This window comes from Callithrix jacchus, chromosome 7 (genome assembly GCF_049354715.1).
Source record: "Callithrix jacchus isolate 240 chromosome 7, calJac240_pri, whole genome shotgun sequence".
In the NCBI taxonomy this organism is placed as follows: Eukaryota; Metazoa; Chordata; class Mammalia; order Primates; family Cebidae; genus Callithrix; species Callithrix jacchus.
Window position 1 is genome coordinate 108,234,074 of NC_133508.1, and position 288,358 is coordinate 108,522,431.

Here is a 288,358-nt window from a genome sequence, read left to right on the forward strand (position 1 = left end):
ACACTTTGGGAGGCCAAGGTGGGCAGATCATTTCAGGTCAGCACTTTGAGACCAGCCTGACTAACATGGTGAAAAGCCCTCTCTACTAAAATACAGAAATTAGCCAGGCGTGGTGGAGGTCACCTGTAATCCCAGCTACTTGGGAGGCTGAGGAAGGAGAATCTCTAGAACCCAGGAGGCGGAGACTGCAGTGAGCTGAGACTGCGCCACTATGTTCCAACCTGGGCAACAGAGTGAGACTCTACCTAAAAAAAAAAAAAAAAAAAAAAAAAAAAAAAAAAGGACTCTATTACTGAGTTATTATAGTTGGCAGAAATGGTAATGTAGTCACAGCATAGGATCCTATGGCAAAACTCCTGATACCATGTTTTCTTTGCTTCTTGAGATGTCCTATAGGTGACAGAATGAAGACACTCAGTGAATATGTGGTGAATTAAATAAATGAGGGGACAGAAGAAAGGGAGGAAAAAAAAGGACAAGAAGAAAGTCTGGTTGTTAAAAGCAGGTAACGGCATATAAGTTGAAAACTATTAAGTGACTCAAGTATATCTTGCAAAAGTCCACAAAGTTTTTTATTTTAACACGGACAAAATAGATTCTTTATTTCATAAAAATGTAACAAAATTTGTTATTCAACCACTATGCTATTTATTATTTTACCTTTGTGTGTGTTGCCAGCAAAGAAATATAAAGAAATCCTGACCTGATTATGGTGAATCAGAAGGCCTGCCTGGATTTTTTTATCACTCTAACTGCCCAGCTAATCACCTAATCTCAAATCTGTTTTTTATGACACTTCAAGGTTTCCCTTAGCTGCATCACTCCTTTGTCATCAGAAGTTTAGAAATAACAATTAAGCAGATTCCTGAGTTACTAAATGACACATAATTAGAATTGAGACTTAGGAACTTTCAGTTCCATGCTAAGCCCACAGGCACACAACATTTCTAAAAAGTTAATCATACATTTGGCATAAATATTTTTGTCATGGTTCCCTCCTGCCTTCATATGCTTTTATATCTTATTAAGTTCATATCCTATTAATTTTTTTATTGCATTTTAGGTTTTGGGGTACATATGAAGAACATGCAAGATAGTTGCATAGGTACACATGTGGCAGTGTGATTTGCTGCCTTCCTCCCCTTCATCTATATCTGGCATTTCTCCCCCTGCTATCTCTCCCCAACTCCCCAATGCCCACTGTCCCTCCCCTATTCCCCCGAACAGACCCCAGTGTGTAGTGCTCCCCTCCCTGTGTCCATGTGTTCTCATTGTTCAAACCCACCTATAAGTGAGAATATGTGGTATTTCATTTTCTGTTCTTGTGTCAGTTTGCTGAGAATGATGGTCTCCAGGTTTATCTATGTCCCTACAAAGGACACGAACTCATCGTTTTTGACTGCTGCATAATATTCCATGGTGTATATGCACCACATTTTCTCTGTCCAGTCTATCATCGATGGGCATTTGGGTTGATTCCAGGTATTTGCTATTGTAAACAGTGCTGCAATGAACATTCGTGTGCATGTGTCCTTATAGTAGAATGATTTATAGTCCTTTGGATATATACCCAGTAATGGGATTGCTGGGTCAAATGGAAATTTTATTTCTAGGTCCTTGAGGAATCGCCACACTGTCTTCCACAATGGTTGAACTAATTTACACTCCCACCAGCAGTGTAAAAGTGTTCCTATTTCTGCACATCCTCTCCAGCATCTGTTGTCTCCAGATTTTTTAATGATCGTCATTCTAACTGGCATGAGATGGTATCTCAATGTAGTTTTGATTTGCATTTCTCTAATGACCAGTGATGATGAGCATTTTTTCATATGTTTGTTGGCCTCATGTATGTCTTCTTTTGTAAAGTGTCTGTTCATATCCTTCGCCTGCTTTTGAATGGGCTTGTTTGTTTTTTTCTTGTAAGTCTGTTTTACTTCTTTGTAAATTCTGGATATCAGCCCTTTGTCAGATGGGCAGACTGCAAAAATTTTTTCCCATTCTGTTGGTTGCCAATTCGCTCTAATGACTGTTTCTTTTGCCGTGCAGAAGCTGTGGAGTTTGATTAGGTCCCATTTGTCTATTTTGGCTTTTGTTGCCAATGCTTTTGGTGTTTTGGTCATGAAGTTCTTGCCTACTCCTATGTCCTGAATGGTTTTGCCTAGATTTTCTTGTAGGATTTTTATGGTGCCAGGTCTTATGTTTAAGTCTTTAATCCATCTGGAGTTAGTTTTAGTGTAAGGTGTCAGGAAGGGGTCCAGTTTCTGCTTTCTGCACATGGCTAGCCAGTTTTCCCAACACCATTTATTAAACAGGGACTCCTTTCCCCTTCGCTTGTTTTTGTCTGGTTTATCAAAGACATATCCTATTAGTTGAATTATTGCTCTCAATATGTTGACTTGTCACCATCATAAACTTACACTGATTTTTCAAACTCATATTGTAACAAGCTATCCTGAAATGTAAAGATGTTCACTTTGGTTAAGATTCACGTAAAGGTTTGAAGTTGGAGAAAACTCATGGAACACAGGTCTTTCTTTTCATCACTTTTTCCTCCAATCATCATCTGTGAAACTCTTCCCAGCTTCTTAAATGCATATTCAAAATCCCATCCAAGAAACCAACCTAATATTCAAAGGCACAGATTATAATAATAAATACCCATCTCCATGGGTATTACTGACAAAACAATCATTAAAATAAAAACATTTTATCTTTCATTTGATTATGAAGAAATAATCAAATCAGAATATATAATTCTCCTTCTCATCTGGGAAGAAATACACAAATTCAGGGAAGCAGGAATTGCAATAAAATGTCCGACTTCGTTCTTTCATTATCTGTTAGAATAGAGAGAGAAATATGTAATAAGAACAGATGAGGATAATGCTTTTTAATTTTGTGTATTGTGTGAGGAATAAAACATAAGTAAAAAATTTGTTTGCATTAAACACTTAAAACATTCTCATTTGAAGTAGTTACATGGTGTTTTATTTTAAAAAGGAAACAATTGTGGGCACAATAAATGGTCACATAATCTTGTTGTAAATTGGTATATAATGCTAGCCTAAAAAGGAATAAGGAAGAATACAAGCTGAAATCGCTGGGAAATAGAACTTTTTTCTACCAGAACAAGTATTCTGTTCATTTTTTAAAAGATAGTCCAACAGTGCCAGTTAGAGTGAAGCAAATTTTATCACACAAGGTTGATGAAATGTTAAATCTCTACAATTATTTTAGCAAACACTCTGACTACATGTATCTTTAAAGAACATTAAACATTACATATAACTTATTCCATAAAGTCTCCTTATAGTAAAAATATATATAAACACTTCTTAAAACCTCTGAATTGGCCGGGCGCGGTGACTCAAGCCTGTAATCCCAGCACTTTGGGAGGCCGAGGCGGGTGGATCACGAGGTCAACAGATCGAGACCATCCTCGTCAACATGGTGAAACCCTGTCTCTACTAAAAAAAATTACAAAAAATTAGCTGGGCATGGTGGCACGTGCCTGTAATCCCAACTACTCAGGAGGCTGAGGCAGGAGAATTGCCTGAACCCAGGGGGCGGAGGTTGCGGTGAGCCGAGATTGCGCCATTGCACTCCAGCCTGGGTAACAAGAGCGAAACTCCGTCTCAAAAAAAAAAAAAAAAAAAAAAACCTCTGTATTTCAGTACTTGGGTAATGATAGAGTAATATTCTCATCAGTGTGCCAAATTTTACCACAAATTATGCTTAAGTAACTATAGTGTATTATTTAGATAACATAAATATTATAATGCTTTACAGATAATTTGCCATTAGTCTGAGAAATGCTTATTTTATGCTAAATAAAATGAAAACAAGGTTTAAAAATGTATATCATAATATTAATATAAGTGTATAAAACAAAATAAAAAACTGTAGTAAAAAGAATAGAAAAACATACACTAACATGATACTGAATTTTTGCTGACCAGTTAAAGTTTGGTAAACTGCTTTTCTTTCTAATTTTCATCATTTTTCAAAGTTTCTGTAGAGAACAGAGCTTATTTTCATAACTGAGCAAAAGTGTAATAAGATTTACTTTAAAAATTAAAATTGGAGTTAGAGTGAAACTATCAAAAAAGAAATGGAAATAAGGTATCTCTCTTTGTTTCCCTTCATTTGTTTTCTAGGGGAATCTGTATTAATACCAAGACAGTACCCAGTGTGCACATATGTGTGTGTGTGTGTGTGTGTGTTATATTATATATATGTATATATATGGAAAGATATAGAATTATAAGTGTGAGTTGAGTAAAAATCGTATTGATCTCATGATTTTAAAGCTATTTTCCAGAATCAACCAGCTTGCTTTTACCCTATAAGTGGCACACTGCATCTCTATTGGAAAAACACACTCAGCTCTTCCTCGGAAAAGCAGGAGATTATCTCTCAGCTCCCTCAACCATGGGAGATGAATGTCCAAAGAAGTTGAGCTGCTTGAATGTTTATATACATTATAACAACTTCTAGAGGGCAGAGGAGTTACCGTACCTGGCCTTATCTGGAGAATAAAATAAAATTAGCATGCTTTTTCACATTTGATAAGCCAAGTGTGCTACCTCTGCAAAAATAAGCCTTTTCACATTCTTTCTTAAAAAGAAAAAGAAATCACACAATGCTGTAATACCCAGCAGATTTTCCACTCAATTAGCCACTAACAGAAATATTAAAAAAAAGGTGTTTGAGGGAGGAAACTAAAGCTCAAAATTCGATATGGCCAATCATACATCACATTTGGCATTATGTTCTGCCGTTTAGAGTATTCATTCATTGAAGTACATGTTTTATTCAAAATAGATCTAATGAAAAGTGCAACTAAGGGTGTGCTAGCCAAATGAGCCATGTAATGAACACACTGGATTCTGATACCTAATTAAAATAAGAGTAGCTTAGCCTTAACATACTCTTGGAAACTGTCCTTACTATGAAAAATTCAGTGACTTATAGATTCTTTCATGGCAAGAGACTTGATCAGTCACAATATCAGACTTTCAAAAATTTCTTGGTTGGAGAAAACTTAAGCAAAGTTTTAAAAACGACAATTCCTCTAAGGAATCTAGTACTCTTAATCAGACGTGTATGCTTAATTTGCATTTTGACTCTCAGAGATATTCTGCCTTTATAGCATGAACTCAGATTAGAACAGAGAGATCGGGGGAGGCTATGTTGTAAATCCCGGCAGTTTCTAAATCTCACCTTTCCAAATGGTCACTCCACATCAGGGTTGAGGAACACTGGCAGGGTAAGGAGGTGGAGCTGGATGCATAGTTGTCTGCGTGGTACCTGATCTGTGAACAGACAGAGGATTTCACAGGACATTTCCTTGAGTATTTCGGAAGAAAAGCAAAAGCAAAACCTGCATATCAAAGTCACATTGGCTACTGATCAATAAGGATGTTTTAGATATTATCTTCCTAAGACCGTCTCATTTCTACTTTCATGCTTTGACTCACACTTATTTCCTACTACACTTAGACACCAAATATCACTTGCAAGCAGAGACCATGTCTGCTCTGACTGGGGAAGTTATCACAGGACTTGTTAAATGCTAAATAAAAACTCACTGACCTCAAGTGATTGGTGAAGGGAAATATAATTCAGTCACCCTCCAGCTTATATTTTTCAGGATTTCCCATTGCTCTGGGATAAAGACTAGAATTCTTAACATGACTTCAAAGGCTGTTTTATCTGGCCTCGGGGTGCAACTTCAGCCTCTTTTCAAACTTGTTGCCCTTTTGGTCTTATGTGCTCAGGCTACACCAGCCATCTTTGAGCATTATAAACAGTGTCATCCCCCTTTACACCTCACGGCCTGTGCACTTTCTTCTGCCCAGAGTGTGCTTCCATTTCTTCATCACCTGGCTAACCTCTACTCATCTGATAGATCTCAACTTAGAGAATCACTTTCTTGGAGCGCATCCTGTTGACTAAGACTGGTTTCCTACTACATGACATCTACTATTTTTCCTGTTGTTTGAAACTTGTAGTTACGTTGTGATTATTTATTGAACAATTGTCATTGTATCTAAGCTATAAGCTTCATGAGAGCCGGAACCGGAACCCTACCCGGTTTTGCTTGTCACTGAGTCTCCAGCAGCTATCACAGTGCCTGGCACATAAATCACAGTGGATAAGTACCTGTGGCATGAGGGGACAATGCTGCCTCACCAGTCCTGAGGGTCATCCCTCAACAGCATTCTCCACATTATGGCCTAAATTCATTGAAAGTCACAATCAAAAAAATGATTTGTTTTTTATACATTTCTCAGTAATGGTCTTATAAGAAAAAGACAGGATAAAATGAATTCTATTTTATCTTCAGCCTTTTTAAATTAGTTTCCTAAGTTTTTTTTTTTTCTCAAAAATGTGATTCAGATTATCTTAAACAGTGTGGCCATCTTACGTGGCATGGCATTATATAAGTTGTCCGGACAGGCCTACAGTTTTCCAATCCTTAACTGTGTTAAGCAAATGGGTGATTTCTGTTTTAGGTAGGCAGTGCTGTGTGAAAAGTCATAAAATGCCATGTCTTCTTTGCAGCAAAAATTACACTTTGACCAATACCTATTTCAGAGCAAACAGAAAAAGTGTAGCGGCAATTCGCACAGAAATTTTATGGTTCTGGAAGACTGGTCAGACCTGGAGGAGAAAGGAAAACAATTTTTTTTTCTGCAAGACTTTCAAAGCCACCTTTATACTCCTATGTGAGAAGATTCTCCGTATGCTGAAGAACGATCTGGTTAGGATAAGTTCTCACCTTAGCTGACCACTAGGCTTCTCTTCTTGCTATTATGTTGCTTGGTTCTTATTTAAAGGCCTGCCTTCACAAAGGAAATGCCCTTGGGTTTGCATTATTTGTTGGCTAAACTTTAGAAGCAGATTACAGCTGTAGGAATTTCCATATCACATACCTGTATAATGTCAAATAGCAGAAGATTGAAAAAAAAAAAAAACTAAAAGAATGAGGCACTGCAAGGTAGTTCATGAAGAGCTGGGAGTTCTGAAGCATATGTTTTCCTAGTGGCATTGTTTGTGGAGCACAGACGATTTTTAGGGTTGTGAAACTAATCTACGATTCCATTAGTAGACACATCATTATGCATTTTTCCAAACCCACAGAATGTACAACAACAGGGATGAACCCTAATGTAAACTATGGACTTTGGGTAATAATGCTGTCATTGTAGGTTCATCAATTAGAACAAATATACCACTCTGGCCAGGGACATTGATGATGGAGGAGGCTATGCTTATGTGGGGACAGAAGTTCTGTAAAAAATCTCTGTACTTCTCAATTCTTCTGTGGACTGCTCTAAAAAATAAATTAAATTTTAAAAAATTGTTGTTATTGAAGATTATATATGATTTGATCTACTAATAGCCTTGTTACTAATGTTTTTGATCCAAGTTTTCCTTCTCTCTAACATATCCTTCATATTGTTTCCAAGGCAAATCTTGGCAAATCATAAATATCTTTGAAAGTTTCCCATTTCTAAAAGATAAAGACTGCCATATGTCAGGTGATGTCAATCTCCTTTGCCTTTAATTTCATTTAATGCTTAAACCCTTTAATACACTGCTCTTCATCCACATCAAATATGGCCTGTCCTGAAAGTATAAGGATGAACAGGTACTAATGGGCCTCTCTTAGACATATCAGCACTTGTAGCCATAAATCTTCATTCATGCAGCCTAGGATCTTCCTGCCTGAAATAAATCTTGTTCTTGTTTCAACTAAACTTGCAGCTCTGCTGTGTTCTTCCCAAATTGCCAAACATATAAGATTTCAATCTGCCAGCAAAGTTTATCCTACCTCGGGATGTGAGAGCCCAAGGATTTCACTTAAAACAGCTTTATTTACTAAGATGTGTTACAGGATATTTTAAAATAATTCAGTTAGGTGGTGCAGTCTATTTATTTGTGTATTTGGAGGGAGGGTCGGTGTTGATCTTCCAATCTGAATTTAACTCTTGGGCCAAATTGTTTTCCTATGGCAATACTGAAAGATGATTAATGTGTGAATAGGCACTTCACAAAACCAAATGGAGACTCTACAGACACAGCTCGTTTGTCTGGCCTTCTGCTATGGCTCCTTTGTGGACCCTGTGGCCGGTTATGGTCCAGCTGAGGATGCCTGATGCCTGTATTCACAGAGACACGCTGCCTCTGTGGGCTGAACACTGTGCTAGTTTGTCTGCGAGATTCCTTCCAGAATGACCCAGCGGTACCACATAGTTACAGCTTCTTCCCATCATGTCATTAATAGTTCTCTCTGCTCACCCACACCAGCTCACTAATTTATCCCTATCCACTACTTGATCCTAAGGATCTGAGGGCTATGATGGTCTGTGCTGTCACTTCCAGATTTTCAATGCCAGATTTGTAACATGGCACAAAGCTAGCTAGATTTTGCAGGAACTAAGAGGGAACTCTCCTAGAATTCCCTCTCTTCACCTCTGATTACCTATGCCCTTGTTACAGGTCACTCCACTCCCATAGCTATCCCCTCCCTCTTCCAACTTCCTGACCACTAGCTTCTTTCCATCTACTTTCAAATATATGGAGATTTCCCCTGTCTTGGGAAACAAAATACACACAAACACCTGTGCTTGACTGTGTGTTTCTACTCCTTCCGACAAGTGCAGTCTGATGTTTTGCCTTCTTTTAACACCAGTTTCTTTAAGTGACAAACAGTCTCTGTTGCTCCTAATTCCTCTCATTTTAACTCCCTCCTAAACAACTGAACAGAATTAGAAGTTCCTCTCCCTTTGTCAGGCGCTGTTCAAGCACTTTACAAATAATAATTCATTTAATTCTTTGTAACTGGTACTCTTATCATCTTCAATAAAATGAAAGTTATCTTTAATAAAATGAAATGAGATATGTGGAAACTGACACATACGTAGGTGAAGTAACTTGCCTAGGGTCACCTCCAGGTGAGGGGCAGAGTTTAAATTCAAATGCCAGCAGTCTGGTTCCAAAACACATGTCCTAACCACACTCTACTGCCTCACTCCCTCCAAATTCTGTAAGTGGTTTTCATTCCTGTGCTAACAAAACTAGTCTCTTAGAAACTTTTGGTGTATGCTTTCATCTTTGGTATTGTAGTACTCAGGCTAGATATACCTGTACTGCATATTAAGTTCTAGTCTTTACAAACCTCCCCCCACCCACCCTGCAGCTTTTATGCAAGTATAATGAAACTTCATTAAGCTGGAATGAACACATTATTCTGATAAGGGCAGAACTAAATTTTATATTGTTCATGACATAAAATGGGGTTGGTTAATTGGTCAAATTAATAAGTAAAACAGATAAGGTAGTACGAGCAGCATTTGACCTACTCAAGGGGGAAAATATAGATAATTTTAGAAATACAAATCCAGGCTTCTGATATCAAAGGAATCTTTCCGGGTCCAGATAATAATAGGTATAATGCACTCCTTGATTCCTGCCTTGCAGGAGTGTGTGCTCTATCTGGGAAGCAATTGAAATAGCAAGAAATAATAGAAAATGGCATATAATCACACTCCAGAGCATAGTATGGTCATGTTTCCCACCATCTACTTTGTTAGAATTGACAGGGTGTATTCTGAGCACTGGCCAGTTCTTCTTAGCCATCATGCCAGCTGCCACCAAGAGGGCGGTGATCCCTGTGGGAGGAAACAAAACTGCACATTTTAAAGCTAAAGTGAGCCTTGGAGATGATGTAATCCAATTCTCTTATTTACAGATGAGGACATGAAGCCACATTTTTTTTTTATAGCCACAAAGCTAGCTTGCAGCCAAATTCTATTTGGAACCTAGCTTTCTCTTCCTGCGCAATCACTAGGCTCAGTAATAGATTTGTAGATTTAATCCACTCATAAATACCCTAGAACATACCTTATTCGGCAAATGCTTGTTTATTAACAAAAAATTAAAGGTGTGGATAACTGAGCAGGGTTAAAAAACTAAAACATGTGACCTGGCCAATTATACTACTCAGTGAGCCCCACGAGAGCAGAGATTTTCACATTTCTGTTTGTTGATGGACCCTCAGTGACTAAACCAGAGTTAGCCACATCGTGGTGTAATTACTATGAGGTGTCTGAATGGACAATTTCTTCTACATGTTTTTATATACAATGTCTATCAGTGAGTAGATATTTCTATTTTATAGGTGAAAAAGAAAATAAAGCTGGGTGAAATTGACTTGCTCAAATCTAGACCTGGAGCCAGAACTAGAAACCAGGCTTTTGGTGCCTAATTCATGATTTAGCTGTAAAAAGATTGCTTTCATAAAAAAATCAATTAGTTATTCTGCACAGGGAATAAAGATAGATTTGTAACTTCAGCAGAATTCTGAGGAAATGGGTACAGCTGGCACATTATCTCCTATCATTATTTATTTGCTGGTCTTTTGGGTGTGAGCCATCATTTCTAGTCCGGGGCCTGCTATATCACACCAACAACAAAAATAAGTGGTTTCCCCTTCTTACTTTCCAGAGTTTCCTTCCTTTCTTATCTTTCCTCTCAGAATTCAAACCGCCTGGAGAAACGAAGTGGGTAGGCCAGGGACTCTCCTTCCAAGGATCATTCTCAGACCCCTCATGAGACTCGGAGCAACTCAAACTATGTTAAAGGCTCAAATGCTTTACAGTCTTCTCAATTTAACTTCATCTTTTGGGGTTTTTACAGCCTCACTATCCAAAGAGATTATACTGTTACTAGGCTTTGTGACTTCTAAGTACTGCCTTCTGAATCTTCATCTTTTAAGGGGGTTCTGTGTTTTTTTCTTTCTAAAAAATGTATTATAAAGATGATAGACCTTAAATGCAATTATACTGGTCTCCTCACAACAGTACAGACTGTAGAAGCCTTAAGAATTCAGAGAAAGGGGAAATACAAAAGTAATTGAGGAGAGTTGAGGTTTCATAAGGAAGTGTAGGGCATGAAAAGAAGAACTGGTAGGGAGGAGGGGGAAGGCTTGAACAAAGCCAGGACTGAATGAGGAAGAGTGGAAGCCAGCAAGCAAATACAGCTGGTTATTGCGGATGTTTCACATTTGGACTAAGACTGGATAGGGCTGGACAGCAACTGGGGAAATGGAACTGTTACCACGTTCAAATAAGTGGAGACTTTGACACAGTTTAGGGAGATTGATAACCAAAAGCCTAAGGCAGGAAGAAGGGTAAACCCTAGAACATACTGCCCAGCTAGAATCCTGGTTCCATCAGTTATTAGCCATGTGACATTGGACAAGTTACTGCAACTTGCTGGGCCTCAGTTTCCTTCGTGGTAAAATGGGAATAAAGGTTGTGACTACCCCTATAAGATTATTGGTGAGATTAAAAGGGTTAATGCTGGCTACCCATTACGTCTGTAATTCCAGTGCTTTGGGAGACTGAGGCAGGAGGATTCCTGGAGCCCAGGAATTTGAGGCTGCAATGAGCCATGATTGTACCAATGTACTCCAGCCTGGGTGTCAGATCAAGACCCTGACTCTTAAATTTTTTAGAAAGGGGTTAATATATATCAAGCACTTAGAACAGTATCTGACACAATGACACAAAGTAAGCCCTCAGATAATATTAGCTATTCTTATTTCACCTATAATGGACAGGCCATTGATTATGCTAGCCTCACCTATAAGTTCTTGTAAAGGAAATTTCTTGCCTTACAACTTCTGAAGGAACAACTACAGGTCACCTATTTTGTGCAAAGATTCTGTATGTCCTAGACATACCTGATTGGACAAGGTATGCAAACCCAAGCCACAGATTAACCTCTTGACTTTGCCAGTCAAGAAACAATGTCCTTATAAGAAAGAGACTTCCTTTCTTGAAAATGTCAAGAAAATGAGGAAGATTAGTATCAGGAACATGAGGAAGAAGATAATTAGGCTAAGAAATTATATTGACAATACAGAGAAAGAACAGGCAACTGTCAGTAGAAACACAATTATAACAAGTAGAAAATAGCTGGGCCCAGTGATGATGGACAACAGGCAAGAGATTTCATTTATATCAGTTGTTGATTTTTGGGACCTTAATCTACTCTCCAACTCCAGCCTACACACTCCAAGCCATAATGTTGTTTTCCTTTTCTTCTTTTTTTTTGAGACGGTCTCTCTCTGTCACCCAAGCTGGAATGCAGTGGCACAATCACAGCGCATTACAATGTAGACATCCTGGGCTCAAGCAATCCTCCCTCAGCCTTCCAAGTAGCTGGGACTACAGGCATGCACCACCACACCATGCTAATGTCTTCATCTTTTTTTAGAGATAGGGTCTCACTATGTTGCTTAGGCTGGTCTCTAACTCCTGAGCTCAAGTGATCCTCACACCTCAACCTCCCAAATGGGAGTGCCCTCCCATAATGCTGTTTCTATTACAATAAACCTCCTCTTGCTTAAGCTAACATAAGTGGTGATCTATTTCCTATGTCCCAAAGAACCTAAATAACCAACCAATGCAAAGATGAGTTCAGGTATCTGATCTTTGCTTTAGTAATCCCTGGTACCCATCAATCAATTGACTCTTGGCCCTCCAGTGCACCCTCCACACTGCCCCCACAGTTACCGTTATTCAGAATGTGGTCTCATTCTTTGTGGCATATTCTATCTGACATAATTTTCTTTCAAGGGGAAGTTAAAATTCCACTTTCTTCATGACTACCTGTGGACTATATGGGACAGAAGTGGATCCGGATTTTGAAGAATATAAAACTTTCTTTAATGAAATGAACATAAAACTAGGTCCACTATCTAGGTAAAGGCCTGTGCAAGTGAGAGACGTTGAAGCTTCAGCTTCATTCACTTTGCTGTACATCTACATTGATGCCAGGTCAAGAGGGACTTTTTCTCCATGAAATTATTCTACCAGGTATATTTAAATACTGTGTATAATCATACAGACCTGCTATATAAATAAGCTCAGTCTTACACCTGCTGCCTCCCACACTTTGGGAATATCGTTTGTGATTGGATTGCAGTGTTCTACTCCCATGGGCTGTTGGGAAGAAATTCCTCATGTCTGACAGATCTACTTTCAGATTTGGGAGGGAAAACTTTGATCAGTACATGACACCGCTCCTGCTCATGCAGCATCCAGCATATGCCACCTAATGTTGGTAGCTAAGCCATTCTCCACACAATTGTTTCTAAAGAAAACCTGCTCATTACACACATGCATACACAGACATCCCTACATATTTGCTTGGTAAAATTGCTTATTTTTCAGTTGTCCTCGAAATAAAGACCAATATCTATTTCATCAGCTACAAGTCTCCTGTCCACTCTCCACCATCATTCCTCTCTCTCTCCCACTCCATATTAGCAGAGCTAAAAAATTTACTGTCCGTTTGTGGACATCTATAAAAGGGAGCAGTTAATAAACATTAGGAGTAGTTATCTATGCTTTTAAATTCCATTGTTTTTCACTTCCTCCTTCCCCATTCACCCTTGGGTCAGTTGAAGGTCTCAGTAAAGACTCATAAAGAGGTGATATGTTTGTTAATTGGCTTAAATTAATCATTGCACAGTGTAAACATATATCAGAATATCACATCATACCCTATACAGAACATACACAGTGATTATTTGTCAATTAAAAATAAAATAAATCAAAATTTCTAAAAAGAGGCTAAACAAATAAGTTAGTAAGGAGGTTTATGAGGGTGAAGCTTTGAAGAATAAAAAATAGGCTTCCCAGACAGATTAAGAGCACAGTAGAGAGGACAGCCACCTAGAGAAACAGATCCAAGAGAGCCTGAAGGGACCTGTGGGAGTGCAAAGCCACAGTCCAGAGAGAGACCTGTCAGGTGACGGCCAAAACCCAGTGACTCCCTAGAATCATCAGAGTGATCGAGAGGGACTATATTTCATGAATTCACCCAGAATGTGGTGCTTGAGTTTTTTTAATCGATCTCAAAAAAAAAAAAAAAAAAAGAAAAAGAAAAAAAGAATCCTCTATGGCTAGGATTGGAAATATTTGGAAACATCCAGAGTCTCCTATTGAATATCAGTATCACTTGATTATCTTTTCCATGGAGGCACAGTTCAGATCTATCCTGTTGCTGCTCTATGCCCACCTATCACAGTGCCTATCCCGTAGTCTGAACTCATTAAATATATGGCGAATGAGCATATAATCTTTTCAACAAGATTCAAGTTCTTTGAAATCAGAGACTATGTCATAAATATTATGTAACTCCCAAGAACCCACCGCAATGCCTGACACAGAGTGACACTGGTTATGATTTGCTGACTGATTTAGAATGCACTGTATATGTCGAAGGGAGTTTTTTTTTTTTTCTTGAAGCCTGGTGATAACCAAGTGTACCTGGTCAGATTCACATCCTGCCTTATCTTGTATGTGCTCCACAGCTCTGTAAAGGTAGAACAAGCAAAGGAAGAACAATTATTGGTATCAAAAATACAGTAATCTAGAGACCAATCCTTCTCTGAACTCCTTGCCACTTCCTGATTCACTGAATTTGATTGATTTGTTCCACAAGTGGAGCCTCCTGGCTCTCGGAACCATGAGGAAACAGCCATATCCCTGGAAGTAAACTTTAGCCAGAGGCTGCCTCCTGAAAGATCCTAGTCCCTAGAGATTTATTGCCATGGAAAGCCTGAGCTGGCTGAAGGACTAATTGTACATAGCCCTGATTATGAGCTGGGTGCCAACTAAAACACTGCATTTCCAGACTAATTGTACACATAATCATTAGGTTGAGTACTAGGAACTGTTGTTACTAGATAAACAGTTCTGTATGGCTTAGCTGTTGTATCTGCTTTGTTGCTAATTGATTTAAATGGTAACAATATTAAAATTCATTAAGGCTGGGTGTGGTGGCTCACACCTGTAATCCCAGCACTTTGGGAGGCCAAGGCAGGTGGATTACCTGAGGTCAAGTGTTCAAGACCAGCCTGCTCAATGTGGTGAAACCCTGTCTACTAAAAATACAAAAATTGGCCAGATGTGGTAGCACTCACCGGTATCCCCTGTATCCCAGCTACTTCAGACGCTGAGGCACAAGAATCACTTGAACCCGGAAGATGGAGGTTGCAGTGAGCCAAGATCATGCCACTGCACTCCAGCCTGGGCAATAGACTGAGACTCTGTCTCAAAAAAAGAATTCATTAAATTAACAAAATTATTCCAACTATTCAAAATAAGGGCAACTCTGCAAGGCAGAGGTGCGAGGATCACTTCAGTCCAGGGATTTGAGACCAGCCCAGGCAACATAGCAAGATCTGTCCCTACCAAAAAACAAACAAAGAAACAAAACTTGTTTTAAATTAGTCAGTTGTGCTGGTGTGAGCCTATAGCCCCAGCTACTCTGAAGGGTGGAAGGATCCCTTGTGCGCAGGAGCTAGAAGATGGAATGAACTATGATTGTAACACTGCGCCCCAGCCTAGACGACACAGTATGACCCTGTCTCTAGAAATAAAATTAAAAAAAATTCTAATCAGTAAGGAAAGCCCAGGAATTGACATCCCAGTTAATACTTTAAAGAAAAAGAAAATAAGAAAAGGCTGTATTTTTCAAAGGCAGTTAAGAGTATGGTTACATACTTCAGAAAAATTAAATAGGTATTTTGGTGAAACAACAAAAATGCTCTCTAAATCTTCAAAAACTTCCAAATATATTTTCTTGAATTGGTGATAATACTGTCTCCTGTCCCCTCCCCACTCACGAAAACCCTTCTATCATGATAGCCTCAAGGAAATGAGAGAGCTGATGCCAAGTTGAGCAGCAGGAGGAAGGGTCTTTCCAGACGAAATCCTTTTAGTGCTAGAAGTGGAGACAGCAGAGAAGGAGGAGTAGGAGATGATGTCCTTCCTTCTCCATTACAATGGCCTCAGAGTCAAAATCCAGAAGCAGGAGAAAGAACAGAAACACCACATAGAAGAAATGGTCCCAACCTCTGTAGTGCACAGGCTCATGAGGTGTCACCACACGCATGCATGGACATGAAAGAGAAAGCCAATGACGATTCCCTGACTCTCTTCCAGCCTCCCTGAACTCTCCCTGTGGCTTATGGAAGGCAGTGGAAAGCTGAACACCATAGAGACTGCAATGAAGTTGCTGTGATTAGGGCCAAGATGACATTGTCAGAGGCATTTGAACCAGAGTAACTCTGAAATGTAATGGGCTGCATTCCCAGACGGTGAGGCATTCTAAGTCACAGGATGAGAGAGGAGGTCAGCACAAAATACAGGTCATAAAGATCTTGCTGATAAAACAGCTTGCAGTAAAGAAGCTGGCCAAAAACCCACCAAAACCAAGATGGCGACAAGAGTGACCTCTGGTCATTCTTACTGCTACACTCCCACCAGCACCCTGAAAGTTTACAAATGCCATGGCAACATCAGGAAGTTAGCCTGTATGGTCTAAAAAGGTGAGGCCTGAATAATCAGCCCTTTGTTTAGCATAATTATCAAGAAATAACCATGATAATGTGCCACCAGCAACTCTCAGGGCTGCTCTGTCTATAGGGTAGCTGTTCTTTATTCCTTTACTTTCTTAATAAACTTGCTTTCACTTTGCTCTGTAGACTCACCCTGAATTCTTTCTTGTGTGAGATCCAAGAACCATCTTTTGGGATCTTGAACGGGTCCCCTTTCCTCTAACACTGTGGCAGAGACAGCAGTTCCTATGGGGGAAGAGTCCAAGGCGATGGTCTGGAGGAAGGAAGTGACTCTGGTGCCTCAAGGGTCTTCTGTGCCACTGAGATGACAGTGGGGCCAAGTCAAGGAAGCAGGACCACAAGGCTAGAACATGCTGAGGAAGCTGTTTCCAGGTTTCACCAGCACTGAAATTAGTGCTGGACGCCAGTGGCTATCTAGAAACCAGGCATGAAAACAATTGACTCTGGGGATTTTAGGGAGGACCCAAAGGGCAGGATCAGACCGCTTTTGACAGGCTGCCTCCCTTCACTCACCCATGTTATCACAAGGGTATTTGGGCTTTCTCTTTCACTCAGATGCCATCTTGGCTAAGGAAAGAGGGTGCTGGGAGAAACCGTGAAAGACAACATTTGCCTTAGAGAGAATGAATTAACCCAAACTGAGAAAAAAATGGATGGACAAACTATCTTCAACTGCAAGATCAAGAACCCATCTCCTGCTCTTCTACCTCCCAGCCTCTGCTGCAGCCAGCAGAGACCAAGAATTTGTGAGAGTTTTGTTCTATCTAGAAAAATTTTAAACATATATTTAAGTTCCTAAAATTGTATTAATTTTATAATTAGCATGTACTGAAATTGTATTACAGCCTAGTTGTACACTGTATAATTTTCATCCTAGCCATTAGCAAAAACAGACACTTAAAAGCCAAACATATCCATAGCACTAAACAAATATGGTTCTCCCCTTTATAAATCTGTGAATATGAGCCTTTTCTTTTCCAGTTTGATGTATTATAAAGGTGACCAGGAAGGAAAGGAAAACAGTGTCCAAGATAACTAATAAAAACAGGCCATTCTAAGAATATATGTCTAAAGATAAATTAAGTCTGACAAAACATGTGTTTTGTTGTATAATCAGTAATATGAGAGTCAATTAAGGGTCTCATCGCAATTTTACCTACAGTTTTTACAAGGTAAATTACTACAAATATAGCTCGGATAAACAGAAAATATTCAATGCACTCTTCTTGTATATTACCACATCCATAGTTGAGAAGGATTAAATAAGATTAGACTATCATAAATGTGGTAATTGCACTAAGTAATGAATTCCATGACAAATCGATCTTTATTCTCCAAGTAAGAGCTGATTTGATTGAGTTCTATGCAGTTAAGTGTTCTGGAAGATTTCCTAGTCCCTAAAGCTGCAGGTGTGGTCACTGTCTGGGGCAAAACAACATGGCTGAAAAGTGACTTGTTCCCTGTGGTCCCAGCTATGCATAGGCATAACCACAACCACTCAATACAATCAAATCAAATCATTTGTGTGTGACACTGCCGTGAGAATAATGATTGGAAACTAGCAGAAGCTGTCAAGGGTCTTTTATACATCAGATAAATAAATTCAGCTGAGTAGTGAAGGTCAATTCAATTTAGCACTCATTGATTAGATATCTTTCACGTGTAAGACATTATGCTGGGCATTAAAAGAAAACCTTGACTCCTTACAAATAAAAATGTTTTATTATTAAACAGCTCTCATTATGTAGTATACATTGCATGTTGTTAGTGGTTATGAAGTGCCTAAATTCACAATGCATTCTCATTTCTCTAAGTGATAGGAGTAACAAAATAAAAATGACTAAAGCCCCATGAGTCACAATATGACCATTTGGAATCTGGATCTTACATAAAAGTGGTTACAAAGCCAGTTATTTAACTTTAAATGTGAAGTAATACAGCAAATTATCATTCAGCTTCTCTTATTCTTAATAATATGGTAACTATGATCTTCAAGCAAAACCTTGATAAATTTTTTGACATAAAATAACCCATAGGGAGTTTTAAAAGTTATGCAATATAGGTACATAAAATAAGGAGTCATTCTCTGATTATAGCAGAGGTTTCCAATTGCTTCCTAATATCCACTGTCTTCCCTTTCTACCATAGCCCTGATTACGAGCTGGGTACCAACTAAAACACTGCATTTCCAGACTCTCTCCCAGTTAGCCGTGGCAGAGTGGCTAAATTCCAGCGGATTATTTGTGAGCAGAAGTAATGAGACTTCTAAAAAGTCTTCACAAAGGAAAGAGGCACATCTTCTTTATTTACTCCTTCCTTCTTACTGCTGACCAGAAGGCAGAATAGTGGCTGGAGCTCAAGCAGCTATATTGGATTATGAGGATGTGCGCTAAGAATGACAGCAAGAAATAGCTCTAATCTCTGACAACCAGGAAGTGCCCAGATCAGCCCTGAACTGTCTACATCCAGAATTTAGATAAATAAGAAAGAGATACCCATCCGTGTTCTTTTAACCATTGTTTTATTGGTTTATTTTTTCTGAAGCTGACCAAAACCTACCATAACTGATAAAATAATCCCATCAGCCAGAATAAATTCTGAGCAGTTATCAAGAGAAAAAAGTAATGTGAAGAGAAGCCACACTTATAAGAGGAAACCAAGAACTTTTGTCATAGCTAGCCTAAAATGAAATTAATTACCTGAAATTTTCTGTCACCAAGGCTTTGGGAGTTGACACGAGAAGGCTGGTTTTATTGTGTATCATGCCCAGAAGTTGAATGATAATTTAAAACTGTTTGCGTGTAATTTTCCCAAAGCTTGTATAATAATTCGATATCTTTAAGGAGGAGAGGTGGCATAGTATCATACTACTGTGTAATAAAACTCCGCTCTGTCCTCAAACTGGGTTTACAACACAGATAGTTGTGCCGGAAAGAGCTCAGAACGAAAATTAGAATGCTTGAAGCTTAACTCATTATAGACCTGGAAAGTTGCTTAAATTTTATAAAGCTTGGTTTTCTTATCTATGATATAAGGATAATGATAACAGCAGTTCCATTTTCTACACAAAGAAGTTGGGATAATAAAATAAAATAAATGTATGTCAAAGTGTTAACTGTTGTTACTAAAATCGTTTTGGTGCTCACTTACGTTTCTCTGGGAGAAGCACTCTGTTTTGAGTTTTCTGGAATAATTTCCTTTTAAAAGGCACTCTTTTTTGCCTGCATTGACTTATTTTCTCTATCTTCTCACATTTACGGTTCTGTAGAATAATTTTGTATTTATGAAGTCTGAGTTTTCATGAGCTATATGTATGTAAGTATTTTTAGCTAAAAGAATATTGTTGAGAATGTGTATTTGGCTGACTCACAACCACTTCTTTTGAAACTAGCTGAGAAGCACTTGGACTGACACTGAAAATAAAAATGAAATTATTAACTAATTATAGATGGCCGTGCAGTTAGAACATGTCACTTACTGATTGAAATCTAAATGCTATGTGCAGCAACATTTCTTCAACCCAGAATCAAGCATCCAGACATTTCACATGGTAGCATCCACTTTGATAGCGTTGATCAATTATCAGTGAGAGTAAAAGTGCCCTTGGACTTACAAAATATTGAAGTGGCTTCTGAATTATCAAAAACATATTACCAGTCAATGGAATCTACACAAACACACACACGTACACACACATGTGCATGTATAGTTTCACATATATACATGTATTTGTAAAAATATATATGTGCAAATATATACATACATGCATGTATGTGTATATATGCACACTGAACTTCTGGGCACAATATACATGTATGTGTGTGTATATATGTGTAAATATATACATGCATTTTATATACATGTATGTACACATACAAATACGGGTATGTACATATATACACACATATACATACTACATATATATATACATATATATGTATTTGAGACAAGGTCTTGTTCTGTTGCCCAGGCTGGAGTGCAATGGCACAATAACAGTCTTGCATCAGCCTCCCAAGTACCTGGGACCACAGTGCACTCTACCATACCCGGCTAAGTTTTATTTTTGCAAAGACCAGGTTTCACTATGTTGCTCAGGCTGTTCTTGAATTTCTGGGCACAAGCAATCCTCCCACCTCAGCTTCCCAAAGTGCTGAGATTACAGGTGTGAGCAACTATGCCTGGCTGGAACCAAAATATTTAACGAATATGTATCACTCCATAATCATGTACATGGAGATTAATATTAACAGCAATAAAAACACTAGATTATCTGTGTTTACCTGGAGCAGAATAAAAAATGCTATAATTCCATTTCACAAATATTGAAGGTAAGATTTAATTTCTTGCTCAATAGGAAGCAGGTTATTTGAATTTCTTGTTGCTAACAGCCTTCTGAATGTCATTCATTTTATAGGCTTCCTTCCAATGTGCATCTCATTGACCTAGGGCTTCCATTTGATTAATAATGAAAGTCACCTAACCTTAAACTCCACTCGATTCTTCTCTCTCAGACACTCACACACATATGTTAGAACTTGTGCCTCCAATACAATTTAGAAAAATGAGACACTCTACAAAGACCTAGACTCAGGGATTGGCCTTGCCCTCACGCTTCTGACAGTCCAAGGAAACGGGGGGAAAGAGGAACTGGCCTGTGGACATGACACTTTGATTTTACTGCTCCTCTCTTGAAAACAGGACTCACTCTGTCCACTATCCCTAAAGTTGACTGGTGAGACATTTCCTCTCATCCCCTCCTTTCCAAACCCTCAGTCTTACTTATGAGCCTGTTTTCTTTCTTTCATTTTTCCGCTGCTACTTTCATCACTATCTGAGCCAGAAAGCGAGGGTATATAGAATATATACACAGTGAAAAGGGAGGGAAGAAGGTTTAGAGGGAGTGAGCACATGGAGACCCTGACACCAGTCCTTTCTGGGAACTGCAGGGAGATGCATTCTGTGCCTCAGTCTCTGATGTGGGCTCAGAAGAATTTTGAAAGAGACTACAATTGCTTCAGGTGTCTGTCTTCTCTTGAGATTTGCCCCTTCTCAGCCCTTCATGTCTTTCACAGGTTTTTCCAAAGAAATCCTAACTCTAACTCACCATTAAGGCCTAAAGGTTATATGTCCCATTCTTCTATGGCCTTACTGAATAGATAGAGTTAATGAAAATATGAGATACGAAAGAATGACAGTGACTTATTGTGTTACTACCCAGATAATGTATTTATCTTCTAAGATGGGCCTTTTGTGTCCTTGCTCAAAGGAATGAAAATTCTTGGATTATAGGTCTTATGGTGGATCCTATAGGTTTAGGAAAGTTTTCGGGAATTATTTTAATAATAACAACGGCCTACATTTAATTGGTTATACTAAATATCAAGCACTTTTCTAAGAGCTTTCCACATTTTAGCTCATTGATGTTCATAGTAATCCCAGAGGATACTATTAATATCTTTGCAAATGAAAATACTGAGCCCCGAGGAGGGTGAGTAATTTACCCTCAGTCATCCAGCTAGTAAGTAAATGAACTGGGGTTTGAACCCAAGTAGTCTGACTCCAGAATCCTTGCTCTTAATTCATCCAGATGGCTGTCAAAAACAGCATCAAGGCTGAAGTTCGTCTGAGAGTCAGAAAGCCTGAGTTCTAGACCTGGCTCTGCTTATACGGAACGATGCATCTTTGAACAAGCCACTTAAACTCTCTCAGATGAACTGAATTTGGGGTTGATAGCCTTGTTTTTTTGGAAGCAGAACCATTTCTTAAGATGAAATCCTAATTCAAAGCCTGATATACATGACAGATAAAGGAGAGATATTGAGCCTAGGCTGCTGATATAGCTGTGTATATATTGTTCAAAATCTAACCCTTCATCCCTTACTAAAGATGGGGCTCTGTTGAACCAGTTGAACTTCCTTTGACTCAATGATCTCTACCGCCTCTTTCAGCTACAGGACCCTTTATCAGCGAGTGTGTAGACACACTGAGCAGTTCACATCTCAAAATATGCTCTCCTCTCTACTGTGCACTCAGGTGGAAACAGCCCAGAGTTAGACACAGAAAAGAGGCCACACTTGAGCAAGCAAGAACATCGATTTCATCATTTTACTTGATTTCCTTCAGGGCTCAAACAAATAAAAGATTCTAATTAAAGCCTCACCCTACACTATACATTTCCCTCTGAGAAGCAGAGATGAGAAATGCAGTTTCTAAGCACTTAGCGCTGTGACTACCATCTTAGAAGCGTTTGGTGAATGATCATCCATGCTAATTTGAATACTATAGCAAAAATGTAATTGAGACCCACCACATTTTTAAGAACAACACTGCTCTGGGTAGAACTTTTTGAGATTAATTTCATTACATACTTGAAAATAAATTCCATTAACCTTGTTTTTCTTCTTCAATAAAATTAGACATGAAGTCCCTCAATGTTAAATTCCCCCCACTTCCAACAGGTATACCTAGATCTAGATCTGGATATACTTACTTTCTTCCCACCTCCGTATATTCTCTATTGAACCTCACTTCTCTTTTTCTGCATAGTGGAACACGTTCATCTTTAAACCATTTGTTTTTCAGTTTTATTGTCCTACATTTGTTATGTATCCTCCACTGAGAAAGCAGAATGTATCACAGATGGCGTCTTTGTTAAAGGGAAAGCTTCTAAAGAGACAGTGCGAGACTCCTGGGTCTTAGGCTTGCTCTGTAAAGTGCATCTGTACACATGGGACATGGGTGAGTATGTCTCTGTGATAGAGCTTATGATACTCCCAAAGCTAGAGGAATCATGCTATGCTCATTTTCTGAGAAATTCACCAAGAACTGAAAGTGAACTGGTCTTGGCAGAAGTCGACATTTTGTATCGGAGAGTCTGAAATATCCAACCACATCAGACTCTCCTTTTGCAGCAGCCCATAATAAAGCTCCTCACTTTGGGTGAGGAGTATTAATAGCAGAAAGATCTGTCATCTCTGGAGAGCTCAGAACACTTTCAGGAATACTGGGCGGCTGCTTAGGTGTGCTTTGGAGTTTTCCAGTCTTTGAGATGTGTTATTTGCATGCTTTACTCTTCAAGGGCATTTACCTCCTCATTGTGGTTAAATATAGTAATAAGCAAAAATTAGAAGCTGAATACAAACTGACTGACTGAGGGAATAAGGGATGTAGTGAACAAGAAGAATTGATGGAGAAACTGGAGTCTAGTGATATGAGCGCATGGCAGGAAGCAAAAAAGAATTGCTAAATATGTACAGATAAAAACCCTGTTCAATTTCCTTGTACATCAAAAGGAGGTGGTCAGAAGTTTTTTGAAAGGCTCTTGATTCTTGGAAGGAAAGTGTTTTTTCACTCTTTATCAGACTCTGACTTCATAGCCATGTTGCCAAAAGGGCTGGGAGCAGGGATGTGGGTTTAGACCCTGTGGCCAAACGTTGCTCTGCTCTTTGCCAATTGCTCTGCTCCTGCCAACCACAGCTAACCTTCTTTCTTCTAGCCTGGATGCTCACCTCTCAGCCTGGCCATTCTCCAGCTAGGGCCATAGCAGGTATCTGAATTAATGCAAACACTATCTTCCCTTTGCATCACCTCAGAAACTTAATATAAGAATATAAGAAGTATTCCACTCACTAAGACTAGTAGTCCATCCAATTTAATATTCTGTCCAGTGGTGACATCAAGAGACCTTTACTGGGATGGAAAAAGAGGCATTCTAAATAATAGGCATGCCAAAAGTTTGGATGCCATTATCTCTAATTTTAGTCCCTAATTACAGTTAACCATTTACAGAAATATGTAATATATGCTGTATCTATCAATGTGGTAAGTCTGTAAACCTTAATTTTTTTAAACTAAATCCTCTTCTTGGGCATCATTGCATTTTTTTGATTTGTACTGTTTTGTTTGGTCATTAAAATCAATTTAATAAATATTTCTGTGTCTACTATGTGTCTATACTTCAAAGCCTTCACTTTCTTGGAAGCTGAAGGTCTGGGGAGGAGAGGAAGTGGGAGGGACTGGGGCACTAAGATTAAAACGATGTGTCTTTAATTCAAGAAGGTAACAATACCGTGGGGGAGCTAGGAGCACTCACAGCTCACTGTCATACAAGTAGAGAAGTGAGAAGTAATCACCGAGGCATAAATGAGGTGCTTATGGATGTACAAAGGAGAGAGTCGGGAATTCTGAATCAGGCATAAGGAAACAATTCTTAGGGTAGGTGTCGTTTGAGCTGGGCTTTAATGAATGAGTAGAATTTTCTCCATTGAAATTAACATTTAAGTAAAGTAAATACTAGAAACAGAATTGTGAATGTGCATAATGTGTTTGGGGAAAGGATTCAAAAAAGGCTGGGATCAGTGTTGCCAGAAAATAATTGGAATCACAGGCTGGGATTAGTTCACTGAGAACTTTGAACAAATTAAAGCTTCTGGGCTTTGTACAGTGGGCACTGGGGAAGTATTAAAGGCCTCTCTAACTCTCTGCTCTTGAGATAGTTGAGGGCACTCCACTATCTCCATTATTCAAATGAGAAAACTGAAGCTTAGAAGGAGTAAGAAATTCACTCCACAGCAAGTGTAGAAGTAATATTTGAGGTGAAGTATTTGCACTCTAGAGTCCAAATACTACACCTAGCCTTAATCGTTCTTTAAAATAATTTAAAATTATTTTAATTGACAAGTAACAATTATAATAACAATATAATATATTGATATATGTCTTAGTCTTAATTTTTTATACAATAGAAATAATAACAATACTCCCTATGTAACTAAAAAGTTTGATCAAATAAAACTACAGATGCTAAAATGCTTAGAAACTATAAAATACTTTTATAAGTCTTGACTATAATATTATTTTATTGTTATCGCAATTCAACTAATATAACTCCTAAATATATTTCTGGAAAGCCAATTGGTGTTATTTGGTGTTGATATTGTATATAAGTGATTGAGATCCTACTGGGCAAGGAAGACAACAACACCTATTTCGCAAGGTAGCAAGGAAATGAGATATATACATAATCTCAACACAATAATATATCTCATTTCCTTGCTACCTTGCGAAATAGGTGTTGTTATCTCCAATTTATAGACGATAAACAGAGGCTGAAAGAGATTAAAACCTATTCAGTCACACAGGTGGTAAGTCAAGAACCATACTTCACATTTATATCTTTAAATCCCCAAATCCCTTCCATAAGGCTACTCATTGCCTTCCTTATTGATGCTATAAACCTTTAGTTTGCAGTGGGACACTGAAATGATGCCTTCAGGGAGCAATTAATGATGCCAGAAATCTCAGCATTTCCAACAAAGATGTGAGTGTCAGGTTTTGTGCTTTAAAGGAGATGTAACTATTTTACCCTGTTAAGGATCATGTTGAATAGGTAAGTAGTAATTAGGCTTGACTTACCTAAGACGAATGACCTATTCTATTTTACTCTCTGAGACAAAATAATGTCTTTAAGAATAATTTTATTGTTGATTTAAAAAAAGATGAAAAAAAACTTCCCTGTTTATGTAATGGTATTGGTTCCTTATAATTATTTTAAACTTTAAACGCTTCCCTAAATTTACTGAATCATTTGTTTCTATGCTTTAAAGTATATTTCTTGGCTAGGCGTGGTGGTGCATGCCTGTAATCCCAGCACTTTGGGAGGCCAAGGAGGGCAAATCACTTGAGGTCAGGGGTTTGAGTCCAGACTGATCAACACAATAAAACCCCGTCTCTACTAAAAATGCAAAAATTAGCTGGGCATGGTGGCACACACCTGTAATCCCAGCTACTCAGCAGGTTGAGGCAGGAGAATCGCTTGAACCCGGGAAGTGGAGGTTGCAGTAAGCAGAGATTGCACTACTGCACTCCAGCCTGGGTGACAAAGTGAGACACTTTGTCTCCCAAAAAATAAAAATAACATAAATAAATAAAGTATGCATCTCTTGGTTATGAAACTTAAAATATATACATATAATAGGTTTGATATATATCATGTGATTGGGTTGAATTCATTCATATAAATGTCAGTGGACCCCTGAGGTGCCTGAAAACTGTTGACTATTGTCACATTTACACAGAAATATTCCAAAGACAATGTACAAAATGAGACAAGAGATAAACACCAAGATGTACAAATTTTTCAAGTTTATATACCTATGGATAGGTTGTGTTCTGAATTCCTTTAGTGATAGGAATAGAATTAGAGTTTGGAGATGCTGAGATTTTGTTTCCTTGCACAAAATGTTTTGCACTATTCTAATCAGTTCTGTGGAAATCAGAGAGCAGTCAGTTGAGGGGAAAACTGGTGAATGAATAAAATATCAAATGCACCAAATAGATTTCACCTGTTAGCAACAAAGGATGGAAAACTCAAAAAGAGGGTTGCAAGAATTTTTCTTTCTGTGAAGACAAAATGTGCTCCACTCTGAAACTGCATTGGATTTTCCCAGAAGAAGCTACAGCAAATTTCAAAATTAAGCAGGGAGAGATAATAATCAGAATAGCTTCACTGATGACAAATCATCTGCCCTAGGTCCTGAATTTTCTACAGTCTCTCAGGAGTCCCTCTGTAACTAGGAAGCACAAGTACCTTCTGCTTTTCAGTAAGCATCCTACCAAGTTACAAGTCAGAGAGGAAGTGAAAAGGAAAAACAAAAAAAAGAAACAAAACCAATAGAGCCAAAAGAGATGTATCCTTCGTAACCCAAATTGTGATAAACCCTTGGTGTTAGCAAAAGCCGCAGGCCTGTGTAGAAGTAGAAGTGCAGACCTTCTGTACAACATCTGCTGCCAGGCAACCAATAGTCTCTCCACTGCCGAAGTGGTCCAGCATCAAACAAGGAAGGATCTAAATGTTTGCAGTCATGTGCACATGCCTAGATTGGACATATGGACCTTCACATTTTTTGCTGAGAATCTTGTTTGCTTAATCTAATCAGCGCTCTTAGAAAAGCTGCCTCACCACTGCTCCCCATAATTATTTCTGGTGGTTTGAAAATGTCCAATAAAAAATAGAGTCAAAGCCTTTCTCCCATGAGGCTTTAAACAAACCCTCAAAGATAAACTTGAAGCTTATGAAACTAATTTGCTCAGAAATTACACAATGGTTATATTCTAACCCCAAATCAGGTGTGAACCCCAGGTTTATGTCTCACTAACTCTTGTTGATTTTGGTCAAGTGGCTTATCTTCCATAAATCCCAGTTTCCTCATCTGGAAAGTGCTAATAACACCTACCTGTGTCATTGATATGATAACTTGATAACATATGAAAAGGGTAGGTGCTCATAAAATGGCATCTGCCACTATTGTCATTATCACCAATTCAAGTTTCTTTAAAATTTTGTTAGTGTTCATATGTCCCTGAAATCATTCTCTCTCCATTTCTAGGAGTTTGGTTACTTAACATTCTTTACTATTAAGAAGCTCATTTTAAAGCAGGTATGGTCAAAATCAGTGAATAATTCAAGAAGGAAGAAGACAGGGGATCTAGAGAAAGAGATCTCAATTACAAAAAAGAGGCAAAAGGATGAATAGCAGAGAAAACCAAAAAAATGTCAGACTCCCAAAGTGGGTAAAGATTATCAGATAGGTTTGGGCACTTGGAAGACTTAAGATTTAGCCATTGTCCCAAAGCAAAGTTATGCAAATTTAAACCTTGATGGGTTTGTAACTCTAGAAAAAAGAGAAGCGTATTCAAGAAAAGAATCACAGTACTACTGATTCATCAGTGAAGGATATTTTCATCATAATAAAAATGCAAACGTTGAATGTTGAGTGAAGAAAAGTCGGTTATAACTATAATGGGAGAATGGGTGGGGAGACAGCTAAATCCAGCAAAATAGAAAATCAACATATAATGTCTATAAACTTGATTAAGCATAAGATAACAATATATTATTTAAAATTATGGTGGTACATTTTGCTAGAAAAAGCAGTGAAAAAATAAGCTGAAAGGAGTAGCCACTGGAAAGCGGGTGGTGTAGGGGTAGGGTTAGAATGAGGACTGTGAGTTTCATGCACGATAAACCTTTCAGCACTATTTGACTTTTTAAAGAGATGCACATAATATTTTAATAAAAATTTATGAAAACAACTTAAGAAAAGAAATACACATTTGAAGTATGACAGATTCCTCTCTCTTTCTCTCTCTCTCGCCTTCACATACACACACACACAAATAAGCACAAGTGTATAAAATCTAGGTAATTTACTCTTTGTTACAATAGTTCCTTAGCCATAAATAAATAAATATCCATTATTTATCAACTAAAGGCATAGGATTTAGTAGTTAGGATGAGGAGTAGAGCAAAGGGAGGCATAAAATCTCAGTAAATGGGAGGCATAGTTTCTGTATTCAAGGATTTTGCAATTTGGTTCAGAAAAGAAAATCAATCTCTTTCAGGAGAGAGAGTGGGAACCTGAAATTTCTTTTTGGAGGAAATAAAAAATCTACACTTTTGAGTCTTGCTATTTTTGTCTCATAGAGGTTTCCTGTGAGCTGTTTTCTAGGACTCAGAAGAAAAAACCTTGTCTGTGTTTAGCTGACAAGACTATCTTCATGACATTTCCAGAGAGAAAGAAGGATCATGGTTTTTCAGTTAGAAGATACCACATAGAAATATCAACCCTTATTTTACAGATAAGGTACTAAGCCTAAAAGAAGCTGTGTATTTTTCCCAAGATCACACATCCTGCCTCAAGAACCAGTGTTCTAATGCCACTTGTGTGCTCTAGAGAATGTGCAATTGCCCAATACTAAACTGGGAAGCCTGTACTAAACTTGAGATGAGAACAATTATAATTAATTCTCTAATATTGTTCCATTAATGGAATGAAGATAATAAAGTAACACTAACCACTTTTATAGCACTTTCAGGTGTCATTACTGGATGCAAAGGCTCATACCTGTAACCCCAGCACTTTGGAGACTAAGACAGGAGGATTGCTTAAGGCCAGGAGTTTAAGACCAGCCTGGGTAACATAGTGATACCTGTCTCTAAAAACAGTAAAACATTTTTTTTAAGTAAGTCTAGTGAGATGTCCCATTCCTGTAGTCCCAGCTACTGGGGAAGCTGAGGTGGGAAGATCACCTAAGCCCAGGAGGCTGAGGTTGCAATGAGTTATGATCACACCATGTCACTCCAGCCTTAGGGACAGAGTAAGACCCTATCTCTTAAAAAAAAAGTGTCAAGGGAGATCCAAGATGGCCTAATAAGAACAGCTCCAGAGTGCAGTTCCCAGCAAGAACAGCACAGAGGGTGAGTGCTCACTGCATTTCCAAACAAGTTTTCACTGTCCACAGACCAGGAGATTCCCAGGCTGAAAAGCGCCAAGAGTTTTCAGCCTGGCAGTTTCAGCCAGTGCCGTGTCGGCGCACAGAACTCACACAAGTCTGGGCAGCCGTTTTGACTGGCACCTGGAATGCCTGGGAGACAGAGCTGCCCACTCAACTCAAAGGGAAGGGGCTGAGACAGGGAGCCAGGTGACCTGGCTCAGCAGGTGGCACACCCACAAAACAAGCAATATAAAACGCTCTGGATTGAGAGTTTTGCAGCAAGCACAGCTGGACCCAGGACCGTCCAGCTCAGTGGGGGGAAGAGTGTCCCCCACTACTGAGGCAGTCCCCCACTATCGAGGCAGTCCATCACTACCAAGGCAGTACACACAGCAGCTGTGCAGAGCTGGCAGCAGCTCAGCAACACCTCTGTTGGCAGATTGTGACTAGACTACTCTGTGAAGGGCAGGGCATCTATGAAAAAAGGCAGCAGCATGACAGGAACTTATAAATAAAGCTGACCTTCCTAGGACAGAGCACCTGGGAGAAGAGGCAGTTATGATTTCAGCTGCAACAGACTTAAAGGTACCTGCCCAGCAGCTCTGCAGGCAACAGTGGAGCTCCCAGCACAGCACTTGAGCTCCTATAAGGGACAGACTGTCTCCTGAAGCAACTACCCAACCCCCATATACCCAAAGAGATGCCTCCTAAAGGAGAGAGCTCAGGCTGACATCTGGCAGGTACACTTTTGGGATGAGGTTAGCAGAGGAAGAAACCAGTGACAACCCTTGCTGTTCTGCAGCCCCCACAGGCAATCCCAGGTGAGCAGGGTCTGGAATGGACCTCCAGCAACCCTGAAGCAGAGGGGCCATACTGTTAGAAGGAAAACTAAGAAGCAGAAAGAAATAGCTTCGACATCAACAAAAAGTATGTCCACTCAGAGACCCCATCCAAAAGTCACCATCTACAAAGACCACAGGTAGATAAAGCCACTAAGATGAGAAGAAACCAGCACAAAAAGATGAAAACACCAAAAACCAGAATGCCTCTCCTCCTCCAAGGGATCACAACTCCTCACCAGCTAGGGATCAAAGATGGATGGAGAATGAATCTGAGGCATTGACAGAAACAGGCTTCAGAAGGTGGGTAATAACAAACTTCTCAGAGCTAAAACATGTGATAACCTAATGCAAAAAAACTAAGAACCTAGAATAAAGGTTAGATGAGATAAAACTAGAATCAACAGCTTAGAGAAGAATATAAATGACTTGTTGGAGCTGAAAAAACAGCATGAGAATTCCATGAAGCATGCACAAGTTTCAATAGCCGAATCAACCAAGCGGAAGAAAGGTTATCAGAGATTGAATATCAGCTGAATGAAATAAAATGAGAAGGCAAGAATAGAGAAAAAAGAGTGAAAAGAAGTGAACAAAACCGGCAAGAAATATGGGATTATGTGAAAAGACCTAATCTACATTTGACAGGTGTACCTGAATGTGATGGAGAGAATGAATCCAAGGTGGAAAACACTCTTCAGGATATTATCCAAGAGAACTTCCCCAACCTAGCAAGGCAGGCCAACATTCAAGTCCAGGAAATACAGAGAACACCACAAAGATATTCCTCAAGAAGAATAACCCCAAGACACATAATCATCAGATTCACCAGGGTTGAAATGAAGGAAAAAATGCTAAGGGCAGCCAGAGAGAAATATCAGTTTACCCAATAAGGGAAGCCCATCAGACTCACAGTGGATATCTCTGCAGAGATATATCTCAGATAGTTTGACCATTGTGGAAGACAGTGTGGTGCTTCCTCAAGGACCTAGAAATAGAAATTCCATTTGACCCAGCAATCCCATTACTGGGCATATATTCAAAGGACTATAAATCGTTCTACTATAAGGACACATGCACACGAATGTTCATTGCAGCACTGTTTACAATAGCAAAGACCTAAAGCCAACCCAAATGCCCATCGACAATAGACTGGACAAGGAATGGAATACTATGTAGCCATAAAAAATGATGAGTTCATGTCCTTTGCAGGAACATGGATGAATCTGAAAACCATCATTCTCAGCAAACTGACACAAGAACAGAAAATTAAACACCGCATGTTCTCACTCATAGGCTGGTATTAAACAATGAGAACGCATGGACACAGGGAGGGGAGCATCACACACTGAGGTCTGTTGGGGAGGGCCAAGGAAGGGACAGCGGGGGGGTGGCGAGGTCAGGGTCAGGGAAGTATACCACGGGGCGAAATGCCAGAAGTAGGTGATGGGGAGATGGAGGCAGAAAACCATGTTGCTCTGTGTGTTCCTATGCAACAATCCTGCATGATTTGCACATGTACCCCAGAACCTAAAGTACAGTTAAAAAAAAAAAGCATAGGCAACAAAAGCAAAAATGAACTAATGGTATTGCATCAAACTAAAAGTCCTCTGCACAGCAAAAATAATAATAACAGTGAAGAGACAACATATAAAATGAGAGAACATATTTGGAAACAATACATCTGATAAGGGCTTAATATCCAAAATGTATAAGAAGCTCAAATGACTCAGTAACAAAAAATGAGTAACATAATTTTACATATATACACAGTGTTAGTCCTTGTTGTGCTCCTATAAAGGAATAGCTGAGGCTGGATAATTTATAGTAAAGACCTTTATTTGGTTCATGGTTCTGAAGACTGTACAAGAAGCATGATGCCAGCATCTGCTTCTGTTGAGAGCTTCAGAGAACCTCCAATCATGGCAGAAGGCAAAGGGGATGCAGGCATGTCATGTGGCAAGAGAGGGAGCAAGAGATGAGGTGAGGTGTCATGCTTTTTGAAACACCAGCTCTCATGTGAACTAATGAAGCAAGAAGTCACTCTACCCTGAAATGGCATCAAGCCGTTCATGAAGGATCCACCCTCATGACCCAAACACCTCCCACTAAGCCTCACCTCCAACATTGGGAGTCTAATTTCAATATGAGATTTGGAGAAGACAAATATCCAAACCATCTAACTGTTTATCTATCTTTCTATCTATCTACGTAGAAATAATATTCCATTATATTTTTATAAATTGTATGTTTTCAGTCATTCCACAATTGTTTGGGGAGAGATTAGTTCCAGTTCTTCCCATGGATACCAAAATCTATGGATGCTCAAGCACCTGATATGAAATAGTGTACCATTTGCATATAATCTATGTGCATCCTCCCATATACTTTAAATCATCTTTAGATTACTGAAAACATCTATCATTATGTATTTAGTTATTATACTGTACTTTCAGGGAATAATGGCAAGAAAAAAGTCTGTACATCTTCAATACAGATGCAGCTTTTTTGTTCATTTGTTTAGTTTTTGGTATTTTTGATCTGTGATTGCTTGAATCCATGGATTTATAATCCACAGCTACAAAGGCCCAATTTTATATATTTATTTGTATATAATGTAGATAGATAGATAAAATTAAATATTATTCAGACTTTAAGAAGGAAATCCCATTCTTTGTGACAAAATGAATGAACCTGGAGTATATTTTTAAGTAAAATAAGCCAGGCACAAAAAGATAAATACTGTATTATCTCTGTTATATATGGAATTTAAAACAGTTAAACTCATGAAAGTAGAAAGTAGAATGGTGGGTGCCTGGGGCTATAGGATCAGGGAATGTGGAGATGTTAATCACAAAGTACAGAGTTTTCGTCATGCAGAATCAATAATTTCTGGAGACCTAAGATACAGCATGGTTGCCTATAGTTAATAATACTGTATCGTATACTTAAAATTGGCTAGCACAGATCTTAAGTGTTCTTATCATGCACACAAAAATAGTAACCTATGTGAAGTGACAAATACATTAACAAATTTGATTATAGTAATCATTTCACTATATATGTGAGATATATGCATGTCTATATGTATATACATATACATGTGTATACATCAAGTAATCACATTACACAGATTACACAGTTTTTATTTGTCATGTTCCTCAATAAACTTTAGAAAAAATGTTATGTGATTTGTTTTACAACTTAAAAAAAAGTGTCCTTATTTTCATTATCTCACTTAATTGAAACAATCTTACACTGGTAAGAAAATTCAAGTTTATTCAGATAAGTTTAATAAATTGTTAAGGGCAAATAACCAGTGAATAACAAATCAAATAATTGGACCAAGGTGTTCTGTCTGACTCCTTGTCCAGTGTAGAACATTTTCTCTTTCATTATGACACACAAAACTTTAGAGAGCACTTTTGTAAAAAGACTGTATTTGAAAAATACTTTAAATATTTTAAATTACATATGGCCAAAATAAATGAATTAGTTCAGCTTTGAATTATTAATAGTTTGAATGAATAGTCACAGGAATATTCAATATGGACACAGTGGGAGAAAATCTGGGACAGGGATAAGAGTCATGAATATTTAATTAGAGCTGCCCAACCTTTAAGGCAATGATTACTCTTGGTGATATACCAATATTATTTCTCCAAAATATTTCAAGTAAAAATCCATTCTGTCCCCTTAATTCTTAAAATAAAAATGTTGGGCAAAAAAATTAAATGGTCAAGAAATGTTGAAAATAACAAAGGGCAATTCCTTTTCCTCTAAAAACAGCTCTTCGTGGATCTTCTAAAAAGACTCCAATTCATGGACTACTGCCGACTCATTAAAATCAACTTGTAATATCATGCACATGATGTATATCTATCCAATTCATGCACACACATCCAGAATGTAGGATACTTTGGTATCAAAGCGCTATTTATGATTGAAAAATACATCAATGCTCTAAGGTTTCATTTCCATCTTCTTCAATAAGGCAAGATAAATGAAATAATACATGTCATTCATTGCTCTGCACTTTTCTCTTCAGAGAGATGCAAACTATAAACATCACTAAGACATTCTACTAATAGCTTTAAAGGTTGGCTTACAGCATTATTAATTATACATTTGTAAGAAGGTCTGTGAGTGCATGCCTTGCATTCTTATTCAAAGATTCAATCAATAAGGTCATCCCTGCCACTTGCATTCTGAACAGCAATGCACAAATTTAGTGCCTGTAGAAGTATAAATAGGTATGTGTCTATAAATATATCCTAGTATCATAATGTTACATTTTAACCATGTAGCTTTTCTTGTGTATAGGAGATTGTATTTCTCCAGGGAGGTGGGTAGATGACCTTTGTGTTGATTTTTAAATAACTACATTATAGATCTCTCTTGCTGGGCCAGCACAAGGCAAAACTAAAACAACCTCTTTATTGTAAGGCAACTGCGTCATGGATGACTTGTAATATACTGTTAAAATTGGGTCTTTCACTTTCAACCTGTTTTGGGGTGGGTAACCTATATTGCTCCCCTCAGGTTGAATTGTGTTATTCCTTATCATCACATGATAGCAACATTTAGAAAAAAATCATTACAGTTTCTTATAATAATTCTACTCCAATCACATTGCTTTACTATTATGGGCATATAGTCAGATGTCTAGGGATTTTGGCATTCACCGGGAAGTAATTACATTGACTTGGTTCCAGTTTTCAGTTTGAACTTCCTAACCAAACATGGAAACCTCTGCAGTTCCTTAAATCACAGAGACTCTCACAAAAAGATTTCTTAACCTGTGTGCATAAATGCCCAAGAGGTCTATAGATAGACTTTGGCAGGTCTGTACAATTTCTGACACTGTGCAGAAATCCTCTTTACTTTTTGTGGGAGTACCACATACCTTTCATCAGTTTCTCAAAAGGGTCATTGATCCTAAAATGATTAATAACCACTATTCTTTCTAATTGAATATAACTTAAAATGGCCTCAACTGTGGATTTCAGAATTATTTTCTCTCAATGTTCTTTGCAAAATCAGATTTAAACAACCTTGTATGTTATATTCAAAGCCTTCTTTTAAAAACTGTGTAAGAATATTATGCATGAACACTGATTCTCCATAGTCTTTTTTTACTTGGTCTCAGAAACTTACAGGTAACAGATTAGTTCCCTCATTTTAATTGTACTTTTTGGGTCAGATTTTGGTTTTTGGTGTGGTGCTTAAATTCATCTTCCCATTTGATACAAACAATAGGTTTCAGGAGTGTCAGTTATAGAGATCATGACCTGAACTCTGCTATCAAAATGTATGATAATAACTCTAGACCTGAGGAACTGAAGACATCCATGAACTCAGAAAGGCAAAAGCTTGTCAAGAGACGTTGCCCAATATTTGTCCTTTGATAAAAAATTATCTTTCAGCTAAAATGAAGCTTCTGCAGCTTTGTTATACAGACTATGCAAACATCTAATTTAAAATAAGTGTTTGATGAATTTGTTTTCTCCTACTGAGAGAATTGTCTGGAAATGTGTACTTAATGATGTAGTTACAAGAGATTTTTAAAAAGTCTTTGGAGAAAAGGATTCACTTTAGGTATCGATTTGAGAGACATATAAATCCTAAGGCCTCTTATCAAAAATGAGAATAGAGATTGGAGGCATCAGTAGAAAGATGATACTTTCTAAGAAATTGTACCTACTCATCTGTGAATGGGTTTATGTGACTATGGAGCCTGGTCAGGGCTTGCGATGATCCAGGCATTGTTGTAGTGGTAGCATCACATTTTTGTGCAGTCAGACACAAGCTGGCATTCTAGTACCTGCTGCCTCGGGAAATGCCAGAACAGAGCCTATCTGGACCAAGGCCCCACAGGTGGCCTCATCCCACAAATCTTTGGGTACACAGCACTGTTTAGTGGCCATAGCCCTTTATCTTAAGAGAGGTTCCAACTTAGGGCAATTATATCACCCACAGTACATTTGGCAATGTCCGTGAATATTTTTGATTGTCACAACTAGAGAGGCATTGCTGGCATCTCATGGGTAGAAGTCAGGGACACTGCTAAATAACCTACAATGCATAGGACAGCCGTCATGACAGAGAATTACCTGTCCCATGTGTTAATAGTGCCAGTGTTGAAAAAGCCTGCCCTAAAGCCATGCCACTTTGATCACCTTGAGAGGTTATATAGGTAGGTTCTATTTAGACTCACACTACCCACAGGGCCACTAAAGTTTAGTCCATTTGCCAGATGTGAAAATTGTAATGCTTTGGACAGAATGAAGTGAAAAAGTATCCTACAGTGTCCTTCCTTTACAGGTTCATACCTATTTCTTTCCCCAAAATGTGTATTCAATGTCACCTTCTACAGGAATACTTTGTATGTTGACATCACGTTTCCATGTATTCTCGTGATACCATGTGCTTATTCTAATTGCAGCTCTGATTATTTTCTTTCTCCCTACTAGGTTATAAATTCATTGAGAGCTTGCTGTTTTAATTAATCCTTGGGTATTAGTACCTACCAGAGCTTGGCACATAATACGTAAGCAATAAATACATGTTGAAGAAAAAAGAAAGCCTGGAGAACTGGCTTAGATTCTCCGTGACAACATCCATCCAGATTGGATTTACTTAAGGATATACTAGCAAGCGCACTGGCCCTTAGGACATTTGGCCCCATGCCCTCTGAGGACATGAAACTGGGGAATGTCTCACCCCATGGCCTGTAGCTTTACCAGCACAATGGTGGAAATTTCGGGTCAGCCATACTCATAGTAGTCATAATGACTTTATTTTATTTATGCATTTATTTTAATAAAATAATAATTGTACATATTCACAAGGTACATAGCAATGTTTTGGTATGTATAATATATAGTGATTAGATCAGGATAATTAGTGTATCAACATCATCTCAAACCTTTATCACTTCTTTGTGTAGGGAACATTCAATTTCCTCCCTCTAGCTATTTGAAACCATATATTAGCATTAACTGTAGTCATTTTACAGCACCATAGTACACTAGAACTTATTTCTCTTATCTAGCTGTGATTTTTGTATACTTTAACAAATCTCTGCCTATCCTGAAATACTACAGAATGAAGATTGTAGAGATAGTAAGATCTGGTCCTAGGCCTAGAACCCCAATGTGACTGGAACCAGGGACAGAATTCTCCCTAAATACTTTTTCTCAGGAAGTAAGAGAGATACTTTTAATGAACTTGACTTTGCATCTACATTCGACAGAACGTCTCTCTTTATTGAAGAAGGAAGACCAACAGTGACCTCAATAAGTACATGAACAAGTAGCTGAGGGGGCCCAGCATTCATATCCACCAAGGCTTAGCTCACTCCAACACTCAGGTACAAGTCAATTAAAGGGTTGGACTATGAGCAAGGACAATTCTTATTTTGGCTGCCTGTAGATTACACCAAAATCCACCAGAAATCAAAATGACTAAGCTTAGAATAATTTATAAATGTACTTTGTGTTAAGTACAATAACCTTGGGATTATAAAATAAATAAGCTTCATGTCGAAAATGGGATAAGAGCAAATCTCCGATTTATAGTAAATCAACAATAATTTGATAACAAATATATGGTTTAATTTATGGAATATAAAACAAAATGATCTAATTTTTCCAGATAGCATGGAGCTATTGCATTACATTGTGCTATTATTTGACAAAGCACATCAAATAAGATTTCAGCAAAATAGTTAACATAGTTATAAGTAAAATATTCCTGACATGAGTTGACATCAGGAAAACAACACAGGGACATTTCAGAACATTCAACTTTATTTTCCATTGACAAACACGACATAAATAACATATGTTTATTAAATACACAGACTAGCCATGACTCGAACGCCCACAAAAGTCTAATGTACTTTTCATAGGCTCTTTTATTTTTTGTCTCCACAATATTGAAGACCAGCCTTTAAAACATACTAGAAGATATATTTAAACACACTGAAGATGACTATCCAAAAAGCTTTACACAGACGTGATAAAACGGACTTTTCCATTGAATCAAGTATATAGGGATGGATACTGAGGAGGAGAGGTGAAGAACACTATGCTTTCAATACTGAGCTTTACAATATGGATTAAAGTGCCAATGATTTCAACTCCCCCTTAGGCACACTATGTAAATAGTACTTACATTCATTTGTTACAAACAGATCACAATAATCAGTGCTTGTTTTAATTGGTTTGCTCAAACAGGCTTATACTATTTGTACAAAAACATTTGATAAAGAGGAGAAGGAAAACTATTTTTTTCTCATTCAAGTAAGAGGAAGGAAGAGAGTTCAGCAGTCAGTAAGGGCCTGAGTGAACTTATCATTTGCTTTTACAGACAACAAGACCCCTGGCCACTCAGGACTTTCCCCTACTGATGCTCAAGTACGCAAAGACAAATGCAGTCAGTCCCTTGCTCTCTTTGCTTCCAGGGCCTGGCCCAAAATGATGAAGAAGTTTAACAGGTTGAAAAGGGACAGGTTTTCCATCATATCTTTTTCTATGTTCTCTGCCCCACCCACCTAAGTATCCTTTCAGAAGGAGAAAGAACACAGAAGTGTATTAGTAAATCACATGCATTTCGCCCCGCTTCACATTACAGTTTTGATTTCTACGACATGGAAAACTGTATAAGGAAACTATATTTGAATTACTATTAAAGTTTGGTGATTGGCTGGTTTTTGCCTAGATATTTGGTTAATTTTAATTAAAGGATCAAAATATTCAAATTCTGAAGCATTTAACAAATAGTATTGAAGAAACACATGAATGACAATAACTTGAAAAGTGGAATTATCTCCAAAATGCTCAAAAAAGCATGAAAAAGCTGATTTGTTTCTGATGGTGATCTCTTTCCTTCTTATCTTTACTTTTATAATAAATTCTTCAACAAAGCAGACTTACTACAAAACAGATTCTGATCTGTTTCACCTATTAGGGTGTATTAAAAATATGAAGTTATTATCTCTCCTCTTAAAAACAAACCCAGCCTCACCAATAGGAAATATGTCTGTTACTTCCTCTCCATGAGAGAATGGATAAGCACAGTAGAGTCAAGGGGACTAGGCGAAAACAGTGTAATTTCAAATGAAGAAATATGTAATCTAGTAGACATTTGCATTGCTTATTACATGAAACTAATTGATACAAAGCTTCTGAAAATAAAATAATGTTTATTCTCAGTAAAGAAAATGTGTGACATATAAATGAATATGATACATATCTGATTGAATTGTATTTCTAAAGAATCATAATGCAGTCTGCTTATAGTATCATAATGTAATGATATATGACTAAACTTGTATAAATTATAACCCTTAAATAGACTCTTCATTTTAGGAATTATGAAACAGAGAATATATCAAATAAAATATTTTCTCTAATTCTCCTATCGTCATCACCACCTGGTTGGTTTTCTTATAATACTGAACTGATGTCAGCTTCTTAACAAATACGTATGTGAGTTTTCGTGGATTATTGAATTTTGTAAATTGGCTGTATCATAACCTATGTCATGAACATCACAGACATCTGTCACTCTGTGTCAGCATTTTATTGCAACTTAGAGAACAGAACAGTCTTATGGACTAAGCCACAGTTGCACAATTCCATACAGTTTTTAAGACCTCAGTTATAACAGATTTTGAGATATATAAACATATAAAACAAGCAATAAATAAGCAGCTGTGAAAATTTGTCATTGTTGATGGCTTATACTTATTATATAGATTAAAAATAGAAAGTTTAATTATTCAAATTAAGCTTTTTCTGTTTGTAATAATAAATACTCTGTAGTCTTCTTGTGTTATTCAGCTCCTAGAATCTGGTATATTGCAGGAGAAGCTTTTGGGATTAAATTATGAAAAGAAATAGATATTATGTATGTCTAAAATTTCAAAGAACACAGAAGTTTTCTATTTTCTTTTTCTTAGTTGATCTCAACCAAAAGAACTATTAAATGATTGCTGATGTGGAGAAAGTTGAAAGCCGATCATTAATTTGGGATCAAAAAGAACAAATTATAAAAAGCATTGTATAAATAAAAAGCCTAATCTACTAGCAAATGCAATGTTAGAATACTGCCACAGAGTTACCTCATTATTAAAATACTGTTTGTTAATTTTTAGTTTGCCTGTCACTCAATCAGGATCTTTCATAGTTAACTTACATAAGGTTTCACAATTATTTTCTGCAACACAGTAAAGAGATATTTCATAAAATAAAGAAGTGTAAGTAGAAATATATGTATACTCAATATTTCAGACTAGTTTAAATCTGGTATGATTAAACACTTACATTTACCTGCAATATCTTGGGACACATAGAGCACGAGGTTAATTTGGTAAATACTGAGATAACTCATTTTGTTTCTTCAACTTCAAGATATTTTTAAGACATTCACCATACTTATTTTATTTGAAAAATAAACTTCTCATTAAATAATGTGTGATCATTCTCTTCTATTACTCAGCATAGTATGTAAATTCATTGTTTGGAAAATCAGCACTATTTTGTAAAATTGACACTTGCTAATTTTACATATATTTCTACATATATTCCATATAGAAATATTTACATATATTCCATTCGCTTACTTCTTCCCACATGGTTTTCTTGGCCTTTAATTGTCTTTTAACCAATGCTTCAAAGTTCAAGGAATTGTCATAATCTATACATGCAATTTTTCTGATTAGACATATATATGGACAAACTAAGCATGTAAGAGTGAACTTGAAGGGCAGTAAAATTAAACTTAGACACGTTCTCTGCTGTGACTACATATGTCCTCTTTCTAACCACTACTCTAGTCTCTGCACATCTCTGAAACTGAACCTCAACAACCATGAAAAGGCTGAAATCATTTGGGATTTTCATTACTTATCAGATTTCCCCAGACTGGCAAATGCCTAGCTAACAAAACTCATATGCTGTTTACATAATTTCTCTCTTTTCCACCTCCCTTTCAAGCTTATTAAAAAACAAAACAAAACAAAAATACCTGCCATTCATCCCTTCCTAAAACTTAACCCCTGGGCAGGAATTTATTTTGCAGTTAAGGATAAGCTTCAGGCTTTTGCCTTTCTGTATTTTTTGTGGTTTGATGAAAAGTGATATTCTTTTGATAGTAATCTCCATTACCATTTGGAAGTATCAGTCTCCTAAATTATTAGTATAAATAAAGCACTTTGTGGTACAGCAATATGGCACTACATCCTTGAAGATAAATTCAAATTCTGTAATTAAATAAGCAAAAATAATTCACTTTATCAGCCTGATGGACTGTAATGGCATGAAGCACTTCAATCACAGGATATGTGCCTTGCCAATGTGCACTCAGTTTTGGCAAACTTCTGCTCATTGATTCACTGAATAAATATTTATTGGACAATTTCTATATTCCAGGTGCTATACGAGGTGCTAGAAGAAATCATGCTCACACCACTCAAATTCACAGTGCCTGATTAGAACTTGCGGTCACAGGACCACCCAAGAGGTAAGGCCTCTTTATTATGTCTTTTAAGTGCATTTTTTAAAAAAACTAGGTATTTTATGTTATACCCCATGAGGTGACCTATGGGATAATCCAATTCTATGGCATGGAGAGGTTTTAGTATAGACTATCACTTTTTCCAAAATTTACATTAGTAGAACCATCCTGAATTATATAAGTACCCTCAGTAGATTTTGTCTTCAAATTCAATTTGGCATGTCATTTAAAATGATTAGTACTGATTGACATAGGCTGGTGTATACATTAATCTGATAGACATATTGTGCCTATCGAAATTAATTATTTACCAAATGACCACTAAACACACACACACAAAAATGCAGTTACTACAAGAAGAATAAATAAATTTCAATCTTTTAAAAAGCTAGAAAAGCAGTGCGAGGAACTGCAAATGAAAATCTTCACAATAAAAGTTAATGGGTTTACAAAATGAATGCACCAAAGAATATGACAAGCATTGTGTAGGCCTAACTTATAGAATTACTATGTTTGGTAGGGAGACTTTTTTAAGAAGTGTAATTCCCAGAACTTAATGTAGTGATCTACATGTGTACAACTAAGTTAAGCTTAGCTATAGAGGTTTGTGGACTGTAGGAAAAACATTTTAGTAATAAATATTTGGATAGGGCCACTTTGAGGAGCAGGCAGAAGAAGAGCTGTGAGGGGTCAATGTTATTAATTTTCTTATATAAATAGGCCAAACTGTGGAAAGTATTCATTGAATCTTCAAATATTTATTTGTTTTGGGATCAGTATTGGAATTTAAAAAGTCAAAAGACTAGAGAACACTTTTGGTGAAAAAAATCAAGGCAAATATATATTCAGACTACCTATATAGTTAGTGCTCAAATTGGTCCTTACATAGCATTCTGAAAAACCGCTTCATGACTCTCACAGGTTAGTTTCATGAATCTTCCTCAGGCTTATAGGAAAGTAAAATATATGCAAAAGAAAGGATAATTAGCAAGTTGGGTAGTCACAAACTCCATATTTCAAACAAATGGAATTGGCTTTTACTCACACAAAGAGTAAACCTAATTATCAATCCAACTAAAACTTTGTAAGGTTAGGAGCTAATTTGCTAAATTGAGCAATACTTAAATAACAGAATTAATGAATATTATGGATATATTATACATTTTTAACCCTAAATGTTTTTTATTGTAAGAAGGAAAAAAGTGACAGAGAAAAAGCGAAAGAGGCAATGAAAGCGAACACAGCAGTATCTTTGAAGAAAAACACATTACTATTCCTTGTCTTTAATGATATATGTGGTTAAATTCCGCAAGTATTCAGTGTACTGGAATATCAGCCATCCCTGCTCCCCCAATAGACCAAAATCGTTTATAAAAAATGTTTTCATCACATAATTAATCACATATTCAGCTACAAATGGCAGACTCAACAAAAACACTAGACTGTTATTAATATATTTTCTCTTGTTTGTGTTTCACTACTTTTGGCACATAGGGGATTTTCTATGTTTCTAAGACCATTTAGCTTTATAGCAAAAATTCCACTCAATGCATAAACAGTGGCATGCCAGAGATGCCTAAATTCACAGTAAGGTTTAGCGATATTTGTTACCAAAAGCTGTGCACATGCAAGTTAAGTGGTTTTTTTCATGCTTCTGCCTGTATTATTTCATTAGATAATGAGATAGGCTGCCCTTTCTGTCCATCATTAGAGCAGCTGGAGACAGCATTTGCTACCTGGCAAAACTTTCGAAGAAGGATCTTTCTTAACAGCAGATAAACCCAAGGATCCAAGATCTGGTTCAGTGAAGCCAGGCGAACAGCTATTAAGAAGAAGTTGCATTCTTTCTGCTTCTCCGTGTGTGTCTTGCAGTGCTCAACTGATGTCTGATTGAAGATCATTTTCAACATCATTATCTAAGAAAGGGGGACAAATAATTGTTTCAAAGATTAGTTAAGGTCATATGCATCTCCTCTACACAGTACTTTGCACATAGTCAGTTTTCAATAAATTGGTTGTTGGATTGAAATGATTAATTCAAGCAACACTTGTACTCAGAGATCAGAGTCCTGAATTATACATGACATTCCTAGGTATTTTCCCACACTTGTGGCTATTCAACACGATGTAGCTCTCTAAAACATGCATGTCTTCAGGCTCCTGGTTCTTGGAATTTAAGAAGCTTGAAAATAACACATCTCAAAATAAGCCAAAGTCATGGCTTGTTACAGAAAACACAAGTTCACCTAAAGGAGAGCCAACACTTCAACAACAACCAAAATATACTAACCTTAAATTTTTAGTAGCTCTAACTAAAAAAATTACTAAAGAAAAAGTAGAAGCAAGAAAGGGGGAAAATAATATTGTTATTATTATTATTATTGCCATTGATATATTCAGAATCCTTACTTTTTACCAGATATGGTGCCAAGTGCTTCATATGCATTTAGTAAACAACATGCGATAGGTAGTATTACCACTTCCTTCTTACATTTGCAGGACCCAAGATTTAATGAGGTGAAATATATGAGTCAGACTTAAACCCAAGTTTACGAACACTATAAAATGTACAGTATTTTACTTTTCTTTGCCCCCCTCCAACATACACTAGAATGTAAACTCCACAATGGCAGGAATCTGGGACTATTTTTTTCCACAAGTGCCTAGGTCAATATGTAGCAGATAGCAGATGTTCAATAAGTATTTGCAACAACAAATTTTTATATTTTAAAGAACATATTATACAACATACAAATGACAGTATGTGAGTTATATAATATGTATTTGTGAGAGAACAAATTTTTATATTTGAAGGAATATATTATACAACACTTAAAGGACAGTACATGTGTTATATAATAGGTATTCATATTTGAATGAAAAATGTTCAAACTTAGTAATCATCAGAAAACATTTAAATTACAATAAAATACAAAGCCATTTTACACTGGCTCAATTAATCAAAATGAAGAAATATGACTGTACTCTTCCTGAGGATGCAGAATAAGGTGAGGACTCTCTCTCGCTCTCTCTTTTTTTTTTTTTTGAGATGATCTCAGGTCACTGCAACCTCTGCCTCCCAGGTTCAAGCGATTCTTCTGCCTCAGCCTCCTGAATAGCTGGGACTACCGACGTGCACCCCCACATCCAGCTAATTTTTGTATTTTTAGTAGAGATGGGGTTTCACCATGTTGGCCAGGATAGTCTCAATCTCCTAACCTCGTGATCCACCCACCTTGGCCTTCCAAAGTGCTGGGATTACAGGCGTGAGCCACCGCGCCTGGCTGGAGAGGACTCTTTTACACATTACTAGTGAGCGTGTAAAGTGGAACAACCACCTTAGAAAACAAATTGGCACTATTTCACTTGCTATTTCCCAGCGATACTACTCTTAGGAATATACTGTCCAGAATTCCTGCATCAAGAGTTGTGTATATGACTGTTTCATATGAGCATTGTTCATAATAGCAAAAAAGCAGGAACAACTTAAACGTGGGTTCACATTCACAAGCAAAGAGAAGAGCTGACTTTAGGCTGGGTGCAGTGGCTCATGCCTGTAATCCCAGCACTTTGGGAGGCCGAGGCAGGTGGATCACCTGAGGTCAGGAGTTTGAGACTAGCCTGGCCAACATGGTGAAACCCCATCTCTACTAAAAAAATACAAAATTAGCTGGGCGTGGTGGCAGGCGCCTGTAATCACAGCTACTCTGGAGGCTGAGGCAGGAGAATTGCTTAAATCCAGGAGGCCAAGGTTGCAGTGAGCCAAGATCTCGCCATTGGGCAAGATCCAGCCTGGGCAACAAGAGCAAAACTCCGTCTCAGAAAAAAAAGAAAGAAAAAAGAAAAGAGCTGACTTTGTAACTGGCTCCTACGTTTACCATTCTAGACCTACACAGCTACTGAGTACTTGACATGTGGCCAAAGTACATTGCAATGTTAGACTATATTGATTATATAATAGAATAATATTTCTATAGACTGAATTAAATAAAATGTATTATTCAAATTAATGTCACTTGTTTCTTTTGACTTTTAAAAAATGCAGCTACTAGAAAACTTTACATTATCTGTGGCTTGTGTTTTTTTTGCTCACAGTACATTTGTATTGAACTTAATCTCTCTCTCATGGGGCTTGCACTTATCTCTATGTTCTGCCCTCAGGTCACATAACTTAAATTGAATTCAACATCTCTGCTCATCCAAAACATCCTTAACCACTTAACCACAATTCCAGTGATGGCACTTTCTTTCAACATCTCAGAGTCTGTGAACTCTTCTTTCCCTCTCCTCTACAATGCCTTTTGCTCTTGCTGCATTCTCATCCTTGTTCAGGTCTTCCTCTCATTTGAATTATGGTAATAACCGACACCCAGATGGTACATATATGAGCTGCATGTTTGTGCCTCCCTTCCAATTATATGTGGAAGGTATTAGGAAGGTATTAATGTGATGGTATTAGGAGGTGAGGCCTTTGGGAGGTAATTAGGTTTAGATGAAGTCATGAGGGTGGAGCTCTCATGATAGGATTTTTATCCTTATAAGAAGAGGGAGAAGAACCCATAGGTCTCTCCTTCAGCCACTTGGGGCACAGCAAGAAGACAGACGTCTGGAAGAAAGGAAAAGAGCCTTCACCAGAAACTGAATCTGCAGGCACCTTGATCTTAGAATCTTCAGCTTCCTGAACTGTCAGAAATAAATGTCTGCTGTTTAAGGCAAGTAGACTAAGGCAATGTATATGGATATCTGCCCATCACAGGTGCAGATCCAATCCCAGCTGCGATCCAATCCTCTCCAAATAAAAAGTCATCAATGTCTTCCCATTGTCCACCAAAGAGAAATTCAACTCTGGTATTCAAAGCCCTTTACAAAATTGTCCAAACTATCCTTTCCAGCCTTGTCTCCCACAGACATCAAACTCTAGCTATAGTCCATTGGTCTAGAACATCCCTTTATTCTTTCCTCACTTTTGGCCTTTATTCTTTCTCTTTTCTGCCCCTGGAACACTTTTAATCCTAGCATTCATTTCTACCTTCGAGACTTCCATGTCTTTCAGGACTATCTGAGTCTTTCCTGATCATTCCAAACCACTGTCCTCTGAAGGCCTACAATTGTGTGTGTGTGTGTGTGTAAGATATAAACACACATTTGTAGTAGACAGACAATACTAGCAGGCATCCACATGTCCCTCAAAAACTTGGATGTATGGGGGAAGAAAAGGTGAGACTCTAAGAGTTAAAGTGGACATAACATCGACATGTAGGAACCCAGCTCCAAGGTTACTGAACTTGACTGCAAGCAAATGAACAAAGTATTGACATATCTGAAATTGATTTGCTCTGGGAAAAAGGATACTTAGCCATCAGGTTTGAGTATTTTCCACTCTTCTTGGCAAAATGGACTACTATTGTGAGCCAAAAGATGTAATTGGCTATATTAGCTTGAAGTAAGTAAATATTTGATTCTTTTAATTTCGCATTTTCTGTTTCCTTTTCCAGCAAGCTGATACTGACTGGTCCCAGTGTTGCTACGTCAATACGAAAAGAGAGCTGGGTCAAAGGATTTCTGGTATTGCCAATTCTGCTCATGTAAACGCAATTTTATTTTTAAAATACAGGTATATAACAACAAAAAAAAAAGCAGGTAGAGAAGGCTAAGCAGACAGGCAAGAGAGGAAATACATACAACAAAATTCTTACAAGACTGTGCGACATTGGTCTTCAGCCATTTTTCTTTGGTCTTATTTAGTCAGTTTTTATTCTTAAACTGATCCCTGGCGGAGGGGATGGGAATTTCCAGTTTTGGCTTATAAGGTGAATTCATGCTCTTGGGCTTGACTCATGGTTTTTGGCCAAATTGCCCCCTAAACCCAAACAAAATTATTGTTATATAAAGAAATAACAAGAGGAGAATGGGTAGAAAAGCAGTAGATAGCCAAATATTCTAACTCTGTAATTTTTTTTTGTTTTTATTTTGTTTTTTGAGACAGTCTCATTCCGTAACCAAGGCTGGAGTTCAGTGGCACAGTCATAGCTCACTGTAGTCCTGAACCCCTGGGCTCAAATGATCCTCCTGCCTCAGCCTCTCAAGATATTGGGATTACGGGTATATGCCACCACACTCAACTAGTATTTTTATTTTTTGTAGAGATGGGGTCTACTATGTTAACTAGGCTGATCTGAAACTTCTGGCTTCAAGCAATCCTCCTGTGTAATTTATTCCACAGAAATTTTTCCAAATGATTTATTCAATAAAAGCAAATAGTAGCTATACAATAAATAAATGTTCAGAGGAGTGTTATATATACTAGCAAGAAATTATAAACACAAACATCTCTAACATCAGGTATAAAGCTTAATAAAGCAACAATTCACAAATAGCATATATAAGTATTAAGTGAAAAAACAGACGATAAGATACTTTTACATATAAAGTTTTGTTGTTATAATTATATTATTAAAAATATGCAGGCTTATGGAAGGCAATGGAATTATTGCTATTTAACTATAATTTACTGTTAATCAATAGCATTAATTTAATTTTAAAACTGTATGTACATAGGCTGGGTGTGGTGACTCATGCCTGTAATCTCAGCACTTTGGGAGGTCAAGCCAGGTGGATCCCCTGAGCCCAGGAGTCTGAGACCAGCCTGGGCAACATGGTGAAATCTTGTCTCTACTGAAAACTCAAAAATTTGCCGGGCATGATGATGTGTGCCTGTAATCCTAGCTACTTGGGAGGCTGAGGCAGGAGAATTACTTGAACCCTAGAGGCAGATGTTGCAGTGAGCCGAGATTGTGCCACTGTATTCCAGCCTGGACAACAGTGAGACTTGGTCTCAAATATATATATATATACATTTCAAATGATGTTAATAATGAAAGTCTTTTATATATAGAAAGCAGATGATTATTCCCTTCTTTGATAAATAATGGATTATTATGCACTGAATTTATTTAAAATATATTTATACTAATATATTCTGAAGCTGGCTGGCTTATCAGCCTATGAGCTGAATACTACCTCCCATCATAGTAGGCAGAATAATGCCCCTCCCACCACACACACAGATATCCATTTCTTGGTCCCCAGAATCTGTGAATATGTTACCACACAAGACAAAAAGGACTCAGCAGATGTGATTAAGGTAAAGGACCCAGAAGTGGGAAGATAAATCCTGGATTATCTGGGTGGACATAATGTAAAAACAAGGGTCCTGAAAATCAGAGAACTTTCTCCAGCTGTGGCCAGAGGGAGACATGACTATAGAAGAATGGTCAGAAATACACAGTGTCTCCGGCTTTGGAGGTGGAGGAAGGGAGCCAGGAGGTCAGGAATGAGGATGGCCTCTTCTACAAACTGAAAAAGGCAAGGAAACACTTTTCCCTCAGATTCTCAAAAAGTAATGCAGCCCTGTGACACCTTTACTTTAGCCCAGTGAGATCTATCGGACTTCTAACCTACAGAACAGTTAGAGAAATGCGTGTTGCTCTTAAGCCACTGATATGGTTGAGCTCTGTGTCCCTACCCAAAGTCTCGTGTCAAATGCTAATCCTCAATGTTGGAGGAGGGGCCTGGTGGTGACTGGAACATGGGAGCAGACTTCCCCTTTGCTATTCTTATGATGAGTGACTTCTCATGAGATCTGCTTGTTTAAAAGTGTGTAGCACTGGCTGGGTGCAGTGGCTTATACCTGTAATCCCAGCACTTTGGGAGGCTGAGGCAGGCAGATCATGAGGTCAGGAGTTTGAGACCAGCCTGGCCAACATTGTGAAACCCCATCTCTACTAAAGATACAAAACATTAGCCAGGCTTGGTGGTGCATGCCTATAATCCCTGCTACTTGGAAGGCTGAGGCAGGAGAATTGCTTGAACCTGGAAGGTGGAGGTTGCAGTGTGTTGAGATCGCTCCATTGTACTCCAGTCTGGTGACCAGGTGAGACTCCACCACAGAAAAAAAAAGTGTGCAGCATTTTCCTCTCTGCTCTCTCTCCTGCTCTGCCATGCGAAGATGTGTCTGCTTCCCCTTCGCCTTCCACCGTGATCACAAGTTTCTTGAAGCCTCTCCAGCCACGCTTCCTGTACAGCCAGCAGAACCATGCATTTTTGAGACAGTCTTGCTCTGTCAACCAGGCTGGAGTGCAGTAGTGCAATCTTGGCTCACTGCAACCTTCACTTCCTGGGTTCAAGCCATTCTCGTGCCTCAGACTCCCAAGTAGCTGGGACCACAGGCACCTGCCACCAGACCTGGCTAATTGATTTATTTTTAGTAGAGACGAGGTTGCACCATGTTGGCCAGGCTGGTCTGGAATTCCTGGGTTCAGGGAATCCACCTGCTTCCACCTCCCAAAATATTGGGATTACAGGCATAAGCCACTGCGCCTGGCCCCAAGTAGTTCTTTATATCAAGTCTCAGGTGGACTAATACAGCCACCAAGTTTATAATAATTTGTTATAGCAGCAGTAGAAAACAAATATACCCACACACTAAGCTCTCAACCAATGTTAAGAGGAATGGAAGGAATGAGCTTGAAAACGATTTTCTCATTCTCACGCATAAAATAGCCTGGGAAGCTTGTTTAAATTTTTCACTTTCTTAGGAAACTTAAAAATAAAGTAAAAGTAAACTTTATCCTAACTCCTATCCAAATTATCTCAATTTCTTTTTTTTTTTCTTTTTCTTTTTCTTTTTTTTTTTTTTGAGCCGGAGTTTCGCTCTTGTTACCCAGGCTGGAGTGCAATGGCGCGATCTCGGCCCACCGCAACCTCCGCCTCCTGGGCTCAGGCAATTCTCCTGCCTCAGCCTCCTGAGTAGCTGGGATTACAGGCATGCGCCACCATGCCCAGCTAATTTTTCGTATTTTTAGTAGAGACAGGGTTTCACCATGTTGACCAGGATGGCCTCGATCTCTTGACCTCGTGATCCACCCGCCTCGGTCTCCCAAAGTGCTGGGATTACAGGGGTAAGCCACTGTATCTCAATTTCTAAATTTACAAGATGCAAAAACGAATGCCTGAATTCTAGTGGCATCAGTTAGATGTCAATGTGTTTTACTAAAAGGTATAAAATTAATATTTTCAACTCAGTTGGCTTTATGCAAAAAAAAGCTTATTAATCCCTTTCCCCTCTTTTTTGTAAACTATTAGAAACGTTTTCCTTATCTCTTCCAGTCCTTTACCCCACTCAATGGTTAAATATATTTGACCACTTACCATCCTCTAGAGAGAGTTCTGGGCCTGGTCTAGAATTATGTAAAAGCCCACTTAAATTATATTTTTATTTTCTTTATAAAATAAAGAATTAGATTTCTCTAATTTTTTGTGATCAGAAAAATTCATGAAATTACTTATTAAAATGAGATTTTAGTCATTTTACACATTCCTCCTTCATTATTTGGAAATTAATTTTTGTGAGGCTAATAATTTAAAATTAATTTTATGAGGCAAATATAGGTTTCATATGCCTTACACTGTTTAGTACACTGTAATTTCCTATTGAGAATAAAGTGATTATGAAATTATGAAACCAAGCTCTATAGCAGTAGCTGGCACATGAGGAGAGGCACTCTAGCTTTTCCCAGAAATCATGAGACGTGCAATACAGAGATAACTGGAATTAGACGCAGTGAGCATTTCCAAATGGCAGCAAAGATGGAAATGGGGCTCCAAATTCTTCATCCAATTTTGAACATAAGTTCAAATAAGCATCCATCTGTTGAGTCTCTATATTTAAGCAGCTATATAGTGATTATAGTTTTTGTGTATGTGTTTGCAAATATTTTTCAGACTGTTTAGACTTTGAGAGAAAACTTTAGGCATGAATATGCAGATTTCTGATAGAATTAATTATTCCTATTAGTCCAATTTTATGTCATACAAGGGAGGGAGACAAAGAAAAAGCAGGATGCTCAGCTAGCAGAGAGGCTGTTCACTGTTTTTAGCAAACACACATATACCCTGCACTATTTCTCCTTTTGAACAGCCTCCTATAACAAATGTCCTGGTAAAGGGAGTGGTGAGACCAATTCTAGCAGAACAGAGCTGCAGCTCTTCTGCCAGCCTCTTCCCTGGGTTTCACGTGACTTCCCCAGGCCCTCTAGCAGAGCTCTCCCTTGGTTATCAGCAGAAATAGAGAGCTCTTTATGCACTTAAGATAACCAGGAACACAACTACATCAGTGACCTGTAAATTCTCCATCCCCGACTACTGTCAAGTACAATTACTCTGTTCCATCTTAAAGGAAAAAAAAATGATTTGCCCTTTCCCCAGTGATAATGTTCTTTTAAGTGTTCAAAGCATTAATCAGGGAGGCTGTTTTTAATATTCTGCCCTTGGATTTTATTATATTGCAGCAGGCTTTATAATTACTCATTTAAACATCTTTAGTACTTCACTTCTTAGTTTAAAAGTGCTTTAGATTGTAGGCCACGCATATTTATTAAAGATGATAAATGAGTAAACCCAGAAAAATTAATTCCTGGGAGAGGAAATAAATTGGTTAACTGCCCTTAGGCTCAATTCTGGGGTGTTTATGCATTTCCAGTTTATTCGTAATGTACGTGTTTAACAGAAGTTTCCTCACAAGCCACTTTTTATCTGTGATGTTTTGTTTCCATAATTCTCTGTTGTTAGGCTATGGGAGAATAACCTGCTCTGCTGGAAATTCCCCCTTGTTGTTGGATAAGCATATTTCATCATAACATACTAAAGCCAGTCGGGGCCCTTTAAACTAGTTAATTACATAATTTGAAGGATTTGCATGGGAAGAAGCTTCACTGTGGATTAACAATTGTAGTCTTTCCAATCTAGTTACAACGTTCTCCAGTAGTCAGATCATCTCGGGATCCTAGACTACTGTTTCAAAAGCTTTCCCTTCCTTATTTAAGCTGAAAACATTATAAATAAACATCTCACAAACATTAAAAAAATTACTAGAATTTGTGACATTTAATCTTTACTACTATGTAATTTAATAAGATTTTTTAAAATAGCAATGGATTAAGAATCAATTAAATTATATTGTTGGTTTTGCCATCATTTACAACTTTAGAAAAGTCATTTATCTCTGAACTTTACTAAATTTACTAGTAAGCAGTGGGGCTGAACTGGATGGCCTCTGCATACACTTCTACAGTTTTTTTCTGATGATTTTTGGTGCAAAGCTGGAAAATGAAAGGATTTCATTTGGAAAAGAATTAAAACCTACAGGAAAAAGGTGTGAAACAAAAGTCAAAATTCCTCTTCAAAAAAACTCCAAGGGGTAAATGTAGGAAAGAGAAAAATTACAAAGTTAGAAGACAGTGTATGAGAACAAAGGACAAGATTCATGAAGCTATGGTGTATGTCAGCAGAGTATGTGTGTTGTGGGGGGTGTGGTGGGGGTATTTTTATTAAAAGAAGTAGCAGATTCTGGCAAACATACTGACCAGGCGTTAAAGAAATTCCGTAAGTCTGATTCAATTCTGCTTTTAGTTTGGAGACCAGTTATCTAATTTTGGTTGTTAACTTCTTCCTTCTCTAAAACGTGATTCACACATACATACTGTATATCGTCTCTATCTAGTAGTGCAGTTGCAAAAATTAAAGTGAGATAGGAATAATTAATACCTTCAATTTACATAACATATCTCTTCCCATGCCACACCTATTATCACACTATTGCATATGCTTCCAGAACAAAATGCCTTGACACAAAAAGAACAGAAAATGCTTAGGGGAATACTGCAAGGACATAAATGTAATATGTCTATTTTCCTTGAATTTCTAGCTAATAAAGTAATTTTAGAAAACTCACCTCAAATTTGAAGTTTGAAAATGTTTAATAATGCAGAATCATTATTCAGTTACTGGATATGGAAAATCAAAATTATAAAGAAGCCAGCAGCCCACTACCACATTATTTGCTATGTAAGAATTTCCCTTTCAATTAGTGTAAATTGTAAATTCTGTATGACTTGGCTCAGTATAGCTTAAGACATATGTCTAGATAAATGCTTATCTTTCTATTAGAACAGTCACCGAATGTCAATATCCGAGTAAATATTCAAATTCAGGCTGACGGAGGAAGGCATAATCTATTCTATAGAAGGATTCATTTCTTGGATCATAGATGATGGATTAACTAGGTGACACACAAGTAAGAAGAGTTATCTTTACTGTATTTCAAACACCTAGATCTCAGATGTCAAAAGAAAGTCTAGATTATATGTCATTGTCAAGGCTTAAAGTACATTAATCCTTAAAAACGCTCAGATTTAAGAGTTCTTTCCTCCCAAAATATAGTTTCATTTAAACACAAAATGTTCAACTTTGCTGTCATCCATTAAAAAACCAGAGTATAAGTGACAATTAAAAAGAGCTAAACACTTAAAGAAAAAAAAATTAGAGATGTGAATTAGTTTTGTGTGCAGAGATAGTCGCCTCAATATAAAAATAGAAAATCAGAAAAATCTAGATGACTGACAATAGAGTATTGTTTAAATTATGGAAAATACTTCATATGCATAATTTATATGTATTCTAATTTTGATATTGAAAATCATGCTATTGAAGAATATCTAGCAACATAAAGAAATGTTCAGAACGTGAAAAGTAAAAATAAATGTTGCACAGTAAAATCCAAATTTTAAAAAATAACTGTGCTTATATATAGAAAAAAATACTAGGAGCAGTTTTCTCTGGGTGAGAATTAGGGCAATATCTATTTTCTTCTCTGTATTATGTTCCAAATTATTTATAATAAATATGCTATTTTTTACACTTTAAAAAGCAACAAATTTAGAGTAGCTGGTGTCTTAGCTATAATCAATCATCTATCCATTTCTTGGTAAGGAGTTAGTGCTGCAATCCTAGAACTACAATGTGGTCATTTTAGGTTGAATCCTTAGGAGATCAGTGTGTGCATAATTTAACAAGAGGTAAGCAGTCTGACAGTCTGTAACTGATCTGATCAAAACATTTAACTTGATCAACAATTACGGCTTACTAAATTTCGTGGTAAATTATTGGCCTTTGTGACGAACTTCATGAACAATACAGCCATGGCATGCAAAAGAATCCTTTACTGTGCCCCAGTCAGTACACAATGCAGGGTAATGAATATGGTTTTAATCTGATATGATAAATTCTTATTAAACTCTGCAGTATGTCAAAATGACACTGCCTTTAAAATCTCTGAAGACTTTATCTCATAGGAGAATCCAAAATAGATGCATCTTATATTCGGGATGGACATTAGGTGAATATGAGTGAATTGGGGTGTCCTTAAATGTTTGCTTCCCAATCCTAATACATTCTCTAGTCAGGGCTTTCTTTCTTTTATACACACAGACACATGCACACACAGATACACATACAGAGAGTCTGTTTAGGGGGCTTCCCATCTTCTTACACCAACTTCAGCACCTGCAGCCATCCATTCCTTCCTTCCTCTTATTTGACTGGAAGAGGTGACCTGTCTCTCTAAGGCAAAGCCTCTATCTATCCCCTGGATACTACCCATCCTAAGTTTCCAAGACCATGTATTCTCAAGTGTTCCCTTCCTCTTTTATGGTTAACTTCTCCCACTTTTGGCATTTTCTCATTCACATTTTAACAGGTCCAAATTTTGCCACCTTGAGAAAATAAAACCTGCTGTGGAATTCTCACCTACCTGCTGTGGAATTCTCACCTACCTGCATATAGACTGTTCCAGAAGTTAAAGCCAAACTTCTCAAAAGAGATGTCTACTCTCCTTATCTTTAAACTTATTCCAAAACCTGCTACAGCCCAACCTCTGTGCTCATAAATTTTAAGACAGAGCTGATCCCAAGGCCACCAACAAGATTGCAAAATCAACTCCAGTCTTACTTGACTTATCTGTAACATCAGTCCTAACTGCATGTAGCTGTCTCTTGAAACATTCTCTTCCCTAATTTCAGGTGACCGTTTGCTCTGATTTTGTTACTAATTTTCCTGCTGCCTCTCTGGGCATTCCTCTGCAGTCCCCTTTATATGCTCCTGTTTTTCTCTCTCTCAAAATATGACTAGGTGAGGTCTTTCATCTCAATGGCTTCAAAACCCATCTATGTGCTATAGGCCACGTCTCTGTGTTCCAAACTGATTAGTTTAGCTGCTATAGCATGGCTTTGTTTAAATGTCTTACAACAAATTCAGCACTTTCAAAATGGAAACTCTTACCTTCTTCCTCAAAGGTGTTTCTACACTCATCTTCCCTATCGCAGTAAATCCTGTTCTCTAAAACAGAAACCTGGCAGTTAGCCTTGATTCATGTCTCTGTGTGTGTCTCTCTACATCTGTCTGTCTCCACATTCCACATTTACCACATTCCTCACATCCAATCAATCACAACGTCTCCAATTAACCTTTTATGTTTTCTGTTTAATCTGTCTCTTCTCTTATTTACACACCCAATTGACCATAAACTGAGGCCTCCATCAATGCTTGTCTGAACTATCACAATCATCTGACATGATATGTTGGCCTCCATCTGGTCTGGTCCGTGCTCCTGCTTACAAAGGATCCTTGTAAAATGAAAATGTAATCTTGTTATTCCAGTTTGAAAAGTCCTTTATGTATACACATTGCCCTGAGTATAAAGTCCAAACACTTAAACTCCAAGCTCCTCTACTTGGTGAGTACCTGTTGTGTTCTCTAGCCTAATTTCTCATCATTTCTTACCCTCGTGCATCAATATTCCAATTACCCTGAACTTCTCACAGGTCTTTAAAAGTGCCAGTTCTTTCTTGCGTTTGAGGCTTTACAAATGTGGATCTTCAAGTCTTAAAACTCTCATCCTCTTTTTCTTTACTTGAAAAATTCTGACTTATTTCGTGTGTGGTCTCAAAACATCAATTTGTTTGATATTTCCTTTGATAAAAGCAAGGCTTAATATAATCCTAATATGGACTCCCATAATTCTCTACTTCATTTATCATCCCTAAACATTTTATATTGCTGCTTGTTTTTAATTGTTGGTTCTCTCAATAACAAAAAATTGTTACAAGGGTACGGATCAATTCTATTTTATATTCTAGGTATATCACAGCAAGGATCAAGCCAAATAGATTAATAAATATTTTTTGAATTAACAAATAAGTTAATGAGAGCAAGGGTACAGTGTATCCTGCCCATTTAGGGGTTAACAGATTCTAGAGTTTTCATCTAGTGGACAAATCTACCAACATTCAACCCTTTTCAAGACTCCAGGTCCTCCCTTCCTTCCTTCCTTCCTTCATTTCTTCCTTCCTTCCTGTTATTATAATTAGCCAGGATAACAGCTTCAAACTAGGTGCTAATGGACTATAGCATATCTTCTTATCACTCATAATTTTCAGTGGAATGTTCTGGTTTTCAGGTGATAGCCAGTAGTAACCCTGAGGCTGGTAAGTTGAAGTTATAGAATGAAAAAAAACAAGCAAGTATTTAGTATTTAAAATAAAATATATTGAATCTATAAGAAGAAATTCTATTGACTATTTAATAACATTTATTAAAAACATAGCACAAGGAAAAAACATAGAAGATGTTATGCATATTAACACAGTCTTTAGTGAGGATACCATCAAATTTTTAATACATAGTATCAAAAGTCCTTTTATTACTGTAAAAGTGTTATATATGATTCTAGCATTCCTTTCTTAGAGAATTTTTGCCCCCAAATATAAGACTATATCTTATACTTAACATCTGAAGAAGAAGAATGAAAAACAGCAACTAATACCTGTATAATACATACTATAAGAGACCATGCATGCCTGTGGGGTGAGTGGGTTGCAGGAATCATGGTCTTCAGTGCTGCCACTTGGTAGCCCCAAGAGGAGAGGATCGCAGAAATATTTGGTTGCCACTTTTCCTTCACAAGAGCCAAGCAGTAACATTGAGGGTTAAACCCAGTCAGCATAGCTGTCTCTGGAAAGGTTGAGGCCTTGAAGACCAAACTCCCTGTCATAATTAGGAAATCACAGAATGTTCTTAATGTTAAAAGATAAAGAATTGCCATTGTGGGACACTTTCAGCTCCTCGAGCTGTGAATCTGCCATTGTGTGATTACTCAGCCCTTGCTTATATTATAATAAACATTTAAAATACTCCTCAGAATCTGAGATGACACCCCAGTCACAGTTTAATTTAGCACTTGCAAATTCCCTGCCAGAGTTAGGCTTGTACTCAGTATTGGCATCAGGAACTTCCTAATGTTATATTCATTCATTTTCCTTTTCCCAACACAAAACACTCCCCTGGCTAAATTTACCAGCTTTCTTTATAGCTAACTCTTGTCTTGTTGACTGTAAATAGGGACTGAGTAACACTCACAGTTCCCTACCTACGTAAGTGCTATGTAAGCACTACTTGCTGTTTTGTTATTATCTGAATGTTATGTATTATAAATGGAACCATTAAAGATGTCTTCATTGCGACCTCCCAGATATCTGAATCAGGGAGTGTGGCTTTGACAAACCACAGAATGATAACTTGCTACGTCCAAGACAGAAATGGGTTCCGTCTTAACCCTCTTACCCATCAAGGCTTATGTAGCACTATTGTAACCCATTCTCACAATCACTCTTTCCTTTCATGCAATACATAGGTGACAGCTGAAAACCAGCAAGTGCCATGCTATATCTACATTATTCATTGTAAACTTTAGTTTTCAAAACTTCTGAAAAATGTTTATTTCCTTTTTCAGGAAATCAGGCTTTAAAATCTCACTTAAATAATGGTTAGCACTTACAATTTTATACCAGGTTTGAAGGAAGTTTGAATAAGATACAATTTGTATTGTATGCGATGCAGGAAAATGGAAAATTATAATGTGTTCATCTTCTATGTTTACCCCCTTAGGTTGCTTTTTTCTCATCTATTGATTTATTTGGATTAATACAATGTTATTATTAATATTATATTATTTGGATTAATACTATATAATAATATACAATCCTACATTATTATTGATTCTATATTATTATTATATTATATTAATATTATGTTGGACTTTGGTCCAACAGCAAATAATAAGAACAAGAAGGAAGCAAATATGAGGAAGAACCTGTTCCACATGACTCAAATGCCTAATGCCTATGAGGATCACAGGCTCCTAGGATCCTGTAAAAAGATAAACAGATCCCAACACCATTGACTCCCTCCCTCCTTAATGTGTGAGCCCAATGAAAGCCATTCTTACTTCACTACTCACTTTCCTAGGAAAGATCTTAAACAAGTAATAACAAAATAATTCCTATAACTATAGTAGGGAAAATGCTTTTGGTGAATTCATCTAAAATCCTGTATTTCATGTAAGTTTTTTTTTTTTTTTTAAGAGACAGGGTTTCTCTGTCTCCCAGGCTGGAGTGCAGTAATGCCATCACAATTTACTCACTGCGGCCTCAAACTCCTGGGCTCAAGGGTTCCTCCCTAGTAGTTAGGACTACAGGCATGTGTCACCATGCCAGGTTAATTTTTTTCTTTTTGAATTTTTGTAGACACTGGCATCTCCCTACATTGCTCAATTTGGTCTTGAACTCCTAGCCTCAAGTGATGCTCCTGCCTGGGCCTCTGAAAGCACTGGAATTAAAACCGAAAGATTTTATGCCACTGCACCAAGCCGATGTAGATATTTTCAAGAATGGTTTTGCAGGAATTGGCACACAGCTCTATTGGGACTCGGAACTATTCAGTTCCCCATCCCATTTAACCAGAACAGCTCTGTTTTCATCATTTCTCTAAAGAGATTTATTGACGTAGTTCCCCCAGTTAAAACAATAAAAAAAAAACACCAGTCTAATGCAGCATTATCCAAGAGAAATGTAATTCAAGCCACGAATGTGTGGTACATGTATACCTTTGCATTTTCTAGTAGCCAGATTTTTTAAAAAGTAAAAAGAAACGTTTTGTATTTTAATTTACCCCTATATCTGAAATGTTATGTCAGCATGTCATGAATATAACAATTATTAATGCAATATTTTACGTTTCACTTTTTTGTATTTAATCTTCCAACTCTGAGGTGTACTTTACATTTAAAATATCTCAATTCGGATTAATCACATTTCAAGGTCCAAATAACAATATGTGGCTAGTGGCTACTACGCTGTATGATGAAAGTGTAGTACTTTATTGTTTTTCAGAGTTTCCCACCTTCATTCGGTCAATTAAACTGCATAGGTATTATCACTGCAGTGTCCACTATTAGTCGCCTACCCAGCGTCCATTCTTCCATCTCCCCTGCTCATCGACATAGTTATTTGCATTGGAGTCTATGTGCTTCACGGCTGACCCCATCCCTAGCTACAGAAATGTGCCTGGGTTAGGGATAATCATGTGACCTCATCCTAGCCAATGAGATCCCAACAGTTTCCTCATTGTTAAGAGAAAGTCATAGAAAAACACTGCTTCTCTCTCCTGCGGGAACTAGGAAGCACGTACTAGCATCTCTGCTACTACCAGCAGGGAGCAAGCTGTAGGATGAGGCCAAGACTGTACTGCGAAAGACAGATGGGGCAAACCTTGGTCCTAGATGACAATGCTGAGCTTTTGGCTTGACCAGCTCTGAAGGCTGCCCCAACTTTGGATTTTCAGTTATGTTTCTTATTCCCAAACCACTATATTACATCATCTCTAATAATGACTGAGGGTAACACAAATCTAGTGAAACTGTTGAGCATCTTTTGAAGCCTTATGTTTTTTCCTTTCTTTTTTATTTTTCACTATGTTTCCCTGTTGTTGCTGAAATTCTTCATGTTTAATTGTTACCCCCAAAGACACCTTTCCAAGCATCCCTTTCATTTTTTCCTTCTTTAAACACCAGGTGTTAGAGAGGTTGTTTTCTAGAGCTCCTTCCCATTGCTTCCAATTAACTTCTCTCTTCCATTATAAAAACTATGTTGTCTCTCTTACAGTTGTCTTCCCTAAAGCTATGTTTAAATCTTCCCTAGAATTTTTATTACTAACAACAAAGTGGAAAAACAAAAGTAATGAATAAAGCAAAACGTGTACTATTATCTTACATACGCATACATTTTACTATATTAATGGTACCTATTATTCATTAGATTCAAGAGGATTAGTGGCTTTAGAATAAAAAAAGATTTGAGTTTGATTCACTCAACACTCTCATCTGTGGCCTTAAAGCAAGTTACTTACTCAGCAAGTAAAAAGTAAAAATAAAAAACAGGAATTAATATCACCTATGTTTCAAGATTTATATGAAGATTAAAAGCCATCTAATATATGTAAAACTCTTAAAGCCAGGATTTATACCTTGATCTTCTTCCTAATCTAGTGTCCTTTTCACTTAATTACTTTATTCCACAATCATTTATTGAGTGACTGCTTGGGGCTAGGGAGGTTTATTGACAAATAAGGCAAGATCTCTGCTCTTCAGCAGTTTATAATTTACACTAAATCAGACAAATAGATATTAACAAGAGGGAGGCCATAAAGCTTAGTGTTTAATTACATAGGCAATAAAATCAGACAAATGTGGATTTGACACCAAGAAAGTTACTTAACATCGCAAAACCAGTTTCCTCTTCTGAAAACAAAGATGACAGTATCCCTTTTTTAATCAATAGAACAAAATGAAATTATATCTGTGAAATACAATGTGCATTAATTGTAAAATAAGATTTGTCTACAATGGCCAATCATCCTCATTGTGATAATTATAACTGTGCATAATTAAGTGTAAAGGTATGCACAGGAACTGTGGAGTAAAAAGAAAGGGCATTTAAATCAGTTTCTAGGGCAGGGCATGGTGGCTTATACATGTAATTCCAGCACTTTGGGAGGCTAAGGCAGAAGGATCACTTGAAGTCAGGAGTTTGAGACCAGCCTGGCCAACATGGTGAAAACCCATCTGTACTAAAAATACAAAAATTAGCTGGGTGTGGTGGCACACACCTGTAATCCCAGCTGCTCCAGAGGCTGAGGCAGAAGAATCAGTTGAACCCCAGAGGTCGAGGTTGCACTGAGCCAAGATCATGCCACTGCACTCCAGCCTGGGCAACAGTGAGACGTCATCTCAAAAACTGATAATAATAACAATAATAAAATAAATACATAAATAAGTTTCTAGGTTCAGAGAATCCCATCTCCCAAAACAGCAGATGCTTTGTACGTGAGACAAAGTTCATATTTCTGAGTGTGAAATTGTGTGAATCACTATAAGAACTGCAAACTGACTTTTATCCCTGAAGGTAAGCATACGAGGGGAAGGATGGAAAAAAATGGTATGGTGGTAAATGTGGCCAAATCCGAGATCTTGAGGATTAAACTAAAGAATCTGAAGCCTTTTACTCTGGGGGAGAGGCTACTACATAGTTACATGCCTGAATTCCATGTGAGAGAGTCACCGTGGTCACACTGAGGTTCTCTACGGCTTTCTCTTTTCCATAATTACAAGAAAAAAAGATGAAAGCAGGTTTGCAAGAATCCCAATTGCACTGTGTCATACTGGAAGCTTTAGAACCGTCAAAACAAAGTTTCTAATTCTGACTGTAGTCAAACACTTTCCCACTAAGCAAAAAGAACTCAATAGACAGTTTTATTTGTTTTATAAATAGTTTAGTGAAGAGAATAATATATGTGACTTGTACTAACTGAAAAATGTTTGCCTAGTAAAACTTTTTCACTGGATGTGAATGTTCTAAGCCTAAAAGACACACAGAAGTAAATAAAATTGATGCCACACTTTTACAAAAAAAATACTTCCTAAATTGCAGGTATCATGCTGAATGGAATCATTTAAACAGGTGACTGTCGACAAGTGAAAGCTCTCGTTGCCTTCTAAAGGGATTTGCATTATTTGTTCCCTAGATACTCAAGCTCCTACAAAGGTTGATCCGTTGATGAATCATTAAATATTCTACAGGAAATCTTAATTACTATAATTGTCTGACCAATGCTGTTTCTGTGATTTTTTTTTTTTTTACTATTCTCAATATGTTCTTTTTTGTACAATATTTTCAATGAAATGATTTTAAAATATTTTTGTAAACTAATTAGAAAGAGAGAAACAATATGACACATAGCATTACAGTGTAAAAAAGCCTAAGATCTATCAATTACTAGGAATATAATTAAGGAAAGTTATCAAATTTTTTATGTCTTATTATTTGCAACTGAAACATGGGAATGAAAAACAACAAACTCATAAATTGTTGTGAAAATTAAATTAGATAATGTATGGAAAGGATAATTCTCAAGTATGTACCTGCACATAATAGGTATTCAGTAAACCGAAACCCTTTTATATTTTGTGGCTTTCTTCAGTTTTTGCTCCATCATCTCACTGTTACCCCAATTTTTCCAACAGATACACGACAGGAATGCACACATACACACACACACACACACACACACACACACGTGCACATGGCTTCAAAAATATGTTATTATTATAGTGTTTCTAATAATAAGTTAGATAAATGGTAAAAAAAAAATGGACCCCCACTTTTTATTATTAATATCCAAATTTTGGATAACTTTTTCTCTGTCTTCTGGGTGGGAGAGAAATCCCAGCACATATTTCGTAAACCAAGTGCTAGAGGCGCCTGATTTCACCCTTTGTTATAGCTTGGGAGTAAATAACCCAAGCGAGAGCAGTCAGGCTGGCAATAGAAGTTTGAATTTTACAAGCATAACGCAAAGGAGAAGGGGGTTTTTAGACACTGGATTCATCACAGCAGCATGCAGCAAACATTTTTGCGGCAGTACTTTGGCTGTGCGGCCTGAAGCTCATCATCAAGAACATCCTGGTCCTGCCTGTTTTCCAAACCTGACCTGCCAGCTTTCTATGGACTCTGAGCTCCTAAAATCCTTCTGCATATGCCCTTTGTACTTGGAATCACAGTCAGTTGTTTGCAACCGAGAACCTCCTCTAAGGAGGAGGGTGGAATTCTGAAGTCAGAAGATATTCCATGCTTCCTGATATTGATCTGTAACAAAATCTAATTAGAAATAGATGCTAAAGAGAGAATTTTAAAATGTTCCCTAATGTCTTTTATAGAACAAAAGCTAATATTAAGAAATTCACTTTTGGATCCAGGCAAATCCTCAGTCTATTCTTGGAGAAAATTACTACCATTAAATAAAATCAAAAGTCTGCCACCCAGCATGTTGGCTGTTAGCACAGCTACTGATTTATAAGAAAAAGCTGGTTGCCAGATCAACATAAAAGCCAGACTACAACTCATCCTTTATGGAAAAATCAAGAAGGAACTTCTTTTTTCTCTAGTCATCTCACTGTGGTGTTAATGGAGTATTTGTAAGATTCTAAGTCTTATAATGCCACCTCTCATTATACTCTTAACTTACTTCTGGACAATTCTCAGTGCCCGAATCTTTCCTCATAGCTTAGAAAACTCATCCTAGTCTTTGAAAATGAGACTTTCTCATCTATAACTATTTCTTGTATTTATAAAACAAAACAACAGAAAAAAATCTATGATGCCTAAACAGTACTTCAAGATGATGTATTCAGTAAAATATTGTATTATTATAAAAGCAAAATTAAAACCTCACATGTAGACTGCAAATATAAACTTATTAACTTGAAGCTTTGAAAAAATAACACAAGAGCTAGCCAAAGAGCTGCAAAGCTCTGGCTTAGGTTGGTTCCTTAGGAACAGAGCCTGAACTGGGGATTCTGATATATAGTAAGAAGCTAAAGTTAGAAGCACAAAGTCCTGGCTTCAGTCTTTTATAAGGCCACCTACACTTTTCACATCCCTGCAATTTATGTGAATCAAGCAACTCCCCCTACCTTTTTTTTTTCTCAAGCTAGTTTGCATTAGTTTTCAGTCATTTGCAGCCAAACAATCTGGATTTTAAAAGTAGGGAATATTAATTTGAGAACTGCTCTCAATTTAGAAGATAAAGAGGCAAACAATAACCAGAGCCAGTTTCAAAAGAACAATGACAACAAAAAATATCTTCTGAGACCTAGCCTGGAAACCAGCATGTTCTAGATCTTCTGGGAATCACGATTCTTATGACATTCTATTACTTTATAAGCAGACTTTGCTAACTTCTGTGCCTCTGTGTGACTGTTCTGATTCATGTCTCAGAAAAAAGGAAATAACACCCATTACATAGAATTTACCTCCTAATTCTCTTCCTTCCTAGTTGTGTAAGCTTAGAGCAGTCACTTCCATCTTGGGGAGCCAAATGGAAAGCCCTATGTACATAGCTGTCCACCTCAAAACCAAAGGCCCAGAGAGAGCCCTATTTCTTGTCAGAGCCATAGGATAGTGACCAAATAAATTCCAGAATGTCTGGTAAACTCTGTCCCCAAAACACCATGTGAATATGTGCACTTCTTTGCTCCAATCCCAGTTGTCACCACCTCTCACCTGGATGACTTCAACAGCCTTCTAGCTGATCTCCCTGCTCTCATTAGTGCCTGTCTGCAATTGAGCTCCACATCGCTGCCAGAAGGATGCTTCTGGGTTATTCTGGTACACTGCTTTATTTTCTTAATGGTATTTATCACAATCTGACTTCTTGTTTATTTTGTTATTGCCTCTCTCCTTCCTAGAATGCTAGTTCCCTAAGAACATGAAATTAATCTAACATTTTTATCACTACATTTTCTTTTAATGAGTTCATGTCCTTTGTAGGGACATGGATGAATCTGGAAACCATCATTCTAAGCAAACTGACACAAGAACAGAAAATCAAATGGCACACATTCTCACTCATAGGTGGGTATTGAACAATGAGAACACATGGACACAGGGAGGGGTGCATCACATACTGGGGTCTGTTGGGGGGACTAAGGGAGGGACAGCAGAGGGTAGGGAGGTTGGGGAGGGATAACATAGGAAGAAATGCCAGATATAGGTGAGAGGGGGATGGAGGCAGCAAACCACATTGCTATGTATGTACCTATACAACAACCCTGCATGATCTGCACATGTACCCCAGAACCTAAAGTACCATAAAAATAAAAATATGTGTGTGTGTGTGTGTGTGTGTGTGTGTTCCTTTTGTCATTTTTTTCCCTGGGTTTGACATAACAGGTATTTTATAAGATGATATATATAATTCTTCGTTCACATGAACTGAAGTAGCAAAGTCCCTTTATGTTTCCCATATTTACAAAGTAAAGTGCCTGGCACAAAATGCACCAGAATCTAGGGCAGTTGTTGCATGTAAATGCATATGAACTTACATTGCTAATATAATTGTTGATCCACTTATAACTTGTGCAATAAAGTATGTATGCAGTGACTAAGTTTCAGTAAAAAATATAATCTTTGTGATAAAAAAATAAAATAGAAATAAATTTAGTATTGTTCTAACCAATCCAAAAGCTTGTATTAGCATCGAAGGGTGGAAGCAAAAGGGAGGACAGATTCTGACTCAGTCAAAACAAGGGAAGTGATTTTTTTCCAATAGAAAAAACAGCTGGGGAAGAAGGCAGAAATTGCCATGTATGTACCTATGTAACAATCTTGCATGTTCTTTACATGTACCCCGAAATCTAAAATGCAATAAAATATATATTTTTTTAAAAAAAGAAAGAACAGCTCAAGATGAATGGGGTATTCTAAGGCATCATGGCACGTAGGAAACAGCTTGGCCTGTCAATCCCAGACTGTCCACTTAACAGCTCTGCTACCTTGAGGAATCTCTCAATTCCTCTCAGCTTTAGTTTTTTCATTATCTATAACTTTGGAGACAAGAATGCCTATTTCATAGAGTTATTGCAAAAAATAAAGAAAAGTATGTGTGAGAAAGAGCCTGGTACGAAATTTCCTATTAGTAAGGGTGTTCAGTAAAGTGGAAACAAACACAGCTGAAACAATTTCACTAAGAATATTCTAGAAAGACATCAACTATTAGATGAGTTGTTTTCCTAAATGACCTTTGAGAATTCAGATTTTATAATGCCCACTCTCTTGTTTTACAAATATAGAACAGTACAGAAAATCAATACAACTTGCCCAAAATGAAATACAAATTTTCATTCCTAATCTTAAGCAATATTCTTATGTGTTTCTCCCTCTTCCTTCAGTCTCTATTTGACTGAATCTGTATTTCTTGACATTCTCAAATGTACTTCTACAAAAACAGATCTGCTTACCATTCCCAGCCCACCCAGTTCAATGTTTTCCATGGTGTATCATCTGCACAGACCCACTGCCACTTTCCCTCTCCCACCAATTCTAGGCCTAGCTACTTCCCACTCTTTTTTTTAAAGCAACATTTGAGGAAAAAAGTTTTTCTTTTTATTAATGTCTCTACATCTCCATCTGCCCCAGTCCTGGAGGGCTCTGACGCTCCACCCATCTAATCCATTAGGCAACCTCGAGTGGTCTGTTAAAACATAAAGCAGATCAAATCACCCCCCTAAAGCTTTTAGTTGTTTTCCATTGTACTTGTGGTAGAAATCTAAACTCGCAAACAAGAATGACAATGTTATGAATTACCTGGCCCTGCCTACCTCTCCAGCTGGCCTTGCAGGCACTCTCCCTTTTATTCACTCTAATCCATCCGTCTGGCCTTCTTTCAGTTTCTCCAATGCTTCCAGTGTATTCCTACACTGACACCTTCACATCCTGCTCTTTCTTCCTTGAAGTCTTTTTATTTTTTATTTTTTTACTTTAAGTTCTAGGGTACATGTGCAGATCTTGCAGGATTGTTAAACGTAAGTATACACATGCCATAGTGGTTTGCTGCCTCCATCCCCCTGTCACCTACATTAGGTATTTCTCCTAATGTTATCCCTCCCCAATCTCCCCACCCCCGCTATCCCTCCCCTAGCTCCCTATCCCCCAATAGACCCTGGTGTGTGAAGTCTTATCTTTTAAGACTTATCGTAAATGACCCTTTTTCAGAGATGCCCTCCCTAACCCCAATGCATCAACAGGAGATCTTTGACACTCTCCCAAAGCACTTTTCTCTTGCCTTCATAAAGTGCTCATTTTTGATGTATAAAAAGGTATGCCAGCATCCATCTGCACTTCTCTGGTCAAGTGGGCAGAGCAAATTACATTGGAGCAGAAGTTTCAGAAGAATTACTTATTTTGGTAAATTTTGATACGTTAGCTTTACATAGTGCAAATTGTGTGGTATAACAAAGGAAAACGCACACAACGCTCTGTGGTATAGCTGGTCACTTGGGAAGAGGTAGATGGTACTTAAGGGGCTCAGCGCCTTCTGTGAAAGAAAAGACCAAGACACTGAACTTCTTCTCTCAAGATCTGAAGCCAAGAAACATGAAGCAGAGTGTATTTGGCCACATTCACTACAAGGAAAAGACATAAAAGCCTTAAAAGAAAACTTATTGAAAGGAAAAAATTGGGTATAGCACACCTAATAGTACTACTACTCAGAGGCTGAGGCTGGAGGATCACTCGGGCTGCAGTGAATTATGATCGCACTACTGTACTGCAGCCTGGGTGATAGAGCAAGGCACTGTCTCAAAATAAATAAATTAAAAAGTAAAAGTGAGGGAAAGATAAATTTGTCAGGAGGTAATCTGAGTACCACCCATAGCCTAATGACCCCAGAGGGAAGACTGATTTTAGAACAGCATATGGCCTGAGGCCAGCAGCCCTTTGAGTCCATATACTCACTCTAGCAGTGGTTGTGCTCTGGAGAATTGCAGCTGAGCATTACGGCTGGGGTCATACGTGTGAATTAATGCGCTCCCTAATTATGGAGCCCAAGCACAGACCCAGTACAATTGGGGCCTGGCATGTTCCATTCGAGCAATCATGCAGCAGTGGACCAGCACTGTCTTGCCTACATGAGGCCTAGCTCTTGTGTGTCAGTAAGGGCAACCACAGTAAGACTCATCAGACTGGTTACATTTGCTTATTGGAATGACTGTTTATCTACTGTCTTCTACCTTAGTAGACCGAAAGCTCCATGAAGGAAGATAGTGCTCTGTTTGGATTACTATCAAGGCTACCATGAAGAGCTGCACAGACTGCATGCTGCTCAACTCCAAAGATTGTCATTATCTTACAATATAATGTGAATAGCACCCTCTTGAGCAATGTAATTGCTCAACCTGTATGGCCACATGAATCAGCGCTGGCCACCACTGTATTGCCAGGGTGATGAGAGTGCCAGGCACATAACAAGCTCTCAATAAATATTTATAGAAGCATTGGATAAAAGAATGTAAGATCCATTTTGTCCACTTGCATACATTTCTATGCTTCTTCCCATTAAATCTTAAGGTATTTTCCCCCATGTATCTGAAATAGTATGTCCAATAGGGGCTATTTAATCTATTTAGAGGCACAGGAAGTGAGAACTGAAAGGAAGATTAGAGTTGTTCATCGTTTTATCTCACTGATGAGGAAAGGGAAGTCCAGCAAGATAAAGTGACTTAGATCACATGACAAAGCCATGACCAGACCCAGGTCTCTTGCCATCCAGTGTCTTATTCTCCTGTGGCCCTCATTTGCTTCTTCAACAAATTTCTTCTGTTCTTCTTATGAAGCAAAGAGGAGTCCTCACAAGTCAGGGGTCACTTAATCACTGATGCTACCCTGTGGTTAAAGAGCTGGCTGTTGAGGCATTCTTCTATTTGGGGAAATACGAAAGTGTGTGATCTGCCAGAAGCTCTAACCCAAATAAGGTTGCTCGTAGCAAGATGTTACCAATGAAATTTCATACATCAAACAGCAATTAGAGCTCCACTTTACTGTCTTGTGACTTTCTCAGAATGATTCTTATCTTTTACAATCACTCTTTCATCATTTCAACATAAATAACATACTTCTTTTTCCAAGTTTTTATGAATCACGATAACAGCATATTCTCAACCATGGAAAATGACAATAATGATGTATTCAGAAAGAAAGACAAAAAGATATACAAATCAAATTTACTTTCAGGAAATAAAAAATTAGTGAAAAGCATATTTTTAAAATTACACTTACTATTTGGGGACCAATTACTGTTTGAAATAAATGGGCTTCCAGTTCCAACATGACTTTTTGTTTCTGTTTTACTCAGTTTTTAAAATAATGATGGTATTTGGTGGAAAATTTATCTTGTATTTATGTTGCATGACTTTTATTTAAATTAGTAGGTGCTTTCTTTTTTTTTAAACATAAAGTGTGAATAATCAAGCCTCCACTTCCATTTCTGCTACCATTTTTCATTTTAGATTGATGATGCTTCAAATATCTATCATAAAATCAGTTCTGCTAAAACAATATATAGATTTTAAGTTAGCACCCACATGAGTCACTGAAATGTCCTCCTAATAAATGTTGTCCCATAGAATATCTGGGAGGGCTGCTGCATAGGAAAATAACACTTTGTGCTCTTTGCAGGCTGCAAATAATATTAATGTGCTGTCAGGACCTGCTCAGACTGTGTGAAGCAGTTTACAGCTCTGATTCACACACTTTGGTCTGACTTAAGGCTTGTGTCAATTCAATTCTGGGCTGTCAGTCAGCAGCAGAGGTTCTTTTCAGCCCCAACATTCCTAATTACCTGTGAAAAGATAAAGACAACCGAGGGAGAGACTCTCTCAGAAAGTTTGCAGAATGTCTTGATCCTAGACAACAGTTAGATGCACAATTAATTCAACTCAAGATTCAGTTCACAACAGGTTTGTGCACATATAGGATAACAGGAAGAAGACCTGACTGGAAACAGCTCACACGAGACAATGTGGGTGCTAGCAAGACCCACATTCAACCCCAACACAGAGGAATGACTATTTAGGTGGGGAGGGGAGCAGCTCACTGCAGGGGAGTCCTCCCCTTCTTAGGGCCGTAGAGCAGAAACGAGCATTCCAGACTTGTGTCAGAGGTCTTCAGGACACAAGGTACTAGCTTCTCCCTCAGATGTAAGGGAAAGGGGAAATGGGATCAGTGTGTTTTGGAGTTAGAGAGCTAACTAGAAGCTGTAAAAAGGAATAAATTACAGGGCTGAGAGAATGCAGAGCAGAGATGGCAGCAGGGGGAGGGAAGAAGGGATGAATTATGCACAGGTGGTTTACCATTTTTCTTTCTTTCTGTTTTTGAAAGTTGCATTCCCTACCACATTTTTTTCCCCAGTCAACTATAACTAATCAAGCTGTGAAACACTACTTGCCTCTTTTCTCCAGTTTACTAAGGGAAAGATCTATCTCAACACAAGAGTCAACATTACTATCCAGTAAAACATCACAGTAGTATTCCTAATATGGGAGGAATATTCCCAGCTTGCTACAAGACTCGGTAACAAAGCATTTTCATAGTACTGTATGCTACCCAATTATTTTCACATATTAATTTTGTTGGTTTTCATTATGATACTGTGAAATGAACTGAGTAGACGTTTTTATTTCTGTTTTCCAAAAAAAAAAAAAAGAAAAGAAAATGATTCACAAAGACATTAAGCGAATTGTCTAAGGTCAAAAACTAATTAATTATTTACATGGGACCAAACCCTGTCTTCTGATTTGGTTGCTCAAGTATTCAGTCAAGGCCGTGGGGGTGGCTCATGCCTATAATGCCGCAGCACTTTGAGAGGCTGAGGCAGGAAGATCACAGGAAAACAGGAGTTTGAGACCAAACTGGCCAACATGGTGAAGTCTCGTCTCTACCAAAAAAATACAAAAATTAGCCAGGCATGTGGTGGTGCATGCCTGTAATCCCAGCTACTCAGGAGGCTGAGGCATGAATCGCTTGAACCCTGGAGGCAGAGGTTGCAGTGAGCCAAGACTGTGCCAATGCACTCTAACCTGCACAACAGCAAGACTCTGTCTCAAAAAAATAAATAAATAAAAATACAGTATTCAGTCAATAAGCATGTATTGGGCAGATCTTATGTGGCAAGTAATTATGATCATTTCTAGGAAAAAAATAATGTGCAAGACAGACACTGTACTTGCCCTTAGCAGAATGAAAAGATTGGAAAGACAGTAAATCAATGTCTCCAATTAAGTGTGACTCAGACTACAAGAGGGACATGCAGGTATTGTGAGATAAAATGGTCAGGGCACCTAACCACAGCCTAGAGAGGATGAAAGAAGGCTTCGCTGGAAAGTGGCTTCTAACTCGAAATCTTAGCCAATCCAAGAGAGGTGGGTGCTTCACAGATGCTGTTGAATGGCTGAGGGGCAAAGTGGCAATGGAAAATGGAGAGGGAAGTGTTCTGTGTAAAGAGAGCAGGGTGCAGGAGTTCACAGAGATTTTCCACTCTGTAGTGCTACTCCCATGTTGTATGTATCTCAGTCATATGCTGTCCAACTGTCATTTCTGTGTAAGAATCAATTACAGATGTTTCTCAACTTACAGCAGGGTTGCATCTGGGTAAATTCATTGTAAGTTGAAAATGTTGTAAGTTGAATATATCGTAAGGTCAAAGATGCGTTTAGTACACCTAACCTACTAAACATCATAGCTTAGCCTTGCCTACCTTAAACATGCTCAGACCACTTACAGTAGCCTACAGTTGGGCAAAATCATCTGGCAGCACAGTCCACCGTGGAGTACTGGTTGCTTACCTTGTGTTTGTGTGGCTGACTGGGAGTTGTGCATGCATCACCAGGAAATATCACACTGCATATCACCAGCCCGATACAAGATCAACATTCAAAATTCCAAGTACGGTTTCTACTGAATGTACATTTCTTTCACACCATCGTGAAGTTGAAAAATCCTAAGCCGGAGACTGTCTGTACTAGTTTACAGTAAAATGTTGTCATATGCTTAGTGGACAAGATATAAGAGGAATGCCCCCTCCCAAATTAGATTCCTTCATCAGTTACCATCTTTATGAAAGTTGGAATTTTCTAGGGAAAAGGACTTGAGAGATTGTCTAATCATTCTCAAGAAGCATAACTGGGAGGATTTGAAATACAAACTTCCTTCCTATCGCTTTGAAAAGGAATTGGAAAAAATAGGAGAGTAAGAATTTGACATTTTACCATTCTAGATCTTAGAGTTGCAAGGCATGAATAGACAAATGTGGAACACTAGCAGGTTGCAAAAATGCTATACAGATGTAAAGAGATTTAGGAAGGATTTCCCTGCATTTCTTTCCTGCAGTGCAAGGGAACTAAAAACTGAAACTTAGTACCCAGTATTCTTCACCTATCACCACTCTGCACCCTCAGATGAATTATAGTCTGTTACAGATGCTTGTAGTGAATGGTTCTGAGTGGTAGCCTAGAAAACTAAACCTATGGAAACTTTTATAATTTAGTTGTTGACCTTCACAGCTTTTTCAAAAGAGAAAGGTCAGTGACTCAATTATATTGCAACTTCAGACCATGTGAATTTCCTCAAAGATGATGGCTTAAGAAGTGTTTAATTTTTGGCTCTTTTTGACAAACTCAAAACTTCAAAATCTGCACTTCTTAGCCCTGATTTATCTCATTAATCTTCAAGTTACATTGGATTCTGGATATATCATTTAGATAATCCACCATCGACCCATATGTACTGTGTTCACAAGTACAGTCACTCAGGGATTTCCATCCTTATTTAGCATCTACCAAACAGTTCCCCTTCCAAATTGCCCATTTTGGTTCATTGAACCATGATTCTCCCAGAGAAGAGAATTTGAGAATACTAAAAATGGAAAAGATACTAGGTCTATTAGTCCTACTTCTGTGTTTATAGATAGGAGAATATATAAATCCCCTATTGCTGCTGTTAGGATTAGAATTCCTGGCCTCTATCTATGCTAAACAAACAAACAAATAAGCAACAACAATAACTAAAACTAAAATTCAAAATCAGATATCCTGAATTGGAAATACGATTCCAATATTCTTTGTACTCAAATTCTTCATCTGCATGATGTAGATAATAGTGGAAATCTTACAGGATGCAATTAAATGACACAATGTATGGAAACACATTTATCACAGTTCATAAGACACAGTAGACACTCAGTGTTTGTTGAATCAATCACTCCTTAAGATCAGCCATGTCTAATAGCATCAGTTCTCTTTTATGTTTCCTTCTCTGACTCAACTCTTCTCACTGTTTCTATCCTAAGGCCCTAACCAACCTTAGCAAGTCATACTGATCTCACATTCTCATTTTCCAGCTTAAATCTATCCAAACCCTACAACTCTGCCAATAATCTCTTTTCCCTACTCAAAAACCCAAAAGGAAGGTTCTACTGCCTACAGGCGAAAGAGCGAAGTCCTCATCTTGTCATTCAATCGTCTAAATTTGTCTTCTTGCACATTTTCAAACCATCATTCCCATTGATCTAGTTAGTGTGCACCCTTTGTTCTCACTGGGCTGGGTTTTGGGACACACTGCTGTCAGTCATGAAGTCAAGTTATGCCATTTCACCTCTTCCTGGAAATCTACTCTGGCAAATTCAGATTGACTATTTTGAATGGAACAAAGTACCATTGTTCTTTAACTATTTCAGTCATAAATATGAAAATTCTGCTTTTCTGAACAGATTATAACATTAATCACTTTTATAATCATAGAATATTTTATTGACCTTCAGAGTTTTTAAAGAGAAATATTACAGAATATTTTCCTACAATGTGGATTCATATGTTTACTCATTTTCCCTGAAGCAACATCCTGAATATCACAGAAAGTTAGAGGCAGAAGAGATTAGCTATTGAATAATATTTTTATGTGCTGTCAAACAACGTTATTTCTGAAAAATAGTTCATCACACGTATCTACCACATGTGGCATATTAAAGGCAAATTTCACTTGTCAAAATAAATCAGTGATTCCCTAACTAAAAAAAAATTCTAAATCACAACTACTTTGTGAAATATCTTCTTGAACGGAAACATCCCTGTTTGGATTTGTGGATACTGAGCAGGGAATTCATTGGTTCAAGATTAAAGGCAACAGTTTTTAAGGCTGCTTTTATCCAGTTCTAAGATTGATGATGAGAAACTGTTGCTCATACCTCACTTTTCACAATGTTGATAACTGGCTTTATATTTACTGTTTTTGAGATAGCTTACAGTATTAGCCACATTCTACCTGTTTGGGAGTGCCAAGTTATAAAAGTACAAAATGTACTCACGGCTTCTTTCGAACAAAATCCTCGGGTTATTCTCACTGCTGGAAATTTAGCAATCATGTCAAAAAACTGAACTATGGCGAGGATTGTTCATAAAATATAACGAACAAAATCCTCAGGTTATTCCCACTGCTGGAAGTTTAGCAATCATATCAAAAAACTGAACTATGGCGAGCATTGTTCATAAAATATAAACCAATAATGACAAAAGTCAAATAGATTGCATTGCTGAATCAACTGGCTGCTTGCAGCAGAATGACAACATGATGCTTTACATAAGCAGTAACTAAGAACTGTAGATCATCGATCATGGCGACATTGTTTCCCACTGTACTCTCTTAATTTCACATTTTATGTTGTATTTTGCAAAGTCTCTGAGAAAAAGAAAAAGGAAACAAACTATCGTTTAGGATACACAAACCTCTGTTTAAGTATTTATGTAGTGGGAACTTGTAGCAGTTGGGACATTTTCTTATTATGGTATTTCTGCCCTACCAAGTTTTCCTGCAGTAACAACTGAATATTTGTTACACTCATGAGAGCCTTCCAGGATATACTCAGGGTCCTTTTAAGTAAGAAGTTGGGACAATTAGAATAGTATCCTGTACTCAACTTAACAAAAGCTAACAGGAAATCTATATTTTACTCATAGTTAGAAAAAAAAGTGTTAAAAAATCTCTCATTTTAACACTAATATTCTGAAAATTAAATTCACTAAATTCAAGTGTTTTTATTCTTACAGTTCTCTATTAAGAAAGCAGCTTTGCCAGTTTCTTTTCTTTGAAATAATTCCAACTTTGTACAGTAAATCTTTTTGAAGATATTTGAAGAGTTTTTTTTTTTTTTTTTTTTTTTTTTTTGAGACAGAGTCTTGCTCTGTCATCCAGGTTGGGATGCAGTGGCTCAATCTTGGCTCATGAAAACCTCCGCCTACCAGGCTCAAGCAATTCTCCTGCCTCTGCCTCCCAAGTAACTGAGATTACAGGTACATGCCACCATGCTAGGCTAATTTTTATATTTTTAGTAGAGGCAGGGTTTCACTATATTGGCCAGGCTAGTCTCGAACTCCTGCCCTCAGATGATCCACCCACCTCAGCCTCCCAAAGTGCTGTGATTACAGGTGTGAGCCGCCATGCCCAGCTGATGGAAACTTTTTTTGTTTAAAAAGTTCCTATTTTGAAACTTTAAATTTCTCCTAGGCCTGGCGTGGTGGCTCATGCCTGTCATTCCAGCAGTTTGGATGGCCGAGGCAGGTGGATCACTTCAGGTCAGGAGTTCAAGACCAGCCTGGCCAACATGGTGAAACCCCATCTTTACTAAAAATACAAAAATTAGCCATGTGTGATGGCTGGTGCCTGTAATCACAGTGACTGGGGAGGCTGAGGCAGGAGAATCACTTGAACCTGGGAGGTGGAGGCTTCAGAGAGCTGAGCTCTCACCGCTGCACTCCAGCCTGGGCGACAGAGCGAGATTCTGTCTCACAAAAACAAATTCTCCTTTTTGATATGATCACATGTTGAATTTAATTAATGTTTTTATAACTGAATTAATAAAGTGCCCAGTAAATGCTACAAATCAATAAGTACTGTCTGAATGAAAATAAATTGAAATTAAGTAAGATTAGTTTCAAATATAGTCTTTCTTGAAAGAGTGAGTTTGGCCATCCTAAATTACAGTTTTCAAGATTGGTCTACTTTGTTTCTGAGGTCACCGTACTCATGGTACTAGAATTAAAGTGTCTGAATAAAAAACACACTATATGATTTCTCTTTGACTTAAAAAAATATACAAACAATAAATTATAAGTCTGATTAACTGTATGGGCTTTTTGTTCAATTGATTTAACTGTGTTTTCTCCTAGGACATAAATCATGTGATACAGCAAACTCAAAGATGTGGGACTCAAATGACACTTGTAAAAAATTCAGATACCCTGTTTGCCTTTAGTTATGTTAATTGCCACACTTTAATAAAGTGATTATTATTTAGACTCTTCCTACCTAGTTGGCCACTTATTTACTTCATTCCTCAGCCGTAGAAGTAAATACCGCATGTCTAAAATTGGTGCTGGTTTTGATAAGCCGTAGTGATGACATCACCCTGAGTTCCAACTCCTGGAATAAAGAACTGTGACCATGCAGTGACTTGTGGGCAGTTAGGTCCCAACATAACTCTCCTTGTCCTCTCATGCCACTGATTTGGAGCCAAGGTTTGTGCTCCAAGATATAAACCAGGTGAAAGGAATTACATTACTCTTTTCAAATGCAAGGGATTTAAAACGATATATGGCACACAAAAAAGTCAATGTATTTAATGCCTAATGCCACTGAACTGTACACATGATGACGGTTAAAACTCTAAATTGTATGTAATATATTAGACCACAAGTAGAAAAAAAAAACTGTGTTCATGTGTTTCAAAGGTTTTCCACGATTGTATAATATATATAGTTGGTTATACCTTCTGACAGTGACCAGATCACTCTTTCTGCAACATCTGTTTACCCAGGCTCCCCAGGGCCTAAGTAAGTAAGCATCTATTCTTCAGGAATTAGTAAACAGCACTTATTAGCTAAAAGTAACACAGACAAAAAACAAACAAACCTCAAAAATACCATGTAAAGGCAGGTGTTGGACAAGGAGCCTATGAAAACACCCCTTGCTCCTCCACATTGCTCTGGTGTGAGAAACTAGGACATGAAGAAACCCCTACCTCCTATCTCAGGAATAGCCAATCCTGCTTGATTGCAACAAGGGTAAGTAAATGCTGACCTGAAGGAGCTGCTGGGCTTCCGAACCCCAGTCTGTTGTTCAGGCACTTTCTAGAGGGTCAAGCACCATGCCAAAGGCCTGAGGAGGCAACTCGCATCTTTCATTCTGCCTCATCAAGAGTGAACCTAGGTAGGGCGCGGTGGCTCACCCTGTAATATCAGCACTTTGAGAGTCCAAGCGGGGCTGATCATGAGGTCAGGAGATCGCGACCATCTAACACCGTGAAACCCAGTGTCTACTAAAAATACAAAAAATAAGCCGGTGTGGTGGCGCATGCCTGTAATCCCAGCTACTCAGGAGGCTGAGGCAGGAGAATCGCTTGGACCCGGGAAGCGGAGGTTGCAGTGAGCCAAGATCGCGCCATTGCACTCCAGCCTGGGTGACAGAGCGAGACTCGAAAGAAAGAAAGAAAGAAAAAAGAAAAGAAAAGAAAGAAGGAAGGAAGGAAGGAAGAGAAAGAGAAAGTGAACCTTGATGCTCTTATTGCACCCAGGACAAACTTCTATCTCTGCATATGTGTCATTTTAATGACATATCCTGCGCCCGGACTATAATGTGAGCAGCCATGTGATCTCTATGTGCGCATAACCAGTGCCTAACGCTAGTCCTGGCTCTTGGAAGGCGCTCAGCGAGTCGGGGAGTAAGTGAGGAGCTCACTCTGCAGCTGTACCCAAGACAGTGCGGGCAGGAGCAGAGGACACTCCAGCGCTCTGCGGTTGCAAATACGCCCCTGCAGGTGCTGCTACTTCCAGAACTCTTAGGTTTCCGCTTACTCGCACACGCATCCCTACTTCCCCCAACCCTGGAACTACCTACCAGTAGCGGAGACCAGCAGACCGACAGCACGCACATGATCCCCATGAGCTGAATGGCCGTCTCGGTCGTGATGCGGCCCCACTGGGCACTGGACTGAGATGCCGTGGCCTTGGCCCGGCAGCGGGACACCAGGGCCTTAATGGTGGCCAGGTTGCAGGCAAAGGTGATTGTCAGCGCCAAGAGCCCCAGGAAGGCAAAGGCAGAGGCGAAGAAAAGGTTGCCCCAGTTATGCGAAGAGCTAGTCCCGTTGCCCCCTCGCCCGGTGCTGATGAAGCACCACGTCCCGGGCCACTGCACCGTGTACTGGCCCACGCCCAGCACCGGCAGCAGGGAGAAGGCGAGCACGGCCAGCCACACGCAGAGCAGCACAGCGCGGGTGGCGCGCGTCTTCATGTGGCTCGCGTACCAGTGCGGCGCCCTGATGGCCAGCGCCCGTTCGACGGCCATGGCGCTGGCGATGAACAGCGAGGAGAGCCCGAACACAGTCATGGTCAGCCCGAAGAAGGTGCAGAGCCGCCCCGATGGGTCGAGCTGCTCCCAGCGCTGCTTGGACAGGTACACGACGATGACCACCGGGGTGGTGAGAAGCTGCCCGACCAGGTCGGTGAGCGCCAGCCATCCGATGCACAGCAGGAAGGACTTCTTGCGCTTGCTCTCCCGGCGCCGGTAGCTGCGCGACACTAGCAGCATGGCCAGCGCGTTGCCCACGAAACCGGTGAGCAGCATGGTGATCGGGAAGGCCACGGACACCGATCCGCAATCCTCGCCGGACCCTGGAGGGCGCGTGAGGTTGCCCCGAGCCTCGGCGGAGCGCTCCGGCGCCCACATGCCAGTGTAGGAGTGGTTGGGGCGGGTGCAGAAGGGGGCACCCCCTCCGTAGCCCCGGGTCTCCTTCATGTTGGCTTCGAGGTGAGGAGGGGATGGCGTCCAGAAAGCCGCAGCGGGACGGGGCAGTAGCGGCGCGGGCGGCGGCGGAGGTCGGCTGCTACCGCGGCTGGGGCTGGGCTGCCCTCCATGGTGTGGGGGCGCAGCCGCCGCCCTACTCCGCTACTGAGGCCGCTACCGCTGCGGCGCCAGGGCTCACTGGCCCCGGAGGCACCCGCGACTTCCTCTCCGAGAAACCTCTGGCTCCGAGGCGCGCAGAGGTGCCGGGTCCCCTGTATAAGGCCGAGGGGGCGGGGCGCCCGTGGGTGTGGACAGAACCGAGGTGGGAGGAGGGTGCAAAGCAACTGAGCGCCTCTCTTGGGTTGCCTAACCTGAACGCCTGGGTTGAGAAAAACCCCAGACGGGCTCCTCTGAAATGCCCTGCTCCTGGCCGGACGCGGAGCCCACTGGGCGCCTCCTCCAGTTCTCTGCCAAAGTGTCGTGGGGCGGCAAGCAGCTAGTAAGTCTCACTGGGCTTGGGGACCCCAGGCAAGCTGCCGAGCAGCGCTCGCCCTCCTGAATCTTCGACCACAAACGCTCCTACAGGGACCGATCCTTCTCCCGAGGTTTTTAGTAACTCTTGGTAAAGTGTAAGTCGCCTGTCCTTAAGCAATCCACACAAGCCTTTGCACAGGTGATCGTTAACTTTTTTCTTTTCTGCTTTGGGACTCTGCTTGAGTGATTATAAAACGGACAAGCCGTCCTGTCTCCTGGGGTGCAGCTAAAAACTATAAAATTACTAGAGAATGCCTGTAGACTTAAGAGAATAGACACAGGGAAACAAATACATTGGATGATTGAATTCCAGGCCCAAGAAATCCCATCTATTACCCCTCGCCTAATCCTGCCCACTTCCCTCGCCCTCTGACCCCAGCAAATCAGTCAGCTAGGGCCAAAGTGGCTACAGGAGGGTGGCACAGTTTGCATATCTGAGGTAGTGAAATCAGCTGCTCCCAGCCTATGGGAGTGAGAGGGGAGTAGAGGAGAAAGGTATTCCTTACAAAGCCTCCAACCATCCTTCTTTTCTTCATACAATAAGAACTAGAAAAATACGTAGATGTTATGAAGGCCTTAATCTTTATGGAAACGTTGCCTTTGACATAATAAACATTGAATGAAAATAGGCATATTTGCTTGCCTCATAACATCTTTCAGTAAGCCATATGTTATGTACTTTTCACAAGCATTTTCTCATTTTATCACAGAAATCCTCCAAGGTACTATTGCTATTATTATTCACCTTAAAGGGGGGTAACTGAGACCTCAAGAAGCTAAAGAATGTTCTTGAAGTCTCAGCAATTCTCAACCCCCATCTTATTTGAACCATGTATTCCTGACATGGATCCCATAACTGCTCTCAAAAGATGAATATCAAAGGTGAGATCCTTTTCCCCTAACCTTAGGAAAGTCTTTTTTTTTTTTCCTTTTCATGCTGTTCAAGAAATAAATGTTAAAAAATAATTGCAAAGTTCATTTTTCCTCATATTTATAAGAAATTAGACATATTCATATAGCACTATAAAGACCATTATTCTGATGGACATAGACCAACTTTCAGAACAAGCCCGATCAGTTTTGCCTTTCCTAGCTTAGCTGATGTTCTTGATGTATGGGTGTTCTTTACTTTTAAATTACTGTTAAGAGGTAAGAATGGGATATGTCGGCCAGCGAGGTGGCTCACGCCTGTAATCCCAGCACTTTGGGAGGCCAAGGTGGGTGGATCATGAGGTCAAGAGATCAAGACCATCCTGGCCAACATGGTGAAACCCCATCTCTACTAAAAGTACAAAAAATTAGCCGGCCGTGGTGGTGCGTGCCTGTAGTCCCAGCTACTCGGAAGGCTGAGGCAGGAGAATTGCTTGAACCTGGGAGGCGGATCACTGCACTCCAGCCTGGCGCCTGGTGACACTCTGAGCAAGACTGTCTCAAAAAAAAAAAAAAAAAGAATAGGATATGTCCCTCTGCATGATTTCTTTATGTGCTGTGGTCTTGATTCTGTATGAGAGTTTGAAAAAAATCACTATAACATTATATTTTTTTTAAAGAAGGAAAAGCAAGAATGCAATTTAAATTCCATTTTAATAACGCATTAATCACAACATGAATTTCATTTTGTGTTTTGCTGTCATTTAAAAATTTTTTTGCACTTTTAAGTTTTATTAATTAAAATGTCACATTTACAATGGGAGCAAGAGGTAGGAAGGGTGAAAGGGTTTAACTCTAAAATCTTCCCCAAACTTTGTCTTATTATTTTGAATTAATCTTAAACCCATATTTGAGAGAGTACTTTTCTAGACTAATATCATTTGAAAAGTAAAATAACATTTGAAGTTATTCTTAGATAAAGCTTTATCCAAAGCATCTGGATGAAAGTGGCTATCAAGTTTATTCCTTCCGCAGTTAATACAATTCTAGTGTAATTAAACATTTAAAATTTGAGACTATTTCACCATTCACACAGTAAAGGAAGCAAAGCTGATCTTTTCCCAGTTACATCAAAAACTATTCTCATTTTTATTTACAAATATTTGACTTCTTTGAAACTTACTTCTCCCACTGAAATGCTTGCTATAGCCAAATGGACTTGATAAGCATAAGCATCAGAGCATGTATTAGTAAAGAACTGTTAGCTTCTTACCGCTGTACCAAAGAACTAGATGTGCTGCATTTCAGATAATTTGTGTAACATTTCTCTTTTTTCAGCATTTTGCTTCATCCTAAGTTGTCTGCCTTTAGCTATTCACCTTATGAACAAGACAGTCACACTCTGTTGCCCAGGCTTTAGTGCAGTAGCATGATTTTAGCTCATTATTTGAACTGGGCTCAAGTGATTCTCCTATCTCAGTCTTCTGAGTAGCTAGGGCTGCAGGCACATGAAACCATGTCTGGCTAATTTTACAATTTTAATTTTTGTAGAGGCAGGGTCATGAGGTTCTGTGGAATAACAATGTGAAGCTAGCATTTGGATTCTGGTTGGCAATTTTTGGTCAGTTACTACAGAGGAGTCTGAATTGTGTTGGTCTGAAGCAACACCACCCTCTAGTGACAAAAAGGCTAATAACATGCTTCATTCTGTTTTAAGAGAATTTCCAAAGGGCCAATGGATGCTTTGCTTAAGGAATCTCTGATTTCTTTCCTAGATCTACTTATCAGTACATAATTGTGTCACTTTGTTTTCCTTTGAGGTTACAAACTGGCAACTTTGTTTAAGAGTCAACAAACCAGTAGAGGATTAAATTGAAAGACAGATATTCAATTTTTTAAAAAAAAATTTTTTAAGTATATATTCACCTCTTATATTTTCAATGAAATCCTACCCTGGACATGTTTTAAATTCACAGATTACTTAATTGTACCCCTCTTACAATTGTACCTACAGTGTAAAATGTGTAATATGTATTAATATTTAGCTAGTGAGGATGAATTTATTGTGCTATTTACATCTATTGGACATCTATTTTAAAATCTTAAATATGGGTACAAAACAAGACTAATAACAACTAGTCACATGATCAGACCTTGACTGCCTCACTATGGATGTAAAATATCTGAAAGTCTTTTTCCATGGAGCCAACCAATAATTTTAGTTTATATTTTAGTCATTCATTCATTCATTAACTATTCATTGAGCACCCAATCTATGTCAGACACTGCTACAGTCATTAGAGATACAAAAGCAATATATAACAGTCTCTACATTTATGGAGTTCATATTTTAGTGCAAAATTATTGATTTTAAGTGCCAAATAACCAAAGAAAAAATACTGATCCCATGGATTTTGTCTTCTCAGGATGATTGCCATGGAAGTACAATGCAAGGCAGATTTAACATTTAAACATCAATCAATATAATTACTGTATCAACAAAATAAAAGCAATGCTTAGAAGTCTTTGCTAAATCAAATATCTGGATATACTCGAGTATCTCGCTATGATTGCCTTTCTCTTGTCTTTTCTTCCTATTCTTTACATGTCTAATAATTTTTTATTGAAACCTGGACATTGTAATGTATTCTAATGACTCTGATTCTACTGTGTTTTTTTGTTTCCCCTGAGTACTATTGATTTTTTGTTTGTTCTGTTTGACAGCTAACTTTTCCGGATTCAAACTGCCAATATTGCCTCCCCTGGCGCATGCAGCTATTGATATCTCTGCTTTATTCTCATAGTTTTCCATGGCTGCTCTTTTAGCTTGGCTCCCTATAGACTCATTTCCCTATGCCTCTTAATTTGCTGGTCAGTTAGCGATGGAGATCACCTTCCATGTAAATTTCTTGATTCTAGGGATTCTCCTCTTATTTCCAACTGTGCTGACAGCTTAAGGCTCTTCTCTGACATTTCAAGCTTCTGAAGCTTCACCTTTCTGCCACTCAAGCTATATACAGCACAGTTGGGCATACATCCCCTTAAGTAAAGCATCAAAGTAGATGCATTCTTGAATAACTATCTTTAAGACTAGATTTCTATCTGGACTTCTCTCTAGTGAATGGGATTAGCTGCTCTTATAAAAGGGCTTGACAGAGGGAGTTTGGTCTCTTTCTTGTCATCCTGACATGTGAAGACAGGGCAACAAGGCCTTCACCAGAGACCAGATGATGGCACCTTGCTCTTGGACATCCCCAACCTCCAAAACTTTGAGAAATAAATTTCTATTCTTTATAAATTAACCAATCATGGTAGTCTTTATAGCAGCACAAAACAAAGACACTGGTGTTTAGATCAATAAAAGAATTATAAAGAGCATCGTATATAAACATATGTGTGCGAGAGATACATAGAGCTATGTGTACATATGCATACATTCATATTCAACAGATTTTTGTTCAGTGTTAAGGTGATTCAAAACAACAGACTTTTCAACAAGTGGTGCTGGAAAAACTAGTTATTTGAATAGATACGAAAATGATCATAGACCTTACACCACAAAACGAAATAGATAATAGACTTAAATGTACCTGTTAAGGCCGGGCGTGGTGGCTCATGCCTTTAATTCCAGCAGTTTGGTAGGCCGAGGAGGGCAGATCACAAGGTCGGGAGATCGAGACCATCCAGGCCAATATAGTGAAACCCCGTCTCTACTAAAATACAAAAAAAATTAGCTGGGCATGGTGGCACGTGCCTGTAGTCCTAGCTACTAGAGAGGCTGAGGCAGGAGAATTGCTTGAACCCAGGAGGTGGAGGTTGCAGTGATCCCAGATAGTGCCACTGCACCCTAGCCTGGCGCCTGGCAACAGAGCAAGCCTCTGTCTAAAAAAAAAAAAAAAAAAAAAAAAAAGTACCTGTTAAACTATAAACCTCGTAGACTAAAAGAGGATTTTTCTTTGTGACCTCTTTCCTCCTCTATCATTACCTCAAGTACTCCTACAGCTTTTTTGTTGTTGTATTGAACAATGTGTGATTATTTCTTTTGGTCAGTATGCCCAGAAATTCTAAACTTTCCTAATTTTACAATTTTATTTTTTGTAGAGACATGGACATGCTATGTGGCCCAGGTTGGTCTCTAACTCCTGGCCGCAAGCAGTCTCACCACCTCAGCCCCACACCGTCCACTACACAAGTCCCCCCCGCCCCTCCCCAGCCCAATGCCGAGAAATCATTCCCCTTCAGCTTCAAAGTGCTCTCTGCTATGTAACAGTGTGTGGCCTGTGAGCATGACCTGGGAGGCTCTTCCTCAGGCTTTTCCACTTGGCTTTAAGAATAATCAAATTCTTTCTGAATGTCTGGGTTACCTCTTTTGCTAAAGAAAACAGTGGTTCAATAACATTCTTGTACATACTGGCATGTATATTTGTGGAACTCACTTTTACATGAAACATCATTAGAAGTGGACTGCTATATGCTGATGATTTTCAAATGTGTACCTGCAGCCTACACTTCTTTTGAACTCCAACTTCATACCAAAATATATCTCATATATACTCATGTCCCTCTCCATCGTCACGACCCTGGTTGAAGTCACCACAATATTTTGCCTAATCTACTGCAATAGATATTTATTTATTTAGAGACACAGTCTTGCTCTGTCTCCCAGGCTTGAGTGCAGTAGCATGATCTTGGCTCACTGTAACCTCTGTCTCCTGGGTTCAAGCGGGCACATCTGGCTAATTTTTGTACTTTTAGTAGAGACAGAGTTTCACCATGTTGGCCAGGCTGGCCTTGAACTCCTGACCTCAAGTGAGCTGCTTGCCTCAGCCTCCCAAAGGGCTGGGATTACAGGCATGAGCCACCACACCTGGATGCAATAGATTTTTTTTTTTTTTCGGACAGGGTCTCCCTCTGTCACCCAGGCTGGAGTGCAGAGGCATGATCTTGGCTCATTGCAGACTTCGCCTCCTGGATTCAAGTGATTCTCCTGCCTCAGCCTCCCGAGTAGCTGGAACTACAGGCATGTACCACCACGACCTGCTAAGTTTTGTATTTTTAGTAGAGACGGGGTTTCACCATGTTGCCCAGGCTGGTCACGAACTCCTGACCTCAAGTGATCCTCCCGCCTCGGGCTCTCAAAATGCTGACATTACAGGCTTGAGCCACCACAACTGGCCTGCAATAGACTTTTAATTGCCTTGATTTTATAATTTTAAACTATGCTTACTGTAACAAATTAAAGTTTAATGAGCATTTAGATATTTTAAATGTGAATAATCTCTTGATCCTTCTTTAACTTCCAAATTAGCCAATATTAACTGGTTGGGGCGTATTCTTTTATGCTTTATTCTATGCTCATACAAAGATATTTTCACTCATAAAATACGTGTTGAAAATGTTTACAACCCAATGGGCCATATATTTTATTATGCTAATTTGACTACCAGTGAAGCTAAATAACATCCTCTTCTATTAATTATATACATTATTGGATTATCATTATGCTATTAATTTGTAGGAACTCTTTGTATAGAGGTACCATCTGTTTCTCATTTTCCTGTCATTTGCTTTTTCACTTTTTGTACCATATTTATTACATATATAAACAATTTATTCAGGAAAATTATCTTTTTCATTTAGGGTTTGAGTATTCCTGCTTGATTAAGCAAGTCTCTCCTTAATTCCTATATCCAAGTTGCACTTGATAATATTCTGACTTTAACAGTCATGTTTTCAATCTAAATAGATGTTAAATTTTGTTCTTCTTAGCAAATGGTAATGAAGTGGTTTAACTTCTTTCTTATGGATTATCACAGACAGCTAACATCACTTATTAAATCATAATTCTCATCTTAATTGAAAACCTATTTCATCATTTACTAAATGACGATTTAGTCCAGTGTCCAGATCTTGGTTTCTAAATACAGTTCTTCTTTAAAAGCAAAACAGGGCTCCTTGGAAAAATGGCTGATTCTACATCTGTGGTGGAGAAAATACAAGATGAGCCTAGAGCATCTTGTACCGCCAGAAATTAAAGAAGTGCTCAGAAGACGGAAGAATTGGGGGATGTGTCAAAAAAGACATAGAAGCCAACATGAAAAAAAATTCCAATGGTCAAAGGTGGAACCATTTGAACGACAAAATATGTAACGTAGTATTGAATAAGCCAAATGAATATACTATACAATGGGAAAAATAGTAACTTGAGTAACTTTACAGTGGAGAAACCTGGCAAACGAAATCTTTATCAACTAATGGTTAATATCAAGAGTGATGTGGTGGATATTATATATGTCCTGATATGGTGTGATGAGAAAAGTCACTTGATTCCTCTAATAATCTTTCCAAAAAACCCAGAATCCTAATCTAGTCATGAAAATGACAAACCCAGAATGGGGGTCATTCTACAAGATATGAGGCCAGGACTCCTCAAGAATATCAACGATGTGAAAATAAAATGAGAAACTGACAAATGACAATGGAGAGACAAGTAAATGTAATGTGGCACCCTTGACTGATTACTGGAATAAAAAGAACCTTAAGTAGAAAAATTGGTGAAATTCAAATATCTCAATTCAGTTAACATTGTGCATATATTGGTTTCTTGGTTTTTGCAATTATACTATGGTAAGAAATTAACAACAGAAAAACTGGACAAGAGGTGTAAGGGAGCTAAGTAGCTCTGCAAACTTCCCATAAATTAAAAATTATTTCAAAAATAAAGTTTAAAAAAGATTCCCATAAAGGCCTGGATTTTTTCTATTTGCTTATCTTAGTTCACTAGATTACCTGTATTTATAGATAAGTAGTTATATTGTTTTGAGGCATAAAATTCATACAGCAAAGTGCAAAAATGTCCTTACGAAAATGTTTTTACAAATGTACACACAATTGTAACTACCATCCAGGTGGCTATATAAAATTCTATCAACCAGAAGGCCCCTTGTGTCCCAGCCCAACTAATAATCGCCACTGTGACCTGAGGTGATCCCTATTTTGAGTCACAATAATTAATGTTGCATTCTTTGAACTTCACATAAACGGAATCAGACTGTGTACCTGTTTGTGTCCTGCATGGTCGACCTCCATCAATGTTCCATATATACTTAAAAATACTGTGCATTATGTTGTTGGGTAGATTACTCTTTAGATGTCAATTAAATCAAGTTGGTTTTCAATTCTATATTATTTTCTACAGCTTGCATCAATTCTGGAAGTGTAGAAATCTCTTACTGTGGATCGCTCTATTTTTGTCTCCATTAGTTTTTGCTTTATGTTTTGAAGCTTAGTAGGTGTATACATGTTTGAGACTGATAGACTCCATCAACATGAAAGGACCTTTGTTACCTTAATGCTCAAAGTTTTCAAAAATTAATGTAACTACTCCAGGTTTCTATTTCTTCATTTTATCACGGTTTACATTTTCCATATTTTTATTTGTAGCCTATTTGTGTCTTTGTCTCCAGTTAAGTTTCTTCTAAGAGCACATAGTCTTGCTTCTTTTACCCAGTATGACAATGCTGTCTTGGCACTGGGGTGTTTAATCATTACACTTAGTGTGATTATGAGTATGGCTGGATTTCTCTTGCTCATTTCTTTTCTCTGGTTTCTTTTGGATCAAGTATTTATGATTTCACTTTCTCCCTACTTTATAGGCTTAACTCTTGGATATGCCTAGGGTTGCTTTGGTATTTACAGTACCCTTCAAGATGATGTGCCAATCTGTGTACAGTATAACAACTTTTCAATAGTGCACTTCCACTTCTTCCCCCGAACTATGTGCTATTGTTGCTGTGTATTTTACTTGTATTTTTTCGTAATTTTAGTCAACTACCTTCCAAAGAGACTAAGGTTTGTACTTCACATGTATTTTCGAAAGATATTTTCACCAAGTACAGAATATCAGACTGGTAGATTTTCTTTCAGTATGTTAAGAGGTTGCATCATCCTCTAGCTTACACTGATTCTGACAAGTCCGGTGTCATCCTTACAACTGTTCCTCTGTACAGTACATTATTCCCCACCCCTCCGCCCCCCAGGCCACCTTCTCTTTTATTCACTGACTTTTTTCCCATCTTCATGTTTCCTATGCTTGTCATAGTTTCCTCAAAGGCATATGATTTCCTTATAGATGTACTCATCTGAAGTCTTGAAGAGAAACTTCTACAGATTTCCAGAGACATCTGTGATCTCACCTCTTTCGTATTCTATTAACTTTAGTGGCCTTGTGCTTTCTGCCCACCCGCCTTCACCCCAACTCAGGAAGATCGCAGAGGTCCATCCAAGTAACTCCCAGCGATGTGTCCCAGAAATTCTCTCAAGGGAGTAAGCTGGAAGAATTAATAGGGCTCACCTTGTTTTCCTTTCTCCAGTACCTCTCCTCCACAGCTTTACATTGATGTACTGAAAAATGTTGCTTGATACATTTTGTTTAGTTTGCTACAGGTTTAAGAGTAAATCTTGGCCTGAAGAACTCTTCTGCTCTTTTCTCTGAATTATGTTTGATCTGCCATTATTTTCCTGTATTCTTGAAAGCTTAACTGACTTTTCTCTGATGTAGGCTTCCACAGTCACACTATTCCAAGCACTGCTTTAGCTGAATCTAACAGGTGTTGAATTATATTTTCATTCAAAAAAACCTCACTGCTATTTGTTGACCCAACGGGGATCTTTAATTCCAAATGTTTACTTTTCATTCTCTTATTTCCAAACTGTTCTTATTCTGAAAATATATCTTACAAATATACAATTTGTTTTGTGAATTCATCTTAACCCTGATATCCAGGTTAACTGGAGTGCATAATCCACTTATAGGTATGACAGTTAAACTGGCTTGCTGTTTTACCTCTTATAACACTAATTTGTATTAATCATTTTCATTATACCATTTTTCCCCTGTACTTTTTGTTATACCTTTATTATTCTTTCAATGGTTATGGAGATTAAAATACGGTTCCATGTTTTATTAGTCTACCTTAAGTAGTACTTCTCCATTTACTGAGGAATGAATCTCACAATGGCTCAACCTACCTACTTCCACTTCTTGTGTTGTAACTTTATTTCCACATTTTAAACACCATGAAACACTATTGGTCTTTGTCATGTAGTTACGCTAAAATTTAGTGGTTTTGATCATGGTTCACCAGGCTTGCATGACAGGTCCTCTAACAACCCTTAGACCATTTTTTCCCCAAACCATTTACTGGCTTACTATTTCCAAGAGCAGACTTAGCTCCCCTGGCACTGAACTCTGAGAATTCAGCTACCAAGCATAATTTGCCGGACCCCAGGGTCTTATACTGTCCTATCTAAGAGTAATATACATCGATCCCTTTTATGTCCTTCACAGTACCAATCAGAATTGTTCTCTTTGCTTCAATCAATGTACCTAACATTAGTTCACTGCTTAGCATGAACCAACAATTCATAAGTATGTTTAAATGCTCATACTGTGAATATTCTAATTTTTCAGATATTCTCAAATTAGCCTCTAAAAACGCTGGGCTAACTTATCCTCTAATGAAAAAAAATTAGAGATTTTACAAAAATAGATCATACTGATTCAAATGACCCCAGCATATATAATCAGAAGGACACTAAGCAATGATACCAGAATGCAGTGGTACCTAAAAAATGAATTTTTAATGTATAATATTAAGTGTTAAATATGTCTTTAGAGTCCTTGAACGAGACTTTCTTTTGAATCTACATTAACTATAAACCCTGACATCTGATTCCCTCCTACCCTTTACCAACAACGAAGTCTCCAAATGTAGAGGAAACATAGTTTAGGTTTGCCATTTTCCAATGGCTTTACCAAAATTGTAGGTTAAGCATTTTGTCTCTCATATCAGTCATCAATGCTTCAAAATGTTTTTCACAGTAAGGTACCTGCCTTAGACTTTATGATATAGAAATACTTTATGGTAGGCCTGAATTTCAACATTTTCATTATCACTAATTTGAGGAAAAAACACAAAACATAACTTTCATTATTCTATTTTTTTCTTCTTAGCACTCTTCTATACTAGGGTTTTAGTACCACAGGTGCTAGGTGTGTAGCCTGAGAATATTGATGTAGACTCTCCCAGTCTCTTCTGGTAGAATTAGCTATGTTCTCCTTAACATTTCTCTCTTTTTTGTGTGTGATTCTAAGGCATCAATAGTAACAAATAGGAGACACAATTCTGAGTGTGATATAGAGCAACACAATCTTGTAATTCTAACTGCACCATTTACAAAGGTGGAAATTATCTCCTATTCTCATGTCACAGTTGCTAATGTCACTTTAAAATTCTTAGGCTCTAATACATTATTCAAATCATAAGAATACAGGTAATGTATTTTCCCATTCTGACACAGAGAAAATATTGCTGAAAAAGCAACATTTTTGACAGGTTCACAGTCAACAGCTAGACTAGAGGTAACAGAGTTAATATGAGGATAGACTGTAATTAACCAGATTTGCTTCATCCAAACTCAACACTTCCATTTTGATTTTGACTTTCAGGTATTTATTTCATTACTTACCACACAAATAGCTCATAACAGTTAGTGTTATATATATAAGCCAAAATAAATGTTTTAGTTGTGTGTAATAAATTATAAGTTGGCATACTTTAAGTAGAAAGTTGAGGACAATAAAATTTATTTACATGTTCGAGAGGCATCTATCCTCTATTGAAGTACAGCTGGATGGATAACTTCAAAGTTTTTTTGGCTTGTGAAGACACGGCCTTCTTGGACGTTAAGAAATAGAAAAAAGCTGGGCATGGTAGCTCACACCTATAATTCCAGCACTTTGGGGGGCTGGAGGAGGATCACTTCAGACTAGGAGTTTCAGGCCAGCCTGGCCAACAGAGTGAGACCCTGTCTCTAAAATTAAGATTAAAAAAAATTTCTTCTGACACAAGTTTAATGATGGTCACAATGGTCTATCTTACAAAGTTTTAACTTCAGAATAAAAACTCCTTTCACAAAGAATGCTTTCCAGTGAAAAACAGAATTTATTATGCTATATCAATAATGAGGAAAAAATACGACTGATCAAAACCTTGAGAAAGGTAGCAGATATTGATTGACCCTTATCAAACACTGAGGGCTTGCTATGAGACACTATGCTAAGAGAGAGGGATATTGGGGAAGGAGAAACTCTTAGGATTTTCACCAAATTCCCATGGAAACTGAAGAGGAACCAGGAATGGCATCCTAGTATTCCAAATTGAGTCATGAAGGCTAAAAAGGAATGGTAGTGGGTATGTGTAGGGCATTCCAGGTGTAAGAAACTTGTACTAAGATGAAACCCTACTACTAGTTCAGCATAGCTAGTGTACCTAAGTATGCTAGAATTGGGAGGTGGGAGTAGTGTCTTGAAAAAAAAAACCTGAAACTTTTTACTACATGCAAAAGGATTCTAGTTTAATTATGAAAGCCATGAAAAGGCACTGAAAGGCTTTAAGCAAAGAAATAACACGAACTAAATTGCTTGTTAAGAGCATTCTAGCATCAGAGTGATGAAAACATTAATGCTTGGTGAAACAAATTCACTTAGCAAATACTACTAAAACCCTACTATATGCTAAATGACCATTTAGGAAGAAACTGCAATATCCCAGCCTACAAATGAAAGCAGTGGTAACAGAAGAGTATTGGTTTGAGAATTAAGAAGCAGAATTCTCAGTTCTAAGTAAATCAGATTTTGTTTGGCATAGGAAGGCAAAAAGGAAATCTAAAAGGATTCTCAAGTTACTGATAATGTTTATCAATATGAAATACAACATGAGATACAGGTTTGGTGGATAGAGGGTTTAGAGAATTTAGATACAGTAAAATTGCTTGTTTGACATGGGGAGATACAGGTCAGGTGTAGTGGCTCACACCTATAATCCTAGCACCTTGGGAGGCCAAGGCAGGAAGACTGCTTGAGTCCAGGAATTCAAGGCCAGCCTGGGCAACACTGCAAGATCCATCTTCATAAAAAATAAAAATAAAGGGAAATACACAGGAGGCAGCTAGATATATGGCTCTAGTGCCAAAAGTAACTGGGAAATAGGCATCTGAGAATATATACAGACATGCACAGAAATAGACTTTATATATATAAATGACTTCATGTAAAACTTAAATCCTAAGTTTTGCAAAGAGAATAATCTTAGCTCACCTTTCTTATCTATAAACTTGTCCTTCAAGACTGCCCAGTCAACTCGTTAAGAGTTTGCCTCTTTATTCAGGCAAAGCTGTTCCTATTTTATGAGAGGCTTTATCTCTAACCTGAAGAACAAAAGGCCCTCTATATTCATGGGTTCTAATCCAGTATCCATGGATTCAACAACTGCAAATTAAAAACATTCAAAGGAAGAGAAGAAGCTACAAAATGCCAAAGACAGTACTTGAATTCTCCACAGGGTATTATGCTGTGATACACACACACACACACACACACACACACACACACACACACGTGTGTATGTATTAGATATCTGTAGACATGGGGAATGGTAAAAACTGGCAATATTGGCTGTATACTTATGTGTCAAATACTTTATTATTTAGAATTCCTACAAGGTAGACACTGTCATTTTCATTTTACAGGTGTAACAACTTAGGCATAAAGAATATCCCAAGTCATGTAGTTACCATGAACTAAAAACTGAAGTCAGGCACTTTGACTTGAGCAGAAGAAACAGACAGCAACCAAGCATCACTAACAATTCTACCACTGCATCACACTCATTAAACTTTAGTTCCCATTACATTTACGTTGCAGGTACTTAGCCTTTGCGATAACCTCATTAATAACTGGACATAGATGTTTCATTTTAAGGTAGGTGCAAAAATCTCATTGTTCTGTGTTAAACACTTAGGTTTTCAAATAATCAGTTTGTAGTCAATATTCACTGTGGTCCACTTTAATTCCAACAGCATTATTACAAAGTTCCTTGTCTTTCTCTGAGGTTTCCCACAGCCATGGTACTTTTAGTTCCCTAAAAACAGCAAATCTTAAGTTTTGCAAAGAGAATAACCTTAGCTCGCCTTTCTTATCTATAAACTTGTCCTTCAAGACTGCTCAGTCAACTTGTTAACAGTTTGCCTCTTTATTCAGGCAGAGCTGTTCCTATTTTATGAGGCTTTATCTGTAACCTGAAGAACAAAAGACCCTCTATATTCTTGGGTTCTATATCCAGTATCCATGGATTCTGCAAATTACAAATACTCAAAGGAAAAGAAACGCTACGAAATTCCAAAGACAATACTGAATTTGCCACATGGTATTATGCTGATTCTACATGAAGTATGGTACAGCACTGTATTAGGGTTACTCTAGAGATTTAAAGTATATGAGAGGATATACATAGGTTACATGCAAATACCATGTTGCTTTATATAAGGGACTTGAGTGTCATTAAATTTTGCTATCTGTGGGTGATGCTGGAACCAATTCCCCACAGACACTTTAGTACAACTGTATTTTAGAAGAGCTTTCTCCCACTAAATTGAGGTTAAGGGGAGGGGCTGTTCTACGCATTTTTTGCTTCAAATTTAGGTATTTTTATTTCTTTGACTAAAGTTATATAGCTTTCCTCAAAATCTTTTTAGATACATTTTAATCATGCATTGACGTTATTTAGAATTTACCAAGTTATTGCTAACATTTTTCTTATTCCGGCACCTTTCATTTTACTCAACAAATATTTAGTAGCAATTACTAGATGTTTATATCCGTGTGTAATGTTACAACACCCTTATTTAAGCAGCCATGTAGTTCAATGTGGCTGGGGAAAAAAAAATCCATTAAGTGTTTACTGCTCACTCTCAGTGACTACAAACTTGGCTGTAATACAATCTGAACCCATCCCTCCTCATACTATAATTAACTGTGGAGGCTCCCATTTAATGTTGAAGGCACTCCCTACTACCTTTCCACAGTTCTAGACTCCATTTTTCCTCCTATTTGATACCTCCCCAACAATTCTTCCCTCCCTCTCTCCATCATCTACTTTTCCTGCTATCAGAGAATACAGGCTTGTGAAAGGTCACAGAAACCAATCTGAAAGAACTCCCAATGGCAAAACTGAAATAAACTGAGCAACAAAATAAATAACAATCATAAAATAAACAAATCTGAGTACATATATAAAACAAATGAAGACAAACCTTTCTTATAGAAAAATTCCAAATACTGTGTCGATCCTAACCCCAAAAAGATGCAGAACTTATTTCCCCCGTCTTACTATGATGATGGGCTACACTTAGTATAACTTGATTTGAAAGAATAAGAGTAGGCAAAAGGAGAAACAGTAACTTCAATAGTTACTGAGGGCAAACCCTATCTTAAGCAAATGATGAAAGTTAACATGCCCAGTGAAGTCAGAGGGTTATCATGTACCCTCATGGAAGTGACGAAAAAGATACTTTTCCTCTGTGGTGTTCTCTGAAAACCCCACAATCCCAATCTAATCATGAGAAAAACCAGTCAAATACAGAATGCAGTGGTGGACATTCTAGGGAACAGACACCTAGCCAGTACTCAATCTGATTGTCAAAGTCATCAAAAATGAGGAAAGAATGAAAAACTGTCATAGAACAGAAGAGAGTAGGAAGATAGTACTAGTACAATGTGGTACTCTAGATTATGAAATATCTTAAGGGGAAAAATGGTAAAATTCAAATAAAATCTATAATGTAATTAATAGTAATACTCCAATGTTGGTTTCGGTTTTGAGAAATATAATACCTGGTAATATAAGATACTAATGACCATAGAAGCTTGGTGGGGACTTAGGAGAAATGTCTGTACAATCTTTGCAACCTTCCATAAATCAAATGTCATCCAAGTAGTGTTTGTCTAACCTATAATTGGCTGAAATTAAATATTCTCTACAAAATTACCAGACTAAAAAAAATTTGGCTTAGCAATTTCACATTTCGAGATTTGGCTTTTATCAGACATAATACTGAAATCTGTCATCATGTTTGGGGGTAAATCCCTACTTTGCTATTCCTGTGGCTTCCTTGGACAAGGCTTTAATTTCCCTGTGCTTTAACTCTCCTTTTCATAAAACAGAAGATATGCAATAGTATATAACCTCACAACATCACAGAGAGAATTAGATAATGCCTGCAAATCTCTCTCTCTCACTCACAAACACATAAAACTTTTAGTTAAAATGGTCTACTCAAATACACACACACACACACACACACACACTTAAAATTTATTTAAATAACATTTAAAAACATTTAACCCTTATATCAAAAACAGGGAGCAAAGTGATGAAATTCCCTACCTTCTTACCAACATCTACAATACCAGCTATGTATGCCAGACAGCAAGAAGGGAGACGAGATGGTTTCAAAGACTTAATTTAGCTTGGTAATTGTGCGTAGAGATCTAGTTCTAAACTTGGACATTTATTACCAGATATCATTCAATATTGTTTAGATGAAAGGATTCCAAATAGAAACTTAAGAAAACTTAGCTGTTAAGTGGACCGTCAAGTGCTTTATATAGGGTGACAGTTTAAGAGTAACTCAGGAAGCACACTATGATATGCTATTTTACCACATGGAATAAGGGATGTAACGTTCTGGCAAGAAGTGTACAACTAATTCAGGAGCTCTCTTAAAGAAAAAAAAAAGGTTAAAATTAAAAATTCTGAGGTTGCAGTGATAATGGCTTTGGAATTTAAAACACCAAGCACTCCTATATAAAAGGTAGGTGAATATAAAGAGTGTAAAAAATTAACAAATCAAAGGTAACAAATGAAACTACAATTAGTTTAAAAATGAACATTAGATCACGGCTTAAAAATCTCTAGTTTATTTCTAACAAACACCACTTGATGCTTGACTCACAGGCTTTATTTACATTTGTCTACAGTATCATTTCCTTATGAAATGAACTAGTACAGCTTAGTTAAACCAAATGAAATCATAATCATCAGAATTGTCTATAAACTACTATTAGCTAAATTATAACCTTGCATTTGCTTAATACAGCCAAAGTTTTAAATACAGAAAGCACAAGAATAAACCAATGGTAACATGTAGAATCTAGATCATCTGGGCAATTTAGAAGGTAGACTTTCAAAAAGTCTGAGGCACAAATACAAGAGAGTAAAAGTTCTTGTGCAACCTACATAAATGCGGCAAAGAAAATTAAGACATAAAAACACGGGAAAGCTCACTGTAAAAATATTATCAAAATATTTCTACATAAGATATTTTGCTTTCATTTTTAGATCAGCTGAAGAGAAAAACATTCACATTAAAATAAAAAACATATTTTTGTTTGGTCTGTCTATGAAATATCTTAAAATGTCGTAATTTTTATTTAAATTGCAGCAGACAATGTTATGGGGGAAAAAAAACAATGAACAGAAATCAATACCCCATAACAAAAAGCCCCCAAGCACAAGTGTTGATTTCCCTTGATATACTTACCTTGCATTGTCACTGGAAACACTGTTAAGAGAAATCTTTTTATTTTTTAAACCAGAAAACAAATTGAAGCTCATGTGACCAGATTTTGAGAAATAAACTCCGAAAGCATTTTAAGCCATAACTGATTTCAAATGAATAGGAAAAATAATGATTTTTGCTTACATCATGCAGAGATAAGCATTAATTTGTTATTCAGAAGAAAATTATATGCAGTGTGTTCACAGTTAACATTTTGAGGCCAATATTCACTTAAATTCACAATGTCTCCATTGGCCTTTCACCAAAAGAGAAATACACTTTAAAGCTTACTTTAATTTGCTCATTAACTATGATTTAGCCTTTTCTACCTTATTATATTTGATAACTAGAGTTTAAAGAATATCACACAAAGCTTCTTAAAATATGGTAAACATTCTGAGATGTTTTTATCAAGCAACCATATCAGCAGAGAAGTGATAAACTGTTAAACTTTCTTTTTTGCCCCAAATTATGTGTCAGAAAGGAAAATAAATACCACTTCTCTCCTTCTAGACGTCACAAGACTCTTTTGCATTAAATGTGGTGGAGCAAAAAAGTAAAGCTGGATAAAAGAGAGACAATGATTCTAAGGCACCCTTAGCATAGGGAATTTCAAAATAAAGACATTTACAGTTGGCTGCTTTACAACATAGTTTTAACTTTTTTTGGTGAGAATCACTTTGACATCCGTTAACAGCATAAACAGGTTGACTTCTTTTCCATAAACATGTTGTTTCCAACTAGTTTCCAGTCTTGCCTCCATGCCCAAAGTTCAGGCAAGCCTAGGTAATCCTGTCTTAGCCAATGGACAGGATGTATTTGAAAATGAGAAAAATGGGTTTAAATTAGGAAGCAAAGTACTTCGTTATAGCTGAAATGGTTTTAAATGGAGCAAATGGTTGTAAATAATGAATGACAGAGCATCTATTTTGGGACATTATGGCTTAAAATGCTATTTACTTTTAACTTCACAAATAAACACAGATGTATTGTTTTGAAAAGCAATGAAAGGCATGCACCTCTACTAGCAGATTTAGCACTTCTGACCAAGTAAAACACCAACTTCTTAAAAAATATGCTTCATGCACTGTACTGGATTTAAGATGTAAATTTTAATGCATTATTTCTTTTTTGAACTTGAACGGGAACCAGAATGGGATGATCCAGAAGATGACCTGTGGCGTCTGTAAGACATAATGGAGAGAGTAGGCATACTAGTAAGCTAAAACTGAATTTCAGCATTCATTCTTAAGACTGAAAATATACAAAATTCAGTACCATAATGCTAGCAAAAGAATTAAAAACTGAGATAGAAACTTACACACATAAAGTAAACTGATGTTCAGACTTTGGATATGAGCCCAGTTATGATACAAATACAACTTTAAATTCTCTATAATTTAAAAAAGTTATCTTCTCATTTCAAAATATAGCCACCTCTCAATTATTTAAGATACTGAAGAAAAGCCTTGCAAAAATGTGTAAAACTACAGAAAATGCACAACAAAAGCATACACACTTGGTAATGGAAGTGTGACTAAACCAATCCCTGTGACACGGGGTAGAATGTGTAAGAAGTCTATATGTGAAAAAGATACAGCAAGGCTTCTGTGTATGATAAAATATATTCATAAATAAGTTTTGGAAATCTAGGTCACACAAGATGACTGTACAATTTGCTACAGGGTTATATTCATGCAGCTAATATGAATAAGTCAATATCAACCTGGGTAAAGTAGTGGTGTTCCGTAGGGGTTGGCCCTGGGCTCAGGGTTGTTTAGTGTTTTCACCAATCACCTGGCTTATGGAATAGAGAACATGTTCATTAAGTTTAGATGACAACAAACTAGGGGGATTATATGTGGCTAAGATAAAAATTTGCAGAAGTGGTAAGAAAGCAACAGAATGAATTCCACTCAAATACAGAGTAATTTTTTTTTTTTACAAAGAAACAAAGGCAGAGAAATAAGACTGTGTGTAATCTTAACATCTAAACTCCAAAATGTGAAGAAGCAAAACTAATCATTCTGTACAAGTAGGAATCATGAGATAATCCTACCACTGAACCCAGCAATTATCAGAGTTTACATAATCTTTATTTTCACAAGTTAATAGAATATGAAAAATTTGCAAAGACTACAAATAAAGCCATTAAAATGACTATATAATTGAGAACAAAGAGAAAATTAATGAAACTGAGTAGCCTGTTGCAGAAAAGGCTGGCAGATGACAGTTGCACTCTCCCATTATTAAAAGTGTCAATACAGATAAAGTAACCTAATAAAGGTCTTTTTGAAAAAAGATTTGGACTGCAAGATGAAAAATGTATTAGCTACAAGGAATAATCTCCTTATAGATAAAGGGCATGGAGCAATTTGCTGTGGAAATGCATTTACACGTATTTAAATGAGGACAGATTCCCAATGATATGAAAGTTAATTTTTAAATAGATGCTCTAGAATTCCTGACTTTTAGTATTTAAAGAGGCATAAGTACAAAAGTCAACTCATAAATTACTTCAGCATATAGTTTCTGAATTGCAATCTCGAAAGACAGAAATAACCGAGAGTTGGCTATAAAAATTATATATAAAATTTAAACAATAAAATGATCAAAGAATGGTATGATCTACAATTCTAAATAACCTGATCAAATTACAAAGGATAAACAAAGTAATCTGATTTTTTGAAGTTGAAAGTTTAAAAGTAGAAAGTTGGAACACAGGAGATAGTAAAAATCTAACCCTTGACTAGGAAATTTACTTTATCTATTAAACACACTTAAGAACACCCATTCTTATTTCTACAGAAACCCAAACCTTTCGGGTGACCGTGATCTTGTTCGTCTTTTTTTGCGATCACCAGATGAAGAAGATCTAGAACGACTTCTCTTTCTGTTCCTCTCAGGAGAAGATGATGAACTTGAATAAGATCTTTTTCGTGGGGAAGAAGAGCCCCTGTGGGACCTGGAGCTGGATCTTCATCGATTGAGAAACAAATCAAACATTTCATTAAAAGAAGAAATAAGGAAGATTATTTAATCAGATAACTCCAAAATTAACAGGATGTATATAACAACTATGAAAATTTTATAAGGAAGAATACTTACTGCTTACTCAACAGAAGACTTCTGGATCAACCAGGAAAACAATCTACTTAGGTGTATTATTTTAATTTCATCTCTTTAAATTTCTATTATATGTAATTAAAACCCTGCTTATTATATCAACATAGAATTTAAGACTTGTTTTAAGGCTTTCCAAAGTATACACAAATATTAGAGTATTATAAAATCAGCAGGTAAATGCATCAACAGGACTTTATGTTTAGAAACTACATTCTTCATCCTTCCATTTAAGGAGAAAATATGTATCATATATTACTTCCTGAGGAAAATAAACATAACCACTTCCTGAGGAAAATAAATATAATTCCATGTGGAATTATGCAACTCATTAGTTAAGCTGTTACAGAAAAATCAGGTATATGGGACAGAAACAAAAGACTAGTAAATGTACCAAACTGCCAAATCTTCAAAAAGAAACAAAATGTAACTTTAAAATGATTTATATTTGCAATACTTATTTTTATGAAAATCCACTACTTATGAAGTATGAAGTGTTGACATTCACATGCTTCAGGTAGAAGTAAATGTGCAAATGTTTAAATACAATTTTTTTTTTCTTCACTTGTGTATTTTGGTTGAAGGAATTTAGCTCAAACTTCCCAAAAAATTCACCTTTGGGCTTAAAATAAAACCAGAAAGCCCAAAAGGAGAATTCTTTGGAAAGTTACAAGCAATGCAAAAATGTTTGGGAAGTATATGAAGGCTGTTCTGTAAACCTTAATTATAATGGTTCCCAAAGGGAATACCAGAACTTAAGGATTTTAACCTATGAAGTACTAAAATATTGATACTAAATAATGGTAACAATTAAAAACATATTTGCTCTCTACTTCTATTTTTTTTTTTTTTGAGACAAGGTCTTGCTCTGCTGCCCACGCTGCACTGCGGTAACATAAGCATGGCTCACTGCACCCTCCATTTCCAGAGCACCAGTGATCCTTTCACCCCAGCCTACAGGAACACACCACCATGCCTGGCTTCTTGTTTTAATTTTTATTTTTAGTAGAGATCAGGTCTCGCTATGTTGCCTAAGCTTGTCTTGAACTCCTGTGCTCAAACAGCCCTCCTACCTTGGCCTCCCAAGGTGTTGGGATTACAAGCGTGAGCCACTGAGCCTGGCCTTGTTATCTATTTCTTATTGGCTAATAAGGCAAATGTGCACACCACTGTCTTCTCCTTAACGTGTTTACACTGTGCTAGCCCTCTAATGCTAAATTTCATTCAAAGCAGTAAGTAAATACTTTTACCAAAAGAGCCACTGTTAGACTTCAATGTGAATTTCCACAAATATGGAATTTCAGTCATTTTGCTATTTACTTTTATTTTAGATACCTTTAGTAGGTCATCATAAATTAACTTAAAAACAAAGACAGCACATTTTGACTAAATACAAAAAAGTTTCCCGAGAGCATCTTTCAAATTATGTTTCCCTCTATAGATGTGACTACATGCAACAAGAATGTTTACAACACTGTCTACTGCTACTTAAGACCATGTCCTAACTAAACCAACTATACTTTCTGATTTAGTTTTTAGAGTGTTTTGTGCTCTATAAATAATATCCTGTGTAAAATTAGAAGGGAAAATGTGTATACAGTACTTTCTAGGAACTTTATCTGATATAAATGGCAAATTTGTTTCTGAAAACAACTGCCTTGTGAAACAGAACCTGTTTTGAGGCAGGGTTATTTTTCCACATTTTAATAATGAAGAAAATTTTTCTTTTTATTTACATATGTAATTTTATTTGAACTACTATTATGTATTTTTTTTTTTTTGAGATATGGTCTCACTTCTCTCTCATCTAGGCTGGATTGCAGTGCTGTGATCAAGGCTCACTACAACCTTGAACTCCTGGCCTCAAGTGATCCTTCCACCTCAGCCTCCCAAAATGCGGGGATTATAGGCATAAGCCACTGTGTTTAGCCTTAATATACTACAGATGTGGCAATAAGACTTGGCTGCATCTTCCTACTTCATCACATCTTATCGCCAAAATAACAAACACTGCATAATGCAAAATAGCCACCTTATTTCAATCATGGGAATGTCTTGGCACATTGCTGGCAATGGAAACATTTTATGGTGAGAAAATTAAGCTGAGGCAAGTGCATTAGTTAGCTAATGCTAAAATAAAATTGACAGGTAGAAGCAAAATAAGGGGAAAAAAAGCAGCAACACCTTCTGCAGCCTTTAAATATTTTTCTCTCTGCTTTACAGAGAGATGCTACCTCATTCACCTTGATTTCGACCCACGAGATCTCGAACGTTCTCTGGAACTGGAACGAGATCTTGACTGCGAACTGGAAGTACTTCTTGAACGGGACCTGGAACAACACGGAAGGATTTTTTTTTCCAGGACCATTTAATTGAACTTTGTGATATGAATACTGAAAGAAATATAGGTATTAGAGTTCATATTCATATAAAAAGGTAACTATACAAGATACATACTTTCAAAATACGATTTTAAATAAGCTTTTTTAGTAACAAAAGATAATTAAAAATAACCATCACTTTCCAAGTGATTAAATTACCCTACAGCCACTCAACTGTACAAATAAAACATTGAGTATTATCACTTTATTACAAAAACACTGAATACTTTCTGTTTACAAGTAATTAAGAAGCTACCCAGAACTAACCCATCCAAGAAACAGAATGTGGCAGTTTTTACTTAATTTCTCTAAAATGTCTCCATCATTTTCCTTTATAAATTCCCTTCTATTTCTATTTCTAGTTAGTACAAAGCTTTGAATGTTGGCATGCATGTATTTTATCCCTATATTTTTCTGTATACTCAATGCTTAAGAGAATTACAGGGAGAATATATAATTCTGTCACTGTTAGGCAATTAAGTTTCTGGAAAATATGACACAAAGGGAAATATGGTCCATACAAATTTTTAAATTCACAAAATTCATTAATCTAATTTACAACTATAATTTGTCCCTTATAATAATAACCTTTGGAAAAAGATCACTGTATTTTTACCACAAAATTACTAGTTATATAGCCCCACTTCCTTAAGCTCTCAGGCTTTGTTGTGCTCAATTAACACATGTCTAGTTGTTATATACTAATAGCTAATATTTTATTCCTAAATATGATTAAAATTGCCCATGCCATCAATTAACTGTGATTAAGGTTTTTTAAGAGGACTCTGTTAATTTAAATCACTACTTTCACTCACCTAAAATTTTATTTTTATTGTTAACTATAAAATCAGATATTACGTATTTTATATCAACAAACAAAAGAATATTCAAGTACACCAACTGAGTCCTCTATTTAGTTTACTCCTGGACATCTCAAAACTAAGAGCATTTAGTCAACAGAACTAATATGGCTGAATATGCTCCTTTATTCAGAATACTGATACCAAAGCAGACTAACAAAATACTGTGTGACAAGCCATGATTTAATTAATACCTAGAAAATTGCTGTGCTAGCCTCCAACATCTTGAATAAAAATACAGATCTTCCCTTAATTTCTAAATGTAAGCTATTTTTTTGGCTTAATTAAATATAAGTGTATGTAAGGATTTAATTCAGTTTTTAAGTCTATTTTAGTCAAATGCATGAGGCCAAAATACGTTAGTAAGTTTCATGCCAAGACTTTACATTTCTAAAAATAGAGGACAACAGGTGTATGGCACTAAGCTGAAAAATTATTTAAAAGTTGACTTGAATTAAATTTTTAAAATTAAAAGGAAAGTTTATTTTGTCAAGAAAAACAAAATTTATAAATAAAAAAGTTAGATACTGACATTTTGACTGGTGTTACCCTTGACCTGTACCCGTTTACCTGGACCTAGACCTTGAACTTGAGGGGGAGGATGAGCGTGATGAAGATCGTGAATGTGAAGACCGAGACTTTGAGCGACTTCGTCTATTAGATTTCTTTTTATTACTATCTTCTTCTTCACTGGCATCAAGATTATATTTTGAAAGATCAGCATCATCTTCATCCTCATCCTAACAAAAATTCAATTATAAATAGACATTTAGATATTAGTGTTACCTACCAGAAAAGATAAAACGGCTAAGTGTACTGAACACCTCCATATGTATGTATCACAGGTATCTCAGTAAATTCATTCTGAGTTCTAAAATTCACCTACTAAACTCATCTCGAAGAGACGTGGCAACTTTATCTTGGGTATTGCAGACATAAACCTGGAGGTTATACACTCTTTTTCTGTCATACATAGTGTAACAACCCCATTAGTTAAAAATTTTCAAGTCTACCTCCTTAAAAGTCCTTGAATCCACAACTCTTAATCTTAGTTAGAAACTCTGTTCCTTCTTCTCTAGTATATTACAGTAATCTCTTATCTGGTCTCCTTAAATCTGAAGATCCATTCCGCCTCTATAATATCTCAAGACACTGAGTCATCAGAAACACCAGCCAGATAAAATATATCTCACTTTTTCCTTAAAAACTTTAAAACTGGCTTATTATTTCTTTGGTTGCATTTCAGAATCTCTTATGATCAGGCTCCAAGTTACCCTTAATATGGCATAAAACTTACACTCTGGCCTGACAGAACAAGTATCACTGGAATTGTATGCTGTCCCCCTCAACTCATTCTCCCCTCTGCTCTAACTGTACTAGCCTATGTATGGTATTTTTGAAGGATGCTGGCTTATTTCCTATTTAGGGAACCTGTATTTGCTGTTTTCTGCCTCAATGTGCTCTCATCTCAGCTCTTATTGGTGGCTCCTCCCTATCATTCAAGTTTCAGCGCAAACTTCACCTCCTTAGACATTATCCATCAGCAAAAACCAAAGTTGCTTTTAAACTGTTATTACATCATTTGTCTTCATAACATTATTGCCATCAAAATTATATTGTTTATTATCTTCCCTCCACTAGAACTGAAAAAGAGAAAGGTGGTTCTGTCTTGGTCACTACTGTATCTCCAGAACAACAGTGTTCCAAGTACAAACAGTACTTGGCAAAGTGGAAACTCAAAACCTTTGTGAGAACAAAGGAAAACACAGAATATATTTTTACCAAGTGTCTAAGATTGTCAAAAGTATTCAGGTTATGGTATAACTCAAATAAGACAAAGGGGAAATAAGTCGAGAAAGTTGTTCACCTCATCTAATTTATATTTAGAAAGATCTTCATCCTCATCCTCTTCTTCTCCCTCTGATTCTTTATCTTCAACTTCCTTTAATATTGATGCAGGACCAACTGCTTTCCCTCTGTATTTTTTCTTTTTGCGTCCAAACTAGACAAAAACAATTTCAAAATATTTGTCAGCTGATAATACATTAAACGTAATACATTTTCTAAAAAATTATTTTTAGATATTTGTTTTGATTCCCTGAAAATGATCATTGCTGAAGACTCAAATTGCACTTACAAAAATAAAGTTTAAAAGTTTTCCTCTGCATTTAAGAAATTTTTCTATCATTTTTTTCTAATTTATATTCAACCTGAACACCAACACATAGCTTACCTCATCATATTCACCATCAGATTCTTCTCTTTCTATATATTCAACATTTTCTCTTTCATTAAAACCACCACCATATCCTTAAAAAAGAGGTCACAAATTGTTACCCTATGACAATTCATTTAAATATTAAACACATCATGCCCAAATAATCTCCAAACAAAAATATCTAATGAACAACAGCTGCCTATCCATCTAATAAATTACTAGTCTTTAAGAAAGCATACTAGAAATCACCACAGAAAATACAGATGACTTAGTTGGAACATCATATGGCTACACTTCTAGCTTTTTTCAACTTCAAATTGTCCTTTATGACTCATTAAATTCATAGAATGTACTGGTGGAAAACATTTCAAACTTCTGCTATAACCAAGTTTTAAAGGCCTTTCCTCTATAGTTTATCTTAATTCTTCTGGGATCAGTAGGCTCATTAACAACTAAGCATTAAATTCCACTGTTTACCAGTTTCAAATACTCTGAAATCTTCTGATACACTAAAATTTTGCTACTCTAAAATGTAGTGGGCCTTATTAGAGCTTGGAAAAGTCCTAATTACATAGGCAAATACAGTAACACAATAAAGGCCATCCTTTGGCCTTGGTTAAATTGGTTTTAATGCAACTGTTTTTTAACACATATGTAAAGGTCACACTGGTTCTCTGAATTAGCCAGTAAACTTTGAAACTAAATCATTCTATTAAAAACTAGTTGAGATTAGCAAACCACTATTCTCTCATGTCATAACCAATGTATACAATTCAATTGGTAAGTCTCTGACATAAGCTTAAAGGAGAGACTGGAATTTTAAAAATGAGCTACTTTTAGGAAAAGTGAGCTGACATATTATGAAAAAGTCTCCCATGGAAAATTAAAGATGTATGTGTTGATCAAGAGTAATACAATCTAACTGGTCACATACTCCAGTGCAGTATCAGCACATAAGGCCAGTGATTTCAAGACTTAAGGACTTCATTAGTCAGCAACATATTAAATAGATTTATAATAAAAAGTTTTTTAAATAAAAATTAGGACTTGTAACTTAAAATTTGCCTATTAGCATTTTAAAAATCTTTTTAAAATTTCACTTTCTGAAAAAAAAAACCCCACACTAATATAACATATTTTCTTCATTATACTAGTGAAAACTTCAAAATACTTGTAAGTTAGTATTTTTAAACATACATGGGATCTAGAGAAATAATTTACAGAGAAAAAAACTGAAAAGTAATATAAATATGGAGAGCTCAAAAATAAATTATAGTAAGATTAGAAAGTGAACTATAACTCATGTAGTTATTTTTCAAAAGTATGTAAATAAAATTATTTTAAAATGAGTATCACAGCTAATACAGAACAATTTTCACATTTTCTCATAAAAGCCACAGAAAAAGCAGCAAAATGGTTGACAACAAATACATTAGTAAGTTATGTTGTATGAACCCAGCCCATATAAAGCTAGCTCATTAACTCTTCCCCTGCAAATGAGAAATACACTAGTTCCCTATGATGAAAAAATTGAAGCATATCATTTTCACTTAATATCTGAGATAGTGGAATCAATGGAATGCTATGTTTGTTTCCTTCATTCTACGGATTTAAAGCAATGCAGGTAATGCTGTATAAATTGGTTTCTTATTTCCACTCTTGCCACCACCTCTCCTAATTTCTTCTCTACAAACCAGAAAGAAGAGTGTTTAAGTCATCCCTGGGTAACTCATCTTTCACTCTTAGCTTAAGCATAAGCTTTGTAAAAGAGGACTTCATTTCATTGGTGCTGTAAATTATTTTGCTCACCCAGGTATCCCCAAGACCTTGCACAGTGGCCTATAACTATGTCTTCAAGGAATATATACAGAAAACACAATTCTGGAATCATTCAATGAATCTGAATTTCTTTGGAAGGCTTTAAAAAGCAACCAAGAATTTCTGTAGATTTTAGTGTCTTAGAATGAATATATTTTCAAACTTGTCTCACAGTATGATGTAAAAAGCTGAGGAAAGGCCAGGAAAGAATCAAACATATGTTTAAAATGATTGTTTGGATCAGGATTGTGACAATGGAAAAAAAGAGGAAAAGAGATGAATATAACATGCACTTCAAAGGAAGAACTAAGGCCTAACAGGAAAATTGTGATTCAATACTCTGAACAATTAATTTAACTCCTAAGAACCTATTCTATGGAAATAATCCAAAAGAATAAAAATCACAATGTACTGAAATAGTTTTTGTGCCATTATCTTTAATGTTGTTTTTTTAAAGAAAGCTGACAAAAACAACAATAACGCTAAATCCTGAAACAGGAAAAGTAAATTACTGAAAAATCTGATGGAATTATGCAGGAAAAGCCAGCTGTCTTTCAGAAGTAGTGAATCACATTCTCTTTTTTCATATCCTGTCTCAGGCTTAGGAAATGCTCCCTGAACCCTGTACTGCTTTATTATAAATAGCCAAAAGAAATTGGAAAGAAACAGAGTAAGTTATTTCACACCTTCAACTGTTACCAGCAAAGACAAATACTTGCAGCTAGGTAAGTGGGAAAGGTTCAAGACAGCAAAATGGCTGAAAAATGACGAAGAGTAAAGAAGAGTGAGAATTTATCACTATAAAATTTGCTTACTTCTCTGTTAAACCATGGTTCTTTTGATAGTAAAACTATAAAGGAGTTAGGAAATAGGTCAAGGAGAATGTGAAAAGAGAAAAAGTTTTTTTAAATTTTGAAACTGTTAAATAGATTTTAGAATTTATCCTAAAAGCAATCAAAATGGTTAAAAACCCATTTAAAAGGGAGTTTTAAATTTGGAAATAAAAAACCCATATGCAGAAACCACCTAAGTGGCTATTTTTCCATAAAACATAATATCTTTGCCTAAGGTGGTAATGGAAAAGAATTTTTTGAGTATGGGAGACACCAAGAAAGAGCTATCTAGGCTAAGAAGATTTCCAGCTTATGTAACAAATGTATGGTGAGTGTTACTAATCATGAGAAAGAGATGACTGGAAGAGGGTTAGGTCCCAGGGGGAAAATCACAAATTCAGTTTGAATATAATGAGTTTGACATTTGCCTGGCAATGCTGAACAGGCAGCTAGATATATGGGTCAAAGAAGTCTGAGGTGGAGACATAAACTTGGGCATCATGCAAAGTTACTTAAACCTTGCGCTTGGAAGAAAACACCTAGAAAACAGAGGAAAGAAAGAGGACCAGAGATGGCTACAAAGAATCTCAACATCAGTGGCCAAAAGAAGAGAAACCTACAAAGGAGACAGAATATAAACAATCAAAGGTGGGGAGGCGGGATTCGGTGCATACCTTCGGTGAGGGGAAGAAAAAAAGGAGATTCTTTTTTTTTTTGATACGGAGTTTCGCTCTTGTTACCCAGGCTGGAGTGCAATGGCGCCATCTCAGCTCACCACAACCTCCGCCTCCTGGGTTCAGGCAACTCTCCTGCCTCAGCCTCCTGAGTAGCTGGGACTATAGGCATGCGCCACCATGCCCAGCTAATTTTTTGTATTTTTAGTAGAGACGGGGTTTCACCAAGTTGACCAGGATGGTCTCGATCTCTTGACCTCGTGATCCACCCGCCTCGGCCTCCCAAAGTGCTGGGATTACAGGCTTGAAAAGGAGATTCTTGTCAGAAGACCTTAACCTACCCAGTTAGTGGAAAGGCAAAATCACTTCCTAAGAAAAAGGTAGGATTTGAGGGTTGAAAAAGGAAACAAAAAAATCTAGGACATTATGTTATAATGTTCCCACATATGAGAATATAATTTTTAAAAAAGGGGTGGAGGGGGGGAATAAAAATAGAATTTCTGTTGAAGTCTATAAGAGCCAGGTCAAAAAGATTCAACAGTGGCCCTCTGATCCCTAGAAACTAAATAGACAGTGAAAATAGCCTAAAGTTAGAGAGGCAAAGAAAACAGGAAAGTAATTCACCAAGTGTAGGTTTGACAGGGTGACTACATATAGATGGAATCCTTTGATCACGTGACATATGAGCAGCTGAATGACAAAATCTGATTTGAAGTATACAGCTAACGTGGTTGGGCTAATTGCTGATAATGGAAAACTATATGTTATTACGTAAACATTTTCATTTCACCAGTAATACACATGCAGTGATCAGCTATTATTTAGGCCAATGATTACTAAACACCATCCAAACAACCTGAAGATTTTGGAAACCTACCGCCAAGTAACTTTAACAGTTCTGCACTTTACAATCTGTATTTTAAAATGTTTCTCAGATGATCCTAACACTTAGCTAAGTTTCAGAATTATTGCCTAAGCTTTAGAAGAACTTTAAATGGTGTGGCCTTGCCCTTTAAGTCACAGCAGGCTATCAAAAGAATTAAAAAATGATGTCATTTTATCATTACTAACAAAAAACACGAAAACCACTGTAAGGGAGAGGAGGAGAATATTTCTAAAAGTATTATGCCCCTCCTTGTTAGGGTAGAGCTCCCTAACACTGTTATTTTATAAATTGTGAAACAAAAAATTTGTATGTGTATATGGGGGAGAAAATCCCCAGGAAGAAACATTCAGGGCAGAATACCCAAAATCCTCACTTACTGTGCACTTAATCGAAGGTGATACAATTATTGTTTCAATATTTAGTTCTTTAAAAAAAATTACTTAGTTAAAATCTGGTTGTAACATACCTGTTCTTTCTTCTAATTTAGCATACTTTGGAGTATTACACATATTACACTCTGATCTTCTGGCCCAATTCACATTGCTGCAACTTTAGAAGTGAAAAATATCAAATTAGTAGGCTATAACATAGGTAAGTATCATATTTTTAGGTATTTTAGAATTTTAAAATAAAAACTAGGATGAAACTATCATAAAGAAATGTTTATTAAGTGGTAATGTAAACAAAGAAAATGTACAATGGTCTGAAGAGTAAATGTGGGTTTCAACAACAAACTGAACCATTTAACCAGAGAAGCAAAATTTATGCAGTATGAAGTGCCCTTGTAATTTTGAGAATTAAACGATAAACTATAACCACAGGTCAAGTATCATTAATCCACAAATCCAAAATTCAAAAAGGTTCCAAAATCTAAAACCTTTTGGAAGAGGACATGACTCAACAGAAATGCTCACCGTAGCATTTCAGATTTTCAGATTAGGGATGCTGAGCCCACAAACATTTCAGATAAGTGATACTGAACCAGTATAGAAATTCTGATGCCTTATGAAAAAATTATCACTTTAAATTAAAGGCTCCAGTAACTTCTCAGTCTCTGAATTTACCTTAAAGAGTATGGTTATATCCTATACATAATGTTAATTCTTTTTTTTTTTTTTTGAGGAATCACTTCAAGCACTGAATTCCACAGCATACCAAATCCAGTGACCAAATCTGTTGCTGGAAACTTTTCCAATACAAATTTGTAATCTAGCAGATCAGAAATTTATTTAAGACTCTCTTGTCGGGAATAGTGGCTCATGCCTTGCCTATAATCCCAGCACTTTGGGAGGCCAAGACAGGCCGAACGCTTGAGCTTAGGAGTTCGAGACCATCCTGGGTAACATCGTAAAATTGTCTCTACCAAAACTACAAAAAATGAGCCAGGCATGGTGGCACGTGCCTGTGGTCCCAACTACTCAGGAGGCTGAGGTAGGAGGACTGCTTGAGCCTGGATGGTAGAGGTTACAGTGAGATGAGATAGCCCCACAGCACTCCAGCCTGGGTGACTGAGTGGGACCCCATCTCAAAAACAAAAAACACGAAACAAAAAATACAAATGAACAAAAAGAGAAATTTATTTAATGCTCTTTTCTTATTTAGTCCTCTTTCAAACACATGGGATTCATCTGCATAGAGAAAAGATGGAAGTTGGAAAAATCAATAATTGAATTAAATCTAAATCCAAAAGTAAAAATCATTACGAAACCTACCTATAATTTGGAATAATTACTTATGGCACACAACTATGACACCTATAATTTGGAATAATTACTTATGGCACACAACTTATGACTCTGACATTATTTTGTAATAGACAAAATGAGTTTTGCGGTGTATTTCACACTAACAATACAGTCTAAAAATGTGGGGGATTTTTCATTAACAAAGAAGTAGGCCTTAGTACTTTTAAGTACTGCCACCCTGCAACTGGTTGTTAGCTCACCATAAATATTTGTTTACTGGTATACACAATCCATCATAGTAGCAACTATAACATTAAAAAATGCAAAGAATAACTTAAAATGTCTTTATACTATACTTAAAGATGAGATTGAATAACAATCAACAAACTTTTGATTTAAAGGGTTACCTTGGCTTGTCAATGTGACTAATAAGAGCTGGTAATATAAGCAAGTAATGGCCAGATCTATTTTTTTTGGAATAAAGAGCAGACAATAATTTAAAACACATACGTTTTACATTGCCAGTCATTAGCACTAAATAGGCCTCGGCTCTTTTCCGCAAGTGTCTTTCCTATTTCAGTGCCTCCAGCTTTCATCATCTTGGCCTCAGTTGTCTTCTCTGAAAATAGAAAAATCATGAAAGATGAACCTGGAGAAACAAAGAAATGAAGTATAGACAGTATAAACAGAATCTTCCTTAAATACTTACCCCGACCACATCGATTACAACTGGTTCTTCTAGCAAAGTTTACATTTCCACATCTGAAACAGAATAAAAAGCATTTATAAAAATTTAAATTTGTAAAATTTTGCATTTTAATGTGTCCTCACTACATATCTGGAATCCAGAACTTCTAAGCCATCTTAGTCACGTTAATGTCAATGTCACCTACCAAAAAACTCCTCACAATTTAGTGGGGGGAAAATATTAGATCTGGAGTCACAAATCCAGGATAAGAAATCCCAATCTACCATTTACTAGTTATGTGGTCTTGGTTACGTTACTTAGGATCTTCGCCTCAAGTCCTCACATTAGCACATATCATTAGTTATAATCTCTTTACAAAGCTGGAAGTGAGAGTTTACTCTACTTCAGTAATTACTTACAAGGTACCAGGGAGTTTTAAACCCTAGGAGTGGACCAGTGAGGAAAAAACCCTACAAATCAAGGAGGGGTTCATGCATCTTAATGAAATTATCTTTTTGCAGGTAGCAGGTAGGATGGTAAGGAATCAAAGATGATAGGTTGCAGTGACTAAAAATACAAAAACGTTCAATAATTATAAGTAAACTGAGTTTTACAGGGCATTTCTCAAACCTGAGACTTAGCTGAGAAAAGTGACACAACCACCAAACCCAATCAACTCATGTAGTACAGCATGACTTTATGCTTATGCTCAACAAACTCAAACCTAAAGAATTACTGGTTCACTCACATGACCTTAGTAGTGCACATGTACATGCTTAAATTTTTAAAGGCTGATTTTTAAAGTCCTATACTAGAATACAACATAGATGTGAAGTATGGGATGAAACACCCCTAAAAATAATCCTTATGACTCCACTAAGTATGGAAAATATACTCTGAAAACGTCTCCTGGATTTATACATCTTGTACAAGCAACATTCTATTCATGTATTTGTTAATGAATTGAAATGCACTCTCCTTGATTCCTACCTCAAATATCTACCTGTGCTGTCATTAAAGACACTGAAAAAACCATATTATTTTACAGGTAACAACAAAAGTCAGAAGTTGTTCTTTTTAATATTTTCAATAATGTCTTTCCACTCAGAGCAATACTATTCACAACATATAACTTTGGTTCTATTCAATATCATTTGTTAGGCTTGAACGACTCCTTCAGGTCACTGTAATATCAAATTACTATCAATAGCTACCAATTAGAATTTTCATTGTTTACATACCCTATCCATGTTATTTTATGTATTAATTATAAAAAAGCAATTCTATTCTTATTTTTTTAGCAGTTAAATAAGTTATAGAATTTTAATTAAACCCAGGTTTGTTCCAAAGTTTTTGCTCTTTACGATCAAAACATCTTTATGGCTAATTTAGGTACAAGAAATAAAAGTTTTTATCTGAACATGAGCTGTACATTAAATTATTTTCCATGTTATTTCTGAATAGATACACCTATCTGTGCACCCTTAAAAAAAAAATCTGATTGACAATTTAGTAGAGCACATTGGCTTCTGCAACAATGTCAAAAAGCAGGGCCACTAACACATGTGCTTCACTGCTGCAGGCATCTTAAGGGCTGAATAGGCAAAAACACAGGCCTCTTCCCTCCTTTTCGGCTCTAAGGAGGCGAAAAGCCCAATTCTTGTGGAGAAATTAATGATCGACAAAAAAAATGGTCAGAATTTCCCAAACCAGTTTGGGGAAACGGGAAAAATAGCACGGAAGAAAAGTTTGAGGAAAAATACAAAACAAGGTGAACTATAAGAGGCAAACGGACGAGTGCGAGAAAGCACTATTTTCCGTGAACAAGAATAAAGTTCTGCAGGGAAAAGTCACGTGGGGGAGATTCAACACCAAGCTGGCCTGACGGAGAGATTTCCTATCGCTGAAAGCTGGCCGGGGCGGGGGTGGGGTGTGGGGGCAAAAAGGTAGGCCATCTCGCACTCTAAAGAGAGGCCACCTTGGAGAGGTAATGTCGGGGAAACGCTGGAGACATATCTAGAACAAAGACTCCGGGAAAGACCTCTCTCATGAGGAGACTGGGATCCTTCTTCCCGCCCGGGAACTGGCGGTTCGCCGCCTCAACCCTTCCTTAAGGCACGGGAAATCATAGAAAAGGAAAATGCCGAACGGAACTGGGAAAGCCTCCACTAATAAACTTCGCCCCAATTCAGGACCCTTCTTGAACTCACTTTTTGTCAGGGCAAATCCAGTCCCCGTCACTGACTCGGAAATTCTTGGTCGACATCTTGAACGCCACCAGCACAGCCACCCGCAGCTATGTCTTCACGGCAGAAAGCGGGCCGGGGACTTTCGGCAACTCGGGGCTGTCCCAACACCGCCTGACTCCCGCCTACTACGGCGTTAGGGTTTGACAATGAGGGCATTGGTCAGGAATTCAGCTTGAACATTGTCGTCCATACTAAGAGGCCTGCGCTATTGTTTCTTAGATGAAAAAGTTAAAATACAGATACCCTTTCTAGCACTAAACTAACAGGCGCCACAAGGACAACCCAGGCAGGAGGCCTTCGTGGCACTGGAAGCCTCGGAGAGCCCCCTACAGGTGGGAGGACCTTAAAGTAAAGTACTTCCGCTTCCATAGGCGGAGCTGGAAAGGTAGAGGCGGAAGTGACTGATCAATTCACGGGGTGTGAGGTTTGTTTGTCTCTTCAAGTTTTTAGAGAAATTATTTTACTAAGGCACAAGAATTCTGTTATTTCATACACATAGGATATCATTTAGAGACCCTTTTTTTAAAAAATACATAAATAGGTGTAACAGATAAGTAAGCAACTTATACGTGGGAACCACCTGGTAATTTAAAAACTGAGATATTGCCAACATTGTTTAAATTACCAGTGTCTTTCCTGATTCCATCCCATTACTTTCTTCCAGAGATAATACTCTCCCATATTTGGGATTTATTTTCTTGCTTTTTAAAAATTTAATTTATGTACATTGTTAGTCCAAATTGCACCATTTTTGTAATCCCCCCTTGCCATTTTACAGGCCTTAGTCAAAGTGAAACATTCCACGAGGTTCGGGCGTTGAGAAACAGCCTGCCTCTTATTATATTCTGCTGGGAGAAAGTGCAGAGAACACCACATTCCACCAGAGCAAGGGCCAGAACCGCCTCATCCTGGGAACACTTATCAACATTTTCCCATGCAGCAGGCCATGGGCCCCCAGACCACACCAACTTAGGCCTGTAAATCACCCCAGCCTGTAAGTAGCAGTGGGCACTGTCATTAAGCTGGTCTCCCATCTCTGTAGGCCGTATGTTGGTTTTAAAGCCTGCGTTAAGCCACCCTCTCTTTCTTTAACACTGGCCTTCCTTTCAAAACCTAACACACATGTAAGTTTAATTTGATGAGCTGTATCAGGATAGTTGGTTATGTGCTCTTTTTTGTTCATGCAGCATTATGCTTCTAAATTAATCCTAGGTAATGGCATGTAGAAGTGTATAGGTGTAGTTCTGTTATTTTCATTGATGTATACTGGTAATATTCCTTGTGACAGTTTATTCCTTCTGTTTACCAGACTTGGTTTTACAAACAACCCTAGTATGAGCATTCTTATGCATAGATTATGGTATATAAATGCAAGATATTTTTTTAGAACACAGCATGTAAGTCATGCTTCACTTAATGATAGGGATATGTTCTGAGAAATGCCACCTTCTGCAATTTTGCTGTTGTGTGAACATCGTAGAATGTACTTACGCAGGCCTAGCAGGTATAGCCTACCATATACCTAGGCTATATGGTATAGCCTATTGCTGCTAGACTACAAACTTGTATAACATTTTATTGTGCTAAATACTGTAGGCAATTGTAACACAGTATTTGTGCATCTAAACATAAAAAAGGTACAGTAAAAATATGGTATTATAATCTTATAGGACTACCTTTGTATATGTGGTTCATCATTGACTGAAATGTTTTTATGCAAGTGTGACTATTTAGGAGAGGAATTGTTCAACTACTTTCTGGTTATAATTGTTGCTTTAAAATCTGTATTATAACATTTTGGTCATCTAGGAGTTGGCAGGTATTGATTATATTTTCCCTTGCAAATTGCGCACATTTTTCCATTTCTTTTATGCTGTGTATTTATAGATTTTATCCAGGACAATTTGAATATTATGTTGCAAAGACTGAGTCCTGTTAAACGGCCTTGAGGAATGTTGCTTTTTATTTTGTTTTAGGAGGCAATGGATTGAATTTGTTTCAGGTCAAAAGTTCAGTCTCATCTCCTGTGAGTACTGGTTCCATATCAGCTGGGTTTTCAAAGGCTTTGTTATGCTGCTTTGAATCTCTGCTATACTCAGAGATTATTTGGGCATGTTAGCAGTAGTTTAAATTGAAATTCAGTTTTGCTATGCTATTTTGTGTCTGTCCTGCACATGTTTGGTTTAGGTGTGAACCCAGAACTTGTATGGGTTCATACATTGAATTAGGGGATCCTCTTCTCTAGCTCTCTCCTCTTACATTCCTCTTCCTTTGTCTTGCAAGATCCTCTGGCCAGAAATATGAGGTTCCTCTTGGAGTTTAAGCCACCTGGCATAGCAGATGACTAGGGCAGATTCTGAGACAAAGTAGTGAGAGAAAAGAGAGAGGAAAAAATGTGGATTCCCTCTACAACTCTTCAGACCACAAAGATCTCCTTTCCCACTTTATTTGTCCAGAAAAACAGAGCTTTTTTAGTATTTAGATGTCCAAGCCTAGGCCCTCACTCTTGGGCCAATGCCGAGAGAGAGAGAGAGAGAGAGATAGAGATAGAGAGATAGAGAGAGAGATAGAGAGAGAGAGAGAGAGAGAGAGAGAGAGAGAGAGAGAGAGAGAAAGAAAGAAAGAAAGAAAGCGAGAAAGAGAAAGAAATTAAGTATTCCCCCAATAACTTCTGGCCCACAGAAGCCTTCTATCCCCATTCATCTGGCAAGAAATACAGGTTTCTGTCAGTTTTTGCTGCCACCATAGTTTCACTAGGTGTCAGGCCTCAAGTCAAAAGCTATGAGAAAAGAGGAAAAACAAACACACATAACATTTCTCCAGGTTTTCATTTTCTACTCAAGTTTACCTGTTTTTGACTGTTTGTTTGTTTGTTTTTCCAGAGTCTTGAGGTAGTTGCTTTTGGTATTTTTTCTTGGTTTCTCACTGTAATCAATAGGAAGGGTAGGTTATTGTGGGCTTACTATGTTTTAGTTGGTACCGCAAGTCAGGGGAATGCAAATTAAACCATGTAGTACCATTATGCATTCATCATACTGACTAAAATGAAAAATTCAGACAATACTAAGTGTCGGAAAGCATGTAGAGCAAGTGAAATTCCCATACATTGCTGGTGGAAGTATTACTTGATACATCTACTTTGGAAAATGTCAGAATTATTAATCTGATCATTTTTATACACTATGACCCTGAAATTCCATTCTTAGGCATATTCCCAACAGGAATGCACATAATGTTCACTGACGATGTATATAATAATGTTCATAGCTGTGCTATTCAAAATAGCCCAAACTGGAAGCTTCTCAATTGCTTAGAAATGGTAGCCTGGGGCAGGGCGCAGTGGCTCACACCTGTAATCCCAGCACTTTGGGAGGCCAAGGCAGGTGGATCACGAGGTCAAGAGATCGAGACCATCCTGGTCAACATGGTGAAACCCCGTCTCTACTAAAAATACAAACAATTAGCTGGGCATGATGGCACATGCCTGTAATCCCAGCTACTCGGGAGGCTGAGGCAGGAGAATTGCCTGAACCCAGGAAGCGGAGGTTGCGGTGAGCCGAGATCACGCCATTACACTACAGCCTGGGTAACAAGAGCAAAACTCCATCTCAAAAAAAAAAAAAAAAGAAATGGTAGCCTGGATAAATAAATAGTCACATATTTACACAGTTGGAATGTTATATACAGTAACAAGAATAACAAATTACAATCATATTATTGAACAGTATTTATTTCACTCACCAATTCAGTCTTAATTGAAAAAAAAACCAGACACAAAATGGCATGTGCTATATGATTCCATTTACATGAAATTCAAAAGGAGCAAAACTAATCTTGGATAGTGATCACCCTTGGGAGTAGGAAGGAGGTAGTGACTTGATGGTGTCAATAGGAATAATAGATGCCAGAGCTGGTAAATGACATGCAGTTGATACAACAACAGTTATTCAACTGTACTAACTGTAGTTAGTAAAATTTTTCTGGGAGAATTGTGTGTCAAGAGAAAAATCCTCTATACTAAGTCTGGGATAACAATGAACAATATGCATGAATACATCTGATAATGATCAGAAGAGGTTATTTGAGTTCAAGGACTATAGCTGAGTTTCAAAGAGGAATATTTCTACAGAAGAAATTTCTTTCAGCTATCCTAATTTGAAAGAAAAATTCTACCCATTCCCTTTATTCTGATTATATGCTCACCAAACAGCCCTCTGATAATTTGTCTCCTCTCCCAAACATACTTAACCTTCCATGGTGAAATACCCAGAGTGAATTTATCCATACAAGTTATTCTTCTGGATTAAGCTCTTTTTTTAGATTGATAAATTGGCATCCTGAAATGCCTATCAGTTGTTTATGGGTCCTCTTTAACATGTTGGTCCCCAGGAATTAGCTCTGGTAGAAGTGGTAAAGTTGAGTTTCTGAACCTACAAAGCTAAGAATCTGGCTCTAAATATTGTAATAGGGCTTACTCTGCTTGCAAGTAACAAAAATAAACATAAAATGACTTAAATAACAAGAAGGGTGAGCATATTATAAAGTTCCCTTTGATGTTTGATAGAATGCCAGAGCAGGAGTGCAGTAGTTCCAGAAAGAGCCTAAAAGAAGCTATCCTATATTCAAGCAGCACACTTTCTCTGTCTCTGCTGTACACATTATTCTTTCCTCAGAGTAGCTTTTCTGTTACTTAGTTCAGAAGACAAAATTAATACTGCCCTTAGACCTGGGCAACCGGGGATCTTAACCTGGTCCTGCACTTGGCCTTCCTTGAGATGCCTTAATTCCCCTTGGATGTCTTGGACCATCCAGCAGGACTCCTGGAGTGAAAACATAGTACTGTGTAGGTCCTGGGCAATGGAAGTCCTGAGATGTTCTATTGCTCTTGGTGGTAGGGACAAGCCAGGTCAACAGGACCTGTTGGGTGGGACACCCTCAGCCTAGAGAAATGTTATTGCCTTCTTTGTTTCTTCCCTTCAGGCCCTCCTGACCATACTGCCATCTTACCATACTCGGGGTCCACCATTGCCCCAGGATCTCTGGGACTAGCATCTGTAGGGTGGCCTAGGACTGGATGGCCCTGCCAGTTCCTAGAGAGCAACTTTGGGAGCCTAAGCTACCACTGCATGGGGCATTTTTTATTTCATGGAATCTCCTAAGTTTGGTCCACCAGAAGGATGCTTTTTCACTGGTTTGAGGGTGATTTTCACTAATATCATACACAGGATGAGTTCAGTGCTCTGGGCTACCACTGTCCAGCATGGATCCTTGATCTAGAGCTGACCATGTGAGCCAATATGTGGGCTCATCCCTGAATGGTCAGACCAAGGAGCCACCTCTAGTGGAGAGTGATTGAAAGAAGTATGTGTGTCTGCAGACATCCTTTATTCTGGAATCTCCTGCCCTCACCCTGCTGCTGGCACTAGGGCAGTCATACCACCCCTCTGCAAGCTCTGTGCCACATTATCAGACACTACTTATGGCAATACTTGCCTCCTTTCAGGGCTTTTGAGACTGTAACAATACAAAGTGAATGGTCCATTTCAATCAATGTCCTTTCTTACTTCTAATCAACATGGTAACAACCTGTTCTGGATTGGTCTTAAGCCTTGTTGAACAAGTGATAGACATTGGTTGCCCAAATGGGATGGCTCTTTTTATCTATCCAGGGCCTCTCATCTATCTTTACCAGTGATAACTGTATGTGGAAAGCAGGGCTGCAGCCAACCTTAAAGTGTCACATTCTAGGGAGGCAGTCATTAAGGTCTAGATGATTCAGGAGAGAACATGGTTGAGAGATGTCCTATTCTATGTTAATGCAGTAAGTTCTATAAATAAATGCTATTAATAAATTCCAAACAATAAATTTAACATGACCACAATGTAAATAATTGTTAGCATTTTCCTGAATTCTCTGCATAAGATCTATGTTTGGAGTCATCATCGACAAAGTACTCTGACAACATTTGAGTCATTAGTATCCAGTGTTCACAGGCAGCACAATGGATGTTGAAGCAATGTGAGTAATGCTGTAATCAGCATTAAATAAATGGCACTATGGAACTGCAGAGGCAAGAAGGGCTATACGGTTCCAGTTATAATAGTATCCAAAGATCCTATCATTGTGAATGATAATCGTGTTACTACCTTTTCTTTGTAGTGATAGATATGAAATTAAACAGGAATGGTTTCTTTAGTAATAACACATAAAAATAGGTGACTCCAAGAAACTAAGAAAAAATTTTAGGTTTACTAGTGGGGGACAGTAAACAACTATGTTAGTAGCTTTTCCTTGCCTTGACTCTTTAACAGTAAGTCTCTTCATCTCACATGGGTCCATGACTTTTATAATTATTTTTATAATCAAATGATTGCTATAGATAGGTTCTCCCTCTGCTTGAATATTTCCTCAAGGATTTTAATACTCTATGGGCAGCCCTGGTCAGAAGATAGTGTTGCTGAAGTGTTCAGGTTTCTAGCTCTCTTCCATTCAAGAAATTCCCACCTGGAACCTCTTAGCCCCCCACCTTCAAATTTCCAGATAGACTCTAGTTGCTCTTGCTTGAGTCAGGTGGACACCTCTATGTCCGTTTTTCAGAAGCATGGTGTAATATATAGGCCTGACTGCTAAGAGGCACTCCTGTGGGAAAAGGGAAGAAAAGGGTAGTGCCCAGAGAAAAGAAAAAAGCAGTTAGTGCTTGTACTAGTTTTCTAGTGCCATGTAACAAATTATCACAATCTTGGAAGCTTAAAGTAACACGTATTTGTTATCTCTCAGTTTCTGTGGATGAGAAGTCTGGGCATAGCTTAATTGGATTCTTTGCTTAGGGTCTTAAAAGGCAGCAGTCAAGGCGCCAAGTGGAGTTGCAATTTCATCTGAAGCCCACAGTTCTCTTTCAGGCATATTCAGGTTGTTAGTGGAATTTAGTTCCCTGAAACTTTAGGTTTGAGGTCCCTATTTTCTTGGGAGATGTTGGCCAGGGATTTCTCTCAGCTTCTAGAGACTGCCCTCAGGTCCTAATTACATGGCCATCTCAAAATGGAGTTTACTTTTCCAAAGCCAGCAGGAGAATTTCTCTCCAGTCTACTGCTGCTGCCACTACCATGACTACTGTCTACTACCACTACTACTATAACTATTACTGCTATATAATATGATATAATAGAATCATAGGAGAAATGGTTCTATCCCCTTTGTATCCACCTCATTGTATCCACAGGTCCTGTCCACACTCACAGAGAGGATATAATACAGGGCGTGTACACCAGGACACAGAAATCTTGGGAACCATCTTGAAATTCTGCCAACCATGGCTTCTGAATAGGCAAGTACTTCAAAAGATGGTCACTATAGTTGTTGCTTTCTCAAAGCATTGAGACATCCTACTTAAACTGATGTTCCACCTTTTTCTCTGACTTTCTTTTAAGAATGACATAGTTTATGGGATGCATGTGAATATCCATGGCCATTCAAGTCTCACCTACCCCAAATATTCTCTAATAAGGTTTTGTCACACAGGTTTCTCTCGACATTTAAAATAAATGTGCTGAAAGAAATTATTAAACATTGTTTACCTCGTACATGGAATGATTTGACATTCTTAGAAATTAACTCCATTAAAAAATGTGAATACGTGCACACACACACACGCGCGCACACACATTACAACTTTCCCACAACTTAAATGCTCTTTTTATTCTGTAGAAATCATTAATAGGAAATTTTTGCCAGCTGGTGTTTCAGAGTTCTTTATAAATTAATTATAATATTAACTAGCCATGAGGGAGCGGAGAAGTCTAATTAGGTCAAAGAGGCTCGCCCTGCTGGAGACTGAGAGCAAAAGCATATATACCGTGTCAGTTGCAAATCTCCTGCAGTTTTTTCTTGAGCACATATGTTTAAATACAAAACTAGAACAGTACAAAGACTACATATAAAGTTATGAGAACAATTATATCACAATTAGAATAAAAGCAGGTTGAAATTTGCCATCAATCTATAAGAAAATAAAACGTTTTTGCTGACACAGAATTTCACAGGTGTTCCATGCCACAGCAGGTATGTCATGTTCAATGCTGACAGCACACTCATTTATTTATTTGTCAATTCATTCATTCACTCTCTCACTCAACAGGTACAGAACTAGATGTTGCAAGTATAAGGAAGATTAGGTATGTCACAGTCTCTTTCTTTAAGGAGCACACAGAGTGCTGGTGCACATGGATGTGTAAATAGTGAGAAAACAGGGTTGTAAGTATAATATAGATATAATTAGAGGATATGATAGTGTTCCCAGGAAGAATGACTCCCTCAGTTCATGGGTGGGGAAGGGACATGCATTGAAGTTATTTCATCACAAGTAACAGAAACCAAAGCTGGTTAAACTTTATCCTTAAAAGGTTGGGACAAGAGTGAGGCAAACAAGACACATAGGGCATGCCATTTAAGGAGATAGTCTCTCTCAGTTGCTGAGCCTGGAGGTCTCACTTGAGAATGAGCGCCTCCTTAAATGTTGAACCCTAGGCATCTGGCTCACCCTAGCCCCCATCCTGTTATTCCTTCAGTCTTGAACATTCTTCAAAAACTTCTCATCCCGCACAGTGAAAAACAGTTGAAAAGTTGTTTACATCCTAGTGTAAATAACCAAAAACAGTTTAAAGTTTACATTCTTTTTTTTTTTTGAGATGGAGTCTGGCTCTGTCACACAGGCTGGAGTCCAATGGTGCAATCTTAGCTCACTGCAACCTCTGTTTCCTGGATTCAAGTGATTCTCTTGCCTCAACCTCCCAAGTAGCTGAGATTACAGGCATGCACTGCTATGGTCGGCTAATTTTTGTATTTTTAGTGGAGGCGTTCCAGCAGTCTCAGCTTCCAAAAGTGCTGGGATTACAGGCGTGAGCCACCATGCCTGGCCTGAAGTTTACATTCTTATAAAGGGATTTTCAGTTAAATCAAGTTTTAAACCATGAATCAAAAACTCAAATGTTTACAGGGTTCAGGCAGTAACATAAATGAATGAAGCAGGCCTGTATAAAACACTAAGGAATGAGGGAGAATGTGATGAGCTGTTCACGCTTTTCAAATTCAACCTAAAAATAAATGCTGTCTTGGCCAAACAAAAAGTTCTGCTGGATTATCAGGTCAGTAGGATAGTTGTTTGTGTACCCTGCCTGTTAAAGAAATTTATTTGCTGTGTTAGAACTTTAGGTTTCTGTAAGAAAATGGATATGAGGACATAAGCCTAGATGGAAAACACTTGGGATATTCTTTTTCCTCCTAAGGGTTCATTGTGAGGCCCTATTCAGCATTCTTTTGGATTTCTTTCCTACAGGCGCCAAGATTTGGCATAGTTGTTTCCATTCTTTGCTGTCACTATTTGTTCCTTTGCTGTAATCTATGAGTCATAGAACATAGCTGAAGAGTTTTTCACAGTTAGAAACTAGAGAGAAATAGAGTTTAGGAACAGGAAAGTTATAGCATCATTAGAACTCTTAAAAGTCTCTTGTGTGGACAGGAGCAGTATAATAAACAAGAGCAGCCGCAGTTTGTATCTACTCAATGTGCTTTTCTGTTGCCAGCTCACAGTCCAGGTGCTTTTGTGGGCCTGTCAATCATGGTTCTTCTTTTACCCCCACGCACAGTTTGAGATTCTTGTCTCGGGATGTCCAGTCAGAATATTCAGTCTCCTGATGTGGAGGAAGGAGTAAAGCAGCCAGCCCTCTAGACCATTCACTTCCTTTCCTATAGGGGCACCACTAGGAAAAAGAAAGGAAAGGAAAGCATGTAATCTCTTCTAATCTCCTTGCAAACTAGACACCCTAATAAATAGAATAATGTTAAAAGGAGATCTTTCTACAGAAAGCCATTAGCAGGGTCACCCTGGATGAGGATTACTTCCAGGAAATAAATATAGAATCTATTGATTTATGGGGACATAGCTTCTCTGGAGAATGTCATGTAATGGCATGTCATTTTATAACATTCTGAGGTATAAGGTGGAGATGTATTATAAATTACATCCTTCTACTCTGTGAGGCAATAATGAGCAAAACTATGTACAGAGACCTAGTCAGTCACTCTGGGTTGGTGGATAGTAAGCATCTGGCAAAGCCACACAGAATGTCCCAGACTTTCTCTGCTCTGTCTTTGTTTCTTGATTGCCTGTACTCCTGAAATTATTAGGAAAGCTCGATGCTATTTCAGATTTTTGTGAGTCCTTTTCAATCATTGGATTCTATATGTTAGCTCACCTAATCATGGTGATTGACTGAAAAATGAATATATGAACCAGGCAAGACCAATCAGAATATTCCTGAGGATTCATTTCAGATTAATGGGAAAGAGAAGTTTGTCTTCATTAGAGTTGCTAACCTGGTGTATGAATGTGAGACCCACTGTGTATAGAGAGTACCCACAAAAAGAAGTCAGGCAGACACAGTAAGAGCTGAAAGATGGAGAGAATTAAAGAGGGAAGCGGGGTGAGGGAAAAAAGTGAACTCCAAATATAGCATTTGGACCCCTGAATTTAGCTCTAAGGCATGTTTATCTCTTGGACTTCCCAGTCATCTAAGTCATGTCAGCATACTCTCTTTTTGCTTAAGCTAAATTTCACTGGGTTTCTGTCACCTGCAACTATAAATTCTGATTAATATGATAGTTTCAATTTGACATGAGCCAGACTAGAAGGACTTGGGAACTCAGGACCAGGCAAACTCACTAGGAAGGAGTAGTACACACAAAAAAATATCAGATGTGAAACAAGGAATATATATATCATGAAGCTATCTTGAACTTCCACCTGTGGTTCAGACATAAACGTTATCAGAATTTTAAGTAAGATTGCAGCTATCATAACAATTTTAACACCATATTTTATATATTTATGAAAGAATGTTCTGCCTTTTTCTTCTTTTGCTAGTTTTACCCTGTGTATGACCTCTTTTGGAGCCATGAAGCCAGGTGGTATATAGTGTTTTGTAGCTTTGGCTTTGACTTAGGAAGCAAAACTTCATTTTAGCAATTATCCCTTTATGTTGTAATTACCTATTTGCTTTTATGTATCTCCAGTTCTTCACAGAATAACGTGAATCCTATTTTCACTACCCAAGTACCTGGAATAAAGTTAGTGCTCAATGTTTGTAGGATAAATGAAGAGAGGAATTTTAGTTTTACCACTGTTGAAACTATGCATAAGCCTGACCAATGTGAAACTGTACAGGCTTGATTCCCTTTCACTCTCTACCAAATGTGCATAATTATTTTACTTGGTATGCAACAAATGTTTGACTGTGATGAATGCTATTATAGTTAATGTGTGTTGCAAACATTTGTTGCAATAAACAAGGAATGACTATTCTTAATTGTTTCAAAGTCTAGAGTAGTGATTAAAATCATGGGCCTTTGGAACTAGATTTCTTGCTCTGCTAGCCTTGCATCTTTGGTCAAGGTGCCACTGTTCTTTTTCCTCACCTGTACATTAGTAATAACAGTGCATCATATTGTTGTTGCCAGTATTAAATATGTACTATGTTTAAAACTGTTTGTATGAAGAATATCTAGCACATGGTATGTGTTATGTGAGTGTTTACTGTGATTATTCTTATTATTGGTATTCTCCAAACCTCGGTTTTTTCAAAGTAAAATGGGGATAATATATGTGTGTATTTCAAATGGATAATGCATGTACAATGCCTACAATAAATATACAATTACGAATTTTTAGAAACAAGAAAATAATATAGCCCATTTAATACTAAAGTATACACACACACACACATTCATAAACCGTATAATGTTGAGGTTGACAGGTACAGGCATTGGAACCAGTTTGCCTGGGATTAAATCCAGACTCTATTGCACATTATTTGCATAATGTTGCAAGTTACTTAGCTTCTTGGAGTCATCTCTAATAAAATGAGGATAGTGATAATGTGTACTTCATAATGTGGTCTTGAGAATTAATTGTGTCAATTCTTCTAAAGTAATAAAGACAATGCCAGAAAAATATTAAGTAGTCATAAGTGTTTGCTCTTATTATCATTCTGAGCTTCAATCACTTTTTTTTTTTTTTTTTTTTCTTGAGACGGAGTTTAGCTCTTGCTACCCAGGCTGGAGTGCAATGGCACAATCTCGGCTCACCTCAACCTCCGCTTCCTGGGTTCAGGCAATTCTCCTGCCTCAGCCTCCTGAGTAGCTGGGATTACAGGCACACGCCACCATGCCCAGCCAATTTTTTGTATTTTTAGTAGAGACGGGGTTTCACCATGTTGACCAGGATGGTCTCGATCTCTAGACCTCGTGATCCACCTGCCTCAACCTCCCAAAGTGCTGGGATTATAGGCGTGAGCCACTGCGCCCAGCCCAATCACTTTCATTGATGACAATGAGGTTAATGATATTTACCTAACCAGGCTGCTATGTAGCTAAAGTGTGATAGTGCCCATGAAAATGTCTAGTAAATATGGGAGGCTGAGGCAGGAGAATCACTTGAACTTGGGAGGCGGAGGTTGCAGTGACTCAAGATATTGTCACTGCATTCCAGCCTGGGCGACAGAGTGAGATTGTGTCTCAAAAAAAAAAAAAAAGAGAAAAGAAAAGAAAAATAAAGAAAATGTCTTGTAAACAGCATTTAATAAATGCCAGTTTTCCCCATCTTTTTTTTTTTTTTTTTGATATGGAATTTTGCTCTTTTTGCCCAAGCTGGAGTGCAATGGCATGATCTTGACTCACAGCAATCTCTGCCTCCCAGGTTCAAGGATTTCTTCTGCCCCAGCCTCCTGAGTAGTAGGGATTACAGGTGCACACCACCATGCCTGGCTAATCTTTTGTAATTTTAGTAGAAACAGGGTTTTACCATGTTAGCCAGGCTGGTTTTGAACTCCTGACCTCAGATGATCCATTTGCCTTGGCCTCCCAAAGTACTGGGATTACAGGTGTAAGCCACCATGCCTGGACAAATATCAATTGCATTTCCATGTGTGAATGTAGAACAGAGAAGATAGATTAGGTGGAATTTGATCAGTGACACATATTAAACATTGTTATCAAGTAAATATCAGTCATCTTATTAGCTGTTCTTTCCTTATAAAAGTAGATTGTGCCACAGATACCTTATTTTGTTAATTCTTTTGATTCTGGTCATACATACATGGTGATTTACTCTATTCAAAGAAAGATAGAAAAGTAGGCTTGTATTTTAGGTTTCTTGTGGCATATACTGGTGTACAATCTGCTAGAACTGAAGGAGGATGTTATTAATCAAAAGGTGCACAAGGAGGCAAAGGACTTCATTATGCTGTGTTGCTTCCACAACTTGCACCTGGAGCTTCTTAATGAATGTGCCCTTTGGAGACAGGTGGCACTCTGAAAAGTGTAAACCTCTCTAAACCTCTTCGTGTCTCAAATTGACACGTCTTCATGACACTATGATTAATCAATCTAAGTCTTAAATGATGTGAATAACTTTGGTTGGACTATAATTAGTTGAAACGTTATTTTTTTTCCCCTGGTTATTAGTAGGACTCATTGCTAGAAGTAGGAAAAGAAAGGAAGTCAGGAAGTGGCTGGGAAAAAAGTCATGTATTCCTTGAAAAATACGTTTATAGATGATTTTGTGTACTGGGTGAACAAATCCAGTAGATGGCAGTTTAGTAACATACAATATCCTTCTATCATTGGGAATTCATGTTTAGCAGTCATCTTTTCTTAGAATATATAGGAAAATATATATCTTAAATGTTATCTATTTATTGCCATATATTGTGGAAAAGTTAGCATCTACCACCTCTGTGGGTGATCTCTGCTGGCTTAGAGCAGCAAAGTTGTTATAAACTTGTCGATTAACAAACAATATAAGGAACGTTGGAATTTTCCAGGATTTTTTCCATTATATTTTATTATCACCGCATTCATTTGAAGCACATATAGATATTTTTGATATTTGAAGAGATAAACAACTTGGGAATGTTTCTGAAGAAAAATAACACTATAACCAACAATCGCTTCCTCTGAAAAACTGGCTATAATTTTAGCATTTCATGCATATTTTCTTTAGTTGTTAAGATATTTAATAAGCTAAGAGAGGTTTGGAAAGGGAGCACAGTATACATAGATTATCAGATTAAGAAAGTAATATATCTGAGAATTTTTGAATGTTAAAAGGAGAAAGAAAAAAGAGCCCAACCTTCCCTGAGATATAAACTCAAAGATTGCATCACTTCTTACATGGGATTCAACAAAATGTCCAGGCATTAGGAAAATTCCGATTCCAGAACAGAAAGCTAGCAGTACATTCTAAGATAGAATTAGACCATAACACATATTGTGTTGGTTTAATTGAGCATACATTATATATCCTTCAGTAAGAAATTTCTGCCATGGCGCCCTATTTTCTTGGGCACCAGGGCCTGACAGCTTTCTCACACAAGTCAGCAATTGAAAATGATACAATTTTGACATGAAATGTGCTTGTATTTTGAAAGCCATTAAACAAGCCTTGTTTGCTTATAATTTTCTAATAAAATAAAAGGCTTTCTGTGGAAAGCAGTTTTAAAAACACATCATAACATTTTAAGTGTGTAGGTCTTGCAACGTTCGTTCCAATTTTCTAGTGATAGACACAGAGTAATAAGATTTTCCTAACAGATGCTTAGTGCTGGGTACTCACATGTCACTCAAGCTGACAAGGTTTCAGTAAAAAAACCACTTTTTTCACCATGTTACCATTTAAAAATGGCATATAATTCAATTTTATTTAATTGAAAATTATAAAATTCACAAAATACAGTTTATTAAAGTTAATATAATAGAATAAATTGTAAATATGCCTTAAACAATGCACTAGATTCTATCTACAAATTTAAGTCTATCTCAGACAAGACTTTAATCCTATATGCCTGGAGAAGAGCTTTAGCTCAGTTCACAATAAGATTATAGAATTTTAAAGTTGGGGAAAATACTTATAGATAATCTATTTCTTTCAATGCCCAGTTTTCATCATTGACTTTTTATATGTACCTGAAAAACCTGAACTTAATTAATATATTCATATATAGCGAGCACCATTGAAGTTACACAGTTTATTCATTCTTTCAACCAACATTTATCCAGCATCTTACATATGCTGACTGGTGTTTTCCAGGAACGATGTTATGCACTTTTAATTCAAGAATAAATATTTTCCTATCCTTGCTTCTGAGAAGGAGCTCAGGGTCTAGCTGGGAAGATAGACAAGTAAATTCATAGCTATACTATAGTGTGATAAAGCTGGACATATTTGTGTACATCCCTGTGGGAAAACAGATGAGGGAGCAATCTATGTCACTTGGGTCTTTGGGGAAGACAAGAGAAAGGAAATCACATTTGAGCTGGGTCTTGGAGTTTGAGCAGGAATTCTCAGGGGAAAATTCCTAAGGATTTAGGAAAGGAAATAGACATGAAGGCAGAAATATGTTCAGAGAATGACTGGGAAATACAGGGAATGGTGGGAAATTATGTAGAATGGCCCTGGAAAGGTAGTTCAGAGAAAGACCACAAATATCAGATGTTAAAGAGTTTGGTGTGACTTTTGTAGGAAATAGGGAGCTACTGAAAAAAAATTGAAAATCAAGAAAAAGGATATGATCAGATTTATATTTTTTAAAACATTATGTCTGGCAATGGTGTGAAAGATGGGTTAGACGAGGTCAGGAATAGGCTGGTTGCAATATGTTCAGGTCTGCACTAGCACAGTGGAAGTGATGATGGACAAATGCATATATTAAAATACACTTTAGAAATGGAGAATTTTTGAATGTTAGAAAGAATTTGGCAGTCAGTTGCTTGGAAGAGGTGGGTACTAAGGGAAAGGGAGAAGTTAAGAATGGCTTCAAGAGATCTAGTTGATATGATTAGTTTTGAGGGTTTGGATAGGCATTTATTACTCTTCACAAGCTTTTGAAGATGGGTGAGAAAAATGAGTCTCTGAAAAGTAATTTGCCAAGGTTGTTGCTGTGGACTGAATTTCGTGCCCCCAAAATTCACATGTTGAAACCCTAACTCTTAATGTAATGACATTTTGAGGTGGAACCTTTGGGAGGTAAATAGGTTTAGATAAGGTCATAAAGATACTCATGATGACATTAGTACCCTTATAAGTAGAAACCAGAGAAGTAGCTCTGCAAAAAGGCAGATGTCTGCAAGCCACAGAGAAGGCCCTCACCAGAAACTGAGCATGGTGGAACTCTGATCTTGGACTTCTTAGCCTCCAGAACTGAGAGACATCAATGTCTGTTTTAAGTGACCCAGATTCTGGTACTTTGTTACAGCAGCCTGATCAGACTAGAATTACTATACAGTTAGTAATTTATGAAGGCCAGATGTGAGCATATTCTGTTGGATTAATTCCAGAATTCAAACTTTTAACCACTGTGCTGACTCTTTCTTTCTATACTCATGGAGTGGCCAGGGATGCCATTTACAGGATTATGAAATACAGGATGAAAACACATGTTTTGAATAGCAAATAATCAGTTTGTCCCTTAACATCTTGAATTTGACATAAATGGTAGACCAAACACTGGAGATATTCAGAAAAGAATTATAAATAATTGTGCTGAGGGCTAATAAAAGGAATGGAGCCAGAGAGTTCAGCTGTAGGAGATACCAGTGAATAAGTAATGATTGAAGCCATGGGAGGTGACTCATATGGCCCAGAGAACAAATGTTGAGTGAAAATGGCAGAGGACTGTATAGAAAGCTTTCAGTGACAGTGGAACAAAAGGGGTCAACGAAGGAGACTGAAAAGGTGTACTCAGATGAGTTAGAGGAAAACTTCCTTTAATGAAGGTACAAATTCCACATAAGTCTGTTAAATGGAGACTTACTTCTTCTCCCTTGAGCATACATTGGGCAGAAGGTTAAACCAGCATATTGTTTATGGTTTACTATTACTTTGAGAGCCTTTTTCTTCACTGGAAAGCTGTCACTCACACCCTCTTTTTCTGAAGTTCACAGTCTCTTCCTACTGGATCACCATATTCAATTCCACACAAATTCTGTAATTGTACTAGGCCGTAAGTCCACATCCTTGATGATTCTACCTCCCCACCTGAATTCCTAGACTATCCTTAAGCCAACTTCACTTCCAATCAGGGAACTGCTCCTTTTATGAAATACATAACCATGAAATTCTAATGACCAGACCTTATAGCTCCTTTTTTTCCCCTTTTGCTAACTCAATCCATATTTAGTGTAGTTCAAGTCAGTTACAAAGTACATATCATATGTTATGTGCTAGGGCTTAGAACACAGACACTCACAACACATCCATATACACACACACATACTGTAAACATACCCTAGCACTGAAACATTGTTTCATCTCACAGAATAGGAAGGAAGCAGATATTTAAAAACAATTTTGCAATACTACTGTGATAAGTAAAATAATACAGATATATTATAGGTACAGTAGTGTGATACAGTGGAAAGTTTGAACAGTCGCACATAGGTTGAAAATGAGAGAGATACCATTTATTTATAAATGAATAACTAAACCCCAAAACATAGTGGCTTAAAAGAAAAATGATTCTTATTTTTCAGAATTCTATGGGTTGATTGGACTCCTCCTCCATTCAACTGGTGGCTGGGATGAGCAGGAATGGCCAAGAAGACCTCACTCATATATCTGAGGTACAGGTGCTACATGCCGTTTTTCCTGTCTATGATTTTCTCTCTCCATGGTGTCTCATGCTGCATGCCAGATAACCTGAACTTCTTTGCAGCATGGCAGTTGGATTAGGTTGGAACTGGAATAGTGTCAGTTCTGCAGCATTATGTTGGTCTGCCCAGAATCAAGAGTTTTTTTGGTGAAAGTAATGGCAAGATTATATAAGGGTGGAAGGAAATTTTTTCAGCCACTTTTTTGAGACTAATTACTACAGGTAACTTCAATAAGAAAGAGATGCTTGAAGTGGATTTTGAAGACTGAGAAGTTTATTAGTTAATAGAGGAATGAAGTTTAGGATAAGAGGAGCTCTTTGAAAGAACAGCAGTAACGTGAAGACAGAAAGCATCATATTTGGTCTGCCTGCTAGGACATACAGAATGCCTGGAGGCATTTGTGAGAAGGCATTAGAAATGAGCTTGAGAGGCAGATAAGATTATTAAAAGTCTTGTATGTTTTAAGAAGTAAACTGTATTTTATCAACTAGGCTGCAGAATACCTTGAGAGATTTTATTCAGGGGAGTAACTGCTCTTCATTCTCATTGAGTCTTCTGTACTTTGTCAGTTTTATATGTTCTTGATCAATAAGCCTTCTTTGGCTTCATTTCCTTATTCACTCCAGCTGACAACCCACAGTCATTCAGTTAAACCTCTCTCTCACTGACACTCTTAATTCCCAACACTCTCAAGACCTTCTTCTTATTCCATTATTCCTAATCCTCAGTTCTAGAATAACCCAACCATCTGTTTGTTCTGATACCGAAACCAGGAACTGAATAATCCTGGAGCAAATCACATAACCATGTTGATTGTCTGCCTTATACATTTATGATTTACGACCTCTGCTGAACTCTCAATTTTTTTTCTAGGAAATCTTTACAGATGTTTACTTATTTCCCATGACATTTTCTTTTTCTTTTTATTTTTTTACCACTTTTTCAACTTTGTACTTAATGCTTCACTCTTTATTTTTAGAAGATCACCTTCCTTACTTCACAGAGGAAATAGTTGTTGCAGTCATGAAAAATTTTCCTTTATAACTTCTTCCTAAAGTTCATCTATTCTTTTCATTCTGGATGATCCTCTTTCTTTCTTTCCAAATTCCTGTTATAAGTCTAGGACTTATTCTACTTCTCCCACAACTTTAAATTGATTTACAGTTCTTATCCATCTTTATTTTCTTTCCTCATTCAACGTAGTCATTCTTCCTTGTTTTCCCTTTCCCTTTGCCTTTGACCTCAAACCTTCTACCGATTGGAAGTTCTTGCTCTAATAATGATGCCCTTTTCCCCAATCTCTTTCTACAACTTCTTCCTCAGCCTTGCTTCTACCACAATCAATATTCTCTCATTGTACTCCCTGCTTATTGTTTGTTTTATATTTATTCCATAGTAACCTGAAACTTGGCTTGTTTTGACTGAATACCAGGCAAAGTTTTGACACATAGTATGAATATAATAAATATGTATTAATGATCAATTTTGAATTTCCAATATAATAACCTCTTTTAAGTTCTCATATTACAGTAGGAAGATGGAGAAAAGGTCCCAGTTTAAGGTCCTGTCTTTGGATCAGTGGGAGCTTGCTAAACCATGCTTGCAAGTGGACATAATGGCTGAGATTCTGTACCCTACAGTTTTTCCCCCAAATCAGTCTATTCCATTTGCATTTAGGTTTGTTGGAACGTGTGCTATAGAAGTTGGTAAATATATTGAATATTACCATTATCTCACTCCCTTTTTCCATGAGTATATGTATGTGTGTGTACACTCTGGAAATTGTATCATTATATAAAAATATTATTTCTGCTTGAAGTGTGGTGCCCATTTAACACATGATAATCACAGATTTTTATAGCAAAATACCTTTTCATATGCTAGACAGATTTGTAAAGGCAGAAATTATGGTTTTCTGGCATATAGACAGTAACAAATAAGTTTTTGTGGAAAGAATGGTTGAATTTTCTTTATGTGTAACAAAGGAAAAATTTTCTAAATGAGCATAGAATGTATTTATGAAATTTTAAATAAAATATAATATCTATTGTTAGGGCTTAGAATGTTCAGGCATTGTAACTGACTGTTGTACTACTGTTATTGACAGAAAAAAACACTAATCAGTATAGCAATTCACAGGGATTTTTTCTTATAAATTTCATTTATTAAGAGCATTGTTTTAGATGCAGTCTTTTCATAGAAACATGTATAAAGTCATGAGGAGTTTGAGCATAAAGCACTGCTATAAAACTAAGTACTTACTGGCCTTCAATGTATCCAGCTTTTATCTTATAGACTCTGAGCTCATTTAATAGCATCAAGTGAAGGAAACTGGTATAGCATCTCCTCTGCTGCATACCTTTGGGACTTTCTGGTATAATGTTGACGTTCAGTCTCAGCCAACCTGACAATTAAATGATCCATTTATCCAACACAAACAGGCAAAGGAGGAGATACTGCATCTTTTCACACTGCCTCCCACTCCCAGAGCCAGTCCAATGCTTCCTTTGGGCTGAGCACACACACACAGAAAGCCCTTCATCAACAATTTTTCATGTTTTCTGTTAAATTGGGTTTACTCTTCTTACTTGAATTTCCCCCTAGATACTTTTCCCAAATAGCACAGAAAGTATTTGATGTGAACTAAAACTTTTTAATAATAAACTTTGTGGTTATAAAACCTGAGGAAGACAAGACTACTGAGGCAGTTAGAAGAAATTGCTGAAACCAAGAAAAAAAAAGATATATGTTAGTCTAAATCTTAAAATGAAACTTTTCAAAGAACCAATATTGTCTAATTGGGAACTTTTATATATTCTTTGGGAGTCTACTTCATAGAGTAATTATTTTAGCCACTAACACATTTTTTACCATTGTGTACAGTTTTTATATTCTTAACTCCTCTACTTTCTGACACTTCTATTTTCAAAAATAACACAAAAAGCAATTGTCTTTTGCATTAGACATCTCACTTTTAACTTAAATAGCCCGTGTAAAACCTATTAAAGTTGCTTACTTAGGTATTTTTAATTGATACTGAGAATAGATGCTTTCTTTTTGGGTTTTGTTGTCAAGATGAAATTCTAGTATTATCAGGCAAATTTGAGAGCAATCCTAATTGAATTAAAAATTCAAACTCTATTTTATTATTATCTATTATAGCTTAATTATTTGAGGGAAACCAAAGTGCAGAGTGTCCTAAGATATTCTATCAACTTTGTAAGATACCTAACTCTATCATTCTTCTGTTTTAAAGCCTTTATTTCCTAGAATTCTATTCTTAAAATGAACACATGTTGTTAACAGGCTGTTAACATATATATCAAAGACAATAAGTAAAATTTTAACTAAAAAAAAATGGGACCAGGGTAGAAAGGTTTTGAGGGAAAACAATGGCAGAAAGGCATGCAATATTCAATGAAAAACTGCTTTGCTCTAGATGGTATGCGGACTGGGCCTTTTGTCACTTAACGGTCTTTCAGTACAATACTCAGAAAATTTAGCTGAAAATATCTAAAACCAAAAGGGAATTTATTGGCTCTCATAAATGATACTTACAGCCTGATGCCAGTTATCAAGTTATTGCCTCTTGGCTCCAAATTCACCCTTCAGTATATATTCTGTGATAACAGACAATTCCTTTTAGTATTTCTCCTTTAAAGTGAGGCCTATGTTAACCTTTCTCAGCAGAGGATGCTGGAGGGACATTTCGGGAAAAAGGTGTCAGGCTGCCTGCCATCCCTTAAGCCAGTAGTGTGAGTATAATGACATCTGGTGAAGCTTTGACTCAGTCTTGTGCCAAGAACATAGGCCTTTGGCAACCTTGCGGAGTAGATCCTTCAATAACCTTCTTGCTTTGCTCTTGACATGGAAATTTGCATACACATATCCTATTGGCTTCGTTTCTTTAGATAACTCTAATACAGCAATCACAGATGTCACTATTGACCTCTGAAAATAAAAGAGGAAGAGGAGAGAGACAATGTGGAGGTGGGAGTGGACAAAGGCATGATCCTTGGAGGAAAGGTAGAGAAGAAACAACTTCTTATTTCACAATTTTGTCTTGAACAGATAGTATATTTACTAATTGTAGGCTTTCAGTCGGTTTCTCTCTCACTTTGGGTGTGTAGTAAGATACAAGATATTATATAACTTTCCACCATTCATCTACTAATTTTTTGGCCAGAACCAGGAGGGCACTGGAGGACTTACCAACCCTTACTTTTGGGCTGGGATGAAGCTTGATCCAAGGGCCCCTCGGAAGTGTATAGTGATTATAGATGTTTTATAAAGAATTGACTCAATGGCTTATTTGCTTGTTCATTTATTCACACACTCATCCAATTAGCCACTTAGCACCATGTACTGCTAACATGTGAAGTAAGGAAAATAATTTCAAGATGTGTAATATACAGTTCCCGGCTCTCCAATAATTTGTACACCTGTTAGATAATAAAACAAATAAACTTATTTTTAATTCAAGGGTAATTAAAATCAAGTGGATGAGAGAAGTTCAAATGATCTTTGAAACTCAGAGGATGAATAAAGAACACTTCCTGAAATGAAGAAGGCTGCATAAAAGAGGTATAGTTGAGTTTTGAAAAACAGGATTTTGATATGAAGAGACATAGAAGATGACTTTTAGTGAGAAAGAGCATAAGCAAAATTACAGGGTTAAAAAATAATATAACCTTGTTTGAGATGCGTGAATAAAGTAACATAGTTGGAATAAAATATTTAGTGAGGCAACCTGAGGGTAAGGTTGGAGTAACACATTGGGAAATAATCATGGTCAATGTTAAAGTCCAAACTGAAAACTTATATATATTTTTAAATATGTAGAAAGGTGCACAAAACATAAATGCACATTTCAATAGGTTATTACAAAGTTAATGTGCCTTTGAAACCACTACCCAGATCACAAAATAAAACATTTCCAACGTATCAGAAAGTCCATTCAGCCCCCTTCAAAGAATATATCTGTCTTTCTTCCTCAAGGAAATTCCACTGACCTCTAACACCAGGGGTGACTATTTTTTAATTCTATGTATCTGTCATTACATAAAAGATAATTGTGTCTAACTTCTTTTACCTAACAATGTTTATGCTGTAGAATGTATCTGTAGTTCAATTATTTTCATTGTTTGATGACTTTCTAGTATATAAATATACCACAATCTATCCAAGTGACAGTTATTTTGTAGAATTTGAAGATTATAATATGGGTGATCAAATATACTTGAGCTTAAGTAAGTGCCAAGAACAGTAGAGTCTTAACCAACTAAAGAAGACTGAGAAGAAAATTCTGGTTTGGAGGATATTGTTTTTAACTCTAAAATTATATCACTTACTTTATTAAACTATTTTACTGATCCCTTAGTTTGAATTTGTAACAGTTTTTTTCTTCAACTCTCATTTTTCATCATTGCTGTGGAAGATCATTCTTGGAAGACGTTGCATCTGTCAGGGAAGACAGAACCAGGACTATGGAGGGATAGTTAAATTGCCTCCCTCTCAGTGAACTGGGTGTCCCGAGAAAGTAACAGAAGCTGTTCTATTATTCAAACCTGACAGCTTTGGTGTAAGGAGTGATAGTAGCTAGGAAAATGACAGGTCTGGGACTTCTAGGAAGCCTAAGTCCACATAGCTTGCAAAGTGGTAGCTACTCTGTGTGCTCCACTCTATCACTAATTCTTTCCTTATTTCTGAGATATTTTTTCTATCACTGACATAAGCAATGGCTTTTTTCCATTTTTACAGCCTGTTATTTGTTTAACTGGATATTAACAGGAATCTGGCAGACATGTAGATACTCCAGGACCAGCATGCCACTACATTCACTTATATCAGTGCTGCGATGGTAACTCCAATTGATTCATTTTTGAGACAGTTTGCTTGGAAACCAGATCAGACATTGCTAGGGTTGACTGTATGAATTCCTATGGAATCGATCTCTTAGGCTTTATGTGCATTTTAGCACAGCCTTTTTAATAGAAGCATTTATTTAATATCTTTGGTAATTTACTTACCGTTGTATCCAGAAGCATAGAAAAGACTATGTATTAAACTTGTTTATATTGTTTCTTCCAATGGGATTTCTTTGACAAATGTTTTACCTTAAACTTGTGCTTTCCAGGACTATTACTTTGCCTTGATACCTTAGGTATGGCACTAACAAGAAACAGAAGAGATAGTATCTTATATTTCTAGGCCACTTTAGAATTTACAAAGCATTTCTATATCTATTATTTCCCATTACTGTCTTTACCACCTTGTGAGAGAAGTGTTTTTGTTTTCATTTTAAAGATCAAGAAACGTAGGCTCAAAGACATATGTAGTATCATAGCCACTGGCTTGTGTAAGATCAAATCAGATCTCCTAATGCTAGGTTCAATGCTGTTAGCCAGTGCCTCCATCCTGCTTATCTGTATCTGGTGTAGATTTTCCCATTATCCCTCAAATGTTAATTAGGAGCTATATTCTTGCCAGGTAAGAATTGTCTGTTGAGTTCATATACCTTAGCATTAGACAACAACTGGAATTCTCAAAATTATCAGGTTAATATACTACCCATAACTAGTTAGTTTTTTGGAGTTAATTTTATGGGATATACTTTTTATCTTTTCATGTGCTTTAATAATGCTTGAACCGATATCACCTTCTGTGTGAACAGAGTTCAGGTGAATAGCCACTGAGCTTCTATTACAGGCTTATTTTAGAATTGACTTCTTTGTGGCACCAATAAAAGCTTCAATGACAGCATGATTATGTTGTCAAAAAATTGCTTTTCATCATAGTCTGAGTCATGTTTTCCTTGAGAGAAGTAAAGTTATTTTCCTGGATATGTTACATAGATCATCCGTATGTATGAATTTTTGAAGAGGTTGGTCACTGGTAAATATGCTAAAGAAAATAATCCAAAACAAACCATAGAGATAAAAGGCGATTCTTACATTAGTTTAACATTAAATGTCACTCAGTACACAGATGAAAGACTAAAATGCAGGTAAGTACAAGTATAATGTGTGTTGATTTGTGAGCAGCATGCTGTTTAATAATCCATTGGCATCTACTGACTAAGATTAGTGTAATGGCAAACAGCTTTCTTTTGAGTGCCGTTCTGGGCTCTTCTAGTGAAAAGATATTTTTAGGCAACACTATGAACTTCAGAGAACTGTGAAAGGTAATGAGGTATTCCTCACAGAGCAGTGTACCATGTCCATTCTATCATTGAAAGAGTAATGACATGAATCAGAAAAGCCACATACAAATTTAAATTCCTGAAAAATGATGTGGCTATGAAGTTATTTAACTATTTGGATGTTTTGTCAAAGTTTACTTCCTGGCTAAATAGTGGGCCTCTCCATATTCAATCATGTCACATATTTATTTAAATATGTCACACATTTAATTAAACTTTTCTGCTTAAATGAGGGTTGGAGAATGATCTGGCCAACAGGAACCATGTTGGAGAAGGGGTTATTAATTAGGTTCCAGGATGGTGAAGAGAATGCAATTCTTACCCAGGACCATGGAAATGCAGTGAGCCCAAAGGATTGAAAAATCTGCCAGAGGAAAGAAGACATTTGTCAGAGGAAACAAAGAACATTACATTTTCTGGGCCAAAATTAGGCCAAACAACTTTTAGCTAAGAAATAAGATATGAAAAGAGAAAATGCCTTTTGGGAGTGAACAGGTGGTTCTTTGACAGTGTCCTAATTTGACAACGATGGGGATAAGATAACTAAGGTTTTTCTTTATGGAACAGTGGGCATATGATGGGTGGAAGGAGTTAGGTTGGCTAAAAGGGCCTACAACTGAGCAGATGATGATTGATTATTCTTTTCTACAATAAACATTACCTAGTATTCTATCATTAGACACAGCAAAAAAGTTACCATTGTAATCAATTATTTAGTTTTTCTAAAGGATTTCAAATAAAGTTTGATTGATTTGTAAACACTAAATTGGATATTAACAGGAATCTAGCAGACATGTAGATACTGTAGATCTTGTTTCACTACACCTGGCAGAAAGTTGGTATGGCTGCATTTTATTATTATGCCTAAGACTAATTAATTAGAACTGAGATTTCTGGTGTTACCTAGAACTATTTTTACATGCAGAAAGGAACATGCCTAGAATGTAATTAGAAATCTCTTTATTATGACACTTTTGAGGAATATGAGGGATATGGAAATGTAGAGATAAATGCTTGTCCATTTCTTTTAAAGATTATTAGTGATGTTTACTGAATATAAGACATCAATATCCAGATATGTATTCCTTGCTCTTTTGAGTGACTCAGTGCCCCACTAAAAGTAAATACATGTAGATTTTGGAATTCAATTAGTAATACAGAGCAACACACTCGCAGAATGGGAGACAAATTTCAAGGTTATCCAATAGCACTTGAGGCAGGAATTCTTTCTATAGCATTCCAATTGAGTGAAAGTCTGGTGTTTAGTTCTGTGTTGACAGGACACATGCTACTTTATGAGGCACTCCATTCCACTGTGTATAGCCTATGTCTGTAATTTTTATTTTTGGCTTCCTAGAAAATATTCCTAATTTCTACCAGCATTTTGATTTATGTGTATAGAAAAACCTCTTCTTGATCTGCTACAGTCTAGTGAAACTGTTAATCATGGTCCTTACCTCACCCTAAACAAAAGGTACCGACCTGACCCTGGGTAGTACTGCAGTGAGTCCTTTCCTCAAATTTGAATCTTGAGCATAGGGAAACAAATGTTTAGCATTGTTTCATTTCCAGCAACGGTGCCCTGACCAGACTATTTTCCCCCGAGACTTGGCCTGTCTTTCCTGTTTTCTCATTCTCTGAATAAATCTGTCTTAGATTTTCTTGATTCCCAAACTGATTCTCCAGCTTCCTGTCAATTCTGTGCATGCCAATCAACTGGGGAGACTGTTAGAAAAGAAGATTCTTGGCCCTCATGTTGCTTAAAGTATTCAGTATTAGTAGTATAAGGTGGGGGTACAGGAGGTTAAATTTACACTCTGGGTCACACTAAAGCAGTCAGAGTATGGGGTTACTTTTGGGAACACTGTATGATGTACATTTGTACTTTAATAGAACATTTCTGAAAGTGGAAAAGTCTTCCTGACTCACTAACTGAATATATTCCAGTTCTTTCATTTACTCAGTAATTCAACAAATAGATATTGTCCATCTACCCTGTGACAGGCACCAGTGATGAGCCTTGGGATAAATAATATCATTAAGATTATTTGAGGCTGGGTGTACCAACTTGCTTTTAGAGGGGCACTGAGTCACTCAAAAGAGCAAGGAATACATATCTGGATATTGATGTGTTATATTCAGTAAACATCACTAATAATCCTTAAAAGAAATGGACAAGGATTTATCTCTATGTTTCCATATCCCTCATATTTCTCAAAAATGTCATAATAAAGAGATTTCTAATTACACTCTAGGCATGTTCCTTTGTGTATATAAAAATAGTTCTAGGTAACACCAGAAATCTCAGTTCTAATTAATTAGTCTTAGGCATAATAATAAAATTCAGCCATACCAATTTTCTTCCAGATTTAATGAAACAAGGTTTTCTTCTTTTATTGTGCTACACAATTGCCTTACAATTACATGCACAATGTACAATAAAAATAACTGTATAGGTGAACAGGATATGAAAATGTTCAGAAATTCATTCTTTCAACTAACAAAAATAACTCAAGTAAAATACTGTTAAATCAGGTTCAAATTTTATGTTGTTTTGGTGATTAAGATGATAAATCAATGATCTAAGTACATTTTAAAAACTTATATCTCTCTAAACTTGACCTCTAAATAAATTAACCTCTAAAATTTCTCAATTTAAGCTTAAATCATTGTAAAATATATCATTTACAGCAAATTGTAAATATTAACATAAAAGTTTTATCTTCTTTGAAATATATTCATTTTGATTCCCATGAAAAATCAATGTTAAAATACTTAAATTCATCTGTAACAGTCACAAATTTTTCATTTTTTCTGCTTCCTGAACATCTATTTCTATACCACTTTTTCAATGAGATTTATCCTAGTTTAATGCATTCTCTCTGCCTCAGTCTTGTAGTAATTACCCTTTTCCTGCCATAAAAGTATGGATATACATTGAAAGAGTAATTCAAATGTTTTGGTGACTCCAAATGTTTTAGACTCCAGGTGTTAAGATTTCTTCTGAATTCAATTTTCATTATTCATGTTAATATATAATTAATCTAAACATAATGATTTTTAGATAATAAACATGAAAAACTAAAATATATTAGTTGTATTCATGATTCTCATGATTGAGCTATTTCTTAGTCAACAAATGTATATATTTGTGGCTGAATATTACTTTTTGCAAAAATGAGCCAAAGCTTAGCATCAATCTATTCTATTTTTGTTTTTATAGATACAAGATCTGAGAAAATGTATTCTCATAAATAAGTATATGGGAGTGGAAAGGGTTGTGTTTTAGCAGTGTCTTTCAAATATTTGAACTCCTTCCAAGTTATATGCCAAAAATCACATAGTTATGTCTCATCAGAAATTATTTTTAATGATGTACCAGCTGTCATCTCAATTAGGCCTTCTTTCAATTTCATTAAAGGCAAATAATTGAAACTAATTCAAGGTTTTATTATTCAGTTATTAGGGTCATTTACTTTCTCAACACCAATACCAATATTTTGAATTGTCCTAGAACTCTGGAGATTTTTACACCCAGGGTCAATGTACCACAGTAAAAAGGTAAAATAGATGACAAGCATGCCTCTTTTTGAAAGTGTGACAAGGATAACAAGGATAAGAAAAACCAGTATGAATATTCTGACAGTCAAATTTTAGGAAAGTGTACATGTTAAGTTCAGGTTGTAGAGGTTATTTCCTTGAACTTATTCATGCCACCAAAGTATACATATCCCAGTTTGAAATCTGCTGGTCTGATCCTGTCTCCTTTTTAAGATAGTTAATGGTTATTCAACATTATGTGATTGTAGATTTTTTGATATTGGAACAAAGAGACCTGCAGCAGATTGTATATTTCAAAAGAGCGGCAGCAAGATCTCCTATCCTACATGCTCTTTTTCTAGTGTGACTGACATTGACACTCCTCTCGTTGAGAAATAAGGATCCATTTTCCTTTCTTTTGGACATTGAGAGGCCTATGAATATGGAGAAAGAGATGCTATGTGACTTCTGAGGCGATGTCATAAAGATCTGCCTGGTTCATTTGGGAGGCTCATTTCTAGAACCCAATTGCCATGCTGTGTGGAAGTCAGACCACGTGGAAAGGCCATGAATAGGTATTCTGGCTGACAGTTTCATTTGAGTTCCAAGACCACTGCCAGCATCAACTGCTAGACGTGTGTGAGGAAGATTTGGGGATTATTCTGGCTTCAGCCACGGCAGTCATGTGAATACAACTGCATGAGAGACCTAGAACAATAACCCCAGAAATAAGAGAGAATAATAAAATGATTTAAGCCACTATGTTTTAGAATGATTAATTATGTAGCAATAATAATCAAAACAGGACCTTAAGAGAATGCCTTAGTAATGAAAATAATTTTATATTCATATAATCCAGAATTTATAGAAGTTTAACCGATTTGGTCTAAAATTAATCTTTTCATATGATGAAAATTGTAGTGTGTATTAGTAATACATAAAGATGGCAAGAAATACATTAAACAGTTAATAAATTCATTAAAGAAAATATGACTAAACTTTCATATGTTATGCTACAATTTATTATTGATTAGGGTTCTATACGTATATGAAATTTTCCAAAGTTTGTATCTTTTATTTACTTTTCAAAATGTTAATTTTTATTCTTAAATTAAAATTTAATTTTAAAAGTACTGTAACAATAAATAAAGAAATAAATAGAAGCTAATCCCTATCCCCTTCTGTTTCTCTGCAAACATTTGTTTTCAATCCATTTCAGCTGTTTGTTCTGATATTTACCTTTCAGTTTCTCTTACCATACTTCATTGCTAGTTCTATAGCTTTTTGCTTATTTTTTCTTTTCAATTTTAGACCTTATTTATTAGCTCCCTTCCAAAGAAGATTATCTCTTTTACACTCCTTCTTCAACCCATTTTAATGCATACACTTATTTTTCCTCCTCCTGTTCACCCACCATAGTTATATCGTGTTTTATAAGGTATTAGTACTCACAGTTTAAATTCACATTGGACTGTGATTATATATCTCCTCTTTCCCTTTTTACTACAGTTTTTATTATATCAATTGGTTTATTTTATCCAGGACCCTATCACTATTTCAGCCCTGAACTTTATCACAGAACTATAAAACAGGTTTCACTACAGTCCATGTTATTGAACACATAATTTCTAGGTTTTTATTCTTTCTTTTTCTATTTTTAATTTTCTTTAGGACTGTCTTTTCTGTAGTCCACTGTCCTCCTATGAAAATCTGGACTCATGGCTTTCTAGACCAAGTATCCTAGCTGACACTCTAGGTTGTCATTATCATTATTCTTTCTTTTTCATGTATCCTTTTACTCCCTGTATAGAATTCCCTGTGTGTGTGTGTGTGTGTGTGTGTGTGTGTTTAATTTTATGTCTTCCTCTTTCTTGATCTATTTCTCTGTTTTGAGGAGGCACATCTTCTAGTATTTCTGACAAAGGCTGCATACAAGATAAAAATTTTTGAAGATGCTGAAAAGGTTTTATTTTTATTATACTTTAAGTTCTGGGGTACATGTGCAGAACTTGCAGGTTTGTTACATAGGTATACATATGCCATGGTGGTTTGCTGCATCTATCACTTTGTTATCTATATTAGGTATTTCTCCTAATGCTATCCCTCTCCTAATCCCCACCCACTGCTATCCCTGCCCTAGCCCCTCATCCACCGACAGGCCCTGGTATGTGATGTTTCCCTACCTGTGTCCATGTGTTCTCATTGTTCAACACCTACTTATGAGAGAGAACATGCAGTGTTTGGTTTTCTGTTCTTGTGTCAGTGTGCTGAGAATGATGGTTTCCAGCTTTATCCATGTCCTTGCAAAGGACATGAATGCATCCTTTTTTATGGCTGCATAGTATTCCATGGTGTATGTGTGCCACATTTTCTTGATCCTATCATTGATGGGCATTTGGGTTGGTTCCAAGTCTCTGCTGTTATGAACAGTGCCACAATAAACATACGTGTGCATGTGTCTTTATAATAGAATGACTTATAATCCTTTGGGTATGTATCTAGTAATGAGATTCCTGGGTCAAATGGTATTTCTATTTCTAGATCCTTGAGGAATCACCACACTGTCTTCCACAATGGTTGAACTAATTTACACTCCCACCAACAGTGTAAAAGCATTCCTATTTCTCCACATCCTCTCTGGCATCTGTTGTCTCCAGATTTTTTAATGATTGCCATTCTAACTGGTGTGATCTCAATGTGGTTTTGATTTGCATTTCTCTAATGACTAGTGATGATGAGCATTTTTTCATATGTTTGTTGGCTGCATAAACATCATCTTTTGAAAAGTGTCTGTTCATATCCTTCACCCACTTTTTGATGGGGTTGTTTGTTTCTTGTTAATTTAAGTTCTTTGTAGATTCTGGATATTAGCCTTTTGTCAGATGGGTAAATTGCCAAAATTTTTCTCATTTTTTTGGTTCACTCTAATGATAGTTTCTTTTGCTGTGCAGAAGCTCTTAAGTTTAATTAGATCCCATTTTTTCTATTTTGGCTTTTGTTGCCATTGCTTTTGGTGTTTAAGTCATGAAGTCTTTGCCCATGCCTAAGTCCTGAATGGTATTGCCTAGATTTTATTCCAGGGTTTTTATGGTGTTATGTCTTACATTTAAATTTTTAATCCATCTGGAGTTAATTTTTTATAAGGTGTAAGGAAGGGATCCGGTTTCAGCTTTCTGCGTATGGCTAGCCAGTTTTCCCAACATCACATATTAAATTGGGAAACCTTTCCACATTGCTTGTTTTCATCTGGTCTGTCAAAGATCAGATGGTTTTAAATGTGTGGTGTTGCCTCTGAGGCCTCTGTTCTGTTCCATTGGTCTATATCTCTGTTTTGGTATCAATTCCATGCTGTTTTGATTACTGTAGGCTTATCGTATAGTTTGAAGTCAGGTAGCCTGTTGCCTCCAGCTTTGTTCCTTTTGTTTAGTATTGTCTTGGCTATGTGGGCTCTTTTTTGGTTCCATATGAAGTTTAAGGTAGTTTTTTTCCAATTCTGTGAAGAAAGTAAGTGGCGGTTTTATGGGGACAGCACTGAATCTATAAATTACTTTGGGCGGTATGGCCATTTTCATAATATTGATTTTTCCTAACCATGAGCGTGGAATGTTTTTTCATCTGTTTGTGTCCTCTCTTATTTCCTTGAGCAGTGGTTTGTAGTTCTCATTGAAGAGGTCCTTCATATCACTTGTTAGTTGTATTCCTAGGTATTTTATTCTCTTTGTATTTTATTCTCTTTTATTCAGTTGTGAATGGGAGTTCACTCATGGTTTGGCTCTCTTTGTCTGATGTTGGTGTATAAGAATGCCAATTGATTTTGTATCCTGAGACTTTGCTAACGTTGCGTATCAACCTAAGGAGATTTTGGGCTGAGATGATAGGTTCTTCTAAATATACAATCATGTTGTCTGCTAATATAGACAATTTGACTTCCTCCTTTCCTAATTGAATGCCCTTTATTTCTTTTTCTTGCCTGATTGTCCTGGCCAGAATTTCCAATACTATGTTGAATAGGAGTGGTAAGAGATGGCATGCTTGTCTTGTGCCAGTTTCTCAAAATGAATGCTTCCAGTTTTTTCCCTTTCAGTGTGATATTAGCTGTGGGTTTGTCATAAATATTTCTTATTATTTTGAGATGCATTTCATCAATACCTAGTTTATTGAGCCTTTTTAGTATAAAGGGCCATTGAATTTTGTTGAAGGCCTTCTCTGCATCGATTGAGATAATCATCTGGTTTTTGTCTTTGGTTCTGTTTATGTGATGGATTATGTTTATAGATTTGCATATGTTGAACCAGACTTGCATTCCAGGAATGAAGCTGACTTGATCATGCTGGATAAGCTTTTTGATGTTCCATTGGATTCAGTTTGCCAGTATTTTATTCAATATTTTTGTACCAATGTTCGTCATGGATATTGGCCTGAAACTTTCTTTTGTATTTGTGTATCTGCCAGGTTTTGGTGTCAAGATGATGTTGGTCTCATAAAATGAGTTAGGGAGGATTCCCTCTTTTCTATTGTTTGGAACAGTTTCAGAAGGAATGGTACCAGCTCCTCTTTGTATCTCCAGTAGAATTCAGCTGTGAACCTGTCTGGACCTGGACATTTTTGCTTGGTAGGCTATTAATTGCTGCCTCAATTTCAGACCTTGTTAGTGGTCTATTCAGGGATTCAACTTCTTCCTGGTTTAGTCTTAGGAGGGTATAAATGTCCAGGAATTTATCCATTTCCTCTAGATTTACTGATTTATTTGCATAGAGGTATTCGTAGTAATCTCTTGATAGCTAGTATTTCTGTGGGATCAGTGGTGATGTCCCTTTTATCATGTTTTATTGCATCTATTTGATTCTTTTCTCTTTTCTATTGGTCTGGCTAGCAGTCTATCTACTTTGTTGATCTTTTCAAAAAACCAACTCCTGGAATATTGATTTTTTTGAAGGTTTTTTTGTGTCTCTATTGCCTTTATTTCTTCTCTGGTCTTAATTATTTCTTGTCTTCTGCTAGCTTTTGAATTTGTTTGATCTTGCTCCTCTAGCTCTTTTAAACATGGCGTTAGGGTGTCGATTTTAGATCTTTCCTCTCTTCTCTTATGGGCATTTAGTGCTATAAATTTCTCTTGACACACTGCTCTAAATATATCCCAGAGATTCTGATATGTTGTGTCTTCATTCTCATTGGTTTTGAAGAACATTGTTATTCCTGCCTTCATTTAATTATTTGTCTAGTAGTCATTCAGGAGCAGTTGTTCAGTTTCCATGTAGTTGTGTGGTTTTGAGTGAGTTTCTTAATCCTGAGTTTTGATTTCATTGCACTGTGGTCTGAGAGACTGTTATGATTTCCATTCTTTTGCATTTGCCGATGAGTGTTTTACTTACAATTATGTGGTCGATTTTAGAATAAGTGCCATGTGTCACTGAGAAGAATGTAAATTCCGTGGGTTTGGGGTAGAGAGTTCTATAGACGTCTATTAGGTCTGCTTGGTCCAGATCCAAGTTCAAGTCTTGGTTATCCTTGTTAATTTTCTGTCTTGTTGATCTGCCCAATATTCACAGTGGGGTGTTAAAGACTCCCACTATTATTGTGTGGGAGTCTAAGTCTTTTTGTAGGTCATTAAGAACTTGCTTTATGTATTTGGGTGCTTCTGTTTGGGGTGTATATATTTTGGATAGTTAGCTCTTCTTGTTGCATTGATCCCTTCACCATTATGGAATGCCCTTCTTTGTCTCTTTTCACCTTTTTTGGTTTAAAGTCGGTTTCATCAGAGACTAGGATTGCAATCCCTCCTTTTTTTTTTTTGCTCTGCATTTGCTTGGTAAATCTTTCTCCATTCCTTTATTTTGAGCCTATGTGTGTCTTTGTATGTGAGATGGGTCTCCTAAGTACAGCACACCAATGGGTCTTGACTCTTTATTCAATTTTCCAGTCTGTGTCTTTTGATGGGGGGCATTTAGCTCATTTATATTTAAGGTTAATATTGTTATGTGTGAATTTGGTCCTGCCATTTTGATGCTAGCTGGTTGTTTTGCCCATTAGTTGATGCAGTTTCTTCATTGTGTTGATGGTCTTTACCATTTGGTAAACTTTTGCAGTGGCTGGTACTGGTTGTTCCTATCATGTTTAGTGCTTCCTTTAGGAGCTCATGTAAGGCAGGTCTGGTGGCGACTAAATTATAGTCAGGCATAATTAAAGATAAAGTTTTAGATTAGAAATAACTTTTTCTAAGAATTTAGGAGGCATTACTTTGTTGATTTCTGTTGATTTGTTGCTGCAACTCTTAAGTCTGACATTACTCAGATATTCGTTTTTTTTTTATAAGACTGGCTTTTTTTATCTCTGAAAGTTGTTTAGGATATTTTATTATCCTTGATATTTTGAATTTTCACTATGAATTTTTATATAGGCTTTTTTTTAAACTTTAGATTCTGGGGTGTATGTGCAGATCATGCAGGATTGTTGCATAGGTACATACATGGCAAGGTGGTTGGCTGCCTCCATCCCCCCATCACCTATATCTGGCATTTCTCCCCATGTTATCTCTCCCCAACTCCCTGCCCTCCGCTGTCCCTCCCTTAGTCCCCCACCAACAGATCCCAGCATGTGATGCTACCCTCCCTGTGTCCATGTGTTCTCATTGTTCAACACCCATCTATGGGTGAGAACATGCATTGTTTGATTTTCTGTTCTTGTGTCAGTTTGCTGAGAATGATGGTTCCCAGATTCATCTATGTCCCTACAAAGAACACGAACTCACTGTTTTTTATGGCTGCATAGTATTCCATGTGTATATGTGCCACATTTTCCTTGTCCAGTCTATCATTGATGAGCATTTGGGTTGGTTTCAAGTCTTTGCTATTGTGAACAGTGCCACAGTGAACACATGTGCATGTGTCTTTATAATAGAATGACTTACAATCCTTTGGATCTATACCCGGTAATGACATTGTTGGGTCAAATGGTGTTTCTATTTTTAAGTCCTTGAGGAATTGCCACACTGTCTTCCACAATGGTTGAACTGGATTACACTCACACCAGCAGTGTAAAAGTGTTCCTATTTCTCCACATCCTCTCCAGCATTTGTTGTCTCCAGATTTTTTAATGATTGCCATTCTAACTGGCATGAGATGGTATCTCGGTGGGGTTTTTATTTGCATTTCTGTAATGGCCAGTGATGATGATCATTTTTTCATATATTTGTTGGCCTAATATATATCTTCTTTTGAAAAGTTTCTGTTCATGTCTTTTGCCCACTTTTGAATGGGTTTATTTCTTTTTTCTTGTAAATCTGTTTTAGTTCTTTGTAGATTCTGGATATTAGCCCTTTTTTTTTTGCAGATGGGTAGACTGCAAAAATTTTTTCCTATTCTGTTTTGTTGCCAGTTCACTGTACTGATAGTTTGTTTTGCTGTACAGAAGCTCTGGAGTTTAATTAGATCCCATTTGTCTATTTTGGCTTTTGTTGCCAATGATTTTGGTGTTTTAGTCATGAAGTCCTTGCCTTTCCTGTGCCAGTTTCTGCTTTCTACACATGGCTAGCTAGTTTTCCCAACACCATTTATTAAACAGGGAATCCTTTCCCCATTGCTATTTTTTGTCAGGTTTGTCAAAGATCAGATGGTTGTAGATGTGTCACATTGCCTCTGAGTCCTCTGTTCCATTTCATTAATCTATATCTCTGTTGGGGAACCATTACCATGCTGTTTTGATTACTGTAACCTTGTAGTATAGTTTGAAGTCAGGCAACCTGACACCTCCAGCTTTGTTCTTTTTGCTTAGGATTGTCTTGGCTATGCAAGCTCATTTTTGGTTTTGTATGAAGTTTAAGGTGTTTTTTTTCAGTTCTGTGAAGAAGGTCATTGGTAGCTTGATGGGGATAGCGTTGAATCTCTAAATTACTTTGGTCAGTATGGCCATTTTCATAATATTGATTCTTCCTAACCATGAACATGGAATGTTTTTTCATCTGTTTGTGTCATCTCTTATTTCCTTGAGCAGTGGTTTGTAGACTCCAATTGCAAACTTTCAATATGGAAAAGTAAATTTTTTATTTTTGTAAACATATTTTTTTGTTGTTAAGTTCTTCGATTTTTTTCCCCCTTCTCTCTCTAAAACTTCTGTTTGGATGTTGAACTTCAAGGAATGATTACCTAATTAAAAAAATTATTCTTCTGTTTTTCTACCTTTTGACTTTTATATTTTGAGAAACATCCTCAGCTTTATCTCTAATGCCTCTACTGAATTTTCACAATTATATTTTTAATTTCCCATAGCTCTTTCTTTTTATAAATATTTCTTTCATTTTTCTTTATTTAATCATTATTTTTAAAAATATTCTGTTCTTATTTCACAGTTATAATGTCTTCTCCCTGGGGATATTCATACTGTATTTATACTTTCATTTCAGTATTGCCTTTTACTCAGTTTTTCTGTTCTGTTCTTTTATTTTGGTTACTGTTTTTAATGTAGAGACTTCCTTAAAATATCTAGTCATCCTTGACCATTTTCTCCTATTTAATTGAGGCAGAAAAATTTGAATTGGAAGTTCTGAGTGCATGAATAGAACTTCTTACATGTGGGAAGTTGTAAGGCAATTTCTTTGGGGGAATGCCAAAATATTATTCTCTGTAGATCTTGACTTTTAGTCTGGCAAGTTTTCCTAGAGGGTAGTCTTCCAATTTTCTTCTAGGAGGGTAAAACTCAGATGAACCACTGTGCAGAAAACATTTAGCCAGTGAGGGTGGTGATGTCAATATTCACTGTAAAAACTTTCATTTTATAACCCCATGTAGACTTAGGCCTCATTCCTAGTGTATATTATGCTATTTTCCTTGGGTCTAGACACTTTGGTTCATCTTTTCCAAAGAATAAAAAGATAAGTGGGGTGGGACAGTAGCATAATTGTAAGGGCTGGAGTGGGGAATTCAAGGGGAAAATTATGCCTGATGTAAATTTTCAATCTGTCTTCCTATTTCAGTCCTACTCTATCCCATACTCCTGCCTTCAGAACTACCTGATTCCTATACTATCTCGTTTCTTTTTTTGAGGGTTTGCTACTTGAATCTTTAGTTTCAGTTTTCAGAGTTCTGCTAATCAATTTCAACTAATTCCTGTTCTGGCAGACCACAGGATAATGGTTCATGCTTGTCAATGGCTCATGCCTATAATCTTATCTTCCCAGCACTTTGGGAAGATAAGGTGTGAGGATCACTTGAGGTGAGGAGTTTGAAACCAGTCTGAGTGACAGAGTTAGACCCCACCTCTACAAAACAAAACACAAAAATTAGCTGCTCATAGTGATGTGTTTCTGTAGTCCCAGCTAGTCAGGAGGCTGAGGTGGGAAGATTGCTTGAGTTCAAAAGTTTAAGGTTACAGTGAGCTATGGTCATGCCACTGCATTCTAGCCTAGGCTCACAATAAGATCTTGTCTCAAAAACAAACAAACAAACAAAATAACCAAAAAAAAAAAAAAAGAAAGAAACAACAATAACAACAAAAAACTAATCCATGCCCTTTTCATCTTACAAAAGTTTGTTGATTTCTATTTTCTATCATCCCTGGTATCTCCTTCCCTCTTCCATTTTTTTTGTCTTTGTGGTTTTATACATTCCTACTTCTTTTACTGTTATTTTATTGTTATTTCAAGATTTAATGTATGTGTTTAATCCATCATGTTTAACCTGCATTCTGTAACTTTTTAATGTTTTGCACTTAAGGAATTTACTAATTATGCTTCTATAGGTTATTTTTACATCATAAGATTTCACAGCTTTCAGCAAGTATGTATATGCCCATATGAAAAACTAACAAAATTATAAATCTTTATTATTTTCTCTTGATATTTTAGAATTAAGAAATATAGATAGAGTGGCATATTAACAAGTGTTCATTCAGAAAAAACTTCTAAAGCATTTGACGAATTGGTTAGGAAACTGTTGGAAGACTGAAGAAGTAAAGAGGGGAAGGTGAGGGTACCCCTACCTACCACCTGTCTGGCAACAGAACAGCAAAGGAAATGGAGTTACCCAGAGCCCAGGATTGTTGTGATGAGAGGCTGTGGAGGCTCTATTTCTGCTGCTGCTGCAACTATCACCATCTCTTGCAGGCAGCTGGAAGCTCATATCCCTGCTGAGCTGCACAACCCAGGTCTACAGTCTCCTGTTATAGAGGCTGCAGTTGCCATTGCTAGATCCAGAGCCCATAAGCACCACACAGGAGAACCAGGTCTGCCACTGCTGTGGAATTGCACTGCCTGAACAGGACCCAGAGCCTGCAGTTGCTCTGACCCCTCACTAATGCTTTCATGCACCTCCAGAAACAAAACACACACACACACACACACACACACACACACACACACACACACACAGAGATTTCTGCCTCCCTTTTGCCTTTCAGTCCTCTAACAGTGCCTCCCATTGGCAGAACCTTACTGGAAAGCAGCTGGTGAGAAAGTCTGTTAGATATAGTTTGCAGGCTCCCAGCCATCTTGTGATACAGAGGAGATTCCAGAAGGCTGGGAACGTTGTTGTGAGCCAAATGACAAGTAGCCAGCCCAGAGGGTTTGAAGGGAAAGTCAGCAACTGACTTGTGAATATTATCATTTTCCGAGTAGGCATATCTATCTGGCACATCCTCTGAGTGTGATACACATCTATAAATATATTGCATATACATATTTTTAATAGTCAGGGAGACTTTGAGAATAAAATTAGAACTGCTTGTGGCAAAGAGGTTTGATAATTTTCCAACTGTGAAGAAAACTTTAATAATTATTATATTTCATTGATTATTTTGACATTTCCAGAGTTTATATTGTACATTGCTGTTTTTGCTGACATTTTACAAACTTTGGAGCAAGTATATAAATTTAGTAGGTTAAATAGGACTTTCTCATTGTCTCAGATTTTTGGTTAAGGCCAAAAACCGAGCCAAAGAGGGGCTAAATACCTCACATTCTAAAGATTGCTGCTAAGGAAGCCAAAATTATGTTCAGAAACTTAACCCAGGGCCACGCAAGAGGAGCAGGTCTGGGCCCACTGCCATCAACCTGCAGGGCCATTTTTTTTTTCTTTTTTAAACTTGAATATGATCTTTCAGGTGAATCTGGCTATTTTTGTTGTTAAAATTGAGGATGAAGAAAATCCTATTTGACTGGCCAATGTGTAATCATAGAAAATAAAAGGGAGTATCTTTCAGACTCCTGTGCTCCTTCTGTTAGAGAAATTAGGAGTCAACTCTGGTCCTAACTAGTTGCTCATGTTTTGAAAAGGCAAAGGGCGGACACATTCATGACATACTAGACTATTCCTATTTACTCATTCTTAAGACTTTTGTACAGAGTTATTCAAAATAAAAATATGGGAGCTGTTAAGTTGATATTAATATGATACTTAGATGGTATTTGGCCAGCGGACACATGGAATATCCAAATCCTACCCTGCCTTGGCTATCCTTCTTTGAGAAACCCCAAGTAAGGATCCATGCAGGGTACACTGACCAACAGAGGACAGTGACATCATGTTAAACAGCTGCTGGGAATTGACTCTCAAACTTCAAAGCAGAATAAAAGGGAACAAATCAAAACTCCATGAAACCATCTGAACTCTACAGTATATTTTGAACTATATGGTACATATAGGCTTGAATGTCCTGGAAGCAAAGAAGGCCAAAAGCCTCTTCAGATCATTTTTACCTCAATATTGAATCCACATTTAGGTCTTAGCATTCCCATGTGGTGACTACTCCACTCACAGGTGTCATGTGTGGGACATAAGGACAGATGGAGATGGAGAAGAGCCCTCCCTGGACTCTCTTGGGCTGCATTGGTAACCCAACCGATTCAGCTTCCTTGTGGAAGAGAAAGAGACCAGCTGAAGAGAAAAAGAAAGAGAAGGGAGAGAAGAAAAAGAACCAGGAGCAAGCTTTCTTCCAAAGAGAATAGATCCCAAGCTTAGCTTTTCTTCATCACACTCCTGGAAGTCAGAGTCCAGAAAAGCAAAGATAGAGGAGGGAGTTAGGCCTTTTCTTCTCCTACTGCTATTAAAATATCTTAGAAGGGGAGACATCACACAGTGTGTGGCCTTGACTTCTTGGAACACTTCACTGTGATACCATTGAGACTAGAGTATGACATCCAGATCAGCAATGGGATGAGGTGGACTTGGAGTAGACAGCAGAAGTGAATGAAATCTGGAACTCCTCTTTGGGAGGCCAGAAAAAAACCATTGTGCTGATGTCAGCCTTTGAAAAATTCTGACATTTTATGACTTATGTTTTAGGGAATGTCAAGCCCTAATTGCAGCTTCTTTGTAAAATGTTTACTGATGGTCCTGAAATTGATTTGTCTTTTCATCTCCTGAGGCACTGTGACACTTTTTTGTCAGTCTTGTAGCTTCTTTTTTCTTTCTTTCTTTCTTTTTGACAGAATCTGACTCTGTCACCTTAGCTGGAGTCCAGTGGCGTGAGCTTGGCTCCTCTGCCTTCTGGGTTCAAGCGATTCTCCTGCCTCAGCCTCCTAAATACCTGGGATTCAGGTGCATGCCACTACACTTACTAATTTTTTTTTGGTATTTTTAGTAGAGATGGGGTTTTGCCATGCTGGCCAGGCTGATCCTGAACTCCTAACCTCAAGTGACCCACCTGCCTCAGCCTCCCAAAGTGCTTGGGATTGTAGGTGTGAGCTACCCCACTCAGCCAGTCTTGTAGTGTCTTTCCATGTTTGGCTCTATGTTCTTAACTGCACAGTGTACTCTTTTGAGGTAGGTACCTTGTCAACCTTGTCATTTACCTCTTTGTATTTCTAGAATCCAATGTAGTGTTTGGCATTGTGTAGGCACTTAATACAGTTTGATGATGAAATTGCATAGCTTCAGAATGATACTGTTGAGATAGGACTTTTTTTCTTAATGTAAACTGTCTTCAAACCTTTGTTTTGAAAATGTTTCTCAGTATTTACCTCTCTTAAAAATTGATTTGGTATTTTCATTCAGTGTTATTGTCGAGAAGAAGGACTTACTGCTGCCATTTTGTTGCTTATTTTCTGGTTGTTTTGTAACTCCTCTCTTCTTTTCTTACTGTCTTCATTTGTGGTTAAGTGATTTTCTCTCATAGTATGTTTTAATTGGTTGCCTTTATTTTTAATGAATCTATTACAGGTTTTTGCCTCATAGTTATCATAAGGCTTATTAAAAATCTTGTCGATATAACAAGTTACTTTAAAGGCATGACAACTTATCTTAGGCCACAAGAAAAGAACAGAAATAAGCAAAGAAAAAAAGGAAAAAAAAAACCTCTACACTTTAACTTTATCCCTCCCACATTTTGAAATTTTGTTGTCTCAATTTACATATTTTTCTGTTGCATTTTTCTTAACAGGTTGTTGTCACTGTTACCGTTTTTGATTGATTTGTTTTGGGCTTCATACTAGGCTTATGAGTGAGTGGCTTGCACAGCACAGTTACAGCATTAGAGTATTCTGGGTTCGTCTGTGTGCTTACTTTAACCAGTGGGTTTTATACCTTCAAATGTTTATTATTATTATTTTATTGTGTGTGTGTGTGTGTGTGTGTATGTGTATTTCTCTTCAGACTGAAGAACTCTCTTGAACATTTCTTGTAAGATAGGTCTAGTGGGGTAAATTATTTTTGTTTGTATGCATAAGACTTTCTCTCTCTTTTATACTGAAGGATAGCTTTGCTGGATACATTATTCTTGGATGAGCTTTTTTTTTTTTTTTCTTTTAACACTTTGAGAATGTCACACTATTCTCTCCTGGTCCATGTGGTTCCTTTTGAGAAGTCTGTTGCCAGACAAACTGACCTCCTTCCTATATTATTTGTTTGTTTACTCCTTTTAAAATCCTCTTGTTATCCTTGACCTTTAAGAGGTTTCTTATTATAAGCTTTGTGGAAGTGTTATTTGGGTAAAATCTGTTTGGCGTTCTCTGACCTTCATATATCTAGGTATTTATGTCTCAGGTTTTTGAAAGTTTTCTGTTATTATGTTTTTGAATAGGCTTTTTAGCCTTTTCTCTTGCTCAACTCCCTCTTAAACACCAATTATCCTTAAATATGGTCTTTTGAGGTAATTTTTTATGTCTTGTAGGTGCTTTTCATTCATTTCTTTTCATTCCTTTTTCTCCTCTGTGTATATTCAAATAGGCTGTCTTCCAACTCACTGATTCTTGTCTCTACTTGATTCAGTCTGCTGTTGAGAGCATCTAATAAATTTTTCAGTTTGGCAAATGTGTTTTTCAGTTCTAGAATTTCTATTTTTTTAATTATTTAAATCTCTTTGTTAAATTTCTCTGACAAATTTCTGAATTGCTTTTCTGTGCTATCTTGGGAATCATCGAGTTTCCTTAAAACTGGTATCTTGAGTTCTTGGTCAGAGAACTCGCATATTGCCATCTCATTATAGTCAGTCACTGGTTCCTTACCTTGTCTGTTTAAGGTTATAGTTCCCTGTTTGTTTTTGTTATTTATGGATATATGGTCATATCATTACACTGAAGCATTATTTGCTTATTTCAATCTTCTCTGTTCATCTTGTTTTGTTTTTTATTGGATAAATTTGCTTAGAGATACTTTGTAATTTACCTTTTGAATTTCTTTCTTTTTTCCCCCCACTACATCTCTGCCTCCTTTTTGGCACTGCATGGTACCTTAAGCCCAGTTTGCCTCAGCTCTAGTAAATGATCACAGCACTACCCATCCTAAATAGAGACGATCCCAGAAAATGTTATCCTAGATGTGTGAGAAGGCTGGATAGGGGTTTATGCTGAGCAAACTTATGGAATGAACCTTCTACAGTGTGGTACTTCTGAACAGTCACTCTGATTTGGCATAGCCTTTGGCCAATCTGCCAAAATAATAGAGCAGAGTTTCCATGTAGGGATGGTAGTCTTTCCCCCACGTCAGTCTGTCCTCAGGGATATTTCTCCCATCAGGCATTCTTGGACTTTCTCATGGTTTAAGGCAAGGACAGATCTTCTGCCAAATAACCTAAGATGGTGAGGAAGCTGGTTGCCCATCTCAGTATCACCCTTTCCATTGTAGGCAGGAGAAATTTTTCCATACACTTAGTGTTGCGCAGATTGTGGGAAGGAGATATAGATATGTAAGTTTGATTCTTTGGTCATCTGCTTGGAGTTTTTTCACTTATCTTTGGCCCTGGGAACTGTTTCCCCACGTGTTTGAGTTCTTAGATAGTGCTGGTGAGAATCTCGGCACTGTACATTTGGTTTTGGTTTTTCTGTGAGAGAAAGAGTGAGGCAATTTTGCTTCTATGCTGCTATTTTGCAACTAAAGGTTTGATTTAGTATTTTCAATACAACTTGATGAGCTAAATTTGTTTTTTACCTTTGCTTCAGCTCTAGTAAATGATCATAGCACTACTCATCCTGAATAGGAAAAGTACCCCCCAAAATTATCTTAGCTGTGTGAGAAGGCTGGTTTGGGGTTTGTGCCAAGAGGACCTATGGAATGAACCTGATACTGTATGGTGCTTCTGAACAGCCACTCTGAATTGGCATGGCCTTTGGCCAATCTGCCAAAATATACTGTTACTTATTTACAAGATACACCTTTACTTGTTCTTTTGGAAAAACATGTATGAAGAGAAGATATATTTGGAATAAGTTATACATGAAAAATTGCAGAGACAAAGTCCATCTCATAAAATGTCTTTTTAAAAATTAAAGTAGTATGCAAGGGATGAATGATAGAAAGCTCTTGCTTTGGAGTGACTCAGCCCAGGTAGTTAGGAAAGAAACTAGGGACAATCCTATAAGTACAGGTTGATGTGTTTTTTCATGTTTATTAGGTCACTTTCCAGTGCTCTTTTGTAGAAGAAAACGACAATTTTAATGCAAAAATGTGAGCAAGAAAGCATAATTCAAAGTGATTATATTTTCTTGCCAGTCAATGTGCTAAATTATGTAAATCAGCTCATTTAATCTGTTCAACTACTTTACAAAGAACATTATAATTTATAAAAATAACTTATAAATTTATAAACTATAAAATTGAGGCTAACAGGATTTGATCAGTTTTCCTCGTTATCGCACCAGTCATCGCAGAGCTATAATGTGAACACATTTGCATGTGACTTTCTAGTTCAGCTCATGACTTGTACCACCATAATCCACTGACTCCTGAAGGCTAAGAAGTATCCTTGAGGAGGGTGCATTGAGAGACAAGAAAGTCTATATTTCAGACAACTTTTGGGAAGCTACCCAAACCATCAGAAATCTGAGCTTCACATTTTACAAAGACAGCAGACAGGCCATTTGATAGTTTACATAAATTTTGAACTGATACCTTTACCATGATTTAGAAATAATGAAGAAACACTTTAGGTTGAGCTTTAAGATTGACTTGTTTTGCTTACTGTTTTGCACAATAGTCATCTTCTGCTGAAAAGAATAATTCACTTATAGAAAGGAGTAACCTGTGATTGACTTATTGCTACAAGCAAATGAAAAAAGTTGTGATAATCAAGACAGGTTACTTTGAAAATGGTGAAAATCTAGGATCATGTGGAGTATCAGCTTTTTAATATTTGTATATAAATTCATTTACCTTTTCTAGAGCATTAACTTTTTTTGGAATAATGAATGAAGGTATTTTAACTGAATACTAATGTGGTGAATGCCAGGTGAAAAATTCAATTGCTATACTGGCACAATACTTTTTGTTTTACTGACAAGAGATGTCAAGTTTTCTTGATTCCTGATACATGGAGTGTGAACTGATAGTTTGGAGATTGAATTGTCAGTCACCATTATCACACTCAAGCAATTATATTTTCTGATGGCTTGCAATGCCATGAAATTCAGGTTCTGAAATGTGGAAGCAAAGAGAAGAGAAGAAAATGAATGTGACCACAAACTGGAAAAGTGCTTGGTTTAGCAAAGATTTCAAAGGAGCTCAAATAACTTATTGCTTCTTCTGAGAATGAAAAAAGAAGAAAAACGGGAAGAGGAGGCAGATTGGAGGTGAATCTACCTTTGAAGTTAATAAAACTTGAACTTTAGTGCCTATTACATATAAGAATGCCTCAAGAGGGACCCTAGCAATATGTTAACATGACCATACACATTTTAAAATTTTTAAAATATTTAATGAATCAGTTCTTTTTGGTTCTCTTTGACTTTTCTTCCAGTACATTTCTCCTCTTTTCAGTGGTTGTGGAGTGATCTTGTGTCTCAAAGGAAATTTGGGTGAAAGATATATTTTAGTTTGTTTTAGTGGAATATATTTAAGTGTTTCAGACTATTACTTCACATATATTTAAATTACTACTTTCTTCTTATAGCATACAAATAATTACAGATATACTGTGATGGCCCACTCTGCCAGCTTGATTAATGTCATGACTCACTAGTATGTAGCCAAAGTAACATGAGTATGTGATATGAATATATCTTAAGTTGGTCACCAACTAAAGTATGTGTCTAATGGAACAAAAACAAAGATTAAAGTGTATGGAGCCAGAAATTAGTCTGTGGAGAATTTTTCTAATAATCACATGTATAAACTGTCATTAGAGAATGTAGTTTCTATCAGTATTCTCATAAATAGTCTTAATAATGCAGTATGCAAATTTATAATAATTAAAATTTTTTTTTCTGGTGGAAATTGTGTGAAATAGAATTTGTCAGGGTATATGTAACATTCAAGTGGCTGTATACCGTCTTCCTACTGGGCTGAGATTGAGGTCTTCAGTTAGATCAGAAGTGACAGAGTTTTGGAGGTGCATTACTGGGACCTGAATGTACCTTTGTAAAAACCTGTCTACACTAGGAACTTGTGATGAGCCAACAACCATGTGATCAGCAAGATGGCAAAATAGGAATTTTAGTGCTTATCCTTTTGAAGAAACATCAATTTGTATAAGCATTTATAAATAAAAATACCTTCACAAGAAATTCAGTTAATTGATTATACCACCTGAGTGGAACAGAGAAATAAGAAAATACACACTAAAGAGTGTAGAAAGGACAGTTTCACATTATCTGTGTTACTCCTCAAAGCCTGCACAGAGCAGCATAGGAAGAGATACCCTCACCATGGGAGAAGGAGAATGAAATGAGTATCCCCAGTACTAGAACCAACTCAGTGCCAGGCTGGTCCTCATGATCCCAAGTTGTAAGTTGGCCCCTACAAACCCAGGATCCAGACCTGCCACACCATCAGCCTGGCCCTTGAAACTCCAAGCTCCAAATATACCTCTGTAAACTCAAGCTTCAGGCATACCTTAAAGCCAGGCTGGGGTTCAGAGATGAAGGCTTCAAGCCTGCCCTAATGTTCGGCAAGTCCCCATGGCCTCAAGCACAGACTGGCTCCTGTGGTACTAGGATCCAGTGGACCCAAGGTTGAAACTCATTTCATTAGGTTTAGGGGCCATGCCTATCCTATTAGATCTGAGTGCTGGCTTGTTCCTGTGGACTCAGGCTCCAGGCCCACCATGAACTGACCCACACACCAGGTATGCTTGCCCGCAAACTCAACTGGCTAGCTTGCCCAGACTCTTGATGGGATGACCAATGAAGAGCTTTCCCTGCCAAACCACTCTGCCACACTGGAAAAGATACCTACTTGCTCAAATATTCAGACACTAATTGTAGGCCACAGAGATCATGATACAACCAAAGGGACAAAATAAAATGCCAGTAACCAGCCTTAAGAAATGGAGATACATGAATTGCCTGACAAAGATTTCAATATAATCTCTTTAAGAAGTTCAGTGAACTACAAGGGAATACAGATAGACAACTAAATGAAATCCGGAAAGAAATATGTGAAAAAAATGAGAAATTCAAGAAAGATATAAAAACCATCATAACTAACCAGATATTCTGGAGCTAAATAAAATGACTAAACTGAAATATTACATAGAGAGCTTCAGCAGCATATTTGATTAGGCAGAAGAAAAGAACAGTGAGCTCAAAGACAGTCATTTAAAATTGTCCAGTCAAATAAACAAGAAGAAAAAAGAATATAAAGGTGTGAAGAAAGCCTATGAGACTTATGGGAAACTACAAAGTGATTCAATTTACACATTATATCTTCTCAGAATCCCAGAAGAAGGAGAGAAAAAGAAAGGGAAAGAAAGCTCATTTTAAAAAATAATGACAGAAAATGCCCCAAATCTGGAGAGAGAGAAATGAACAACCAGATTCATGATTTCTAAAGAACCCTAAATAAACATAAAGAGATCTCTACTGAGCACATGATATTCAAATTCTCAAGATTCAATGACAAATAATTTTGAAAGCATCAAGAGAATATTGAATCATCACATACAAGGAAGCCCCATAAGACTTTCTCAGCAGAAACCTTGCAGGCCAGGAAAGTGTGGGATAATATAGTTGAAGTGTGGAATAAAAAAAATGCCAACCAAAAATATTATGGCAGGAAAATCTGTTCTTAAAAAGTGAAGAGTTTCTCAGATAAAAGCTGAGTACATATATGACTGTTTATGAGAAAGGCTTTACATGAAAAGCTAAGGGATTTCTTCAAATAAGATGAAAGGATGCTGATTAACAACATGAAAACATATGAGGGTATAAAACTCACTGTAAAGGTTAGAATATAGCCAAATTTAGAGTATTCTAATACTGTAAAGGCAGCATAGAAATCACCTAATTCTAGTGTAAAGCTAAAAGATAAGAGTATTAACTAAAACTGCAATAATTTGTCAATGGAGAGATAATATATAAAAGATGTAAATTGTGATAGTCAAAACAAAATTTTGGGGGAAGAGAAATTAAAAAGTAGTTTCTTTATGCCATTGAAGTTAAGTAGTTATCAGCTTAAAATAGGCTGTTATAACTATTAAGATGTTTTATGTAAGCCTCATGGTAATTACAGAGAAAAAACTTGTAGAAGATACAGAAGAGATAAAGGAATTAATGCATTCTATTACATGAAACCATCAATTCACAGTGAAGAAGAAAGGAAAAAAAGAACAAAGGAGGTATAAAACAGTCAGAAAACAATGAACAAATTACTTTAAATGTATATGAATTAAATTGACCAATTAATAGACATAGAATTGTTGAACTGATTTTTTAAAACTATACCATATTCCCTATCTACAGCCTATAAGTGACTAATTTTAGCTTTAAGGGCACATAGACTAAAAGCGAAGGATGGAAAAAGGTATTTTATGCAAATAGTAACTATAAGAGAGCAGCAGTGCTTATAATTATATCAGACAAAATACACTGTAATGATAAAAATAGACAAAAAAGGTTATTTTATAGTGATAAAAGGATCAGTCCATCAGGAAGACATAATGCTTGTAAATACATATGCCACCATATCAGAGCATCTAAAGATTTAAAGCAAATATTACCAAAATTGAAGGGAGAAATAGACAGAAAACAATCATGTTAAGAGATTTCAGTACACACCTTTCAGCAACGAATAGCTCACCCAGACAGAAAATAAGAAAACAGTGGGATGATACTATGAAGGAAGTGAACCTAGTAGACATATACAGAACAATCTATCCAACAGCAGCCGAACACACATTTCTCTCAAGTGCAAACAAAACATTCTCCAGGATGGATCATATGTCAGGCCACAAAGCAAACCCTCACAAATTTTAAATGATTAAAATTATAACAAGCATTTTTCCCACCACAATATTATGAAACTAGAAATAACAGGGAAAAAATGGAAAATTCACAAATACATAAAAGTTAACATGTTGCTGAACAATCAAGGTATCAAAGAAGGAATCAAAAGGGAAATTAAAAAAATTCAAATTAATGAAAATGGAAACACAATGTGTCAAATCTTATGAAATTCTGCAAAAGCAGTTTTAAGAAGGAAGCTTAGTGCAATGAACGCCTACATTAAGAAAAATGAAAAATCTCAATAAATATCCTAAATTTAGACTTCAGGAAATTTGAAAAAGAAGAATGAACTAAGCGGAAACTTGGTAGAAAAAGAAAACAATAAAAACCATAGCAGAAATAAATGAAATAGTGACTAGAAAAACAACAGAAAAGATCAATAAAGTTGAATTGGTTTGAAAAAATAAACAAAATCAACAAATCTTTAGACAAAGAAACAAATAAATAGTTTAAATAAATAAAATTAAAAATGAAAGAAGAGACATTATAGCTGATGCCATGGAAACACAAAGGATTACTATAGAGGATTACTATAAATAATTATATGCTAAAACATTGGATAACCAAAAGCGATGAATAAATTCCTGCATCATAAAGAAATAGATTATCTGAACTAATCAATAATGGATAAGAAGATAGTATCAATAATAAAAAGTCTTTCATCAAAGAAAAGCCTTGTACCTGATGGTTTCACTGCTGTATTATACCTGTTATTTAAAGAATTAACACTAGTCCTTCTCAAACTCTTTAAAAAAATTGAAGAGGAAAATTGCTTCCAAACTTCTTTCACAAGGCCAGCATTATCCTGATATCAAAGCTAGGCAAAGATACTACAAGAAGAAAATTATAGACCAAAATCCCTGGTGAACATAGATACAAAAATCTGCAACAAAATAATAGGAAACTGAATTGAAAATTACATAAAAAGGATCACATACCATCCTCAAGTGGGGTTTATCCCTGGGATATGATGATTCAATATATGCAAGTTCATAAATGTGATACACTACATTAATAGAATAAAGGCTAAACATTGTATGATCATCACAGTAGGTGCAGAAAAAGCATTTGACAAAATTCAACATCTTTTCATGATAAAAACTCAACAAATTAGATACAGAAAGAATATAGCTAAACATAATAAAGGCCATATATGACAAGATCACAGGTAACATCACATGAAATGGTGACAAGCTGAAAGCCTTTCTTCTAGGATCAGAAACAAGACAACAATGTTCATTCTTCACTCTTTTATTCAACATAGTACTAGAAGTCCTAGCCAGAGTAAGTAGGCAGGAAAAAGAAAAACAACCAAATAAGAAAGAAAAAATAAAATTGTCTGTTTGTAGACAACATGATCTTGCATATACAAAACTAAAGATACCACCAAAAGGTGGTTAGAACTAATAAAATAATTTAGGGTATTTAACATATAAATTGCATTTCTATACACTAACGCCATTGGAAAAAGAAATTAATAAATTTTCTTTTAGCATAAAATAATAAATTTAAGAATTCTTAAGAATTCTTAAATTTATGCTTAAGAATAAATTTAACAAAAGTGAGAAAAGATCTGTAGACTAAAAACTATAAAACACTGATAAAAAAATGGAAGAAAACACAATACACGGAAAAGTATTTCATGTTCATGGATTGGAAAAATTAATATTGTTAAAACATCTATTCTACCCAAAATGATCTACAGATTCCATGCAGTCCCTATCGACATTTCAGTGACATTTTCCACAGAAACAGAAACAGAAATCATAAAGTTCATATAGAACCACAAATGACCCTGAAAGCAATCTTGACCAAAAAAACAAAGCTGGAGGTATCACATTTCCTGAAAATCAACTCAAAATGAATTGAAGACTTAAATGTAAGATCTGAAATTATAAAACTACTAGAAGAAAACATAGAGAAAAAGCTTCTTGAGATTGGACATTGCAGTGATTTTTGACCCCAGAAGCACTGACAACAAAAATAAAAATAGACAAATGGGTTTGTATCAAACTAAAAAGCTTCTGTACAGCAAAGGAAACTATCAATAGGGTGAAGAGACAACCCAGGGAATGAGAGAAAATATTTACAAACCATACATGTGATAAAGGGTTAATCTCCAAATATAAGGAAATCAGCTCAATGGCACTAATGAATGAATGGATAAAAAAATGTGGGGTGTGTGTGTGTGTGTGTGTGTGTGTGTGATATGATATACATATATATGACACATGTGATATATATATATATATATTGGCCTTAAAGAAGAAGAAAATTCCATCATTTGTGACAACATGGATTAACCTGAAGGACATTATGCCAAATGAAATAAGCTAGACAGAGAGACAAATACTGCTTTGCTTTTACTTCGATACAAATTCTAAAAAAGTCAAATGTATAGGAGCAGAGGGCAGAATAATGGTTTCCAACAATTGGAGTTTGGAGGAAATGAGGGGATACTGATCAAAGGGTAAGGAGTTTCAGTGATGCAAGATGAATAAATTCTGGAGACCTAATGTACAGCATGGTGACTATAATTGATAATACGATATTGCATCCTTGAAATTTGCTATGAGAGTAAATTTTAAATGTTCTACTACAAACACACAAATGGTAACTATGTGAGATATTGGATATGTTGAATAGCTTCATTGTGGTAATCATTTCACAACATATGCAAATGCATCAAAATATCATATTATATACCTTAAACATATACAATTTTATTTGTGAATTATGCCTCAATAAAGCTGGGGAAAAAGAATTTTTCACAATTCCTGAGTAAATATGTAGTATTTTTCAAATACCGATTATACTCATAATAGCTATATATGAAAGAAACTTTAGAGAGAATGTATACATTTTTTACTGTTATAAAATAAATCTGCCTAAAACCTGAGGCTTAAAACAGAAATCATGATTGTATGATTAGCAACTTGACCTGGGCTCTTCTAAGATGGCTCATGTTGCTTCACGTAGTGCTTGCTGAGGCTCACACATTAAGTCTGGGGTCTCAGCTAGGGTGGCTGGTATTTTTTCTTCTCCCTCCATTGTCTTGAGTTCTTCATGATGCTGCACAGGGTGGTTTACATTCACAGGATGAAAACCTAAGCAAGGTCTCTTGAAGAGTAGTCTCATAGCTCACATAATGTCACTTCTGCATTCTATTGCTCAAAGAGAGTCACAAGGCCAATCCAGATTCAAGGAGTAAGGAACTAGACATCACTGCTTGATGGGAGTTACTTCAAAGAATTTGTGGTCATTTTTTGCACTTTTATCATATAGAATTTCCCAACTTGACCAAAACTTAAACATATATGAAAAAATACTAAGTTGTAAATTTCAAATACATCAATTATGAATAATAAATTAAGTCAACAGTACTAGAGATAAGGCCAAATTACCATTATATTCTCTCCTTATAAAATGATATTAGAATATTATTGTCTTTGGAAAAAGAATGAGTATGAAGCCGTAATTATATAAGAAAATAATTCCTACCTGGTGGGTATGGAAGGAAGTATCAACAAAATATGTCTTTGAGATACAGTTGAGATGAGGTCTTGTTATATTGCCCAGCCTGGAGTACAGTGGCTATTCATAGGCACAATCATAGCAAACTGCAGCTCTTGAACTTCTGGCCTCAAGTAATCCTCCCACACTCCCACATAAGCCTCCTGGGTAGGCAGGACCACAGGTGAGTGCCACATTTGTTTGGTTTATATAACCCAGATGTCAGGACCATGTTTGGGCATTCATAAAGCCTGGATTTGGATACATTAACACTACTTAACAGTTGAGAGATTTGGAGAAAAGACCTATTTCTTTGAGAATCTGTTTTTCATCTGAAAAAAGGAGTAATATCTATTTGCATGTTTTCATAGATATTAGTGTATTAATAATATTAAAGTTACTAGAGCTGATTCAGAGAGCAATACGTTTTTGTTAAATATGTCTACTGTGTTGCAGGTTCTGTTCTAGATACTGGAGTTATAGAGGTAAACAAGAAAAAATGTACAAAATTCCAACCTCAAGAAGGTTACATTCTCTAACAGTAAGCAGCTTATATATAGTGGGAGGCTGATGCAGTATTGAGGAGCTTATATGATAGTGAGCAGCTTACATTTTAGGCCTTAACAAATTGTAGTTCACTTTTTAGCAAAAATACATGCATAAATGTTGAAGAAAAATAATCAGTATAGTAGTCTATAGAGATTTTGTACATTTCTTACTTAAAAGTGTGTATTAATTGATCAAAAGAGTTTAAGAGGAGATGCTAGGAGTGCACATGTAATGAACTTGCCCAAACTGTAAATGGAGGCTAAATTATTTAGGATTACTCTAATCCAGTTAGCTAGGAAAATTGGAGCTCTGTCTCATTTAAAAGATAGATTCTTATCAAAGGCAAGCTGTTCCCTTGTTTCTTTAGTATCCTGAAGAATTAAAAAGAAAACCTAATTTAGGAAAGCTTTTCTGTCTTAAAAAAAAAAAAAACCCAACTCTCAATATGTTGAAAAAGCATCTTTAAAAATGCATTTCTTATCTTTATCAATTATATTGAAAGTATCAAATAATGAGTTTGTATAACATTTTCTTTTACCATCTACTCTTTCTACAGAAATATTACAATATACATTAAACCTATTGATTTTTTCCCTAGAGATGAATAAATTATCCTTATGCAGTTGCCTATCAGAGGGAGAAAAACACCTCATTTTTTCATGGAAGTTAAAATTTTAAGGCAGAGGGCATTTTAAATGTTGTCTATCTTTAAACTTTGGCAATTGGTTTTGTGCTTGTGATTGAATAGGGTGTTTTTGCAAATGCAAGGAATACTAGGAAAACAAATAAGCCTCTCATTTTATTTTTAATTCAGCTATAAAGCCTACTAATGTTTTAAGGGCTTAAAAATTATGTTTTCTTGGGGTTTACAACATGAATTAAAAGTGATGAAAGGCATAGTTGCCTTGTCTACATACATTTTGAGAGGACATGAAATATTAGCTCATTGACTTATATGGGATATTAAAAATACAACTTATAATTAGAAAAATCCATTCTCAAAAGGCTTCTCCCTCTAACAGCAGTTAGGTGATTTAGTTGCTTTACAAAGCAGTCCTAACTTAGTGGTGTTCTAGAATTAAATTTATGTTTTCATGTTAATATTATATCCTTTTCTGTCTTTCCTGACTAGAATATGGCTGAATATTTTAGTTAAGTCATTTCCAGAGTCTTCTTTCTATTATTTTTCCCACTATTTTCTTTATAAAAAAGAACTTTTGTTTCTTGACTCTTCTTTTTTTAAAATTTATTTTACTTTAAGTTCTGGGGTACATGTGCAGGTCATTCAGGGTTGTTGCATAGGTGCATACATAACCAGGTGGTTTGCTGCCTCTATTCCCCCTTCATCTATATCCAGCATTTCTCCCCATGTTATCCTTCCTCACCCTTCCTCCCCTAGCCCCGCCCCATTGCCCCCAGTGTGTGATGCTCCTCTCCCTGAGTCTACCTGTTCTCATTGTTCAACACCCACCTATGAGTGAGAACATGTGGTGTTTGGTTTTCTGTTCTTGTGTCAGTTTGCTGAGAATGATGGTTTCCAGATTCATCCAAGTCCCTACAAAGGACACGAACTCATCATTTTTTATGGCTGCATAGCATTCCATGGTGTATATGTGCCACATTTTCTTTGCCCATTGATGGGCATTTGGGTTGGTTCCAGGTCTTTGGTATTGTACACAGGGCTGCAATGAACATATGTGTGTATGTGTCTTTATAAGTTATTAGAGCTGATTCCTTCTAATAGAGCCTTCATTTTGAAGGAGGATTCAAGCAAATGTAGGCATGTTTGGCTCTACTTCTCAGTGTAGTCTTAAGACAGTAACTTCTATATAGAATTGATATTTTTCTTTTTTCTTCTACCATAAACCAAATACTTTATTATTCATGCATTGTGATCAAGGTTGTGCAACCTTCTTCATCTTCATACTGCTATACCTCCAAACAGCCCACTATAGTCTTGCAAATCTCTGGATTTAGATCACTTCAGAGTGATAAAAATTCTGCTTCTTTGCCCTTTTAGTTATTATCATCTCCTTTTTACATAACATGTTTTTTTCCTATCAGGTAATATTTTATGAAAAGCACAGACTGTAAAAGAAAAAAAATGAAAAACTTTTACATTTTGACATCATTAAGGAGATGAAAGGACAAGTCACATGTCTGATAAACATATGTATATATTGATACCAATATATTAAGAGCTTTTACAACTGAACTGTAGGAAACTAAACAACCCAATAAAAATGTGGCCAAAATATTTTATTAGATGCTTCACTCAGAAGGTACACAAATGACACCAATAGCCATGAGGATCCTGCAAATTAAATCATGATGAGATACTACTATATAAAATGAAAATGGCCAATAATACTAAGTGTTGACAGGAAGGTGGAGTAACTAGAGCTCTCATACATTGCTGGTAGAAATACAAAACGGTATAGCCATTTTTGAAGACAATTTTTTATAACATTAAATATATGCTTACTGCAAAGCCAAGAAATTCTACTCCTAGTTATTTGTCCAAAAGAAAGAGAAATATATTAAAATACTCCTAGGAGCTTTATTCACAATATCAAAAGAAAAGAAAAAAAGAAAACAACCCAATGTTCATTAGCTATGAACAGATAAATTATGCTATATTTTTACAATGGAATCATACTTAGCAATAAAAAGGAAAAAAACTGCTGATACACACACAACATGATGTTAAAAACATCATGCTAGGTGAAAGAAGCCCAGACACAAAAAACTTTATACTGTATTATTTCATTTATATGGAATTTTAGAAAAGGCAAAACTATAGCAACAGAAAGCAGATCAGAGATCAGACCAGAGTAGGCCAGGGGAATGCTTACAAAAGGCCACTAGGGAATTTCTGAGATGGACGTGTTCTATATCTTAGGTACACAGTTTTATTCATGTGTCAGCCTTCATTGAACTGTACCCTTAAAATGAATTTATATTTTCTATATAAGTTATGTTTCTTAAAAAAGAAATGTTTATCATAAATAGAAAATACAGAAAAATACAATGAATCTAAGGAAAGTTCATTTCTCATCATATAACTACTATTAATATTTTTAGTAAACTTTTAATTGAAGAATACAATACTATAGAAAGTGAAAAATCATAGTTGTGCAACTCAATGAATTTTTACAAAGTGAACACTCTTATCATGAAACAGAACATTGCAATCACTCCAGAAGGATGTTTCTTGCCTTCTTGTAGGCAGTATGCCTTATAACTAGTAACACCAGAGCTTAGTTTTGTCTATTTTGAACTCTCTCTGTATATAATATATAAATAAGTAAATATAAATGTGTGTATATATGTATGTATATGAAATCACATGGAATTTTTTATCTTATGTATGGTTTCTTTAGCTCCAAAATGTCTCTGCAAGATTTATCAATATTGCATGTAGTTGTAGTTCACTCGTTATCATTTTTTAGTTTTTCATTGTATGAACATGGCACAATTATTTACCCATTCTATGGTGAATGGTCATTGAGTTATTTACAGCATTGGGATATTAAGGATAAGATTTCTGTAAAAATTACTGTGTATACATTTTGCTGAACAGAATGTATACCTATTAGGTATATACCTAGAATTGGAATTTCTACATTTTATAGTATGCATATATGTAAATTTTATAGATATTTTCAAACAATTTATCAATGTGATTGCACCAATTATACTCTCACCAGCAACATATAAGTGTTCCAATTGATCCATATACTGATATTTCAATATATTTTTCACAGAATATCTCCAAGTTGATGTTTACAATTTGTATAACTCAATAAAATTGGGTTCATATAGTATACAGAAATGTGCATATTGCTCTTTAATTTTTTTAACATTATAACATGACTTTTTTATTAATCTGAAAGATAATTGATTATTAATTGGACTGGATAGTATTTATCATAAGGTTATTTCCATTGCTTGCAGCTCTTTTCTGAGCCTCACTTTCCTCAACTATACAGTAGAGATAGTTATATTGCTATTGTAGATTTTTCAGTTTTGTAAAGAGATAATCTAGGTGGGTTTTTCTTAATATATGGAACAAAATAGGTTCTCAACTATCGAATTGGTACAAAAGTAATTGCAGGTTTTACCATTACTTTTAATGAAAAAAGCCACACTTATTTTTGTAGCAACATTATAATTAGTTTCTTTCATATTCTAGCACTATATTCATTTTCTTAATGGAGAATAATTTAAATATAGCAACTGGATCTTCCTTAATTTTTTTCGTTAGAGTTTTATGGTTCCCTGCATATAGATCCCCTAAATATTTTATTAGATTTATACTTATATGTATAATTTTGGGGGGTGCTATAAATGGTACTATGTTTTTAATTTCAAATTTCAATTTTTCATTGTTAATATGTAGGAAAACAGTTGACCTTTGTATGTTAATCTTATATTCTTCAACCTTGCTATTAGTTCCTTGTGGTTTTTGTTATTATTGTTGTTTATCATGTATAATTTTATAAGTAGAGAGTCATGCCATCTATGAACAGTTTTACTTTTTCCTTCCCAATCTGTATATCTTTTATTTCATTGTCTTGTTTGCACTAACTGGGTCTTCCAGTATGATGCTGTAGGAATGGTGGGAAGGAACATGCTTACATTTTCCCCAGTCTTAGAGGTGGAAACATCTAGGTTCTCATCATTAAATGTGACATGTTAGCTTTAGGTTCTTTGTAGATGTTCTTTATCAAGTTGAGGAGGTTCCCCACTATTCCTGCTGTGCTGAGACTTTTTATATGGTGCTGGATTGAATGAGTGTTAGATTTTGTCAAATGTTTTTTTTTTGCATCAATTGATACAATTACATGTTTTTCTTCTGTAGCCTGTTGATGTAGATTAACTTAATTGATTTTTGAATGTTAAACCAGCCTTTGTATACCTGCAATAAATCTCATTTAGTTGTGGTTTATTATTCTTATTTATCATTGGATTATATATAACATATTATATCTAATATTTTAAAATATAATCTGTAATTTTCCCTTCCTGTAATATCGATCTGATTTTGTTCTTAAGGAAATGGGTGGCCTCATAGAATGAGTTAGAAAGTCTTACTTCTGCTTCTGTTTTTCGAAGAGATTGTGGAGAACTAATTCATTAATTGGTAGAATTCACCAGTGAAACCATTTGGTTTTGGTAGAATTCTCTAGTGAAACCATTTCTTTTTCTGCCTTCTCTGGTTTTAATTGAGCATTTTGTGTGATTCTATTTTGTCTCCTCTCTTAGCAGATTAATTATCCATCTTTTAAAAATGTTTCAGTACTTGCTCTAGAGTTTTCAATATAAATATATAATTTATATAAGCTGTATAATAAGTCCACTTTCAAATAACACCGTACTACTTCATGGGTGGTGAAGATACCTCACACCAGAGTATTCTCAATTCCCCCTCCCTGTCTTATAACATAGCTATCATACATTCTACTTACCCATATATTATAATAGCCCAATACATTCTTAGTATTATTACTTGCATAGTTATCTATCTGATGAATTAAGATTGAGAAAAATAAAACATTTAGTTTACCTTAATTTATTCCTTCTCTGACATACTTTTTCTGACGTTATGTAGATTGGAGTTTCTGACCTACGTATTTTTCTTTCCTTTTCTTTTAACGTTTCTTGCAGAAGGTCTGCTCACTTTTCTGTCACTCACTTTTGTGTTTTAGGAAATCTTTATCTCTGCTTTACTTTTGAAGGATGGTGTTGAGGGATATAGAATTCTAGGTTGGAGGTTTTATTTTTTTCTTCAATACTCTAAGTATTTCACTCACTCTTCTTGCTTGAATGGTACCTGACAAGAAGTCAATGTCAGTGTAATTCCTGTCAATATTCCTGTATAAGTATAGTGCTTTTTATTTTTCTCATCTAGTTTCTTTCAGTATCTTCTGTTTATCTCAGAATATGATATGCCTAGGGCTGTGTGTGTGTGTGTGTGTGTGTTTATGTGTCTGTGTGTGTATGTGTGTCCTGCTTGGTATTCTTTTAGTTTTCTGTATCTGTGGCTTGATATCTGTTATTAATTTTGGAAAATTATAGACATCATTAAAATATTTATTCTGCTACATCCTTTCTGCCTCTGGTATTTCAATTACACATATGTTACGTCTTTTGAAATTGTCCTATAGTTCTTGAATATAATTTTTAATTTTTGTGATACATGGTAGGTGTTTCTATTTATGGGGTCCATGAGATATTTTAATACAGGCATATATATGTAGTGTAATAATCACATTAGAGTTAATGAGGTATCCATCATCTCAAGCGTTTATCCTTTCTTTGTGTTACAAACAATCCCATTACACTTTTTTAGTTATTTTAAAATGTACAATAAATTATTGCTGACTGTTGTCACCCTGTCATACTATCAAATACTAGATCTTATTCCTTTGCTCTACCTATATTTTCTACTCATTAGCCATCCCCACTTCCTTCTACCACTACCCTTCCCAGCCTCTGGTAACCATCATTCTACTATCCCCATGAGATTGATTGGATTAATTTTTATCTCCCACAAATAAGTGAGAACATGTGAAGTTTGTCTTTCTGTGCCTGGCTTATTTCACTTAACCTAATGGTCTCCAGTTTCATCCATGTTGTTGCAAATGACAGGATCTCATTGTTTTACATGGCCAAATTGTGAAGATTCCATTGTGTATATGTACCACATGTTCTTTATCCATTCATCTGTTGATGGATCTTGGCTATAGCAGATAGTGCTGAAATAAACATGAGAGTGCAGATATTTCTCTGATATCCTGATTTCCTTTCTTTTGGGTATATACCTAGCTGTGGGATTACTGGATCATATGGTAGTTCTAGTTCTAGTTTTTTGAGGAAACTTCGAACTGTTCTTTATAGTGGTTGTATTAATTTACGTTCTCAAATGAGGTTTCCTTTTCTTCAAATTCTCACCAACATTCTTGCCAGCATTTGTTATTGCCTGTCTTTTGGATAAAAGCCATTTTAACTGGAGTGAGATGAAATCTCATTATAGTTTTGATTTGCTATCATAGAGATAATATCTCGTTTGTAGTTCTGATAATCAATGATGTTGAGCACTTTTTCATATACATATTTGCCAATTGCCTGTCTTCTTTTGAGGAATATCATTCAGATCTTTTGCCCATTGTAAAATTGGATTATTAGACTTTTTCCTGTAGAGTTGCTTGGGCTCCTTATATATGGCAATTATTTTCTCCCATTCTGTGGGTTATCTCTTCACTTTGTTGATTGCTTCCTTTGCTGTGCAGAAGCTTTATGAGATTTTTTCCTGTAGTGTTGCTTGAGCTCCTTATATATGGCAAATATTTTCTCCCATTCTGTGGGTTATCTCTTCACTTTGTTGATTGCTTCCTTTGCTGTGCAGAAGCTTTTTAATGTGATGTGATCCTACTTGTTCATGTTTGCTTTGGTTGCCTGTGATTGTCAGGTATTACTTAAGAAGTCATTGCCTAGTCCAATGTCCTGGAGCGTTTCCTGAATGTTTTCTTGTAGTGGTTTAATAGTTTGAGGTCTTAGGTTTAAGTCTTTAATCCATTTTGATTTCACCTTTGTATATGGCAAGAGATAGACATCTATCCTTCTGCATATGAATATCCAATTTCCCCAGAGCCATTTATTAAGCAGACTGTCTTTTACCCAATGTATGCTCATGACACCTTTGAGTTCATTGTAGATGTATGGATTTATCTCTGAGTTCTCTATTCTGTTCCACTGATTTATGTGTCTATTTTTATGCCAGTACCATGCGGTTTTGGTAGCTATAGCACTGAAGTGTAATTTGAAGTCAAGTAAGATAATTCTTCCAGCGTGTTCATTTTGTTCATGAGAGTTTTGGCTATTCTGCGTCTTTTGTGGTTCCATATTCCATATAAACTTTATAATTGTTTTCTCTATTTCTGTGAGTAATATCTTTGTCATTTTGATAAAGATTGCATTGAACCTGTAGATTGCTTCGGGCAGTATAGACATTTTAATGATATTGATTCTTCCAATCCATTAGCATGGAATGTCTTTCCATTTTGCTGTCCTCTTCAGGTTCTTGCATTGATAATTTATAGTTTTTGTTGTAGATATCTTTCACTCCTTTGGTTAATTTGTAGGTATTTTATTGTAGATGGGATTACTTTCTTGACTTCTTTTTCATATTGTTTGCTCTTAACATATATAAATGATACTGATTTTTTATGCTGATTTTGTAGCAGCTTTACTGAATTTGTTGATCAGTTCTAATAGTTTTTTGATGGAGTCTTCAGGTTTTTCCAAATATAGGATTATATCATCTGCAAACAAAGAAAATTTGAATTATTTTCAAATTTGAATGTCCTTTTTCTGTCTGATTGATCTAGCTGGGATTTCTAGTATTATGTTGAATGACAGTAGTAAAAGTGAGCTTCCTTGTCATGTTCCAGATATTGCAGAAAGGCTTTCAGTTTTTCCCCACTCAGTGTGATTCTAGCTGTGAGCCTGTCATATAAGGGTTTTATTGTGTTGAAGTATTTTTTTGTACCCAGTTTTTTGAGGATGTTATCATGAAGCAATGCTGAGTTTTATCAAATTCTTTTTCAGCATCAATTTAAATGCTTTTTTGTCCTTTGTTCTATTGATACATCACATTGATTGATTTGTGTATGTTGAACCATCCTTGCATCCCTGGGATAAATCTCACTTGGTTATAATAGATGACATTTTAATGTGTTGTTGCATTCAGATGGCTAGTATTTTGGTAAGGATTGTTACAGCAATGTTTATCAAGGATATTGGCTTGTAGGTTTTTTTTTTATCTGTGTCTTTTCTGGTTTTGGTATCAAGATAATACTGGAGTTATAGAATGAATTTGGAAGTATTTTATCCTCCTTTATTTTTCAGAATAGATTGAAAAGGATTGATACTAGTTTTCCTTTAAAAGTTTGGTAAAATTCACTGGTGAAGTCATCAGGTCCTGTGCTTTTCTTTGCTGAGAGACTTTATTATGGCTTTGATCTCATTACTCGCTATTGATCTGTTTGGGTTTCAGATTTATTCTTGGTTCCATCTTGGTTGGTTGTATGTGTCTAGGAATTTATTCATTTCTTTTAAATTTTCCAATTTTTTGGCATATAGTTGCTCCTACTACCCTCTAGTGATCCTTTGAATTTCTGTGGTATCAGTTGTAATATGGTCTGGCTCTCTATCCCACCCAAGTCTGATCTTGAATTGTAAACCAAATTGTAATCCACATGTGTTGAGAGAGGGACCTCGTAGGAGGTGATTAGATCATGGGGGTAGTTCCCCATGCTGTTCTCATGATAGTGAGTCAGTTATCACAAGAGCTGGTGGTTTTATGTCTGGTATTTCACCTGCTTTGACTCATTCTCTCTCCTGCTGCCCAAGAAGAGGTGTGTTCTGCCATGATTGTAAGTTTCGAGGCCTCCCAAGCCATGTGAAACTGTGAGTTCAATTAAACCGCTTTTCTTTACAAATTGCCCAGTCTCAGGTATTTCTTCATAGCAGCATGAGAATGGACTAATACAGTACATTTGTACCGCAGAGAGTTGGGGGTGATGTTATAAAGATACTCAAAAATGTGGAAGCAACTTTACAACTGAATAATAGGCAGAGGTTGGAAGAGTATGGAGGGTTCAGAAGAAAGAAAATGTGGGCAAGTTTGGAACTTCCTACAGACTTGGAGGGCTCAGAAAACAAAAAGACATGGGAAAGTATGGAACTTCCTAGAGACTTGTTGAATGGTTTTGACCAAAATGCTGATAGTGATAAGGACAACAAAGTACAGGCTTAGGTGGTCTCAGATGGAGAGAGGAACTTGTTGGGAACTGGAGTGAAGGTCACTCTTGCTATTCTTTAGCAAAGAGACAGGAGGCTTTTTGCCCCTGACCTAGAGATCTACGGAACTTTGAACATCCGAGAGATAATTTAGGTTGTCTGGTAGGAGAAATTTCTTATTTATTTATTTAATTTATTTTTATTATACTTTAAGTTTTGAGGTACACGTGCAGAATGTGCCAGTTTGTTGCATAGGTATACACGTGCCATGGTAGTCTGCTGCATCTATCACCCCATCATCAACATTAGGTGTTTCTCCTAATGCTATCCCTCCCTCATCCCACACACCCTCTGCTATACCTCCGCTAGCCCCCCAACCCCTAACAGGCCACAGTGTGTGATGTTCCCTTGCCTGTGTCCATGTGTTCTTATTGTGCAGCACCCACTTATGAGTGAGAACATGTGGTGTTTGGTTTTTTGTTCTTGTGTCAGTTTGCTGAGAATGATGGTTTCCAGTTTCATCCATGTCCCTGCAAAGGACATGAACCCATCCTTTTTAATGGCTGCATAGTATTCCTGGCATATATGTGCCACATTTTCTTGATCCAGTCTATCATTAATGGGTATTTGTGTTAGTTTCAAGTCTTTGCTATTGGGAACAATGCTGCAATGAACATACTTGTGCATGTGTCTTTATAATAGAATAATATATGATCCTTTGAGTATATACCCAGTAATGGGATTGCTAGGTCAAATGATATTTCTAGTTCTAGATCCTTGAGGAATCATCACACTGTCTTCCACAATGGTTGAACTAATTTTTACTCCCACCAACAGTGTAGAAGTGTTCCTGTTTCTCCATGTTCTCTTCAGCATCTGTTGTCTCCTGATTTTTTAATAATCACCATCCTAACTGGTGTGAGATGGTATCTCAATGTGGTCTTGATTTGCATTTCTCTAATGACCCGTGATAGTGAGCTTTTTTCATATGTTCATTGGCTGCATAAATGTCTTCTTTTGAGAAGTATCTATTCATGTACTTTGCCTACTTTTGGATGGGATTGTTTTTTTCTTGTATATTTGTTTAAGTTCTTTGTAGATTCTGGATATTAGGCCTTTGTCAGATGGGTAGATTGCCAAAATTTTTTCCCATTCTGTTGGTTGCTGGTGAGGAAGCTAATGATAGTTAACTGTTGCTGTGTAGAAACTCTTATGTTTAATTAGATCCCATTTGTCTATTTTGGCTTTCATTGCCATTGCTTTTGGTGTTTTAGTCATGAAGTCCTTGCCCATGCCTATGACCTGAATGGCATTTTTTAGGTTTTCTTCTAGAGTTTTTTAAGGTGTTAAGTCTTATGTTTAAATATTTAATCTACCTGGAGTTAATTTTGTATAAAGTGTGAGGAAGGTATCCAGTTTCAGCTCTCTGCATGTGGCTAACCAGTTTTCCCAACACAATTTATTAAATAGGGAATCCTTTCCCCATTGCTTGTTTTTGTCAGGTTTGTCAAAGATCAGATGGTTGTATATGTGTGGTGTTATTTCTGAGTCCTCTGTTCTGTTGGTCTGTATCTCTGTTTTGGTACCAGTACTATGCTGTTTTGATTACTGTAGCCTTGTAATATAGTTTGACATCAGGAGCATGATGCCTCTAGCTTTGTTTTTCTTGTTTTGTTTTGTTTTTCGCATAGGATTGTCTTGGCTATGCAGACTCTTTTTTGGTTCCATGTGAAGTTTCATTTGTTTTTTTCCATTTCTGTGAAGAAAATCAATGGTAGCTTAGTGGGGATAGCACTGAATCTATAACTTATTTTGGGCAGTGTGGCCGTTTTCATGATATTGATTCTTCTTAACTGTGAGCATGAAATGCTTTTCCATCTGTTTGTGTCCTCTCCTATTTCCTTGAGCAGTGGTTTATAGTTCTCCTTGAAGAGGTTCTTCACATCCCTTTCTAGTTGTATTCCTAGGTACTTTATTCTCTTTGTAGTAATTGTGAATGAATGTTGACTCATGATTTGGTGCTCTGTTTGTCTGTTATTGGTGTATAGGAATGCTTCTGAGTTTTGCATATTGATTTTGTATCCTGAGACTTTGCTGAAGTTGCTTATCAGCTTAAAGAGGTTTTGGGCTGAGACGATGGGCTCTTCTAAATCAAAGAAGATCATTATACAACATGATGGTATAATCATGTTGTCTCGAAATAGAGACAATTTGACTTCCTCTTTTCCTAACTGAATACCCTTTATTTCTTTTCCTTGCCTGTTTGCCCTGGCCAGAACTTCCAATACTATGTTGAAGAGGAGTGGTGAGAGAGGGCATGCTTGTCTTGTGCCAGTTTTCAAAGGGAATACTTCCAGTTTTTATCCATTCAGTATGATATTGGCTGTGGTTTTGTCATAAATAGCTCTTATTATTTTGAGAGATGTTCCTTTGATACCTAGTTTTTTGAGAGTTTTTAGCATAAAGGCTGTTTAATTTTTTGGAAGGCCTTCTCTGCATCTATTGTGATAATCATATGGTTTTTGTCTTTGGTGCTGTTTATATGATAGACTATGTTTATAGATTTGTGTATGTTGAACCAGCCTTGCATCCCAGGGATGAAGCTGACTTGATTGTGATGGATAAGCTTTTTGATGTGCTGTTGGATTTGGTTTGCCAGTATTTTACTGAGGATTTTACAGGATCATAGGTAGAAGGAACTTGTCTTAGATGAGTACTATAGACTTACTCTTATGGGTGAATGCTGAAATGAGTATGACTTTGGAGAACAGTTGAAAAGGCATAATTGTGTTTTAAAATGTTAAAAATATGACATTTGGTGGCTCACGCCTGTAATCCCAGCACTTTGGGAGGCCGAGGCAGGTGGATCACGAGGTCAAGAGATCGAGATCATCCTGGTCAACATGGTGAAACCCCGTCTCTACTAAAAGTACAAAAAATTAGCTGGGCATGGTGGCACATGCCTGTAATCCCAGCTACTCAGGAGGCTGAGGCAGGAGAATTGCCTGAACCCAGGAGGCGGAGGTTGCGGTGAGCCAAGATCGCGCCATTGCACTCCAGCCTGGTAGCAAGAGCGAAACTCTGTCTCAAAAAAAAAAAAAAAAGACATTTGGGAGAGGCCAAAGGTGAAATGATATGGCCTGGCCTTGTGTCCCCACCCAAATTTCATCTTGAATTGTAATCTAAATTATAATTCCCATGTTTTGCAGGGGGATCTCATAGGAGGTGATTAGATCATGGGGACAGTTCTCTTATGCTGTTCTCATGATTGTGAGTGAGTTCTCACAGTATCTGATGGTTTTATAAGCATCTGACATTTCCCCGGCTTACAGTGATTCTCTCTTCTTCCATCCTCTGAAGAGATGTCTTCTGACATGATTATAAGTTTCCTGAGGCCTCCCCAGTCATGTAGAATGTGAGTCAGTTAAATATCTTTTCTTTTAAATTATCCAATCTCAGGTACTTCTTCATAGCAGCATGAGAATGGACTAATACTAGTTGTAATGTTTCCTTTTTCATCTCTGATTTTATTTATTTGAATCTTTACTCTTAGTCTGGCTAAAGATTTCTTAATTTTGTCTATTTTTCAAATATAGTAACATTTTGTTGATCTTTTATATTTTTTGTTTCAATTTCATTTATTTCTGCTCCAATCTTTATTATTTGTTTTCTTCTACTAACTTTGGGTTTGGTTTGCTTTTGCTTTCCTAATTTGTTAAGATGCGTTATTAGGTTGTTGATTTGAATGAAATTTTTATACTTTTTTGCTACAAATGTTTATGTTACTCATTTAATATTTGTATAATTTCCAAAATTCCTCTCTTTATAAATTTCTACCTTCATTCCTTTGTGGTTATATAAGATAGTTGACATAATTTCCAGTTTTTGGAATGTTTTAAAGACTTCTTTTTTGGCCTAACATGTGGTCTATCCTTGAGCATGAATTATGTGCTGAGGAGAAGAGTGTGTATTCTGAAATTGTTGATGGAAATGTACTGTAAACATCTATAGGATCCATTTGGTTTTTACTGCAGATTTAATCAGTGTTTCTTTGTTTATATTCTGTCTGACTGATCTGTCCAGTGCTACAAGTTGGGTGTTGAAGTCTCCAACTATTACTGTATTGGAGTCTATATCTCTCTTAAGCTCTAATAATGTTTGCTTTATATATCTGTGTTCCAGTGTCAGCTATGTGTGTATTTACAATTATGATATCCTTTTGCTGAATTGACCTTTTTGTTATTGTATAATGAATTTATTTGTCAATTTTTATAGTTTTTTTTAAATCTTTTTTGTTTGATATAAGTATAGCCACTACTACTCTTTGTTTTTTATTCACATGGAATATCTATTTCCATGATTTTATTCTCTGTTCATGTGTCTTTAGGGGTGCAAAGTGTTTCTTGTAGGCATTAGATCATTGGATCTAATTTTCAAAATTCATTCAGCTACTCTTTGTCTTTTTATTGAACAATTTAGTTGCTATTTACTTTTGATGTTATTATTGATAAATAAATATATTCCTGACATGTTGTTATTTGTTTCTTGTTATTTTGTGGTATTCTCTTCCTTCTTTCCTGTCTTCTTTTTAGTGAAAGTGATTTTCTTGGGTGGTGTGTGTTAATTTCTTGCTTTTTTTTGTGTGTATTCATTGTATGTTTTTTGATTTGAGGTTATTATAAGTTTTTGATTATTGAATTTTTTGATTTGAGGGTATTATGTTTGAATTTCAGCATTTCATTTGGATACTTTCTTAGGTTCCACTTCTTTGTTTATGTTACCATCTGCTTTTGTGTGTTGTTTACTTTTGCCACAAGAGCCCTTAACATATTACCAATAGTTATTTTAAATTTCCTGCCTGATAATTGCAAAATCTATGCTGTTTCTGAGTCTTATTCTGATACTTGCTTGATCTCTTCAGACTGTTTATTTCTTACTTCAAAGTGTGCTTTGTAATTTTGTTGAAAGTTAGTTTAAATTTTGTATCAGGTAATAGGAACTGAATAAATATCTCTTCATTTTTTATGTTAATCTGACTAGGAGTTAGGCCATGTTTAATGTTTGCTATAGCTGTAGGTATGAAAGACTTTCCTTTAATGTACTTATGTTTGTCTTTCTTATTATCTTTGGGTTTTCCTAACAACTCTGTATTAAATTGAGTCTGCATCTTAGAGTTCTTTCAGCTATTATCTGTGAGGGGACACATTCGGTAATCCTATGATTCAGTGTTAGTCTCTTATTGAGCCTGTGTCCCTGGTCTCTTACCATTATAAGTGTTTCTTAGCTTTTCCCTTGCCCTCCCGGTCCCACTTAACCATTAGGTGAGCTAGAGAAGGCTGGAGTTAGGTAATTGCCCTAATTGTTCTTCACTCAGTTCAGATAAGGCTCTGGTCAAGTCTTTTCCCTATACTTTTCTTTATTTTGAAGTATGCCCAGAACATTCTCCACAACAACTGAGAGCCTATACTGAATCGGCTTTTGTTGTGGAGAATGTTCTAGGCATATTTCAAAATGGTTATTCTCCTCTTCTTGACATTGCCATGTGTGGATTTGCTGTTGTTGTTGTTACCATCTTACCATGAGAACCTGATGCAGTTCCTGGAGTTAAAACCAAGTATATGGGCCCCTATGACTATGACCCCCTGGAAATTTCTCACTTTCACACTAGACAAAAACTTAGCCTCCAGGAATTCATCCAAGTTACTGGTTAACCATTCCTATTAGCCTGCTGCTCCAGATAAGGTGATGTCAATGGTGATTTTCTTTATTCCCTGCTTCTGCAGATTTTCCTATGGTGGTTTGCCCTGAGATCTCAATTCTCTGATGAGTTCAAGAAAAGTTGTTATTTGTTCAGCTTTTTCCTCATTGTAAAGAAGGGAGTGGTATCTTCCAAGCTCCTTACATGTCAGAGCTGTAACTAAAGTCCACACAGTAATTACATTTATTGTTTCTTTTATAGTAGAGCTTGCTTTTTTAGACTTTAACTTGGATTACCACAGGTTTGCCTGGGTTCCTGGTTATACCACTTGTAAATATGTTAAAGCCTGTAACTTATTTTAACACCTGCTTTCAACCTTGAAGTTTCTCAATTTTAATGGAAATCATATGGTTACCATTGCAATTGAAACACAGAGTTCCCTGATTCCCTTTATACCTCCTCTTTTCTCTTTCTCTGCCATGTGTTTTGCTCTCCATCATCTTGCCTCTTCATCTCCTCACCTGCTTGTTTGCAGGTCTGCTGGTCTGCTTGGGGTTCGGGGCTTATATGGGGGCAGGATAGGGGGTGTGATGGGCCCAAAGGCAATTTTTTGGGTGTGAAAATAGAAATGCCTGTTCTCATTTAGGGCTATAGGTATCCAGGCTTGAGGGTGGGGCCTTTGTTGGGGACCGTCCCTCTTTTACCCAGCACTTCCCTGTCTCCTGTCCATATCACAGAATAATTAAAGACTTACACGACAAAGGTAGTTGCTTTTGGTTCCTGCACTCGACTGGTTTTGTTCCTGGAAAATCATACCTCACTTTTTTCTCTCTTTTTTTCTTTAGTATCTCTCTCTTCTTAAGAAGGATTTGTTTTCATTTTTACTTTTGTTTTTTTCAAAGAGACCCCCAATGTGGTAACTAGAATATGTGCTGTGACATTTAAGGCTCTTTGTGGTTGTATAGTTTAACTATCAGGACTGAAATTTCAGAATGACTGTTTTAACATGACTTAACTGTTTGTTCCAGGAATTTTTTATCTAGGAATGTATGACTTATAAAACTAGTAACTAATTTCATAGTTTTGTTCAGGAAATTACTAATTTGTCCAGGAAAATTGTTATCTCACTTGGTCACAGTGCTTGCTTATCCAAAAGAGCTTGCTTATGAAGACTTAAGACACTTTTCTCGATGTGTCTGTTACAGATTATTGTTAATTAATTGCTTAATCCTAACAAGTAGTCCTCATTAAAAGACTTGCTTGTTTGCGCACAGACCTCAAAACCCTATGTATATATTCTTTTATGCTCTACCTCTTCTGAGAACCATGAAGATTCACTTTAGATTATTTTTTCTCTTGTTGCAGTAGGTTTTATCAACTTAAGTTTTGCATGATCATAGGTTATTTACATGGTCTTGAACTCTTAATAGTATTAGAATTTCTGGGGCAAGTACATTGATTAAACTCCATTATAATCCTGAAAACACTGGATTGTCCTCCAAAAAATAAATTGGATAGAAAAGACAGGCAAATTTTTTCTTTGGTTTTCATTTTCTCCTTGTGTATGACCCAGATTCTTATTCCACCAAGTGCCATAACAAGACACTAATTCTAACAGTACTCCTAGGAATTAAGAATATTCTTATCTCAATTCCACAGGTAGAGGACTTAGAACAGAGGCTAATAGACTTGTTCAAGGTCACTAAGTGAACCAGTATCCTGGCTGGCTGGGATATAGAGCAGGTTGCTTGACTCTCAACCCTGTGCTCTGTGTACCAGATGTGACACCATTCTGCTCTGCCATCAATGAGCTATTGACCTTGTTTTCTTCTTAGCTGGCAGAGGTCTACCCTGTGTGCTAATGTCAGTTCTACAGTTTATATGTTGAATTACTTTTCTGCATGGCCAACTTTGTAGTGTTGCAATATTTTCAGGGTATGGTATAAAATAATCTTAAAAAAAGATGTAAGATAGGGAGGTAGGAGAATTCTTAAAACATACTGAAACTTATAATAGAAAAAAAATCAAATGAATTTCAAAACTGAGCTTTTTAAAATGACTAAGATCTACATAGATAAGCACACATTGCAAAAAATAGCTAAGCTAAGTTTTCTGTGTATCCTGGGGTAGCTAATAAGTCTTAAGTTATACTGTAAATAGAATATCCTTCACTCACTTGATTTAGGTAGGATATCCTTGAATTACAACTTCTGCCCATCTCCATTCTGGCCATGGGTCTCCAAAAATGTTGTGAATTGAAATGGTTTGTTTTTCAGTGGATTCCACTTTCTTTTGCTTTATATATCCTTTCTTCATTAATTACAATAGCATTTACTACCAAGCTGCCATCATGATTTATTTTTCTATAGGCCAAATCCAATTACATAGAGTGTTACTAAGGTCTACTGAGGCTTAATAATTCCCATTTACCTCAGAAACTGTAAAGCGGTAATAAATGTCACTTTTCAAAAGCTTCTGAAGCTTTTGTGAGGGATCATTAGAAAAGATCTCAGGGAGGCATAAGTGAGTGGCTCACTTAAAAAGAGAAGATCCAACGAATCCTGGGTAACTGCTCCCCAGCTGAAACAAGTGTATCGTAACCCCTTTGCATAGAACTCAATTAGGACATGATCATGTAACTTGTTACAGAGTTCCTGGACCCTCAAATGGTTGACCCCTAGTATATTAAAGGGAAATACCAATTTTTCCTCTGTCTCTTTGCTTAACACTTCATGAAAATTTTCTTAAAAATGTTTTACTGCTTATTTAGGGAAGATACATGAAATTCTTGGGGAGTGTATATGTGACTCAGAGATAATCTCTGGATTAAGGGATTTGGAAAGTGGACATAGAAATGGGAGATAGAAAAGTATTTGTCTTGAATAAATCCACAGGAAGGATAGCAATGTTAGGCACCAAGTTAAAGTAGTAAATAAAGTGTCTGGGTTGAGCCAGGCACCTGTATTTAGGGTTCTTCAGAGAAATAGAACCAATAGAATACACACACACACACACACACACACACACACACACATAAATATGTATATATGTATCTCTATATATTTATATATAGGCAGAATTTTTCTTTAGTTTTTATTGCCTGCTTGTACTTGGCCCTCTCTACATAAGGACAGAGAGAGAGATGTATGAGATGTATTATGAGGACCTGGCTCATGCAATTGTGGATGACAAGTATAACAATCTGCTATCTGCAAGGTGGATATTCAGGAAATCCAGTGGCATAATTCAGTCTGAGTCTGAAAGCCTTAGAACCAGAAAAGCCAATGATGTAAATCCTAGTCTGAGGGCAGGAGAATATAAAATGAGATGTCCCTGCTCAAGTGTGAGACAGGAAAGAAAGGAAGAAATCTCTCCTTCCTTTGCCTTTTGTTCTAAGGACCTCAGTGGATTACATGATGCCATTAACGTTGGGGAGGGCAATCACTTTACTAAATCCCCTGATTCAACTTCTAATCTTATCCAAAAACACCCTCATAGACATGCTGAGAAACGTGTTTACTCTGGTGACCTTGTAGCCCACTCAAGTTGACACATAAAATTAACCACCACAAGTCTACTCCTTGTCAACTCAGCACCCACACACATCTTCCTAAACCATACTTAATCTCCAGATGAAGATAATAATAATGTCATAATTCTATCTAACATGGTACAACTATCCTGTGTACAAAAAAACACCAGACCAACCCTTTTCCTACACGAGGAGGTAAATTTTTCTTTTCTTTTTTGAGACTGAGTTTTGCTCTTGTCACCCAGGCTGTAGTGCAATGGCATTATCTCAGCTCACTGCAACCTCTACCTCCCTGGTTCAAGTGATTTTCCTACCTCAGCCTCTGGAGTAGCTGGGATTACAGGTACCTACAACCACACCTGGCTAATTTTTGTTTTTTTAGTGGAGACAGGGTTTCACCATGTTGATCAGGCCGGTCTCAAACTCCTGACCTCAAGTGATCCGCCTCCCAAAGTGCTGGGATTACAGGCGTGAGCAACCTTGCCTGGCTGGAAGTAAATTTGAGTGATGTTTTCTCTTCCTTTTAATATCCTATAATGTAAATACTATAATGTAAACTCAATAATTTTAAATACTATGATATAAAATAAATACGTGTTATGTGAATAAGAGAATAAGAAAAAAAGCAAAGATACTGATTTGATTTGGCTCTGTGTCCCCACCCAAATGTCATCTCCAATTGTAATCCCCACATGTCAGGGAAGGGGCCATGTGGGACGTGATTGGATCATAAGGGTGGATTTCCCCCATAGTGTTCTCATGATAGTGACAGAGTTCTCATGAGAGCTGATGGTTTTAAGTGGCAGTTGTCTCTGCCTCTCCTGCTGCTGTATTAGACATGCCTTGCTTCCTCTTCCTCTTCTGCCATGATTGTAAGTTTTCTGAGGCCTCCTCAGCCATGTGGAACTGTGAGTCAATTAAACATCTTTCCTTTATAAATTACTCAATCTCAAGTATTTCTTTATAGTAGTGTGAGAACAAACTGGTAAAGATACAGACACACACATTCACACATATATATTCATCCATTTAATACATGCAAATGGAGATGTATTATGAGGAATAGGCTCACATGATTCTTAGTCAGTTTGGACTGCTATAACACAGTATTATATACTATTTATTAGAAATTTGTTTTCATAGAAATGTATTTCTCACAGCTCTGGAGGCTGGAAATCCAAGGTCAGGTTGTCAGCAGATTTGGTCCCCACCAAAGCCTCTCCCCTTGGCTTGCAGATGGCTGTTTTTTTGCTGTGTCCTCACATGGTCTTTTCTCTGTATGTGCAACCCTGGGGTCTCTCTGTGTGTCCAAATTTTCTTTTCTTCCTAGGATCCCAATCAGATTGGATTAGGGCCACCCATGTGATGTCATTTAAACTTAATTACCTCTTTAAAAGCCCTATCTCCAAAAACTGCCTCATTCGGAGGTACTGGGGACTAGAGCTTCAATATATGAATTTGTGGGGAACACAATTTAGTACGTAACAAAATATGACAGATCTCTGAAAGGTAACATGGACTCTTCTTTTTATCTTATTTGTTTTTATTTACTCCTCATTCTAGAGGCAGTGTAGCACAACAGCTAAATGCATGGGCTCTGGAGCCAAGCCTACTTGGATTCTTTCTTCACTGTGCTGCCTACTAGGTTTGCAACCAAAGGCATTGCTTGACTTCTCTGTATCTGTTTCCTTGCATGTGAAATGGAGTTGTCAATAATAACTACCTCACTGGGTTGGTGTGACTTTTAAATGGATGAATACATATAACATACTTAGTAGTTGCTGGCACACAATAAACAATAAGTGTTAAGTATGAAGAATAATTTCTGGCCATAAATTATATAATATGATACTTATACATTTTAGTGCTCATAAATAAATATTTATATTCTGCAGAGATGTATCTATTTTTCATTAAATGGTGTAATCAGAAAGATGTATAAATTTAGGGTTACTATCCCAGCTATAATTTGCGTGACTTATTTTTCACATAATCGCATACAGCATACATCTGTCTGACCATCTGTATTTCTAAAATAACTCCAGTGATATTTCAGACACCTAATATTGTTATAACAAAAACTCCATGTGTCTTTTAAATTTGTGTGGGCGATAATTCTATACTTTAGTTTACTGTATCAAATTCACCCTTAATCTAGTTTTTGGTATTTTGGGAACATGGGTTAGCACTTTTAATTTTTTTCTTTATAAAGACATTACCATCATTTTCTCTCTCATCTTCACAAACTCCTAAATGATAAGCAAAAAGGAAAAATGTTTTAAATAACTATATGTGTGTGCTTTTATATACAGTACCTTTCACCCATAACAACAACCTCCTAATAGTTAAATCCAATGAACTATGTTCGGGCATTAACTAATTTACTTAACGTGATGCCTCTGCATCACTTTTTTTTTCTTTTTACTAACACACATAGCATTTGCTCTTTGCCTAGCCCTGCTCTAAACACTTTCCATATACTAAATTATTTAGTTCACAGAACAACCATATAAAGTAGGTGTTATTATTCCCATTTTATAAATGAGGAAATTTAGGCACAAAGAACTTAAATTACTTGCCTTTAAAACAGTGAGTAAACAGTGGGGCCATCATCAGGCCTAGGCCATCATAGTTGCATTTTCATTCTGGACACTCTTTTGTTGGCTTACAGAATACCACTAGTTTCTTACCTTTCCGGCCACTCAAATAATATCCTTTATTAAATCTTCCTTTTTCCATGAAATGCAGCTTCCCGCAATTCTATTCTTAGAATGTTTGTTTTCTCTCTTTAAACTTCCACTCATTCTAGGACTGAGGTACAATCTAAATAGTGATAATCTTACATTTATAGCTCTAGAGCCACCTTTTCTCTGAAGTGAACATATATTTCCAACCACATACTCAGCACCTTCAACTTGAATGCTGAGCATGCGCAAAAGTGCGTTCTCCATTTGCCTCACTCTTCCCATATTGCTCCTCCTCCTTCAGTTCCAATTGTCAAGCCTCCTCATAGACTCTTCCATCTCCCTCATTTCATGTGTGCAATCTGCAATCAAGTTCTATTGATTCTAGCCCCAAGTAGCTCCTTGATCTTGCCCCTTATCTCAAATCTAATAGGTAGGTGCTTATATTTTCTGTGATCTTATCATCCATTAATGACTTTTACTTACTATAAATTATCATTTGACCATTGTGTAGCCAACTTATGTTGATATCCTCTGAAGTGTGAAGCATTTCAATCATTTCATTACTATAAGTTCCCCAGTATCTCAAACCCAAGCCAGGATTTTATTTCATTAGGTAGTTTTCTGTTTTCTATTTGCTAGAAAGGAATCTAGTTTGTATTTCATCACAAGTATCTTGATCTTCCACAAGATCAAGACACTTTGAAGATCAAGACTTTTTCAGAGTTCTAAAAAATAGATGAGATTTTTGTTTCCTCCCTCAGCAGTAACCACTAACAAATAGAATGCAAACAGATAAAGAACTTTTAAGAGTTGTCTGGTATATTTTCCTTTGGGCTAGTTCCTTGATCACAAATTCTTTGGGGAGAATGTTGGTTACATTGTCTATTATCTCTCACCCGGACTTTTGCAACAATCTTCAAACCTGTCCCTCTCTCTACTCTATCCTCTATATAATCTTCCTAAAAATAAAAATAAAATGCTTTATTGGACACTGAATTAGGTGAAAATCTTTCAGGATGGTTGCAGGGTCTTGGACAAGTCGGCTGAAAAATAACCTCTTCAGCTTCCTCTTCCTCTCCTGCTCTTCACCTGTTTCTTAAATTCAAGCCACAGTAACTTCTAGCTCCATGCACAGCTTTTCTTTCTCTAATGCCATATGTTCCATTTGTATCTGAAAACACATACATTTCATTAAGACATGATCCTGACTTGACATCTGGATGCTCCTCCTTGATGTCTCTCACCACCCACCCATCACATTTCCCAGGACAACCCTGCCCTGCCTTGCCCTGCCCCTGATGAAAGTGCAGATCTCATGCATAATTTTCATCATCTAGCTCCTTGTCTCTAACACTCTTCTTATAATTGCTGAACTCCCAACCTTTTGTTTCTAAAAATGGATTTAGATTTTTTGACTTGACCTTCATTGCTCATATTTAGATAGGGTTTGACTTCTGACTTTGTCCCCAGGCATGTGAGATAATCAGCCCACAGGATGGAGCCTTGACCCTAGACTCAGTCACTTTTCCAGACACTTTGTAAATCCAAAGGCCCCTTAAGCGAGGAATCATAGTCTGTTAAGCATCTTTTTATTTTCCTCAACAAAATTGGTCACTGTCTCCTTCATGCTTCCATGATTGTCCTCTATTTATATTTGTAATATTTCTATCTTGTGGTTATATTGCAATAATAATAATTGAGAGTGCATTCTCAGTGATGAGTAGTGTAACTTGGCACTTCTGTGTCTTCAGTTCAATGCTCCTTCTGCAGCCCCTTGTATCCCTTTTACTACTTTGTGCCCTTTTCCTCTAACTTGAGTGTGCCTTTCCTTTCCTCAGCTTGCACCTGTGATTCTTCTTCAGAGGATGCCCTTGGACTACTATGCCTTTGCCCAGAAGCCCAGAGAACTGGTGGCAACTGGGGACTGCATTAATCCAGGGTGGCTGTTAACAAATGACTGAATCGTGAGAGAGACTTATCCAAGGGACGGGACCACTCCGAGGCATAGGCTAAAGCTGTTCTTCACAGGACTTTGCCTAAAGCCTTACTTGGCTTCATTCTCCTCTATGTTCTGCTTCCCCCGTCACCCTTATTGATTTCTCTCAGCAGTACTTCCCTAATGATTCATTTGTATGGACCTTGGTGCACAGTCTACTTCTAGAGACCTTGATCTAAGAATACCACTTAATCTCCCTTTCATGTCCATTTTGTTTGGTTACAGAAAAGCTATTCCAAGTAGATTCTAAGTAAATGTAGTCACTTCAGATTAAATTTCAATCAATTCAGAATTTTCACAGAATCTTTCCTCCTTTCTCTGTAAATTATGGTAGGGTAGTTATGGTGGTTGTGATGTTTTTATAGTGTCATGAGGAATTAGGTCCATGTGGTCCCAGTTGTCAGAATCTAACCTGTGACATATCATCTTACCGCCCAATTATCTATTTCTGTGTTTTTTTTCTCATTACTATGATTAAGGCTTTAAAGTGCCCAAGTGTTTTTCTCTTTCTCCTGCTCTTCCTGCTTCTTTGTTCTAAGCACTTAGAATGGGGACACTATCTGTTCAGTGAAAGCAGTAACAGTGCAATACCTTTGTAAGCTAGTCATTATCATCCTGGTTTTACAGATTTAAATGAGGCTCAGAGAGATGAAATAATTGAGGCAAAGGAAGATAACTGATGAACAGCAGAACTTGAATGCAGGTCTTCTGACTTGATATGAATTTTTTTACACCACCCATCCTCACCTTCCTCTATTCCATCCTCCAGATCCTATGACTATGTCATTATGCCTGATTTTCAAGGGCAAGTCCTGCATACAGTGATCTCAGACACTAGAAAGCTAGTCACAAACATCTCATAGGCTTTGTAGAGAAGGGAATAATCATTGCAAAACCTTTGTCACTACTGGAAATAAAAAACAGAATCTTCCTGATCAGGCTTCCTCAGATATGGACGTTAATGAACACTTCTTTCCTCCTTGGAGAAACTGTGCACACCTTTAAGCTTTCATTCAAAACCTATTTATAATAAGAGCAAGCATCAGTTTTTATATCATTTTTATCTGTTTGGTAAGCAATAAAAATTGGGAGGGAGGGGTCCATTCATGCTAGAAGGAAATGTATTGTGTCTTTAGGGAAGGTGCGTGTTTGATTCAGAAAGAAGACCAATTAATAATGGAAATATCCCATGACGCAATGGAAGAAATGTACTCTAGGAAGGATTGATGTGAGGACAATGCTTTTAAATTATGGATATTACAATGAGCAAGAAAGTCTGAGCACAATACTCTTATTCCCACCAATTTTCACTCTTGGGAATTCAAGACCTTAGATCAGGTGGTATCTTACAGGGTTTAAAGGGCATCTCTCATATCTCAGAGGACCAGAGGTGGCATGACCCCTTATTCCTATGCATGCATGCAGGCCTCTAGACCCTCCTGTTGTAACCTGTTGTATCTGTGCTGAGCTGTGTGAGCACAGGAACTGCATAGATCCTGCTTGGATATGCTACCTCGCAGGAGGGAAGAACAGTGCAGTTTGAAAGGCATGATTTAGTTAATATGCTACACTCTGCCTCTCAGGCTCTTGGGGGCACATCTTTTGTTATTCTGGCTTATTTCTTCTGACAAGGGCATGATTTAGCAGTTTGTTAGGGAACAACATTACCATTTAGTGGAAGAGCACTTTCCGTTTTAAAACTTTTAACTTAAATTAATGTCATCTAGAGTATATTTGTTTTAACCTATTGACTCTTAGCACTTAAACACCTTAGGCAAGAACCATCTGTATGTACAGAACCTGAAATCATTTGCAATTTGGTAATGTGTCTCATTGTAGCATTCTTGAATGCCATTATGAATTAAATACAGTAGTACCATCTTATATTCCATTTTGAGATCTTAAAGTTGACATTTACTTGTTGCAAGCAATTCCTTGCAAAAATTGGCATAGTATACTCTCCAGCTTACACATTTATGGTATTTTAGTTTTTTCATTTAGAACTCTGTATAGTAATTTGAGGGTTTTTTTTTCTAAAAATATATTTGGGATGAATAAATGTCTATAATAGGAGGTACATTTCAAGATAAATAATAATTGGCACCTTCAGAACTGCTTCTAAATAAAATTTCAAGCTTAATGAAATTTGACCTCAGCTAAAGCTTTCTCTGTGTGTTTTCTCTTCCTGTAGTATCCACTGTCCTCAGAATGGCCGTTTTTGGTTTTTTTTTTTGCCTCTCTTGTATGTATCTTCTGTGCTCCCAGGAGTATGGGTCTCTTCTGAGCCAACGAAAGCTATAATGATTCCTTTTTCTGAAAGGGCTGAAGACTGCTCCCTACTGCAGTCCAAGAGGGGCTAAAGTTATAACCCTGGGTCCCCCAATTCTAGCTCAGCCTTCCCACTCATGAGAATTTCAGGCTGTTGTTGGGCTTAAAAATTTACTTTTACTTTGATACAATGTACTTTAAATTCATTTTGGAGGAAAATTTATTGTCTTATTAACATGTCTCTGGTTCTGTCTTTTTGGAAACAATGGGTTTTTTTCTGATTTGTTGGCTTGACAGTAAGTTTAGTTTTTTCAGGCTATTCTCTTTGTTGCTTGGGAAATGTATTTGGGGATCAGATTCAGTGTTCCAGATTCAGAGACCAATCTTGAGTTTATTCATCTAATAAACTTAGTTGAGTGCCTGCTATGTGGTAGAATTGTCTGTGGTATTGAGGAGACAATAATGAGCTAGGCAGACAAAGTCTAAACTCTCTAACACTTATGTTGTGATGGAGTAGGAAAATGTATTAATCTGTTCTCACACTGCTGTAAAGAATTACCTGAGACTGGGTAATTTATAAATAAAAGAGGTTTAATTGCCTCATAGTTCCATATGGCTGGAGAAGCCTCAGGAAAATTACAATCATGGCGGAAGGCAAAGGAGAAGCACACAGTGGCAGGAAAGAAAGCGAGGGGGAAAATGCCACACTTTTAGAACCATCATATTTCGTGAGAACTCACTCACTGTCATGAGAACAGCCTTGGGGAAATCCACCCCCATGATTCAGTCACCTATCACCAGAACCCTCCCTGACACGTGCGGATTACAGTTCAAATTGAGATTTGTGTGGTGACACAGAGCCAAACCATATTAGGAAACAAACACAAAACTTTGTAAGTAAAGAAGAAAATTATCAAGCCAAGTGTTACATGCAGTGAAGCGGAGTGCTATGATAGAGAGTGGTTGGAGCTATTTAAATGATCAGGGAAGGTTCCTTTGAGAAGATGCTTTTTAAGCTACCAGTTAAATAACAAATCATGTTATTTACTTGATAAGCTCTGTGTATTTTTATTTTAGGAGGACAAGATTCCTGGTAGGGCAAAGGCCCTAAGGCTAGACTAAATATAGTTTGTCAGACCAGAGGGCATAAGATAACCAGTATTGCTGAAGCATTGTAGGCAGGAAGAAGATTGGTAAGAGATGAGATGTAAAAGGCAGAGGACACATCATCTGAGGCTTTGTAGGGCATATTAAAGAGTTTAGATTTTATCGTATATCTGTGAAAAGTCATTGGAGGTTTTAAGCAGGGTACTACTATTTTAAAATGATCATATTGGCTGCTACATGGAAAGAAAAAAAATACTAAAAATTCACAAGAATAAGACAGAGAAAGAATGCTGGTTATTTAGCACATGGCTTCCCTTAGACGCCTCCCCTTTTCTCTGTTTTAATTTTGTGAGTTCTTAGCTTCTTCTGACTTCTTATATCCTCATCTCATTGCTGAAGCTTCCCTTGAAATCATGGGACAAAAGTATTGCTTGTTGCCTAGCATCAATAGATTAGCTTCTTCTGACTTCTTATATCCTCATCTCATTGCTGAAGCTTCCCTTGAAATCATGGGACAAAAGTATTGCTTGTCAGCCTAGCATGGTGGCTCACACCTATAACCCCAGCATACTGGAAGGCCAAGAGGGAGGATTCTTTAAGCCCAAGAATTTGAGACCAGCCTTGGGAACAAAGCAAGACCCCTGTCTCTACAAAAATAAAAATATTTAACTGGGCAACTGTGGTCCACATTCCTTGGGAGGCTGATGTGGAAGGATTCCTTAAGCCCTGAAATTTGAGGCTTCAGTGAGTTGTGATAGTGCCACTGCACTCCAACCTGAGTGACAGATCAAGACCCTGTCTCAAAAGCAAAGCAAAACAAAACAAAACAAAAAACCAATCAAACAATAAAATTTCAAATCCTTTATATCAACCCAGGTAGCCATGATGACAAACCATTTTAAGATACAGGAAGTACTAGGCATAACCAGGTATATGTATTTAATACATAGAAGAAATTGGAGCCAGTAGAGGTTTGTGACATTGCTTAGTCCTGGAAGAAAGTGGGTAATAAAAAATTTTAACTGCAGCAACTTGGATGCTAAAACCTTATTGCTTAAGTAAGAAGTTCTAACTAACTCTTTTGTTGACCATTTTGATTTAAGTCACTTATAAAGCATTTATGAGGATCGTTAAATCATTATATGTAGTGCTTTGATTTCACATTTCAATTTCAATTCTCTTCTTTCTGCTGTGTGTTACTGTGCTAGAATGAGATACTGCTGAGAACAAGAAAATCAGGGTCCCAGGCCTCATGAGACTTGTAGTCTAGAAAGAAAGAAAGCAATTAGACATTTAATTGACTTTGAGCATGGTGAATGCTTATCTTGCCTAACATTAGTTTTCTGATCCTTTATCTACATTTGAAAAAGATGGATGCCTGGACCCTAAAGCCAACTAGACTCTCTGGGTAAGACCCCAGGTACAATATTTCTAAAAGCTCTTTAGGTGAATCTGTTGTGCATACAGAATTGAAAATCAGTGTCCTCTATCAGGGTTTCTCAATCTAAGCACTATTAACATTTTGAGTGGGATAATTCTTTGCTGTGGGCTGGCTGTTCTATGCATTGTAGGATGTTTAGCAGCATCTCTGGCCTCTGCCCACTAGATGTCAACAGAACTCCCTGAAAGTTATAACAACCAAAAATGTCTCCAGCCACTGTCAAAAGCCCTCTGGAGGGATGACCTGCTTCCTTCCCACTTGTTGAGAAATCACTGCTCATAAGAAGTAGGCTCTGGCTATCTTGTGACCTATTCTCTTCCTACTCTCTCCCTTACTGATTCAGTGTTAGTCATGACAGCTACTGAATGTTCCTCAAACTTGATGCCACTATTTTAGCCTTTCATTATCTCTGCCCATAATGGCTTCCAAATAGCCACTTGGCTAACTCCCCAACTTCTTTCAAGTCTGCTCACATGTTACCTGAGAAAAACATTCCATTATTAGCCTGTCTAAAATAAATTTTCCACCACATTTCTTTATATGCTGTGTACTAGTCCATTCTTATACTGCTAATAAAGTCATACCTTGAGACTGGACAATTTATAAAGGGAAGAGATTTAATTGACTCACAGTTCCACACAGGCCTAAGGAAACTTGCAATCATGGCAGAAGGGGAAGCAATTATGTTCTTCTTCACATGGAAAAGCCCCTTATAAAACCATCCAGTCTTGTGAGAACGCACTATCACAAGAACAGCATGGAGGTAACTGCCCCCGTGATTTAATTACTTCCCCCCGGGTCCTTGCCATGACACTTGGGGATTATGGAAACTGCAATTCAAGATGAGATTGGGTGGGGACACAGAAAAACCATATCATTCCACCCCAGTCCTTCCCATATCTCCTGTCTTTATATTTTAAAACACAATCTTACCTTTCCAACAGTTTCCCAAAGTCTTAGCTTATTCCAGCATTAACCCTAAAGTCCAAGTCCAAAGTCTCATCTGACACAAGGCAAGTCCCTTCTGCCTATGGGCCTGTAAAACTGAAAGCAGGTTAATTACTTTCTAGATACAATGGGAGTAGAGGCATTGAGTAAATGTACCCATTGCAAATGGGAGAAATTGGCCAAAATGAAGGGGCTATAGACCCCATGCAAGTCTGAACTCCAGCAGGGCAGTCAAACCTCATAGCTCTAAAATGATCTCATTTGACTTCATGTCTGGCATTTAGGTCACCCTGATGCAAAAGGTGGGCTCCCATGGCCTTGGGAAGCTCCACCCCTGTGGCTTTGCAGGGTACAGCCTGCCTCCGAGCTGATTTCACAGGCTGGTGTTAAGTTTCTGCAGCTTTTCCCGGTGCACAGTACAAGCTGTCAGTGGATTTTCCATTTTGGAGTGTGGAGGATGGTGGCCCTCTACTCACAGCTACACTAGGCAGTGTCCCAATGAGGAGTCTGTGTGGGGGCTCCAACCCCACATTTCCCTTCTACATGACCTAGTCAAGGACCTCCATAAGGACTTTGCCCCTGTAGCAGACTTCTCCCTGGATATCCAGGTGTTTCCATACATCCTCTAAAATCTAGGTAGAGATTCCCAAAGCTCAGTTATTTACTTCTGTACATCTGCAAGCTCAACACCATGTAGAAATTGCCAAGGCTTGGGGCTTGCACCCTCTGAAGCAATGGCCTGAGCTGTACCTTGGCCCTTTTTGGTCATGGCTGGAGCAGTGGGGACACAGGACACCAAGCCACCAAATCCTGAGGCTGCACACAGCAGGGAGGCCCTGAACCTGGCTTAGGAAACTTATTTTTCCCTCCTAGGCCTCCAGGCCTGTGATGGGAGGGAACTGCTGCTAAGGTCTCTGATGTGCCTTGCAGGCATTTTCCCCATCGTACTGATGAGTAGCCATTTGGCTCCTCATTACTTACGCACATTTATGCAGCAGGCTTGAATTTCTCCCCAGGAAATGGGTTTTTCTTTTCTACTGCATCATTTTCAGGCTGCAGTTTTTTCAAACTTTTATGCTCTGTCATTTCTTGAGTGCTTTGCTGATTAGAAATTTTTTTCACCAGATACCCTAAAGCATCTCAAGTTCAAAGTTCCACAGATCTCTAGGGGAGGGGTAAAAAGCCTCCAGCCTCTTTGCTAAAGCATAGCAAAACTGACCTTTACTCCAATTCCCAACAAGTTCCTCATCTCTACCTGAGACCACTTTAGGCTGTACTTTGTTGTCCCTATCACTATCAGCATTTGGTCAAAACCATTCAACAAGTCTCTAGGAAGTTCCAAACTTTCCCACATTTTCCTCTCTTCTTCTGGACCCTCCAAACTGTTCCAATCTCTGCCTGTTACCCAGTTCCAACATTGCTTTCAGATTTTTGGATATCTTTATAGCAGCATCCCACTCTCTGTGATACCAATTTACCATAGTAGTTTGTTCTCATGCTGCTAATAAAGACCTACCTGACACTGGGTAATTTATAAAGTAAAGAAGTTTAATTGACTCATAGTTCTGCATGGCTGGGGTGGCATCAAAAAACTTATAATCATGGGGGAAGAGGAAGCAAACACATCCTTCTTCACATGGTCACAAGCAGAAGCAGAAGAAGAAAAGCCCCTTACAAGCCACCAGATCTCATGAGAACTTACTATCATAAAAACAACATAGAGGTAACTGTCCCCCATGATTCAATTATCTCCCACTGGGTTTCTGCCATGACACGTGGGGATTATGGGAACTATAATTCAGTGTGAGATTTGGGTGGAGACACTGCCAAACCATATCACACTGCTTTATTTTTCTTCACAGAACATATTACTATTTGACATTATATCATGTCTTTTCTTTAAGTCTCCCATCTCCATAAACCATTGTGAAGTCTGTTTAAGTGTATGATACATAATAGTGAGATGGGAGAGTTCCCTGACCCACCTTGCAGGATATGTGACAGGGGCGTGGCTGTCTGTTTGGCCACCATGAGCTCAAACCCCTTACAGGAGGGGGAGTATGCAGATGGGCAGCTGCATGAACTGAGATGAGTGTTTTTTGACTCTGGTCCCACAGCAGTGTCTAGGGTTGAGTGCCTGTGATTCTTGAAGCCCCAGTGTTACAATGCTCTTTTAGCTCTGCTGTCCACAGATGGCTTAAGTCCACATCTCAATGCCCCCTTGATACCCAGGGCCTTGTCTAGCATCCTGGAAGAATCAGCTTACCTATGGACTTGAAGAGTAGTGAGTGTGGGGGTTTTACTGAGTGGTGGAGGTGGCTTTCAGTTGGTGGGATGGGAAGCTGAAAGTGGAATGGAGTGGGAAGATAATCTTCCCCTGGGGTTTGGCCGTCCTGTGGTCAAACTCCTCTCTGGCTATCCCTAGCTGGACTCCTCTTGATGTTCAGATGCTCCTTCTCTTCTCTCCTCTGCCATGCTGTTCTTCTGCTGCTTGGCTCTTCTGCTCATCTCTTCATGAAGTGTGGGTTTGGCATTTATATGGGTACAGAATAGGTGACGTGGTGGACCAAAATGCAACATTTGGGTGCAAAAACAGGAATGCCTGTTCCCACTTATGGTCACGGGTTACCAGGGTTGAGAGTGGGGCCTTTTCTGGGGAACCACCCTCTTCTACCTAGTATTTTCCTGTCTCCTGTCTGTGTCAATAGGTACACAATATTTATTAATTGTGACTATATAGTCATGAATAACTATATATTATGAAATGGGAAATGCATGGTACAAGGAGAATTGCTGTCCTTGAAAAGAAATTTAATTTTTTTTTTTTGAGTTGGAGTCTTGCTCTGTTGTCTAGGCTAGAGTGCAATAGTTTGATCATGGCTCCCTGCAGCCTCAAACTCCTGGGTTAAAGTGATCCTCCTACATCAACCTCCCAAGCAGCTGAGACTACAGGCATGGTGTCATCACACCCAGCTAATTTTTGTATTTTTTTTTAGAGATGGGGTCTTGCCATGTTGCCAAGGCTAGTCTCAAACTCTTGGTCTCAGGCAATTAGCCTGCCTCAGCCTCCCAAAGTGCTGAGATTGTAGGCATGAGCCATCATGCCCAGCCAATCTAAAATTAAGTTTCATTATCCTCCACAATGTTTAATTTTGTTTTTGAACTCTATATGGATTAAAAGCAGCTTTTAATTAAAGGTCATATGTGTGTCTACACACACATGTATGGAGATGTTTAATCACTGGCAAGCAAATGAGTATGTTAAACTTTTAGGCAGTTGATAGGAAAAATCATGTTTTTTGCTACTTTTTTTTAACAATTGCAAAATGTTCACTTATCTCCAAATGACTGTATTGCAACCAAGTTAGCTATATGCTGAACATTTTAGCTTTGGCCAGAATATTTAACTACATACATAGTGTCAATTTACAACAAAATTTGTCCAATATTTGTAGATAAAAGTCTATATTTTTAAAAGGTGGCAAAGATTTTTCATAGGATAAAGAAAAGTGTTTCCCAATAAACTTTCAGAAAGACCCCATCTGAGTTCTGGTGGAATTTGAAATTGAAACAGTTTTTCCATTCATTTTCACCAGCATATTTCCATTAATTTTCAGACCATCTTTCTTAAATAGTCCAAAACTCTGTTTTCTATGAGACTTCATATAAATCACCATAGGTTTGAGATGGTTCTTATGAGGTATTATCAAGTACAACTTCCTCAAAATAGGACTAAACTTTAACCACTAGGCATGCACATTTTATTTATTCTGGAAGCAGTCCACGTAAAGCAATGTCATGTTCATTGATAAATGTCTCTTTTCTCTGGCCTACCTGAGTATATGGTACCAAATTGCCAATATAAAAATTGTTGTGGTCTCTAAAATTTTTTTAAAGATAAAATTTACTACTCATGGTCATCAAATAAATAATTAACTCCTCTCATCTCTACCAAAAATTGTCCCTTCTTTCTCTGACTCCACACCTCAGACATTAGCATGCAAGGTTATCATTTTCTTTCATCTTCTGTATAAAACTGTTAAATGAATATTCACCTTTCTTTTTATAATTATGTTGTTCTTTCCTCCATCTCTATTTTAACTTTCCTTCTTTACTCCTTTCCTCTCCATCATTTTTATCTTCTTCCTTCTTTCTTTTCTCTTTTTTTTGAACTTTATTCCTTTTTTTCTTGCCTCCACAAACATTTATTAGGTACTATTCTAGATATTAGTTATATGGAACTGAAGATTCTAGACCTTGAGAAATTTATTTTTAAAATATCTAACAGTAGAAGTTTACTTATGAAGTTAATATACCAAGTCACAGAAAGGATAAGATACTTATTTGAACTAATTCAGCTTATTCAACAAATGACAAAGCTGATTTATTTATTTATTATTTTATTCATATATTAACATAATATTTGTGCAGTAGCTTTTGTGTGACAAGAACTGATCTAGATGCTAGAGATACAGAAGTGAACCAAACAGACAAAAATCCCTGACCCCTCTGGAGTATAAAATCTAGTGACATTTCACAGCACATGCTGGCTTTAAGTATCTGGCCAGTATCCCAAGTATTAATTGGCTTGCTTCTGTACTGACCGTGCTCATGAACTTCCTTCTCTTATATACCTATAATTTGCATATGTAAACTTGGATCATCCATAGCAGAACCAGAATTAAGAGTAGAAAATATTGAACTCTAAGGTAAAAATGTTATTAGTTCAAGCCCAAGACAAAAAGATATAAATATGGACTTGTAGAGCTAGTTTCCTACTTGAAGAGACTAGATAAAAGATGCCAGAAACTGGAAAAGACTGAAGAGGAAGAAAGACCATGTGGATAGAAGGGCAGAACACTTATCCCCTCAGAACGGAGACCATTAAAAAAGAATTTTAAAAAGATATTTACTATGACTGGCCATTCTTTGTGGAAGCTATGCAAAGTACAAATTTGACTTCTTGTTGCTGAATGTGGTCATAATTCCTGTTAATTTTAGAGTTTGAAATGCCACTTTTTTCCTTGAGATAGCCCAGCTATTACATCATCTTTACTCCCATAGAAATAATAATATGGTCTGGAACATTTGTTACCCATCCATATCCATAAACTAGAGGGCAGGGGGCTTGTAGGGTAGAGATACCATGAAGGAAAAGCCTTAGCAATAGTAGGAGTTGGGATAGTTTGAAATAACCACTGAACAGGAATAGCTGTGAACCATGTGGCTTCTGTTATCCACTTAAAAGCTTCTGCTTCTGGTTTAGGTCTGCACTATAACTAGAACTCAAGCAAGCAAGATTGGAGTTTTGCTGAGACACCATAGAAGAACAACTAAATGGGTATGAGTAGTAACAGACAAACTTTCTTATTTCATTCTATCTTTATAGTAATTGTGCAGCACTCACCAGTAGAGCTATCTTTAGCAATTAGGAATGTCACTATTACTGCTTTATATAGGTCCCTTATATTTTATTAGAGCAAATCAGTTCTATTTAAAAAAACCCATTTATTTGGTTTGATATTTTCCCATCTCCTATCAATGCAATTAGAGTTATTTGAGTTATTTTTTTAAAAACTTATTTATTTATTAATTTTGAAATAGGGTTTTCCTCTGTCACCCAGGCTGGAATGCAATGATGATCATAGCTCACTGTAGCCTCAAACTTTGGGCTCAAGTGATCCTCCCTACTCAGCCTCCCAAGTAGCTGGGATGACAAGTGTACACCACCACATGATTAGTTTTTGTATGTTTTGTAGATACAGGGTATTACTATGTTGTGCAGGCTGGTCTCAAACTCCTGGCCTCAAGTGATCCTCCCACTTCAGCCTCCCAAAGTGCTGAAATTACAGGCATGAGCCACCATGCCCAGCCAAAACTTTCAATTCCATAAATCACTCATATACTATATCTTTAAGTAGCTCAGCAAGATATACATCATGAACTAACCCATAGAATTATTAATAATATATATGCCATTGCCCTACACTTGGAATTTGAGGCAGTTTAGATTTGATTGGTTAAATTATATATAAATGCTGAAGCAATTTTCCATTGGGTAGGAATCTCCACATCTTCAGAAAAAAAAAACAAAAAACGTTTTCCGGGCTTAAATTTTCAGATTTGTTATTCAAAACAAGAAATATAAAATCTATTTCAGAAAATAGTTTATTAAACATCAGAGGTAAGGATAAAATTAACAGCCATGCTGCTGAAGCAATTAGACTTATATAGATTAAGAAGAAAATGCAGTATTTATCTCTGTTTGTTAATGTGCTCAAGAAGGCCAATAGGACGAGTAAAATGTTGGATGCCAACAAGAATGTGATCCATTCCATTGACCATAGGGGGAGGTATAGTGGAACCACACAGAAACATTGTCTTCCATTCTTTTTTTTTGAGACGGAGTTTCGCTCTTGTTACCCAGGCTGGAGTGCAATGGCGAGATCTTGGCTCACCGCAACCTCCGCCTCCTGGGTTCAGGCAATTCTCCTGCCTCAGCCTCCTGAGTAGCTGGGATTACAGGCACGCACCACCGTGCCCAGCTAATTTTTTTGTATTTTTAGTAAGACGGGGTTTCACCATTTTGACCAGGATGGTCTCAATCTCTTGACCTCGTGATCCACCCGCTTCGGCCTCCCAAAGTGCTGGGATTACAGGCATGAGCCACCGCGCCCGGCCTCCATTCTTATTAGAAGAAAAATGTCAAATAAACACCAAAGCTAAGATGGGAGGAAAGAATAGAGTCAAAGGGAAGCTAAAATATTTGACTGAATATCAGGTTTCTGAGAGTCAAATGAAATAAAATGTGAAATAGAGAAATAAATGAGAGCTAGGATTAAGAATTTGTTAAAGAGATTTAAATAGTAAAACCCATTTCTCATTGACTGGGTCTGGCAGAAACTCCTCTAAAGCATCTAAAGAGTATAACTTTAGGAATGTAGGCTACTGTTTTCTTAGGGGTGGGAGGAAAATATGGTATTGGAACCAAAACAGGAAATGCTCTTCTATCCTCCTTTGCATTTTGATCCTTCAGGTAATCTTAGTCAACACTTCAGCTGCAAGTTATATGAGAACTACCGAAGTTTCAGACATGGACACTTAAAACCAAGGAATAAAGACTTGCATTATAATAGAGCAAAAATTTAGAAAATTAAGTGGAATGATAAAGTATAAATAGAAATTTCAATGGAAGAATAAAGGATATTTTGAAAATTCAGAAATCATAAACAATATTAATAAAAGGAAGACTGACTTCTGTAACACTGTAAGAGTTAAATGACTAACACGTGTAAAATTTTAAGGAAACAGATGAAAAAATAAAAGATAAAGGTAGCTGCTGAGGTTTCAATCTTCAGATCTCAGGGGCATAAAACTGTAACAGTGTTGTCCACCAAGGACTAAATAGGAACTGTGTTTCATGTCATTATCTTAGTTACTCTGGAACCCAAGCTGATGACACCATCACTATCAGGGACATTGTTGACAGACAGAAAGGGAACATGGTAAAGGATGAACTTCCTTTCAGTCTTCTTCCAGGCAGTGGCACACTTGACTTGACTTGCATTTTGTTGGCCAAAGCAAGCCACAGGACTATGCCTGAGTTCAAAGGAAGGGGAAATGCAATTCTATTGTATGCTAGCAAAGAAAAAGGGATCCAGATATTGGGGAACAGATTCAGTGATTGCCACAGTAGTAAACTTTAAATAATCATTGTTTTTCCAAGTGGAATAGGCTACATATGCAATTGATTTCCAAAGAGATTCAGCTACATTAAAGAATGCAACTATAAATGGAATTTGTTAAGAAGCTTAAGGATGTTTTACAGAATACCCTAATGGCTTCTTCTCTCATGTCAAAGAGAAAAACCATGAACTTTCAAAGCCTTCCTTGGAGCTTGTAAAATAGAATAAGAGACCAGTTTATGAATCAAACTTCCTGCTCAAGATTATCTGTTCTCATATAATCCTTCTTTCTTACAGGCTAGAGATGCTAATTAATTTTCCAGTTGAATTTCTATATCTCTCCATCATTATGTATTCCAAATGATAGGGTGTCTGAATTGGCAACTGAGTTTTATATGGAAAAATAGTTAATAAAATACCAGAAGGGCTGGGATCTGAATTAGATCTGAATATAAACAAGGGATAACATTATCTCCAGATATCATCATCAGTCTCTAACAATGGTTCTCAACATTTGGTATACATTAGAACCACCTTTGAATTGAAAAAAACATAGCAATACCCAAGCTCTACCCAAGATAGATTAATTCGGACTCTCAGTGGTGGGAAGTGTGCATGTGCATTTTGAAAAGGTGGTGCAGCATATTGAAATAGGCAGTATAGTTTGAGAAACATTGGTCTGCAAAACAATGTTTGACTCAAGGAAGGCTAAAAGGCCAGAATTGTCCCAAGTAGTTACTGTCTTCAAATTTTTTATCTCCCAAACTCAAGAGAATGGATATTGGCACATTGGCTGCAGCAAGTTCACTTTAATGTGATTGGATTGGGAAAAGGAACTAGGAGTACTTGGGGTCCCACATAGTCCATTGGGTGAAAGGTCAAAGCTAAATATTCATTGTTTGTTGCTACTGCTTTTGGCATAAAGATCCAGACCATGTTATTCTGAATTGCAAGATTTACCTGGTTAACCCAGGTAATCACTAATCAGTGGTGAAACCAGACCTTGCTCCTAGCTTAGGTTGGAACTTGGCTAGCCTCTAAACTAATCTTTTATTCTTGCTATTGTCACGAACAACACAGAACTTCCAAGAGAATCAAATGCCATCAATTGCTTTGGAAGAATGGAATGTGTAGTCAGAAGTATGAGCATGGACTTGTCTGAAGCCAAGATACCAAATCAATGGGCATTGGGTAGCCAGGAACACTCTATGCTTGGATATGGGAGGCCAGAGGTCATTGGCAAAGTAAAGTAAGAAGAATGTAAACTCGTATGCACTGCTTGCCTCTTATTTGCCAAGGACTTTTCATGAACTATTCAATCTTCACAATTACCATTCTAGAAAGATGTTATTAACTCTATTTTACAGAAAAAAAATTGAAGCTGCAGGAGTTAATGATGATCACCCCCATAGGTGTGTGGATTTGGTATATCAATTATTTTAAGGTGAAAGAACTTGAGAAACTGTGTTTGCAGAAAGGGCTTTCAGACCTGTCCCTTCCTACATATATTAAGCCATAAAAATTCCTTGGAGAAGAGTGCCTTCCTTGTACCAGTGTTACAATATAACCCTTATCACCAGAGACTCAGAATTACTGCTGCAATGGACCTGTACAAGTAAACTTACTGAAGAAGCTATTGTCTTCCACTAACTTTACACACTCCCACCATAGGTCTCCTAATAGTCATTCTTCCCTAGAATTTACTGTCTCTAGCCAGATCTTTCTGTCATTTCTTCACAAATCTCTTATTCTTTGTCTAAAATGTATAAAAAAGTTTCTGCTTTGACCATTTTCTTCAGGTCTTTGCTCTCTTAGTGATCCCCGGGCACAAGTAAAAATAATGACACTTATATGCTACTCTCTTGTTAACTTGTCTTGTGTCAATTTGATTCCTAGACCCAGCTGAAGATCTCATTTAAGAATTAGGATGGGTAGAAGTGATCTTGAAACTCCCGGACAAATCTAGGAGATTAAGTAACTGGTTTGTGTTTCATAGTTAATAAATAATAAAGGCAAATTTGAATTATTTTCTTAGAAACTCAAAAGCCCTGCTTTTACTAGTATATTACATGGCCTAGAAGGGAAAAAGGGGTGATACAGACAAACTTTGACAGCATCACAATTTTATGTCACAAATACTTGCCCAAAACTACACAATTTTATTAGACTGCAAATCAGGTGCACTAGTGGAATATAATGTAAAATAAGATGTATTTTTGATTTGACAAGCCTCAGCGGAATAGGGTGGGAGTGTACAAATTTTCATAAAAGCCCAAAGTGCTTTTTGGGAGATAAAACATTGCAAATTTCCAAGCCAGCTTTCAGCACCAGACTCATGTGGATGCTCAAGTGTTATTTATTACACTGGCAAAACAAGAGGGACCAAGGCTGAAAATCATGAGTAAACCCTGGAGAGGTGACTCAGGGAGAGTTTTAGAACATTCTCACAGTGGAAAGTTAGAGGTTCACAGTTACATTTATTTGATTATTATAAAAATGTGACCTAAGATATACCAACAATGGTGGTAAGTGGGGCATAGCTACAAACATGTCATCACCTGGAATGTCCCATGAATGTCCCTTTTTCCTCTAAGATGTTATAGTTTCCCTTAAGGATATTCTTTTCTCTCTATTCTACTCTTGAAAGCATTTCAAAGCCCCTTATTCTGAATTCAGTATGTTGTAGCCAGTGCCACCCAAATCCCTCAGGGACTCCTTAATACTTTGGGGGCATCCTTTGAAACTTTTAATTCTTCCTCCCACTATTGGGACTGGCCAGGGTTGTAGTGCCATTGGGAGGAGAATCAGTACCTGCCTCTGACCTGGTCCCATTTTATCCTGTTTGCAGTGCTCTCCTGTTCTGTTCTCTGACCCCATGATATGACCACCCAGATTTTCTGAGGAGCTCTGGGATGCATGCCTCTGAGATCATCTTAGAATCCTGGACTGGGACTCAGAGCCAGAAGAGTGACGTGATGAGAAGATTGTTCCTGCTGGCCAGCATGGTACTTCCTTTGGAGGATCAGGAGAGATTTTGGATGATTCTTATTCCCATATGACATAAGATGAACTCAGGGCTCTGGCTATGGAAAGAGTTGGGGTTCAACTCCAGTCCTTGGCCTTATGCTGCATGAATGGGCCCATGCATCCACTCAGGCCCAACTATGTTCTAATTGTGGTGCCACCTGTGGTCCATGGCACTAAAGGGCTGTGATGATGGCAGCAGGTATCTTTAACCCTGTAAGCATAGTCTCCAACTGACAACCAGGGCTCCATCCCAACCTCTCTACAGGTTCTATGCCAGGTATCAGGCACTTCTCCTGGGATGGCCTCACCTATCTCCCTAACCCTCCTTTCTGAGAGCTTTTGAAACCATTTTTCTGCCACACTAAGGACCCATTCTAATCAATGACTTTTCCTGCTTCTGACAGATGTGGCAATGCCTTACTCCTCCTGGATGACCTTAAAGTGTGCATTTTGAATGGCCCTTCCTTCAATGAATGGGATTTTTTTTTTTTTAAATCATGCCATTGGGCCCTTCATGCATTCTCCTTGCTGGTGGTAGTGGTATGCAGAAAGCAGGGATGGTCAACATGAAAAGATATCACACTTCAGGAATGCAGTGAAAATGGCTTCATAAGTTCAAGAGAAGACACAGTTGGAAGAAGTATTTTCCTGTTTCTAGAATGTAAAAAATTCTAAACAGTAAATTTAATAATCAGAAAATGAATTGTGATTCATATTTTCCTTAGTACTCTGGGTAAGACCTGTATTTGTGATCATTAATGAAACAGCAACAACCTTTGAGAGAATCATTGGAAGCCAATATTCATGGGTGGCACAATGAATGATTACATTATTACATGAGTAATAATGTAACCAGCATTAAATAAATGGTATTAGAGAACTGAAGAGGGAAGAAAATTCATCATGTTTCAATATAAAAGTTACCAAAGAGCCATGTCATTATGAGTAATAACAGCATTGCTGCATTTTTCTCTTAGTAGGAGATATGAAATCAGCCAGGAATGGAACATTTAACAATAAAGAACACCAAGAGATTGTTCTTGGGCCTGAACAGGAAGAGGTTTTGGGTGCACACTATGAAGTATTTTTGCATGCAATGATTGGACCATAAACAAATGCATAAGTATTTGTTCTCTATCCACTATTTTGAAACTTTATTCAGATAACTGAATATACCTAACAGGCCTGTGAATTTCTAAATACGTTTAAGGTCCAATTGTTTATATTTTAATGTATATAAAAGGTATACTTTCCCAGGGTTCTGCATGTCTCAGGGGTGCCCTAATATTAGCAGACAGTCCCAAAGGAAACAGAAGGTACTATGGGATGTCTCCATTATAAAGGAATCTGAATGTATGGAAACACAAGTGCTTTCAGAGAAAAATCAGTGTGTATTCCTAATTGGTAGGCTGAGGGCATAGTCTGAAAGAGAAGAAACTCCAAAACATTAATCAGGGAATAAATGAATAGACAACTTATTGTGCCAGTAAGAAAAAGGGTAGCATCAACATGAACATTAGATACCTCCGAGTGCTAAGCTTTAATAATGGCGAGGGACATAGTTTAACAGTAGGCCCAGGTCTTGATTACTTTTCCTAATGAGAGTGAAGCACAGCATGGAAAAGTGACAACTTGAGATAATTCAAAATGTCACATTAGTTTTGAGTTTCAATCTCTTCCACAACCAGTCTTCATAAAAACTGCTAATGAGTAGTAAATTGGACTGATTTGAGTTTTACTTCGATTTGCTTCTTGAGCTAATCTTTAGAGAAAGGGTTTAAGGCAGTAGGATGTCATGGATAGCGAATGAGAGCAGAATTCAAGCAACCTGAGTCAGAGCCTTTGCTCTACAATTAACAGTTCGTGTGGCCCAGGGCAAGAAAACAAAGAAATCAGCTGTTTATGAACATCTGTCAGGTGCCATGCACCGTGCTAGGTCAGAGGAGACAGATGAACAAGACGGGCCGCCCCCCAACTGCTCACAGACTGGCAATGTAGACTGAGATGTAAAAGGATAATTGGAATATATTGTGATAAGTTTCTTATAGAATTATGAGCAAAGGACTGTGAGAGTCCAGAATATAGTGTGATTAAACAATGAGAATATCAATAAGTATACATGTTAGTCAGTGCTGTAAATAATGAAAGTCGCATATGTAATTTTAGCATTTCTAGGAAGTACATTGAAAAGATTAAAAAGACACAGGTGAAATTAACCTTAATAATATGTTATATTTAACCCAACAGATTCAAAATAGCATTTCAACATAAATAGATATTTCAACATAATAACGAAATAGCATTTCAACATAAATATATATATAAGTTAATTTTATATCTATTTGTTAATGAGATTTTATATCTATTTAATATTTATCAATACAATTTATTAGTTTTATATCTATTAGTGAGAGAGTTTACATTTCTTCTCTAGGTCTGTGAAATTCAGGGTCTATTTTCTACTGTAGCACATGTTAATTTGGACTAATCACATTTCAAGTGCTCGGTAGCCACATGTGGCTAGGGACTACTATCTTGAGCAATGCAATGATAAGTCTGCACTTATGTTGGAAAAGACTTAAGGCAGGGATCCCCAACCTCCAGGCCACAACCGATCCATAGCCTGTTAACCCAGCCACACAGCAGGAGGTGAGAGACGGCCAGCAAACAACATGTCATTTGTATTCACAGCCACTCCCCATTGCTCTTCTAACCACCTGAGCCCCCACCTTCTGTCAGATCAACGAAGGCATTAGATTCTTATAGGAGTGCAGACTTTATTGTCAACCTCACACATGAGAGATCTAGGTTATACTCCTTATGAGAGTCTAATGCCTGATGACCTGTCACTGTCTCCCATCACCTCCATATGAGATTCTCTTGTTGCAGGAAACAAGTTCAGGAATCCCACTGATTCTACATTATGATGAGTGGTATAATTATTTCATTATATATTACAATGTAATCATAATAGAAATAAAGTGCACAATAAATGTAATGTGTTGGAATCATCCCAAAACCATCCCCTGTACCCCCAACAGTTGGTGGAAAAATTGTCTTCCATGAAACCAGTCCCTGGTGCCAAAAAGGTTGGGAACTGTTGACTGAAAATATTTCTGCATTATTTAATGAGGAATTCCTAGCTTAACCTAAGAACATTTGAAAAACACCTAGAGATGTTTAATGTTCTACAGCAATGGTTCCAATGCATGACTTCACAAACTTATAATGATACTGATAAGAATCTCATGGGAAATGTAAAAAGACACACTCTCAGGTTCCTGAGATTCTGAATCATTGAGTTTTGAGCAGATTTTAGGAATATTTACATATACGAAAATCATTGATTAGTCCTAGGTTTGTCCAGGTTGGGAACTACTGGCCAGTAAGCTCCTTATAAGTCACCTGTGGAAATCAAAAGGGCAATTTGATTTCAGGTAGCATTAGCAGAATGATCTTCCTCTGTGTGAATGGCCACAAGTGAAGTGTTTTTGTTGTTGTTGTTGTTATTGTTTGTTTGTCTTTTAAATTATACTTTAAGTTCTGGGATACATGTGCAGAATGTGCAAGTTTATTACATAGGTATACACATCCTATGGTCGTTTGCTGCACCCATCAATCCTTCATCTACATTAGGTATTTCTCTTAATGCTATCCCTCCCCAAACCCCACACCCCCAACAGGCCCTGGTGTGTGATGTTTCCCTCCCTCTATCCATGGGTTCTCATTGTTCAGCTCCCACTTATTAGTGAGAACATGTGGGGTTTTTTTGTTCCTGTGTTAGTTTTCTGAGAATGATGGTTTCCAGCTTCATCCTCCCTGCAAAGGACATGAATGCATCCTTTTTTTAAGGACTGTATAGTGTTGCATGGGGTTTATGTGCTGCATTTTCTTTATCCAGACTATTACTTATGGGCATTTGAGTTGGTTCCAAGTATTTGCTATTGTGAATAGTGCTGGAATAAACAGACATGTGCATGTGTCTTTATAGTAGAATGATATATAATCCTTTAGGTATGTATCCAGTAATAGGATTGCTGGATCAAATGGTATTTCTGGTTCTAGATCCTTGAGGAATCACCACACTGTCTTTCACGATAGTTGAACTAATTTAAAATCCCACCAACAGTGTAAAAGCATTCCTGTTTCTCCACATCCTCTCCAGCATCTGTAGTTTCCTGACTTTTTAATGATTGCCATTCTAACTGGTGTGAGATGGTATCTCATTGTGGTTTTGATTTGCATTTCTCTAATTTCTAGTGATAATGAGCTTTTTTTTCTTATTTGTTGGACACATAAATGTCTTCTTTTGAGAAGTGTTTGTTCATATTCTTTGCCCACTTTTTGATGGGGTTGTTTGTTTTTTTCTTGTAAATTTGTTTAAGTTCCTTGTAGATTCTGGATGTTAGCCCTTTGTCAGATGGATATACTGCAAACATTTTCTCCCATTCTGTAGGTTGCCTGTTCACTCTGATGATAGTTTCTTTGGCTGTGCAGTATTTCTTGAGAAACTACATTGCTTGTCTTCCTGGAGTGGTGTGGTATCTGGAGCCAGCCCTGACTTCAACTCTTATTACTCTATCACTTCCTCAGCCTAGAATGGATGGCATCTCTACACTAGGCTTCAGGAAGGTATGCAGGTTTTATTTTTCCCTTTGGGTCACATTTTTTTTTTGTCTGATGTTTTTCAGATGAATTATCTCAAAGTTGGCTATGCATTACAGTCATCTAGATAACATTAAAATTATTTTTCATGGATTCCGTTTTGAGCAGAGGAAGTGGAGCCTAGAACTCTGTATTTTTACATATTCTTCAGTAAGCACTTGGTGTGTGGAAAAACGTTGGCAGAGGCAGTGACCTAGAGAATTATTTGAAAATGTGTTGCTAGGGTTTCTGGTTCCATTGATAGATTTCAGCTTTGTTTACTACCATATACAGTATGAGTTAATGGCCTACGGCAGTCTTTGTTTGATATTTGCCTCTGCAGTTTACTAACTGTATGATCTTGTTAAGATATTTACCATGTTCAAGATTGTGCTTCCTCATCAGTAGGGTGGAGATAATAATATTCAGTTTGAGGGCTATTGTTTGAGTTCTCAGGCTCAGGTCTTGGTTCTTCTTCATGTTTAATCACTCTGATCTCATCTAGTCTTGTGGCTTGAAATAGCACCTACAGCTGATGACTCCCAAATTAACATCTCTAATCTGTCCTGTTCTCTAATCCATACTAATTTACATGAATATCTGATAGGCAGCTCACATCTAACATGCCGAAAACATAACTCTGTAATCAATTTCCAGAATTGTTTTTTAACTCATCTCAGTAAATGGCAACTCTGAAGTTCTAGTTGTATAGGTCAAAAGCCATAGTCTCACTTTGATTCATTTCTTTCTCCTATACTTCACATTAGTAAATGTTACCAACTCTGCTTTTAAAATACCCAGAATTTGGTAACATATCACCAACTCTACCATTGCCACCTTGGTCATTTCTAACCTAGATTATTTCAATGGCTTTTCAACATTTCCTTGCTTTTGTCCCTCTGTTCCCCAACTGTCTGTCCTCAGTAGAGTAGCCAGAGTGACACTTTGGAAACTTAAGTCAAAATCACATTACTGCTCTGCTCTACTTGAGATGGGTTCTCTTTTAGAGTAAAACCTCAAATCTTTAAAACCACCTACAAAGCAACATTTGACCCGGAATTCTGTTTCTTCTCCAATCTCAATTTCTCCTTATTTTCTCCTAGCTTATTCTTTAGGCACATTTGTGCATATCCTCTAAAACAACAAACATAGCCTTATTTCTGAGTCTTTGCAAATGTCATTTCTTTTCTGTCATATTCTTCTTCCCTCAATGTTCTTTGTTTTTTGTTTTTGTTTTAAGATGGAGTCTTGCTCTGTTGCCCAGGCTGGAAGTGCAGTGGTGTGATCTCAGCTCACTGCAACCTCTGCCTCCCAGGTTCAAGCTATTCTTCTTCAGCTTCCCAAGTAGCTGGGACTACAAGTGCATGCCACCATGGCCTGCTAATTTTTGTATTTTTAGTAGAGACAGGGTTTCACCATGTTGGCCAGGGTGGTCTTGAACTCCTGACATCGTGATCCGCCTGCCTTGGCCTCCCAAAGTGCTGGGATTACAGGCATGAGCCACCGCACCTGGCCCCCACAGTGTTCCTCACTTCCTTCAGATTTCTGCTTAAATTTCACCTTCTCTGTAAAGCCTACTCTGATATTCATATTTGAACAATTTTTCTCCCTTCCTTGCTGATATTTCTTTTATCCCTTTTACCTTTTGCTTATTGTCTACTTCTCTTTACTAGAATGTAATCTACCCAAAGGCCAGGATAACAGTTGGTTTTGCTGATACATATACTCATTGCCTAACACAGTAAATGGCACATATAAGGCACTCAACAAGTATTTGTTGAATAAATAAATATATGTCAATACCAAATATATAGTAGAGGCTCATGTAAAGTAACAAGCTTTCCCTCCTTTGACTGAGAGGTAGACTTTAGTTAGCCAGAAATTTCGCACTTTAAAATTTTTGGTCGAGAATATTTGAGATTTTAAAAAATAACTAGGAAGCTGATTAGGTTGGTGAGACTTTCATGAGAGTTGGAGTATTAGTTGAGCAAGCATTTTGAAACAGACTCTTTGGCTGAGACATTGGGTCTCTATTTTCATAGGACTTCCACTAACTCACAGATTTATGCTAAAATTCCCATTTCTTTTTCTTCCTTCTAGTAGACATCTATAGATTTTACTACCAGTTCCTCCATTTCTAGGAGTTTTACCACTGACTATCCACATGATTGTAGCAGGGGTTACTATGTTAGAAAAGTGCGAACATATCTCATTTAAATTTGATTGAATCAGGGGTGAGCATTTACGCATAACCAATGAGTCCCTCCCTGTGCAACTTGGACTTCTAACTAGTATCTTTAAAGATACATACAGTGGATTCAACTGTGTTCCTCAAAAAGGTATGTTTAAGTCCTAACCTCTGACACCTGGGAATGTGATCTTATTTGGAAATAGGGTCTTTGCAAATACAGTCAACTTGTGGTGAAGTCCGAGGAGCAGAGGAAACCAAAAGAGAAAAGAATGATACTGGTATGCCAAGAGGGTTTTCTTTGAGCCATAACTGAGTCCTTGGTCCTAATTTTACAGCCAGTTCTCAAGTTGGCTCACACTAAATTTTCAAATTAATTTGAGCTGGTTTCTGCTACTTGCAACCAAAGAAGCCTCATCCATACATGTCTCCTTCAGAGGGATTTATTTTGTGAATCTTCTTTTCCTTCAAGATTCTCCATATCTAAAAACATAACTAACCCTTCCCTACTATTTTAATTAACACCATTTAAACCAAGCATTCCTGTTTATCTCTTAGGACTCAACGTGAACCATTTGCATGAAACTTAAATAAATGCCTTTGGATTTGAAAATGACTCCCTCACAAAGACAGTTAGAGTCTCTACCATCTGTAAAATGAGAAAAAACTATTATCAGTAAAAAATCTTTCTAGCTCTATGACTTCTTTAGAGACCATTACACTGGAGTGATTTCTGAACTCTTTTTCTGTGAACTTGCTATGTGTAAAGTACTGTTCTGAACACTGAAGGAATGCAGAGATAAATGAAACAATGTTACTTTCCTCAGAGAGTTTAGAGATTAGTGAGTGATGAGACCTAGAAACAATACTTTAAAAACTAGGATGACATGAACCAAGTGCTGCAATAGAAGTACCATCAATGGGTTGAGAGGAGAGCACGACTATTTCCAGCTGGGTTATTATTGCTGCCTTGATGGATGAGTAGAATTTTGATAGATGGAGCTAGATGGTCTATCCTCCCCTAAGAAAACTTACATTAGGTGTCCCTGTTAAATACTCTCATAGCTTCCTGTATATCTCCCTAATCATGGTGTGTTTTAACTATTCTACTGCAAGCTCTGTAAGAACAATAATCACATTTGTTGTGGCCAGTGTCGTAGCTTCAGAACTTACCATTATGTGTGGTACATAGCAGTTTTCAATAAATGCTTTGTGCATGAATGCATCAACTTAGTTATAAGTCCATGCCACACAGAGAATGGACAGAGGGTGACTCTCTGTTTGAGTGGTTTTAAGGACACCAGTAGGAAGAGCTCATGCAGTTTTATTCTAGCGCATTTACATTAATGTGACTACGCCTCATATGTTTCCTCCTTTCTGTTTCAGCTAGCAGATTCTCACTATTGCTCTGTTCAGGTTTCTGAAGGGGGGAAAATGTTTGGCTAATTTGTCCATCTTTTCCAGTTAGGCTATACATGTCATTGGCCAGATAATATAATGACTATCTATGAGTCATGTGTCTACCTCTAGACCAATCATTCATAGCTATAAGGTGGTTCTGTAGTTCAAAACATGAATGTCTAGACAGTGTGATCTAGTTGTGCAATAGATTTGTTTAGATGGGAATTTCAATGGGGAAGACAGTAACTGATTTATCTGGAACATTCTTTCTCATAATAACCTAATATGTGTAATTTAAAAAACCTCCTATCCATATTAATTATAGCTACATTAGAGTTTGGTGGAGAATACTAAGTAAATCATCAGATGAGCTGATTAAATTGATGGAAATACTGGAAACTGAGACAAGGTATATATTTTCATAAGTTAAAGTGAAGATGAATGGTGGGGGTGAGAGCATAATAAAAAGCCACTACAAACACACATGAATTCTTTAACGGTATCCAGTTTGACTGCATATGTATACATATAGATGTTGGAGATACTTCTTGGCAGCTGAGATGTGATGAAAGAGGGAGGAAGCTGAAATTACTGCCTCGCATGAATGTTTGAGATGCACTTGACATTCATTTAACTCTATTTTTCTGCCTTTTTCTTAATCTGAGTAATTTTTATAAATCACTTTACAGGCCCACTGTCGATAAGAAAAGCCCATTTCCTTAACTGTGCTCTGAGACAGGATATGCACATTTTGGTACAGCTGTCTTTGGCTGATTTTTCCTCATTCTGTCTGACTACACTGTAAGATGGTTCCTTGCTATTTCTTACTGTGTGTGGACTCAGGTTGAGAGAAGTGATCAACGATCTTCATTGTATCTATTTTCATTGACAGTAATATAAAGGCAAAACTGACAAAGAAGTGAAGCTAAGTATAGCAGTAGGTGATGGTAGCAGTAACATTCAGCAGGCTGAAGTTAAGGATTTCTTCAAGACAATTTGTACCCTATTTGCTACAGTCTACAACTATTGGCCGTCCACAAGAACAAAATTACTGATAATTTCAACTATCAAAAGGACTATATTTGAATTGCAGCTCTCCCCCTTGCCCTCAGCATGTATAATTCTGTAGCTGAGACTATTGGTTTCTAACTAATAATCATGTTTCCCCCCATTTCCTTGCTGGAAAAGCCCTTGATTGGTCCTTAAAGAAGCCATTAAGCTGCTGAAGTAACAGGAACATTTTAAGATTTATTATATAATTTATTATTATTTTGAGTTGTTTTCTTCTAGTTGCAGTTGAAAGCTTATAGAATGACCCTCTGGATACTTTTTTCCTCTCTTCTGCTACTCAGTTTCCTTATTTACATCTCCCTCTCCTGCACCAGACTTAAGCTGAGCAATACTCACTATTATTAAGAGACAATAATGAATATACATGGTCCCCAAATTAAGATAATTCAATTTAGGACTTTTTGATCTTATGGTAGTGAAAAAGCCATACATATTTAATAGAAATTGTGGAAGTTTTCTCTTGGCTTAGCATTGAGCATGCTGCCCCCATGTATAGCCATGTCCTGAGGAACAAATGAAGAAAGATTGACAGTCATGAAAGGACTTCACTTCTCCTCTGGCTCATCCACCGTGGAGGTTTTCACAGGACTGTAAGCCCTACCTTCCCCACCTAATGTCATTCACTTATCTGTTCTTCATTTGTATATCAGACCACTTAATTTTTCATCTAATTGAGACCAGGTATTAAAATATTAAAAGACTCAATCTTACTGAGAGGTAGGATCTAAAATTAATCATTGTGTTGTTCCACTGGCCATTTGAGAAGGTACAGGAGTTTGAACTCTAGGGCCTCTAACAATTTCAGTTCAGAGTATTAGAAAAGTCTGAATATGGGTATGGTCAATTTAAATTTTTGACAAGGATGGAATCTTATTCAGGGTTATCTTTCTAGAAGAACTAACTAGGTATACTTTTCTGCCATTTCCTTCTGAATGGGGTGCAGGTTGGGTTGGATTTTCAAAGAATTTAATCTTAATCCTTGTGTCCTGTCTGTTTTGAAGTTATATCATTTTTTTTTCCTGGACAATGTAGATAAAAGTTTCATTTAATGACTAAAATCAAAGTAACCATCTCAATTCCTGCTAAGAGAAAAAGTTTTCCTTAGGCATGGGCATATCATATGAAAAAAATCTTTCCTTTTGTTTTCTTTCTCCCCAGAACAATAGCATCTTCTACTATAGACAGTTAGTTTTAAGTCTCTTTGGAAGAGGACTAGGAAAGGACGTATGATGTAGAGGAATTCTCTGTGACAGGAATGGGAAGAAAAATACAGATATTTCCATTCCAGAGGAAGACAAAGATAGATGGAATATAATAGGGACAAGGTCAGATGTTAGTGATTTCTCTCCATGTGCCCCACCTGCCCCATCAAGATTATTCTTGAAAAGGAGGAGCAGAGTACATAATGAACACAATATATAGAATTTTTACAGAAAGTTGAAATAAAAAGAGCTTGTGTTCTACTTTTCCATTTGGGTTTCTGGGAGGATGCTACTTAATGAAATCACTCACATTTGCATTGGTGTGTGGATGGGTGCTGAGAAGAGGGATGGTGGCGTAGAGAGCAGGCTGGATACCAGGCATCTCCCTTGGCTTCACATGGTATAAAAAAGGGTGCAGAATGTCCTTGAATAATCAGAAGAAATGACGCAGAGAAAGCTAAGAGTAGAGAGCCAGAAGGCTGCTTTGGACAGGGGCCATATGGAGAATGTAGCTGAGAATTTAGATACTCTGTAATATGAGTGGGAGCCAGGATGGGCCAAGTCATTAGAGTGGGCATGGAGGTTTTAAAGCTTTCTGAGAAAAATAGCCCAAGTTTCACCAGTCATGAATTTTAGTAACAGATTCCAAGGGCTTTTAAATAATCATAAGGGGCCAGGAACGTTTTTATGGATGCTTCTGAGGTTCCAGAAGAAGGAACAAAAGACAGTTTTCTGATTTGGGGTTTCTTCTTTCCTCCATCATTAGGGCACTGAAGACACTATTTGTATTCAGAGGCTATGTTGGTTTGGAGAAGGGAAGGTGGGAGAAACCTTAACAAGTACCAGAAGAGATTATGTGAATCTGACCATTTAAAGGAAACATGTCTGAGCTACAGGCATACCTTGTTTTATTGCACTTTGCCTTGTTGTGCTTCACAGATACTACATTGTTTACAAATTAAAGGTTGCTGCAGTGCTGTTTGATAGTATTTTACCAACAGTAGAACTTCTTTCAGAATTAAAGTCAAATCTCTCAAACTCTGCTGCTGCATTATACTTTAAATTCTTTATTGTTATTTCAATGAGTTCACAGCATCTTCACCAGAAGTAGTTTCCGTTTAAAGTAACTACTTTCTTTCGTCTTTACTCATCCAAAAGAAGCAACTCTTCATCCACCTAAGCTTTATCATGAGATTGTAGCAATTCAATCACATCTTCAGGCTCTACTTTTATTTTTTTTTATTTTTTTATTTTTTGAGATGGAGTCTTACTCTGTTACCCAGGCTGGAGTGCAGTGGCATGATCTTGGCTCACTGCAACCTCCACCTCCCAACCTCAAGTGATTCTCTTGCCTCAGCCTCTCAAGTAGCTGGGATTACAGGCATGTGCCACCATGCCTGGCTAATTTTTGCATTTCAGTAGAGACGGGATTTCACCATGTTGACTAGGCTAGTCTCGAACTCCTGACTTCAGGTGATCCACCCACCTTGGCCTCCCAAAGTGCTGGGATTACAAATATAAGTCACCACCCCCAGCAGGCTCCACTTTTAATTCTATGTCTTGACTATTTCTACCCCATCTGCAGTTACTTCCTCCAGTGCTGTCTTGAACCAATTAAAGCTATCTATGAAGGTTGAAATCAATTTCTTCCAAACTCCTTTCAAAAGGCTATAGTTTATTTTGCCCAGAACCATCTGGAAAACTTACTATCTGGGGCAACTATGGCCTTCCTTTAGTGTATTTTTTAAATAATAAGATTTTAAATTCAAAACGACTCATTGATCTATGGGTTGCCGCATGGGTCCTGTGTTTGCAGACATGAAAACAACATTCATCTCCTTGTACATCTCCATCAGAACTCTTGGGTAACTAGATGCATTGTTATTCACCAATAATGTTTTGAAAGGAATCTTCTTTTTCCCCCAAGCAGTAGTATCAACAGTGGGCTTAAAATACCCAATAAACTGTGCTGTAAGCAGATGTGCTGTCATCCAAGTTTTATGGTTCCATTTCTAGGACACAGGCAGAATAGACTTAGCATAATTCTTAGGGGCCCTGGGATTTTTGGAATGATAAATGAGCACTGGCTTTAACTTAAAGTCAATAGCTGCATTAACCCATAACAAGAGAGTTCAGCTTCTTTGAAGCCTCAAAGCCAGGTATTGACTTCTCCTCTGTAGCTATGAAAGTCCTAGATAGCATCTTCTTCCAATAGAAAGATTTTTTTATACATGAAAAATCTGTTGTTTGGTGTAACTACCTTCATCCATTCTCTTAGCTACATCTTCTGGATAACACGCTGTAACCTCTACATCAGCACTTGCTGTTTCACCTTGCATTTTATGTTATGGAGACAGCTTCTCTTCTTTAACCTTGTGAAACAACTTCTGCTGGTTTTAAATTTTTCTTCTGCAGCTTCTTTGGCTCTCTCAGCCTTAACAGAATTGAAAAGAGTTGGAGTCTTACTCTGGATTAGGGTTTCATTTAAGGGAATGCTGTGGCTAGTTTGATCTTCTATCCAGACCACTAAAACTTTCTCTAAATCAGCAATTAGACTGTTTTGCTTTCTTATCATTTGTTCACTGGAGTAGCACTTTTAATCTCCTTCAAGAACTTTTCCTTTGCATTAATGACCAGCACAAAAAGCCTAGTGTTCAGCCTGTCTTGGCTTTCAAAATGTCTTCTTCACTAAGCTTAATCATTTCTAGCTTTTGATCATCTAAAATAAGTGAGTGCAGCAATTCCTTTCACTTGAACAGTTAGAGATCATTGTAGAGTTATTAATTGGCCAAATTTCAATATTGTAGTGTCTCAGGGAATAGAAAGGCCCAATGAGAGAAAGAAAGATGGGAGAATGACCAGTTGGTAGAGCGGTCAGAACATACTCAATACTTATCCATAAAGTTCACAATCTTTAGTGGGTGAGAAAATCATGGTGCCCCGATTGAATTACAATAGAAACATCAGAGCTCACTGACCACAAATCCATAATAGATAGAATAGTAATGCAAACATTTAAAATATTGTGAGAATTACCAAAATGGGACACAGAGAGATCAAGTGAGAATAAGCTGTTAGATAAATTGCCTGGCACTAATGGACTTGCTCAACACAGGGTTGCTACAACCTTTCATTTTAAAAAACTCAATACCTGCAAAATGCATCAGTGAACACAAGAGGCAGAGGTGTGCCTGTATAATGTTTCAGTTATGCAAGATGGCTAAATTTTACAAGTCTTCTGTATAACATTGTGTTTATAGTTAATAATACTGTATTGTGTACTTAAAAAAGTTTGAGGATACTAAGTGTCCTTATCATAAAAATTTTTAGTTAAATAGTTAGCCAATTCAATAACTTTCATAATTTACACAGACATATATGTAAGAGGCTGAGCCAGAATTTGAACCCAAGTCTGTCTGACTTTCCTATTATAACACCGTATATAGCAATTGAATCTACCTTGGCAAAATAAAGATGTAATTCCTAATAGGGTCATAGAAGCCAAGAAAAATCTGTCAAAGAAACCATGCTGGTGTAAAAAATAGGACTTGCATAATTTCCCAAGACCAGATGAGGAGAGGGGTGGGAGCTACATTTTCTGTTTATGCAGGAAAGGGCCATTTGCTGCCGAGGTGGATTCATGGCTGAAGAATGTTACCAGTGACTAAAGTGCATTAGTCCTGAGCTCATCCCCATCCAGAGCATAATAGTTTATTTTCCATTCGTCTTAAGTTCTGAGTCCAATACTGTCTAACCTCCCGATATTAGCCATTTTGAAATACAGTGGCATCTTTGGTTTAGATATGAAATGTGAATGTATAAATAACCAGTAGAAATGTTTATTAAGCATAACAAAGTAAGTTTTGCTTTTTTTTTTTAATACCTTTACAGTGTAAAGTAGAAATAGGCATTCTTTTGATAGCAAATTTGTCCAGTTGTATATCCAGTAGATGTCAGCATTGGGCTGTTTCTCATCGTTTAGCATATCTCCATATTGTTTTGAAAGGACCATAAATATTCAGTATAAAATATACTGAGATGTAAAATAGCAGGTGCAGCAAATCTGTGGTGAGGATACATTTAATGGGTGAAGGATTCAATATTCCGTCTATGGAGCAAACAACTGTATATAAAAACCCCATCTGTAGCTTTTTTATCCATGTCCATTTTTTAAAATCAATTTATTTCAACATATCAGAGTATTATTTTGTAGAAGATAGCTTTATAAAATTAAGTGACAAAATGGATTAAAGGCATTGAAAGAAATATAAATATTTGAGTAATTTTAGTTTGCATCTTCTTACATTCAGAAAGGGACACTAAAGAATTTCTAAAAACTCATTGAGATAAATTTTAATCATAAAGTTTTTAGGATAATAGTTCTTGAATTACTCTCTTTTCTCTTCAGTATTAAGATTTTGGCTCCTTTGGAAAACATTAAAACCATTTCTGGTAATGTGCACCCCAATGAAGCCAAATGGATGATTGATCAACATTAGGTGGAAGATAATATGTATAATTCATGCCTCCAGTAGATTCTAGAGTTGACACAAGTATTTTAGATTATTGGCACATAGAACGCAAGTTTCCTAGGATATCACTCAGTTCTGTGGTTGAACTAAGGAGATCAGGCCTGTGTCAAACAGAAATTCATTAAGAAAATGTGAAAACATCCTTATTTCCTTAAGAGTAGAGTCTTACTCATCCAAACTTAGTCAATTCATTTAGCAGCAGAGTGATGGAAGCTGGAAAAAGCTAGAGAAATCATTTAGTACAGAGTCTTGATGAGGAAATTGAAGACCAAAGAGATGAAAAAGACCTGCTTGAGATATCAGAGCTAGTGTGTGAATAAGAGTCTTCATTCAGCATTCTAGTTCATCTTAGAACAAAAATATATGCAGAGAACATGTGCATATTCTATAGCAGACTTCAAGAGGAATTAAAAATTGTCCTTCTCTCAAGGTCCTTGGAAGATAGGAGAATTCAGGACATGGAAACATTGATAAAATATCAAAGTATATTTAGCAACTTTAATGACAGATATGTTCAGAGTACACATAAGTAACACTTAGCCTAGTTAGGAAGGCTTTTCATAATTTCTAGAAAATGAGCTTGTTTGTTGCTTGAAAACTCTTCCAGGAGCTTTGTTATCAAACTAGGAAAAAGCATCACTCTTTGAAGGGGAAGCAAATGAGGTCTGAAGCTGACTTGACTGATCACCTACATTTTGATGTTTTGAGTTTTTCCCCTTAGCTTGAAGATCAATGTAGCTCAATATTTTCCAAGTGCTGGTAATGTCTGTATCAGAATCATCTCAGAGATTAGGATTCAGAAGATTGAGTGGCCTAAATAAAAGAAAGAGAAAAATGTAAATAATGGGAATTTTGAGGTACCGACAAATGTAGGAACCACTTACCTAGCCTACACTGAGCCATCCACACGAGTTCATCTTAAGATCAATTGAATGAAATTTGTCACTTTAAGAAATGTAGTCTTTGGTTCTATAACAGAACCAAGTTAGTTCATGTAGAAATCAATACCATAACTGTGACCTCATATATAATTTATTCTCACCCCCAAAATTCTTAGGTCACCATATGTGGTTGTTAACTGGGTTTTGGGGTGCAGGGGAGGCACAGCTGCCCCGAGAGAATGTTGTAGGTTCTTGGTCTCTGCTATCTCAAGAATGAAAGAGGGGACCACTGCAGGTGCAAGGTAAGCTTGTAAATACCGGACCCAAGAAGTGTTGCAGAAAGGTGATTTTATTTAGGCAGAGAAAAGAGAAAAAGAAGGAGAAGAAGAGAGAAAACTTCCATGAAAAGTGTGGAAGGGAACTCCAGAGGGGAAATCAGGCTGGATGTGGGGACAAGGACTTTTAACATGGGAGTAATTCCCTCCTTCTCCAAGCCTCCCCGCCTAATGAAAAGAATTCCTTTAAACTTCCACTGGAGTGATTGACTTGTGACCTTTTCTGATGCCCTCAAAAACAAAAACCAAAACCATTAAATCTCCTGGATGGAGAGAGATGGGAGGCGGTCATGGCGCTGGGAACTTCTTGCCCTTAAAACTACACCTCCTTGTGGACGGGGTAAGAGAACACATTCCCTCATGATGCCTATATCCAGAGAGAATGAGTGGCTTGAGACATTGGTAGTATATGTATCTGATCATATCAATATGTTAAAATGACATTCAAAGTATGATCTACCTCAGAATAATCTAGGTGAGTTTATTGATCATGCAATAGACTGCTGTCTGGAAATGATGGTTTAGCAAATCTTTTCCTTGTATTTTTCTGAATGATGGGAAAGAACACCTCTTTTATGGGCACTATATAATATTTCCAACCATATTCTTTCATCTTTTGGGGACACTGCAGGGAAACGCATTAGGTCATAACTCAGCACTAGAGGAAAATTCTGATGATAAACCTAGCTTGTTCAAAGCCTCTTTGACATTAATCTGCCCTGTGCAATTACTGTGTGTGAGATTGAAGATCATATTTCAGTTCTGTATACCAGAATACAAAACCCTATCATACAATTCATCCAAATCATTAGAGAGATATTCCTCTGCAGATAACCAGTGTAGTACTGGAAATATGGACAGATTCTAGGGAATATAATTACCCAGTTTCTCAGTTAGTGGTGTCAGGATCAGTGACAAAAATGATTGTACATTCCCCCAGATTTCTGTGAACTAAAATTATTCACAGCAGTGGGAAAAAGAAAATGTACTTTAATACCCAAGCTGTTTTTCATTTGAATTAACTAACAAACATTCTAAATAATATTTTTAGTTTACATTCAACAATCCTTGTCTCTCCCCATTTTACTAAAGTATAAATGAGTTCACAGTTATGGTTTGATTTCTATATGAACTATCTAACTTGGTTCTCTTAACAGGTCCAAAGAGTACATTTCTTAAAGTGACAAATTTCATGCTATCAATCTCTGTTTCTGTGTGTTCTAGGTGGTTTTATTTGAAATGTATTCATCATAAAGATGAGAATTGTGCAGAGAAGTAAATGGGGTTGTAAATAGGGGTGGGGAGTTGGTTGTGGAGATGCCGTTTCTCAGTTTGGACATAGTAGTTCTTACCCTTCCTTTGCATGGTTTTTTATAAGTAAAGTCAAGTTTGTATACTTAAGAATTCTCTATCAAAAGTAGATCTAACACTTCTCCAGATTAATTTATAGGTCTTAATCATATAAATCATATGCTTTATTTATAAAGCCCTTCATTTATCCCTTTCCAAGATGAATTATTTTAGCATGTTCATTAATCTACTTTCATTACTCTGGATACTTTAACCTATTTTATTAATCGGTTGCCATTTGCCTATTTTCTTTTTGCCATGTAGGGAAGGCATTTTTTTTGAGACCGAAGTAACAGGCAGGATATTAGAGAAAGAGCTTTTGTTTCTTCCCCATAACTAGCCTACAAATCAAGTCTTTTCTTACTTGAGGCCATGTATTTTGGTTTCAGTGGCCAGACTTTGATCACTGCATCCAATACTATCTCGCTGATGGATATTGATTATGAAGTTGATTAAAATGATTGGCTTTAATGGACACAATCCCATGAGGAGGATGCACATTTAGGGTTCAGTTGATTCTTTGTCCCTCAGAGAGACAAATATCTTGGGGTCATACAGCTGCTCTATAATCAGTAGAATCAGTCTGTTTATTTTTGCCAGTCTACCAAACTAGTCTCGGGGGGTTTAGTGTATTTAGTGTATGTTTGTTGATATTAACTGAGAAATATGAGTTTGTATGTGGGGGGTGTTTGTGTGTGCGCGCGCACGTGCACGTGCACGTGTGTGTGCATGTGTGTTTTCTATGTGGCTTTATTTGAAATTTATTCATCATGAAAATGAGAGTTATCTGCATACCTTTTAATTTGGAGTTAGTCTTTGTACTTGATTTTCCCTAAAGACTGCCTGTCAGTGCTTCAAAAGCATCAATGACTGATAGATTTCTATACAGCTGCCTGGGTGGCTGTGGTAATGAAATGTGAATATGCTTTCACAATATCTGAAGATTTCTGCTTGGGATTATGAGCAGAAGGAACAGACTTTTAAGAGAATGTTAGCATATTCTTCAAATGTTGTTTTGAACCTGATGAAACAAAATAATCTATCATTCCAGGGCTGCTTTAGCTTTATTGGTTCTAACAACGATATCCTCCCATTAAAATCCTCTGCCTCTGTCTTTCTCTCTCTCTCTTCTCTCTCTTTCTCTTTAGAGCTCATTATAATAGAAGTCAGGAGATCCGCTCTCAAAGACAGCACCGTAATAAGCACTAAAGGGTTGTTTTCAAAGAAATGAGATACAATCCTGCATGGGTGAAATGTTAAAGAAAAGAAACAGGCCTTTTAAATGTCCTTTCTCTGCATATACCCTTATGATTTAAAGTGATTTAGAAACTATTTTCTACCATGTGAATGAAACAGGTCATGTTTCCCCTGAGTGTGAATATTTCTGATTATTTTTGCATTATTTTTATCTGAGCATAAAATAATTATTCCTTAAAAAAAGATTCAGAGTCGACGTAAAATCAATGTGGTCAGACTCTGTTTTTATTATTTTCCTGAAACACACAAAGCAGATGATTTTATTTTGTTTTTTAAACTGAAAATTAACAACTGCAGGTCATCTAAAGATAATTAAATGATAAATAATGTTTAGAGGTACAAACTCAACAGACTGTCTCAAGCCTAAGGCAGCCCTGTGTGTGAATCTCTCTTAGACCCCAGCCAGGGAAAAAGCTAGAGGCACAAATGTCACTGCGAGATCAATACAATATATTCCAGAGCCAGTCATTTCAGGTCTTGAGGGTGCCAAGAACACTCCACATCAGTTGGCATACAGAATGTTTCAGCATGGAGGAGGTGGAAAAGAAGAGCACTCACACTCCCCCAGGAACAAAAGGAGATGGCTTTTAGTAAATATAATATACAGATTTTTCGAGGCTATCACTAGGGTGTCCAGTTAATGAAATATTTGTTAAGAACCATAATAAGAGGCAACTAATATTATTTAGCCTAAAATCAGTGGAACCCTTCGAGGTGAAGGTCTGTGTGACATCTCAATATCTTAAATTTCCACAGGAATATTTGCAACAAAATGCAGCTTTAGAGGAAAATAGCCAAAAGCACTATTGACAAATATACCTCTTAAATCTCTTTTTCCTTTACAATAAAAATCCACAGTCTCTGAAATGACATTTAATAATATTATAGGACAGTGTTATATTTCTGTTTGCCCTAAAAATGCAATGGTTTCTTATGTCTTTCAGCCTCAAGCTTTATTCCAGGAAGGTAATTCTGAAGATACCTATCTTCTTGAGAGTGAAATTTTATGGAATCCTAGATTTCTCCTACCTAGGAATAACAGTAATGACTTTTTAAATTTAATATAGGATTTTACTATTTTGTCCATTTTGGTTTGTGTGAACATATGCATCAAATTTAAAAGTTTCTAACCCCAGGGAAAGTTCTAAGCATATAACTTAAAATAAATTAGTTTATGCAAGTGAATTCTACCAGCAGTTGTTCGAAAGAAATACCTGTGGACCAACACAATGGAAATGTGAACTTTTAAACTCTCAGATAGAAGGAACAGAATAGATAGCAGTGTTCCTACTGAAAGGTCCAAGTATCTCCCTAGGCACAGAAAACAACCAAGTAAGTTCCAGACTTTTCCTATGGGAAATGGTATCAGGTATCAAATTACAATTGATTTTATTTGATTAGGTTCAAATTTTATGCCCCTACAGCAGGTTTGGGTTTTTATTCTAGCATAGGTGTTAGGAAATGTTACACAGATTATATAAATCAAATATTATATAAAACTATAGCCTTATTTTCTCCAGCCATGTGAATAAAAAGTTATGATTCGCCAGGCATGGTGGCTTACGCCTGTAATCCCAGCACTTTGCGAGGCTGAGGCAGGCGGATCACGAGGTCAAGAGATCTAGACCATCCTGGCCAACATGGTGAAAACCCGTCTCTACTAAAAATACAAAAATTAGACTGGCATGGTGGCATGTGCCTGTGGTCCCAGCTACTTGGGAGGCTGAGGCGGAAGAATTGCTTGAACCCAGGAGGCGGACATTGCAGTGAGCCAAGATTGCGCCACTGCACTCCAGCCTGGTGACAGAGCAAGACTCCGTCTCAAAAAAAAAAAAAAAAAAAAAAAAAAAGTCATGATTCAGGGACTGAACCCTTTTCACCCAATTTTGATAATTTTTTTTTTTTGAGCCTGATGCTTGAGACAAGGACTCTGAGTGTTGTAGTTTGCATTCCTCCAGAAGCAGCCTCCCTCTTGAGACGAGGATTCAAGGGCAATTTTCTTAGTTGGGATCCCAAGAAATATTAGGGAAGGGGAGGAAAGAAAGCCAACACATGGTTTTGTCAAGCAACTTACCACTCTGGGCAACTCTACCTTCATCTCAATAGGGAACTCTGGGGTACACGGTGAAATATGCACCTCAGAGTCAGCCTCTAGTCTGGCATCTCCTGTCAGTCATTGTTATGGGCTGTTTCTAGTGTTCCTTAATTTCTAAGCATTTCTGGCCTGCCCTGTAGATGAGCAAAGCAGATTTTGGTGGCCAGAGGAAGCCCTCAGGTAGAGCTGCAGATGCTGGCAGTTTGTGTTAGAAGGTGTATACAGTAGTGGTGACTGCAGAGAGCATATGGGAGGATACTGACAGCATCTGCTACACTGGGTCAGAGAGATAAGCTCAAAGATCTTGGACCAATCTCAGTTTGGCAGCAGAATGAAATAATATTTTACACTGAGGTTAAGTCTTAAAGACAGATTATAAGGCAAATGTTACATAAAGCAAAATTACCTTTGGAAATACATTAGAAAGATGTCATTTTGGAAGCTGACATACAGTTTCTCAATAGATTCAACTTCCAGGTTTATTTTCAGCATGGGAATAGAGCACTGTTTCTGCAGTTGGGCATCAGATGAAGTAGTTGGCTTGCATTTGGGGGCAATGTTATATGCAAAAAATGCTATCTTTAAACATTGGAATCACACTCATTTTTTTAAGAGACACATGAGACCTGAGACTGAGGCAATACCATAACTCTTGTTTTTCACACTCAGATTAGGGCTTGTGCTCCATTGGTGGAATGATGAGTGGAATTTTCTGTACTGCTTAACTCTTTCTCCGTGGGATTGAAGTTAATTATGTGCAACTTAAATATACATATGATGTGATTCCATTTATATATAATGACCAAACTTAATAGAATCATCAGTAGGTTTGCTCTTTGTGTGTAACTAAGATGGTTGATGTGCTTGGGAAATATCACCTTTTATAGCAATGAGTTAAAGCCCTTTTAATGATTGACACAAGTTCTGGAACTAAACAGATATCTAGAATTAGCTACCAAAAGGTAAATTACAGATCTGCTCTTCAAGAAAAAGCAGAAGGATTAGGAGTTCAAACAATTACTATTTTACAGTAAGATGTGGAAATCATTACACATCTTAATTCGAATCTTATTTTCATGAATGGGGATTAGGTAAAAACATACAAGAGTTGAAAGGTAGGAATAGAGAAAAAAGGAAAGGAAAACAACTTAAATACACAAATCCACATGATCATATCTCATTGGCAATGTCATTTAGACATTTGTCCTAAATGGTGGTTCTCCAATAAGTAGATCTTTCTTTCATAACCTCCTAATACCCCCCACTGACCTTAACATTGTATTTCTATTATACCATTTAGAAAATATGATTTCCAACTGGATCACAGGAATAGAGCTGAGGTGCTGAGATGTTGGAATGGATGCACTATAAAAATGCAGATGTTTGTTATGCTCATTGTATCCCTGGTGCCTACAGCAATGTCTAGCATGCAGTGTGTGACTAAGAAATCACTCTTGATAAAAATAAATGGTGATTGGTGTATTAAGGTGATTTTCTTCCTGTCATCCAGCTGAATTTACTAATTCCAAGTTTTAGGTGGTCCATAGGTTCAAGGAAAGACCTTGAAACCTATCCTTAGGAAATGGGGTTTGGCAGTATTTAACAGGATAAAATAACAGGGTGAGGGAAAGCATAATGGAAGCTAGATGGAGGGCCATGGAAAGAAAAGTTTCCATGAGTAAAAAGGAATGTGATTTGATGGGCCAAATTTAGCAACAACACTGAGTAAGAAAAGGAACAGTGGTTCTGCAAGAGTGTGAAATAATACTTGAAGGCATCTCTGGTTCCCCAGGCAGCCCTAAAGACCTCTTTTCTCTATGCCACCACTTTTTATATATATTTCCATTTTAACATGTATGACATTGATGACATTGCATGTCATTATTTTTTGTATGGCTTTGTATTTTCAGACTCTAAAATAACTGCTCCAGATCCTAGACTCAAAGGAGAGAGGTAACAGGGCCCTTCAGTTGCTTTCTCAATTGCACATAAATACTGCTTGTGAATAGGCTATGATAATATTTTTCCAAATAGATGCAGTTTTCTCATGTGCTATGCCTTTGCACCTGTTGCCTTAGATCTGCTTGACCAAACTCCTATTCTTTAAATCTTAGCAGATATTCTGTGTCCTCTGTGAAGCCTCCAGCTTGGGGACTCTCTTCTTACGTTCTCATGGCATAGAAATTACTGTATTGTATTCTGACATAATGCTTGGTGCTTGTTTGTTCTCAAGGCTTTTGATGAGAGTCCTTTCATCCCTGCCTCAGTAGTCTCCAATATCTCTGAAGATTCTGCCATGACTCCAATGATTATCTAAAATAAATTTCCTAGAACATTCTTGAGCAATCTGTTATTTGTGTCTTATAATAGTATATAAGAAAAAGAGAGAGCTTGCAGAACTCTGGAGCCATAGCCCTGGGTTTAGAGAATTGAATGTATATGCTATCTTTCTACCTGCTTAGAATCCTACTCCTGCCACTTTCAACCCACCCCATTCTTTCTGGGTGTGTTTTTTATGATAATTATGTTTTTCCCTCCCTTTTATCTCATCAGTGGAGATTGAGAATGAATAGGATTTGGCACATTAGCATCTGGAAACCCATGAAACTGAGATCATTAGTTTCATGACTTATGGTATTTAAGCTTTAAATATGTTCTCAGAGATGTATGGCGGTCCTCATAGTCTTTAACCCCACAGCTGTAAGTCTGAAAACTGGCACTTAGCAGATTTGTTAGCTGAATGAGTGTGTGAGATTACATACTTGTGTGGAGATTTTCCTTACTACCCTAAACCCCTAGAATCAGAACGTGAACCACCTCATGCTGAAGGATAATAAACCTTAACAGTTAGCATCAGTGTTCAGTTTCTGACCCAGTTAACATCTAGAAGACAGGAAACATTAATTCTATCTCTTCTAAGCCAATATTTGGATTTATGGCCAGAAAAGAAGTACTTTAGTTCCTTGAAGCATTTACCTCATCTATAAAATAAGAGCTATGGCTTCCTATCACTTAAAATGGGAGTGATTTACTGACCTTAACCAAATGGTTATTTAGAATTAGCCATGTATATTACACTTTTCATTCTGAGGATGTTTTGTTCTTTTTGAAACATGATCACTTACTATATGTTATTTAATCCTTTGAGTAATACAGTGAAGAAAGGAATCAAGCTATTACAAATTTGAGTGGTAGGTAAAAACAAAAGGACACAAGGTGATCCTATGACTTACCACAATCTTACAGTTAATTAGTGACAGAGCCAGAGCCATCCCATGAAGCAAACTTATTTTTAATATACAGATAGAATATTCAGAACTTTTTTTTTTTTTGAGACAGAGTTTCGCTCTTGTTACCCAGGCTGGAGTGCAATGGCGTGATCTCGGCTCACCGCAACCTCTGCCTCCTGGGTTCAGGCAATTCTCCTGCCTCAGCCTCCTGAGCAGCTGGGATTACAGGCACGCGCTACCATGCCCAGCTAATTTTTTGTATTTTTAGTAGAGACAGGGTTTCACCATGTTGACCAGAATGGTCTCGATCTCTTGACCTTGTGATCCACCCGCCTTGGCCTCCCAAAGTGCTGAGATTACAGGCGTGAGCCACCGTGCCTGGCCCACATTCAGAACATTTTTCAGCTCTCAATGTGTGCTAGTCTCTGTTTTGTGTGATACATGTATTAACTTACGACATTCCTACGACTCTCAGAGACAGGGCGGTAGGCTAAAATTTTGGGCCAGTTCTTAATTCCTTCCTGTCTGGTTTTTCACCACTTCCTTGCCATAGTCTTATTGTAGAAGGAATATATTTCTCCACCTCTTGACATGCCCATGTCACATACTTTGCCCAATTACATGTGGGTAGAAAGGCCAGTCTTAAGATCAAACATAGGCCTTAAGAAGCTTATATGGTCCAGTTGTGGTGGCTCATGCCTGTAATCCCAGAACTCTGGGAAGCCAAGGAGTGCAGATCACTTGAGGTCAGGAGTTTAAGGCCAGCCTGGCCAACATGGCAAAACCCTGTTTCTACTAAAAACACAAAAGTTAGCTGGGTCGGTGGTGTGTGCCTATAATCCCAGCTACTCGGGAGGCTGAGACAGGAGAATCACTTGAACCCGGGAGGTGGAGGTTGCAGTGAGCTGAGATCTCCCCACTGCACTCCAGCCTGGGTGACAGAGAAAAACTGTCCTGAAAGGAGGAATGATAGTCCATGCATAGCTGCCTTGATTGGCTACAGGCTTGCAATAAAAATCAGAGCTGCTCCAGCTGTTGCATCTGGAAGCAGAGGACAGCTCCCACCTCCAAGCCAAGCCTAACGTAGATCAGTTGGACCCTAACCTATTTGTAGATTCATGAGAATGATTACCCTTTAAGCTAATACATTAGAGTGGCTTGTTTGGCAGCATTATTGTGGCAATAGCTTACTGATATACATAGGTAATACTTGTGGATAAGGAAACACACTGAAGAATTGGGAAGAGAGGTAATTAGTTTAGAGTTGCTCTATAAGCAGAAGATCTAGGACTTGAACGCAAGCAATATGCCTCTAGAGCTAAAATTTTTAAATCCCATTCACTGTCTTCCTCATCTTCTAGTGGAATTAATTCTAGAACTAAATTAGATTACTCAGAAATTTTGTTTGAAAGGGGAAGCAGAAAGGAAGTGATCTCAAAAAAAAAAAAAAAATCTATGAGAATTTTGGAGTCAGACACTCCCAGTTTCCAGACTCAACTCTACCACTTACTATTTGGCTTTATATCAATTATTTCGTGACCCTGAACTTAAGTTTCCTCAGGCAAATGGTAACGATGTTGACTCTGTTATGGGCATTACATATCTAATGTATGTAATGTATGTAATGTTATGTGCTAGAAACTGTTCTAGGCACTAACAATACTAAAATAAGTAAGACTCACTCAAATAGCTTCCAGTCTAGAAGAAAAAATATGTGGTAATTATGTGGCACACAGCAGAGAAAGACCACAGATAAGGAGCACGACTATATATTAGTCAGGGTAAAATAAGGAATTGACTCATGAGTTTACGTAGGCTGAGAAGTCCCAAGATTTGCAGTTGGCAAACTGGAGACTTAGGGGAGCCCATGATAAAGTCCAAAGGCCTGAGAACCAGGAGAGCTGATGAGTTCCAGTCTGAATGCAAGTCCAGCATTCCAGCGTTGAACATTCCTGCTCAAAGACAGGCAGAGAGAGGAAAAAAAAATGCTTCCTTACTCAGCCTTTTTGTTCTATTTAGTCCTTCTATAGATTGGATGAGGCTCATCCACACTGGAGAGGACAATCTACATTACTTAGTCTACAATTCAGATGTCAGTCTGATTTGGAAACACTCTCATAGACAGATCCAGAATGTTGTCTAACCCAACAACTGAGGACTTCATGGCCCAGTCAAGTTATCACAAAAAATTATCCATCACCCTTTGATTTGGGAAGTGCCAAATCAAATCAAACATATATGAGGTGCTCTTTACTCTCTAGTTTTCTTTCTCTTTATCTCTTCAAAGGTCATAAGAACAAACACTATTTTCTTGGCCCAGCAAGAACTTCTCAGGCCATAAAGCATGGCAGACCTCTTTTCCTTATGTGCTGAATTAAAGAAATGCTGACTGTTTTGCTAATGGGAAGGGTCACCAGCATGGTTCATTTGCAATTGCAGAATGTAATTCCACCTCCAAATAGAATGTTTTTGGATGGCATTTTAAAATCTCCAATTGGTTTATACTTATGAGGTGAATTTACAGTGAGTTATGTTACAAGGTAATTTAACGTGACAAGACAGACCATACTGAACATTCACAGACAAAGTTTTGTTTCTCCCTGGAGAACAAGTTGTTAGAATAGAGTGGTAATCGCTGTAACATGATCAGCATGGGGGAGATTGATCACACTTAGGAAAGTGACCTCTTCGAGGGTCTTTGCAAAAGGCACACCTTTCCTGTTGATTGATTACACATCAGGTTGACCATTCCTGGATGGGAAAACCCAGTGTGGTCCTCACCTTCTGCTGGCACATGCACTTTTTTGCTTAGTGCTCATACAAGATTGATGTGCAGCAGCTGGAGTGTAGGGTCCCAAACATTCATGCCGTGAAAACCCAGCTAGTTTTGAAAAGAGAGAGAAAAGGATTTACTGTCTACAAACATAATTACAATAAGCCCAATTCAAAATGGTGATTAAATTTTAATAAAGCCCATGGAGGGTGGTCTTCTTGCTGAGAAGGGGAGTGAAATGTATTTATAGAAGAAAGGGCTATTTCTCTCTACATCCTGACCCTGATATGTCACAGGGTTAGTGTTGCATGAGTAGTTTTCGTGCCTCAAATTTTATTGTAGACAATTCTTCTTTCACTTTTATACCAAATCATCCCAAATCGTCTGTGTCATCATCTGATGCTGGTGACTTCCCCTCGTTCTTTGAATAAATTGGCAGTGGTTTAATGGTCTTTTTCTTCACCCCAGTTTTCTCCCTTCCTGAATCAGTTCAATGTATACAAGGACAGTATGTCTATTGCAGTCTCTCTGTGCCTGCACTCCCTGAACTTCCGGGATCTTTACTTTTATTAACACACTCCTTAGAGCATGTCATCACCTGCTTGTCATCACCTTGAACTTCCAGCTGTTTCTGAAATGTTAATTTAAAACATTCTAGTCTCTGACCCCATTTTTTCTTTTTCTTTTTCTTTTTCTTTTTTTTTTTTGGTATCTTTGCATCTCCCTCCATGGTTGTCACTAGATTTGTCTCTCAAGTTCTTAGTACCACTAATCCTCGGATCCTTTTATTTTTCCCCTGTCAGCCCTCTCTGGTTGTCACCTCCTGCTTTACCCAGCCAAAACCTCACTGTCTTCAAACATTTTTGTTGTTGTCCTTGTTATCCTCAAATCCCTTGTCCTGTTTTCTTATGTCTTGGCCACCTGGAAAACCTTCAACTTTAGATCAATTTGGTTTTGTTTATATATTTATTGCTTCCTTCCTACCTAGGAAACTGAACATTAAAAAAATCACATAACTCTGACAATTAATGTCATTTAATTGCCATTAATGCTAATTAATTTTATGAACTCATGCTTCAAAAGGATCAGTACTATACCTAACATCTCATCTATGAGTTTCTCATCACTTTTTATTCCATTCTGAAAAATCAGCTTTTTCAAAATTTATCTATTCTCTTTAAACCTCTGTATTTTCTATCTCTATGCTTCTGAGCTGACAACTTTGACTCTGACTTTCTAAAGGAGAGAGAAATTATTAGACTGAAATTAATTCAACCTAAAAACTTGTTGCATTTGATCAGTTCTTCCTTGTTTTCTATCTCTCCGTTAAAGTGGAACTGCAAATCTCATTTTAAAGCTATTTATCCATAATTCATACCCTTTCCCTCCCATTGTTGTTTACTTATCTGATATATTCAACTTCTTATGCCAGAAACTTGATTCTCATCTTTGACTCTTCAATCTTTCTCATTTCCAACATAAGACAATCATCACTAAGTCCTGTCAAAACTACTTCCTAAATACTTTTCAAATTCACCTCTTTTTCTTCATTCTACTGCCACTGGGTTGCTGCAGTTGCCTTTTCATAACCAATAATTTGGCCTTACCTTGATCCAGACTTAGCTCAATTCAATCTGTTCTTCGTATCTTTATCTTAGCCAGAGTGATTTTTCCAAAATGCCAGTATGATCCTGTGACTTTCCTACTTAAAATCTTCCATGCTGCCTTTGAAGTTTGAAGTCTGTAAGGCAGTTTGCAAGTCTTTCACTTCCTTGTAAACTTACCTTTCCTGCTTTATTTTTCATAATACCTCTCACTTTACCTTGAAAACCAGTCTGCAAGTAAACCAAATTACGTGAATTTCCACCAATTTGACATACCTGCTCTTACTTCCCAGTCATTGCACTTGTTGTCTTTATCTTTCTTTGATCCTGTTCTCTATTTTAGGTTTCAATGGAAACATTACTTCCTCTGTGAACTTTTAACTTGACTCTCCCTTTAAGACTAAGTTAGATATCCCTCTGGTATATTGCAAGTATTTGCTTACTTGGGCTCTCCTCCTCTAGATTGTAAGATCCTGAAGGGCTGGAGTTTTCTTTTCACTGGGCTATCCTCAGTGAATTTGTCACAAAGAAGAGGCTCAATAAATATTTGTTGACAGAAGGAATTCCAGCAGCACAGTAACACATGCTGTGGTATTTCTTTTTGCTGGTTATGTAGAGAGAGAAGGTTTGGAACAGCCGGTAGCTAGGCAGTCAACATGCCCAAATAGAGAAAATGTGGAAAGTCTATTCACTGTAGCATAGAAGACAATTTTTAGAAATGTAATCATTACAAAATTTGAGCTCATCTTTGTTTGAATATCATCTTGTTTTTGGAATTTCAAAAGCTTCTGATATTCCATCGTATTCATCCTTACACATCTATCTTTGTTGTGAATGAGATTATCTTTTATAGATTTTGTTTGGGGGGGGGCTGGGGAGTAGCAAAGACAGTCTATTGTTTTCTCAACCACTTTATGCCAGAAAAATCTGCAAATATCAGCTAAGATATAATAGTTTGTTTTCTTGCCAGGTGGTTAGGTTTCATTCAACAGTGGCATTTTATTAGAAATATGCTATCACAGATAATTTTCAGAAGGGCATTTGAAATGGATTATTATATGGAAAGGGAATTTTTAAATACCCAGCTCTGTACTTAAAACTCCTGGATAAAATAGCAAGACTATAGTTGGTCTAATGGGACTACTTAAAATTCTGCGTTGCAAAGTGTTCCTAAAGACAACTTTTAGTTCTCTCATAATTCTGGGTTGCACCCACTCAGTCTGCTAGTTTTAATCATGTTGCAGGGAGGCTATTTGACAATTGAGTACTAATGAGGTTTAGTGTACATTTTATTTAACCTTCTACCAGGTAGGCCAATTAAAATGTTACATCTGAAAAAGCACATATTCCAATTTCTGCCTAGGGATGTAATACATTAACTTACATTTGGACATACTTTTGCTTTATACCCTTCATTTAATGACATCTACCAATTTATTCTATTGTGCTGTTTGCTTACCTCCTCAAGGTCCAGTGATAGATAATAAACTCCAAGCTAATCCCTCAAAAGACAGTTGGTATTCACTACACAGAACATGAAAGACATACCTGCCCCATGCTCATGCTTTGGCTAGCCATTTTTCAATTGTGGCCAAAAAAGAAAAATGAGATTGGATGGATTTTTTCAAAGGCACCCTTTTCTTTCTGTAGATAAGACATCAAACTGCCTGATCAAGAGGTAAATATTACTGTTACTAGAACCCTTTCCTAGTAATTATGGTTTTCCTATAATCCCAGAGTAAGGTAAAGAAAAACGAAACAGTCTGGCTCACAGACTCTCAGGAAACTCTAGTGTCTTCATAATGTCACAAGCACTATAAAAACAAACAACAAATTAAGCCCAATTCTAAGGCACAGTGTTTTTCCATAACATATTTCAGTGACTTATTTAAGCAGAAAAATATGTAAAATTAAACAATTATAAGTAAAAGTTTAGACAGAACAATCATTGACAATGTAGGAACACAAATCAGTGGATGGAGGAAGCTGAACATGTCGCTTCACTGTTGTAAGATTTATTGCCAAGGTAAAATGAGGAAACTGAAGCAAGTATAAGAAAGTGAGAAGCTAATTTATTCAGCTCCCAGCCAAGGTTCATTGGTCCAAGCAGGGCCAGAGAAGTCACACCCAGCTGTTCAGGGCTTGGGGTTTTATGGGGAGGACAGGCAACTGATTGGGTATTGGGGAAACAAAGAGAAGGCATTTCTATTGGCTATTGAGGATTAGGAAGTACATGGAGTTAAAGTAGGAAGTATATGAAACTAGCTGCCATTGGTAGGTGGGTGGGACCTGGGTAGGTGGGCCTTGACTGACTACTGGGGAAACAAAGAGAAGGCATTTCTATTGGCTGTTGAGGAGCAGGAAGTACATGGATTAAAGTAGGAAGTACATGAAACTAGCTGCTATTGGTAGGTAGGCGGGACCTTGGGTATGCGGGCCTGCTGGGGGTGTAAGGGGCAGGCTGTTGCCAGGCAGGGTATGGTGGGGCTTCTTTAAAAATTTTTCTGCAGGGTTTTTTAACAGCAGGCTGGAGGTTGGATGCATAATTTAGTGCTGAGTGTGGGCTTGGGTATAGTATGCAGAGGCAGGTGCGGGGAAGCTATGTGGCGAAGCCAGATAATGAGCTCAGGTGATGACACAGTTATCAGGTGCAGAGAGTGATGAATATGTCTGTTTGACTCCCGGCAAGGCAACCAGCCTTACAACTGTATCATGCATTGCTACTAGAATTCCAAGGTGCCATGTACAAATTCATGTCAGTTTGAGAACTATCAATCACGTGGTCTAATTATTGGGAAAAATTTGGATCTGCCCTTCAATTTTGGGCAGTCTGCTCAGGCTGCCATAACAAAATAACCACATACTTCGTGGCCTAAAGTATAGAAATTTGTTTTCTTCCTTTTCTGAAGTCTGGAAAGTCCAACATCAAGGTTCTAGGTGGGGTGTGATCTCTGGTGAAGGCTTTCTTCCTGGCTTGCAAACAGCCACTTTTGTCCTTGTGGGGCCTTTTCTCTGAGTGTACATCTCTCTCTTCCTCTTTCTATAAGGACCTCAGTCCTAATGAATTAGAGCCCCATCCTATGACCTTCTAATGACACCATCTTCCTAATTACTTTTTAATGATACTATCTCCAAATATAGTTAAATTGATGGTTAGGGCTTCAAGGTATGAATTTTAGGGGGACACAATTCAGTCCATAGCTGGCACTAAGAAAGGTGAAGAAAGGGCTGGGCACAGTGGCTCAAGCCTGTAATCCCAGCACTTTGGGAGGCTGAGGCATGTGGATCATGAGGTCAAGAGATCGAGACCATCCTGGTCAACATGGTGAAATCCCGTCTCTACTAGAAATACAAAAAATTAGCTGGGCATGGTGACGCATGCCTATAATCCCAGCTACTCAGGAGGCTGAGGCAGGAGAATTGCCTGAACCCAGGAGGCGGAGGTTGTGGTGAGCCGAGATCACACCATTGCACTCCAGCCTGGGTAACAAGAGCGAAACTCCGTCTCAAAAAAAAAAAAAGGTGAAGAAAGATTAGTAGAATTTAAGAACTAATGTTCAGCCCATGTGTAGCAGCATGGCTATGAATGAAGAAGGTACCTATTCATTTTCTTACTGAGCAGTTGAAATTAAAATCCCAAATTCAACTAAACATTTTTTAAAGCAACATGTTGCTCCTGAAATGAAAGTAAATAAATTACATATGAAGATGAAAATGCACCATCCAGACGCTCTTTCAAGAAAGGACTTGTTGCTGAGCTGCTGGGTGTACCATCTGAAGACAGGCTTTGGGGGTCAGCTCCTGCAAGAATTGCGTTAGCTGTAGAGAGCCCCTCTCCCAGGGCTACATTCTTCATAGGACAGTGGTATCCAGAGACATGATTGAGGCAAGAGTATTATGAGATTGTTATTTCAACACAGTATGTGACAGCTCTCAGGAGCCATTTTAACTGGACTTCCTGTTGTGGTTGGATGAACCCATCATTGGGCCTACAACCCTACCACTTCACCCTGCATTCTGAGGTTGTTAATCCCATGGTACACTTTAATAAACATCCTGCACACTATCCCTCATCTCAACCTGTAATAGGTTAGCATCCAGTTTCATATTATTTAAAACATTATAAAAGATGATAAAAAGTGAAATAATGATACTGCCTTTAAGTATACTGACAACTATTCTTACATCCAGATTCATTTGACCCATCACTGTTTCCAAGAATTTTTATTTTCTTAAAGTACAAATATGTGTGTATAATTTTTACAAAAATTGTTTAACGGTTTTTTGACTAAATCATAGTTTTTTTCCATGTCAACACATAGTCTTATAATACATAGACAGTTTCAACATTCTTTTAGACCCAATTTTTACCCAAATTGAGGTAAAATTGACAAATAAAAATTGGATATATTCAATATGTACAAAAGAATGTTTTGATATGCACATACATTGTGTAATGATTACCACACAAGCTACTTTACATATCCATCACTTCACATAGTTACCTGTGTGTGTGATCTATTCTATTAGCACATTTTGAGCATAAAATATATTACTGTTAACTATAGTCATCATGCTGTAAACTAGGTATCCAGAATTTATTCATCTTAGAACTGCAAGTTTGTGCTTTCACTAAAATTTCCTGTTCCCCTCCTCACTCCATCCAGCTACCTCTGGTAACTACTCTTCTACTTTCTGTTTCTATAAGTTGGACCTTTTTAGATTCCACATAAAAGTGAGATCATACAGAACTTGTCTTCCTGTATCTAGCTCATTTCACTTAGCATAGTATTCTCCAGGTTCATCCACATTGTCACAAATGAATTTACTTCGTTTATAAGGCTGAATACTGTTCGTGTGTGTGTGTGTGTGTGTGTACACATATATTTGTATATACATGCGTACATATATACACACCACATTTTCCTTATTCATTTGCTTTTAAATATTTAGGCTATTTCCATATCTTGGCTGTTGGTGACTAATGCAGCAGTGAACATTTGAGTGCAGCTATTTTCTAAATTTTTTTTTATTTCAATAGCTTTGGGGAGCCAGTGGTTTTTGGTTACATGAATAAGTTATTTAGTGGTGATTTCTGAGATTTTGGTGTACTCATCACCTGATCAGTATATACTGTGCCCAATATGTAGTCTTAATACTCACCATCTACTTTCCACTTTTCCCCCCGAGTTCCCCAAAGTCTGTTCTAATAATCTCATGCCTTTGCATTCTTGTAGCTAAACTTCCACTTATAAGTGAGAACATACAATATTTGATTTTCCATTCCTAAGTTATTTCACTTAGAATAATGGCCTCCAGTTCCATGCCACTTGCTTCAAAGGCCATTATTTAGTTCCATTTGATGGCTAAGTAGTATTCCATGGTGTATATATACCACATTTTCTTTACCCACTCGTTGGTTGGTGGGCACTTAGGTTGGTTCCACATTTTTGCAATTGTGAATTATGCTGCTATAAACATGCGTGTGTCTGAGTTTTTTTCATATAATGGCTTTTTTTCCTTTGGGTAGCTGTTTTGTTGAGATAGTAATTTTGTTTCCTTTGGGTATTTTGTTGAGATAGTCATTTTATTTCCTTTGAATATATACCCAGAAGTGAGATTGCTGGATCATATGGTATTTCTATTTTTAATTTTTTTGAAGAACCTTTCTACTGAAATAATGTACTGACTTGAGTTGCATGTCTCTTTAGTCTTTTGTATATTTTAATTCATTCCTCTGCCCTTTTAGGAGGGTGGAAGATGCTTTCATGACATTACAATTTTCAAAGACCAGTTTTTCTCTAGAATGTTTTTCTTCAATTTAATTTTTCTTCAATTTAGATTTGGCTGATTGTCTCTTCTTAAATAGTTAATATTAAATATATGATGTTACAGCATTCAAAGAATATCATATCAAGAGCCATGGATTATGTCAGTTTGCCCCATTGATAATGTTAGTGTTCACTAGATATTTACATTTTAGAGGCCCCTTTTCAAGGAGGAAATGTGGACAAAGATTTATATAGGTTAAAACTCCTCCTTTCCCATTGAAATTCCTTCTTTATTTTTGCACATCAGCTTATTTCCCAAAACCATACTAACCCACATCCCATGACAAATGACAGGGACAGTATCAAAAGATCTAAGGAAAGCAAACTTGAAAATGTGACATTCATTCTCAACTTGGAAATGTTTGTCTTTAAAAGAACCAACTAGTAATCTTATCTTCTTATTGTGGCCTTTTGTCATTTTAGGCAATATAGTGTCTATGCAAAATTACATGGAAAATTTAGCTCAAGAATCTGAACTCTCCTGATCTCTTTTCACCTAAGATAATGCTTCTATCCCTGTGTGTCCTCTTTAATATCTAGTAAAACTAAAGTGGATCAGATGAACATCAATGTTACATAAGTTCTGTATAACAGATGAGGAAAAGTGAAGGTAAACCCAAAAAGATTAGAAACAATATAATGCAGATTAGCACCAGATGGGCCCTCCAAAGTTAGAAAAATGAAGGATGTTAGAGAGTACATAGATAAGGGAAATGAAAAAGAGAGAGAAGCACAAATGAAAGCAAACCCCAAGTTTCTGCGAATAGCTCATCCCAAATCCAGTAGCATATTTCTCTTTTAATATTTGAATCAGGCAATTTAGGTTTGAAATTCTGGCTCTATTTTTTCATCACTGTTTAAACCCTGGTAAGTTACCTAATTAGTCTACCTAAGCCCCATTTCCTCATCCAGTAAATAAGACTAATAACACCTATGTGGCGTAATCATTGTAAGGATTAATAATATTGGGTACTCAATTCCTAACTTTCTATAGGTAACAAATGGTATCATTATAACTATCACTATGAACCATTTGATAGTGCTTTGCAGTGTATAGACAACATTTCTATCATACATTATTTGATTCAATGACTACAAAAACATTTATGAATAAGAAATGGAGGGTCAGTAAGATTAGCAAAATTAGTAACTTTATAAGTCACCCATTGACAAAATATTTGGTTTTGAGAACCAAAACCCAAGTCTATTGACTTTTAACTAGTAGTAATTTCACTATACCATGGTAGATTAAGAGTGCAGCAATAGTGCCAGCTTCCTGCAAGAAAAAGAATAATTATTCTTTTTTTTATTGCATTTTAGGTTTGGGGTACATGTGAAGAACATGCAAGATAGTTGCATAGGTACACACGTGGCAGTGTGATTTTCTGCCTTCCTCCTCTTCACCTATATCTGGCATTTCTCCCCATGCTATCTCTCCCCAACTCCCCACCCCCCACTGTCCCTCCCCTATTCCCCCCAACAGACCCCAGTGTGTAGTGCTCCCCTCCCCGTTTCCATGTGTTCTTATTGTTCAACACCCGCCTATGAGTAAGAACATGCGGTATTTCATTTTCTGTTCTTGTGTCAGTTTGCTGAGAATGATGTTCTCCATGTTCATCCATGTCCCTACAAAGGACACGAACTCATTGTTTTTGATTGCTGCATAATATTCCATGGTGTATATGTGCCACATTTTCCCTGTCCAGTCTATCGTCAATGGGCATTTGGGTTGATTCCAGGTCTTTGCTATTGTAAACAGTGCTGCAGTGAACATTTGTGTGCATGTGTCCTTATAGTAGAATGATTTATAATCCTTTGGAAATATACCCAGTAATGAGATTGCTGGGTCAAATGAAATTTCTATTTCTAGGTCCTTGAGGAATCACCACACTGTCTTCCACAATGGTTGAACTAATTTACACTCCCACCAGCAGTGTAAAAGTGTTCCTATTTCTCCACATTCTCTCCAGCATCTATTGTCTCCAGATTTTTTAATGATCGCCATTCTAACTGGCATGAGGTGGTATCTCAATGTAGTTTTGATTTGCATTTCTCTAATGACCAGTGATGATGAGCATTTTTTCATATGTTTGTTGGCCTCATGTATGTCTTCTTTTGTAAAGTATCTGTTCATATCCTTTGCCCACTAATGAATGGGCTTGTTTTTTTCTTGTAAATCTGTTTGAGTTCTTTGTAAATTCTGGATATCAGCCCTTTGTCAGATGGGTGATCTGCAAAATTTTTTTCCCATTTTGTTGGTTGCCGATTCACTCTAATGACTGTTTCTTTTGCCGTGCAGAAGCTGTGGAGTTTGATTAGGTCCCACTTGTCTATTTTGGCTTTTGTTGCCAATGCTTTTGGTGTTTTGTTCATGAAGTCCTTGCCTACTCCTATGTCCTGAATGGTTTTGCCTAGATTTTCTTCTAGGGTTTTTATGGTGTTAGGTCTTATGTTTAAGCCTTTAATCCATCTGGAGTTAATTTTAGTGTAAGGTGTCAGGAAGGGGTCCAGTTTCTGTTTCTGCACATAGCTATCCAGTTTTTCCAACATGATTTATTAAACAGGGAATCCTTTCCCCATTGCTTGTTTTTGTCAGGTTTATCAAAGATTGTATGGTTGTAGATCTGTTGTGTTGCCTCTGAAGCCTCTGTTCTGTTCCACTGGTCTCTGTCTCTGTTTTGGTACCAGTACCATGCTGTTCTGATTACTGTAGCCTTCTAGTATAGTTTGAAGTCCGGTAGTGTGATGCCTCCCACTGTGTTCTTTTTACTTAGGATCGGCTTGGCTATGCAGGCTCTCTTTTGGTTCCATATAAAGTTTAAGGTGTTTTTTTCCAGTTCTGTGAAGAAGGTCATTGGTAGCTTGGTGGGGATAGCGTTGAATCTGTAAATTACTTTGGGCAGTATGGCCATTTTCACGATATTGATTCTTCCTAACCATGAACATGGAATGTTTCTCCATCTGTTTGTGCCCTCTCTTATTTCATTGAGCAGTGGTTTGTAGTTCTCCCTGAAGAGGTCCTTTATGTGCCATGTTAGTTGTATTCCTAGATATTTTGTTCTCTTTGTAGCAAATGTGAATGGCAGTTTGTTCTTGATTTGGCTTTCTTTAAGTCTGTTATTGGTGTATAGGAATGCTTGTGATTTTTGCACATTGATTTTGTATCCTGAGACTTTGCTGAAGTTGCTTATCAGTTTCAGGAGACTTTGGGGCTGAGACGATGGGGTCTTCTAGATGTACTATCATGTCATCTGCAAATAAAGACAGTTTGGCTTCCTCCTTTCCTATTTGAATACCCTTTATTTCTTTTTCTTGCCTGATTGCTCTGGCTAGAAATTCCACTACTATATTGACTAGGAGTGGTGAGAGAGGGCATCCTTGTCTAGTGCCACATTTCAAAGGGAATGCTTCCAGTTTTTGCCCATTCAGTATGATATTGGCTGTTGGTTTGTCATAAACAGCTTTTATTATTTTGAGATATGTTCCATCGATACCGAGTTTATTGAGGGTTTTTAGCATAAAGGGCTGTTGAATTTTATCAAAGGCCTTCTCTGCATCGATTGATCATGGTGGATAAGATTTTTGATATGCTGTTGCAATCGGCTTGCCAGTATTTTGTTGAAGATTTTTGCATCTATGTTCATCATGGATATTGGCCTGCAGCCTTGTTTTTTGTTGAGTCTCTGCCGGGTTTTGGTTTCAGGTTGATGTTGGTCTCATAAAATGATTTGGGACGGATTCCCTCTTTTTGGATTCTTTGGAATAGTTTCGGAAGGAATGGTGATAGTTCCTCTTTGTATGTCTGGTAGAATTCGGCTATGACCCCATCTGGACCTGGGCGTTTTTGTGTGTGGTAGGCTCTTAATTGCTGCCTCAACTTCAGATCTTGTTATTGGTCTATTCATGGTTTTGACTTCTTCCTGGTTTAGGCTTGGGAGGATGCAAGTTTCCAGGAATTTATCCATTTCTTCCAGGTTTACTAGTTTATGTGCATAGAGTTGTTTGTAATATTCTCTAATGATGGTTTGAATTTCTGTGGAATCTGTGATGATTTCCCCTTTATCATTTTTTATTGCATCTATTTGGTTATTCTCTCTTTTCTTTTTTTTTTAATCTGGCTAGTGGTCTGTCTATTTTGTTGATCTTTTTGAAAATCCAGCTCCTGGATTTATTGATTTTCTGAAGGGTTTTTGTGTCTCTATCTACTTCACTTCTGCTCTGATCTTAGTTATTTCTTGTCTTCTGCTAGATTTTGAGTTTTTTTGATTTTGCTCCTCTGGCTCTTTCAATTTTGATGATAGGGTGTCAGTTTTGGATCTCTCCACACTTCTTATGTGGGCACTTACTGCTATATATTTTCCTCTAGAGACTGCTTTAAATGTGTCCCAGAGATTCTGGTATGTTGTGTCTTCGTTCTTGTTGGTTTCGAAGAACTTCTTTATTTCTGCCTTCATTTCGTTGTTTATTCAGTCAACATTCAAGAGCCAGTTGTTCAGTTTCCATGAAGCTGTGTGGTTCTGAGATAGTTTCTGAATTCTGAGTTCTAACTTGATTGCACTGTGGTCTGAAAGACTGTTCGTTATGATTTCAGTTGTTTTGCATTTGCTGAGGAGTGATTTACTTCCAATTATGTGGTCAATTTTAGAGTAGGTGTGATGTGTTGCTGAGAAAATTGTATATTCTGTGGATTTGGGGTGGACAGTTCTGTAAATGTCTATCAGGTTTGCTCGTTCCAGGTCTGAGTTCAAGTCCTGGATATCCTCGTTAATTTTCTGTCTGGTTGATCTAATATTGACAGTGGAGTGTTAAAGTTTCCCGCTATTATTGTGTGGGAGTCTAAGTCTCTTTGTAGGTCATTAATAACTTGCCTTATGTATCTGGGTGCTCCTGTATTGGGTCCGTATGTATTTAGAATCATTAGTTCTTCTTGTTGTATCGATCCTTTTACCATTATGTAATATCCTTGTCTCTTTTGATCTTTGTTGCTTTAAAGTTTATTTTATCAGAGATGAGAATTGCAACTCCTGCTTTTTTTTGCTCTCCATTTGCTTGGTAAATCTTCCTCCATCCCTTTATTTTGATCCTTTGTGTATCCTTGCATGTGAGATGGGTTTCCTGGATACAGCACACTGATGGGTTTTGGCTTTTTATCTAGTTTGCCAGTCTGTGTCTTTTGATTGGTGCATTTAGCCCATTTACATTTAGGGTTAATATTGTTATGTGTGAATTTGATACTGCCATTTTGATGCTAGCTGGGTGGTTTGCCCATTAGTTGATGCAGATTCTTCATTTTGTTGATGCTCTTTACCATTTGGTATGTTTTTGGAGTGGCTAGTACTCGTTGTTCCTTTCTATGTGTAGTGCCTCTTTCAGGAGCTCTTGTAAAGCAGGCCTGGTGGTGACAAAATCTCTGAGTACTTGCTTGCTTGCAAAGGATTTTATTTTTCCTTCACTTATGAAGCTTAGTTTGGCTGGATATGAAATTTTGGGTTGAAGGTTCTTTTCTTTAAGGGTGTTGAATATTGGCCCCCACTCTCTTCTGGCTTGTAGGGTTTCTGCCAAGAGATCTGCTGTGAGTCTGATGGGCTTCCCTTTGTGGGTGACCCGACTTTTCTCTCTGGCTGCCCTTAGTATTTTCTTTTTCATGTCAACCCTGGTAAATCTGACAGTTATGTGCCTTGGGGTTGCTCTTCTTGCGGAATATCTTTGTGGTGTTCTCTGTATTTCCTGGACTTGAATATTGGCCCGCCTTTTTAGGTTGGGAAAGTTTTCCTGGATAATATCCTGAAGAGTATTTTCCAGCTTGGATTCATTCTCTTCCTCACATTCAGGTACACCTATCAAACGTAGATTAGGTCTCTTCACGTAGTCCCACATTTCTTGGAGACTTTATTCATTCCTTTTTGCGCTTTTTTTCCTAATCTTGCCTTCTCATTTTATTTCATTGAGTTGATCTTTGACCTCTGGTATCCTTTCTTCTGCGTGGTCAATTTGGCTGTTGAAACTTGTGCATGCTTCACGAAGTTCTTGTGTTGTGTTTTTCACATCAATTCACTCATATTCCTCTCTTAAGTGTTCCATCCTTGTTATCATTTCATCAAACCTTTTTCAAGGTTCTTAGTTTCTTTGCAGTGAGTTAGAACATGTTCTTTTAGCTCACAGAAGTTTCTCATTACCGACCTTCTGAAGTCTGATTCTGTCATTTCATCACACTCATTCTCTATCCAGCTTTGTTCCCTTGCTAGTGAGGAGTTGTGATCCCTTGTAGGAGGAGAGGTGTTCTGGTTTCATGTGTTTTCCTTTTTTTTGCACTGGTTTCTTCCCATCTTTGTGGATTTATCCTCCTGTCATCTGTGTAGTTGCTGATTTTCAGATTGGGTCTCTGGATGTCCAGAATGTTGATGGTGAAGTTATTTCTGTTTCTTAGTTTTCCTTCTAACAGTCTGGCCCCTCTGCTATAGGACTGTTGAGGTCCACTACAGGCCCTGCTTGCCTGGGGATCACCTGTAGCAGCTGCAGAACAGTAAAGGTTGCTACTAATTTCTTCTTCTGCCATCTTTGTCCCAGGATGATGCCTGCCAAATATCAGTCTGATCAGTCCTTTGTGAGGTGACTCTTTGGATATACAGAGGTCAGGGAGCTGCTTGAGGAGACAGTCTGTTCTTTATAGGAGCTCAAGTGCTGAGCTGTGAGCTCTGTCATTCAGAGCTGCTAGGCAGGTACATTTAAGTCTGCTGCAGCAGAACTTATAACCCCCCTTTTCTTCCCCAGGTACTCCATCCTGGGGAGTTAGGGCTTTATTTATGAGTATCCGTTGTGCTGCTGCCTTTTTTCTTTCAGGGCTTCCCTGCCCAGCAAGGAGGCAGCCTAGTCACTCTCTGCCTGCAGAGGGTTTGCTGACCTGCGGCCAGCTCTGCCCTTCTGTCAGCTCCACCCTGCTGCCCTGCCCTGTGAGCTTCCCTGCAGTTCTGTTTATATGGGTGTGGTTAGAACTGACTAGTCAAAGGTGGTCTGCCTCTGTAATTGCAGACTCTCTCTGTTATGGCGGGTTGCCTCGGCAACAGCAGGCTGCCTCAGCAATGGTGGACTACCTCCATAGGGGTGGAGTGCTTTGGTAATGGCAGACACCTCTCCCCCATCGAGCTGCACCATCCTGGCTTCAGCTGTGCTTGCCGTGAAACTCTCAACCCCGAACGGTTCCAATTGCTGTTTTTTCGCTTGTTTGTTTTTGTGGGGATGAGACCCGCCAAGCCTGATCACCTGGCTCCCTGCCTCAGAGCCTTTTTTTTTCTCAAGTTGAACGGTTGACTCTCTCCCAGGTGTTCCAGTCGCCTGCTGAAAGGGCACCGGGATCTGTGTGATTTCCCATGCGGTGACCTACTGCGCTGGCTGAAACAATGGTGCTGCCCGGGAATCTCCTAGCCTGGCTCCATTTCAGACCCATTTAATCAGATGAATGGGCGAATCTGCCTTCCTGGAGCTTCAATTGCCAGCTTAAAAGGGCAACCAGACCAGTGTATTTTGTGTGGAGAGCCACCGTGCTTGGGTGCCGGCAAAACAGCTGCGCTGTCCTAAACAGCCATGCTGGCCAAGACATCCGCGCTGGTGACCCGTGGGGCTCCTCCACCTGGAAATCTCCTGGTCTGTGGGCAATAAGGATCCATCTGGAAATGCGGCGTCCACTCACCCTGTGCACTTTCACTGGGAGCTGCAATCCTGAGTTCCTCCTAAAGGGCCATCTTGAATCCATGAATCAAGAAAAAGAATAATTATTCTTAAGTCTCTAAAGTGGATGAATAACTGAAGTTGCATAGTTTATGTAATGCAAATATTTAATTAAAGGAAAAATGTATAGTCTAAATTAAAGAAAAGAAATCACTAAATGGAATTGCAAGAAACAATATTTCTTAGAAACAAAATGACTATCTCAACATTTCCTCATAGAGGACATCATTCTCAAATATATGTCTGAAGGCTACACCATTAATCCTTTGTCTTTTTTAAGAGCTACAACAAAATAGATTTTATTAACATGATTATTAGATATTGTAGCACTATTTGGCATTTCTTTTTGTTATAGAATTAATTGTTCTTTCTAGTTGGCTTGGTGGACACTTCTTTATACTCAGATGAATTAATTATGCAAATGATCGATTATACAACTATTTTAATATATAAACTATGTGCTGGTCTGTGCCTATATGAAATGACTTGTGTCTATGTGATGTTTAATCTATTGAAATATGTGAAAAAATGCATATATAAATAAATCACATAAATAGTAATTGAGTTCTACTTCATGCCTTATACTGTGATTGGCTGCAGATTAACAACAACAACAACATGGTAATTGCCCTCAAAGAGATTATAGTTTGTTGGAAGAAAAACATCAATAGGCACAATATATTATGTAATGTATACCAATGAAGTTTAATAAACTAGTTTGTGACATAGGTCACAAACATAACAAAAACACATATTGTAGGACTCCAGAGACTGCATTAGGGTCCTGTTTCTTTTTCTGAAAATAGCTGAGGGGAGACAGTGAGGATTAGGCACCTTCAGAACAGCTCTCTAGCTCTGTGGATCAACTACTGTGCTGAGTCATGGGCCTCTGGGTACTCCCCTGCCTGTGGTCTTATTCCGTGGAGTTGGTTTTCCTGTATAGTCAGCAGAAATGATTTCTAATCCAATTCAAGGCTTCTTTGCTCTTAGTCAAGGGGCTTTTGAAAGAGTTGTCTCAAAGTATATGCCATGGACCTTATAGGGTAAACTGATATATATATATAGTATTTTTAAACCAAGTTTTTGCTCTTCATTAGGTGGCTTTTCTACAATATAGAGATGGAAATGGGATGAAGGTGTTCATTGCAAATTAGGGTAATGTTCAGAGGCCATAAAAATGTGTTCTGATACTTGGACAAAGGCAGTCCCTTTTATGTGACTTTTTGTCTCTGATCATTGCTTTTTTCAGCCATCATAATCACAGGATTCCTATATCACAGTTATTTATGGTTTATAGACTATTTTCATGCATTACTTTTTCTAATATGTCAGTGTGAAATAAAATGAATATTCTGCTCTCCTTTGACAAATGGGGAAACTGAGACATCACAAATTTATTTAGTTTAATATCACATAGTGTATAAAGGCTGAGCTGAGTGTAAAACCCTACTATTCAGATTCTAAAATCATTGCTCTTTTGACTCCAACACACCAGTTTTATGTTGTGCCATTCCAAGTATTACGGTGCCTTGTTCTCTGCTCTCCTTTTCTTCTTCTACTCTCCTCTCCTTTTCTCTATTTCTTTTTTTCTGTCTCTTCTTTTTTTATCACTATATTCTCCATTTCCCATTTTTTGTCTTTTCTTTCCTTTCAAGCCTATGGGGGACCAGAGTCTGGCAGCCAAGGCAACAAAGAACCCCTTCCATGAAAAGAGAGTAAGGAAAAGAAATGGGCTTTTACATATTAACAGTTCTTGAAAAAAATACCCAATTTCCAATGTTATTTTCTGTCTGCCTCTGCCCATTTTTGGGTGAGTCCTAAACAAGACCAACTAGGAACATCCATGTATAAAGCATAACAAAAATAATGTGTCACATATGTGACACAGATGATACAAGATGACTTTATTGCTGGTGTCTTTATAACTACAGTCTAAGAAGGATAACTGGGAAGTGGGAGATGGAACAGAAAAGTCATCTTAAGCAGGTATTTCCATTCCTCTTTTCTAAACGGAGGTAAGACACCTGCTATTTCCATTGCCTTTTTGTTTCTGCCTCTTTAAAACATATGTTGAGATTTGTATTTAAAACTATTTTTGGAAATAACTGGAGCATGCACTCACTTGAGTAACATGCAGAACATCCAGTCCCCAACTCTCCAGAGTTCTAGAATGGCCCCTTTTGGAGTTTATAACTCATCTACCCATCTGCTCATTCGGTCCCCAGAGACCAGTGCAAAGCCAACAAAGATGAAAGTCTTTGGGAGTCTGTGCTTTGGAATATTAAACCACTGGATCCAGAGTCAGAAAAATTCTCCATTCCAGATTTATGATCTGCCTTTAGTATTTTGTGACCTGGGTTAAAAAATCCTCAGCAAACTGACACAAGAACAGAAAATGAAACACCGCATATTCTCACTCATCGGTGGGTGATGAAAAATGAGAACACATGGACACAGAAAGGGGAGTACTAAACACTGGGGTCTATTGGGGGGAAAAGGGGAGGGCCAGTGGGAGGGGGAGGTGGGGAGGGATAGCCTGGGGAGAAATGCCAAATGTGGGTGAAGGGGAGAAGAAAAGCAAAGCACACTGCCATGTGTGTACCTACGCAACTGTCTTGCATGCTCTGCTCATGTACCCCAAAACCTATAATCCAATAAAAAATTAAAAAAAAAAAAAAAAAAAAAGCCACTTAATTTCTCAACAATTTCTTCTGCTGCAAAATGAAGAGACTGGGCTAGGACAAAATCCTATGATTTTAAGATATTGTAGGAATAGTTTTTATTTCCAGTGCCCTAAAATGTTGAAAAAAATGCAGTAAGCCACTTGGGAGATGGAATCACTTTCTGGTTTATTTTTCATTGACTTTTACAATAACATTATAATAGAACAGATGTTTCTGAGGATTAATGAGTGATAGATATAAATTGCTATAATAATATTGCTTTACTGTTTTCATCCTGGTTCATTAACTGTCATTAGAGATACCACGTGACTTGTATTTTGCATGTGCTGTGATGTAATCATCTAGTAGCTGTATTCCTTCCCCATGAAAGAATCCCCAAGCCTACCATTTGAATCAATGGAGGTGCGAAATTCATTTCCAGATCATCTCTTTAGGAGATCACAAGGTCATTGGTTCTCATCAAGAATATGGATGAGGAAAACAAGATACTAGAATGGAGCAAGAAAGAGAGAAGCCAATTCCCACTGCTCCCTGAAGTTTAAATAGTTCCCCTGTGGTTTCAACCTCAGTTCTGTTCTGCTTTTAATTTAAAACCATTCTCTACCAGGCAACTGATTTTTGCTAGTCTCTTGGGTGATTTTCTAAGACAGATTTCACTGTATTCTACCCTTGTGTGTGCACTTAGCTCCCATTAGCAGTAATGGGTGTTATGCATGTATAGCTCCCATTAACAATAATGGAAATTATGCATGTGCATCCAGAGGAAAGGATGCTCCGCAATGTTGGAATTTTTTCAGAAGGAAAAGTACTCCTTATGCAGCATTTGGCTTTTGTTTTAGGCTCTTTATTGTGGTGACGATTTGTGTTGCAGAGAATGAACATGGTGTGAAAGACTGCCAGCTTCCCGGTGTGCAATCTGTACAGTATTTTTAAAAATCTTGGCTTATAATTTTTTGCGTGACTAAAATAACAGTCAGGCAAAACTTGTTAAAGAGGTAAAATAGATCCAGATCAGTTAATAAAGGATCATGAATGGGGGCTAAATAAATCCCTTACAGTTAGGAATTCTGGTAGGTAATGTCACCTGTTCAAGACAACAAAGAATAGATTTGCACAGATGGAAAAAATAATTTTTTAAAAATAACGGAGTGATATTTATATAGACCACAATAACATTCCTCCAGATGAATGCATCTTAACCCGAAGAGACAATTTCTCTCATGATACATTGATAAAAATAATAGGCCAAAGGTGAAATTATAAGGGGCTGTGAATCATTGGCATATTAATTTTAGAACAAATCATACCAAAAAGAATCTTTAATATGAAGTCAAGAATATGATTCATCTTCAATTTTATGAGTGATAAAATACAGTTAGTACTTGAAATGTTTCTGAATTGTCAAAGTGAGGGTCTAAGTATTTATCTCTTCTGAGAGTGCCTTTTGCTGAATATCCAGTATTTTTGTTAATTTGTAGGATAAACTAGTCTGTGTCTAGTCTTGGACACCCCCTGAATAAAGTCAGATTCTGTGTAAAGGTTGGGTTTTGACAGTAAGAGGCACATAAAAAGCCCTGGAGTGTTTAAGAGCACAAGCTTTGGGGAGCGATCCACCTGCATTTAAATGCTGACCCTGTCACCTGGAAATTTATTTTACTTCTCTGAGCCTATGTTACCACATTTTTAAAATGAGGATAATAATTCTCATCTTGTAACTGTGAAGATTAAATAAGATCTGCAATTGCATTAGCAGAACTATTATTAACAATTATTAATCTATTTAGGGAAATAAAATTGATAGTAATAGAAGTCAAAACATTTCTCTAGCCATATCATGTGGACCAGCATCAAATTATCACAAATCTGTTGTGTAATTTAAACAATCTATCTTTTATTATTGAACAATAAACATGCCTGTCATAACCTGTACTTCTAGTTTTAGGGGAAGAATAAACATAACAACATTCTCAGGAAAAAAATCCCAGATACACAGGTTGACATCTACTTTATTTGTCATACTAACCAAACTTAAATTATAAACTTCAGATTTTTACAAAAAAATACAGCTACACAAGGGAGATACATTTTTCTGAAAATGATGAGAACTCCTGTTTTCTTTTTCTTGTTTCCTTAGCATTGTTATATTAACTGTGCAAGAAATTTATAAGTAACGAACTTTTTTGCAAAGCTTATGCATACATTCTTACCATTGCTGTCTTGATAATGCAACATCATGTAAACATATAGCTCTTACCTATTAATTTTATAGATTAAAGAGCTAGTCACTTAGCATCTTCCTTTGGAAGGAGAAAGAGACTATCTGTGTGACCATGGACATACCTAATTAATCTCCATACACCTTAATTCTTCATCTGCAAAATGAAAAGAGTAATGTTAACTTCATCAGTTTGTTTTCAGAGTAAATAAATTAACATACAACGTATGGGGTGCTAACAAGTTGATTTTCTGAGGAAGGTCTTGAGAAAGGAGAGAGCAGCTTTAAGAAGGAACCACAGTTGTAGTCTGTAGGAAGCCAGCACTGCAAAGAGGTACTTTGCTCCTGGGGAAATATGGGGGTGGGACACCTAAGTGATCATGAGAATAAAGAAGGTTCTATCAGGTGATAAATAATATGTATTTTGCTGATTGCTCAGATTTTCCCAGGGACAGAGATATGGATTAGCTTTATGTCCCCATCCATGTCTCATCTCCAGTTGTAATTCCCACATGCTAAGGGAGGGACCTGGTGGGAGGTGATTGGATCGTGGAGGTGTCTTCCCCCATACCGTTTTCATGATAGTGAGGCAGTGCTCATGAGATCTGATGGTTTAAAAGTGTGTGGCAGTTCTCCACTCCTCTCTTCTGCCACTGTGAAGAAAGTACTTGCCTCCCCTTCACCTTCTGCTATAATTTTAAGTTTCCTGAGGCCTCCCCAGCCATGTGGAACGATGAGTCAATTAAACCTTCTTTCTTTTTAAATTACCCAGATCAGGTGGTATCTTTATAGCAATGTGAGAACAGACTAATACAGACAGCATAGCCAGCTGTAATTAGTTCATGCCTTGGTTCTTTTCAGAGAGATTTGCCCTAATGCTAAAAGGTGAAGGTTGTTTCCAAAAGATCTCATCTGCTTTGTCCTAGGATAGATGTTGAATTACAATTTTATCATGGCCAATGACTACATTAAACAATTACCCCCTTAATCCCTGATTTTTGGAAAGATTCATTTTTTTAAACAGAAAAATTACATTTATTGAGTAATGATTAGGGTCCTCATTTTTATGGCAAGTGTATCTGTCAATCAGGATTTAAAATTATGTCTAGATAGAGTTTCCACAGGGTTGATATAATTTGTCTTAATTTTTAAAAAATGAATTATCTAGTTTTCTTTTACTAAATAATTAATTTAGATTTTATTATTTATTTATTTTTGAAACACTGAACACAGCTTGTGGACCCTTGGGCTGGTTACTATTGCTTATTTATCATTGCGTGTAAAATCTCTGCATGCTGATTTGCTCATGTTGGGATAGAGCCACTGATTACTAGTAAACACTACTGCAAACGCTCTCTACTTTCTTTTTCTTTTATAGACCTTATTACCACCTGCATCTATATGTTTTGCTTTTGTTTGTTGTCTGTCATGTTTTGTTGTTGTCTCCATGAGGGCAGTGACTTTGTCTATTCTTACTGCTGTATCTCTGTGACTTAGATCATTGTCTGGCATATAGTAGGTCCTCAATATCTGCTTGTTGAATGAAGTAGTCAATCATTGCTTCTTTTCAATAGCTACATTCTCTGTATAGATGCAATGCAGAAAATAGGATGTTTCTGTATGGTTCTATCTGCAAGACAGGCAGCATGGTACTGCGTACCAACTCCATCTCCTGGCCAAAAGATGTAGGTGTGAGCCCAATCTTTCCACAAGCTATTTAGGCATGTTGGTTAATCTCTCTGAGCCTTGGATTTTGGATCTGTATGAAGGGATAATAATACTACCCTCACAGGGTTGGAGTAAAGATGAAGCATGATAATACATATCCTACTGTTTCATGGACTGCAAACCTTAGCTGTTACTAGCATATGGCATCACTGGAAAAATGAGACATTTGAGACATCATCCAAATAGTTGTACTCTGCCTCTAAAAGTTATATGAGCTTGGGGCAAATTTCTGAAGTTTTCTAGGTCTCAATTTCTTCACCTAGAAAGAGAGTTGTTATTAATGATCCCAAATGTACATCCAGCTATGAAAATTCGTGTCACTAAATACTATATTTTTCTTTTCACATTCCTTCCTGAGGTTAGGGATTATATAGGTGTTCCTACAATTTCTATGAAAATGTCATAAAAGAGATTTAATGTCAGCTGTTTGCTTCATTTTCTTATCACCATTAGGCACTGTCCTACTTAGCATGACAAATTCACTGCCTAACAGTGCTCACATTTTCAGTATCTTTTACTACAGCCACCCAGAGTAGCTACAAGGAGCACCTTTTCCCACATAATTACTACTGTTGACATGAGACAGCACATTTGACAGAGGCAGCTTGCTGTGTTGGCAGGAAGGGTGCCGAGTTATACTGGAGTCCGGCCTTTCATATTCTTATTATTCTGCCTTTGGACGAAGGTGCCCTCCACCCCCCACTAAATGTGAAAAAGAAAGCTGCTTTGCCTGTACAAAACACTCTATTTACAGAGACTCTCTGAGGAGACAGCCATGGGCTGGATTTATGAGTGAGCTGTGCTTACCAGGTTACATCTTACATTGCAGGCTAATGAAACCCACTGTTCATGTTAACCATCTGTGCTCTCTACATGAAGTGGAGCCCATGCCTTCCCCTAGGAATCAGGAACTGAGGGTCAGGGAAACTTCTGCTTTGCATTGAGGGGCTTGATAGCATGCAGTGGGATGCTGTTCTTAGGAAAAGGAACTTCCTTTACAGCAACATTTTTCCCCCCACATAGCAGATGTGGAATTCCTCTGTACCTGTTTGAAATCCTAGTTGGGGTTGTTAAACAGCAATTTACGTGAAACTATTGGGAACTAGGAATGAATGTTGGTAGAAAGCTACTAAGTCAGTGTCTGGGTGGGCAGTTACACATTGGATTTTGGTGTGATAGGCGGAGTGACGGAGACTGCAAAGATCAGCTGGTCTTCAAGTACCTTAGATTTCAATTTAATAAAATGTTTTAAGGCTTGCCATAACCTCATTCCAATTTGCAGGTCTGTTCTTACCCACTTTTCTCCAGAACATGTACTTAATTCCAATCAGGCAAATCTTACAATCTTGAATAAGTCACATTCAAGTTCACCTGGTGTTACTTTGCTCATGTTATGCCTTTGGTCTAGAGAAATTCATCTAATTCTATGACTTCTTTTAAGGTACAGATCAAATGCTGCCTGTGTCATTTGACCACAAAAAGCTACATAAATGTTTCCTTTCTCTGAACTATTACCATATTTTATGCTCACTTGTCAGATTTAACTCCTTCATAAATTATGTAGCCCTTGATGTCAGAGCAAAGTTATATAATCTTTTTCTAATTTCTCATGATACCATGTGAATGTTGGAAGTCTAGTCAGTTCACACAATTTACTTGTTTTTTGGTGGCAAAGTTCTAAATGATTTTTGACAATGTTTTCTCCCTTATTAAAATGACAGTAGTTTGGTCTGCAATACTCTGTCTTTTATTTATTTTGAATTCTTCTTTTTCGAAAGAGCCATGCACGGAATCTGGCACAGGCTCTAGCATATACACATGCTCAAGAAATGTTAGCTTTGTCAACACCACCTTCACTGGCTTTGTTTCCTGTGGCAGGTTATTATGTCAACATAGAACATGTTTATGCTTACTTCTTCCAAAACTTATGTGCCCCCACATCCTTCTCCAAGGTCTTCAGAAGGAAGGGCAACCAAAATTCATTTTCTCTGAATCACTGTCTGCTTTCTCTTCCCCTCCCAACATGATAATTCTTTCTGCTAGTCAGTATTATTTCCAGCATCTTCTAAACTTATTTTTCCCTTTAACCAATGTACCAACCTCTTTCCCCTGGAAATCTTCAATAATGAATAGACTGTTTATGTATAACTATAATATTACAAATGCCTTAAGAAAACTATTATGAATGATAATATAGTTGGGCATATTTTGTGTATATTTCTTTCCAAAATGGTGACAAGATCTTTTGGTTATTGGGCTTCATATATATTTTATAGAATGCATTCAAAATCATTTGCTTAGATTTTCTTAATGCTTCCTAATCATTCTAATTAATTTTAGATGTAAATAGAATTAGACATTTTTTTTCTGTTTCAGCACAAAAGTACAGCATGCAACAGCTATTTGAAAAGAATCCAAAATGAACTATAGTATCATGAACTGAAAGATTAGTTTTGTTTCTTATTAACTTGTTTTCATTTTTGAAACTAGCTTGAATTTCTTCTAAAAGTTGATATTTTTGGGGAAAGGACACACGCTGTCTTAAAAAGCATCATATTGTGGAATTAGATCTATTTGGGTTTCTGGCTCTGCCATTCCCTAACCAGATGACTTGAGACAATTTATTAAACTTCCCTGGGCATCACTTTTCTTGTATGTAGAATGGTTATAGAATAGTTGCACCTACCTTTAAGATTTTTGTTTATTAAATTAAATAGTGTTTGTAGGAGACAAGACAATGCTTGCCATATATTAAACACTTGTTGCAACTCTGGAGTGATTGTGTCAGCCAAGGGAAAACTTTCCTTATTTTACAGTATACCAGTAATTTCTCACGCACCTAACTTAGCTTGACATTATCTGTGGCCTTGAAGTCACTGGAGCCATGCCATCTACAGCCCTTAGGGGGTTGCAGAGCTGAGGCTCCATTAATTGAACTGTTTTGCCAATGTCTTAAGGGCTCCTTGTGAACACGAGAGAGAAATGTGGGGAGGTTTAGCCATAAACAAAATTATAAAGGGGAAAATTAATTCATGGTGTCTATTGCCTTAGCATTTACTTTTTCTATCTCATTGTTTACAACTGTCATTTGCTGGGAACGTGTGACAGCAGCTGTAATGGGATCTGGCATTAATTCAGTTCACAGACCTGTGTTTCAAGCATAATATAGTAACAGATGACCATGGTGAAAAATAAGAGGGACAGTTCAATCAAAGAGTCAGAGAGCTCCAACATGGAGTACTTTTTACTCACATATTTATTCATTCATTGATTCATTTTTATTCATCAAATATTTTTATGGAGCTTCTATGTTCCAGCCACCAGTCTAGGTGCCTGGGATATGTAAACAAACAGGCAGAATTTTCTGCTGGAGAAGCTTATAGTCTAGAAGAAAGAACAAAACAGAGTAAATATACAATCAAGTAGAACAGATACACAATAAAATAGAGTAAATATACAATGAATAGAACAGATAATAAAATGATAGTAGACGTATAGAAAGATAGAATAGTATAGAGAACCTACCTGATATATGAGTGATGGAAGGTCTCCTTAAAGGAGTGTTATTTAAGTTGAATAGGCAATAGCAAGAGGGAAGTGTATCTTGTTTCATGGAGAGGAAAATATGTATAAAAAAGTACAGGGGCTTGCATGAGCATGCTGAGAATGAGGGCCCGCAAGGCAAGCTAACATTTTGTCACCCCTTAAAAAGGATATTTAGAAAACTATTCAATATTTATTTCTTGGGGCCAGGGAGAAATTGATTTTTCTATTAAGAAAAATTATATGCAAAACACATTCACCTAGTAATTCACTTCAGCTGGGTCAAAGCAGAGTCGATTTTATGGAATTATTTAGCAAAACAATTCCCCATTTTCTTCTCTTTCTTCGGTTTATGTGTGTTTTGAACCAGAGAACTTCTTGGGAGATGTACTAAAAATGCAAAACTTAGATAATAAAATAAATGACTCATCCCCGATAAATAGCACTATGCCACATATTATTTGAGTTTAAAAATTTAGCTTGCTGCCAGATTTCCGCTGTTACTCTAAATGTATTTTGCAGAAATACTTAAGAAATCAATCTGTGTAGAAGTTGGGAGAATATTTTTATTTACATTTGGTAATGCTGACTCCTGTTCCAGGAGCAACATCAGTGTACATTTTGCATTAAACGAGTGCACACTCGTTTAATCGCAGCACTTTGGGAGGCTGAGGCAGGTAGATCACAAGGTCTGGAGTTCAAGACCAGCCTGGCCAACATGGTGAAACCCTGTCTCTACCAAAAATACAAAAATTAGTTGGGCATGGTGGTGGGTGCTTGTAATCCCAGCTACTCGGAGGCTGAGGTGGGAGAACTGTTTGAACCCAGGAGGCAGAGATTTCAGTGAGCTGAGATCACGCCATTACACTCCAGCCCGGGCAACAGAGTGAGACTCACTCTCAAAAAACAAAAAAAAAATCCAATAAAAAAATGAGGGGTTGGAGAGCCAAGTTAGTTAGCCTGATATTTCTAATGTGCTCCAAAAAGGTGAGCACCCCAGCTGGTGCAGCATCTAATCAGGTCCTTAGATAAATGACTGGAGCATAAAGTACGAGGGAAGAATATGTGAGACAGGAACGAAAAGGTGAATGGGGGCTCAGGCACAGTGGGTCATACCTGCAGTCTCAGCTACTCTGGGAGGCTGACATGAGAGGATCACTAGAGCCCAGTAGTTTCAAGCTGCAATGAGCCATGATCACACCACTGCACTATAGCCTGGGTGACAGAATAAGACCCTGACTAAAAAAAAAAAAACAAAAAAAAAAAAACAAAAAAAGTAAATGGAGTTTAGTTATGAAGGGACTTGTATGATATATGAAGGGTTTGCCATTTTGTCTAAAATGCCCATTGATAATAGACTGGATTGGAAAAATGTGGCACATATACACCATGGAATATTATGCAGCAATTAGAAATGATGAGTTTGTGTCGTTTGTAGGGACATGGATGAATCTGGAGAACGTCATCCTCAGCAAACTGACACAAGAACAGAAAATGAAACACCGCATATTCTCACTCATAGGCGGGTGATGAAAAATGAGAACACATGGACACAGAAAGGGGAGTACTAAACACTGGGGTCTATTGGGGGGAAAAGGGGAGGGCCAGTGGGAGGGGGAGGTGGGGAGGGATAGCCTGGGGAGAAATGCCAAATGTGGGTGAAGGGGAGAAGGAAAGAAAAGCACACTGCCATGTGTGTTCCTACGCAACTGTCTTACATGCTCTGCTCATGTACCCCAAAACCTAAAATCCAATAAAAAAAAAAAAAATGTGAGACCATGAAAGAGTTTTAAGCGAGGAAATGTCAAGGCAAAATTTTTGGTCTAGAAAGATCTTTCTTGCCTCAGTGTGGACCAAAGCCTTGGAGAAAGACTTCAAAAGGGAAGATGCATTAATAGAATGTTGAATTGATTGAGGTGAGAAATGATAGTAGCTTGAATTAGGGTGGAAGTCAGTAAGGATGGCAAAAAGTAGAGTTTAGGGAGCTCCCTAATACCGGAAGTATTAGAAGACACATTATCAGGTGAATCTGTTGTCGGGTAAGGAAGCTCCATCCCCTAGAGTGGAGTTCAAGGGCAGGACTACTCCAGTCCACAGTCACAAGGCATGAATGGTAACAGTGAAATGAAGCTTAAATCTCCGAGATGCGAGGAATTATAGACCTCCAGGTAATTAAAATGGGGATCCTGGTGATGGAACTGACATGCCAGATAGAGACTTTTTTAAGTAAAAGAGTATGAGAACAGGAGGGGGCGGTGATAATGAATGCTACAGTTCAGCGAGGATGTGGATCTGTGACGGACCTGTCTGAGGGCTTTCATGACACACTCTTGTATCAACAGCTAGTTGGATAGAATTTAAGAGACTAGAATGCTAATAGCTGATAATGGCATAATGTTTTACATATTTAGTTTTTGCCTTCCTCTGCACAGTAGCAAGAATTCTTAAATAGAAATCTGATCATGTATTCCTCTGCTTAAGACATTTGGGGGTTGGGGGTTGGATCAAGACCAAAACCTTTGTTATGGTTTATGCAGCTCTGCCTATTCTAACTCCTGGGTCACCTTTTGACCTCACCTTAAGTAATTCTCCTCTATCTCTAGGTTTCAGCCATCTGGGTCTTCTTCATTGTTTTAGTTTGTTTTGTTTAAAAATTTTTAAACAATATTCTGCTTATTCCAAGACCTCCAGACATGCGGTTTTCTCTGCTTTAAAACTCTCTTTTCTCCCTTTCCATGTACTTTTAGATTTTAGACTAAATGCTGCTTTCTCAAGAAAGTTCCCCTGTTATATATTCTCATGCCCAACTTCACTTCTTTTTTATGACACTTATAATTGTAATTGATTAATCATTTCAGAAATAAGTACTGACATATCTCTCTTCATGAATAAACTGTAAGCTCCAGGAGAGGGAGAACCATGTATGCTAATTTGTTATGGTATATCTTGTGCCTAGCACAGTGCCTGACATACATACATATATATGAGTAGTCGAATCCATGGATGATTTTTAGGTACCCTGTAGCTATGCCTTAATCCAAAGCATCAGTTTTTCTAGTGGTAGCAACAAAGTCACCTCATAACAGAGAAACAAGTATCTTTGAATGGAGATGATTCTTCCTAGTATCCCTTGACTTACATTACTTAGGCAGTTACATACTTTATTTAAGCAGAATGTTATCTTTGTTGGGCAAAAAGCAAGTACGTAGAAAGACAGAAATATACCTAAGCTAGTATGTTGAGGGAAGAAACTGGAGGGTAGGAGGGCTAGACCACCTAGTTTGAAGGGATGAGATCCATAAATACAGATCTTCCTAAGCAGAAGGAAGATATTTGAAAGATAGTTTTTTAAAATATTAATTGAATTTATGAGTTATTTTTTCTTCTTGAATTTTCCACCTCCTCTGTCCTTCATTCGAGCACATAGCAATTTCCCTACTTCCTTACTACATGAAAGGTTTTTGGCAGGGATTTTCTGGCTTCTGTTTGCCCACTGAGGATAATAGAATTTGAAGAGAGAGGAAATTGGTATCCCTGTGTGAAACCAAGAGAGACAGAAGGTTTCAAAAGAGAAAAAGAGCTCTATCCAGGTTGGGGGTAAGGGACAGGTCTGCCTGTCCTTGAACAGAAGGGACTTTTACTTCTTCCCTGGAAGCACTCAAAAGTTAGCTGCCAAGCTTGGGTTCTCGGCCTTGTTCAAGATCCTCTTGAAGCACAAAGCATGGCATGGAAATGGCACACCAGCGAATCTGATGATATCACATGGCTGCAGCAAAATTCAGCTCTTACCAATATGGACAGATACCTCTAGTGATCAATGTCCTAATGCTTAGACATAGAGTAAAACCCATAACCTCAGCACAAACCTGAAGGTTGGAGAAAGCATAGAAATAACTGAGGATGAATTTCTCACTAAATTGATGAGACTAGCTACTCAGAATTGAAATTGCAATTTCGATTCTGATTTAATTTACAGACAATAATGAAATGTTATTTTTCTTAATATTTTGCTTAAGATTTATTGTTCACGGGAGTTCACTTTTGCTTTGGCTCTCTTTTTGTCTGCTTTTGGTGTAGAAATGCTTGTGAGGCTGGGCGTGGTGGCTCACGCCTGTAATCCCAGCACTTTGGGAGGCCGAGGTGGGTGGATCACAAGGTCAAGAGATTGAGACCATCCTGGTCAACATGGTGAAACCCCATCTCTACTAAAAATACAAAAAATTAGCTGAGCATGGTGGTGCATACCTGTAGTCCCAGCTACTCGGGAGGCTGAGGCAGGAGAATTGCCTGAACCCAGGAGGCGGAGGTTGCGGTGAGCCGAGATGGCGCCATTGCACTCCAGCCTGGGTAACAAGAGCGAAACTCCGTCTCAAAAAAAAAAACGCTTGTGATTTCTGCAGATTGATTTTTTTGTCCTGAGACTTTACTGAAGTTGCTTATCAGTTTCAGGAGACTTTGGGCTGAGATGATGGGGTCTTCTAAATTTACAGCCATGTCATCTGCAAATAGAGACAATTTGACTTTCTCTCTTCCTATTTGAATAGCCTTTATTTCTTTCTCTTGCCTTATTGCCCTGGCTAGAACTTCCAATACTATATTGAATAGGAGTGGTGAGAGAGGGCATCCTTATCTTGTGCCAGATTTCAAAGGAAATGCTTTCAGTTTTTGCCCATTCAGTATGATATTGGCTGTGGGTTTGTGATAAATAGCTTTAATTATTTTGTGATACGTACCATCAATACCTAGTCTATTGAAGGTTTTTAGCATAAAGGCTGTTGAATTTTGTCGAAGGCCTTTTCTGCATCTATTGAGATAATCATGTGGTTTTTGTCTTTGGTTCTATTTATATGATGGATTACATTTATAGACTTGTGTATGTTGAACCAGCCTCGCATCCCTGGGTTGAAGCCTACTTGATCATGATGAATAAGCTTTTTGATTTGCTGTTGCATTCTGTTTGCCAGTATGTTATTGAAGATTTTTGCATCTATGTTCATCATGGATATTGGCCTGAAGTTTTCTTTTTTAGTTGCATCTCTGCCTGGTTTTGGTATCAGGATGATATTGGTCTCATAAAAATGAGTGGGGGACGATTCCTTCTTTTTGTATTGTTTGGAATAGTTTCAGAAGGAATGGTACCAGGTCCTCTTTGTAAGTCTGGTAGAATTCAGCTGTAACCCCATCTGGACCTGGGCTTTTTAAATTGGTAAGCTATTAATTGCTGCCTCAACTTCAGCCCTTGTTATTGGTCTATCCCATTCACAATTGCTACAAAGAGAATAAAATACCTAGGAATACAACTAACAAAGGATGTAAAGGACATCTTCAAAGAGCACTACAAACCACCACTCAATGAAATAAGAGAGGACACAAACAGATGGAAAAACATCCCATGCTCATGGTTGGGAAGAATCAACATCATGAAAATGGTCATACTGCCCAAAGTAACTTATAGATTCAACACTATCCCTGTCAAGCTACCAATGACCTTCTTAACAGAACTGGAAAAAAACACTGCAAACTTCATATGGAACCAAAAGAAAACCTGCATAGCTAAAACAATCCTAAGCAAAAAGAACAAAGCTGGAGGTATCATGCTGCCTACTTCAAACTATACTACAAGGCCACAGTAATCAAAACAGCATGGTATTGGTACCAAAACAGAGACATAGACAAATGGAACAGAACAGAGGCCTCAGAGGCAACACCACACATCTCCAATCATCTGATCTTCGTCAAACCTGAGAAAAGCAATGGGGAAAGGGTTCCCTGTTTAATAAATGGTGTTGGGAAAACTGGCTAGCCATGTGCATAAAGCAGAAACTGGATCCCTTCCTGACACCTTACACTAAAATTAACTCCAGATGGATTAAAGATCTAAACATAAGACCTAACACCATAAACACCCTAGAAGAAAACCTAGGCAAAACCATTCAGGACATAGGCATAGGCAAAGACTTCATGGCTAAAACACCAAAAGCAATGGTAACAAAAACTGCATTAAGCAAGTGAACAATAACAAAAATGTTATATTAGTCTTCTCTAAGAGTATAGTTTATTTTTACTTAACCATTTAAAAAATTTTAAGTTTGTGAAATATTTCCAGGAACTTAGCACTAAACGGTCTGCACTGAATCAACTGATCTTATCAATAGTAGACAGGTCTTAACAGTACCTTAATGATAAGAGTAATAAAACCTAATTCATGGCTAAGTGCAGTAGTGTGTGCTTACAGCTCCAGGTACTTGAGAAGCTGAGGCAAGAGGATCACTTGAGACTAAAATTTTAAGTACAACCTGGACAACACATTGAGGCACCCTCTCTCTCTCTCTCTCTCTCTCTCTCTCTCTCTCTCTCTCTCTCTCTCTCTCTCTCTCTCTCTCTCTCTCTCTCTCTCTCTCACACACACACACACCCCAATTCCAGTTCATTTTAATAGTCACAACATGCTGAACATGTCTATGGGTGCTACCCTTTTTATCTGGAATAAAAGAAAATTACTCTGAGCACAAGTCTTCCAACAGAGAATGGATCTATTATCAGCTAAGAGTGACTATCTCAGTGAAGCACAAAGGTATTAACTTAAGGCAGTCAAATCTACGTTCTCTGCTCTAGGAATGTACAAAGGCGATATGTCTACTGTTAAGAGCAAGCTCACGACAGGCTGGCAATATCACCTTATCTTTGCTTGGTGGAGAATTGATGGCAAACAGTGAAATCTGGAAATCAGTATGTTCATCACTTATTCATTTGGCTTGATATTGAAATAAGCCTTTTCTATGTAATCATTTTTACTTGTGATTCTCTTACTCTATTTCTTTAAATTCTGTTTTTTCAATGAATATTTATCAAAGGCTCATTATATAAGCTAGACATTTAGTTAGGTGCTGTAGGAGACATAGAAATAAATGAGATACAGATTAAATACTCAAAGCATTTTTAACATCTGGAAAAATGATAACCCATGTACAAAAATGACTGTAACACAAGACAAGTAGTAAGTCTGTAAAAGAAAGGAGAGAATGATCCTTCTTGGTTTCCTTTTCTTTTTTTTTTTTTAACTCTCATCCTATCTTCCTTTCCTTCCTCTTCTTTTCTCTTCTCTTCCATTTCATTTTCTTTTCATCAACACTGGTAAAGACAATGTATAAAACTGTCCTGAAAAAGTAGAAAATGCCAGGTTGACAGTTTCAGCCTCAGCTACCAACACTGGGTGTGTACACTGAGAGTAGAATTTAGGGAGTGGCAAAGAGAGTGGGTTCTGTCAATTTATATGGCATAATGTTTCCCAAGGCAACCAGATGTGATTTGTTGTGTTTTTTGTTTCCAAGTAAAAAGCCACACAGAAAGGATGAGATAAGGCAAAAACGAAGAAAGCAGGACCATTAGTATGTTGAAGCCAGCTCACATTCATAAGAGATGCTTGTTGATTTGGAATTTTGGAGCCAGTTGTAAAACTGTTGGTAGTTTGCAGTTAGTATAATGGGAGTATTTACATCAAAGAAATAGTTAACTACAATAAATTATGATTGTGTTAAAAGCAAAAAGCTGTTTTACCAGTTCAACAATGAATATATTAACACCAAGAGTTTTTCACCTTCTGATTTTTTTTGATAAACAGAAAGCTCTTCTAGGAGTTCACCAATGGAAATAAAACCAAGAGTTTTTCATCTTCTTAGTGGACAAAGAAATGGATATTCTATGTGTGAGCTTCAAGAGTATCTAAGGGAGGCAATAACGTGGCTGGGAATATACCAGACTACAGACTGTCAGTGCATCCCAGAGGAACAGGAAGCTTGTGCGGGTGAATAGACTGAAGGAGGAAGTATGCTGAGGATGCCCAGAAAGTCCACCTTCCACTTCTTTGGTCATCAGAAGTAACACAAAGGACAATTAAAGGAGTGGTTAATAGTTGTTTAGAGAAAGAGAAGTTTCATTTCTTTTGTCAGTCCTTGATAATATTTACCATAGTGCTTGCTATTAAGTAAATTTCTTCCTGCTGGTCTGTGAGAAGACATAGTACATGAAAGAGGCAGTGCTTTCACCCTGATTATCATTATACAGTATGAACTTTTATTATATAACAAGTAATACTTGTATTTTGTTATTCACTTATTTATTAATACATGCTTATACATATGCAGACACAATAATAAGCATCTAAGTTGTACAAATAGGTACAAAAACAAAGTAAACATCTTTGCTTTCTAATTTCGATAAGATGTTTCAGTCTTGTCCTGGGTTCCACTGCCTTTAATATGCAATCAGCCACAGAAACTAAGGGGCTCTAGTCTCTTTTGTTAAAAAATAGTAACAAAGACCAAATCTAGGGGCTGGAAGTAGAGATTTTAGTATTTTATATGAGAATTGGGGATGCAGCATGCTAATGAAGCCACATGAGTTACAGAGCAGAATATTACTTTTCTTTTTAAATAAAAGGTAACAATTCTATATTGTTCTTTTCAATTTAACCAAGTTCTATTTTAGCACTGAGAGTTTTTAATCTAATTTCTCCTTCCTCTGGTAGATTTGATGTTATTTATTGTCATGCCAAATAGCATTTTGTCTCCTGTATTTAGAAGTCTTTTCTTACTCTATTTTTGTCCCTTGCTTCAAGTACCTAGAAGTGACTACCCATACAACTCCACTTAGTATTTTAGAGGAAAAACTATCTGAAAAGTAAAATAAATTCTGTCTTTTCCCAAGGAATTATAAAGAATATACAGGCAAAAGACACCTAATATTTTATATGGAATGATATACACCTTGAAGAAAGGACAGATCTTTGAGATTTTTGCCTAAAACTGCTTTTTAACTTTGAATTTCCATGGGCATTTGTCAACATTTATCTTTTATTTCTAATAATATTGGTATTAAATTACAGTGAATATATACAAATATTTATTAGCTCAGTATTACTTTATTAGTCCAATTTTTCAATTAGAGAGTCAGATAATACTCTAAATAAAGGTCAAAAATCATCAGAATATTTTGTAACCCCCAAAGTTAGGTAGAAACATTTCTATAGATTATATTGTCCCATTCTACAAGACTCAACTCACAGTAAGTTATATAGGACATTGGAATATAATATATTTCATATTAAATATTATATTTAATCTACACTTAAATATACTGAAATCTTACTAATAATTATAGAAGTTTTTGTCTATTCATAATGCTTTTCACATTCACATAAACCAAAATCAGAAAATTCATCAAGTTTTACCAATAGAAAATTTCACCTAAACTATCCCTATGCAAACACATATATTTGCCTATATCAAGGCATCATATACCTACCTTTCCAAAGTTAATTTGTATTATCTGCTTGATCTCCCTAAAATAAAACCCTAATTATTTTATTCTTATAATTTGGTAAATTGAGCTTCAAAAGATCCATTCATTTAGAATATGCAGTTTCCAAAATCTTGACCCGCTGACTGAGGCAAGAGTTGTTGAAATCTTACAGGCTGATTTTGACTATCATAAAAATTTTGTTCTTAAAATTCTGTGTTGAATTTTAAGCACCTCTCTAGCAAAGGGATAATAATTTAAATGCTCCAGATTATCTGTTAGAGACCCTATAAAACTATAATCTCTTGTTTTATGTGTCCAATCCATCTAGGGAACATGATTTTCTTTCAGGGTCTTGTGAGGCCCTATACCCAATTTATTCAACTATCACTGCTACAAAAGACTTCTGGTCTTACCTTTAGTCTTCTAGGGTAAGGGCTGAATGCATACTCAGGACAGCCTACTTTATTCCATTGTACCAGTTCTCTGCCTGGTCTCCCTGTTTGTTCCTTTCCCACATTCCTGATGCTGGAGTTCCTAATATTTTACTAACTTTAATCCAGTTTTTTAACTCCTTTATATGTTCTCCCTCTGCTCAATATTATCTGTTTAACAACCCTTCCTTCAGTCTAAGTAGAAAAATGTTTATGCAGAAATTTTCTGAAAAGTTGATATCTATAAGTTCATTTCCAGAATGATACATGGTTCCTAATGATATGGAATCTTAATGTTGTCAACATAATTCATCCAAAGAGGATAAATAATTTATTCTCCCAGGCATAATTTTGTTTAGAGGAGATGACTCTTGGATTGGGCCCAACTGAGATTAGGAAAAGACTTTCTCTACATCCACGAATCTTGGAGAAATAAGTTTCCTTTATCTTTTTATTCATATTTACAGGTGATTTAGATCTCAGTGTGAGGCTGCCATTTCTTAATAAGAAAGGAATGGGATGTTTATCCCTTCAATAGAAAGTGAAAGAATGTTTATGGCAGAGATTGGGCAAACTATAACCAATGGGCCACATTCGACCTGCAGCCTGTTTTTGTATGGCCTGTGATCTAAGCAGTTTCTTAAAATATATTTTGAAGAGTTGTGGCTGGGCGCGGTGGCTCAAGCCTGTAATCCCAGCACTTTGGGAGGCCGAGGCGGGTGGATCACGAGGTCAACAGATCGAGACCATCCTGGTCAACATGGCGAAACCCCGTCTCTACTAAAAATTACAAAAAATTAGCTGGGCACCATGGCGCGTGCCTGTAATCCCAGCTACTCAGGAGGCTGAGGCAGGAGAATTGCCTGAACCCTGGGGGCGGAGGTTGTGGTGAGCCGAGATTGTGCCATTGCACTCCAGCCTGGGTAACAAGAGCGAAACTCCGTCTCAAAAAAAAAAAAAAAAAAAGTTGTAAACACACATAACAGGGACTGTATTTGGCCTGTAAAGTGAAAAATATTTAATATCTGGCCCTTTACAGAAAAGGTTTGCTGACCCCTGTCTTAAAATAACTATCTTAAATGATAATTTAAAACATTTTCTCTATGACATTTTCTCTAAGTACATAGGATTTTGTATATGTTAGCTCACTGAAATCTTATAAGATTATTTAGTGTATTAAGAACTGAAGTATTCTCCTCATTTTGGAGATGATAAAACTGAGATGTGAGAGGTTAATATTACATACTTTCTAAATTCCAGAGAGAAGATTTACACTAAGACAGTTGGGAACTAGGGCTTGTACTCACAACTACTACATTATACTTCGTCTGAATGTGACCTGACATTTGTTTGAGTCTCTCCCACTCCTGATACTAATCTGCAAGGTAGGCAAAACAGAATAATGATAAGATTGGCAGGACATTGCTCATACATAAAGCAAAGTATATACAAGTTTCTTTCTTTTTTCTTTTAAGTTGGGAACTGTTTACATTTAATTTGTCCTCTTGGCAATTTAGGCAATACTAGGTATTGGACTCTGGTAAATCTTCACAATCTATAATACAGCATAATTTGAAGCAGAGTAAATATTTCTAGTATACAATTTTGTTTAAGCATGTAAGGGAACCATGACTGTGCACAAGCTGGCTACATCGTGTAGCAAACAGAACAATGCTACCAGTTAGATGATTAAGACCCTCTTGCTCTCAAATTCTCATGAAGTTGCCTGACTTCAGTAACACTACTTGATAAGAGTGACGACAGTTCAGGGTAGTATCCTTGATAGTCTCATAGAGGATTCATACCTTGTGGGTCCCTTATGACTTCTCTGTCTAGAGATTTGTGCTATGTGACTGACTGCTTAACATTTGACATTACTGTACTTGGTAACACTCTCAAAGTATTTATCAGTACAATCAAGAGATTGAGGAGATTACACGTAAATTCTAGGCCTGTCACCCTATTGGCAGATTTGGGCTTCAGGCCTACTGAAGGCATATTCCTGGAAAAGCCAGATTGCTGCTCTTTATTCTCTAACTATTGGTCTCTGTGCCTATCAATTCTATCAGAGGTTTTGGTCTGTCACAAGAAGAGTTCCTGTCTCTGTTGTAATTTTCTCCTGCACATATCCTGAGTTCCAGATTCTTCCAATATGATTTCTTATTAATTTGATTTTATTTGCCTTTGGTTTTACAGCGGTCTGTTAAACTCTTTAGCTTGTCATTGTAGCTGTTAGGAGTCCTGTTTGTTTCCATCTGCAAAGATCATCCATTGACAGCAGTCAACAAGTGCTTGTAAATCTTCCAAAATGTTTGAAGCCTTGAGATTTCATTTAGCTGTTAAATGATCCATCCATATTGGATATCCTCAGATTCATGGCCTGAGGTATTTTTAAGCTTCAGAAGGAAAAGATGTGATTTTGTAAAACAAAAGAGGAAATGATGGAGGAGCAATGATTAATCAGAGGCTTCCAGGTAATAGTGGTAACACAACTAGCAAATTTTGGAAGAATTTTAATTGTATGTATGAAGGCTTGGACGGGTATAGGAAAAACAAGGGTAGTATTGCACCCCATGGCTAGCAGCAGCACAGCTTTACCATCCTGGAACCTCAAAGGTCAAGGGACAGAGATTGCTTCCCAGAACCTAGAGAGGGTACCTGTATAAATAGGGCTGACTGACAAGAGCTGTGTCTTCAGCAACCTGACCTCATTCCTCTCTCACTCTCAGACTCTCCTACAGTTGCCTCTCACTAGGACTGCTGTCAAAATTTGTACTAGTTCATATATTTAATTTAGAAAAAAACTACAACATAAATTCTTCCTCGTGAAATTTGATCTTAGAACAGTCCTTCTCAATCTGTGGTAAGAGAGCAGTTGTTAAATTTCAGATTTGCTGAGAAATGATACTTTTGTAAAATAGAATAAAAGTTAATAACTCAAAAAAATAAAAATAAAGAAAATAAAATAAAAATAAAGAGGCATGCAACATAAAAAAAATAAAAATAAAGAGGCATGCAAAATGCAAGCCTCAAGTGATTTTTCCAATATTTAAATATTCAATTCATAGAAATAAAATTACTCTGAAAAATGTTGCAGAACCTCTGTACTTATATTGTTTGGAAACAAGCAGGCCACAGACTGGCACTGTCTTCATATCATCTCTTTATTAACACTAACCCAGCCCACTCAATAATGGTCCCAAATATGCTATAGAGCTGAAAATATTAAACAAAATGAAATAAAACAACAAAATGGGGACAGAAGCAGCTTCACTAAAAGATAATTATAGATTTTTTGGAAACTGTTAAAAACTGACAGAGTCTCTTGGTTTAATATTGCATAAATTAGCATTGTCCAGACTGTTTGGTGGAATATTGATCCCTACAGGTGCTCCATGACTTACGAATTGCAAGGTCAAATATCATAGAGAAATATCCCCAATGTTCATAGTACATGTTTGCATATTAAAGATTCTGAGCAAGCTAGTAGTTAATAAACATTTTTTAAAATCTAGCATTCCTCAAGCATATTTGACTAATCTATTTTTTTCGTGTAATACCTACTAACATCTTTTGTAACTTTAGGAAATGCTGGTATACGTGTATTTCTGCCTAATGAGGTAAACTAAATGATTTCTCTTGAGAGTATTCCTAATTTTATGATTCTATGAAATGTTCAGAATTGGATCTGCCGTTCGATAAGGGCAATTTAAAAAACTGCCTTGGCTAAACTTTTAGTTTCAAAGTTGTTATTCTATGCTTTGTTGCTACTCTATGTTAGAGAGTAAGGAACTGTGTCAAGGATTCATTCTTAATGAAGCAATTTTCTAATTTTATGTTATCTTTTGCTTTTCATATTTACCTACGGTTTTCTGGAAAGTTTTGATTTAGCGGAAAAGTTAGCATACATTACTAAATACTTAGCTGCTGCAGTACCTCATTTATGTCAAGTTCTAAAAATTTATAATTTTACAAATATCTGTGAGCAACAGTATTGTGGCATTAATAGGGAAGAATAACTCATTTTGATTTCCCTGGGCATGTATCAACACATGACTTAACTATGAAAAATAATTGTATTTAGCTCAAGTGGGAATTGAGGATAAAGGTTTTGGCTCTTCTGACCTTTGTGACAATATTACAAATGAAATAAACAATCAGTGGGGGAAAAATCAGATGCTATTTGGCCCAAATTCTGCTAGTTATTTCTTATTTAATACCTGAATTTTTTGAGGGCAGAGAGCTAATTTAAAATCCTTCAATTTGTCTCTCTCTCTCAGTGCATTTTGTGCTGCTGTAACAGAATATCTGAGACTTAATAATTTATAAAGAACAGAAATGTATTTATTACAGTTCTGGAGGCTGGGGAGACCAAGATCAAGGTGCCAGTAGGTTTGGTATGTTGTAAAGGCCTGGTTTTTCACTTACAAGATGCCGTATTGAACACTGCATCCTCTGGAGAAGAACAGTGTTCCTTACATGGCAGAAAAGCACAGAGAGACAATCTACTCCAAAAACTCTTTTTATTTATTTGAGATTGGTCTCACTCTGTCACCGAGGCCGGAGTGCAGTGGTTTGATCATAGCCTGCTACAGCCTCACATTCCTGAGTTCCAGGGGTCTTCCTGCCTCAGCCTTTGAAGTAGCTAGGACTATAGGCATACACTATCATGCCTACCTAATTTTTTTTAATTGAAAAATTTTTATTTTTAGGGACAGACTATGTTGCTCAGGCTGGTTTTGAATTCCTAGCCTCAAATGATCCTTCTGCCTCAGCCTCCCTAGTCATTGGAATTATAGACACAAAACACTGCACTCAGTCCAAAGCCCTTTGTGAAAGGTATTTAACCCACTCATAATTGAAAAACTCTCAGGATCTAATCACCTCTTAAATATCATTACCTTAGCAATTAAATTTTGATATGTTTTGGAGGGGACAAACATTGAAACCATAGCAGTCTCTTTGGATATCTATAGTGTAAACAAGAAATTCTCACTTTAATATTTTTCATGTCATTTTTCTAAATATTAAATATCTGCCTTGTTCAAAAAAGCCATTTAAGAAGAACAAAAATCTATCAGTTCATTGATAGTTAAGTAATACATCTGGTTTCATTAGGCATCTGAAAACATGAAGAGAAAGAATTTTTTTCTTTTCCTATTACCATAGGAAAAGGTTAACTTACAATATTTAGTTAACTTACCTATTTGAGTTCACAATATGTGAAATTTTTTTTTTTTTTTTTTTTTTTTTTTTTTTTGAGACGGAGTTTCGCTCTTGTTACCCAGGCTGGAGTGCAATGGCGCGATCTCGGCTCACCGCAACCTCCGCCTCCTGGGTTCAGGCAATTCTCCTGCCTCAGCCTCCCGAGTAGCTGGGATTACAGGCGTGCGCCACCATGCCCAGCTAACTTTTTGTATTTTGAGTAGAGACGGGGTTTCACCATGTTGACGAGAATGGTCTCGATCTGTTGACCTCGTGATCCACCCGCCTCGGCCTCCCAAAGTGCTGGGATTACTGGCTTGAGCCACCGCGCCCGGCCCATATTTAAGAATATGTGAAGCCTTTAGAACAAAGGTGCAGGATTACCTGGCAATGATGAAACCAGTTCTGTGACACATAAATAGTAACATTCTATAGAGAGAAAAGATCACTTTTAAAGGGTCCGACAGTATAATGGTTAAAAGAAGTAGTATAATGGTGAATGTTTAACAACTAGCCTGGGAGGTGGAGGTGTAAGGTACTTAGTAGAATGTTTGCTCATTTCCATGGTATAAGTACTTTCATCACAGTCACTTTCAGGTTACAGATATGATGTCACGAAACACGGAGTCTGGAAAAGGTATGCCCACCATTATAAACTGTTTCAACCATACAGGTAAAATAGGCACAAATAAACTCAAAAGCATTAGCAGTACAATAAAGTTAGATACTTAGGCAGTAATGTGTTTTGAATATTTATTGTATGCCTGTATAATTTAACTTTTGCCAATGTTTTTCACTGTGGTTTGAATGTCCCCTCAAAAAACTGTGTGGTAAAATCAACGGTGTGGTAGTATTGAGAGGTAGGGCCATTAATCCATTAACCCGTTAATCCATTAATGAATTATCATGAGAGTGGAACTGGTAGCTTTTTAAGAAGAGGAAGGGAGACCTGAGCTAGTATAGTACATTACCACACTAGCACCCTCACCCTGTGATATTTTGCACTGTCTCTGGACTCTACAGAGTCTCTACCGCAAGAAGCCTCTCACCAGATGTGACCCCTTCCTCCTGGACTTCGCAGCTCCTTAACTATTAAGAGAAAACAATTAAAAAAAAATTACCCAGTTTCAGTTATTCTGTTAAAAGCAGCCGAAAACAGTCTAATACAGCTGTGTTTAACAATTAGCTGAAAAAATACTCTGAAAATTTAATAATTGGCTCTTGTAAGCTGACACAAGTTGTCGCCCACACATCACTGGGTAAGAAAATGAGGTTTAAAGTTTGATCTGAATTTGATTCCTTGCTCTGCCACTTAAAACTGTTGACCATGTGAAGTTTATCTTTATTCTCTATTCCTTAGTTTTTTCAGTTGAATGATAAGGGTAAAAATTATATCTACTTTGAATAGTTGTTGTGAAGATTAAGTAAGATTGATAGCCTCCTCTTCCCCCAGGGAGCAAGGGCTCCATGGCTGAAAATTTCATAAGTTCCCTATTAAAACTGTGATTACAAAGCATCTTTCTTTTCTTTTTTTTTTAACTACAGGAGAAGCTATTAAGAGAAATATGCTCTGTTCTACATAATGATATAATTTGCATAATTCAAGGGAGAACAGGCAGGTTTCTTTAAAGGGTTCAGACTGTACTATCACTGAAACTGTATTAGTTCATTTTCACACTGCTGTGAAGAAATACCCAAGACTGGGTAATGTATAAAGAAAAGAGATTTACTTGATTTACACAATTCACATGACTGGGGAGGCTGCAGGAAACTTACAGTCATAACAGAAGGCACCTCTTCACAGGGTGGCAAAAGAGTGAATCAGTGCCAAGTGAAGGGGAAACCCCTTATAAAAACATCAGATCTCATGAAAACTCACTCACTATAATGAGAACAGTATGGAAGACATTGCTGTCATTATTTAATTATCTTCACTTGGTTCCACCCTTGACACATGGGGATTATTACAATTCAAGGTGAAACTTAGGTGGTGACACAGAGCCAAACCATGTGTGTTTCCTTGGGATAGGTGCAGTTTGGTTCCAACAAGCATTCCTCTTTGCTTTAGTGGTAAACTTGCAAACAAAATTCTGTTTCTTGGAGAGCTTTTACATTCCCTATGGTATCTTATGGGACTTGTAGGCCAAAGCCTTTTCCTTGGTTCCTATTTTATGAACTCTATGAAAGACAATAAATATGGCTGGAGACGTCACAGGTTACCTTAAAAAGAACAGAGATATAATTTAGAAGACAGGCATAAATCTGAGGATAGGGTACAAGAATAGGAACTTGGAATCCATATACAAAGAATCCCCATAAGGATTTGGACTTTGTGAAGGGTTCTACTGGGTGTATAGCTTTAAGTTCTCCATCTACTTTGTAATCTAGCCATAGTGTTTAAATGAATATTTTTTGTATACCTACTATGTGTTATGCACTGTTAATGATACTAGGGATACTATGGTGAATAGAAATGAATAGTCTTTATCTTCATTGAGCCTTTACATTAGTGAAGACAAATTATCATCAAGTAATTAAAGTGACAGTAACAATTCCAAGCATGATAACTGCTATGAAGAAAATGAAATACTATAATAGAAAAAACCAGCTGACTAGTTGAGGGAGTGAAAATTAAGAAAAGATCGATGAGAGAAATTTTTATGAAAATATAGATTTATTTACTTTTTCTAAGAACAACAAAAAATATTGAAGAATTTTACAGGAAAAGGATATAACCCTGGGAATTGTATGAAGAAGGTAGAGAGTGGATAGAAAACTACTACAATAATCTAAGCAAAAAATTGTAGTAGGTCATACTAGTGTGGTGTCAGTAGGGATAAAAGAAGTACAGAGAGTCTAGTTCTATTTTGCTGTTACAATCAGCAAAATCAGCTGTTATATTGGAAGCAGGTACTAGGCAGAGGGAAAATGATTCTACTGTGCTTCAACCTTTAAGTAAACAACATAAAACACAATGTAGTGGTCAAAGGAATTCTTCCCTGTCACTCTCTAAAGGTTCTTAGCAAATGAACTGATAATAGGAGAAAAGGCATACAAATTTATTTAATTGTATAAGTATGAAGAATTTCATCATGGAATGATTATCCAATAACCCAGTAGGATTCAGATGTTTACCCATTCCCTTTTTCATAAGGAGTAATGTGGGAATTTTGAAGGGTAATAAATAATTTTAAGGGAGAGTGAACGGGTCTCAGAGGTAGACATTATCTTATATAATTCTCTTTGGGTATTGAATGGGACTGAAGAGAAAACAATAGTTTGGGAAAAAGTTCACCAGGACTCTAGGTATGGTGTTTCAATATTCAGTCTCTTCCTCTGTGATATGGGTTTTAATCCTCTCTGGTTAATGAAATTTCAGGGAAGTGATTGAAGGAAGTCCTTTTGGGGATCTAGTTTATAAGCAGATAAGGGAACTTCAGAGATCAGCCTCATCCTGTGGTTTCAGAGAGACAGAGAATTGAGAGACAAGAGTGGTATGGGGGAGTCAGAGAGAACTTAGGCTGCTTCTTTGGTTCAGCATGTCAAAATTTCATATTGTGGGGGTAATATGGTTCAGCTCTGTGTTTCCACCCAAATCTCATGTTGAATTGTAATTCCTAATGTTGGGGGAGGTGATTGAATCATGGGGGCAGATTTCCCCCTTGATGTTCTCATGATATTAAGTTCTCACAGGATCTAATGGTTTAAAAGTCCATGGCATATCCCCCTTCACTCTCTCTTCTGCTTTGCCATGGTAAGACATGCCTGCTTCCCCTTCACCTTCTACCATGATTGTAAGTTTCTTAAGGCCTTCCAGCCATGCTTCCTATACAGCCTGCAGAACCGTGAGTCAATTAAACCTTTTTTCTTCAAAAGTTATCCAGTCTCATGTAGTTCTTTACAGCAGTGTGAGAACAGACTAATACAGGTTGTACCATTTTCTGAGTTCAGCAGCACTATATAACTTTATATGCAGAGGTATATTTAAGCACATGGACACCTTCCAAAGCTTTGGGGAAGCACCTAGGAAAATCTTACATGGTCATATATTTGTGTGAACTTGTGTAAATGAGACATATGTTTACCATAATTTCTTCCTCTTTTCATTCTAACTTTTCTTCCATCATACTTCTAATTTGTTGTGTGGCTATTAGATTAGCTAAAGGGATTTTTAGGATGCAAGCAAGAAGAATTTGAAAGGAGCATGTATTTAATTTGGATTGAGTGCCTTGCAGTCATACCATGTATAATCAAGTTATTGTAAGCTGCCCTTGCCTTCCAGGAATACTTCCACCTCCCACAGTGCCAACATACTCCGTATTGGTATAGGGTAAGAAGTTGTAACACAATATGAAAGTGTTCCATAGTATTCAGCTCTGGAAATACTGATACAGAAGCAAGATTTGAAAAGTGGTGCAGGAAGCTATCTTTGAAAACTCCTTCTACCTTTCAGATATGTACAATTATTTCAGTGACAGAACTCTCACAAATATTTATTAATAACAGAATATTTATGTTTTTTTCATGACAGTTTTAAGCTCAATGAAAAGAAGTAGTATGAAAAATGCAATTCTAGTGTAATGGCAGGGAACATCTTAATGGAAGCCAAAAGCATAAACTGAAATGAAGAAAAATGATAGAAATACTAACATTCCAAAAATTCTCTTATATTACAACACCAGTAAACTATTCTCATATCAGAACCATGAACATAGAACAAAGAACCATAATAGTGAAAATACAGAAGACAAAATGACATCTCATTTAGAAGATTATGAAAATCAGGAAACTATCTCCCAAGCAGAAATCAAAAAGAAGGAAAAATTGATTTTTATAATTATAAAGGTCGGCAACAAAGTTATTGAGTTCAGTAAGTACTGTGATCTTTGATTATGGTCTTCCCTGGGAAATAATTTTGTTCAACACTGTTTAATAAAAATTTTTTTTTGAAACTGTTTCCTTTAATTTTACAGCAAATCACACAGAACATAAAAATGATACTTGAGCAGACATTTTGAAAATAAAATGATCAAACTATTATGAGACTCTGGATTGGCTATTCCAAGACTAAACAGTTGTATCTGTTGTTTCATTTAAGCTGTTTTAACAAGAAAGTCATTACTTACCACAGATGTGTTTCCAGACCAGATGTATACAATGAGAACCATTGAATGTCATGAAGACTCCACAGAACACAAGAAATCTATATTAATACTTGGATTACAAGTAAATCAATTACAAATGCATCTACTTTAATGTCTTCAATAGGAGATAAGAAACAAATAACATTCAGTGTTATTTTGAAGAGTTTAACAAAACATAATGAGGATTAATACATTTTTAAGTGAAAGACTCGCACTTCAGAGGTAACAATGAAGATTGACTTTCTTCAGATTTCTAAATTTGCTCCATTTTTACAACAACAGTTGGGAAAATGTCAAAATTAAAAAGAAATAAGTGTGACATACCTAAAAGAGTTTAAGAATTAATTCTAATAATGGTAAAATGTCTATAAAATGAAGTGATAAACAGACAAACAAAAAGGACACGAAATACTAATCCTTGTTCTACCTTCTAAACTGGATACAAAACACTAATTAAATAGCAACTATTGTACTCTCCTGTTTTAACTAAAAAACCTGATGAATTTTTTTTCTATTAAAAACCACCTAATTATCTGTGACTTTAAATTCAAGAAATTGAAAGAAGTTTTGGAAAATGGTAATTTACTGCTGAACCTTTAGCAATGCACTGTATGACAATGCAGTTGTTATGAAAGGTAAAGATAAAGAATTGCAAGCACTCTTTACATTTTAATAAGTAAGCAGAAGATGTGCCTTACCAGCTCATTTCCTTAGTCCTGTCAGAGAAAAAGCTGCTGTGACAGTAGCCAAAATTGTTGACTACTTTAGTATTTTGCAACACTTACGTTTTCTTTCAAGATTCATTTCATAGATACAGTGTTTTAAACAATAGGACATTTTAAAATCATATACAACTTACATTTTCATTAAAACATCTCAATGTAACAAGAGGATCTGCCTATTCCAAAGTTGCCTGAGGTTTGCACAATGAATATAATTTTATTTTAAGGATCCAACATATTCTTTTTTTAAAAAGTTGAATATATAAAATGTTTATAGAAAATGTTGATGAAGCTTGAGTATGCCATTTTAACTGTCCTTCTGAAGGCATTTGGAATGTTTCAATAAAACAAATGAGAAATTACAACTCCTGATTTGGAAGTATATAATATGTACCACATTTAATCATCTTTAAGTTTTCTTTAGGAATTGATAGAAAATTCTGAAAAAAAGGTAATAGATTGTGACACAAAAGTAGTAGGGTTGAAGGATGACATTAACAAAAATTATGCTGACATTGTAAAGTAAATAGAAACATTTATTTCCAGGTAATACCAAAATGTATTAAAAGGAAGAGATAAAGTTCAATTAAAAGTACTGTACTGGGTAAGTTATTTGATAATCTAATTATTAAAGAAGAGTGAATTCTTTTAGCATCCTGGGAAAGGTACTTGAAAGGAAATACTGGTATAAGAGACCAGAATATGCCAGCCCAAATTATGCCTCTTCGGCATAAAGATTAATTTGAATTATTTTGAAAAACAGCAGACAGAGGAGAAGCTCTGAAAACAAGATTAGAAATTACACTTTTGTAAAGAAAACTTTAATTTATAAGGAAAATCTTCATTTGTAAGGATATCTCCCTCCCTATACCAACAAGAAAAGGATGACTCTAAATTACAATGGAATCTTTTCAATGACAAGGACACTGACTTAACTCTGCAAAGCAAACCTTACCCTTGTCTACCATACTTTTTCTGGTCACCTCCCCATAACTGGCCTCTCTGCCACCCATCTTTATTTTATTTCAGCTGAAGGTAGTGGTGTTTAAGTCCCAATTCTAAGCCACTTCTTTGAAATTTCCTCATTTTTTTTTTTTTTTTTTTTGCGGGGAGTGGTGGGGAGGGAAGCATTTCCCATGTATGTATGGAGTATATGTGCCAATAAACTTGTTTGTTTTTCTCTCATTCATTGTAATTTTCTTTTGTTACCAGGGCTCCAGTCAATAAATAAAATAGGTAGAAGGAAAAATATTTTTTCTTCCCTACAATGGCTTGGAATACATGAAGATAACAGCATTCATGATTCTCCACTACAGTGAGGAGAACATTAGTAGTGAAATGGGAATGATGCTCTTGATTTGAAGAAAACTGGAAGTCCCTTGAAATCCTACAGCTTGTATAGAACAGAAACTAGACAGAGTATTTCCAAATTTTACAATAATCTCTAAAATTTATATAACATAACTCACTTTATTAATAATTTAGAAAAGTTTCTTTATATGTGAAAGTGAAAGAAATTTTTCTAACATAAAAATGATGCAGTGTTTTAGGCAGGTTATTAATTATTTATGTTAATTTCATAAGCTTTGTGGCATTTGCCAGACTTAAAAATTTTAATTTATTTTGACCTCTTTTTCTAAATACATATTAATCTTCATGCCTAATAATGTATCTCTAATTTTTTACTACTTAACTTGAAGAGAACACCTCAAATTGCATAAGACCCAAGGCTAGAACCTAGCAAAACTGCCTCTGCCTGTTCTTATATACAACACTATCAAAGAAATGGGGAAACAGAAAAGTGGCCTATACCTAGACCTCTTTGCTGATGCTGAAAAAGAGGAGAGGCGTCCTCTTTTTTAGTGCCACTTTTAGGGTACTAAATTTACATATTCTTTGTAAGGACTTGCAGCAATTCTCTATGCTATGAACTCAGCTTTTGGAATTAGACTGCCTGGGTTTTTGGCTCTTTTTCCAGATGAAGATGGAAATATAACTATCTCATTCAGTTGTTGTGAGGATCAAATACACTGAGGAGCTGAATATATATTTATTCAATGAATGAAAGACAAATAAAACACCAGGGTCATGATATAGTGAAAATTCAAGATGGAGAGAGATTTAGGAAGGAGGAACCTATACCAAAGAAAATGTCACAATACAACGGAAATGAGATAAAGAAGGGGGAAGAATTGTCCTCAAATGGAAGCCTATGTTTATGAGATTCCTTTTTTCAAACTAAGCCTAAGGACATTAGCCACTAAGTAGCAGACTCTGACAAAACCTCAAAGACTGGGAGACATTAGTGAGTTCAGAGTGGTGGTGAATAGTGTAATTTACCAATTTTCTAAGTATGTTGATTCATGAGTTCTACCCAACATAGCCGGAGTCTCCATACCAATTTTCTCCTTTGGTTGCCAAATGACTACATAGTGATAAACATCTTTCACCGTCAGAGAAAAGACAGACCTTCCTTCACATTCCCTAAGTTGTGCAAGAGAACACTGGCAATCAGCCAGCTGTCTGGAGTCTTCCCTGAGCTGACAGCACCTTGTACATACTATTGTGCAACTATTTCCAGGGAATACAGTTGCCCCAAAACACAAGGGGAGCATATTAAAGAGGACACATGACTGGTCCCTTTCTTGTCCAAAGCCCACATCATGATTTTTTTTTTTGCAGCCCTTTTGCTAGGAGAGCAGCCTTTCATAAGGAATAACATGTCACCAAGTCATTCCCACCAATAATAACAAAAATGACAACCAATGTAATTGAACCATGATCCTTCTCTCGGTCAGCCTCCTTTAGCACAGAGAAAAAGTGGAAGGTTGTATTTGACATCCTATATTGTTCACTTGTAAGTTCTCAGCAGCATATGCTCCCCTCTAAAGCCTCTACTGCTTGTGAGCCACCAGCACTATTTTTTGTTGTTATTTAACTTTTTGAACACTTAGTATGTGCAAGGTACTGTTCTAGGAGCTCAAGACACATTGATGGACAAAACAAAGTATGGCAAATGAAATTTTGATTTGGTGCACATTTGGTAGATGCTTTCAAAGTATTATTTTTAAATCTCTGTCAAATTCATACCTTCCCACATTCACATTAATACTAGTTGGCATTAAATTATGCATTCATGTTAATTTCCATATCCCCTTTTACTTGAAACATTTCTAATCTGATAAATATAGTTAAACTTATCAGTAACTTCTGTATATAAGAAATTAGTTTTAAGTTATGGATATACTTTAAATTTTTCTTCAATTTCATAACCATGTTACACAGACATATTCCAAACAGAACCATTAGAAACTTGTTCTACTTAGGAGTCAACTAATGTGACTTGGAAGCATGTAATGGTTCTGGATGTTACATTTTGTATAATGCTCTGTTCCTTATCACTGACCATTACTTGAAGGTTCATGGACTATCAGCCTGCAGGCCAAACTTCAAAAAAGAAATTGCTGTTGAAATATTCTTCCACCTCATACCAGAGAAATGTGGAAAATTGCAATTTGCTTAATCAGCTTGGAAGACTATATACAAGCAGAAATAACATAGCTAGAATTGATTCTAAACTTTTATTGCTATTAAAAATAGTTTTCTTCAGATTTTTAGAAAGCAGAGCACATATCTGAGAGAAGGAAAAAATGGAGACTGCCATGGAATTAACACAATGAACATACTTTTCCAACTCAGATAATCCTGCTAAATTCCTTGTATCATAGCTATAGTTGGGTGTAAGAAGTAATTAGGATTATATATGAAAAGCGAAAACTTCTGCAGATTCTTGGAATCCACATGGGAGACTGGCTGCAGAGCTATAGATCAGGGGAAATATGTACACATACCTCGAGTTCAGCAAATAATTTGATAAAGTGCCTCCGTATTGTTGTCACTAAGCTGGAGAAATGTGAGGGGAATGAGGTGTGAGTTAAGTGAACCTGCATAACTGTAGTCTGATAGTCTATTTGATTTACAGATGATCAGTAAGTAAATGTTTGTGAACTACATTGAAATGAATTGGTTTGTGTTAATCCATATGAAGTGCCATAGTAATGCACATGGCATCGTTCTATACCCTATTCATTTTAGTATGTGGATTGAAGATCTGTGATGATTTCTAGGACCAGCTTGTCAAGCCATATGCCTTCAGCCAAGTTGTTTTACCAAGTGTTTACTAATAGTTAAAATATAATATGACTCTTGCAACCCTATCCTATTTGCTACTTCTGTGGCATTGAATCCTGACTTTGACCTATATTTAGAAAATCCATCTTCCTTTGGATTCCAATACACTATTTTTACAGTTTTCCACTTCACACTGTGTGAGTATTCCCCCTCATTCTCCTCTAATTCTACTCCTTTTTACCCCTTAAATCTTTATCTTCCATCTTTTCCACAGCTTTTGCTACTCTGAGTGATTTTATTGATGCTCATGGCTTTGCATATGGTTTATAATATAACCCTAAAGCTGTACCAGAACCATATGTCCCATCCAACTCTTAATGTAATTATTATGCTGAAGTTATTCAACATAAGTTTTCCTTATCTCACCCTCCCAATCTTGAAGTTTCTGATAATTAAAAAAAAATTGGCAATGGACACAGACTTGTTTGATGTTTTTATAATCATCACACACTGGTTATGCAACCCGAGGCAAATTATTTAACCTATTTTTATTAGTTTTCTACTGCTGCACAACAAATTGCCTCAAACAACATATGTTTATTATCCCTTAGCTTCTGTGGGTTGGGTGTCTGGGCATGACTTAGTTGAATTCTCTTGTTAAGGTGTCTCATAAGGCTGTTGATATGGTTTGGCTTTGTGTCCCTGCCCAAATCTCATGCTGAATTATAATCCCCAATGTTGGAGGTGGGGCCTGGTGGGAGGTGACTGGATTATGGCGGTGGATTCTTCCTGAATGATTTAGCACCATCCCCTCATGGTACTGTACAGTGAGTGAGTTTTCACAAAATCTGGTTGTTTAAAAGTGTGTAGCACCTCCCTTCTCCCCTTCCTCCTACTCCGGCCATGTGAAATACCTTGCTCACTCTTCACTTTCTGCCATGATTCTTGGGGTCTCCCCAGAAGCTAAGCAGAAGCCATCATGCTTCCTGTACAGCCTGTGGAACTGTGAGCCAATTAAACCTCTTTTCTTTATAAATTACCCAGTCTAAGGTATTCTTTATAGCAATGCAAGAACAGACTAATACAGCTGTATTGAAGGTTTCAGCCAGAGATGAGTTTTCATCAGATTCCCACCTGGGGAAGGATCTACTTCCAAGCTCCTTCAAGTTGTAATAAAATATTACACAACTTGTTTGCATTTAATTATAAAATGAAACTAGGTACAAGACTCAGGTAATTATAAACAGGTATTTTTGCCTGCATGCATATTTGGTATGCTATTCAGAAGTCCTGGCATGTGGGTCAATTCTGTATTATACAAGATTGTCCTAGGCATCTTTTGTCTCCCCACACATTAACTATCATTAGTGTCTTCTGTTCGTCGTGATAACTGGAAATATCTGGAAATTTTAAGAACACCCCTGTGGCAATACTGCCTTCTTAATAGTCCCTACATAAGGGTTTAAAATATCATTCATACCAAGCAAATATGAATTTCGTTGCAGAAACTGATAGAAACATTACACTTCATATATTTATTCATTCAACATATTATTATTGACTACTTCCATGAGGAAGACACTGTTCTAGGTGTTGGCTTATTTACAGTCATGGACACAGCGATGAATAAGACAGCATCTCATTTTCTCTCATGGAGTTAATATAGAATAATAGAAGGGCTCTCATGAGTGGATATTGATCAGTTACTACTACTCTTCTTTGCATCAAAAACGAGCCTTTTAAAACTGTTGAAGTTAGTTATCTGAACCATCTTATTTTTTTAACTCCTATTACCTTAACCACATTGTTTTTTAACTCCTCATTCTAAGTTGACGTTTATCAGGCAATATTCCATGGAAAATAAGCATGTCTAATATACAATATATATCTCCAAAATACAGTTACAGACTTCCTTTTTAAGATTCTCATCCTTTCTTTTACCACACAAATTTTCTTTTTTTTTAATTGAGAAATAATAACAGTACATATTCATGGAGTACATAGCAATGTTTTGAAACATATAATGTATGGTGATCAGGCCATTGTAATTTGTATTTCCAATCAAGGTGGATTACTGGATTACCCACTATATCATTAACCATTCTTAAACTTTTCTACCTCTGTGCCTTTTACACTGTCACCATGATCTAGAGAGCTCCTTCTCACTGTCTCACATTTTCATTTAAATTCTACCCCTCTTTCAAAACTCTTCCTTAAAAATATTTTGATTTACTGAAACAGAGGTGATGTTGGATGTATTCTACTTTTAAGTTACTTTGTTACCACTTTTAACATTATTTAGTTTTCTTGAACTTAGCATAGTGACCAAGACTTATCAGAAGTCTAATAAGTGCTTGTTAAAAAAAAGTGAAAAAATTCTAGCTTGTGATATAGTTATCTGTGAATTTGGCTAACCTGTAATCTCTACTTTCTATCAATTTTTAAGCATTTTAAGTGTAGGGTCTCTAGCTTACTTATTTTATAACTTCCTTCAGACCCAAGTATAGTCTTGTGTACTTATTGCTTGTTCATTTCTCCAGAAATATTTGTTGAATGTCTACTATCTGCTAAAAACCGTATAGGTGGCTGCAGTCAAATACTTGTCTCTGGAATCGGAGAACCTGAGTTCAAATGTTAGCCCTCTTCTTACTGGCTGTGACATTAGCCAAATGCCTTAGAATATAAGGGTCTCAATGTCATCTGTAAAACAATGATAATGATGGTGGTGATAATCCTGATGATGGCTAATGTACTGTATACCAGGCACTCTATTAAGAATTAGTGTCAATAACTCATGTCTTTGGAGTCAGACTAAAGGTTCATATCCCAGCTCTTTTGCCTACTATTGAGTGACCTTAAACAAGTTACTTTGCTTCACTAAGCCTCATTGTTTTAAACTATTAACTGATTAATTAATGGGAAATAAGCATCCCAGTGCTTTCTACTGCTCAGAAAATAAGACTCTACTACTTACAGTGGCCTAAAG

General features: G+C 37.1%; 2 protein-coding genes and 2 long non-coding RNA genes across 8 annotated transcripts; 2 read left to right on the forward strand and 2 right to left on the reverse strand.

The window, feature by feature from the left end:
- Window positions 1–548: 548 nt before the first annotated feature.
- PTGER3 (prostaglandin E receptor 3) lies at window positions 549–79,776 on the reverse strand. The gene is made up of 4 exons (XM_035251876.3): window positions 78,645–79,776; window positions 43,818–43,997; window positions 5,224–5,315; window positions 549–2,837 (listed from the first exon to the last, which is right to left on the reverse strand). Exons 1-4 carry the CDS (start codon window positions 79,539–79,541, stop codon window positions 2,834–2,836), a joined length of 1,173 nt encoding a protein of 390 aa, XP_035107767.1. The 5' UTR covers window positions 79,542–79,776; the 3' UTR covers window positions 549–2,833.
- A 16,954-nt stretch (window positions 79,777–96,730) lies between these two features.
- On the reverse strand, window positions 96,731–114,866 carry ZRANB2 (zinc finger RANBP2-type containing 2). 2 transcript variants are annotated; one of them, XM_003733469.6, is made up of 11 exons: window positions 114,771–114,866; window positions 112,582–112,634; window positions 112,383–112,491; window positions 110,654–110,736; window positions 105,992–106,068; window positions 105,626–105,760; window positions 104,329–104,498; window positions 102,761–102,847; window positions 100,213–100,371; window positions 99,121–99,195; window positions 96,731–98,578 (listed from the first exon to the last, which is right to left on the reverse strand). In XM_003733469.6, exons 1-10 carry the CDS (start codon window positions 114,824–114,826, stop codon window positions 99,162–99,164), a joined length of 963 nt encoding a protein of 320 aa, XP_003733517.3. In that variant the 5' UTR covers window positions 114,827–114,866; the 3' UTR covers window positions 96,731–98,578; window positions 99,121–99,161. The 2 variants fall into 2 exon arrangements, with proteins under 2 accessions (XP_003733517.3, XP_002751063.3); XM_002751017.7 differs by lacking the exon at window positions 99,121–99,195.
- Window positions 114,867–115,178: 312 nt separating this feature from the next.
- Window positions 115,179–211,148, forward strand: LOC103794506 (uncharacterized). 4 transcript variants are annotated; one of them, XR_013520177.1, is made up of 6 exons: window positions 115,179–115,233; window positions 116,786–116,835; window positions 122,030–122,134; window positions 132,391–132,480; window positions 202,705–202,779; window positions 207,972–211,148. It is a non-coding gene; the product is annotated as an uncharacterized LOC103794506 (long non-coding RNA). The 4 variants fall into 4 exon arrangements; XR_013520178.1 differs by lacking the exon at window positions 116,786–116,835 and adding an exon at window positions 136,994–137,094; XR_013520176.1 differs by lacking the exon at window positions 116,786–116,835.
- Window positions 211,149–275,404: 64,256 nt separating this feature from the next.
- Window positions 275,405–281,065, forward strand: LOC118142984 (uncharacterized). Its single transcript, XR_004726984.3, has 2 exons — window positions 275,405–276,012; window positions 279,907–281,065. It is a non-coding gene; the product is annotated as an uncharacterized LOC118142984 (long non-coding RNA).
- Window positions 281,066–288,358: the final 7,293 nt, after the last annotated feature.

Excerpts from the sequence above, each read along its gene's own strand:
- PTGER3 (XM_035251876.3), bottom strand. The coding sequence starts at position 79,541 with ATGAAGGAGACCCGGGGCTACGGAGGGGGTGCCCCCTTCTGCACCCGC. Across the intron at positions 43,998-78,644 it reads TCTGCTGGTCTCCGCTACTG|ATAATGATGTTGAAAATGAT; the intron begins GTAGGTAGTTCC and ends CCCCTTTCTTAG. Across the intron at positions 5,316-43,817 it reads TTCTTCGAAAGTTTTGCCAG|ATCAGGTACCACGCAGACAA; the intron begins GTAGCAAATGCT and ends GTCTGTTCACAG.
- ZRANB2 (XM_002751017.7), bottom strand. The coding sequence starts at position 114,826 with ATGTCGACCAAGAATTTCCGAGTCAGTGACGGGGACTGGATTTGCCCT. Across the intron at positions 112,492-112,581 it reads TTGTAATCGATGTGGTCGGG|AGAAGACAACTGAGGCCAAG; the intron begins GTAAGTATTTAA and ends TTCTATTTTCAG. Across the intron at positions 105,761-105,991 it reads CTGATGGTGAATATGATGAG|TTTGGACGCAAAAAGAAAAA; the intron begins GTAAGCTATGTG and ends GTTTTTGTCTAG.